This window comes from Somniosus microcephalus, chromosome 1 (assembly GCF_052327205.1).
Source record: "Somniosus microcephalus isolate GS21.2 chromosome 1, FLI_Smic_1.0, whole genome shotgun sequence".
In the NCBI taxonomy this organism is placed as follows: domain Eukaryota; kingdom Metazoa; phylum Chordata; class Chondrichthyes; order Squaliformes; family Somniosidae; genus Somniosus; species Somniosus microcephalus.
The window spans coordinates 230,762,764-231,051,121 of NC_140987.1; the positions used below are offsets into that span (position 1 = coordinate 230,762,764).

The following is a 288,358-nucleotide window of genomic DNA, read 5'->3' on the forward strand; positions in this document are numbered from 1 at the left end:
TCTGTTTATATTACACTAGACCCTGTCTCTATTTATATTACACTAGGCACTGTCTCTATTTATATTACACTAGACCCTGTCTCTATTTATATTACACTAGGCACTGTCTCTGTTTATATTACACTAGACCCTGTCTACGTTTATATTACACTACACCCTGTCTATGTTTATATAACACTAGGCCCTGTCTCTGTTTATATTACACTAGACCCTGTCTCTGTTTATATTACACTAGACCCTGTCTCTGTTTATATTACACTAGACCCTGTCTCTGTTCATATTACACTAGACCCTGTCTCTGTTTATATTACACTAGACACTGTCTCTGTTTATATTACACTAGACCCTGTCTCTGTTTATATTACACCATACCCTGTCTCTGTTTATATTACACTAGACCCTGTCTCTGTTTATATTACACTAGACCCTGTCTCTGTTCATATTACACTAGGCCCTGTCTCTGTTTATATTACACTAGACCCTGTCTCTGTTCATATTACACTAGGCCCTGTCTCTGTTTATATTACACTAGACCCTGTCTCTGCTTATATTACACTAGGCCCTGTCTCTGTATATATTGCACTAGATCCTGTCTCTGTTTATATTGCACTAGACCCTGTCTCTGTTTATATTACACTAGACAATGTCTCTCTTTATATTAAACTAGAACCTGTGTCTGTTTATATTACACTAGACCCTGTCTCTGTTTATATTACATTAGGCCCTGTCACTGTTTATATTACACTGGGCCCTGTCTCTGTTTATATTACACTAGACCCTGTCTCTGCTTATATTACACTAGACCCTGTCTCTCTTTATATTACACTAGACCCTGTCTCTATTTATATTACACTAGGCCCTGTCTCTGTTTATATTACACTAGACCCTGTCTCTATTTATATTACACTAGACCCTGTCTCTGTTTATATTACACTAGACCCTGTCTCTGTTTATATTACACTAGACCTTGTCTCTGTTTATATTACACTAGACCCAGTCTCTGTTTATATTACACAAGGCCCTGTCTCTGTTTATATTACACTAGACCCTGTCTCTGTTTATAGTACACTAGACCTTGTCTCTGTTTATATTACACTGGACCCTGTCTCTGTTTATATTACACTGGACCCTGTCTCTGTTTATATTACACTAGACCCTGTCTCTGTTTATATTACATTAGACCCTGTCTCTGTTTATATTACACTAGACACTGTCTCTCTTTATATTAAACTAGAACCTGTCTCTGTTTATATTACTCTAGACCCTGTCTCTGTTTATGTTACACAAGACCTTGTCTCTGTTTATATTACACTAGGCCCTGTCTCTGTATATATTGCACTAGACCCTGTCTCTGTTTATATTACACTAGACCCTGTCTCTGCTTATATTACACTAGGCCCTGTCTCTGTATATATTGCACTAGATCCTGTCTCTGTTTATATTGCACGAGACCCTGTCTCTGTTTATATTACACTAGACAATGTCTCTCTTTATATTAAACTAGAACCTGTGTCTGTTTATATTACACTCGACCCTGTCTCTGTTTATATTACATTAGACCCTGTCACTGTTTATATTACACTAGATCCTGTCTCTGTTTATATTACACTAGACCCTGTCTCTGCTTATATTACACTAGACCCTGTCTCTCTTTATATTACACGAGACCCTGTCTCTATTTATATTACACTAGGCCCTGTCTCTGTTTATATTACACTAGACCCTGTCTCTATTTATATTACACTAGACCCTGTCTCTGTTTATATTACACTCGACCCTGTCTCTGTTTATATTACACTAGACCTTGTCTCTGTTTATATTACACTAGACCCAGTCTCTTTTTATATTACACAAGGCCCTGTCTCTGTTTATATTACACTAGACCCTGTCTCTGTTTATAGTACACTGGACCTTGTCTCTGTTTATATTACACTCGACCCAGTCTCTGTTTATATTACACAAGGCCCTGTCTCTGTTTATATTACACTAGACCCTGTCTCTGTTTATAGTACACTAGACCTTGTCTCTGTTTATATTACACTGGACCCTGTCTCTGTTTATATTACACTGGACCCTGTCTCTGTTTATATTACACTAGACCCTGTCTCTGTTTATATTACATTAGACCCTGTCTCTGTTTATATTACACTAGACACTGTCTCTCTTTATATTAAACTAGAACCTGTCTCTGTTTATATTACTCTAGACCCTGTCTCTGTTTATGTTACACAAGACCTTGTCTCTGTTTATATTACACTAGGCCCTGTCTCTGTATATATTGCACTAGACCCTGTCTCTTTTTATATTACACTAGACCCTGTCTCTCTTTATATTACACTCGACCTTGTCTCTGTTTATATTACACTAGACCCTGTCACTGTTTATATTACATTAGACCCTGTCTCTCTTTATATTACATAAGACCCTGTCTCTCTTTATATTACACTAGACCCTGTCCCTGTTTATAGTAAACTAGACCTTGTCTCTGTTTATATTACACTAGGCCCTGTCTCTGTTTATATTACACGAGGCCCTGTCTCTGTTTCTATTACACTAGACACTGTCTCTCTTTATATTAAACTAGAACCTGTCTCTGCTTATATTACACTAGGCCCTGACTCTGTTTATATTACACGAGGCCCTGTCTCTGTTTCTATTCCACTAGACACTGTCTCTCTTTATATTAAACTAGAACCTGTCTCTGTTTATATTACTCTAGACCCTGTCTCTGTTTATGTTTCACAAGACCCTGTCTCTGTTTATATTACACAAGGCCCTGTCTCTGTATATATTGCACTAGATCCTGTCTCTGTTAATATTGCACTGGAACCTGTGTCTGTTTAGATTCCACTGGACCCTGTCTCTGTTTGTATTACATTAGACCCTGTCTCTGTTTATATTACACTACACCCTGTCTCTGTTTATATTACACTAGACCCTGTCTCTGTTTATATTACACTAGACCCAGTCTCTATTTATATTACACAAGGCCCTGTCTCTGTTTATATTAAACTAGATCCTGTCTCTGTTTATATTACACTAGACCCTGTCCCTGTTTATAGTACACTAGACCTTGTCTCTGTTTATATTAGACGAGACCCTGTCTCTCTTTATATTACACTAGACCCTGTCTCTGTTTATATTACACTAGGCCCTGTCTCTGTTTATATTACACTAGACCCTGTCTCTGTTTATATTACAGTAGGCCGAGTCTCTGTTTATATTACACTAGACTCTGTCTCTGTTTATATTGCACTAGGTACTGTCTCTGTTTATATTGCACGAGACCCTGTCTCTGTTTATAATACACTAGACACTGTCTCTCTTTATATTAAACTAGAACCTGTGTCTGTTTGTATTACACTAGACCCTGTCTCTTTTTATATTACATTAGACCCTGTCACTGTTTATATTACACTGGGCCCTGTCTCTGTTTATATTACACTAGACCCTGTCTCTGCTTATATTACACTAGACCGTGTCTCTGTTTATATTACACGAGGCCCTGTCTCTGTTTATATTACACTAGACCATGTCTCTGCTTATATTACACTAGACCCTGTCTCTGTTTATAGTACATTAGACCTTGTCTCTGTTTATATTACACTTGACCCTGTCTATTTTTATATTACACTAGACCCTGTCTCTGTTTATATTACACTGGACCCTGTCTCTGTTTATATTACACTAGACACTGTCTCTCCTTATATTAAACTAGACCCTGTCTCTGTTTATATTACACGAGGCCCTGTCTCTGTTTCTATTGCACTGGACCCTGTCTCTGTTTACAGTCCCAGGGTTAGAATCCCCATGTACAAAGCCAGGGTTAAAATCCCCATATACAGTCTCAGGGTTAGAATCCCCATCTACAGTCTCAGGGTTAGGATCCCCATGCACTGTCCCAGGGTTAGAATCCCCATGTACAGTCCCAGGTTTAGAATCCCAATATACAGTCCCAGCGTTAGAATACCCATGTACAGTCCCAGGGTTATAATCCTCATGTACAGTCCCAGGGTTAGAATCCCCAGGTGCAGTCCCACGGTTAGAATCCCCATGTACAGTCCCAGGGTTAGAATCACCATGTACAGTCCCAGGTTTAGAATCTCCATGTACAGTCCCAGGGTTACAATCTCCATGTGCAGTCCCAGTGTTAGAATCCCCATGTACAGTCCCAGTGTTAGAATCCCCATGTACAGTCCCAGTGTTAGAATCCCCATGTACAGTCCCAGGGTTAGAATCCCCATGTACAGTCCCAGGGTTAGAATCCCCATGTACAGTCCCATGGTTGGAATCGCCATGTACCGTCCCAGGGTTAGAAGCCCCATGTACAGTCCTAGGGTTAGAATCCCCATGTACAGACCCAGGGTCAGAATCCCCATGTGCAGTCCCAGGGTCAGAATCCCCACGTACAGTCCCAGGGTCAGAATCCCCATGTACAGTCCCAGGTTTAGAATCCCCATGTACAGTCCCAGGTTAAGAATCCCCATCTACAGTCCCAGGGTCAGAATACCCATATACAGTCCCAGGGTTAGAATCCCCATGTACAAAACCAGGGTTAAAATCCCCATGTACAGCCCCAGGGTTAGAATACCCATGTACAGTCCCAAGGTTGGAATCGCCATGTGCAGTCCCAGGGTTAGAATCCCCATGTACAAAACCAGGGTTAGAATCCCCATGTATAGGCCCAGGTCTGGAATCCCCATGTACAGTCCCAGGGCTGGAAACCCATTTACAGTCCCAGGTTTGGAATCCACTTGTACAGTCCCAGGGTTGGAATCCCCATGTACAGTCCCAGGGTTAGAATCCCCATGTACAGTCCCAGGGTTAGAATCCCCATGTACAGTCCTAGGGTTAGATTCCCCATATACAGTCCCAGGATTGGAATCCCCATGTACAGTCACAGGATTGGAATCCCCATGTACTGTCCCAGGTTTAGAATCCCCATGTACAGTCCCAGGGTTAGAAGCCCCATGTAAAGTCCCAGGTTTAGAATCCCCATGTACATCCGCAGGGGTAGAATCCCCATTTACAGTCCCAGGGTTATAATCCTCATGTACAGTCCTAGGGTTAGAATCCCCAGGTAGAGTCCCACGGTTAGAATCCCCATATACAGTCCCAGGGTTAGAATCCCCATGTACAAAGCCAGGGTTAAAATCCCCATATACAGTCTCAGGGTTAGAATCCCCATGTACAATCTCAGGGTTAGGATCACCATGCACTGTCCCAGGGTTAGAATCCCCATGTACAGTCCCAGGTTTAGAATCCCAATATACAGTCCCAGCGTTAGAATACCCATGTACAGTCCCAGGGTTATAATCCTCATGTACAGTCCCAGGGTTAGAATCCACAGGTGCAGTCCCACGGTTAGAATCCCCATGTACAGTCCCAGGGTTAGAATCCCCATGTACAGTCCCAGGTTTAGAATCTCCATGTACAGTCCCAGGGTAACAATCTCCATGTGCAGTCCTAGGGTTAGAATCCCCATGTACAGTCCCAGTGTTAGAATCCCCATGTACAGTCCCAGGATTAGAATCCACATGTACAGTCCCAGGGTTAGAATCCCCATGTACAGTCCCAGTGTTAGAATCCCCATGTACAGTCCCAGGGTTAGAATCCCCATGTACAGTCACAGGGTCAGAATCCCCATGTACAGTCCCAGGGTTCGAATCCACATGTACAGTCCCAGGGTTAGAATCCTCATGTACAGTCCCAGGGTTTGAATCCCCACATACAGTCTCAGGGTTAGAATTCCCATGTACAGTCCCAGAGTTAGAATCCCCATGTACAGTCCCAGGTTCAGAATCCCCATGTGCAGTCCCAGGGTCAGAATCCCGACGTACAGCTCCAGGGTCAGAATCCCCATGTACAGTCCCAGGGTTAGAATCCCCATGTTCAGTCCCAGGGTTAGAATCCCCATGTACAGTCCCAGGGTCAGAACCCCCATATACAGTCCCAGGGTTAGAATCCGCATGTGCAGTCCCAGGGTTAGAATCCCCATGTACAGTCCCAGGGTCAGAATCCCCATGTGCAGTCCCAGGGTTAGAATCCCCATGTACAGTCCCAGGGTTAGAATCCCCATGTACAGTCCCAGGGTCAGAATCCCCATGTACAGTCCCAGGGTCAGAATCCCCATATACAGTCCAAGGGTTAGAATCCGCATGTACAGTCCCAGGGTTAGAATCCCCATGTACAGTCCCAGGGTCAGAATCCCCATGTACTGTCCCACGGTTAGAATCCCGATGTACAGTCCCAGGGTGAGAATCCCCATGTACAATCCCAGGGTCAGAATCCCCATGCACAGTCTCAGGGTTAGAATCCCCATTTACAGTCTCAGGGTTAGAATCCCCATGTACAGTCCCAGGGTCAGAATCCCCATGTACAGTCCCATGGTTAGAATCCCAGGTGCAATCCCACGGTTAGAATCCCCATGTACAGTCCCAGGGTCAGAATCCCCATGTACAGTCCCATGGTTAGAATCCCAGGTGCAATCCCACGTTTAGAATCCCCATGTACAGTCCCAGGGTTAGAATCCCCATGTACAGTCACAGGGTCAGAATCCCCATGTACAATCCCAGGGTTAGAATCCCCATGTAAAGTCCCAGGGTTGGAATACCCACATACAGTCTCAGGGTTAGAATCCCCATGTACAGTCCAAGCGTTAGAATCCCCATGTACAGTCCCAGGGTCAGAATCCCCATGTGCAGTCCCAGGGTCAGAATCCCCATGTACAGTCTCAGGGTCAGAATCCCCATGTACAGTCCCAGGGTTAGAATCCCCATGTACAGTCCCAGGGTTAGAATCCCCATGTACAGTCCCAGGGTCAGAATCCCCATGTACAGTCCCAGGGTCAGAATCCCCATATACAGTCCAAGGGTTAGAATCCGCATGTACAGTCCCAGGGTTAGAATCCCCATGTACAGTCCCAGGGTCAGAATCCCCATGTACTGTCCCACGGTTAGAATCCCGATGTACAGTCCCAGGGTGAGAATCCCCATGTACAATCCCAGGGTCAGAATCCCCATGCACAGTCTCAGGGTTAGAATCCCCATTTACAGTCTCAGGGTTAGAATCCCCATGTACAGTCCCAGGGTTAGAATCCCCATGCACAGTCCCAGGGTTAAAATCCCCATGTACAGTCCCAGGGTTAGAATCCCCATGTACAGTCCCAAGTTTAGAATCCAAATATACAGTCCCAGGGTTAGAATCCGCATGTACAGTCCCAGGGTTAGAATCCCCATGTACAGTCTCAGGGTTAGAATCCCCATGTACAGTCAAATGGTTAGAATCCCCATGTACACTCCCAGGGTTAGAATCCCCATGTACAGTCCCAGGGTTAGAATCCAATGTACAGTCCCAGGGTAAGAATCCCCACGTACAGTCCCAAGGTTGGAATCGCCATATACGGTCCCAGGGTTAGAAGCCCCATGTACAATCCCAGGGTTAGAATCCCCATGTACAGTCCCAGGGTGAGAATTCATTGTACAGTCCCAGGGATAGAATCCCCACGTCCAGTCCCAAGGTTGGAATCACCACGTACAATTCCAGGGTAAGAATCCCCATGTACAGTCCCAAGGTTGGAATCGCCATGTACAGTCCCAGGGTTAGAAGCCCCATGTACAGTCCCAGGGTTATAATCCCCATGTACAGTCCCAGGGTTTGAATCCCCATGTACAGACCCAGGGTTAAAATCCCCATGTACAGTCCCAGGGTTAGAATCCCCATGTACAATCCCAGGGATAGAATCCCCATGTACAGTCCCAGAGTTAGAATCCCCATGTGCAGTCCCAGGGTCAGAATCCCGACGTACAGTTCCAGGGTCTGAATCCCCATGTACAGTCCCAGGGTTAGAATCCCCATATAACAACAGAAAATGCTGGAAAAACTCAGCAAGTCAGGCAACATCCGTGGAGAGAAATTTGAGTTGACGTTTCGGGTTTGACCCTTCTTCAAAACTGGAGAGAAAAGGAACTAGATCGAAGGCAGGGCTGCGATCGGATAAAAGAATTAAAGAACCAAAAGAAGTAAAAGAGATTAGAAGCTAGACGAGATGGTAATAGTCCCCATGTACAGTCCCAGGGTCAGAATCCCCATGTACAGTCCCATGGTTAGAATCCCAGGTGCAATCCCACGGTTAGAATCCCCATGTACAGTCCCAGGGTTAGAATCCCCATGTACAGTCCCAGGGTCAGAATCCCCATGTACAGTCCCATGGTTAGAATCCCAGGTGCAATCCAACGGTTAGAATCCCCATGTACAGTCCCAGGGTTAGAATCCCCATGTACAGTCACAGGGTCAGAATCCCCATGTACAATCCCAGGGTTAGAATCCCCATGTAAAGTCCCAGGGTTGGAATACCCACATACAGTCTCAGGGTTAGAATCCCCATGTACAGTCCAAGCGTTAGAATCCCCATGTACAGTCCCAGGGTCAGAATCCCCATGTGCAGTCCCAGGGTCAGAATCCCCATGTACAGTCTCAGGGTCAGAATCCCCATGTACAGTCCCAGGGTTAGAATCGCCATGTACAGTCCCAGGGTTAGAATCCCCATGTACAGTCCCAGGGTCAGAATCCCCATGTACAGTCCCAGGGTCAGAATCCCCATATACAGTCCAAGGGTTAGAATCCGCATGTACAGTCCCAGGGTTAGAATCCCCATGTACAGTCCCAGGGTCAGAATCCCCATGTACTGTCCCACGGTTAGAATCCCGATGTACAGTCCCAGGGTGAGAATCCCCATGTACAATCCCAGGGTCAGAATCCCCATGCACAGTCTCAGGGTTAGAATCCCCATTTACAGTCTCAGGGTTAGAATCCCCATGTACAGTCCCAGGGTTAGAATCCCCATGCACTGTCCCAGGGTTAAAATCCCCATGTACAGTCCCAGGGTTAGAATCCCCATGTACAGTCCCAAGTTTAGAATCCAAATATACAGTCCCAGGGTTAGAATCCGCATGTACAGTCCCAGGGTTAGAATCCCCATGTACAGTCCCAGCGTTAGAGTCCCCATCTACAGTCCCAGGATTAGAATCCCCATGTACAGTCCCAGGGTAAAAATCCAAATGTACAGTCACATGGTTAGAATCCCCATGTACAGCCCCAGGGTTAGACTCCCCATGTACTGTCCCAGGGTTAGAATCCCCATGTACAGTCACAGGGTTGGAATCCCCATGTGCAGTCCCACGGTTAGAATCCCCATGTACAGTCTCAGGGTTAGAATCCCCATGTACAGTCAAACGGTTAGAATCCCCATGTACACTCCCAGGGTTAGAATCCCCATGTACAGTCCCAGGGTTAGAATCCAATGTACAGTCCCAGTGTAAGAATCCCCACGTACAGTCCCAAGGTTGGAATCGCCATATACGGTCCCAGGGTTAGAAGCCCCATGTACAATCCCAGGGTTAGAATCCCCATGTACAGTCCCAGGGTGAGAATTCATTGTACAGTCCCAGGGATAGAATCCCCACGTCCAGTCCCAAGGTTGGAATCACCACGTACAATTCCAGGGTAAGAATCCCCATGTACAGTCCCAAGGTTGGAATCGCCATGTACAGTCCCAGGGTTAGAAGCCCCATGTACAGTCCCAGGGTTATAATCCCCATGTACAGTCCCAGGGTTTGAATCCCCATGTACAGACCCAGGGTTAAAATCCCCATGTACAGTCCCAGGGTTAGAATCCCCATGTACAATCCCAGGGATAGAATCCCCATGTACAGTCCCAGAGTTAGAATCCCCATGTGCAGTCCCAGGGTCAGAATCCCGACGTACAGTTCCAGGGTCTGAATCCCCATGTACAGTCCCAGGGTTAGAATCCCCATGTTCAGTCCCAGGGTTAGAATCCCCATGTACAGTCCCAGGATCAGAATCCCCATATACAGTCCGAGGGTTAGAATCCGCATGTACAGTCCCAGGGTTAGAATCCCCATGTAAAGTCCCAGGGTCAGAATCCCCATGTACAGTCCCATGGTTAGAATCCCAGGTGCAATCCCACGGTTAGAATCCCCATGTACAGTCCCAGGGTTATAATCCCCATGTACAGTCACAGGGTCAGAATCCCCATGTACAATCCCAGGGTTAGAATCCCCATGTAAAGTCCCAGGGTTGGAATACCCACATACAGTCTCAGGGTTAGAATCCCCATGTACAGTCCAAGCGTTAGAATCCCCATGTACAGTCACAGGGTCAGAATCCCCATGTGCTGTCCCAGGGTCAGAATCCCCATGTACAGTCTCAGGGTCAGAATCCCCATGTACAGTCCCAGGGTTAGAATCCCCATGTACAGTCCCAGGGTTAGAATCCCCATGTACAGTCCCAGGGTCAGAATCCCCATGTACAGTCCCAGGGTCAGAATCCCCATATACAGTCCAAGGGTTAGAATCCGCATGTACAGTCCCAGAGTTAGAATCCCCATGTACAGTCCCAGGGTCAGAATCCCCATGTACTGTCCCATGGTTAGAATCCCGATGTACAGTCCCAGGGTGAGAATCCCCATGTACAATCCCAGGGTCAGAATCCCCATGCACAGTCTCAGGGTTAGAATCCCCATTTACAGTCTCAGGGTTAGAATCCCCATGTACAGTCCCAGGGTTAGAATCCCCATGCACAGTCCCAGGGTTAAAATCCCCATGTACAGTCCCAGGGTTAGAATCCCCATGTACAGTCCCAAGTTTAGAATCCAAATATACAGTCCCAGGGTTAGAATCCGCATGTACAGTCCCAGGGTTAGAATCCCCATGTACAGTCCCAGCGTTAGAGTCCCCATCTACAGTCCCAGGATTAGAATCCCCATGTACAGTCCCAGGGTAAAAATCCAAATGTACAGTCACATGGTTAGAATCCCCATGTACAGCCCCAGGGTTAGACTCCCCATGTACTGTCCCAGGGTTAGAATCCCCATGTACAGTCACAGGGTTGGAATCCCCATGTGCAGTCCCAGGGTTAGAATCCCCATGTACAGTCTCAGGGTTAGAATCCCCATGTACAGTCAAACGGTTAGAATCCCCATGTACACTCCCAGGGTTAGAATCCCCATGTACAGTCCCAGGGTTAGAATCCAATGTACAGTCCCAGGGTAAGAATCCCCACGTACAGTCCCAAGGTTGGAATCGCCATATACGGTCCCAGGGTTAGAAGCCCCATGTACAATCCCAGGGTTAGAATCCCCATGTACAGTCCCAGGGTGAGAATTTATTGTACAGTCCCAGGGATAGAATCCCCACGTCCAGTCCCAAGGTTGGAATCACCACGTACAATTCCAGGGTAAGAATCCCCATGTACAGTCCCAAGGTTGGAATCGCCATGTACAGTCCCAGGGTTAGAAGCCCCATGTACAGTCCCAGGGTTATAATCCCCATGTACAGTCCCAGGGTTTGAATCCCCATGTACAGACCCAGGGTTAAAATCCCCATGTACAGTCCCAGGGTTAGAATCCCCATGTACAATCCCAGGGATAGAATCCCCATGTACAGTCCCAGAGTTAGAATCCCCATGTGCAGTCCCAGGGTCAGAATCCCGATGTACAGTTCCAGGGTCTGAATCCCCATGTACAGTCCCAGGGTTAGAATCCCCATGTTCAGTCCCAGGGTTAGAATCCCCATGTACAGTCCCAGGATCAGAATCCCCATATACAGTCCGAGGGTTAGAATCCGCATGTACAGTCCCAGGGTTAGAATCGCCATGTACAGTCCCAGGGTCAGAATCCCCATGTACAGTCCCATGGTTAGAATCCCAGGTGCAATCCCACGGTTAGAATCCCCATGTACAGTCCCAGGGTTAGAATCCCCATGTACAGTCACAGGGTCAGAATCCCCATGTACAATCCCAGGGTTAGAATCCCCATGTAAAGTCCCAGGGTTGGAATACCCACATACAGTCTCAGGGTTAGAATCCCCATGTACAGTCCAAGCGTTAGAATCCCCATGTACAGTCCCAGGGTCAGAATCCCCATGTGCAGTCCTAGGGTCAGAATCCCCATGTACAGTCTCAGGGTCAGAATCCCCATGTACAGTCCCAGGGTTAGAATCCCCATGTACAGTCCCAGGGTTAGAATCCCCATGTACAGTCCCAGGGTCAGAATCCCCATGTACAGTCCCAGGGTCAGAATCCCCATATACAGTCCAAGGGTTAGAATCCGCATGTACAGTCCCAGGGTTAGAATCCCCATGTACAGTCCCAGGGTCAGAATCCCCATGTACTGTCCCACGGTTAGAATCCCGATGTACAGTCCCAGGGTGAGAATCCCCATGTACAAACCCAGGGTCAGAATCCCCATGCACAGTCTCAGGGTTAGAATCCCCATTTACAGTCTCAGGGTTAGAATCCCCATGTACAGTCCCAGGGTTAGAATCCCCATGCACAGTCCCAGGGTTAAAATTCCCATGTACAGTCCCAGGGTTAGAATCCCCATGTACAGTCCCAAGTTTAGAATCCAAATATACAGTCCCAGGGTTAGAATCCGCATGTACAGTCCCAGGGTTAGAATCCCCATGTACAGTCCCAGCGTTAGAGTCCCCATCTACAGTCCCAGGATTAGAATCCCCATGTACAGTCCCAGGGTAAAAATCCAAATGTACAGTCACATGGTTAGAATCCCCATGTACAGCCCCAGGGTTAGACTCCCCATGTACTGTCCCAGGGTTAGAATCCCCATGTACCGTCACAGGGTTGGAATCCCCATGTGCAGTCCCAGGGTTAGAATCCCCATGTACAGTCTCAGGGTTAGAATCCCCATGTACAGTCAAACGGTTAGAATCCCCATGTACACTCCCAGGGTTAGAATCCCCATGTACAGTCCCAGGGTTAGAATCCAATGTACAGTCCCAGGGTAAGAATCCCCACGTACAGTCCCAAGGTTGGAATCGCCATATACGGTCCCAGGGTTAGAAGCCCCATGTACAATCCCAGGGTTAGAATCCCCATGTACAGTCCCAGGGTGAGAATTCATTGTACAGTCCCAGGGATAGAATCCCCACGTCCAGTCCCAAGGTTGGAATCACCACGTACAATTCCAGGGTAAGAATCCCCATGTACAGTCCCAAGGTTGGAATCGCCATGTACAGTCCCAGGGTTAGAAGCCCCATGTACAGTCCCAGGGTTATAATCCCCATGTACAGTCCCAGGGTTTGAATCCCCATGTACAGACCCAGGGTTAAAATCCCCATGTACAGTCCCAGGGTTAGAATCCCCATGTACAATCCCAGGGATAGAATCCCCATGTACAGTCCCAGAGTTAGAATCCCCATGTGCAGTCCCAGGGTCAGAATCCCGACGTACAGTTCCAGGGTCTGAATCCCCATGTACAGTCCCAGGGTTAGAATCCCCATGTTCAGTCCCAGGGTTAGAATCCCCATGTACAGTCCCAGGATCAGAATCCCCATATACAGTCCGAGGGTTAGAATCCGCATGTACAGTCCCAGGGTTAGAATCCCCATGTACAGTCCCAGGGTCAGAATCCCCATGTACAGTCCCATGGTTAGAATCCCAGGTGCAATCCCACGGTTAGAATCCCCATGTACAGTCCCAGGGTTAGAATCCCCATGTACATTCCCAGGGTTAGAATCCCCATGTACAGTCCCAGGGTTAGAATCCCCATGTACAGTCCCAGGGTTAGAATCCCCATGTACATTCCCAGGGTTAGAAACCCCATGTACAGTCCCAGGGTTAGAATCCCTAAATACAAAACCAGGTTTAAAATCCCCATGTACAGTTCCAGGTTTAGAATACCCATGTACATTCCCAAGGTTGGAATCGCCATGTACAGTCCCAGGGTTAGAAGCCCCAAGTACAGTCCCAGGGTTAGAATCCCCATGTACAGACCCAGGGTTAGAATCCCCATGTACAGTCCCAGGGTTAGAATCCCCATGTACAATCCCAGGGTTAGAATCCCCATGTACAGTCACAGAGTTAGAATCCCCATGTACAGTCCCAGGGTTAGAATCCCCATGTACATTCCCAGGGTTAGAATCCCCATATACAGTCCCAGGGTTAGAATCCCCATGTACAAAACCAGGGTTAAAATCCCCATGTACAGTCCCAGGGTTAGAATACCCATGTACAGTCCCAAGGTTGGAATCGCCATGTACAGTCCCAGGTTTGGAATCCACTTGTACAGTCCCAGGGTTGGAATCCCCATGTACAGTCCCAGGGTTAGAAGCCCCATGTAAAGTCCCAGGTTTAGAATCCCCATGTACATTCGCAGGGTTAGAATCCCCATTTACAGTCCCAGGGTTATAATCCTCATGTACAGTCCTAGGGTTAGAATCCCCAGGTACAGTCCCACGGTTAGAATCCCCATATACAGTCCCAGGGTTAGAATCCCCATGTACAAAGCCAGGGTTAAAATCCCCATATACTGTCTCAGGGTTAGAATCCCCATGTACAGTCTCAGGGTTAGGATCCCCATGCACTGTCCCAGGGTTAGAATCCCCATGTACAGTCCCAGGTTTAGATTCCCAATATACAGTCCCAGCGTTGGAATACCCATGTACAGTCCCAGGGTTATAATCCTCATGTACAGTCCCAGGGTTGGAATCCCCAGGTGCAGTCCCACGGTTAGAATCCACATGTACAGTCCCAGGGTTAGAATCCCCATGTGCAGTCCCAGGTTTAGAATCTCCATGTACAGTCCCAGGGTTACAATCTCCATGTACAGTCCCAGGGTTAGAATCCCCATGTACAGTCCCAGTGTTAGAATCCCCATGTACAGTCCCAGGGTTAGAATCCCCATGTGCAGTCCCAGGTTTAGAATCTCCATGTACAGTCCCAGGGTTAGAGTCCCCATGTACAGTCCCAGGGTTAGAATCCCCATGTACAGTCCCAGGGTTAGAATCCCCATGTACAGTCACAGGGTCAGAATCCCCATGTACAGTCCCAGGGTTAGAATCCCCATGTACAGTCCCAGGGTTAGAATCCACATGTACAGTCCCAGGGTTAAAATCCCCATGTACAGTCCCAGGGTTAGCATCCCCATGTACAATCCCAGGGTTAGAATCCCCATGTACAGTCCCAGAGTTAGAATCCCCATGTACAGTCACAGGGTTAGAATCCCCATGTACCATCCCAGGGTTAGAATCCCCATGTACAGTCCCAGGGTTAGAATCCCCATGTACATTCCCAGGGTTAGAAACCCCATGTACAGTCCCAGGGTTAGAATCCCCAAGTGGAAAACCAGGGTTAAAATCTCCATGTACAGTCCCAGGGTTAGAATCCCCATGTACAGTCCCATGGTTGGAATCGCCATGTACCGTCCCAGGGTTAGAAGCCCCATGTACAGTCCCAGGGTTAGAATCCCCATGTACAGACCCAGGGTCAGAATACCCATGTGCAGTCCCAGGGTCAGAATCCCCACGTACAGTCCCAGGGTCAGAATCCCCATGTACAGTCCCAGGTTTAGAATCCCCATGTACAGTCCCAGGGTAAGAATCCCCATCTACAGTCCCAGGGTCAGAATCCCCATATACAGTCCCAGGGTTAGAATCCGCATGTACAGTCCCAGAGTTAGAATCCCCATGTACAGTCCCAGGGTTAGAATCCCCATGTACATTCCCAGGGTTAGAAACCCCATGTACAGTCCCAGGGTTAGAATCCCTAAATACAAAACCAGGTTTAAAATCCCCATGTACAGTTCCAGGTTTAGAATACCCATGTACATTCCCAAGGTTGGAATCGCCATGTACAGTCCCAGGGTTAGAAGCCCCAAGTACAGTCCCAGGGTTAGAATCCCCATGTACAGACCCAGGGTTAGAATCCCCATGTACAGTCCCAGGGTTAGAATCCCCATGTACAATCCCAGGGTTAGAATCCCCATGTACAGTCACAGAGTTAGAATCCCCATGTACAGTCCCAGGGTTAGAATCCCCATGTACATTCCCAGGGTTAGAATCCCCATATACAGTCCCAGGGTTAGAATCCCCATGTACAAAACCAGGGTTAAAATCCCCATGTACAGTCCCAGGGTTAGAATACCCATGTACAGTCCCAAGGTTGGAATCACCATGTACAGTCCCAGGTTTGGAATCCACTTGTACAGTCCCAGGGTTGGAATCCCCATGTACAGTCCCAGGGTTAGAAGCCCCATGTAAAGTCCCAGGTTTAGAATCCCCATGTACATTCGCAGGGTTAGAATGCCCATTTACAGTCCCAGGGTTATAATCCTCATGTACAGTCCTAGGGTTAGAATCCCCAGGTACAGTCCCACGGTTAGAATCCCCATATACAGTCCCAGGGTTAGAATCCCCATGTACAAAGCCAGGGTTAAAATCCCCATATACTGTCTCAGGGTTAGAATCCCCATGTACAGTCTCAGGGTTAGGATCCCCATGCACTGTCCCAGGGTTAGAATCCCCATGTACAGTCCCAGGTTTAGATTCCCAATATACAGTCCCAGCGTTGGAATACCCATGTACAGTCCCAGGGTTATAATCCTCATGTACAGTCCCAGGGTTGGAATCCCCAGGTGCAGTCCCACGGTTAGAATCCCCATGTACAGTCCCAGGGTTAGAATCCCCATGTGCAGTCCCAGGTTTAGAATCTCCATGTACAGTCCCAGGGTTACAATCTCCATGTACAGTCCCAGGGTTAGAATCCCCATGTACAGTCCCAGTGTTAGAATCCCCATGCACAGTCCCAGGGTTAGAATCCACATGTACAGTCTCAGGTTTAGAATCCCCATGTACAGTCCCAGGGTTAGAACCTCCATGTACAGTCCCAGGGTTAGAGTCCCCATGTACAGTCCCAGGGTTAGAATCCCCATGTACAGTCCCAGGGTTAGAATCCCCATGTACAGTCACAGGGTCAGAATCCCCATGTACAGTCCCAGGGTTAGAATCCCCATGTACAGTCCCAGGGTTAGAATCCCCATGTACAGTCCCAGGGTTAAAATCCCCATGTACAGTCCCAGGGTTAGCATCCCCATGTACAATCCCAGGGTTAGAATCCCCATGTACAGTCCCAGAGTTAGAATCCCCATGTACAGTCACAGGGTTAGAATCCCCATGTACCATCCCAGGGTTAGAATCCCCATGTACAGTCCCAGGGTTAGAATCCCCATGTACATTCCCAGGGTTAGAAACCCCATGTACAGTCCCAGGGTTAGAATCCCCAAGTGGAAAACCAGGGTTAAAATCTCCATGTACAGTCCCAGGGTTAGAATCCCCATGTACAGTCCCATGGTTGGAATCGCCATGTACCGTCCCAGGGTTAGAAGCCCCATGTACAGTCCCAGGGTTAGAATCCCCATGTACAGACCCAGGGTCAGAATACCCATGTGCAGTCCCAGGGTCAGAATCCCCACGTACAGTCCCAGGGTCAGAATCCCCATGTGCAGTCCCAGGATTAGAATCCCCATGTACAGTCCCAGGGTAAGAATCCCCATCTACAGTCCCAGGGTCAGAATCCCCATATACAGTCCCAGGGTTAGAATCCGCATGTACAGTCCCAGAGTTAGAATCCCCATGTACTGTCCCAGGGTCAGAATCCCCATGTACATTCCCAGGGTTAGAATCCCCATGTACAGTCCCAGGGTTAGATTTCCCATATACAGTCCCAGGGTCAGAATCCCCATGTACAGTCCCAGGGTTAGAATCCCCATGAACAGTCCCAGCGTTAGAATCCCCATGTACTGTCCCAGGGTTAGAATCCCCATGTACAGTCCCAGGGTTAGAAACCCCATGTACAGTCCCAGGTTCAGAATCCCCATGTACAGTCTCAGGGTTAGAATCCCCATGTACAGTCTCAGGATTAGAATCCCCATGTACAGTCCCAGGGTTAGAATCCCCATGTACAGTCTCAGGGTTAAAATCCCCATGTACAGTCCCAGGGTTAGAATCCCCATATACAGTCCCAGGGTTAGAATCCGCATGTACAGTCCCAGGGTTAGAATCCCGACGTACAGACCCAGGGTTAAAATCCCCATGTACAGTCCCAGGGTTAGAATCCCCATGTACAATCCCAGGGATAGAATCCCCATGTACAGTCCCAGAGTTAGAATCCCCATGTACAGTGCCAGAGTTAGAATCCTCATGTGCAGTCCCAGGGTCAGAATCCCGACGTACAGTTCCAGGGTCTGAATCCCCATGTACAGTCCCAGTGTTAGAATCCCCATGTTCAGTCCCAGGGTTAGAATCCCCATGTACAGTCCCAGGATCAGAATCCCCATTTACAGTCCGAGGGTTAGAATCCGCATGTACAGTCCCAGGGTTAGAATCCCCATGTACAGTCCCAGGGTCAGAATCCCCATGTACAGTCCCATGGTTAGAATCCCCAGGTGCAATCCCACGGTTAGAATCCCCATGTACAGTCCCAGGGTTAGAATCCCCATGTACATTCCCAGGGTTAGAATCCCCATGTACAGTCCCAGGGTTAGAATCCCCATGTACAGTCCCAGGGTTAGAATCCCCATGTACATTCCCAGGGTTAGAAACCCCATGTACAGTCCCAGGGTTAGAATCCCTAAGTACAAAACCAGGGTTAAAATCCTCATGGACAGTTCCAGGTTTAGAATACCCATGTACAGTCCCAAGGTTGGAATCACCATGTACAGTCCCAGGGTTAGAAGCCCCAAGTACAGTCCCAGGGTTAGAATCCCCATGTACAGACCCAGGGTTCGAATCCCCATGTTCAGTCCCAGGGTTAGAATCCCCATGTACAATCCCAGGGTTAGAATCCCCATGTAAAGTCACAGAGTTAGAATCCCCATATACAGTCCCAGGGTTAGAATCCCCATGTACATTCCCAGGGATAGAATCAACATATACAGTCCCAGGGTTAGAATCCCCATGTATAAAACCAGGGTTAAAATCCCCATGTACAGTCCCAGGGTTAGAATACCTATGTACAGTCCCAAGGTTGGAATCGCCATGTACAGTCCCAGGTTTGGAATCCACTTGTACAGACCCAGGGTTGGAATCCCCATGTACAGTCCCAGGGTTAGAAGCCCCATGAAAAGTCCCAGGTTTAGAATCCCCATGTACATTCGCAGGGTTAGAATCCCCATTTACAGTCCCAGGGTTATAATCCTCATGTACAGTCCTAGGGTTAGAATCCCCAGGTACAGTCCCACGGTTAGAATCCCCATATACAGTCCCAGGGTTAGAATCCCCATGTACAAAGCCGGGTTAAAATCCCCATATACAGTCTCAGGGATAGAATCCCCATGTACAGTCTCAGGGTTAGGATCCCCATGCACTGTCCCAGGGTTAGAATCCCCAAGTACAGTCCCAGGTTTAGAATCCCAATATACAGTCCCAGCGTTGGAATACCCATGTACAGTCCCAGGGTTATAATCCTCATGTACAGTCCCAGGGTTAGAATCCCCAGCTGCAGTCCCACGGTTAGAATCCCCATGTACAGTCCCAGGGTTAGAATCCCCATGTGCAGTCCCAGGTTTAGAATCTCCATGTACAGTCCCAGGGTTACAATCTCCATGTACAGTCCCAGGGTTAGAATCCCCATGTACAGTCCCAGTGTTAGAATCCCCATGTACAGTCCCAGGGTTAGAATCCACATGTTCAGTCTCAGGGTTGGAATCCCCATGTACAGTCCCAGGGTTAGAATCTCCATGTACAGTCCCAGGGTTAGAGTCCCCATGTACAGTCCCAGGGTTAGAATCCCCATGTACAGTCCCAGGGTTAGAATCCCCATGTACAGTCACAGGGTCAGAATCCCCATGTACAGTCCCAGGGTTAGAATCCCCATGTACAGTCCCAGGGTTAGAATCCCCATGTACAGTCCCAGGGTTAAAATCCCCATGTACAGTCCCAGGGTTAGCATCCCCATGTACAATCCCAGGGTTAGAATCCCCATGTACAGTCCCAGAGTTAGAATCCCCATGTACAGTCACAGGGTTAGAATCCCCATGTACAGTCCCAGGGTTAGAATCCCCATGTACAGTCCCAGGGTTAGAATCCCCATGTACATTCCCAGGGTTAGAAACCCCATGTACAGTCCCAGGGTTAGAATCCCCAAGTGGAAAACCAGGGTTAAAATCTCCATGTACAGTCCCAGGGTTAGAATCCCCATGTACAGTCCCATGGTTGGAATCGCCATGTACCGTCCCAGGGTTAGAAGCCCCATGTACAGTCCCAGGGTTAGAATCCCCATGTACAGACCCAGGGTCAGAATCCCCATGTGCAGTCCCAGGGTCAGAATCCCCACGTACAGTCCCAGGGTCAGAATCCCCATGTACAGTCCCAGGTTTAGAATCCCCATGTACAGTCCCAGGGTAAGAATCCCCATCTACAGTCCCAGGGTCAGAATCCCCATATACAGTCCCAGGGTTAGAATCCGCATGTACAGTCCCAGAGTTAGAATCCCCATGTACTGTCCCAGGGTCAGAATCCCCATGTACATTCCCAGGGTTAGAATCCCCATGTACAGTCCCAGGGTTAGATTTCCCATATGCAGTCCCAGGGTCAGAATCCCCATGTACAGTCCCAGGGTTAGAATCCCCATGAACAGTCCCAGCGTTAGAATCCCCATGTACTGTCCCAGGGTTAGAATCCCCATGTACTGTCCCAGGGTTAGAAACCCCATGTACAGTCCCAGGTTCAGAATCCCCATGTACAGTCTCAGGTTTAGAATCCCCATGTACAGTCTCAGGGTTAGAATCCCCATGTACAGTCCCAGGGTTAGAATCCCCATGTACAGTCCCAGGGTTAAAATCCCCATGTACAGTCCCAGGGTTAGAATCCCCATATACAGGCCCAGGGTTAGAATCCGCATGTACAGTCCCAGGGTTAGAATCCCGACGTACATTTCCAGGGTCAGAATCCACATATACAGTCCCAGGGTCAGAATCCCCAATATGCAGTCCCAGGGTCAGAATCCCGACGTACAGTTCCAGGGTCACAATCCCCATGTACATGCCCAGGGTTAGAATCCCTATGTTCAGTCCCAGGGTTAGAATCCCCATGTACAGTCCCAGGGTCAGAATCCCCATATACAGTCCCAGGGTTAGAATCCGCATGTACAGTCCCAGGGTTAGAATCCCCATGTACAGTCCCAGGGTCAGAATCCCCATGTACAGTCCCATGGTTAGAATCCCCAGGTGCAATCCCATGGTTAGAATCCCCATGTACAGTCCCAGAGTTAGAATCCCCATGTACATTCCCAGGGTTAATATCCCCATGTACAGTCCCAGGGTTAGAATCCCCATGTACAGTCCCAGGGTTAGAATCCCCATGTACATTCCCAGGGTTAGAAACCCCATGTACAGTCCAAGGGTTAGAATCCCTAAGTACAAAACCAGGGTTAAAATCCCCATGTACAGTCCCAGCTTTAGAATACCCATGTACAGTCCGAAGTTTGGAATCGCCATGTACAGTCCCAGGGTTAGAAGCCCCATGTACAGTCCCAGGGTTAGAATCCCCATGTACAGACCCAGGGTTAGAATCCCCATGTACAGTCCCAGGGTTAGAATCCCCATGTACAATCCCAGGGTTAGAATCCCCATGTACAGTCACAGAGTTAAAATCCCCATATACAGTCCCAGGGTTAGAATCCCCATGTACATTCCCAGGGTTAGAATCCCCATATACAGTCCCAGGGTTAGAATCCCCATGTACAAAACCAGGGTTAAAATCCCCATGTACAGTCCCAGGGTTAGAATACTCATGTACAGTCCCAAGGTTGGAATCGCCATGTACAGTCCCAGGGTTAGAATCCCCATGTACAAAACCAGGGTTAGAATCCCCATGTACAGGCCCAGGTCTGGAATCCCCATGTACAGTCCAAGGGCTGGAAACCCCATTTACAGTCCCAGGTTTGGAATCCACTTGTACAGTCCCAGGGTTGGAATCCCCATGTACAGTCCCAGGGTTAGAATCCCCATGTACAGTCCCAGGGTTAGAATCCCCATGTACAGTCCTAGGGTTAGGTTCCCCATGTACAGTCCCAGGATTGGAATCCCCATGTACAGTCACAGGATTGGAATCCCCATGTACTGTCCCAGGTTTAGAATCCCCATGTACAGTCCCAGGGTTAGAAGCCCCATGTAAAGTCCCAGGTTTAGAATCCCCATGTACATTCACAGGGTTAGAATCCCCATTTACACTCCCAGGGTTATAACCCTCATGTACAGTCCTAGGGTTAGAATCCCCAGGTACAGTCCCACGGTTGGAATCCCCATATACAGTCCCAGGGTTAAAATCCCCATGTACAAAGCCAGGGTTAAAATCCCCAGATACAGTCTCAGGGTTAGAATCCCCATGTACAGTCTCAGGGTTAGGATCCCCATGCACTGTCCCAGGGTTAGAATCCCCATGTACAGTCCCAGGTTTAGAATCCCAATATACAGACCCAGGGTTAAAATCCCCATGTACAGTCCCAGAGTTAGAATCCCCATGTACAATCCCAGGGATAGAATCCCCATGTACAGTCCCAGAGTTAGAATCCCCATGTGCAGTCCCAGGGTCAGAATCCCGACGTACAGTTCCAGGGTCTGAATCCCCATGTACAGTCCCAGGGTTAGAATCCCCATGTTCAGTCCCAGGGTTAGAATCCCCATGTACAGTCCCAGGATCAGAATCCCCATATACAGTCCGAGGGTTAGAATCCGCATGTACAGTCCCAGGGTTAGAATCCCCATGTACAGTCCCAGGGTCAGAATCCCCATGTACAGTCCCATGGTTAGAATCCCAGGTGCAATCCCACGGTTAGAATCCCCATGTACAGTCCCAGGGTTAGAATCCCCATGTACATTCCCAGGGTTAGAATCCCCATGTACAGTCCCAGGGTTAGAATCCCCATGTACAGTCCCAGGGTTAGAATCCCCATGTACATTCCCAGGGTTAGAAACCCCATGTACAGTCCCAGGGTTAGAATCCCTAAATACAAAACCAGGTTTAAAATCCCCATGTACAGTTCCAGGTTTAGAATACCCATGTACATTCCCAAGGTTGGAATCGCCATGTACAGTCCCAGGGTTAGAAGCCCCAAGTACAGTCCCAGGGTTAGAATCCCCATGTACAGACCCAGGGTTAGAATCCCCATGTACAGTCCCAGGGTTAGAATCCCCATGTACAATCCCAGGGTTAGAATCCCCATGTACAGTCACAGAGTTAGAATCCCCATGTACAGTCCCAGGGTTAGAATCCCCATGTACATTCCCAGGGTTAGAATCCCCATATACAGTCCCAGGGTTAGAATCCCCATGTACAAAACCAGGGTTAAAATCCCCATGTACAGTCCCAGGGTTAGAATACCCATGTACAGTCCCAAGGTTGGAATCGCCATGTACAGTCCCAGGTTTGGAATCCACTTGTACAGTCCCAGGGTTGGAATCCCCATGTACAGTCCCAGGGTTGGAAGCCCCATGTAAAGTCCCAGGTTTAGAATCCCCATGTACATTCGCAGGGTTAGAATCCCCATTTACAGTCCCAGGGTTATAATCCTCATGTACAGTCCTAGGGTTAGAATCCCCAGGTACAGTCCCACGGTTAGAATCCCCATATACAGTCCCAGGGTTAGAATCCCCATGTACAAAGACAGGGTTAAAATCCCCATATACTGTCTCAGGGTTAGAATCCCCATGTACAGTCTCAGGGTTAGGATCCCCATGCACTGTCCCAGGGTTAGAATCCCCATGTACAGTCCCAGGTTTAGATTCCCAATATACAGTCCCAACGTTGGAATACCCATGTACAGTCCCAGGGTTATAATCCTCATGTACAGTCCCAGGGTTGGAATCCCCAGGTGCAGTCCCACGGTTAGAATCCCCATGTACAGTCCCAGGGTTAGAATCCCCATGTGCAGTCCCAGGTTTAGAATCTCCATGTACAGTCCCAGGGTTACAATCTCCATGTACAGTCCCAGGGTTAGAATCCCCATGTACAGTCCCAGTGTTAGAATCCCCATGTACAGTCCCAGGGTTAGAATCCACATGTACAGTCTCAGGTTTAGAATCCCCATGTACAGTCCCAGGGTTAGAACCTCCATGTACAGTCCCAGGGTTAGAGTCCCCATGTACAGTCCCAGGGTTAGAATCCCCATGTACAGTCCCAGGGTTAGAATCCCCATGTACAGTCACAGGGTCAGAATCCCCATGTACAGTCCCAGGGTTAGAATCCCCATGTACAGTCCCAGGGTTAGAATCCCCATGTACAGTCCCAGGGTTAAAATCCCCATGTACAGTCCCAGGGTTAGCATCCCCATGTACAATCCCAGGGTTAGAATCCCCATGTACAGTCCCAGAGTTAGAATCCCCATGTACAGTCACAGGGTTAGAATCCCCATGTACCATCCCAGGGTTAGAATCCCCATGTACAGTCCCAGGGTTAGAATCCCCATGTACATTCCCAGGGTTAGAAACCCCATGTACAGTCCCAGGGTTAGAATCCCCAAGTGGAAAACCAGGGTTAAAATCTCCATGTACAGTCCCAGGGTTAGAATCCCCATGTACAGTCCCATGGTTGGAATCGCCATGTACCGTCCCAGGGCTAGAAGCCCCATGTACAGTCCCAGGGTTAGAATCCCCATGTACAGACCCAGGGTCAGAATACCCATGTGCAGTCCCAGGGTCAGAATCCCCACGTACAGTCCCAGGGTCAGAATCCCCATGTACAGTCCCAGGTTTAGAATCCCCATGTACAGTCCCAGGGTAAGAATCCCCATCTACAGTCCCAGGGTCAGAATCCCCATATACAGTCCCAGGGTTAGAATCCGCATGTACAGTCCCAGAGTTAGAATCCCCATGTATTGTCCCAGGGTCAGAATCCCCATGTACATTCCCAGGGTTAGAATCCCCATGTACAGTCCCAGGGTTAGATTTCCCATATACAGTCCCAGGGTCAGAATCCCCATGTACAGTCCCAGGGTTAGAATCCCCATGTACAGTCCCAGAGTTAGAATCCCCATGTACAGTCCCAGAGTTAGAATCCTCATGTGCAGTCCCAGGGTCAGAATCCCGACGTACAGTTCCAGGGTCTGAATCCCCATGTACAGTCCCAGTGTTAGAATCCCCATGTTCAGTCCCAGGGTTAGAATCCCCATGTACAGTCCCAGGATCAGAATCCCCATTTACAGTCCGAGGGTTAGAATCCGCATGTACAGTCCCAGGGTTAGAATCCCCATGTACAGTCCCAGGGTCAGAATCCCCATGTACAGTCCCATGGTTAGAATCCCCAGGTGCAATCCCACGGTTAGAATCCCCATGTACAGTCCCAGGGTTAGAATCCCCATGTACATTCCCAGGGTTAGAATCCCCATGTACAGTCCCAGGGTTAGAATCCCCATGTACAGTCCCAGGGTTAGAATCCCCATGTACATTCCCAGGGTTAGAAACCCCATGTACAGTCCCAGGGTTAGAATCCCTAAGTACAAAACCAGGGTTAAAATCCCCATGGACAGTTCCAGGTTTAGAATACCCATGTACAGTCCCAAGGTTGGAATCGCCATGTACAGTCCCAGGGTTAGAAGCCCCAAGTACAGTCCCAGGGTTAGAATCCCCATGTACAGACCCAGGGTTCGAATCCCCATGTTCAGTCCCAGGGTTAGAATCCCCATGTACAATCCCAGGGTTAGAATCCCCATGTACAGTCACAGAGTTAGAATCCCCATATACAGTCCCAGGGTTAGAATCCCCATGTACATTCCCAGGGATAGAATCAACATATACAGTCCCAGGGTTAGAATCCCCATGTATAAAACCAGGGTTAAAATCCCCATGTACAGTCCCAGGGTTAGAATACCTATGTACAGTCGCAAGGTTGGAATCGCCATGTACAGTCCCAGGTTTGGAATCCACTTGTACAGACCCAGGGTTGGAATCCCCATGTACAGTCCCAGGGTTAGAAGCCCCATGTAAAGTCCCAGGTTTAGAATCCCCATGTACATTCGCAGGGTTAGAATCCCCATTTACAGTCCCAGGGTTATAATCCTCATGTACAGTCCTAGGGTTAGAATCCCCAGGTACAGTCCCACGGTTAGAATCCCCATATACAGTCCCAGGGTTAGAATCCCCATGTACAAAGCCAGGGTTAAAATCCCCATATACAGTCTCAGGGTTAGAATCCCCATGTACAGTCTCAGGGTTAGAATCCCCAGGTGCAATCCCATGGTTAGAATCCCCATGTACAGTCCCAGGGTTAGAATCCCCATGTACATTCCCAGGGTTAGTATCCCCATGTACAGTCCCAGGGTTAGAATCCCCATGTACAGTCCCAGGGTTAGAATCCCCATGTACATTCCCAGGGTTAGAAACCCCATGTACAGTCCCAGGGTTAGAATCCCTAAGTACAAAACCAGGGTTAAAATCCCCATGTACAGTCCCAGCTTTAGAATACCCATGTACAGTCCGAAGTTTGGAATCGCCATGTACAGTCCCAGGGTTAGAAGCCCCATGTACAGTCCCAGGGTTAGAATCCCCATGTACAGACCCAGGGTTAGAATCCCCATGTACAGTCCCAGGGTTAGAATCCCCATGTACAATCCCAGGGTTAGAATCCCCATGTACAGTCACAGAGTTAAAATCCCCATATACAGTCCCAGGGTTAGAATCCCCATGTACATTCCCAGGGTTAGAATCCCCATATACAGTCCCAGGGTTAGAATCCCCATGTACAAAACCAGGGTTAAAATCCCCATGTACAGTCCCAGGGTTAGAATACTCATGTACAGTCCCAAGGTTGGAATCGCCATGTACAGTCCCAGGGTTAGAATCCCCATGTACAAAACCAGGGTTAGAATACCCATGTACAGGCCCAGGTCTGGAATCCCCATGTACAGTCCAAGGGCTGGAAACACCATTTACAGTCCCAGGTTTGGAATCCACTTGTACAGTCCCAGGGTTGGAATCCCCATGTACAGTCCCAGGGTTAGAATCCCCATGTACAGTCCCAGGGTTAGAATCCCCATGTACAGTCCTAGGGTTAGGTTCCCCATGTACAGTCCCAGGATTGGAATCCCCATGTACAGTCACAGGATTGGAATCCCCATGTACTGTCCCAGGTTTAGAATCCCCATGTACAGTCCCAGGGTTAGAAGCCCCATGTAAAGTCCCAGGTTTAGAATCCCCATGTACATTCACAGGGTTAGAATCCCCATTTACACTCCCAGGGTTATAACCCTCATGTACAGTCCTAGGGTTAGAATCCCCAGGTACAGTCCCACGGTTAGAATCCCCATATACAGTCCCAGGGTTAAAATCCCCATGTACAAAGCCAGGGTTAAAATCCCCAGATACAGTCTCAGGGTTAGAATCCCCATGTACAGTCTCAGGGTTAGGATCCCCATGCACTGTCCCAGGGTTAGAATCCCCATGTACAGTCCCAGGTTTAGAATCCCAATATACAGTCCCAGCGTTAGAATACCCATGTACAGTCCCAGGGTTATAATCCTCATGTACAGTCCCAGGGTTAGAATCCCCAGGCGCAGTCCCACAGTTAGAATCCCCATGTACAGTCCCAGGGTTAGAATCCCCATGTACAGCCCCAGGTTTAGAATCTCCATGTACAGTCACAGGGTTACAATCTCCATGTGCAGTCCTAGGGTTAGAATCCCCATGTACAGTCCCAGTGTTAGAATCCCCATGTACAGTCCCAGGATTAGAATCCACATGTACAGTCTCAGGGTTAGAATCCCCATGTACAGTCCCAGGGTTGGAATCTCCATGTACAGTCCCAGGGTTAGAATCCCCATGTACAGTCCCAGGGTTAGAATCCCCATGTACAGTCCCAGGGTTAGAATCCCCATGTACAGTCACAGGGTCAGAATCCCCATGTACAGTCCCAGGGTTAGAATCCCCATGTACAGTCCCAGGGTTAGAATCCTCATGTACAGTCCCAGGGTTTGAATCCCCACATACAGTCTCAGGGTTAGAATTCCCATGTACAGTCCCAGAGTTAGAATCCCCATGTACAGTCCCAGGGTCAGAATCCCCATGAGCAGTCCCAGGGTCAGAATCCCGACGTACAGTTCCAGGGTCAGAATCCCCATGTACAGTCCCAGGGTTAGAATCCCCATGTTCAGTCCCAGGGTTAGAATCCCCATGTACAGTCCCAGGGTCAGAATCCCCATATACAGTCCCAGGGTTAGAATCCGCATGTACAGTCCCAGGGTTAGAATCCCCATGTACAGTCCCAGGGTCAGAATCCCCATGTACAGTCCCATGGTTAGAATCCCCAGGTGCAATCCCATGGTTAGAATCCCCATGTACAGTCCCAGGGTTAGAATCCCCATGTACATTCCCAGGGTTAGTATCCCCATGTACAGTCCCAGGGTTAGAATCCCCATGTACAGTCCCAGGGTTAGAATCCCCATGTACATTCCCAGGGTTAGAAACCCCATGTACAGTCCCAGGGTTAGAATCCCCATGTACAGTCCCAGGGTCAGAATCCCCATATACAGTCCCAGGGTTAGAATCCGCATGTACAGTCCCAGGGTTAGAATCCCCATGTACAGTCCCAGGATCAGAATCCCCATGTACAGTCCCATGGTTAGAATCCCCAGGTGCAATCCCATGGTTAGAATCCCCATGTACAGTCCCAGGGTTAGAATCCCCATGTACATTCCCAGGGTTAGTATCCCCATGTACAGTCCCAGGGTTAGAATCCCCATGTACAGTCCCAGGGTTAGAATCCCCATGTACATTCCCAGGGTTAGAAACCCCATGTACAGTCCCAGGGTTAGAATCCCTAAGTACAAAACCAGGGTTAAAATCCCCATGTACAGTCCCAGCTTTAGAATACCCATGTACAGTCCGAAGTTTGGAATCGCCATGTACAGTCCCAGGGTTAGAAGCCCCATGTACAGTCCCAGGGTTAGAATCCCCATGTACAGACCCAGGGTTAGAATCCCCATGTACAGTCCCAGGGTTAGAATCCCCATGTACAATCCCAGGGTTAGAATCCCCATGTACAGTCACAGAGTTAGAATCCCCATATACAGTCCCAGGGTTAGAATCCCCATGTACATTCCCAGGGTTAGAATCCCCATATACAGTCCCAGGGTTAGAATCCCCATGTACAAAACTAGGGTTAAAATCCCCATGTACAGTCCCAGGGTTAGAATACTCATGTACAGTCCCAAGGTTGGAATCGCCATGTACAGTCCCAGGGTTAGAATCCCCATGTACAAAACCAGGGTTAAAATCCCCATGTACAGTCCCAGGGTTAGAATACTCATGTACAGTCCCAAGGTTGGAATCGCCATGTACAGTCCCAGGGTTAGAATCCCCATGTACAAAACCAGGGTTAGAATCCCCATGTACAGGCCCAGGTCTGGAATCCCCATGTACAGTCCAAGGGCTGGAAACCCCATTTACAGTCCCAGGTTTGGAATCCACTTGTACAGTCCCAGGTTTGGAATCCCCATGTACAGTCCCAGGGTTAGAATCCCCATGTACAGTCCCAGGGTTAGAATCCCCATGGACAGTCCTAGGGTTAGATTCCCCATGTACAGTCCCAGGATTGGAATCCCCATGTACAGTCACAGGATTGGAATCCCCATGTACTGTCCCAGGTTTAGAATCCCCATGTACAGTCCCAGGGTTAGAAGCCCCATGTAAAGTCCCAGGTTTAGAATCCCCATGTACATTCACAGGGTTAGAATCCCCATTTACAGTCCCAGGGTTATAACCCTCATGTACAGTCCTAGGGTTAGAATCCCCAGGTACAGTCCCACGGTTAGAATCCCCATATACAGTCCCAGGGTTAGAATCCCCATGTACAAAGCCAGGGTTAAAATCCCCAGATACAGTCTCAGGGTTAGAATCCCCATGTACAGTCTCAGGGTTAGGATCCCCATGCACTGTCCCAGGGTTAGAATCCCCATGTACAGTCCCAGGTTTAGAATCCCAATATACAGTCCCAGTGTTAGAATACCCATGTACAGTCCCAGGGTTATAATCCTCATGTACAGTCCCAGGGTTAGAATCCCCAGGCGCAGTCCCACAGTTAGAATCCCCATGTACAGTCCCAGGGTTAGAATCCCCATGTACAGCCCCAGGTTTCGAATCTCCTTGTACAGTCCCAGGGTTACAATCTCCATGTGCAGTCCTAGGGTTAGAATCCCCATGTACAGTCCCAGTGTTAGAATCCCCATGTACAGTCCCAGGATTAGAATCCACATGTACAGTCTCAGGGTTAGAATCCCCATGTACAGTCCCAGGGTTAGAATCTCCATGTACAGTCCCAGGGTTAGAATCCCCATGTACAGTCCCAGGGTTAGAATCCCCATGTACAGTCCCAGGGTTAGAATCCCCATGTACAGTCACAGGGTCAGAATCCCCATGTACAGTCCCAGGGTTAGAATCCCCATGTACAGTCCCAGGGTTAGAATCCTCATGTACAGTCCCAGGGTTTGAATCCCCACATACAGTCCCAGGATCAGAATCCCCATGTGCAGTCCCAGGGTCAGAATCCCGACGTACAGTTCCAGGGTCAGAATCCCCATGTACAGTCCCAGGGTTAGAATCCCCATGTACAGTCCCAGGGTTAGAATCCCCATGTACAGTCCCAGGGTCAGAATCCCCATGTACAGTCCCAGGGTTAGAATCCCCAGGTGCAATCCCACGGTTAGAATCCCCATGTACAGGCCCAGGGTTTGAATCCCCATGTACATTCCCAGGGTCAGAATCCCCATATACAGTCCCAGGGTTAGAATCCGCATGTACAGTCCCAGGGTTAGAATCCCCATGTACAGTCCCAGGGTCAGAATCCCCATGTACAGTCCCAGGGTTAGAATCCCCAGGTGCAATCCCACGGTTAGAATCCCCATGTACAGGCCCAGGGTTAGAATCCCCATGTACATTCCCAGGGTTAGAATCCCCATGTACAGTCCCAGTGTTAGAATCCCCATGTACAGTCCCAGTGTTAGAATCCCCATGTACAGTCCCACGGTTAGAATCCGCATGTACAGTCTCAGGGTTAGAATCCCCATGTACAGTCCCAGGGTTAGAATCTCCATGTACAGTCCCAGGGTTAGAATCCCCATGTACAGTCCCAGGGATGGAATCCCCATGGACAGTCCCAGGGTTAGAATCCCCATGTACAGTCCCAGTGTTAGAATCCCCATGTACAGTCACAGGGTCAGAATCCCCATGTACAGTCCCAGCGTTAGAATCCCCATGTACAATCCCAGGGTTAGAATCCCCATGTAAAGTCCCAGGGTTGGAATACCCACATACAGTCTCAGGGTTAGAATCCCCATGTACAGTCCAAGCGTTAGAATCCCCATGTACATTCCCAGGGTCAGAATCCCCATGTGCAGTCCCAGGGTCAGAATCCCCATGTACAGTCTCACGGTCAGAATCCCCATGTACAGTCCCAGGGTTAGAATCCCCATGTACAGTCCCAGGGTTAGAATCCCCATGTACAGTCCCAGGGTCAGAATCCCCATATACAGTCCAAGGGTTAGAATCCGCATGTACAGTCCCAGGGTTAGAATCCCCATGTACAGTCCCAGGGTCAGAATCCCCATGCACAGTCTCAGGGTTAGAATCCCCATTTACAGTCTCAGGGTTAGAATCCCCATGTACAGTCCCAGGGTTAGAATCCCCATGCACAGTCCCAGGGTTAAAATCCCCATGTACAGTCCCAGGGCTAGAATCCCCATGTACAGTCCCAAGTTTAGAATCCAAATATACAGTCCCAGGGTTAGAATCCGCATGTACAGTCCCAGGGTTAGAATCCCCATGTACAGTCCCAGCGTTAGAATCCCCATCTACAGTCCCAGGATTAGAATCCCCATGTGCAGTCCCAGGGTAAAAATACAAATGTACAGTCACATGGTTAGATTCCCCATGTACAGCCCCAGGGTTAGACTCCCCATGTGCAGTCCCAGGGTTAGAATCCCCCATGTACAGTCTCAGGGTTAGAATCCCCATGTACAGTCAAACGGTTAGAATCCCCATGTACACTCCCAGGGTTAGAATCCCCATGTACAGTCCCAGGGTTAGAATCCAATGTACAGTCCCAGGGTAAGAATCCCCACGTACAGTCCCAAGGTTGGAATCGCCATGTACGGTCCCAGGGTTAGAAGCCCCATGTACAATCCCAGGGTTAGAATCCCCATGTACAGTCCCAGGGTGAGAATTCATTGTACAGTCCCAGGGATAGAATCCCCACGTACAGTCCCAAGCTTGGAATCACCATGTACAATTCCAGGGTAAGAATCCCCATGTACAGTCCCAAGGTTGGAATCGCCATGTACAGTCCCAGGGTTAGAAGCCCCATGTACAGTCCCAGGGTTAGAATCCCCATGTACAGTCCCAGGGTTTGAATCCCCATGTACAGACCCAGGGTTAAAATCCCCATGTACAGTCCCAGGGTTAGAATCCCCATGTACAATCCCAGGGATTGAATCCCCATGTACAGTCCCAGAGTTAGAATCCCCATGTACAGTCCCAGGGTTAGAATCCCCATGTACAGTCCCAGGGTTAGAATCCCCATGCACAGTCCCAGGGTTAGAATCCCCATGTACATTCCCAGGGTTAGAAACCCCATGTACAGTCCCAGGGTTGGAATCCCCAAGTGGAAAACCAGGGTTAAAATTAGCAGGTACAGTCCCTGGGTTAGAATCCCCATGTACAGTCCCAAGGTTGGAATCGCCATGTACAGTCCCAGGGTTAGAAGCCCCATGTACAGTCCCAGGGTTAGAATCCCCATGTACAGACCCAGGGTCAGAATCCCCATGTGCAGTCCCAAGGTCAGAATCCCCACGTACAGTCCCAGGGTCAGAATCCCCATGTACAGTCCCAGGATTAGAATCCCCATGTACAGTCCCAGGGTTAGAATCCCCATGTACAGTCCCAGGGTCAGAATCCCCATGTACAGTCCCAGGGTCAGAATCCCCATGTACAGTCCCAGGGTTAGAATCCCCATGTACAGTCCCACGGTTATATTTCCCATATACAGTCCCAGGGTCAGAATCCCCATGTACAGTCCCAGGGTTAGAATCCCCATGAACAGTCCCAGCGTTAGAATCCCCATGTACTGTCCCAGGGTTAGAATCCCCATGTACAGTCCCAGGGTTAGAAACCCCATGTACAGTCCCAGGGTCAGAATCCCCATGTACAGTCTCAGGGTTAGAATCCCCATGTACAGTCTCAGGGTTAGATTCCCCATGTACAGTCCCAGGGTTAGAATCCCCATGTACATTCCCAGGGTTAAAATCCCCATGTACAGTCCCAGGGTTAGAATCCCCGTGTACAGTCCCAGCTTTAGAATCCAAATATACAGTCCCAGGGTTAGAATCCCCATGTACAGTCCCAGGGTTAGTATCCCCGTGTACAGTCTCAGGGTTAGAAACCCCATCTCCAGTCCCAGGTTTAGAATCCCCATGTAAAGTCCCAGGGTTAGAATCCCCATGTACAGTCCCAGGATTAGAAACCCCATGTACAGTCCCAGGGTAAAAATCCAAACGTACAGTCACAGGGTTAGAATCCCCATTTACAGCCCCAGGGTTAGAATCCCCATGTACTGTCCCAGGGTTAGAATCCCCATTGACAGTCCCAGGGTTGGAATCCCCATGTGCAGTCCCAGGGTTAGAATCCCCATGTACAGTCTCAGGGTTAGAATCCCCATGTGCAGTCAAAGGGTTAGAATCCCCATGTACAGTCCCAGGGTTAGAATCCCCATGTACAGTCCCAGGTTTAGAATCCAATGTACAGTCCCAGGGTTAGAATCCCCACGTACAGTCCCAAGGTTGGAATCGCCATATACGGTCCCAGGGTTAGAAGCCCCATGTACAATCCCAGGGTTAGAATCCCCATGTACAGTCCCAGGGTTAGAATCCAATGTACAGTCCCAGGGATAGAATCCCCACGTACAGTCCCAAGGTTGGTATCGCCATGTACAGTCCCAGGGTTAGAAGCCCCATGTACAATCCCAGGATAAGAATCCCCATGTACAGTCCCAAGGTTCGAATCGCCATGTACAGTCCCAGGCTAAGAATCCCCATGTACAGTCCCAGGGTTATAATCCCCATGTAGAGACCCAGGGTTAGAATCCCCATGTACAGTCCCATGGTTAGAATCCCCATGTACAATCCTAGGGTTAGAATCCCCATGTACAGTCCCAGAGTTAGAATCCCCATGTACAGTCCCAGGGTTAGAATCACCATATACAGTCCCAGGGTTAGAATCCCCATGTACAGTCCCAGGGTTAGAATCCCCATGTACATTCCCAGGGTTAGAAACCCCAAGTACAGTCCCAGGGTTAGAATCCCCAAGTACAAAAGCAGGGTTAAAATCCCCATGTACAGTCCCAGGGTTAGAATACCCATGTACAGTCCCAAGGTTGGAATCGCCATGTACAGTCCCAGGATTAGAAGCCCCATGTACAGTCCCAGGGTTAGAATCCCCATGTACAGACCCAGGGCTAGAATCCCCATGTACAGTCCCAGGGTTAGAATCCCCATGTACAATCCCAGGGTTAGAATCCCCATGTACAGTCACAGAGTTAGAATCCCCATGTACAGTCCCAGGGTTAGAATCCCCATGTACAGTCCCAGGGTTAGAATCCCCATATACAGTCCCAGGATTAGAATCCCCATGTACAAAACCAGGGTTAAAATCCCCATGTACAGTCCCACGGTTAGAATCCCCATGTTCAGTCCTAAGGTAGGAATACCCCTGTACAGTCCCAGGGTTAGAATCCCCATGTTCAAAACCAGTGTTAGAATCCCCATGTACAGGCCCAGGTCTGGAATCCCCATGTACAGTCCCAGGGCTGGAAACCCCATTTACAGTCCCAGGTTTGGAATCCACTTGTACAGTCCCAGGGTTGGAGTCCCCATGTAAATTCCCAGGGTTAGAATCCCCATGTACAGTCCCAGGGTTAGAATCCCCATGTACAGTCCCAGGATTGGAATCCCCATGTAAAGTCCCAGGTTTAGAATCCCCATTTACATTCGCAGGGTTAGAATCCCCATTTACAGTCCCAGGGTTATAATCCTCAAGTACAGTCCCAGGGTTAGAATCCCCAGGTACAGTCCCACGGTTAGAATCCCCATGTACAGTCCCAGGGTTAGAATCCCCATGTACAGTCCCAGCGTTAGAATCCCCATGTACAGTCCCAGGGTTAGAATCTCCATGAACAGTCCCAGGGTTTGAATCCCCATGTACAGCCCCAGGGTTAGAATCCCCATGTGCAGTCCCAGGGTTAGAATCCCCATGTACAGTCCCAGGTTTAGAATCCCCATGTACAGTCCCAGCATTAGAATCCCCATGTACAGTCCCAGGGTTAGAATCCCCATGTACAGTCCCAGGGTTAGAAATCCCATGTACAGTCCCAGGGTCAGAATCCCCATGTACAGTCTCAGGGTTAGAATCCCCATGTAGAGTCCCAGGGTTAGAATCCAAATGTACAGTCCCAGGGTCAGAATCCCCATGTTCAGTCCCAGCGTTAGAATCCCCATGTACATTCCCAGGGTTAGAATCCAAATGTATAGTCCCAGGGTTAGAATCCCCATGTACAGTCCCAGGGTTAGAATCCCCATGTACAGTCCCAGGGTTAGAATCCCCATGTACAGTCCCAGGGTAAGCATGCAAATGTACAGTCACAGGGTTAGAATCCCCATGTACAGCCCCAGGGTTAGAATCCCCATGTAATGTCCCACGGTTAGAATCCCCATGTACAGTCCCAGGGTTAGAATCCAAATGTACAGTCCCAGGGATAGAATCCAAATGTACAGTCCCAGGGTTAGAATCCCCATGTACAGTCCCAAGGTTAGAATCCCCATGTACAGTCCCAGGGTTAGAATCCCCATGTACAGTCCCAGGGTTAGAATCCCTATGTACAGACCCAGTGTTCGAATCCCCAAGTACAGTCCCAGGGTTAGAATCCCCATGTACAGTCCCTGGGTTAGAATCCCCATATACATTCCCAGGGTTGGAATCCCCATGTACAGTCCCAGGTTTAGAATCCCCATGTACAGTCCCAGGGTTGGGATCCCCGTGTACAGTCCCAGGGTTAGAATCCCCATGTACAGTCCCAGGGTTAGAATCCCAATGTACAGTCCCAGGGTAAGAATCCCCATGTACAATCCCAGGGTTAGAATCCCCATGTACAGTCCCAGGGTTAGAATCCCCATGTACAGTCTCAGGGTTAGAATCCCCATGTACAGTCCCAGGGTTAGAATCCCCATGTACAGTCGAAGGGCTAGAATCCTCATGTACAGTCCCAGTGTTAGAATCCCCATGTGCAGTCCCAGGGTCAGAATCCCCACGTACAGTCTCAGTGTTAGAATCCCCATGTACAGTCTCAGGGTTAGAATCCCCATGTACAGTCCCAGGGTTAGAATCCCCATGTACAGTCCCAGGGTCAGAATCCCCACGTACAGTCCCAGGGTTAGAATCCCCATGTACAGTCCCAGGGTTGGAACGCCCATGTACAGTCCCAGGGTTAGAATCCCCATGTACGGCCCCAGGGTTAGAATCGCCATGTACTGTCCCAGGGTTAGAATCCCCATGTACAGTCCCAGGGTTGGGATCCCCATGTACAGTCCCGGGGTCAGAATCCCCATGTACAGTCCCAGGGTTAGAATCCCCATGTGCAATCTCAGTGTTGGAATCCCCATGAACAGTCCCAGGGTTAGAATCCCCATGTACAGTCCCAGGGTTAGAATCCCCATGTACAGTCCCAGGGTTAGAATCCCCATGTGCAATCTCAGTGTTGGAATCCCCATGAACAGTCCCAGGGTTAGAATCCCCATGTACAGTCCCAGGGTTAGAATCCCCATGTACATTCCTAAGGTTGGAACCCGGCACCCAGAAGTGGAATTTCAGCCTCAGTGTTGCTAGTTTCATCGGTTACAGGCTGGAGAGAGGAATAATTGAAACTGACAGGGTCCTGACAAATGGTTTCGACCTGAAATAAAATTGCAAAATACTGCGAATGCTGGAAATCTGAAAAAGCAACAGAAAATTCTGGAAATACTCAGCAGGCCAGGCAGCATCCGTGGAGAGAGAAACAGAGTTAACGTTTCAGGTCTGGGACCCTTCATCAGAACTGGAAAAAGCTGGAGATGTAACAGATATTAAGCAGGTGCAGAGACGGGGGTGGGGGTGGGGTTAGGAGGGGAGGAAGAAATAGAAAGAACATCCTGTACTTTTGTAAGAGGCAGGAAAGATAAAATGTTGCAAATGGGAATGGCAAAAATCATACTGCATGAAAAATGGGGGCAGGGATAATTATCTGAAATTGTTGAACTCAATGTTGAGTCCGGCAGGCTGTAAAGTGCCCAATCGAAAGATGAGGTACTGTTCCTCGAGCTTACGTTGAGCTTCATTGGAACAATGCAAGAGCCCGAGTATGGTGAGGTCAGAGTGGGAGTGAAGTGGTGAATTAAAGTGACAGGCGACCGGAAGCTCAGGGTCACCCGTACGGACTGAACGGAGGTGTTCCGCAAAGCGGTCGCCCAATCTGCGTTTGGTCTCCCCAATGTAGAGGTGACCGCATCGTGAGCAGCGAATACAGTATATTAAATTGCAAGAAGTACAAGTAAATTGCTGTTTCACCTGGAAGGGGTGTTTGGGGCCCTGGACAGTGGGAAGGGAGGAGGTAAAAGGGCATGTGTTGCATCTCCTGCGCTTGCACGGGAAGGTACCAGGTGAAGGAGCAGGGCTGTTGGGGGTGATTGAGGAGTGGACCAGGGTGTCATGGAGGGAGCGGTCCCTTCGGAATGCGGAAAGGGGAGGTGAGGGGAAGATGTGTTTGGTGGTGGGATCACGTTGGAGGTGGCGGAAATGGCGGAGGATGATCCATTGAATGTGGAGGCTGGTGGGGTGAAAGGTGAGGACAAGGGGAACCCTATCGTGGTTCTGGGAGGGAGGGGCAGGGGCAGGGGTGAGAGCAGAAGTGCGGGAAATAGAATGGACACGGTCAAGGGCCGTGTCAATCATGGTAGAGGGGAATCCTCGGTTGAGGAAAAAGGAAGACATGTCAGAAGCACTAGTATGGAAGGTGGCATCGTCAGAACAGACGCGGCGGAGACGGAGAAACTTGGAGAAAGGAATAGAGTCCTTACAGGAAGCGGGGTGGGAGGAAGTGTAGTCCAGGTAGCTGCGGGAGTCGGTGGGCTTGTAGTGGATGTTTGTTGAAAGCCGATCGCCAGAAATGGAGACGGAGAAGTCAAGGAAGGGAAGGGAAGAGTCGGAGATGGACCATGTGAAGGTGAGGGCAGGGTGGAAATTGGAAGTAAAGTGAATGAACTTATCCAGTTCAGGGCGAGAGCAGGAAACGGCACCAATACAGTCATCGATGTACCGGAAAAAGAGGTGAGGGAGGGGACCTGAGTAGGACTGGAACAAAGAATGCTCCACATGTCCCATGAAAAGGCAGGCATAGCTAGGGCCCATCCGGGTTCCCATAGCAACACCTGAAACGTTAACTCTGTTTCTCTCTCCACGGATGCTGCCTGGCCTGCTGAGTATTTCCAGCATTTTCTGTTGTTATTTCGACCTGAAACGTTGACTCTATTTCTCTCTCCACGGATGTTGCCTGGCCTGCTGAGTTTTTCCAGCATTTTCTCTTGTTATTTTGGATTTCCAGCATCCGCAGTATTTTGCTATCGTGACAGAGCTGTGTGATTGGTTCAGTCGGTATATCATGGGCCCTTTTAAATTTGAGTGGTCAGGTATTTAAAATCCCGGTAATCTAATACTGGAAATAAAAGAGTGGGAGAGCTGTGTTTAAATCAAAGAGTCTCCTTGGAGATTCTCTGAGTGAAAAATCGGATAAAAATGTCCAATTTGCAGTTTTTGACCAATATCGACCCCCACAAGGATGGGGAATTCTAGAATAAGGAAGGAACCAGCCAGGATTTGAAAGTTCTTTACAAAGGATTCGAGGGACTCTTACTTTTGGGATCTTTCTTTATTTCATCCACTCGAGGAGTTAGATAACAGACTTCCTCCTGTGAATGTAGAGCTGGATTAGTGGGCTGTGATGTGTTTACTTGTTCATCTTTTGTTAAATACATTTGATGAGTGAATTTAAATTGAAAACCAGGTTTGCAGGCGTGATGCTCTATTCACACATTAAAAGTGAGAGAGATGCGATGGGACACACGCTAAGTCCAGTAGCTGAAAGTGATTAACAGTCTGGGTTTTGTGTTCAGTGATCACCATGTACAGTCCCAGGGTTAGAATCCCCACGTGTGAAAGAACATTGTATGGAAACTAGAATTGTCTGTTCTGAATTTCTATCCTGTACTTAGAATGATGACTTTTGTAAACTCCTTTTACAGGGTGTTAGAAGGGGAGGATTTGCAGACGGGAAACTCCAACCAAACATCACGTCAAGATCTGACAGAGTCACTCAATTTATCAGGACTTGAATATCATCGGCCTTTGAATGTGGAAGGACAAATGTTTGTCTGTTCTGTCTGCGGGAAAAGATTTCAAACATCAGTGTGACTGGAAAAGCACCGAGACACACACACCTGAGTGAGAGTGTTCCAGTGAACTGACTGTGGAAAGAGCTTTAACCAGTTACACAGCCTGAAAAAACATCGCACCGTTCACAGCGGGGAGAAACCGTACACGTGTTCTGTGTGTGGATGAGGCTTCAACTGCTGTTCCAACCTGGAGAGACACAAGGACACCCGCACCATGGAGAAACCGTGGAAATGTGGGGATTGTGGGAAGGGATTCAATTACCCGTCTGAGCTGGAAGCTCATCGACGCTGTCACACTGGGGAGAGGCCGTTCACCTGCTCCGTGTGTGGGAAGGGATTCATTCAGTCATCCAACTTGCTGACTCACCAGTGAGTTCACACTGGCGAGAGGCCTTTTAAATGTTCTGACTGTGCAAACTGCTTTAAAAGCTCTGAGGAACTGATTCAACACCAGCGAGTTCACACTGACAAGAAACCATTCAGTTGCTCTCATTGTGGGAAGCGATTCAGGCAGTCATCCAATCTCATTGTACACCAATGTGTTCACACTGGGGAGAGGCCGTTCACCTGCTCCATGTGTGGGAAGGGATTCACTGATTCATCCACCCTGCTGAGACACCAGCGAGTTCACACTGGGGAGAGGCCATTCACCTGCTCCGTGTGTGGGAAGGGATTCACTGATTCATCCACCCTGCTGAAACACCAGCGAGTGCACACTGGGGAGAGGCCGTTCACCTGTTCCATGTGTGGGAAGGGATTCTCCCATTCATCCAACCTGCTGAGACACCAACGAGTTCACAAGTGACTGCAGAAGTTAGATCCTGATGTTATTGCTGCTGTTAATCACATCCAGAACTGAAATCATCCTGACAGTTGAGGTTTATTTCTGCTGATGTTAATAACCGCTATTACTAGGCTGGAGGTTAATATTATGGATATATAGCTGTTGGGGCTGCAGTGTCCCTTTAAGAATCGCTGTCTGATCTTTCCCCTTAATTTAGGACTTTCATAAGCGATAATTTGACAATAAAATTATGAATTTTATTTTAACCCTAAATTGACCTTTGGTACAAAATCTACAATTTATTGTTTGAAAAGTTCCACTGACTGACATCTCCAATTAGAAAGTGCTGATTAATCCTCGCTGACATTTCTTACTAACTTGCACATTACACACAGTGGCACCTCCATTATCCACCAGAAAGAAGGGGAATGGGAATTGGTGGAGAATTGAGAGTCCCCAAGTGTTGCCCCTCCCGTCTGGTACAGCAATCCCCTTGGCATGGGAATGGAAACATGTCCAATCGAAGCAACGGGCTGAGTTTAATCTTTCTGGGCCTGTGGGGTTGGTTTATATCAGACAGGACGGGATTGGTGTCAGTGACTGTGGGGTTGGTTTATATCAGACAGGAGAAGATTGGTGTCAGTGACTGTGGGGTTGGTTTATATCAGACAGGAGAGATTAGTTTCAGTGACTGTGGGGCTGGTTTATATCAGACAGGAGGAGATTGGTGTCAGTGTCTGTGGGGCTGGTTTAAATCAGACAGGAGGTGATTGGTGTCAGTGACTGTGGGGTTGGTTTATATCAGACAGGGGGAGATTGGTGTCAGTGACTATGGTGTTGGTTTATATCAGACAGGAGGAGATTGGTGTCAGTGACTGTGGGGTTGGTTTATATCAGACGGGAGGAGATTGGTGTCAGTGTCTGTGGGGCTGGTTTATATCAGACAGGAGGAGATTGGTGTCAGTGACTGTGGGGTTGGTTTATATAAGACAGGAGGAGATTGGTGTCAGTGACTGTGGGGCTGGTTTATATCAGACAGGAGGAGATTGGTGTGAGTGACTGTGGGGTTGGTTTATATCAGACAGGAGGAGATTGGTGTCAGTGACTTGGGGGTTGGTTTAAATCAGACAGGAGATTGGTGTCAGTGACTGTGGGGCTGGTTTAAATCAGACAGGAGATTGGTGTCAGCGACTGTGGGGCTGGTTTAAATCAGACAGGAGGAGATTGGTGTCAGTGACTATCTTTTTTTTTATTCATTGATGGAATGTGGGCGTTGTAGTGTATGTGCCTTTAAGAGCCCCCTGTGTACTGTAATGCCGGTAATGGCAACTCGGGCTATATAAGCCTGTATATTGTGTTGTATCAGTTAGTTCACCTCCAGACTTTGTTCAGTAAACACCTGTGAAACCAACTCCTGCCTTCAGTGTCTCTATTAACACACGGATACAACAGTGGCGACTAATTGGAAACGGACTTACCTGCAATTCGGCAGCACCTCAAGGACATCGATTCCTCAGATGTCCAAAGTTGAAGAAAAGCAAGAAAAAAAAACTGTGGTTTCACCAGCTAGCCGAGCTGGTGGCAGGTACTGCAATAATCCTTCCTGGGTGGGCTGGGGCTCCATCGGCTGGCTCTGCGGCGAGGCCAAGCAGCGAAGGCAGAGGCAAGCAAAAACAGATGGGGGGGAGCACTCAGGAGACGGCCGGCGCTGCAAAGCAGGTCGGCGTTCGGACCTAGCAGAGGGGGGGAAAAGTCCCAGAGAGTCCAGCGGGAACGAGTCTCCACCTGTAAATAAAAAAAAAAAATGAATAAATAAAAACCGTGGAAAACAGCGTTGTCAGCAGCAGCAGTGGCGGGAAAGTGCGGGAAGTGCCATATCTTTACTGCAGGAAAGAAAGAAAAGCGCGGGAAGCGCCATTTATTTTCCAGGATGCCTAAGGCTGGCAATATTGATGCTTTTGATAACGATGTAGAGGATTGGACCACATATGTGGAAAGAGTGGAGGTATATTGCACAGCAAATGGAATAGAAAATGATAAAAAGGCATCAGTACTTCTAAATCTAATGGGCGCAAAGACATACGGGCTGTTACGAAACTTAATCACTCCAGCCAAGCCAAAGGACAAGAATTTTAAAGAAATTGTTGATACCCTACAGGAGCACTTAAACCCAACACCGCTGCTGATAGCGGAACGATTCAAATTCTTCAAGAGGAATCAGCACAAGAATGAAAGTAACGCTGATTACCTCACCGAATTAAGAAAGCTATCAAAGCACTGCCAATTCGGGGCAGGACTGGCAGATTCTCTTCGAGACAAATTCGTCTGCAGTCTCCTAAGTGAAGGAACACAGAAAAGGCTGCTTTCTGAGAAAGATTTGACACTGGACAAGGCTTTCAGTATGGCTGTATCATACGAAGCAGCCGCAAGAGGAGCTGCAGAGATACAGCAAAAGACACAGGACTTCGGCACCCATGAAATGACACAGGGTTTCGAAAGATGTTATTGCTGCGGCAGATCCACCCATGACCAGAGGGACTGCTGGTTCAAGGACAAAGCATGCAGGCAATGCGGAAAGATTGGACACATTGCACAGGTATGCCGATCTGGACAAAAAAAATCCACGGACAGGAAAAAAAAATCAATAAAGAAAAGTACAGAAAGGTACAAATGATGATGGACAGTAGCTCCGAAGACCAGAAGAGCGATAGCGACTCCGGAAACAAGAGACTAAGCTGTCTCAAATTACATAATGTAATTGCCAAAGAAGGTTACCAGACCATTTGGGTTACCCTCACGATAGCAGGGTCCCCAGTTAAAATGGAGCTAGATACAGGATCAGCTCTGACCATCATAAATCGACGGGATTACGAGCGGCTATTTCCGCATATACCTTTAAAAGACACATCCATTATCTTGAAAACATATACGGGGCAGAAAGTATACCCCAAAGGAAAAATAAGGGTGCCTGTTGTATACAACGGCAAGGAAATACAGAAGTTGTATTTATACGTTCTACAAGATGGTGGTCCACCGCTGTTGGGACGTGAATGGATCAGGAAGATACGTTTAGACTGGCACTCCATTCAGGCACTGATGGTGACCAGTAAGAAAAAAAATGATGATGACGTCATACCTAAACGATTAAAAGACATCTTGGCCAACGCCAAGGAAGTGTTTCAAGAGAAACTAGGAACCTTGAAAGGCATCACCGCCTCAATAAAAGTGGAAGATGCGGCAATTCCCAAGTTATTTAAGGCAAGGCTGGTGCCATACACAATTCGTCCAGCAGTCGAGGCAGAGCTGGAGAATTTGGAAAAGGCAGGCGTATTATCCAAGATAGATTGGAGTGAGTGGGCAACACCCATCGTCCTGGTCATGAAGAAAACGTTGAATAATGATAAATCTGACGAACAGAGAAAAATTCGCATCTGTGGAGACTTCAAGGTGACTATAAACCCGGTCCTTCACACGGTACAGTATCCTCTTCTGAGGATAGAAGATATTTTTGCCTCGCTATCCGGAGGGAAACGTTTCACCAAAATTGACTTGGCACAGGCATATCTACAGATGGAGGTTGAAGAGGCCTCTAGAAAGTATCTCACGATAAATACATACAAAGGCCTGTACCAGTACAATCGACTGGCTTTCGGAGTAGCATCAGCTCCAGCTATCTGGCAAAGAGCTATGGAGCAAGTCCTCCAAGGGATTCCGGGGACTCAATGCTACCTAGATGACATCCTTGTAACAGGAGAAAACGACAATGAGCACCTTGCCAATTTGGAGCAGGTGCTCACTAGGCTGAGAACGGGGCCTGGCCCCGGGCCCTGAATGTTCTGAGGGGCGAGGGTGAACAGCCAGAGGTTGAGGTCCATATCGGTGCCAACGACATAGGTAGAAAGAGGGATGAGGTCCTGCAGGCAGAATTTAGGGTGCTAGGAAAGAGATTAAAAAGCAGGACCTCAAAGGTAGTAATCTCTGGATTACTCCCGGTGCCACGTGCTAGTGAGTATAGAAATAGGAGGATAGCACAGATAAATGTGTGGCCAGAGAGATGGTGCAGAAGGGAGGGCTTTAGATTCCTGAGGCATTGGGACTGGTTCTGGGGGAGGTGGGACCTGTACAGACCCAAAGGTTTGCACCTCAACAGGGCCAGAACCAATATCCTCATGGGGAGGTTAGCTAGTGCTGTTGGGGAGGGTTTAAACTAATTTGGCAGGGGGATGGGCACCAGGATGAAACATTGGAAAGGGGAAATAAAGTGCTCACAGGATTGGGAGAGACAGAGATCACTAAAGTAAGATATAGTGAGGTATTAGGTGAGGTCAAACTAAGAGAGAATACAGGATGGTCTAAGATGGGTTTACAGTGTATGTATGTGAATGCACGAAGCGCAGTAAACAAGGTAAGTGAGCTGCAGGCACAAATAGCCACATGGGAATATGATGTGGCACTAACTGAGACCTGGCTCAAAAAAGGGCAGGATTGGGTATAAAATATTCCTGGTTATAGAGTGTTCAGGAAAGATAGGAAAGATCGGAGGTGGTGTGGCAGTATTGGTCAAGGAGAATGTTACAATGCTGGAGAGGGAGGATGTCCTGGAGGGGTCAAGGACAGAATCTATATAGCTAGAGTTAAGAGATAATGGAGGTGCCATTACACGACTAGGTGTATTCGATAGACCACCAAATAGTGGGAAAGATATGGAGGAGCAAATTTGCAGAGAAATTACAGAGAGGTGCCAGAACTATAGAGTAGTAATAATGGGGGACTTCAACTATCCTAATATAGGCTGGGATTGTAATAGTGTTAAGGACAGAGAAGGGGAAGAATTTCTGAAGTGCTCAGGAGAACTTTCTTGATCAGTATGTTTCTGGCCTGACGAGGGAGGAGGCATTGCTGGATCTGGTTCTGGGGAATGAGGTGGGTCAAGTGGAGCAAGTGTCAGTAGATGAACATTTAGGGAACAGTGATCATAGTATCATAAGGTTGTGGCGACATGTCACCATTGGACATAATCCGCTCACGGCGGCACGGACAGTTTACGCAGGCGCACTGCCGGCAGCAGCCACCCCCAGCTGTGGGCCCTTTTTTCTGGCAGCTTGTTTCCCGTAGGGACAGGCTGCCGGGAGCACTTCCTGTCTGGGGAGTATTTAAGTGGTTGCGCGGGCTTTTTAAGCACTTGTTTTTGCCATGATGTAAATTAAAGCAGTTGTGTTCCATCAACTCTGGTCTCGACTCCCACGTTTGCCGTGGTATCTCAACAAGGTTTAGATTAGCTATGGAAAAGGACAGGGAGCAATCTAGTGTAAAAATGTTTAACTGGGGGAAGGCCAATTTCAGTGGGATGAGAACAGATCTGGCCCAGGTAAACTGGAATCAAAGATTGGCAACAAAACTGTAATGGAACAATGGGCTGCCTTTAAAGAGGAAATAGTTCAGGTACAGTTGAGGTACATTCCCACTAGGGGGAAAGTCAGGGCTCCCTGGATGGCAAAAGAGTTTGAGAATATGATGAAGCAGAAAAAGAGTGCGTATGACAGATGTCAGTTTGCAAATACAACTGAGAATCAGGCTATATATAGAAAGGTCAGAGGAGACGTGAAAAAGAAAATAAGAGGGACAAAGCGAGGGTATGAGAATAGAATGGCAGCCACTATAAAAGGTAATCCAAAAGCCTTCTATAGGCATATAAATCGTAAAAGGGTAGTAAGAGGAGGGGTGGGGCCAATTAGGGATCAAAAAGGAGACCTATACATGGAGGCAGAGGGCATGGCTGAGGTACAAAATGAGTACTTTGCATCTGTCTTCACCAAGGAAGAAGATGCTGCCATAGACATAGTGAAGGAGGAGATAGTGGAGACACTTGATAGGATAAAAATTGATAAAGAGGAGGTATTAGAAAGGCTGGCTGTACTTAAAGTAGATAAATCACCAGGAGCGGATGGGATGCAACCGAGGATGCTGAGGGAATTGAGGGAGGAAATCACGGAGGTACTGGCCATAATATTCCAATCCTCCTTAGTTACGGGGGTGGCACCAGAGGACTGGAGAATTGCAAATGTTACACCCTTGTGCAAAGAAGGGTGTAAAGATAAACCCAGCAACTACAGGCCAGTCAGTTTAACCTCGGTAGTGGGGAATCTTTTAGAAACAGTAATCAGGGACAAAATTAACAGTCAGTTGGATAGGTGTGGATTAATTAAGGAAAGCCAGCACAGATTTGTTAAAGACAAATCGTATTTAACCAACTTGACTGAGTTCTTTGATGAGGTAACAGAGAGGGTTGATGAGAGCAATGCAGTTGACATGGTGTACATGGATTTCCAAAATACGTTCAACAAAGTGCCACATAATAGGCTTGCCAGCAAAGTTGAAGCCCATGGAATAAAAGGGACTAGTGACAGCATGGATACGGAATTGGCTAAGTGACAAGAAACAGAGAGTAGTGGTGAACGGTTGTTTTTTGGACTAGAGGAAGGTACACAGTGGTGTTCCCCAGGGGTCGTACTAGGATCACTGCTTTTCTTGATTATATATTAATTAATTGGGTGCAGGTGTACAGGGCACAATTTCAAAATTTGCAGATGACACAAAACTTGGAAGTATAGTGAACAGTGAGGAGAATAGTGATAGACTTCAGGGAGACATAGACAGGCTGCTGAAATGTGCAGACATGTGGTAAAATGAAATTTAACGCAGAAAAGTGTGAAGTGATACATTTTGGTAGAAAGAATGAGGAGAGGAAATATAAACTAAATGGTGCAATCCTAAAGGGACTGCACAGAGAGACCTGGGGGTATATGTGCATAAATCATTGAAGGTGGCAGGGCAGGTTGAGAAAACAGTTAAAAAGGCTTACGGGATCCTGGGCTTCATAAATAGAGGCATAGAGTACAAAAGTGTGGAAGTTATGATGAACCTTTATAAAACACAGGTTCGACCCCAACTGGAGTATTGTGTCCAATTCTTAGCACCACACATTAGGAAGGCTGTGAAGGCCTTAGAGAAGGTGCAGAAAAGATTTACGAGAATGATTCCAAGAATGAGGGACTTCTGTTACGTTGATAGACTGCAGAAGTTGGGGTTGTTCTCCTTGGAGCAGAGAAGGTTGGGAGGAGATTTGATAGAGGTGTTCAAAATCATGAGGGGTCTGGACAGATTAGATAGAGAAACTGTTCCCATTGGCGGAAGGGTCGAGAACCAGAGGACACAGATTTAAGGTGATTGGCAAAAGAACCAAAGGTGATGTAAGAAAAAGCTTTTTTACGCAGCGAGTGGTTAAGATCTGGAATGGCAGACTCAATCTTATCTTTCAAAAGGGAGTTGGATAAGTATCTGAAGGAAAAAAATTTGCAGGGAAAGTGCAGGGGAGTGGGACTAGCTGAGAGTTGGCACAGCTTGATGGGCCGAATGGCCTTCTTCCGTGCTGTAACCATTCTATGATTCTATGAAATCCCTCTGAATCCCAACCTTTACTAGTCTCTCACCTTTTAAAAAATATTCTGCTTTTCTATTCTTCCTACCAAAGTGGATAACTTCACATTTCTCAACATTATACTCCATCTGCCACCTTCTTGCCAACTCACTTAACCAGTCTATGTTTCTTTGCAGCCTATTTACGTCCTCCTCACTGCTTACTTTCACACCTATTACACTCGGATCCCTCATCTAACTCATTGAAGTAGCTGAGGGCCAAGCACTGACCCTTGTGGTACCACACTAGTTACACCCTGCCACCCTGAAAATGACCCGTTTATCCCTACTCTCCGTTTTGTCCATTAACGAATCCTCAATCCATGCGAAGATATTACCCCCAAACCCATGAGCCCTAACCTTGTGTAACAACCTATTGTGTGGCACCTTATCAAATGCCTTTTGAAAATCCAAATATATTACATCCACTGGTTCCCCCTTATCTACCCTGCTAGTTACACCCTCAAAAGACTCTAATAGATTTTTCAAACACGATTTTCCTTTCATAAATCCGTGTTGACTCTGTCTGATCATATTGTGATTTCCCAAGTGCCCTGTTACCATGTCCTTAATAATAGATTCTAGCATTTTCGCTACTATTGATGTCAGGCTAACTGACCTATAGTTCCCTGTGTTTTTCTCTCTCCCTCCTTTCTTGAATAGCGGGGTTACATTTGAAAGAAATTTCCAAGAAGCAGTTTATGACCAAATTTGACTCCCACAGGGATGGGGAAATCTATAATAAGCACAGAATCGGTCAGGATCTAAAATTTATTTACAACCGATACGAAGGACTCTTACATTTGTGATCTATCTTTATTCTGTCCACTCAAGGAGTTAGAAAACAGATTTTCTCCTGTGAATATAGAGCTGGCTTATTGGACCATGATCTGTTTCCTTGTTCATCTTCTGCTAAATACATTTCCTGAGGGAATTAAAATCTAAACCAGGTTTGCAGGCGTGATGATCTATTCGCACATCGAAGGTGAGAGAGATGCTGTGGGGCACACGCTAAGCCCAGTAGCTGAAAGTGATTAACAGACTGGGTTTTGTGTTTAGTGATCCCGGGCATGTTATCGATGCCTTCCCTGCATAACAAGGCTAGGAGAGGCATTCTGGAATGTATGGGGAGCTGGGACTTGACCATGAGAGCAACCAAAGGTATGAGAACTGAAATAATCTCGAGTTAGAAAGCAGAAAAGGCCCCAAAATGGGGCAGTTGGTAACAGGACATCAATTAGTCTCCTCTTCTCTTGGAGAAATCAAGGACTCGACACACTGTGTGTTTGATACAAAGCTGATTTATTTGACAAATATCAAAATATTAAACTCCAGCCCAGTTATAGGGTTACTAACATAATCAGAAACAAACCTCAATTGTCAGAATGAACATGGTTCAGTCCTGCATGTGACTAACAGCAGAATCCAACCACTGCAGTCATTTGTGAACTCGCTGGTGTTTCAGCAGGTGGGATGACCGAGTGAATCTCTTCCCACACACTGAGCAGGTGAATGGCCCCTCCCCAGTGTGAACTCGCTGGTGTCTCAGCAGGGTGGATGAATCAGTGAATCCCTTCCCACACAGGGAGCAGATGAATGCCCTCTCCCCAGTGTGAACTCGCTGGTGTGTCAGCAGGTGGGATGACTGAATGAATCCCTTCCCACACACTGAGCAGGTGAACGGCCTCTCCCCAGTGTGAACTCGCTGGTGTGTCAGCAGGTGGGAGGAATTAGCAAATCCCTTCCCACACACGGAGCAGGTGAATGGCCTCTCCCCGGTGTGAGTGTGTTGGTGTGTCAGCAGATCTCTTGTGCTTTTAAAGCTCTTCCCACACTCAGAACATTTGAAAGGTCTCTTTTCAGTGTGAACAAGTTGGTATTTAGTGAGGTTGGCTAATCGAGCAAAAACCTTCCCACACAGAGTGCTGGTGAATGGTCTCTCTCCAGTGTGAACTCGCATGTGTTCAGTGAGGCTAGATGACTGCCCGAACCTCTTCCCGCATTGAGTGCAACTGAATGGCCTCTCTCCAGTGTGAATTCACTGGTGGTCAGTGAGGTTCGATAACTGCCCAAATCTCTTCCCGCAGTGAGAGCAACTGAACGGTCTCTCCCCAGTGTGAACTCGCTGGTGTGTCAGAAGGTGGGATGGCTGACTGAATCCCTTCCCACACTCGGAGCAGATGAACGGCCTCTCCCCAGTGTGAATGATGAGTTTCCAGCTGGGACGGGGAGCTGAATCTCTTCCCACAGTCCCCACATTCCCATGGTTTCTCCATTTTGCGGGTGTCCTTGTGTGTCTCCAGGTTGGACAATCAGTTGAAGCCTCATTCACACACAGAACACATGTACAGTTTCTCCCCGCTGTGAATGGTGCAATGTTTTTTCAGGCTGTGTAACTGGTTAAAGCTCTTTCCACAGTCAGTGCACTAGAACACTCTCACTTGTGTGTGTGTGTCTCGGTGCTTTTCCAGTCACACTGATGTTTGAAATATTTTCCCACAGACAGAACAGGCAAACATTTCTCCTTCCACATTCAAAGGCTGATGATATTCCCTGTAAAAGCAGTTTACAAAAGACATCACTAAGTTCAGGATAAAAATGCAGAACAGATTAATTCCAGTTTCTATGGAACATTCTATCCTCTCTTAATACATAGATTGTACAGCACAGAAACAGGCCATTCGGCCCAACTGGTCCATGCGGTGTTTATGCTCAACACGAGCCTCCTCCCATCTCTCTTCATCTCACCCTATCAGCATCTACTTCTATTCCTTTCTCCCATGTGTTTATCCTGTTTATCTTAAATGCATTATGCTATTCACAAACATTCCTGTTTGTGGGACCTTGATGTGTGCAATATTGGCTGTGCGTTTCCCACATTGCAACTCTGAATCCACTTCAAATAGTACTTCATTGGCTGTAAAGCACTTTGAGATGTCCGGTGGTCGTGAAAGGTGCTATATAAATGCTATTCGCCTCAACTATTCAATGTAGCAGCAAGTTCCACATTCTCATCACTCTCTGGGTGAAGGAGTTTAATCTAAATAGTACTTTCCTGGGCAGCCAATCAGCACTGCTGCCTTTTTTGTGCATTTCCTGGTGAGGCGAAACAGTTGATATTTTTGATGAGAATGAGCTGAGCTCGGCAGCATTAGTCCTGTTTTGCATCCTTTGGAGACCAGGTGTACGAGCAGAGTGAGCGCAGCCTTCACAGCAGCCGCAGTAAAATTATTACAGTTGTGAAGGAACTTTGTGTCAGTGCACTGGACCACAAACAAAGTATGTGCGTCAATTATTGTCTGACTGCGCTACTGTGATATTTTAAAGGTGCTATATAAAGGTAAGTTGTTGTTGCTGGTTTGAGTTTGCGGTGTGTAAATGTTGCCCTTCTCACAGCCTGTAAAAGGAGTTTACAAAAGCCATCACTGTGAGTCCAGGATAGAAATTGAAAAGATTCTCTCCGCCTGGTTCCTGGCCAAGGGAGCCACGCATGCGCCCTGCTGCCCCCTGAGCCTCTCAAGATGGCGGCCGTTACCCCAGGCCTGTCACCGGGAGAAAGCCCCGCAGCTGCCGCCCCGCTCGGGGCAAACGCCCGGCCCGAAGGCTCTTGTTCGGGGCCTGAGGCCCACCCCGGGTGTTTGTGAAGCGGATAATGTTGAGTGTTTTAATAATGGGGCCTGGGGCCACACTCAGGGTGTGAGCAGCCCACGTCCCCCCGGGGTTCATGAACCCGCTCCCTGGGCTCGGGGTGTGAGCGGCCCGCGTCCCCCCGGGGTTCATGAACCAGCTCCCTGAGCTCGGGGTGTGAGCGGCCCGCGTCCCCCTGGGGTTCATGAACCCGCTCCCTGAGCTTGAGGTGTGAGCGGCCCGCGTCCCCCCGGGGTTCATGAACCCGCTCCCTGAGCTCGGGGTGTGAGCGTCCCGCGTCCCCCCGGGGTTCATGAACCCGCTCCTTGTGCTCTCTCACCTGATGTGTCAGCGGCTGCTGCCAAGGTCCGCGCATGCTCAGCTCACCTTTCTGTTTTTCAGGTTCAAAGGGCAAGCCCCGCCCCTCACACACTTCGATTGGTTGGGGGACCTGCCGCCCGCTCGGTCCTACACCCTGCCCCGCTCTTCCTATTGGTCCAGAGCTCCCGTCAATTACCCGGGCAGTGTGAGCTGAGCATGCGCGGACCTTGGCAGCAGCCGCTGACACATCAGGTGAGAGAGCTCAGGGAGCGGGTTCATGAACCCCAGGGGGACGCGGGCCGCTCACACCCCGAGCTCAGGGAGCGAGTTCATGAACCCCGGGGGGAGGCGGGACGCTCACACCCCGAGCTCAGGGAGCGGGTTCATGAGCCCCGGGGTGACGCGGGACGCTCACACCCCGAGCTCAGGGAGCGAGTTCATGAACCCCGGGGGGAGGCGGGACGCTCACACCCCGAGCTCAGGGAGTGGGTTCATGAACCCCGGGGGGACGCGGGCCGCTCACACCCCGAGCTCAGGGAGCGGGTTCATGAACCCCGGGGGGACGCGGGCCGCTCACACCCCGAGCTCAGGGAGTGGGTTCATGAACCCCGGGGGGACGCGGGCCGCTCACACCCCGAGCTCAGGGAGCGGGTTCATGAACCCCGGGGGGAGGCGGGCCACTCACACCCCGAGCTCAGGGAGTGGGTTCATGAACCCCGGGGGGACGCGGGCCGCTCACACCCCGAGCTCAGGGAGCGGGTTCGTGAACCCTGGGGGGACGCGGGTCGCTCACACCCCGAGCTCAGGGAGCGGGTTCGTGAACCCCGGGGGGACGCGGGACGCTCACACCCCGACCTCGGGGAGCGGGTTCATGAACCCCGGGGGGACGCGGGACGCTCACACCCCGAGCTCGGGGAGCGGGTTCATGAGCCCCGGGGGAACGCGGGACGCTCACACCCCGAGCTCAGGGAGCGGGTTCTTGAACCCCGGGGGGACGCGGGCCGCTCACACCCCGAGCTCAGGGAGCGGGTTCATAAACCCCGGGGGGACGTGGGACGCTCACACCCCGAGCTCGGGGAGCACGTTCATGAACCCCGGGGGGACGTGGGACGCTCACACCCCGAACTCGTGGAGCGGGTTCATGAAACCCGGGGGGACGCGGGCCGCTCACACCCCAAGCTCGGGGAGCGGGTTCATGAACCCCGGGGGGACGCGGGCTGCTCACACCCCGAGCTCAGGGAGCGGGTTCATGAACCCCGGGGGGACGCGGGCCGCTCACACCCCGAGTGCGGCCCCAGGCCCCATTATTCAAACATTCAACATTATCCGCCTGCCGCTTCCCGGTTTCTCCCGATTCGCTCAGCAAAGGGGCCCCGCGCCAAACTCCGGGACAGACAGGAAGTCAGGGAGCGTCTGTAAATGGAGGAGAAATGGTGACTGGTCAGGGAGCGTCTGTAAATGGAGGAGAAATGGGGACTGGTCAGCGAGCGTCTGTAAATGGAGGAGAATTGGTGACAGGTCAGGGAGTGTCTGTAATTGGAGGAGAAATGGGGACTGGTCAGGGAGTGTCAGTAAATAGAGGAGAAATGGTAACTGGTCAGGGAGCATCTGTAAATGGAGGAGAAATGGAGACTGGTCAGGGAGCATCTGTAAATGGAGGAGAAATGGAGACTGGTCAGGGAGCATCTGTAAATGGAGGAGAAATGGAGACTGGTCAGGGAGCACCTGTAAATGGAGGAGAAATGGTGACTGGCCAGGGAGCGTCTGTAAATGGAGGAGAAAGGGTGACTGGTCAGGGAGCATCTGTAAATGGAAGAGAAATGGAGACTGGCCAGGGAGCATCTGTTAATGGAGGAGAAATGGAGACTGGTCAGGGAGCATCTAAATGGAGGAGAAATGGTGACTGGTCAAGGAGCGTCTGTAAATGGAGGAGAAATGGTGACTGGTCAGGGAGCGTCTGTAAATGGAGGAGAAATGGTGACTGGTCAGGGAGCATCTGTAAATGGAGGAGACTTGGTGACAGGTCAGGGAGCATCTGTAAATGGATGAGAAATGGGGACTGGTGTAAGATCCAGATCACAGGCTCACACAGATTACCAAACAGGGCTTTAGAAGTTGTAAGGCTTTTATTAAAGAGCTACAGTTTTAAAGCATAATCAGATATTACATATGGTTTAAGCTGAGTATAATAGACATAACCCCTGACAGTAGGAGCGATCTACGACTCCCGAATCAGAACGCCACGACCGGACGGACGGGGAGGCAGTACGGTGGTCTCGGATTGGGTGGATTCCTGCAGTCTGCTGCAGTGGTCACTTCCGTTGGGTCATCTCTCAAGCTGTTGGAGGTGTGAGGCCATCAGCCACCTCAGAGGCTAAACTTGACCAAGGTGATAGGTCGTAGCCACCTCGGGGAAGCCTTCGCCCCGACTGCCTGATTTCCTCTCGGTCATCTATATTTATACTTATTTTGGTGGGCTGGTAATTGTTAGATCCTTGGTCCAGTGGATAAATAATTGCATGGATGCTGTACATAAACAAATAACAGGTCTTTACTGGAGGAGGGCAATCTCTAGACTGGAGTACAGAGGCATGCGCACAGCTTTTTATACCGGTGTGGTTACTGCTGGTACTACAGTATACAGGAGCTGTAAAAAGTAGTTCTGACTTAAAGCACATCCACTACAATTCCTCCCTTTTTAGATTAATAATACCCCCTTAATATTCAAATAACAATTACATTTTTACATGTACATTCAATAACAAAAGTCCATTTATAGATTCAGTCTTTGGGGCGGCTTCCTGACCCTTTCGGAATAGCGCCTTTCCGGAGGTTCTTGTTCTTGGTGCAGAGGCGATTCTGACCCCCTTTCATCATGTAGTTCATTGGGTTCCACTGCTACTGGGTCTGAAGTAGATACTACCGGTATGTCGGGTTCATCCCCAGGTACTCGAGACATGGGGTTGACGCATTCCTGTGATGCTAAGATCTGCTCGACGTGGCGTCTCACAATGTTCTCCCCGACATCCACTGTGTACATTAATGGCCCCTGCCTTGTACATATCGTTCCGGGTTGCCACTTCCCTGTTCGATAGTCCCGGGCCAAGACTGGTTGCCCTTCATTGAAGCTCCTTGTCGGCTTCTCGTTGATGTGCTGGAATTGTTTGTCCTCAACATTTCTTCGCACATTTGGTCTGAGCAAGTCCAGATGAGATCTCAACCTTCGGTTAAAGAACATCATGGCCGGGGTCTGGTTGGTAACTGCATGTGTCGCGTTTCAGTAGGCTAATAAGAAATTGTCCATCTTATGCTGTAGTGGAATTTCCTCGTCGCACATGGCCTTTATCGCCTTCTTAAAGGTTTGTACGAACCTCTCAGCCAATCCATTGGTGGCTGGATGATACGGGGCGAATGTGTAATGCCTTACCCCATTCCTTTTCATGAATTTTTGGAACTCATCGGACACAAACTGTGGTCCATTATCAGAGCAGATCTGCTCTGGCAACCCGTTTCTGGCAAATATGGTCCGTAGGACTGCAATCGTTTTCTCTGTAGTGGTTGAAGACATCTTTATCACCTCAGGCCACTTTGAATGAGCATCCACTGCTATTAAGAACATTGAGTCCATGAATGGATCAGCAAAATCAATGTGCACCCATTGCCATGGAGAGGAGGGCCACTCCCATGGGTGTAGAGGGGCATGTGGTGGTGCATTTTGGACCTTCTGGCATCCTAAGCAGCTCTTAGTTAGGTCTTCTATTTGTTGATCGATTCCCGGCCACCACACATAAGCCCTAGCTAGGCTTTTCATTTTCACTCCCCCCAGATGACCTTCATGTAGCTCATTTAGCACTCTCTCCCTTAACTTGGGTGGAATCACCACTCTGGATCCACACATCACTGTCCCCTGGCACACTGACAGCTGTTCTCTTCTGGATGAGAATGCTGGCAACAGTGAGTCGCCATGTGTTGGCCATCCCCTCACCGTCAATTCATATACCCGTGACAGCGTCGGATCATTGCGGGTCTCCTTCTCTATATCCGCATTTGTTACTGGCAATCGTTCAATTATCGATGAATAAAATATCTCGATAGGGTCCACTGCTGGTACTTCCTCCACAGTAGGCAGTGGCAGGCGCGATAGCCCATCAGCGTTCCCATGCTGTCTCATGCCTTTATATTCTATTTCATATTGATTCGCCCCTAGAAACAGGAACCATCTTTGTAACCGCTGTGCAGTCATTACTGGCTCGCCCTTCTTAGGATTAAAGATGGAGACAAGTGGTTGGTGGTCAGTCAGAAAGGTGAGCTTCTGTCCATGCAGATAGTGGTTGAATTTTTTTACTCCCCATACTAGGCTGAGGGACTCCCTGTCAATCTGGGCGTAGTTGCGCTCGGCTGAGGTTAGTGACCGAGACGCAAAGGCTACTGGCCTCTCCAAACCATCCGGGAATTTGTGTGACAGCACCGCTCCAATGCCGTAGGGTGATGCATCACATGCCAAACGAATTGGTAGTGCTGGGTTGAAATAGGCCAACACCTCTTTTGATGTGATCAATTCTTTACACTTCTGGAAAGCTCGTCTACGTTCGTCATCCCACTTCCATGGTATCCCTGTTTGCAGTAGGGTGTTCAGCGGGTGTAATACCGTAGACAAATTTGGTAAGAATTGTGGTAATAGTTTACCAGCCCGAGGAACGACCTCAGTTGTGACACATTTTCTGGTGCTGGAGCCTTGACTACTGCCTCTATCTTGTCAGGGGACTTATGTAACCCCTCTTCATCGATGACGTGGCCGCAATACGAGATCTGTTTCTGGAAAAACTCGCACTTGTGGTGATTAGCTCGTAGCCCATATTCCTTTAATCTGGCGAGCACCTTCTCCAAGTTAGCGAGGTGATCACCGTCATTTTCGCCCGTGACCAAGATGTCGTCCAAATAACACTGGGTCCCTGGAATCCCTTGCAGGACCTGATCCATCGCCCTTTGCCAGATAGCCGGAGCCGAGGCTACTCCAAACACCAGCCGGTTGTATTGATAGAGACCTTTATGGGTGTTGATCGTAAGGTAATGTTTCGAAGCTTCTACCTCCATTTGCAAGTACGCCTGGGCTAGATCAATTTTTGTGAAGCATTTACCACCAGATAGCGAGGTGAAAATATCCTCAATTCGTGGAAGCGGATATTGCACCGTGTGAAGGACTGGGTTCACTGTCACCTTAAAATCCCCACAGATGCGGACCTTCTTTGGTTCCCCAGGCGTATTACTCAATGACCTCTTCATTACAGGAACGATAGGTGTAGCCCAATCACTCCAGTCCACTTTGGACAGTACTCCTGAACGTTCCAACCCTTCCAGCTTTGCTTCAACCGCTGGTCTGATCGCATAAGGCACTGGTCTGGCCTTCAGAAACTTTGGACTTGCATTATCCTCTATTTTAATTGTTGCTGTTATTCCTTTTAGTGTTCCTAGTCCCTCCTGGAACACTTCTTTTGCGTCAGTTAGCATTTTTGACAGTCGTCCAGGTGTGACGTCTTCATTCTTTTTGGCCTCCACCTTCAGTGCCTGTATGGAATGCCAATCTAAATGTATCTTCCGGATCCATTCACGCCCAGCAGTGGTGGTCCTCCATTTGGCAATACATATAAAGGTCAGGATATACCTAAAATGGATATATATGTCACTTTCACCCTTATTTTGCCTTTGGGGTAGACTTTTTGCCCCGTATACGTCTTCAAGACAATCTCTGTAGCTTTCAAGGGTATGTGTGAAAATAGCCGCTTGTAGTCTCTTTGATTTATGACTGTTAGAGCTGACCCTGTGTCCAATTCCAGTTCCACTTGGACTCCGCCTATCTTGAGTGTAACCCAGATAGTCTGGTGATCCTCCATTTTGGTTACATTATGTAGTTTCAGACAACCCAGCTCCTTGCTTCTGGAGTCTGTGTCACTTTTCTGTTCGTCTGAACCACTGTCCATCACCTGGTGTACCTTTTTGTACTTCTCCTGTGGAGATTTCTTACTGTTGGTTTTCTTCCCAGACCTGCAGACTCTTGCTATGTGTCCTGCTTTCCCACACTGTCTGCACACTTGGTCCTTGAACCAACAATCCTTCTGGTCATGTGTTGTTCTGCCGCAGCGATAGCACTTCCCTGTTCCATAGGTCATTTCGTTGGTGCCATATTCTTGCGGTCTCTGTTGTATCTCTGCAGCGCCCCTTGCGGCTGCTTCGTGTGATACTGCCATACTGAAAGCTTTGCCCAGCGTAAGGTCCTTTACTGATAGAAGCCATTTCTGGGTTCCTTCACTTTGTAGCCCACACACAAACTTGTCCCTTAACATGTCTGCTAGTCCCGCTCCAAACTGGCAGTATTTCGATAGCTTGCGCAGTTCCGTTAGGTACTCAGCATTGCTTTCGTCTTTGTGTTGGTTCCTTTTATGGAACTTAAATTGTTCTGCTATCAGCAGTGGTGTGGGGTTTAAGTGGTCCTGTAGGATTTCTACTATGCTTTCAAAATTCTTGTTTACCGGCTTCTCTGGGGTTATTAGATTTTGCAGTAACGCATAAGTTTTTGCACCCATGGAATTTAACAGAACCAGTGCTTTATTAGCATCTGACACTTCATTCGCCCTGCAGTACACCTCAATACGTTCCACATGTGTCACCCAATCTTCGACTTCATTGTCGAACGTAGAGATACTGCCACTCTTCGGCATCCTTGGTTGTGCATTAACTATCACCAATGGCGCCTCCCGTGCTTCCCCTTCTTCTCCGCTGGCACAAAATGGCATCTCCCGCGCTTTCCTTCCTTCCCGCGCTTGCCCGTCTTCTCCGCTGCGGCTTCGCAAAATGGCATCTCCCGCGCTCTTCCTTCTTTGCCGCAGCTCAATGGCGCCTCCCGCGCTCTCCCTGCTTCTCCGTGGCTCAATGGCGTCTCCCCTTGCTTTGCCCCACGGACCCTGCTCAGCCCGTGATCCCTGGCTGTGCTCTGCGCGTTCTTCTCTTGATATTTGTCGATGCCGCTCAGTCTAGAACCCGACTGTTTCCTACCCTCTCTCTCTCCGGTTTTGCAGTATTTTTCCTCGACGCCGCTCGGTGATCAACCCCCGGCTGTGCCCTGCTCTCTTCACCCTCTTTCTTACCCCGTCGATGCTACCCGGCTCTCTCTCTCTGTCGTCGGTCGGCTCCAGCCGCCGCTGCTCGGGAAGGGTCTGCTCTGGACCTATCGTCAGTGTCTTACTGCTCGTTGTGGCTCAGGAACCAAGCCCGACTCTCCACAGCCTCCCCAGTGAAGTTGGATCTCTGCCTGACTGCTGGGCGGTTGCTCGCGGTCGACACCCGTGTTCCTGGACTCGACTATTTTTTTTTTAATTTTTAAATTTAATGTTGCAGGTAGATTTGCATCAACACTCGTCATCACTGTTAGATCCGTGGTCCAGTGGATAAATAATTACACGGATGCTGTACATAAACAAATAACAGGTCTTTACTGGAGGAGGGCAAACTCTGGACTGGAGTACAGAGGCATGCGCACAGCTTTATATACCGGTGTGGTTACTGCCGGTACTACAGTATACAGGAGCTGTAAAAAGTAGTTCTGACTTAAAACACATACACTACAGTAATCACCTGGTGTCAATCATTGGCCAATTGTGAAGCGGGAAGGTAACCCTCACTGTCCCTTTCTGCACGACTGACAAGGCCTCCCTCTTACCTTTCTGAGGAATGTTTTGTCAAGTTTCTTCAAGGGCATTTTATGGCTTCGTGGCTCCTTGTTATCTAGCAGGTGCTATCCTCCCTGTTTCCTTGCATTTTACAATTCCCTCATCACTTCAATTTGTCTTTTGATGCTTGATAGTCGACCTTGCTGGCATTTATGCTATCTTCTTCCACTTGACTGTTGTCAGTCTCTGTTCTAAGAATTAAAACCCATCCTTGAATCTAACAGCTATTTCTTACAATTCCCTTAGTGTTAGGAAAATTGATGGGACTGAAGGCCGATAAATACCCAGGGCCTGATAATCTACATCCTAGGGTACTCAAGGAAGTGGCCCTAGAAATGGTAGATGCATTGCTGGTCATCTTCCAGAACTCGATAGACTCTGGAACAGTACCCATGGATTGGAGGGTAGCTAATGTTGCCCCACTATTCAAAAATGGTGGTAGAGAAAAAGCGGGGAATTATAGACCAGTAAGCCTGACATCAGTAGTGGGGAAAATGCTAGAGTCCATTATAAAAGATGTAATAGCAGAGCACTTGGAAAGCAGTGACAGGATCGGACAATGTCAACATGGATTTACAAAAGGTAAATCGTGCTTGACTAATCTACTGGAATTTTTTGAGGATGTAACTGGTAAAATAGATAAGGGAGAACCAGTGGATGTGGTGTATTTGGATTTTCAGAAGGCTTTCGATAAGGTCCCGCATAAGAGATTAGCGTGCAAAATTAAGGCACATGGGACTGGGGGCAAGGTATTGACTTGGATAGAGAACTGTTTGGCGGACATAAAGCAAAGAGTGGGAATAAATGGGTCATTTTCCTAGTGGCAGGCAGTGACTAGTGGGGTACCGCAAGGATTGGTCCTAGGACCCCAGCTGTTCACAATACATATTAATGATCTGGACAAGGGAATTGGATGTAATATCTCCAAATTTGCAGATGACACAAAGCTGGGTGGGAGGGTATGCTGTGAGGAGGATGTCGTGAAACTCCAGTACAATTTGGACAGGTTGGGTGATTGGGCAGAAACATGGCAAATGCACTATAATGTGGATAAATGTGAGGTTATCCACTTTGGTGGCAAAAACAGGAAGGCAGATTATTATTTGAATGGCAATAGATTGGGGGAAGGGGAAGTGCAAAGAGACCTGGGTGTTCTTGTGCACCAGTCGCTGAAGGTAAGCATGCAGGTGCAGCAGGCGGTTAAGAAGGCAAATGGTATGTTGGCCTTCGTAGCAAGAGGGTTCGAGTACAGGAACAAAGATGTCTTGCTGCAGTTGTACAGGGCCTTGGTGAGACCGCACCTTGAGTATTGTGTGCAGTTTTGGTCGCCTTATCTAAGGAATGACGTTCTTGCCATGGAAGGAGTGCAGCGAAGATTCACCAGGCTGATACCTGGGATGGCAGGAATTACGTATGAGGAGAGATTGTGTCAATTGGGCTTATACTCATTGGAGTTTAGAAGATTGAGAGGGGATCTCATCGAAACCTATAAAATTCTGTCAGGCCTGGACAGACTAGATGCAGGAAGGATGTTTCTGATGGCCGGGGAGTCCAGAACCAGGGGTCATAGTCTAAGGATAAGGGGTAAGCCATTTAGGACTGAGATGAGGAGGAAATCTTCACCCAGAGAGTGGTGAACCTGTGGAATTCTCTGCCACAGAGAGCAGTGGAGGCCAGTTCATTAAATATATTCAAAAAAGTGTTGGATATATTTCTTAAGGCTAAAGGCATCAAGGGATATGGGGAGAAGGCAGGGACAGGGTACTGAATTTGGATGATCAGCCATGATCGCATTGAATGGCGGAGCAGGCTCGAAGGGCCTACTCTTGCTCCTATCTTCTATGTTTCTATGAGAAGGAAATATCCGTATTGACTTCTTACAATCGTCTCTTGACTAATCTAGCTAGCTCTTATTGCTCTCTCAACTTGGGCGTTAGTTAATAGGGAGTCTTGAAGATTTCTCCCTTCCTTACAGTCCATTCCTTTGAGGTGAAGGAGCAACATCTGACCCCTTACTCAAATTCAATTCACTGTTCCAGTGTTCCAATTCTGCCCCGCCTGAGGTATCCTCTGTTTCTTCTATCTTTCCTGATCTTACCCCGCCTGGGGTCTCCTCTACAATACTTCAGATCTTCTCTTTTGGTGTGCTCAATTAATTTGTTAGTGCTGGTTAGTCATGGGCATGAGTACCCAATTGGCTTATGTATCAAATTCTTACTACACACGTTACATATATCAAATACACTATCATTACAAGTTGGATAACTACCAGAGCATGTGAAATAATACGAACCTAAGGGTGTGCTGATATATTAAGCCCAATATCCCACCAGTGTGAGTTGTCCTCTATGCTGTCAATTTCAATATCCATTCTCGAGTTGTCTTGCTGCAAAACATAAAAATGCTTTAGGGAGGAGTTCAGTCACATCATGAGCTCACTGAAACCCACAAACAACAGGGGAATGTCGTATCCGAGTATCCGAATTGTGCCACATAATTGTGCAGCTCATACTAAAAAACGTGTTGGTTGATGGGACAGGTTCTGTTAGACCCGTAAAGCATGGTAGTTGCGGTAGTGGTGACACAGGAGGCACCACCAAAACCACCTCATATTGGATTCGTACTGGTTTTTCCCACACTCTGTTACCTACAAAACACAATTATTACAGTCACAGTTAAATTCAGTCTTACAATCATTTCAAGCGACATTGCAGTTTAACATCTAATCAACAAATCATGGACTTAAAAGATTCTCCAGATCTCTCTTTTACTCTTATCCATCTTGTGGATAATTCTTACTAAACATGATTTCTCCTTAGCCCTCGATTGTACCAATCCAGATTTCATGTAACTCTCCACTTCAACTTCAATATCAATCCCTCTAACAGGTACCAGTGTGTTTAACTCTATTCTGATTGTTTCATTAATTAGATAGTTTCTTGATGGAGTATGTGTCAATGCTTTAAAGGTTGTCTCACTCTCCTGAGCCACATTAACCATTTCATGTCTTGTTGTTGTCAAGTAACTGAGCATGTCTGAGACCCATTCTTCAGTGTAAATTCACCATACATTTCCGGATGGTAATTGTTTCATACGTAACAAATCACATTTGCACACTCATACCGGTATCTCCATATTGTGCCATCCGTGCCCTCCGATACAAGCCTTTCTCGAGCTTTCAGGTGTCTTATCAAAAGATTGTAGTCGTCTGGAGATCTTTGCTCATCTTCCTCTGCATGGTCCCGATGTCTTGGGTAATGGCCAGACTATTCAGTTTTCTTAAAAGTTCATTAAAGGCAGGGACACAAATGTCTCCAAGAGAAAGCTATCAATTTACTATTCTTAACTACACTTTCCTGACTTTCACTAGAAAGTTTTGAAAATTCTCAATTGGTGGTGTAATTCTCCTGTTTCTATCTCACACCCTCAATCACTCATTTCCTCTCCATTTTACACATCCTATTAATTACTATTCATATCTCATTCATGAGCCCTGGAGGAACTTTACTGTCCAGTACAATATTTAAGATTGAAAACATAGATCAAACATTCTCACTTGGTCCAAGTTAGTAACACTTTTTATTTATCATTATTTTATAGGATATTTTATTTTCCCAAAAGTAACCTAATATATAGTGCCTGAGTCCATTTTGTTATTACAAAATTATCCCCAAATCCAAACAGCAGTACAGTTCAACTGACAGGTTTTGTTAATGTTCAATTTCATTTCTATCACTTTATCTTCCATTTCCAATTTCAGAAACAAGTGATTCCCAGGCTAGGTGGCTTACACAGTGTTTTAACATTAGAGACAGAAGTGCTGCAATTAGTTTACAAGGTAGCTTCCATATAACAAAAGAAAGAAGGGAATCCATTGTAACTCTGCTTAGAGCCCAAGGGGTTAATTTATCAAATCATAATTTTCCTTCTGTCACTGTGGGGAAATATTAACTTAAAATTAAGAAACTTAAATTTAATAAAGTCCAATATCTTTAAATGTCATACTAAAGTTGTTGCTTGGTGAACTTAAACAGCTGTCAGTGGGAAGTATAACTCCTTTGCAGGATTTTAAGAAGGTGGAGCAAAACATTATCAGGCGCACGCAGTTACGTTATTTCACGTAAATTTTAAAAAACTTTCCCGATCGAAAAAGGCAGTTGTGTTTTCACACTTTAACGAAACACGAACAGAACAGATAAAACAAAACAAAATAGCACATTCTTGCAGAAAACCGTAAATTACGTCATATTTCTTATTGTCCTTTCTTCAGATGTCTTTCCAAAATACTGTAAAAACATTGAATATAACTGGAGAAAAATTAGTTTTTCCACATTTAAACAAATCAAATCAAACTGCTTTAGAAGATTTCACCATAGCAACCGCGGCTCCAAGGTTAAATCTTAGACTGAATTTGTTAAACAAACTTTTTGTTGCTTTTCTCAGTTTTTACACACCAGCTTAACTTAAATTAGCGCAAAGGTTTTTTTCCAATTCTTGGGGCACAATCTTATTCGCAGATTCTTAAAACTTCCAAAATCCAAGACAAGACAAAAGATTTAAATGCTTTTAACACAGACCCTTTTAAAGACAGACTTTTCAGACAAAATAAATATTGTAACTTCTTAAACATTCATAGTCAGGAAAACATTCACACTTTAACAGACATTTTCATACAAACTGAAATTCTAGCATTTTTTAAGGTTCCTTTCACTCAGCAATCTTGTGTTTTATTTGTCTCAGCACAGATGTTAATAACTTCCATGTCGGTAAAACTTTAAGTTTCTGTTTTTTTTTCTCTTTTTACATCGGTGTCTCAGCAGCTTTTCCTGGCTTTCCAAATCCCTGTTTTTTCCCTTCCTTTGCTGAGTTTTCAGGTTGGTTAGCCAGCAAATTAGATCTTTTTCCTTCTTTATCTCGCCCTCTCTCTCTCCTGCACTTTATGCTTTACCTCCTTCAGGCTATCTATCAACTGTTCCCGGTGACATGCCAACGCCATTGTATTTCTGGTTTTACCTTTCAACAAGCTCTTTACCACTCCCTTCTTTCAGCGAGAATAAAACACTATACACAGTCTAAGCAACGATCATGTGCGTTTGACCGGTCCCTCCGATCATCCCAACCAGAACCTTACAACTCCTAACTCTGTGATCCCACTTCTGACATCACTGTAAGATCCAGATCACAGGCTCACACAGATTACCCAACAGGGCTTTAGAAGTTGCAAGGCTTTTATTAAAGAGCTACAGTTTTAAAGCATAATCAGATATTACATATGGTTTAAGCTGAGTATAATAGACATACAACCCGTGACAGTAGGAGCGAGCTACGACTCCCGAATCGGAATGACACGACTGGACAGACGGGCAGTACGGTGGTCTCGGATTGGGTGGATTCCTGCAGTCTGCTGCAGTGGTCACTTCCGTTGGGTCATCTCTCAAGCTGTTGAAAGTGTTAGGCCATCAGCCACCTCAGAGGCTAAACTTGACCAAGGTGATAGGCCGTAGCCACCTCAGAGAAGCCTTCGCCCCGACTGCCTGATTTCCTCTCGGTCGTCTATATTTATAGTTATTTTGGTGGGCTGGTAATCACCTGGTGTCAATCATTGTCCATTTGTGAAGCGGGAAGGCAACCCTCGCCATCCCTTTCTGCATGACTGACAAGGCCTCCCTCTTATCTTTCTGAAGAATGTTTTGTCAAGTTTCTTCAAGGGCATTTTATGGCTTCGTGGCTCCTTGTTATCTAGCAGGTGCTATCCTCCCTGTTTCCTTACATTTTACAATTCCCTTATCACTTCTATTTGTCTTTTAATGCTTGATATTCGACCTTGCTGACATTTATGCTATCTTTTTCCGCTTGCCTGTTGTCAGCATCTGACCTAAGAATTAAAACCCATCTTTGAATCTAACAGCTATTTCTTACACTGGTCAGGGAGCATCAAAAAAAAACTCCGGGAGGACGCGGGCTGCACACACCCCGAGTGCGGCCCCAGGCCCCATTATTAAAACACTCAACATTAGCTGCCTCCCCACAACTACCCGCCTGTTTAAGATACAAACTCTAGAACAACCAGGAAGTGCTGGGAAATCCCCAGGGAGCGTCTGTAAATAGAGGAGAAATGGTGACGGGTCAGGGAGCGTCTGTAAATAGAGGAGAAATGGAGCCTGGTCAGGGAGCGTCTGCAAATGGAGGAGCCATGATGACTGGTCAGGGAGCGTCTGTAAATGGAGGAGAAATGGTGACTGGTCAGGGAGCGTCTGTAACTGGAGGAGAAATGGGGACTGGTCAGGGAGCATCTGTAAACAAAAGAAAATTATTTATTATTTTGGGGCTTGGTTTGTGTGAATAACTACATCACTAATTTCAATTAGGTTCTTTTCCGTGCCCCAGCTCCTGTAAATACTGGCTGGAAAGGTGCCGGACTCTCAGGAGGCTCCACACCGCTGGCTGCTCGTGTGTCAGTGATCTCCCATCGGATTAATGTGCATCTGCTGTGTCTGTGTTTAATAAAGTGCCCGAAGCAATTCAAAAGGTGGGGAACCAGTGAGTGTAGAACTGAATCCATTCAGAGTCAGCACCATCAGGGGAGGAGAGCGAGGAGAACCAGCAAGTGTAGAACTGAACCCAGCCAGAGTCAGCACCTTCAGGGGAGGAGAGGGAGGGGAACCAGTGAGTGTAGAACTGAACCCAGCCAGAGTCAGCACCTTCAGGGGAGGAGAGGGAGAGGAACCAGTGAGTATAGAACTGAACCCAGCCAGAGTCAGCACCTTCAGAGGAGGAGGAAAACTGTGAACAGACGAAAAAATGTTGGAGATGGTGCGATGGGTTTGGATTTCAGCACAGGGAGGCGGGAGAGTGTGAGGGACAGGGATGTACAGATTTGGGGAACAAGAGAGACAAGAATGTTTCATAGAAACTAGAATTGTCTGTTCTGAATTTCTCTCCTGTACTTACAGTGATGACTTTTCTAAACTCCTTTTATAGGGTATTAGAAGGAGGATTTGCAGATGGGAAACTCAAACCAAACATCACGTCAAGATCTGACAGAGTCACTCCATTTATCAGGACCTGAATATCATCGGTCTTTGAATGTGGAAGGAGAAATGTTTGTCTGTTCTGTCTGTGGGAAAAGATTTCAAACATCAGTGTGACTGGAAAAGCACCGAGACACACAAACCCGAGTGAGAGTGTTCCAGTGCACTGACTGTGGAAAGAGCTTTAAGCAGTTACACAGCCTGAAAAAACATTGCACCATTCACAGCGGGGAGAAACCGTACTGTGAGAAGGGATTCAATTCCCCGTCCCGGCTGGAAATTCATTAACGCAGTCACACTGGGGAGAAGCCGTTCACCTGCTCCGAGTGTAGGAAGGGATTCACTCAGTTATCCCACCTCGCTACACATCAACTTGTTCACACTGATAAGCGACCATTTAAATGTTCTGACTGTGAGCAGAGCTTTAAAAGCACAGCTGATCTCCTGAGACACCAGCAAGTTCACACTAGGGAGAGGCCGTTCACCTGCTCCGTGTGTGGGAAGGGATTCACTCGGTCATCCAACCTGTTGACACACCAGCGAGTTCACACTGGGGAGAGGCCGTTCACCTGCTCCGTGTGTGGGAAGGGATTCACTCAGTTATCCCACCTGCTGGCACACCAGCGAGTTCACAAGTGACTGCAGGGGTTGGATTCTGCTGTTATTGCTGCTGTTAATCACATCCAGGACTGAACCATGTTCATTATGACATTTGGGGTTTGTTTCTTCTGATCTTGAACTCCAGCCCAGTTATTGGAGTTATTAATATTCTAGATATCTGTCGATTAAATCAGCTTTGCTTCAAATACACAGTGTGTCGAGTATTTGATTTCTCCAAGATAATAGGAGACTAATTGATGTCCTGTTACCGACTGCTCCATTTTTGGGCCTTTTCTCCTTTCTAACTCTAGATTATTTCAGTTCTCATAACTTCGGTTACTCTCATGGACAAGTCCCAGCTCCCCATATCTTCCACAGTGCCTCTCCTAGCCTTGGTATCCAGGGAAGGTATCGGTAACATGTCCAGGATTACTAAACACAAAACCCAGTCTGTTAATCTGTAAGCTACTGGGCTTAGTGTGTGACCCACAGCATCTCTCTCACCTTCGATGTGTGAATAGTGCATCACGCCTGCAAACAGAGATTTGAATTTGCCCTTGCCCTGGGTTTTCTGATGAGCTTGTCCTGGGGCCCAGTGGGCTTTCACTGCTCTGGGGTGTTTCCGGGCATGTCCTCGCTGCCCCTGGAATTCCCACACATTGCCCCCTGGGTGTGAGGCCAGTGCTCTGTGCCTTTAAACACTGGAGTGAAGCCGAGTCCTGCAGGCACACAGTCACCAGAAGGAGTTTCTAACTGTCCAGACTGATGTTTTGAGGAGATTATCCCACGTTTGGGCCGGTTGTGGCTTCTTCCCATTGTCCCATTGCTTGTTCCCTTGGATTGGATCTTTATTTGTTCCCTTTGGTTTGGTTTCAATTTCACTGCTGGACCCACCACTCAAAGCACTTTGTCTGATCTGCCCCCGGGAATGAGCAGACTCCTCCCTCACCTCCCACACTGCACCATCTATGTTTAAATGAGGGGAGAGTGTAAACCCGGGGAGTCCGCCGTATTCACCGGGCGAAATGTACCAGTGGCAGCGATGGACCAGGAGTGGAGTTTCAGCCCCGATATCTCACTCCCTCCACACAAGTCCAGATCAGCATCAGCCCCCCGCCCCGGGTTCACCTCCTCCACCCCTTGAAGACCAATCGGGTGAAAGAAGGACACTCTCTGTATAAAGAGACTCCTTGTGTTCTCTCCCACCACTCGAATCTCTCAGATATCTGGGGAAGTGCACAGACTCACAGCTAAGGGTTCGACAGTCAATGGAAACACCAGGGGGGCAATGGACCCCCTGCCCAGAACCCTGAACGGTTCAAAAGGGACTGACCCAATCCCATTGGTGATCATTAAAGGTGGAGGGTGAGAGCACAGTGAGGAGACCCACTGAGTGAATGTTTCAAACCCCATCGACTCCAGCACCACCTCCAGAGAGACTCTCAACTCGGGACAAAGTCTTCTGAGAACGAACGGAGAGGGCAAGGGCTGGGATCAGCCACAGAACCTGCAGCCTGGGGAGCGTTTAATAGTCATCGGATCAAACCTTACAAACAGTGGACAACCATCAACCGCCTCAGAAACGGTCATGGTAGATGCTGCCACCTTCTCCATAGATGGAAGATTAAAGCATCTCCATCCTGTGACTGTGGAGCTCCTGATCAGACCCTGGAGCCCATCATTGAGCACTGCCCTCAGAGGAAATTCACAGGCAGCCGACAAGATACCCACACTGTTACACAGGAAGCTTTGGCCTGGATATCTGACTCAGATATTGACATTTGATTTGCTTTGCTACGAAAGAAGAAGAAGAAGAAGATCGGACTTTATCTGAGGGTTTCCTTCAGACAGAGCCTGTCTGATCGGGTGGGAATCAGCGAATCAGACCCATTCAGGTGAAGGTTTACACATTATCTTTGAATCACCATTGAGAGGGGAGATGGGTCTGTCCCCAGGAACTCTGGTCTGTTACAGGATAAGGGAGATGGGTCTGTAGAGTCTGTCCCCAGGAACCTGGTCTGTTACAGGATAAGGGAGATGGGTCTGTCCCCAGGAACCCTGGTCTGTTACAGGATAAGGGAGATGGGTCTGTGGGTCTGTCCCCAGGAACCCTGGTCTGTTACAGGATAAGGGAGATGGGTCTGTGGGTCTGTCCCCAGGAACCCTGGTCTGCTGCAGGATAAGAGAGATGGGTCTGTGGGGTCCGTCCCCAGGAACCCTGGTCTGTTACAGGATAAGGGAGATGGGTCTGTGGGGTCTGCCCCAGGAACCCTGCTCTGTTACACAATAAGGGAGATGGGTCTGTAGGGTCTCTCTCCAGGAACCCTGGTCTGTTACAGGATAAGGAAGATGGGTCTGTGGGGTCTGTCCCCAGGAACCCTAGTCTGTTACAAGATAAGGGAGATGGGTCTGTGGGGTCTGTCCCCAGGAACTCTGGTCTGTTACAGGATAAGGGAGATGGGTCTGTGGGGTCTGTCCCCAGGAACCCTGGTCTGTTACAGGATAAGGGAGGTGGGTCTGTGGGGTCTGTCCCCAGGAACACTGGTCCATTACAGGATAAGGGAGGTGGGTCTGTGGGGTCTGTCCCCAGGAACCCTGGTCTGTTACACGATAAGGGAGGTGGGTCTGTGGGGTCTGTCCCCAGGAACCCTGGTCTGTTACAGGATAAGGGAGATGGGTCTGTGGGGTCTGCCCCAGGAACTCTGCTCTGTTACACAATAAGGGAGATGGGTCTGTGGGGTCTCTCTCCAGGAACCCTGGTCTGTTACAGGATAAGGAAGATGGGTCTGTGGGGTCTGTCCCCAGGAACCCTAGTCTGTTACAAGATAAGGGAGATGGGTCTGTGGGGTCTGTCCCCAGGAACTCTGGTCTGTTACAGGATAAGGGAGATGGGTCTGTGGGGTCTGTCTCCAGGAACCCTGGTCTGTTACAGGATAAGGGAGGTGGGTCTGTGGGGTCTGTCCCCAGGAACACTGGTCCATTACAGGATAAGGGAGGTGGGTCTGTGGGGTCTGTCCCCAGGAACCCTGGTCTGTTACACGATAAGGGAGGTGGGTCTGTGGGGTCTGTCCCCAGGGACCCTGGTGTGTTACAGGATAAGAGAGATGGGTCTGTCCCCAGGGACCCTGGTCTGTTACAGGATAAGGGAGATGGGTCTGTGGGGTCTGTCCCCAGGAACCCTGGTCTGTTACAGGATAAGGGTGATGGGTCTGTGGGGTCTGTCCCCAGGAACCCTGGTCTGTTACAGGATACGGGAGATGTGTCTGTGGGGTCTGTCCCCAGGAACCCTGGTCTGTTACAGGATAAGGGAGATGTGTCTGTGGGGTCTGTCCCCAGGAACCCTGGTCTGTTACAGGATAAGGGAGATGGGTCTGTCCCCAGGAACCCTGGTCTGTTACAGGATAAGGGAGATGGGTCTGTGGGGTCTGTCCACAGGAACCCTGGTCTGTTACAGGATAAGGGAGATAGGTCTGTGGGGTCTGTCCCCAGGAACCCTGGTCTGTTACAGGATAAGGGAGGTGGGTCTGTGGGTCTGTCCCCAGGAACCCTGGTCTGGTACAGGATAAGGCAGATGGGTCTGTGGGGTCTGTCCCCAGGAACCCTGGTCTGTTACAGGATAAGGGAGGTGGGTCAGTGGGGTCTGTCCCCAGGAACCCTGGTCTGTTACAGGATAAGGGAGGTGGGTCAGTGGGGTCTGTCCCCAGGAACCCTGGTCTGTTACAGGATAAGGCAGGTGGGTCTGTGGGGTCGGTCCCCAGGAACCCTGGTCTGTTACAGGATAAGGGACATGGGTCTGTCACCAGGAACCCCGGTCTGTTACAGGTTAAGGCAGGTGGGTCTGTAGGATCTGTTCCCAAGAACCCTGGTCTGTTGCAGCAGGGTTTCTCAACTGGGGGGTCTGTGGCCTCCTAGGAGTCCGCGTGAAGGTTTCAAGGTGCCCACCACTGGACCCGATGAAACTTTCTTGTGGACCCCTAGCTGACACAGCCCTCCACCCAGCACCACCTCTTATTACTGACTGGCAGCGATGCCCTTATTTATAGCAGGAGGGCTGTGGGAAAACAGATCAGTGCAACCAATAAGGATTGAGGGCAAGCAGCACAGAGCCTATCAGATGTAGGGAGTATAAGAACATTAACATAAGAATTAGGAGCAGGAGTCGGCCATACGGCCCTCGAGCCTGCTCCGCCATTCAATAAGATCATGGCTGATCTTCGACCTTGTGGTAAACCACTGTATTGTATATTGCCACCTCTGGGTGGCGCTGTGTATGGAGGCATGCCTCAGCTGACTCCACCCACCACTGTGTGGGTTTCGTTCAGACTTGTTCAGTCACTCACGAAGAAGCATGGTCTCTTCTTAGCTAATAAAAGCCTTATTCATCTCTTCTTTCGACTCATCATCTCTTCTTCGACTCATCACCTTTTATGAAGTAATTGATAAGCGTATCAATTTTATTAGCTAATAGGCTAATAAAATTGCCTGAAGACGGCCATTGCCCTTGCGCTCTCGTTAGAGGAGGCCCACCGAAACCTCGAGGCATACCCCCGTAACGGCGCCGAGACATGGCAATCGAAACCGTGGGACACGGGACCGCCGCCCCCGGCACCAACCGCTGCAGCGACCCAACCGAGACAGCAGCCTCCGGTAAGAACTGCTTCGATGCCCAGTAACCAGGCCCAAAAATGCTATTTCTGTGGCCAGTTAAAACATCCCAGAGCGCACTGCCCAGCTAAGACAGCTACCTGCTCGGGCTGCGGGAAGAAAGTCCATTACGCTAACGCCTGCAAGGGGAAGCCAGCCAGCAGCGCAGCGTGCGGGCCGTGGGAGCAGCCATCTTATCCGCCATTTTGTGTACCCCCGGCCGCATGGCATCCGCCGCCATCGTATCCAACGCACTCAACCGCCATTTCGTCACCGGAACCGACCACTGTCTCGGCGGATGACTATAGTGACTCACTAAGCCACATACTGGCCTCCGTGACGCTGGATCAAGGCCACCCTCACCATCTATCCAGCTCCATGATGGATATCGCGGTAAACGGCCGCGCCACCAGTTGCCTGATCGACAGCGGGAGCACAGAGAGTTTCGTCCACCCCGACACGGTACATAGCCACTCCCTCACGATTCTGCCAACGCACCATCGCATTTCTATGGCGTCCAAGTCCCAGTCAATGGACATCAGCGGCTACTGTGTGGTGACCCTGTCAGTAGGGGGCACTGAATATCAAAAATTTAAACTGCTAGTCCTGCCCCGTCTTTGCGCTGCCGTCCTGCTAGGGTTGGATTTTCAGTGCCACCTTAAGAGTGTCACACTAGCATACGGTGGACCCCTCCCCCCACTCACAGTCTGCAACCAACAACTTTTAAATCGCCCGCTGCAAACCACCTGCAGCCTTTCCACATTAAAAGTCCCCCCCCCTCCCCTGTTCGCTAACCTCACCCGCGACTGTAAACCCATCGCTACCAAAAGCAGGCGGTACAGTGCCGGGGACAGAGCTTTTATCAGCTCTGAGGTGGAGCGGCTCTTGAAGGAGGGCATTATTGAAGGTAGCACTAGCCCCTGGCGAGCCCAGGTTGTAGTCGTTAAAACCACTGCAAAATGCCGCATGGTAATCGACTACAGCCAAACCATAAACCGGTACACCCAGCTGGACGCGTACCCCCTCCCTCGCATATCTGATATGGTCAATCAGATTGCGCAATACAAAGTATTCTCCACCATCGACCTTAAGTCAGCGTACCACCAGCTGCCCATCCGCCATGAGGACCGCCAGTATACTGCCTTCGAGGCAAACGGCCGCCTCTACCACTTCCTTAGGGTCCCCTTCGGCGTCACCAACGGGGTTTCGGTCTTCCAAAGGGAGATGGACCGAATGGTTGACCAGAACGCGCTGCGGGCAACCTTCCCCTATTTGGATAACGTCACCATCTGCGGCCACGACCAGCAGGACCACGACGTTAATCTAGCAAATTTCCTCCGTACGGCCCAACGGCTGAACCTAACGTACAATAAGGAAAAATGTATGTTTCACACCAAGCGCCTGGCCATCCTCGGCTGCGTGGTGGAGAACGGAGTCATCGGGCCCGACCCCGACAGAATGCGCCCCCTAATGGAGCTACCCCTTCCCCACTGCCAAAAAGCACTGAAGAGATGCCTGGGGTTTTTCTCCTACTACGCCCAGTGGGTGCCCCTCTATGCAGACAAAGCCAGGCCCCTCATCAAAGCCACCTCCTTCCCCCTGACACCAGAGGCGTGTGCAGCCTTCACTCTTATCAAGAACGATATCGCGAAGGCCGCAATGCACGCGGTGGATGAGTCCATCCCCTTCCAAGTGGAGAGCGATGCCTCCGACTTCGCCCTAGCCGCGACCCTTAACCAGGCGGGCAGACCCGTGGCCTTTTTCTCAAGGACCCTCCAGGGCCCCGAGACGAGACACTCCTCCGTCGAAAAGGAGGCCCAGGCTATTGTAGAAGCGGTGCGTCACTGGAGGCATTACCTGGCCGGGAAACGATTTACCCTGCTCACTGACCAGCGTTCAGTAGCTTTTATGTTTAATAATAAGCAGAGGGGTAAAATCAAGAACGACAAGATCTTGAGGTGGAGAATCGAACTCTCCACCTACAATTATGATATCTTGTATCGGCCAGGGAAACTCAATGAGCCCCCAGATGCCCTATCACGTGGTACATGCGCCAACGCGCAGAGTGATAGGCTGCAGTCCCTCCACAATGACCTCTGCCACCCGGGGGTCACCAGGTTTTTCCATTTTATCAAATCCCGTAACCTGCCCTACTCCATCGAGGAGGTCAGGACCATGACCAAGAGCTGCCAAATCTGCGCCGAGTGCAAACCGCACTTCTATAGGCCGGACAGAGCAAGCCTGATCAAGGCCACCCGCCCCTTCGAACGCCTGAGCATCGATTTTAAAGGGCCCCTCCCCTCCGCTGACCGCAATGTGTACTTCCTCAACATAGTTGATGAGTACTCCCGTTTCCCCTTTGCCATCCCTTGCCCAGACATGACCAGTACCACGGTCATCAAGTGTCTGAATGACATCTTCGCTCTGTTCGGGTTCCCCAGCTATATACATAGCGACAGGGGCTCATCGTTCATGAGCGACGAACTTCGGCAGTACCTGCTAACAAGAGGTATCGCCACGAGCAGGACCACCAGTTACAACCCCCGGGGGAACGGCCAGGTGGAAAGGGAGAACGCGATGGTTTGGAAGGCAGTCCTCTTAGCACTAAAATCTAAGGGCCTTCCGACCTCCCGCTGGCAGGAGGTCCTCCCTGCAGCGCTTCACTCCATTCGGTCACTGCTTTGTACTGCCACTAATGCGACCCCTCATGAGAAAATGTTCGTTTTCCCCCGGAAGTCTACATCGGGAACCTCGCTACCGGCATGGTTGACTTCTCCTGGGCCCGTCCTACTGCGGAGGCACGTGAGGACGCATAAAACGGACCCCCTGGTCGAGCGGGTGCACCTCCTACACGCCAACCCCCAGTATGCCTGGGTGACATACCCAGACGGGCGGGAGGACACGGTCTCCATACGAGATCTCGCACCCTCGGGTACCCCTGAATTACCACCGTTATCCCCCTTACCACCGTTATCCCCCTTACCACTGTTATCCCCCACCACCCCTCCCAACCCAACCCCTGCAGACGGCATGCCAAAGCCCCAGGAATCTTCGCCAACCACCCAGACACCAGACCCGACGTCGGATGCTGCAACACCACCGCCGCCACCACGACGATCAGGACGTCAGACAAGGCCTCCTGATAGACTTAACTTGTAGTACCCTTCACCCCGCCGGACTTCACATTAAACAAGGGGTGAATGTGGTAAACCACTGTATTGTATATTGCCACCTCTGGGTGGCACTGTGTATGGAGGCATGCCTCAGCTGACTCCACCCACCACTGTGTGGGTTTCGTTCAGACTTGTTCAGTCACTCACGAAGAAGCATGGTCTCTTCTTAGCTAATAAAAGCCTTATTCATCTCTTCTTTCAACTCATCATCTCTTCTTCGACTCATCACCTTTTATGAAGTAATTGATAAGCGTATCAGACCTCAACTCCACTTTCCCGCTTGATCTCCATCGCCCTTGATTCCCCTAAAATCCAAAAATGTTTCTATCGCAGCCTTGAATATATTCAAAGACTCAGCAATCACAGCCCTTCTGGGGCAGAGAATTTCAATGATTCACAACCCTCTGAGTGAAGAAATTCCTCCTGATCTCAGTCCTAAATGGCTTACCCCTTATCCTTAGACTGTGACCTCTGGTTCTGGACTCCCCCGCCATCGGGAACATCCTTCCTGCATCTAGTCTGTCTAGTCCTGTTAGAATTTTATATGTTTCAATGAGATCCTCTCTCATTCTTCTAAACTCTAGCGAATATAAGCCTAATCGACCCAATCTCTCCTCATATTCATTCCTGCCATCCCAGGTATCAGTCTGGTGCATCTTCGCTGAACTCTCTCCATGGCAAGAACATCCTTCCTCAGATAAGGTGACCAAAACTGCACACAATACTCAAGGTGTGGTCTCACCAAGGCCCTGTACAACTGAAGCAAGACATCCTTGCTCCTGTGCTTGAATCCTCTCGCTATGAAGGCCAACATACCATTTGCCTTCTTAACTGCCTGCTGCACCTGCATGCTTACCTTCAGCGACTGCTGCACAAGGACACCCAGGTCTCATTGCACTTCCCATTTTCCCAATCTATTGCCGTTCAGATAATAATCTGTCTTCCTATTTTTGCCACCGAGGTGGATAACCTCGCATTTATCCACATTATACTGCATTTGCCATGCATCTGCCCAATCACCCAACCTGTCCAAATCATACTGGAGTTTCTCTGCATCCTCCTCACAGCACACACGCCCACCCAGCTTTGTGTCATCTGAGTACTAAATGGCCGACCCCTTATCCTGAGACTATGGCCCCTAGTTCTAGACTCTCTGGCCAGGGGAAACAATCTCTCAGCATCTACCCTGTCAATCCCCCTCAGAATGTTTTAATTGGATCACCTCTCATTCTTCTAAACTCCAGAGAGTATCGGCCCATTCTACACAATCTCTCATCATAGGACAGCCCTCTCATCCCAGAAATCAATCTAGTGAACCTTCGTTGCACCGCCTCCAAGGCAGGTATATCTTTCCTTAGATAAGGAGATCAGAACTGTGCACAGTACTCCAGGTGTGGTCTCACCAAGGCCCTGTACAATTGTAGCAAGACTTCCTTACTCTTATACTCCAACCCCCTTGCAATAAAGGCCAACATGCCATTAGCCTTCCTAATTGCTTGCTGTTCCTGCATGCTAGCTTTCTGTGTTTCTTGCTTGAGGACACCCAAATCTCTCTGAACACCAATAATTAATAGTTTCTCACATATTTAGTTTTCCTTTTCTTTCTATAAAAGTGAATAACCTCACATTTCCCCACATTATACTCCATCTGCCACCTTACTGCCCACTCACTTAGTCTATTTATATCCCTTTGCAGACTCTTTGTGTTCTCCTCACAGCTTACTGTCCCACCTAGCTTTGTATCACCAGCAAACTTGGATACATTACACTCGGTCCCTTCATCTAAGTCATTAATATAGATTGTAAATAGCTGAGGCCTCAACACTGATCCTTGCGGCACCCCACTAGTTACAGACTGCCAACCTGAAAAAGATCTGTTTATCCCTACTCTCTGTTTTCTGCCCGTTAACCAATCCTCTATCCATGCTACTATATTACCCCCAACCCCATGAGCCCTAATTTTGTGTAATAACCTTTTGTGTAGCACCTTATCGAATGCCTTTTGGAAATCCAAATATACTACATCCACTGGTTTCCCTTTATATACCCTGCTAGTTACACCCTCAAAAAACTCAACAAATTTTTCAAACACGATTTCCCTTTCATAAAACCATGTTGACTCTGCCTAATCATATTATCATTTTCTAAGTGCCCTGTTCCACTTCCTTAATAATGGATTCCAGCATTTTCCCGAGGACTGATGTCAGGCTAACTGGCCTGTCGATCCCTGTTTTCTCTCTCCCTCCTTTCTTGAATAGCGGGGTTACATTTGCTACCTTCCAATCCATGAGGACCTTTCCAGAATCTAGGGAATTTTGGAAGATCACGACCAATGCATCCACTATCTCCGCAGCCACCTCTTTTAGAACCCTAGGATGTAAGCCGTCAGGTCCAGGGGATTTGTCGGCTTTTAGTCCCATTAGTTTCTCAAGTACTTTTTCTCGACTGATATTAATTACTTTAAGTTCCTCACTCTCAGCAGCCCCTTGGTTCCCCACTATTTCTGGAATCTCAACCTTCTCCAGTGTAGCTCACGCGGCTCCAGCTTGCACAGCCTAAGCCCGGGCTGTCTGCAGTGCGGCCGCAACATGCCCGTAGACTTGCATGAGCGGACGGGACCTCTCACCCTGACCAAGGTGGACGAGAAGCCTGCGCAGCCCCTCCATGTCAAGTATGACAATGTGGACAGAGATGTGCTGGGTAAAGTGCTGAGCCCGGCCCAGGTACTGACTGCAGCTGAGAGCTGAACACACAGGAACCGCTCCAGTGCCTGGAGCCGGCAACAAGAGGCAACAAAAGCAAGGAAGGCACAGAGTACAAAAGCAAGGAAGTTATGATGAACCTTCATAAAACACTGGTTCGGCCTCAACTGGAGTATTGTGTCCAATTCTGGGCACCGCACTTTAGGAAGGATGTGAAGGCCTTAGAGAGGGTGTACAAAAGATTTACAAGAATGATTCCAGGGATAAGGGACTTCAGTTATGTGGATAGACTGGAGAAGCTGGGGTTGTTCTACTTTGAGCAGAGAAGGTTGAGAGGAGATCTGATAGAGGTGTTCAAAATCATGAGGGGTCTGGACAGAGTAGAGAGAAACTGTTCCCATTGGCGGAAGGGTCGAGAACCAGAGGACACAGATTTAAGGTGATGGGCAAAAGAACCAAAGGCGACATGAGGAAAAACTTTTTTACACAATCAGTGGTTAGGATCTGGAATGCACTGCCTGAAAGGGTGGTGGAGGCAGATTCAATCATGGCTTTCAAAAGGGAATTGGATAAGTACCTGAAAGAAAAACATTTGCAGGGTTACGGGGAAAGGGTGGGGGAGTGGGACTAGCTGAAGTGGTCTTGCAGAGAGCCGGCACGGGCTCGACGGGCTGAATGACCTCCTTCTGTGCTGGAACCATTCTATGATTCTAAGCTTATATTGTGGTTAATAACAGACAAAACCTGTTCTTTCCCCTGATCTGATTACAGATTCCAACCAGTCGATTCAGTGAATGGATAGTCTTATCAGTGTTGCCATGGCGACCTGTCTGCAGTGAAACGCCTGTTTGAGTTTCTAACTCAGACTAAACTTCTCTTTCCCATAATACACATTATATCAGACATTTGACGTCAATGTATTTCAGCCATGTTATGTTAATATCTCTAAAATCTACAGGGAGATCAGATCCACAAATCTTTAAAAGTTGGAGGACAAGTTTATAAAGTGGTTTAAAAATGTTACCCGAGGTTTTTTATAAATGGGGCGTAGAAAACAAACTCATTGGTTCGGCTGCAGTTAGAATCAGTTTTGGGCATCTTACACTAGGAAGGATGTCGGGGCCACAGAGAGGCTGCAGAATAAATTCACAGAGGTTATACCACAGATGAGAGGCTTTAGTTAACAGAGAATCAGAGAATGATACAGCACAAAAGGCGGCCATTCGGCCCGTCATGCTTGTGCCAGCTCTTTGGGAGAGCTATCCAATTAGTCCCACTCCCTTGCTCTTTCACCATATCCCAGTAAATGTTGTCCCTTTAAATATTTATCCAATTCCCTTTTGAAAGTTACTCTTGAATCTGCTTCCTCCACCCTTTCAGGCAGTGCATTTCAGGTCATAATAACTCGCTGGGTAAAGAAATGTTTCCTCATGATGGCCTGTCTGCAGTGAAGCGCCTGTTTGAGTTTCTAACTGAGGTGAACTTCTCTTTCCCAGGAGGAGAGACGAGAGAAACTGGGGCACTTCTCATTAGAACAAAGCAGGGTGAGGGGAGATGTGAGCGAGGTGTTTAAACTTGAACAACGACACTGACCAAAATATCAGAGACACTCCCTGTCCCTCAGGACCTGTGTCCAGGGGAGAAGCTGATGGGTTTATCAGATCATCTTTGGATTAAATGTTGTGCTCGTGGAGCTGAGCCCCTAGTGTCAGCATCAAACATGCTCCAGTCGGGTACAGCATGGGTTAGATACAGAGTAAACCCATCAGCTGCTCCCTGACACAGATACCGAAGGACAGGGAGTGTCCGGGACAGTGACATTTCTCACTCAATAAGGTATAAATTGATCCTGTACCTCTCCCCATTAATCCTGGGCTCCACACGGGGCGAATCCTGCTCCTGTTTCCCTTCCTGTAACAGCACTGAGCTAAACCCAGCCCATAATGAGCAGGGCTCAGGGAGGCTGGTTGCTAGGTGCTGCAGTGACGTCATAAAGCAGGGCCACTCAGCCCAGCTGGTCGTCTCCTTGTCCCTTTAAAGGTGGAGAGCCGGGACACCCTGTCTCCAAACACATCCCACCTGTTCATACTGAGAATCCCTGGGGAAGGCCCAAGGCCCAGAGTGTGGAACACAACCAAGGGGGAAAGAGGAGGAGAGAAGGGGAGGTAAATCAAGGAGTCGGGACTGAGGGACACCAAGCTTCAGTTTTAGAGCCTGTAGACTTCAGGAGGGGAAGAGTGAGTTCAGTAGTTTTAGGATCCAGGGAGAGAACAAGGAGCAGATGGGGAGACTGGTGTGGATTCCAGCACAGTGAGGATGTAGGGGGAGGGAGACTGTGTCGGGCCGTGTATTAGGGGTGTAGGAGGGACAAGAGAGGAAAGGTCAGAGGAGCAATTACTGCAGCAGTGCCCATAAATAGTGAGAGAGAAGGTGGGGGTTCGAGTGGACCAGGGACAGTCTGTTAAACTCTCTGTTTGCTGTGACCAGTTTTCCTTCGGTTAAAAATGGCCTCCTGTAGCCCAGTGACACAAACAGCCCATTAAACTCCACCAATGGCCTTTGGTCTGGTGAGGCCTCCCTTTGTGAAACATCGGCTGTTGTTAAAGCTTTTTATTCTGACACGCTCACAGAGAAATGAGCTGCAGAACTGCCGACACTGTCAGCTTTAAGGAGGCGTTTCCCTTTGGAGATCGGATTGCCCATTGAGTTTGATTGAATTGATGTTAAAGTAACAAGGCTGCTTTGCCCCGTGACAGTAACAGATTACCAGAATATTTCCCATAGGTTAAAATCCAATGTTACAGGGGCTCACTGCCCTGGATGGTTGAAGTGGACCCTGTGATATAATAGAATTTTCTGTCCTGTCAGACTTGAACATCTTGTAGATCCATCTTTTAACAAGTTGTGGGAACTCAGTTCTCAGATGGATTCCACTCAGTTTGTAACAAGTCCTCAATCAACTCGTCGTATTGTCGAGATATCAAGAACTCGACACACTGCGTGTGTGGGAAACAAAGCTCATTTATTTGACATTGATACAGATTAACTCCAGCCCAGTTATAGGGGTTACTAACATCAACTGAAACAAACCCCAACTGTCAGAATGAACATGGTTCAGTCCTGGATGTGATGAACAGCAGCAATAACAGCAGAATCCAACCCCTGCCGTCACTTATGAACTCGCCGGTGTGTCAGCAGGTGGGATGAACCATTGAACCCCTTCCCACACACAAAGCAGGTAAACGGGATCTCCCCGGTGTGAGTGCATCGATGAATTTCCAGCTCATACGGGTAATTGAATCCCTTCCCGCAGACCCAACATATACACGGTTTCTCCATGGTGCGGGTGTCCTTGTGTCTCTCCCTGTTGGATGATCAGTTGAAGCCTCGTCCACACACATGTACCAGATGGGAGGGGCAACATTTGGGGACTCTCGATTCTCCACCAATTCCCATTCCCCTTCTTTCTGGTGGATAATGGAGGTGCCACTGTGTGTAATGTGCAAGTCAGTAAGAATTGTCAGCAACGATTAATCAGCACTTTCTAATTGAAGATGTTAATCAGCGGAACTTTTCAAACACTGAATTGTACCAAAGATTATTAAAGGGTTGAAGTAAAATGTCTAATTTTACTGTAAACAAATTTCTGATGAGAGTCCCTGAATTAAGCAGAAAGATCACAGACAGCGGTTCTTAAAGGGACACTGCAGCCCGGAGAACGCAATCAGTTATATATCCAGAATATTAAACTACAGCCCAGTTATAGGGGTTATTAACATCAGCAGAAACAAACCCCAACTGTCAGAATAAATATGGTTCAGTCCTGGATGTGATTAACAGCAACAAGAACAGCAGAATCCAACCCCTGCAGTCACGTGAACCCGCTGGTGTGTCAGCAAGTGGGATGACTGAGTGAATCCCTTCCCACACACGGAGCAGGTGAACGGCCTCTCCCCAGTGTGAACTCGCTGGTGTGTCAGCGGGTTTGATGATTTAGTGAATCCCTTCCCACACAAAGAGCAGGTGAATGGCCTCTCCCCAGTGTGAACTCTCTGGTGTGTCAGCAGGTTGTATGATTTAGTGAATCTCTTCCCACACAAAGAGCAGGTGAACGGCCTCTCCCCAGTGTGAACTCTCTGGTGTGTCAGCAGGTTGTATGATTTAGTGAATCTCTTCCCACACATACAGCAAGTGAATGGCCTCTCCCCAGTGTGAGTGCGCTGGTGTACAATGAGATTGGATGACAGCTTGAATCACTTCCCACAGTGAGAGCAACTGAATGGTTTATCGTCAGTGTGAACTCGATGGTGTTGAATCAGTTCCTCAGAGCTTTTAAAACAGTTCACACAGTGGGAGCAGCTAAAAAGTCTCTCGTTAGTGTGAACTCGCTGGTGTCTCAGCAGGTGAGATGAATTAGTGAAGCCCTTCTCACATACGGAGCAGGTGAACGGCCTCTCCACAGTGTGACTGCGCCGATGAGTTTCCAGCTGGGACGGGTAATTGAATCCCTTCCACAGTCCCCACATTTCCATGGTTTCTCGGTGGTGCGGGTGTCCTTGTGGCTCTCCAGGTTGGATGATCAGTTGAAGCCTCGTCCACACACAGAACACGTGTACGGTTTCTCCCCGCTGTGAACGGTGCGATGTTATTTCAGGCTGTGTAACTGGTTAAAGCTCTTTCCACAGTCAGTGCACTGGAACACTCTCATTGGGGTGTGTGTGTCTCGGTGCTTTTCCAGTCACACAGATGTTTGAAATCTTTTCCCACAGACAGAACTGGCAAATATTTCTCCGTCCACATTCAAAGACCGATGATATTCAGGTGCAGATGAATCGAGTGACTGTCAGATTTTGACCTGATGATTGGTTTGAGTTTCCCGTCTGCAAATCCTCCCCTTCTAATACCCTGTAAAAGGAGTTTGCAAAAGTCATCGCTGTAAGTACAGGTTAGAAATTCAGAACAGACAATTCTAGTTTCTATGGAACATTCTTTCCTCTCTTGTTCCCCTAAAGCTGTGAATCCCCATCCCACACACTCTCCCTCCTCCCTGTGCTGAAATCCAAACCCATCGCACCATCTCCAACATTTTTCCTTTCACTCAACTTCTCTCCATCCACTGAAGGTGCTGACTCTGGCTGGGTTCAGTTCTACACTCACTGGTTCCCCTCCCTCTCCTCCCCTGAAGGTGCTGACTCTGGCTGGGTTCAGTTCTACACTCACTGGGTCCCCTCTCTCTCCTCCCCTGAAGGTGCTGACTCTGGCTGGGTTCAGTTCTACACTCACTGGTTCCATTCCCTCTCCTCCCCTGAAGGTGCTGACTCTGGCTGGGTTCAGTTCTACACTCACTGGTTCCCCTCCCTCTCCTCCCGTGAAGGTGCTGACTCTGGCTGGGTTCAGTTCTACACTCACTGGTTCCCCTCCCTCTCCTCCCCTGAAGGTGCTGACTCTGGCTGGGTTCAGTTCTACACTCACTGGTTCCCCTCTCTCTCCTCCCCTGAAGGTGCTGACTGTGTCTGGGTTCAGTTCTACACTCACTGGTTCCCCTCCCTCTCCTGCCCTGAAGGTGCTGACTCTGGCTGGGTTCAGTTCTACACTCACTGGTTCCCCTCCCTCTCCTCCCCTGAAGGTGCTGACTCTGGCTGGGTTCAGTTCTACACTCACTGGGTCCCCTCTCTCTCCTCCCCTGAAGGTGCTGACTCTGGCTGGGTTCAGTTCTACACTCACTGGTTCCATTCCCTCTCCTCCCCTGAAGGTGCTGACTCTGGCTGGGTTCAGTTCTACACTCACTGGTTCCCCTCCCTCTCCTCCCGTGAAGGTGCTGACTCTGGCTGGGTTCAGTTCTACACTCACTGGTTCCCCTCCCTCTCCTCCCCTGAAGGTGCTGACTCTGGCTGGGTTCAGTTCTACACTCACTGGTTCCCCTCTCTCTCCTCCCCTGAAGGTGCTGACTGTGTCTGGGTTCAGTTCTACACTCACTGGTTCCCCTCCCTCTCCTGCCCTGAAGGTGCTGACTCTGACTGGGTTCAGTTCTACAGTCACTGGTTCCCCTCCCTCTCCTCCCCTGAAGGTACTGACTCTGGCTGTGTTCAGTTCTACACTCACTGGTTCCCCTCACTCTCCTCCCCTGAAGGTGCTGACTCTGGCTGGGTTCAGTTCTACACTTACTGGTTCCCCTCCCTCTCCTCCCCTGAAGGCACTGACTCTGGCTGGGTTCAGTTCTACACTCACTGGTTCCCCTCACTCTCCTCCCCTGAAGGTGCTGACTCTGGCTGGGTTCAGTTCCACACTCACTGGTTCCCCTCCCCCTCCTCCCCTGAAGGTTCTGACTCTGGCTGGGTTCAGTTCTACACTCATTGGTTCCATTCCCTCTCCTCCCCTGAAGGTGCTGACTCTGGTTGGGTTCTGTTCTACACTCACTGGTTCACCTCCCCCTAATCCCCTGAAGGTGCTGACTCTGGCTGGGTGCAGTTCTACACTCACTGGTTCCTCTCCCTCTCCTCCCCTGAAGGTGCTGACTCTGGCTGGGTTCAGTTCTACACTCACTGGTTCCCCTCCCTCTCCTCCCCTGAAGGTGCTGACTCTGGCTGGGTTCAGTTCTACACTCACTGGTTCCCCTCTCTCTCCTCACCTGAAGGTGCTGACTCTGGCTGGGTTCAGATCTACACTCACTGGGTCCTCTCTCTCTCCTCCCCTGAAGGTGCTGACTCTGGCTGGGTTCAGTTCTACACTCACTGGTTCCTCTCCCTCTCCTCCCCCGAAGGTGCTGACTCTGGCTGGGTTCAGTTCTACACTCACTGGTTCCCCTCCCTCTCCTCCCCTGAAGGTGCTGACTCTGGCTGGGTTCAGTTCTACACTCACTGGTTCCCCTCTCTCTCCTCCCCTGAAGGTGCTGACTCTGGCTGGGTTCAGTTCTACACTCACTGGTTCCCCAGCCTCTCCTCCCCTAAAGGTGCTGACTCTGGCTGGGTTCAGTTCCACACTCACTGGTTCCCCTCCCTCTAATCCACTGAAGGTGCTGACTCTGGCTGGGTTCAGTTCTACACTCACTGGATCCTCTCCCTCTCCTCCCCCGAAGGTGCTGACTCTGGCTGGGTTCAGTTCCACACTCACTGGTTCCCCTCCCCCTCCTCCCCTGAAGGTGCTGACTCTGGCTGGGTTCAGTTCTACACTCACTGGTTCCTCTCCGTCTCCTCCCCTGAAGGTGCTAACTCTGGCTGGGTTCAGTTCTACACTCACTGGTTCCCCACCCTCTCCTCCCCTGAAGGTGTTGACTCTGGCTGGGTTCAGTTCTACACTCACTGTATCCCCTCCCTCTCCTCCCCTGAAGGTGCTGACTCTGGCTGGGTTCAGTTCTACACTCACTGGTTCCTCTCTCTCTCCTCCCCTGAAGGTGCTGACTCTGGCTGGGTTCAGTTCCACACTCACTGGTTCCTCTCCCTCTCCTCCCCCGAAGGTGCTGACTCTGGCTGGGTTCAGTTCTGCACTCACTGGTTCCCCTCCCTCTCCTCCCCTGAAGGTGCTGACTCTGGCTGGGTTCAGTTCTACACTCACTGGTTCCCCACCCTCTCCTCCCCTGAAGGTGCTGACTCTGGCTGGGTTCAGTTCTACACTCACTGGTTCCCCTCTCTCTCCTCCCCTGAAGGTGCTGACTGTATCTGGGTTCAGTTCTACACTCACTGGTTCCCCTCCCTCTCCTGCCCTGAAGGTGCTGACTCTGACTGGGTTCAGTTCTACACTCACTGGTTCCCCTCCCTCTCCTCCCCTGAAGGTACTGACTCTGGCTGTGTTCAGTTCTACACTCACTGGTTCCCCTCACTCTCCTCCCCTGAAGGTGCTGACTCTGGCTGGGTTCAGTTCTACACTTACTGGTTCCCCTCCCTCTCCTCCCCTGAAGGCACTGACTCTGGCTGGGTTCAGTTCTACACTCACTGGTTCCCATCACTCTCCTCCCCTGAAGGTGCTGACTCTGGCTGGGTTCAGTTCCACACTCACTGGTTCCCCTCCCCCTCCTCCCCTGAAGGTTCTGACTCTGGCTGGGTTCAGTTCTACACTCATTGGTTCCATTCCCTCTCCTCCCCTGAAGGTGCTGACTCTGGTTGGGTTCTGTTCTACACTCACTGGTTCACCTCCCCCTAATCCCCTGAAGGTGCTGACTCTGGCTGGGTTCAGTTCTACACTCACTGGTTCCTCTCCCTCTCCTCCCCTGAAGGTGCTGACTCTGGCTGGGTTCAGTTCTACACTCACTGGTTCCCCTCCCTCTCCTCCCCTGAAGGTGCTGACTCTGGCTGGGTTCAGTTCTACACTCACTGGTTCCCCTCTCTCTCCTCCCCTGAAGGTGCTGACTCTGGCTGGGTTCAGATCTACACTCACTGGGTCCTCTCTCTCTCCTCCCCTGAAGGTGCTGACTCTGGCTGGGTTCAGTTCTACACTCACTGGTTCCTCTCCCTCTCCTCCCCCGAAGGTGCTGACTCTGGCTGGTTCAGTTCTACACTCACTGGTTCCCCTCCCTCTCCTCCCCTGAAGGTGCTGACTCTGGCTGGGTTCAGTTCTACACTCACTGGTTCCCCTCTCTCTCCTCCCCTGAAGGTGCTGACTCTGGCTGGGTTCAGTTCTACACTCACTGGTTCCCCAGCCTCTCCTCCCCTAAAGGTGCTGACTCTGGCTGGGTTCAGTTCCACACTCACTGGTTCCCCTCCCTCTAATCCACTGAAGGTGCTGACTCTGGCTGGGTTCAGTTCTACACTCACTGGATCCTCTCCCTCTCCTCCCCCGAAGGTGCTGACTCTGGCTGGGTTCAGTTCCACACTCACTGGTTCCCCTCCCCCTCCTCCCCTGAAGGTGCTGACTCTGGCTGGGTTCAGTTCTACACTCACTGGTTCCTCTCCGTCTCCTCCCCTGAAGGTGTTGACTCTGGCTGGGTTCAGTTCTACACTCACTGTATCCCCTCGCTCTCCTCCCCTGAAGGTGCTGACTCTGGCTGGGTTCAGTTCTACACTCACTGGTTCCTCTCTCTCTCCTCCCCTGAAGGTGCTGACTCTGGCTGGGTTCAGTTCCACACTCACTGGTTCCTCTCCCTCTCCTCCCCCGAAGGTGCTGACTCTGGCTGGGTTCAGTTCTGCACTCACTGGTTCCCCTCCCTCTCCTCCCCTGAAGGTGCTGACTCTGGCTGGGTTCAGTTCTACACTCACTGGTTCCCCTCTCTCTCCTCCCCTGAAGGTGCTGACTCTGGCTGGGTTCAGTTCTACACTCACTGGTTCCCCAGCCTCTCCTCCCCTGAAGGTGCTGACTCTGGCTGGGTTCAGTTCCACACTCACTGGTTCCCCTCCCTCTCCTCCCTTGAAGGTGCTAACTCTGGCTGGGTTCAGTTCTACACTCACTGGTTCCCCTCCCTCTCCATCCCCTGAAGGTGCTGACTCTGACTGGGTTCAGTTCTACACTCACTGGTTCCCCTCCCTCTCCTCCCCTGAAGGTACTGACTCTGGCTGGGTTCAGTTCTGCACTCACTGGTTCCCCTCACTCTCCTCCCCTGAAGGTGCTGACTCTGGCTGGGTTCAGTTCTACACTTACTGGTTCCCCTCCCTCTCCTCCCCTGAAGGCACTGACTCTGGCTGGGTTCAGTTCTACACTCACTGGTTCCCCTCTCTCTCCTCCCCTGAAGGTGCTGACTCTGGCTGGGTTCAGTTCTACACTCACTGGTTCCTGAGCCTCTCCTCCCCTGAAGGTGCTGACTCTGGCTGGGTTCAGTTCCACACTCACTGGTTCCCCTCCCTCTCCTCCCCTGAAGGTGCTAACTCTGGCTGGGTTCAGTTCTACACTCACTGGTTCCCCTCCCTCTCCATCCCCTGAAGGTGCTAACTCTGACTGGGTTCAGTTCTACACTCACTGGTTCCACTCCTTCTCCTCCCCTGAAGGTACTGACTCTGGCTGGGTTCAGTTCTGCACTGATGCGCTATCAATTACTTATAAAAGACTGAGAGTTAGAAGAGTAACCAAAGGCTTTTATTAACAACAGAATGGAGGTCTGCCTCGAGTGGTCGACCGGTCCAGGATACAAGGGCTGGGGAGCAGTCACCTTTATACTAGGACCTGTGGGAGGAGTCAGCCGAGGCATGTCCAGGCATGTACACAGTGGAATACAAACAGGACAAACAGGAATACAAACAGTGGTTTACCACATGCACTCACTGGTTCCCCTCACTCTCCTCCCCTGAAGGTGCTGACTCTGGCTGGGTTCAGTTCAACACTTACTGGTGCCCCTCCCTCTCCTCCCCTGAAGGCACTGACTCTGGCTGGGTTCAGTTCTACACTCACTGCTTCCCCTCACTCTCCTCCCCTGAAGGTGCTGACTCTGGCTGGGTTCAGTTCCACACTCACTGGTTCCCCACCCTCGCCTCCCCTGAAGGTGTTGACTCTGGCTGGGTTCAGTTCTACACTCACTGTATCCCCTCCCTCTCCTCCCCTGAAGGTGCTGACTCTGGCTGGGTTCAGTTCTACACTCACTGGTTCCTCTCTCTCTCCTCCCCTGAAGGTGCTGACTCTGGCTGGGTTCAGTTCCACACTCACTGGTTCCTCTCCCTCTCCTCCCCCGAAGGTGCTGACTCTGGCTGGGTTCAGTTCTGCACTCACTGGTTCCCCTCCCTCTCCTCCCCTGAAGGTGCTGACTCTGGCTGGGTTCAGTTCTACACTCACTGGTTCCCCAGCCTCTCCTCCCCTGAAGGTGCTGACTCTGGCTGGGTTCAGTTCCACACTCACTGGTTCCCCTCCCTCTCCTCCCTTGAAGGTGCTAACTCTGGCTGGGTTCAGTTCTACACTCAGTGGTTCCCCTCCCTCTCCATCCCCTGAAGGTGCTGACTCTGACTGGGTTCAGTTCTACACTCACTGGTTCCCCTCCCTCTCCTCCCCTGAAGGTACTGACTCTGGCTGGGTTCAGTTCTGCACTCACTGGTTCCCCTCACTCTCCTCCCCTGAAGGTGCTGACTCTGGCTGGGTTCAGTTCTACACTTACTGGTTCCCCTCCCTCTCCTCCCCTGAAGGCACTGACTCTGGCTGGGTTCAGTTCTACACTCACTGGTTCCCCTCTCTCTCCTCCCCTGAAGGTGCTGACTCTGGCTGGGTTCAGTTCTACACTCACTGGTTCCTGAGCCTCTCCTCCCCTGAAGGTGCTGACTCTGGCTGGGTTCAGTTCCACACTCACTGGTTCCCCTCCCTCTCCTCCCCTGAAGGTGCTAACTCTGGCTGGGTTCAGTTCTACACTCACTGGTTCCCCTCCCTCTCCATCCCCTGAAGGTGCTAACTCTGACTGGGTTCAGTTCTACACTCACTGGTTCCACTCCTTCTCCTCCCCTGAAGGTACTGTCTCTGGCTGGGTTCAGTTCTGCACTGATGCGCTATCAATTACTCATAAAAGACTGAGAGTTAGAAGAGTAACCAAAGGCTTTTATTAACAACAGAATGGAGGTCTGCCTCGAGTGGTCGACCGGTCCAGGATACAAGGGCTGGGGAGCAGTCACCTTTATACTAGGACCTGTGGGAGGAGTCAGCCGAGGCATGTCCAGGCATGTACACAGTGGAATACAAACAGGACAAACAGGAATAAAAACAGTGGTTTACCACATTCACCCCTTGTTTAAAATTGAGTCCGGCGGGGTGAAGTGTATTAAAAGTTAGTGTATTGGAGTCTCTCCGGAGGTCTTGTCTGCCGCTGTGATCGGCGTGGCGACGGCAGGGGTAGTGAAGCTTCTGGCGTCGAGTCCAGCGTAGGCTGTGGCACAGGCGTGTCGTCCTCGTAGATGTCGAGCGGGTCGCGGGGCCCAGGCCTGCCGTCTGCTGGGGCTGGATATCGGATCGTGTGGGGGGGTGGTAGTGGGTAGTGGGTTACTGTGGTCCCCGAGGGTGCAAGGTCTCTTATGGAGACTGTGTCCTCCCGCCCGTCCGGGTATGCGATGTAAGCATACTGGGGGTTGGCGTGGAGGAGGTCGACCCTCTCGACCAGGGGGTCCGTTTTATGGGTCCTCACGTGTCTTCTCAGTAGGACCGGCCCTGGGGACGTCAGCCATGGCGGTAGCGACGTCCCTGATGTGGACTTCCTTGGGAAGACAAACATTTTCTCATGAGGGGTGGCGTTAGTGGCAGTGCAGAGCAGTGGCCGAATAGAGTGGAGCGCATCGGGGAGCACATCCTGCCAGCGGGAGGTTGGAAGGCCCCTAGACTTTAAGGCTAGCAGGACGGCCTTCCAAACTGTCGCATTTTCTCTTTCCACCTGTCCGTTCCCCCGGGGGTTGTAACTGGTGGTCCTGCTTGTGGCAATACCCCTAGTTAGCAGGTACTGACGGAGTTCGTCGCTCATAAACGATGAGCCCCGGTCGCTATGGATATAGCTGGGGAAGCCGAACAGGGTGAAGAGGTTGTTCAGACATTTAATGACCGTGGCACTGGTCATGTCCGGGCAGGGGAAGGCGAACGGGAAACGGGAGTACTCATCAATAATATTGAGGAAGTACACATTGCGGTCGGAGGAGGGGAGAGGCCCTTTAAAATCAACGCTCAGGTGCTCGAAGGGGCGAGTGGCTTTTATCAGGTGGGCCCTGTCTGGTCTATAAAAGTGTGGTTTGCACTCAGCGCAGACTTGGCAGTTCCTGGTCATGGTCCTGACCTCCTCAATAGAGTAAGGCAGGTTGCGGGCCTTGATGAGGTGGAAGAACCTGGTGACCCCCGGGTGGCAGAGGTCATTGTGGAGGACCCGTAGTCTATCGATCTGCGCGCTGGCGCAGGTGCCACGCGATAGCGCATCCGGGGGTTCATTTAGCTTCCCGGGCCGGTACAAGATCTCGTAGTTGTAGGTGGAAAGTTCGATTCTCCACCTCAAGTTCTTGTCATTTTTGATTTTGCCCCTCTGCTTGTTGTTAAACATAAAAGCAACTGAACGCTGGTCAGTGAGCAGGGTAAATTGTTTTCCGGCCAGGTAGTGCCTCCAATGACGCACAGCCTCCACAATCGCCTGGGCCTCCTTCTCAACAGCGGAGTGTCTGGTCTCCGGGCCTTGGAGGGTTCGTGAAAAGAAGGCCACGGGTCTCCCCGCCTGATTGAGGGTAGCGGCCAGGGCAAAGTCGGACGCGTCGCTTTCCACCTGGAAGGGGATGGATTCGTCCACTGCGTGCATGGTGGCTTTGGCAATGTCCTCCTTGATACGGTGGAAGGCTAAGCGGGCCTCTGCCGTCAAGGGAAAAGAGGTGGACTTGATCAGCGGACGGGCCTTGTCCGCATAGTAGGGGACCCACTGGGCGTAATAGGAGAAAAACCCTAGGCACCTCTTCAGGGCCTTGAGGCAGTGGGGCAGTGGAAGTTCCATAAGGGGACGCATCCGGTCGGGGTCGGGGCCGATGACTCCGTGTTCCACAACACAGCCAAGGATGGCGAGGCGGTTTGTGCGGAATATGCACTTCTCCTTGTTATATGTCAGGTTTAGGAGTTGGGCGGTGCGGAGGAATTTTTCGAGGTTTGCGTCATGGTCCTGCAAGTCACGGCCGCAGATGGTCACATTGTCCAGATATGGGAAAGTGGCCTGCAACGCATTTTGATCTACCATCCGGTCCATCTCCCTTTGGAAGATGGAGACCCCGTTGGTGACGCCAAAGGGAACCCTAAGGAAGTGATAGAGGCGGCCGTTTGCCTCAAAGGCAGTGTACTGGCGGTCCTCAGGGCGGATGGGGAGCTGGTGGTACGCTGATTTCAGGTCAATGGTCGAGAAGACGCGGTACTGCGCGATCTGGTTGACCATATCAGCTATACGGGGGAGTGGGTAGGCGTCCAGCAGGGTGTAGCGATTTATTGTCTGGCTGTAGTCGATGACCAGGCGCTGCTTCTCGCTGGTCTTAACGACCACAACCTGGGCTCGCCAGGGGCTGGTGCTGCCCTCAATAATCCCTTCTTTCAGGAGCCGCTCCACTTCGGTTTTAATGAAAACCCTGTCCCCGGCACTGTATCACCTGCTCTTTGTGGCGATGGGCTTACAGTCGGGGGTGAGGTTAGCAAACAGTGGTGGGGGGCTGACTCTGAGTGTGGAGAGGTTGCACCTGGTGCGCGGCGGGCAATTTGGAAGCTGCTGGCTGCGGACTGTGAGTGGGGGTAGGGGTCCACCGTACGCCATCGTAACACTTTTAAGGTGGCACTGAAAATCTAACCCCAGCAGGACGGCAGCGCAGAGGTCAGGCAGGACCAGAAGTTTAAAATGATCGTACACGGTCCCGTCTACTACGAGTGTCACCACGCAGTAGCCGCCGATGTCCGCCGACTGGGACTCGGAGGCCATAGAAATCCGCTGTTGCGCAGGCAGGACTGGGAGAGAGCAACGCCGCACCGTGTCGGGGTGGATGAAGCTCTCCGTGCTCCCAGAGTCAAAAAGGCAGATTGTATCGTGACCATTTACCTTAATGTCCATTGTGGAACTGGCCAGTTGGTGCGGTCTCGCTTGGTCCAGTGTAACGGATGCCAGCGTAGGGGTCGGTGTGTCGCTGCGGGTATCAGATGAGGCGGTGTCGGGGGCCTGCTGCGTCCCGGCTGTCGTCCAAGGTGGCGGCGTCCATGATCCCCATGTGGCTGGAGGCGTCCAAAATGGCTGCTGTACCGGTGATTCACACACGGCCGGGGAGGTCCAAAATGGCGGCCCGCATGGCCCACACGCGGCGCTGCTGGGGTTCGGGGTGGCTTTGGCCCTGCAGACGCTAGCGTAGTGTCCCTTCTTCCCGCAGCCCGAGCAGATCGCGTTTTTCGCCGGGCAGCGCGCTCTGGGGTGTTTTGCCTGGCCACAGAAGTAGCATTTCTGGCCTTGGGGCACTGCTGTCTGGCCTTGGGACACTGCTGCGGTAGTTGGGCCGTTGTTGGGGTGTGGCTGGGGTGGCACGGCGCTATGAGGCGGCCCTACCGTGTCCCAGGCTGTCATTCCCCGCGGCGTCCACGGTGCAGAGGAGCAGGCATCCATGCCCTGGTAGGCTGCATCCAACGATAGTGCGAGTTCAGAGGCCTTGTTGAGGTCGAGGTTGCTCTGCTCCAACAGTCGCTGTCGTGTGTAATTGGATCTGTGGCCCGCTACAAAAGCGTCCTGGATAAGTTCCTCTGTGTACACGGCGGCCTTTACATCCTTACAACCACAGGCCCGGCCAAGCACAGACAGTGCCTGAAGGTATTCCACGGTCGATTCCCCAGGTTGTTGTTTACGACTCCCCAGGAGGTGCCTGGCGTACACTTCGTTCACTGGGCGCGTGTACTGGTCCTTGAGGAGCTTGATAGCATCCGCGTACGAGGTCGCGTCTTGGATGACCGAGTACACTCGGTGGTTCACTTTGGAGGTCAGGACATCCAGTTTGTCCTCGTCCGATTTGATTGCTTCGGAGGCGGTCAGGAATTTTTCGAAACACTTAAGCCAGTGAGTAAACTTGGTGGATGAGTCCGCCTCCCGATGATCTAAGTCCAGGCATGCTGGTGTGAGGATCTTCTCCATTATAAAAATGTTGTTAATAAAATTGATGCGCTATCAATTACTCATAAAAGACTGAGAGTTAGAAGAGTAACCAAAGGCTTTTATTAACAACAGAATGGAGGTCTGCCTCGAGTGGTCGACCGGTCCAGGATACAAGGGCTGGGGAGCAGTCACCTTTATACTAGGACCTGTGGGAGGAGTCAGCCGAGGCATGTCCAGGCATGTACACAGTGGAATACAAACAGGACAAACAGGAATACAAACAGTGGTTTACCACATGCACTCACTGGTTCCCCTCACTCTCCTCCCCTGAAGGTGCTGACTCTGGCTGGGTTCAGTTCAACACTTACTGGTGCCCCTCCCTCTCCTCCCCTGAAGGCACTGACTCTGGCTGGGTTCAGTTCTACACTCACTGCTTCCCCTCACTCTCCTCCCCTGAAGGTGCTGACTCTGGCTGGGTTCAGTTCCACACTCACTGGTTCCCCTCCCCCTCCTCCCCTGAAGGTGCTGACTCTGGCTGGGTTCAGTTCTACACTCATTGGTTCCATTCCCTCTCCTCCCCTGAAGGTGCTGACTCTGGTTGGGTTCAGTTCTACACTCACTGGTTCACCTCCCCCTAATCCACTGAAGGTGCTGACTCTGGCTGGGTTCAGTTCTACACTCACTGGTTCCTCTCCCTCTCCTCCCCTGAAGGTGCTGACTCTGGTTGGGTTCAGTTCTACACTCACTGGTTCCCCTCTCTCTCCTCCCCTGAAGGTGCTGACTCTGGCTGGGTTCATTTCTACACTCACTGGTTCCCCTCTCTCTCCTCCCCTGAAGGTGCTGACTCTGGCTGGGTTCAGTTCTACACTCACTGGTTCCTGAGCCTCTCCTCCCCTGAAGGTGCTGACTCTGGCTGTGTTCAGTTCCACACTCACTGGTTCCCCTCCCTCTCCTCCCCTGAAGGTGCTGACTCTGGCTGGGTTCAGTTCTACACTCACTGGTTCCTCTCTCTCTCCTCCCCTGAAGGTGCTGACTCTGGCTGGGTTCAGTTCTACACTCACTGGTTCCCCTCCCTCTCCCTCCCCTGAAGGTGCTGACTCTGGCTGGGTTCAGTTCTACACTCACTGGTTCCCCTCTCTCTCCTCCCCTGAAGGTGCTGACTCTGGCTGAGTTCAGTTCTACACTCACTGGTTCCACTCCCTCTCCTCCCCTGAAGGTGCTGACTCTGGCTGGGTTCAGTTCTACACTCACTGGTTCCCCTCTCTCTCCTCCCCTGAAGGTGCTGACTCTGGCTGAGTTCAGTTCTACACTCACTGGTTCCCCTCCCTCTCCTGCCCTGAAGGTGCTAACTCTGGCTGAGTTCAGTTCTACACTCACTGGTTCCCCTCCCTCTCCATCCCCTGAAGGTGCTGACTCTGACTGGGTTCAGTTCTACACTCACTGGTTCCCCTCCCCCTCCTCCCCTGAAGGTACTGACTCTGGCTCGGTTCAGTTCTACACTCACTGGTTCCCCTCCCTCTAATCCACTGAAGGTGCTGACTCTGGCTGGGTTCAGTTCTACACTCACTGGTTCCCCTCCCCCTCCTCCCCTGAAGGTGCTGACTCTGGCTGGGTTCAGTTCTACACTCATTGGTTCCATTCCCTCTCCTCCCCTGAAGGTGCTGACTCTGGTTGGGTTCAGTTCTACACTCACTGGTTCCCCTCTCTCTCCTCCCCTGAAGGTGCTGACTCTGGCTGGGTTTAGTTCTACACTCATTGGTTCCATTCCCTCTCCTCCCCTGAAGGTGCTGACTCTGGTTGGGTTCTGTTCTACACTCACTGGTTCCCCACCCTCTCCCCCCTGAAGGTGCTGACTCTGGCTGGGTTTAGTTCTACACTCACTGGTTCCCCTCTCTCTCCTCCCCTGAATGTGCTGACTCTGGCTGGGTTCAGTTCTACACTCACTGGTTCCCCTCCCTCTCCTGCCCTGAAGGTGCTGACTCTGGCTGGGTTCTGTTCTACACTCACTGATTCCCCTCCCTCTCCTCCCCTGAAGGTGCTGACTCTGGCTGACTTCAGTTCACATGGAGAAACCGTGGAAATGTGGGGACTGTGGGAAGGGATTCAATTACCCATCTGAGCTGGAAAATCATCGGCGCACTCACACTGGGGAGAGGCCGTTCACCTGCTCCGTGTGTGCGAAGGGATTCACTAACTCCTCCAGCCTCACTGCACACCAAGTTGTTCACTCTAATAAGAGACCTTTTGAATGTGCTGACTGTGAGCAGAGCTTTAAAAGCAGAAAGTATCTGATGCAACACCAATGCACTCACACTGGGGAGAGGCAGTTCACCTGCTCCGTGTGTGGGAAGGGATTCGCTCAGTCATCCACACTCGCTTTCTCCTTCATTTACAGACGCTCCCTGACCAGTCTCCATTTCTCCTTCATTTAGACGTTCCCTGACCAGTCACCATTTCTCCTCCATTTACAGATGCTCCCTGACCAGTCACAATTTCTGCTCCATTTACAGATGCTCCCTGACCAGTCACCATTTCTCCTCCATTTACAGACGCTCCCTGACCAGTCTCGATTTCTCCTTTATTTACAGATCCTGACCAGTCACCATTTCTCCTTTCATTAGATGCTCCCTGACCAGTCACCATTTCCCCTTCATTTACGGACGCTCCCTGACCAGTTTCCATTCTCCTTTCATTACAGACGCTCCCTGACCAGTCACCATTTCTCCTCCATTTACAGACGCTCCCTGACCAGTCACCATTTCTCCTCCATTTACAGACGCTCCCTGACCAGTCTCCATTTCTCCTTCATTTACAGACGCTCCCAGACCAGTCTCCATTTCTCCTTCATTTAGACGTTCCCTGATCAGTCACCATTTCTGCACCATTTACAGACGCTCCCTGACCAGTCACCATTTCACCCCCATTTATAGACGTTCCCTGATCAGTCACCATTTCTGCACCATTTACAGACGCTCCCTGACCAGTCACCATTTCACCCCCATTTATAGACGCTCCCTGACCAATCACCATTTCTCCTACATTTACAGGCACTCCCTCACCAGTCACCATTCCTCCTCCATTTACAGATGCTCCCTGACCAGTCGCCATTTCTTCTCCATTTACAGACGTTCCCTGAACAGTCTCCATTTCTCCTCCATTTACAGACGCTCCCTGATCAGTCATCATTTCTCCTCCATTGACAGACGCTGTCTGACCAGTCTCCATTTCTCCTCCATTTACAGACGTTCCCTGATCAGTCACCATTTCTCCTCCTTTTATAGACGCTCCTGACCAGTCTCCATTTCTCCTCCATTTACAGACGCTCCCTGATCAGTCAACATTTCTGCACCATATAGACGCTCCCTGACCAGTCACCATTTCTCCCTCATTTACAAACGCTCCCTGACCAGTCACCATTTCTCCTCCATTTACAGATGCTCCCTGACCAGTCTCCATTTCTCCTCCATTTACAGATGCTTCCTGACCAGTCTCCATTTCGCCTCCATTTACAGACGCTCCCTGACCAGTCACCATTTCTCCTTCATTTACAGACGCTCCCTGACCAGTCACCATTTCTCCTCCATTTACAGACGCTCCCTGACCAGTCTCCATTTCACCCCCATTTATAGACGCTCCCTGACCAATCACCATTTCTCCTACATTTACTGATGCTCCCTGACCAGTCACCATTTCTCCTCCATTTACAGATGCTCCCTGACCAGTCACCATTTCTCCTCCGTTTACAGACGCTCCCTGACCAGTCTCCATTTCTCCTCCATTTACAGACGCTCCATGACCAGTCACCATTCCTCCTCCATTTACAGACGCTCCCTGACCAGTCACCATTTCTCCTCCATTTACAGACGCTCCCTGACCAGTCACCATTTCTCCTCCATTTACAGACGCTCCCTGACTCACTTCCTGTCTGTCCCGGAGTTTGGCGCTTTGTTGAGATTCGAGCCGGAGTGAAACGGGAACCCACGGGTGGGTGCGGATAATGTTCACTGCTCTTATAATCGGGCCTGGGGCCGCACTCGGGGTGTGTGAAACCCGCGTCCCCGCGGGGTTCATTACAATTCACAATTCACAATTCAAATCGCTTTATTGGCATGATAAGTTACATCTTATGTTGCCAAAGCATCAAAATACATTTATGGTTGAACACATAAACGCGGTTCCATTCATACAGTGTATAAACAGGTATATCCCTGAGTTTATAAATATATTTTTGCCTTGTTTATATATACTCTTGTCTTAGTTTACTGGTTGTCCCTCTGTTCATGGCAGGCTGTAACATAGTGTGCCGCCAGTGTTACACAGCTTCTCTCCTCCCCCAGTAGGAATGGGAGTTTTTGGTTGTCAGTCAGATTTCTGAATTCAGGGCATATTTGTGAGAATTTCTAATTGAAATTCTCTCTGATTCCCTGATATTTTCCACAGGCTGTGAGGAAGTGCATCTCTGTCTCAACTACTCCCTGACTGCAGTGAGAGCATATCCTGTCTTCTCTTGGCAGCCTGGTCTGCCTGTGTCTGCCTTTTTCGATCGCTAGGCTATGTTCGCTAAGTCTGTACCTTGTCAAGGTTCTTCTCAGTTTGTTATCCTTTACCATGGTCAGGTAATCAGCTATGTTGTATTGTCTGTTTAGGGCCAAGTAGCAATTGAGTTTGCTTTGGGTTTTTGTTGTTTCTGCCCAATATGACAGATATTTTTCCTTTTGCTTAGCGACGATTGTGTTGGGTCGAATTCTTTGTGTTACCCTGTCACTGTCCTGGGGCTGGTTATTGTTAGTATTGTTATTAGTTACTTTATTGAGTCCCAGGACTAGTTGACTGAGGGTATTCTTCTTTATGGTCAGCTCTTGGCATTTCAGGGCGCCTCCCTCTGACCTGCTGCAACGTCGCCACCCGCGCATGCTCAGTTCACACTGCCCAACAAAGCACTCCCGCGCATGCTCAGCTCACCTACGATTGTTCAGGTTTAAAGGTCAAGCTCCGCCCCTCACACACTCCGATTGGTTGGGGGACCCGCCGTCTGCTCGGTCCTCCAGACCCGCCCCCCTCTTTCTATTGGTCCGTAGCTCCCGTCAATCACCCGGGAAGATTGAGCTGAGCATGCGCGGCAGTGACCGGAAAGGAGAAACCACAACTGGATCGACACAGCAGAGCCGCCAATCCAGAGCCGGCTTGTATCAGGGCGGGCGCTGGATGTGGAAGTCGCTCCCTGGCCGCCTGTGTCGGTCTTTTTGTTGCTTCAGTTTGAGCTGGAGTGGAGATGGAGGAGAAGCTGCTGGGTTTAACCCCCAGTACTTCTGAGCCCAGGAGGACCCAACAATTTCCAGTGTGGGACTGTCAAGGGAGGTGGATTCTGGGGGAGATTAGGTTGTTAAACTGTCACTGTCCCTACAATGTAAAAGAGTGTAGTTTTAGGAACAAATATTTCTGTAAAGGCTTTTAATCCAGTTTTTGTTAATTAATTCATGGGATGTGGGCGTCGCTGGCAAGGCAACATTTATTGCCGATCCCTAATTGCCCTTGAGGAGGTGGTGGTGAGTCACTTTCTTGAACGACAGAGGGCAGTTCAGAGTCAACTGAATTGCTGTGGGTCTGGAGTCACATATAGGCCAGACTGGCTAAGGACAGCAGATTTCCTCCCCTAAAGGACATTAATGAACCAGATGGGTTTCTACGACAACCCAATAGCTTCATGGTTACCATTACAGATACTAGCTTTTTATTCCAGATTTATTTAATCAACTGAATTTAAATTCCACAGCTGCTGTGGTGGGATTTGAATTTATGTCTCTGGATCATTAGTCCAGGCCTCTGGATTACTAGTCCAGTAACATAACCACTATGCTACTGTACCCCCATCCAGTTTACATCTGCAGATTTTTTAAATTCATTCGTGGGATGTGGGCATCACTGGCAAGGCCAGCATATGTTGCCAGTCCCCAGTTTCCCGTTGAGAAGGTGATGCTGGGCCTTCTTCTTGAACCACTGCAGTCCGTGTGGTGAAGGTACTCCCACAATGCTGCCAGGTAAGGAGATCCAGGATTTTCACCCAGTGACGATGAAGGAACGGCGATAGATGTCCAAGACAGGGTGGTATGTGACTTGGTGGGGAACTTGGGAGGTGATGGTGTTCCCCGGCACCTTGTCCTTCAAGGTGGGAGAGGTTGCGGGTTTAGGAGGTTCTGTCAAAGTTCTTGTCGAGTTGCAGATGTATAAAGTCCCCCTCCTTCCCCCCCCCCCCCCCGCTTTCGCTCCCACCTCTCTCCTCCCATATAGGCGAGAGTCTTGTTTAGACCCATATGGGTGGCGGGTTCCCTTCCCCGAGGACATCAGTGAACCAGTTGGGATTTTATGACAATCCAGCAGCTTTCATGGTCACGTTTTCTGCTGCCGGCCCCACAAATGACCAGATTCATTGAGCTCAATTTCACAGCCTGTCTTTGGTTTTTTTGTGGGTTCTCTCTCACGCTCTCTTTTTCCTGTTTTAAATTCATCTTACAGGGTATGAGGAGTGGAGAATTTGTGGACAGGAAGCTCAAGCCAAACATCACATCAAGATCTGACAAAGTCACTCGATTCATCAGGTCCTGAATATCATTGGTGTTTGAACATGGAAGTAAAATGCACCATTCACAGCGGGGAGAAACCGTACACATGTTCTGTGTGTGGACAAGGTTTCAGCCGATTATCTAGCCTGTCGAGACACAAGTGCAGTCACACCGGGGAGAGGCCGTTCACCTGCTCTGTGTGTGGGAAGGGATTCACTCATTTCTCTGCCCTGCTGAGACACCAACGGGTTCACACTGATGAGAGAGACTTTAAATGCTCCAACTACGGGAAGAGCTTTAAACGCCGAGGCACTGATGGACCACCAATACATTCACACCGTTCCGCTGCTCTCACTGCAGGAAGAGGTTTGGGTGATCGCGCGACCTGCTGATACACCAGCATGTTCACACTGGGGAAGAGGCCATTCACCTGCTCCGAATGTGGGAAGGGATTCACTCAGTCATCAAATCTGCTGAAGCACCGGCGAGTTCACACTGACGAGAGACCTTTTAAATGCCTGGACTGCGGGAAGAGCTACAAAAGTTCCGGGGAACTGATGTGCCATCAACGTGTTCACACTGATGAGAGACCTTTCAGGTGCTCTCACTGCGGGACTGGGTTCAGGTGGTCATCTGAACTCACTGTCCACCAGCGGGTTCACACTGGGGAGAAGCCATTCACCTGCTCTGAGTGTGGGAAGGGATTCATTCAGTCACCACATCTACTGGCTCACCAACTTGTTCATACCAATAAGAGACCTTTTAAATGTTCTGACTGTGGGAAGAGCTTTAAAAGCACAAAAGATCTGCTGACACACCAATGCACTCACACTGGGGAGAGGCCGTTCACCTGCTCTGCGTGTGGGAAGGGATTTAATTGATCATCCAGCCTACTGACACGCCAGCAAGTTCACATGTGACTGCAGGGGTTGGATTCTGCTGTTGGATTCCAGGACTGAAACATGTTCATTCTGACAGTGTGTGTTTGTTTCTGCTGATGTCAATAAACCCTGTAACTGGGCTGGAGTTTAATATTCTGAATAAACCAGCTTTATTTTAAACACATTGTTGTAGTTTTTCATCTTTCCCATCTGAGTGTTTAGCATCACCTGGCTGGAGCTCAGAAAGGACAATCTGGGGGAGGATCGTACGGTGGGAACAGAACTTCAGCCTCGACACAGTCCTTCAGGGCCACACTGAGAGGGGCAAATGGCACTTTGGTCTTTCTCGTCTCTCTTCACTGACAGCAAAGTCGCCGTGTGGGTTAATATTGAGGCCTGTAAGAAATGTGTCCCAGCCGCTCTCTGCCATGGTTCAGGTTCAGAGCTCCTAGGCACGGAACAGAAGGCTCCTTTACAACTGTGTTTAGAGTTGGGAAGAACAACGGTGAATGCTGGAAACGTGCTGTCAGAGATTGGTGTCAAACTGCGATCTGTTCCTGACTGAAAGTGAAACGGCAGGTTTAAGTTTCCAGTCAAAAAATGACTGGTAATTATTCAATGAAGATTTAACGTGTTTGTGTGATAGTCCTGAGTCTACCATTTTAAGGCAGGCATTAATTCATTTGAAATAAAGCTGTTTAATATAAATTGGTTAAAGCCTGCATTAAAACAGCAGATGGAGGAGTTCACAGGAGCCTGTTAACTGCTGGTACAATTATACAACAGACATTTGATCTCCAGATAAAGAAGGACCTGTAGCGTGTTTCGAGGAATCCCCTGTTTTATTGATGTGTGTGTGTTAGACGCCAGGATAACTAAAAATACATGACCCGGAACATCCATGGGGAAGTAATCCCGACAGTTACTCTGGGATCACTCCCGCTGTGGAACTCCACCACTGACCCTGCTGAAGGTTGTAGGCTCAGGGAGTGGGGCCTCCAGGAGTGGACGGTAAGAAAGCTGGGTATCGTTATCCTGACAAATATATGGCGAGGAACCAGAGGAATCCTTACTAAGGAACCGTCTGGGGTTTTACCGGCCAGCGTAGGTCTTGGGGTGAATGATTCCTGACTCCCCGAACTGTCTTACATTGAACCCAGTTTGTAACAATATGAATTCAGTTTACAGGAGAATAGGGACAAATATACCCACAATTGAGGGAGTCAAAAGCAGCCATTAGAGAAGCTCAGAGATCTTTGGGAAGATGGTGTACAATTATGGTAATAATAGTAAAAGCTTTTCCAGCTACGTCAGGAGTCAGAAGACATAGTTACACAGAGTTACATAGAATTACAGAGTCTACAGCACAGGAACAGGCCATTCGGCCCAACTGGTCAATGCCGGTGTTTCTGCTCCACACGAGTCTCCTCCCACCACTCTTCATCTAACCCTATTAGCATATCCTTCTATTCCTTTCTCCCTCATGTGCTTATCTACCTTCCCCATGAATGTATCTGTGCTATTTGCCTCAACTACTCCTTGTGGTAGCACGTTCCACATTCTGACCTCTCTTTGGGTAAAGAAGTTTCCCCTGAATTCCCCATTGGATTTATTAGAGACTGTGTTATATTTATGACCTGTAGTTTTGGACTCCCCACAAGTGGAAACATTTTCTCCAGGTCCACCCTATATAACCTTTTCATCATCTTAAAGACCTCGATCAGGTCACCCATCGGCCTTCTCTTTATTCTAGAGAAAAGAGCCCCAGCCTGTTCAGCCTTTCCTGATAATTATATCCTCTCAGTTCTAGGATCATCCTTGCAAAGCCTTTTTCCACCTTCTCCAGTGCCTCTATATCCTTTTTATAATATGGAGACCAGAACTGTGCACTGTACTCCAAGTGTGGTCTAACCAAGGTTCGATACAAGTTTAACATAACTTTTCTGCTTTTCAATTCTATCCCTCTAGAAATGATCCCCAGTCCATTGTTTGCTCCTGTTATGGCCTCATTAACCTGCGTCGCTACTTTTAGTGATTTGTGTATCTGGACCCCGAGATCCCTTTGCTCCTCTCCCCCATTTAGACTCTTATTTTCCAAGTAGTATGTGGCCTCCTTATTCTTCCTACCAAAATGCACCACCTATCTTAAAATTCATTTGCTAATTACCCTCCCATTCTGCAAGTTTTCTTGCATGTTGTCAGTCTTCCTCAGTATTAACTCTTCCTCCCAATTTGGTGTCATTGACAAATTTTGAAATTGTACCTCTGATTCCCGAGTCCAAATAGTTTCTGTAAATGGTAACAGTGGTCCCAGCACCGATCCCTGTGGAACACCACTTCCCACCTTTTGCCACTCTTAATCCCTACTCTCTGTTTTCTGTAACCAGCTTGATATCCATAACAGTCTGTAAGATCGACAAGATGACCAAGGTCAGGCTGTGTGGAGTGAAGGACCAGGCAGCAGAATGGATGGAAAGATGGCTACAAAACAGAAATCAGAGGGTTGGAGTTAAGGGAAGTTTGTTGCGATCTTTCCATCCATTCTGCTGCCTGACCTTTGACTCCACACGACCTGACCGTGGTCATCTTGTAGACCGTACATACTGCAGACACAGTGCACCAGTGGTGGAGGGGGTGGATATTGAGTCCTGTGGCAGGGGTGCTGATGAAGTGGATTTCTCTGTCCGTGAGTTTTGAGGCATCGCTAGTGGCGTTTTTCACCACTTTCCACCTTTAAAAAACCTTGCTGCCAGTTTATTAAAGCCATTAACAGCCGCTCGGGTGGGACACACCAATAAATGAGGCTTTGTAAGTTTCCCTCACAATGACAGGCCTGAACCCGAGTTAGAAAACATTTAGTAATTAAACCAGACTGGGCGGGGCCTGAGGTGCAAGTTAGTAACGGAAAATCCTCCAGTGTGCAAAACAGCCATTCACCACAACTCGCTGTTTTCTGTCCTTAAGCCAATTCCTTATCCAAGCTGCCACTGACCCACCTATTCCATGAGCCTCAATTTTGTTAACCAGCCTTCTATGTGGTACTTTGTCAAATGCCTTCCGAAAATCCATGTAGACAACATCCTCCTTCTTAGGCAGTCCCTCGGAACCGAGGATGACTTGCTTCCACATTAAAAATGAGTTCTCAGGTGACTGATGAGTCCATGCGGGACCTACAGTCTCTGTCACAGGTGGGGCAGACGGTGGTTGAAGGGGCGGGTGGGTGGGGTGCTTGGGTTGACGTGCGCTCCTTGTGCTGCCTGCGCTTGGCTTCCGCTTGCTCCCGGCGAAGAGACTCGAGGTGTTCGGCGCCTTCCCGGATGCTTCTCCTCCACTTTGTGCGGTCTTGGGCCAGGGATTCCCAGGTGTCGGTGGGGATGTTACACCTTTTCAAGGAGGCAACAAGACAACAGAAAAAGACAACATCCATTGCATTCCCTTCATCAATCCTCTCTGTTACTTCATCAAAAAATTTAATTAGATTAGTCAAACACAATCTTCCTTTTACAAACCTGTGTTGGCTCTCCTTAATTAGCTTAAACCTCTTCAAATGCCCGTTAACTTTTTCATTGATTATTGTTTCTAAAACTCTACCCACCACTGATGTTAAACTGTAGTTACTAGAATTGTCCTTACACCCTTTCTTGAACAATGGTGTCACATTTGCCACTTTCCAATCCTAGGCACCTACCCCGCATCTAGGGAAGATTGGAAAATTATGGCAAGCACTTCCACTATCTCCTCTCCCAATTCCCTTAGCAACCTGGGATGCAAGCCATCTGGACCAGGCAACTTATCCACTCTAAGCATACCCAACCTTTCTAGTACATCCTGTCTATCAATTTTCACCCCTTCCATTGCTTCTACCATTTCCACTTCTACCGATATTTTGTTAGCATCCACCTTAGTAAACACCGATACAAAGTACTCATTGTGTATTCTAGCCTTGCCCTGCGCCTCTAAGCATATATCACCTTCTTTGTCTCATATAGGCCCCACCCTGCCTCTTACTACCCGCTTACATGATTTTTAAGTTCCCTTTTATGTTAACCGCCATTCTACTCTCATATTCTCTCTTTGCCAATCTTCTTTTCATTTTCACATCCCCTCAACTTTTTGTATTTGGTCTGGTTCTGCCTTGAAGAATTCACCTGACATGCATCATACACCCTCTTTTTTTGTTTCATCATCTTCTCTGTCTCCTTCGTCATCCAAGGAACCCTTGCTTTGGTTCCCTTACCCTTCCCTCTTGTTGGAATGTACCTAGCCTGTACTTGGAACATCTCCTCCTTAAAGATCACCCATTGTTCCGTTACAGTTTTTCCTGTCAGTCTTTGGTTCCATTTTACCTTGGCTAGATCTTTTCACATCCCATTGAAGTTAGCCTTTTTCCAGTTTAGAAGTTCTACTCTAGATTGTTCCTTGCTCCTCTCCATTGCTAATTTAAATCTTATGATACAATGATCACTCGTACCCAAGTGTTCTCCCACAGACACTTGGTCGACCTGGCCCACCTCATTCCCCAGCACCAGATCCAGCAATGCCTCCTTCCTAGTTGGGCCAAGAACATACTGGTGAAGGAAATTCTCCTGAACACATTTCAGAAATTCCTCCCCCTCCTTTCCCTTTACCCTAGCATTATCCCAATCGATATTTGGGTAATTAACGTCCCCCAATATCACCACTCTATAGCTCGTGCATATCTCTGCAATTTCCCTGCAGATTTGTTCCTCTACCTCCCTCTCACTATTTGGAGGCCTATACAATACCCCCAATAGCGTGATCATATTCTTTTTGCTCCTCAACTCAATTCAAGGATCATAAATTAAGGGGAAAGTTCAGACAGCGGTTCTTAAATGAACACTGCAGCCCCGACAAGTCAATCAGCTATATATCCAGAGTATTAAACACCAGCCCAGTTATAGGGGTTATTAACATCAGCAGAAACAGACCCCAACTGTCAGAATGAACATGGTTCAGTCCTGGATGTGATTAACAGCAGCAATCACAGCAGAATCCAACCCCTGCAGTCACTTGTGAACTCGCTGATGTTTCAGCAGGTTGCATGATAGACTGAATCGCTTCTCACACACGGAGCAGGTGAATGGTCTCTCCCCAGTGTGAACTCGCTGGTGTGTCAGCAGGTTGGATGAACGATTAAATCCCTTCCCACAAAAGGAGCAGGTGAACGGCCTCTCCCCAGTGTGAATTCGCTGGTGTGTCAGCAGGTTGGATGAACGATCAAATCCCTTCTCACACACGGAGCAGGTGAACGGCCTTTCCCCAGTGTGAATTCGCTGGTGTGTCAGCAGGTGGGATGACCGAGTGAATCCCTTCCCACACACAGAGCAGGTGAACGGCCTCTCCCCAGTGTGAACTCGCTGGTGTGTCAGAAGCTCAGAAGAATGAGCAAATCCCTTCTCACACACGGAGCAGGTGAAAGACCTCTCTCCGGTGTGAACTTGCTGGTGCGTCAGCAAGTGGGATGACCGACTGAAGCTCTCCCCACACACGGTGCAGGTGAATGGCCTCTCCCCAGTGTGAACTCGCTGGTGTAGAATGAGGTTGGATGACTGCTTGAATCTCTTCCCACAGTGAGTGCAGCTGAATGGTCTCTCGTCATTGTGAACTCGCTGATGTGTCTGGAGAATGGACGAGCGAGTGAATCCTTTCCCACATATGGAGCAGGTGAACGGCCTCTCCCCGGTGTGACTGCGTTGATGAATTTCCAGTTGGGAAGGGTAATTGAATCGCTTAGCACAGTCCCCACATTTCCATGGTTTCTCCGTGGTGTGGGTGTCCTTGTGTCTCTCCAGGTTGGATGATCAGTTGAAGCCTCGTCCACACACACGTGTACGGTTTCTCCCCGCTGTGAATGGGGCGATGTTTTTTCAGGCTGTGTAACTGGTTAAAGCTCTTTCCACAGTCAGTGCACTGGAACACTCTCACTCGGGTGTGTCTGTCTCGGTGCTTTTCCAGTCACACTGATGCTTGAAATCTTTTGCCACAGACAAACATTTCTCCTTCCACATTCAAAGGCCGATGATATTCGGGTCCTGATGAATGGAGTGACTCTATCAGATCTCGATGTGATGTTGGTTTGAGTTTGCGGTGTGTAAATGCTGCCCTTCTCACAGCCTGTAAAAGGAGTTTACAAAAGCCATCACTGAGAGTCCAGGATAGAAATCGACAAAATTCTCCACTCCTGGTTCCTGGCCAAGGGGGCCGCGCATGCGCCCTGCTGCCCCCTGAGCCTCTCAAGATGGCAGCCGTTACCCCGGGCCTGTCACCGGGAGAAAGCCCCGCAGCTGCCGCCCCGCTCAGGGCAAACGCCCGGCCCGGAGGCTCTTGTTCGGGGCCTGAGGCCCACCCCGGGTGTTTGTGAAGCGAATAATGTTGACTGTTTTAATAATGGGGCCTGGGGCGTCCCCCCGGGGTTCATGAACCCGCTCCCTGAGCTCGGGGTGTGAGCGGCCCGCGTCCCCCCGGGGTTCATGAACCCGCTCCCTGAGCTCGGGGTGTGAGCGGCCCGCGTCCCCCCGGGGTTCATGAACCCGCTCCCTGAGCTCGGGGTGTGAGCGGCCCGCGTCCCCCCGGGGTTCATGAACCCGCTCCCTGAGCTCAGGGTGTGAGCGGCCCGCGTCCCCCCGGGGTTCATGAAGCCGCTCCCTGAGCTCGGGGTGTGAGCGGCCCGCGTCCCCCCGGGGTTCATGAACCCGCTCCCTGACCTCTCTCACCTGATGTGTCAGCGGCTGCTACCAAGGTCCGCGCATGCTCAGCTCACACTGCCCGGGTGATTGACGGGAGCTCCCGACCAAAAGGAAGAGCGGGGCGGGGCTGGAGGACCGAGCGGGCAGCGGATCCTCCAAGCAATCGGAGTGTGTGAGGGGCGGGGCTTAACCTTTAAACCTAAACAACAGTCGGTGAGCTGAGCATGCGCGGGAGAGGCTGATTGTTGGGCAGTGTGAGCTGAGCATGCGCGGGAGAGGCTGATTGTTGGGCAGTGTGAGCTGAGCATGCGCGGGAGAGGCTGATTGTTGGGCAGTGTGAGCTGAGCATGCGCGGGAGAGGCTGATTGTTGGGCAGTGTGAGCTGAGCATGCGCGGGTGGCGAGGCTGCAGCAGGTCAGAGGGCGGCGGGTTCATGAACCCCGGAGGGACGCGGGCTTCACACACCCTGAGTGCGGCCCCAGGCCCGATTATAAGAGCAGTGAACATTGTCCGCCCCCCACCCGCGGGTTCCCGTTTCACTCCGGCCCGAATCTCAACAAAGCGCCAAACTCCGGGACAGACAGGAAGTGAGTCAGGGAGCGTCTGTAAATGGAGAAGAAATGGTGATTGGTCAGGGAGCGTCTGTAAATGGAGGAGAAATGGAGACTGGTCAGGGAGCGTCTAGAAATGGAGGAGAAAGGGTGACTGGTCAGGGAGCGTCTGTAAATGGAGGAGAAATGGAGACTGGTGAGGGAGCATCTGTAAATGAAGGAGAAATGGTGACTGATCAGGGAGAGTCTGTAAATGAAGGAGAAATGGTGACTGGTCAGGGAGCGTCTGTAAATGAAGGAGAAATGGTGACTGGTCAGGGAGACACTGTAAATGGAGGAATTACTCAGTATTTTGTGGCTGTTGGTTTGTGTGAACAAATATATCCGTGATTTTAATGAGACGTTTTTCTGTGTCCCAGCCTCTGTAAATACTGGCTGTAAAACTAGTAGGGAGCAGAAACAAAGTCCAACAGTAAAGAGGGTCAAAGTGCAGAAAAACATTAAACAGGTAAAGGTGAAGGCACTTTATCTAAATGCACACAGCATTTGCAACAAGGTGGATGAATTAATGGCACTAATAGAAGTACAGTAAATGGGTGTGATGCAATTGCCATTACAGAGACATGGTTGCAGGGTAAGCTGGGAACTGAACATTTAGGAAGGACAGACAAAAAGGAAAAGGAGGTGGCGTAGCGCTGTTAATAAGGGATGAGATCGGTACGGTAGAGATAAAAGATCTTGGCTTGGCAGATCGTGATGTAGAACCGGAATCAGTTTGGGTGGAGCTAAGAAACAGCAAAGGGTGGAAAACATTGGTGGGAGTTGTGTATAGGCCACCAAACAGTAATGGTAATGTAGGGCACAGTATCAATCAAGAGATTAGAAGTGCATGTAACAAGGGCAATACGGTAATCATGAGGGACTTTAATCTACATATTGACTGGGCAAATCAAATTACCACTAATGGTGTGGAGGACGAATTCTTGGAATGCATGCGAGATGGTTTCCTGGATCAGAATGTGGAGGAAGCAACCAGGGAACAGGCTATTCTGGATCTGGTACTGTGTAATGGGAAAGGGCTAATCAATAATCTTGTGGTAAAGGGTCCTTTAGGGACAAATGACCATAATATGATTGAAGTTTACATTAAGTTTGAGAGTGATGTCGTCCAATCTGAAACTAAGGTCTTCAATCTAAATGGAGGAAACTACAAGGGTACGAGGGACAAGTTGGCCATGGTAGATTGGGAGACTACACTAAAAGGTATGAAGGTGGACATACAATGGCTAACATTCAAGATAATAATGCATAATTTGCAACAAACATATATTCCTCTAGGGCATAAAAACCAGAAAGGAAAAGTGATCCAACCGAGGCTAACAAAAGAAATTAAAGCTAGTATTAAGTCAAAGGAGGAAGCTTATAAAGTTGCCAGAAAAAGCAGTCAGCCTGAGGATTGGGATCATTTTAGAAATCAGCAAAGGGGGACCGAGAAATTGCTAAACATAGAAACATAGAGATAGGAACAGGAGTAGGCCATTCGGCCCTTCGAGCCTGCTCCGCCATTCAATGAGATCATGGCTGATCTTCGTCTGAGATCATAGCTGATCTTACCAGTTCAGTACCCCGTCCCCGCCTTTTCTCCGTAACCCTTAATCCCCTTAGCCTTCAGAAATATATCCAATTCTCTCTTGAAAATATTTATTGAATTAGCCTTCACAGCCCTCTGTGGCAGGGAATTCCACAGGCTCACCACTCTTTGAGTGAAGAAATTCTTCCTCATCTCTGTTTTAAATGATTTGCCCGCTATTTTTAGACTGTGGCCCCTGGTTCTGTGCTCCCCGGCCATTGGAAACATTCTCTCTGAATTCAGCCTGTCCAGGCCTGCCATAATTTTATATGTTTCGATGAGATCCCCTCTCAATCTTCTAAACTCCAGTGAGTACAAGCCCAAACTATTTAATCTCTCTTCGTAGGTCATTCCCGCCATTCCAGGTATCAGCCTGGTGAATCGCCGTTGCACTCTTTCCATGGCAAGAACATCCTTCCGCAGATGGGGCGACCAAAACTGTACACAATACTCCAGATGCGGTCTCACCAGCACCTTGTACAGCTGTAGTAAGGTATCCCTATTCCTATACTCGAACCCCCTTGATATGAAGGCCAACATACCATTTGCCTTCTTAATCGCCTGTTGCACCTGCATGCTCTCCTTCAGTGACTGGTGCACAAGAACACCCAGGTCCCTCTGCACTTCCCCATCTCCCAATCTATTGCCATTTAGATAATAATCTACCCTCCTGTTTTTACCCCCAAAGTGGATAACCTCGCATTTATCCACATTATAGTGCATCTGCCACGTATCCGCCCATTCCCCCAACCTGTCCAAATCGCACTGTAGCCTCCTGACATCCTCATCAGAGCCCACCCCTCCTCCTAGTTTAGTGTCGTCAGCGAATTTGGAAATATTGCATCCAATTCCCTGATCCAGATCATTTATATATATTGTGAACAGCTGGGGTCCCAGGACAGATCCTTGCGGCACCCCGCTGGTCACTGCCTGCCACTCCGAAAACGAGCCGTTTATTCCAACTCTCTGTTTTCTATCCGCCAGCCAGTTCTCTATCCACGTTAATACTTTGCCCCCAATCCCATGAGCCTTAATTTTGCATGATAATCTTTTGTGTGGAACCTTATCGAAGGCTTTCTGGAAGTCAAGGTACACCACATCCACTGGCTCTCCCCCATCTATTTTACCAGTTACTTCCTCAAAAAATTCCAGCAGATTAGTCAAACACGATTTACCCTTTGTAAATCCATGTTGACTCTGTCCGATCCTTTCCCCATTTGTCAAGTGCTCCGCTATTTTATCCTTAATAATGGACTCTAGCATTTTGCCCACAACCGATGTAAGGCTTACTGGTCTATAATTCCCTGCTTTCTCTCTACCCCCCTTTTTAAATATTGGGGTAACATTAGCTACCCTCCAATCCACGGGTACTGTTCCCGAGTCAATGGAGTTCCGGAAGATGATCCTTAGAGCATCTGCTATCTCCAGGGCCACCTCCTTAAGTACCCTAGGATGTAGTTTATCAGGCCCCGGGGATTTGTCGGCCTTCAGTCCCCTCAACTTACCCAACACCATATCCCTAGAGATACTAATTTCTGTCAGCTCCTCCCTCTCATTAGTCCCTATGTTTGCCGATATTCCTGGGAGGTTATTTGTGTCCTCCTTTGTGAATACAGAACCAAAGTATGAGTTTAATTGGTCTGCCATTTCCTTATTCTCCATTATATATTCTCCCGAATCGGACTGCAAGGGACCGACTTGGGATTTTACCAGTCTTTTCCTCCTGATATACCGATAAAAGCTTTTGCAGTCTGTCTTTATGTTTGCTGCAAGTTTACTTTCGTATTCTATTTTCCCCTTCCTGATTAATCCCTTTGTCCTCTTTTGCTGTATCCTGTACTGCCCCCAATCTTCCGGTCTGGTGCTTTTTTTTGCCAGTTGATATGCCCTTTTTTTTGATTTTATGCTGTCCCTAATTTCCCTCGTTATCCACGGTTGAGTCACCTTTTTAGGTTTATTTTTATGCCAAACCGGTATAAACATGTTCTGGAATTCTTCCATTCTATCTTTGAATGCTTGCCATTGTCTATCCACTGTCAATCCCCCCAGAAACACCACCCAATCAATCTTACCAATTCCCGTCTCATACCCTCGTAATTCCCTTTATTTAAGTTCTGGACCTTAGTCTCTGATTCAATTTCCTCACTCTCCATCTCGACTGAGAGCTCGATCATATTATGATCGCTCTGACCCAAGGGGCCTCGTACAAGAAGATTGCTGATAAGTCCCTTCTCATTGCACAATACCCAGTCTAAAATGGCCTGATCTCGAGTCGGCTCCTCGACATATTGGTCCAGATAACCGTCCCGAAAACATTCCAGGAATTCCTCCTCCTCAGAATTTTTACTAATTTGGGTAGTCCAATCAATATGTAAATTAAAGTCACCCATGATGACAGCTGTGCTCTTATCGCACGCTTCTCTAATTTCCCTTTTTATGCCTTCCCTCACCTCCATATTACTATTTGGAGGCCTATATATCACACCCACTAACGTTTTCCTCCCCTTGCTATTTCTCATTTCTACCCATACAGATTCCGTTTCATCCGAGTTAATATCCTTCCTTTCCATTGCATTAATCCCCTCCTTTACCAGCAATGCTACCCCACCTCCGCTACCTTTTTGCCGATCCTTCCTAAATATTGTATATCCCTGGATGTTAAGTTCCCAGCCTTGCCCACCCTGCAGCCACGTTTCTGTAATCCCAATCAAATCATACTTGTTTACCTCTATTTCCACAACTAATTCATCCACCTTGTTCCTAATGCTTCTAGCATTAAGATACAAAGCCTTCAGGCTTGCTTTTTTCACACTCTCATTATGAATTAGTTTGGCCCTTTGTGTTTCTCTCCTTTGCTTATTGCTTCTCACCTTTCTACCATCTATTTCTGACTTCATATGACTTCCCTCTTTTCCACTACCTAGGTTCCCATCCCCCTGCCAAATTAGTTTAAATCCTCCCGAACCGCCCTAGAAAATATTACCCCGAGGACATCGGCTCCCTCACAGTTCAGGTGTAGACCGTCCCCTTGGTACAGGTCACTCCTCCCCAAGAACTGGTTCCAATGCCTCAAGAATTTAAATCCCTCTCCCTTGCACCACTGCTCAAGCCACGTATTTAGCTTATCTATCTTACTCTCTCTAAACTTATTAGCTCGTGGCACTGGTAGCAATCCAGAGATTACTACCAGAGAAAGGGAAAATGGAATATGAGCACAAACTAGCGAAAAATATAAAAACGGATTGTAAAAGCTTCTATAGGTATGTAAAAAGGAAAAGACTGGCGAAGGTAAATGTAGGTCCTTTACAGTCAGAGACGGGGGAATTTATAATGGGGAATGAGGAAATGGAAGAGAAATTTAAGTAAATACTTTGTTTCTGTCTTCAGGGAGGAAGGCACAGAAACATAGAAGATAGGAGCAGGAGTAGGCCATTCGGCCCCTCGAGCCTGCTCCGCCATTCAATAAGATCATGGCTGATCATCCAAATTCAGTACCCTGTTCCTGCCTTCTCTCCATATCCCTTGATCCTTTTAGCCTTAAGAAATATATCCAACTCCTTCTTGAATATATTTAATGAACTGGCCTCTACTGCCTTCTTTGGCAGAGAATTCCACAGGTTCACCACTCTCTGGGTGAAGAAATTCCTCCTCATCTCTGTCCTAAATGGCTTACCCCTTATCCTTAGACTGTGACCCCTGGTTCTGGACTCCCCGACCATCGGGAACATCCTTCCTGCATCTAGTCTGTCTAGTCCTGTTAGAATTTTATATGTTTCGATGAAATCCCCTCTCATTCTTCTAAACTCCAGCGAGTACAGCCCAATCGACCCAATCTCTCCTCATACGTCATTCCTGCCATCCCAGGTATCCGCCTGGTGAATCTTCGCTGCACTCCTTCCATGGCAAGAACATCCTCAGATAAGGCGACCAAAGCTGCACACAATACTCAAGGTGCAGTCTCACCAAGGCCCTGTACAACTGCAGCAAGACATCCTTGTTCCTGTACTCAAACCCTCTCGCTATGAAGGCCAACATACCATTTGCCTTCTTAACCGCCTGCTGCACCTGCATGCTTACTTTCAGTGACTGGTGCACACGGACGCCCAGGTCTCGTTGCACTTCCCCTTCTCCCAATCTATTGCCATTCAGATAATCTGCCTTCCTGTTTTTGACACCAAAGTGGATAACCTCGCATTTATCCACGTTATATTGCATCTGCCATGCTTCTGCCCAATCACCCAACCTGTCCAAATCATACTGGAGTTTCACGGAGGAAGACACAAAAAACCTCCCAGAAATACGAGAAAACCAAGGGTGTTTCGAGAATGAGGAACTTAGAGATTATTATTGGTAAAAAAACAGTACTAGCAAAACTAATGGGACTAAAAGTCGATAAATCCCAAGGACCGGATGATCTACATCCTAGGGTTTTGAAAGAGGTGGCCATTGGAATAGTGGACGCATTGGTTGTCATCTTCCAAAATTGTATAGATTCTGGAACGGTTCCTGCAGATTGGAGGATAGCAAATGTAACCCCGCTATTTAAGAAAGGAGGGAAGAGAGAAAACGGGGAACTATGGACCTGTTGGCCTCACATCAGTAGTTGGGAAAATGCTGCAATCTATTATAAAGGATGCAATAACTGGGCACTTAGAAACTAATAGTAAGATTGGGCAGAGTCAACATGGATTTATGAAAGGGAAATCCTGTTTGACAAACCTATTGGAGTTCTTTGAGGATGTAACTGGTGGAGTAGACAAAGGGGAACCGGTAGATGTGGTGTATCTGGATTTTCAGAAGGCCTTCGATAAGGTCCCACACAAGAGGTTGGTGAACAAAATTAGGGCACATGGAATTGGGGGTAATATACTAGCATGGATTGAGAATTGGTTAACAGACAAAACAAAGAGTAGGGATAAACAGGTCTTTTTCAGGATGGCAGGCTGTGACTAGTGGGGCACCGCAAGGATCGGTGCTTTGGACCCAGCTATTCACAATCTATATCAATGATTTGGATGAGGGGACTAAATGTAACATTTCCAAATTTGCTGATGATACAAAGCTAGGTGGCAGTGTCAGTTGTGAAGAGGATGTGAAGAGGCTTCAAGGGGATCTCGCCAGGCTCAGTGAGTGGGCGAGAACATGGCAGATGGAATATAATGTGGATAAATGTGAAGTTATCCACTTTGGTAGAAAAAACAGAAAGGCAGCGTATTTCCTAAATGGTGAAAGATTGGGGAATGCAGATGCTCAAAGGGACCTGGGTGTCCTTGTACATGAGTCACTGAAAGTGAATGTGCAGGTGCCATTAGGAAGGCAAATGGTATGCTGGCCTTCATTACAAGAGGATTTCAGTACAGGAATAAAGAAGTCTTATTCCAATTATATAGGGCCTTGGTGAGACCACACCTGGAGTACTGTGTACAATTTTGGTCTCCTTACCTAAGGAAGGATATACTAGCCATAGAGGGAGTGCAATGAAGGTTCACGAGATTGATTCCTGGGATGGCGGGACTGTCGTATGAGAAGAGATTGAGTAAACTAGGCCTGCATTCTCTTGAATTCAGAAGAATGAGAGGGAATCTCATTGAAGTATACAAAATTATTACAGGACTTGATAGGATGGATGCTGGGAGAATGTTTCCCTTGGCTGGGGAGTTTAGAACCAGGGGCCACAGCCTCAGGATAAAGGGCCGGCCATTCAGGACTGAGATGAGAAGAAATTTCTTCACACAGAGGGTGGTGAATCTTTGGAATTCTCTACCCCAGAGGGCTGTGGAGGCTCAGTCATTGGGTATATTCAAAACAGATTCGATAGATTTCTGACTAGTAAGGGCATCAAGGGATATGACGATAGGACCGGTGAATGGAGTTGAGGCAGAAGATCAGCCATGATCTCATAGAATGGCGGAGCAGGCTCGAATGGCCACTCCTGCTCCTATTTCTTATGTTCTTAAAGGGGCTGGACTCTCGGGAGGCTCCACACCGCTGACTGCTTGTGTGTAAGTGATCTCCTATCAGATTAATGTGCTTCTGCTGTGTGTTTAATAAAGTGGCCGGAGCACTTCACGAAAGGTGGGCCTTTATTACAAGAGGATTTGAATATAAGAGTAAAGACGTCTTACTGCAATTATATAGGGCCCTGGTGAGACCATACCTGGAGTATTGTGCACAGTTTTGGTCTCCTTGCCATAGAGGGAGTGCAACGAAGGTTCACCAGACTGATTCCTGGGATGGGGGATTGTCCTATGAGTAGAGATTGAGTCGACTAGGCCTATATTCTGTAGTGTTTAGAAGAATGAGAGGTGATCTCATTGAAACATACAAAACTCTCACAGGGCTTGACAGGGTAGGTGCAGGGAGGATGTTTCCCCTGGCTGGGGAGTCCAGAACCAGGGGTCACATTCTCAGAATAAGGGGTCGGCCATTTAAGACTGAGATGAGGAGAAATTTCTTCACACAGAAGGTGGCGAATCTTTGGAATTCTCTACCCCAGAGGGCTGTGGGGGCTCAGTCATTGAGTATATTCAAGACAGAGATTGATAGATTTTTGAATATTAAGGGAATCAAGGGATATGGGGACAGTGCAGGAAAGTGGAGATGAGGTAGAAGATCAGCCATCATCTTATTGAATGGCAGAGCAGGCTTGAAGGGCCGAATGGCCTACTCCTACTCCTATTTCTTATGTTCTTATGAACCAGTGAGTGTAGAACTGAACCCAGCCAGAGTCAGCACCTTCAGGGGAGGAGAGGGAGGGGAACCAGTGAGTGTAGAACTGAACCCAGCTAGAGTCAGCACCTTCAGGGGAGGAAAGGGAGAGGAACCAGTGAGTGTAGAACTGAACCCAGCCAGAGTCAGCACCTTCAGGGGTGGAGAGGGAGAGGAACCAGTGAGTGTAGAACTGAACCCAGCTAGAGTCAGCACCTTCAGGGGAGGAGAGGGAGAGGAACCAGTCAGTGTAGAACTGAACCCAGCCAGAGTCAGCACCTTCAGGAGAGGAGAGGGAGGGGAACCAGTGAGTGTAGAACTGAACCCAGCCAGAGTCAGCACCTTCAGGGGAGGAGAGGGAGGGGAACCAGTGAGTGTAGAACTGAACCCAGCCAGAGTCAGCACCTTCAGGGAAGGAGAGGGAGGGGAACCAGTGAGTGTAGAACTGAACCCAGCCACAGTCAGCACCTTCAGGGGAGGAGAGGGAGAGGAACCAGTGAGTGTAGAACTGAACCCAGCCAGAGTCAGCACCATCAGGGGAGGAGAGGGAGAGGAACCAGTGAGTGTAGAACTGAACCCAGCCAGAGTCAGCACCATCAGGGGAGGAGAGGGAGAGGAACCAGTGAGTGTAGAACTGAACCCAGCCAGAGTCAGCACCTTCAGGGGAGGAGAGGGAGGGGAACCAGTGAGTGTAGAACTGAACCCAGCCAGAGTCAGCACCTTCAGGGGAGGAGAGAGAGGGAAACCAGTGAGTGTAGAACTGAACCCAGCCAGAGTCAGCACCTTCAGAGGAGGAGACGGAGGGGAACCAGTGAGTGTAGAACTGAACCCAGTCAGAGTCAGCATCTAGAATTGTCTGTTCTGATTTTCTATCCTTGCTTTGCAGTGATGACTTTTGTAAACTCCTTTTTTTACAGGCTGTAAGACCACAAACTCAAACCAAACATCAGGTCAAGATCTGACAGAGTCACTTCATTCATCAGGACCCGAATATCATCGGCCTTTGAATGTGGATGGAGAAATGTTTGTCTGTTATGTCTGTGGGAAAAGATTTCAAACATCAGTGTGACTGGAAAAGCACCGAGACACACACACCCGAGTGAGAGTGTTCCAGTGCACTGACTGTGGAAAGAGCTTTAACCAGTTACACAGCCTGAAAAAACATTGCACCATTCACAGCGGGGAGAAACTGTACACGTGTTCTGTGTGTGGACGAGGCTTCAACTGACCGTCGAACCTGGAGAGACACAAGGACACCCGCACCACGGAGAAACCGTGGAAATGTGGGGCCTGTGAGAAGGGATTCAATTACCCATCCCAGCTGGAAACTCATAGACGCAGTCACACTTGGGAGAGATCGTTCATTTGCTCTCACTGCCTGAAGACTTTCAAAGAATCATCAAACCTGCTGAAACACCAGCAAATTCACACTGGGGAGAGGCCGTTCACCTGCTCAATGTGTAGGAAGGGATTTTCTCAGTCTAACCACCTGCTGTGACACCAGCGAGTTCACAGTGACGAGAGACCACTCAGGTGCTCTCACTGTGCAAAGACATTTGCCCACTCATCCAACCTGCTGAAACACCAGCGAGTTCACACTGGGGAGAGGTCATTCACTTGCTCCGTATGTGGGTAGGGGTTCACTCGTTCATCCAACCTGCTGACACACAAGTGAGTTCACACTGGGGAGAGACCGTTCACCTGCTCTGAGTGTGGGAAAGGATTTGCTCATTCTTCCCACCTGCAGACACACCAGCGAGTTCACACTGAGGAGAAGCCATTCACCTGCTCTGTGTGTAGGATGAGATTCACTCAGTCATCCAACTTCCTCCGTATGGTCCCTTGCAGTCAGAATCAGGGGAATTTATAATGGGGAACAAAGAAATGGCAGACCAATTAAATACATATTTTGGTTCTGTCTTCACAAAGGAGGACACAAATAACCTCCCAGAGATGTTGGGGAACATAGGGTCTGATGAAAGGGAGGAACTGAAAGAAATCAGTGTTTGTAGGGAAATGGTGTTAGGGAAATTGATGGGATTGAAGGCCGATAAATCCCCAGGGCCTGATAATCTACATCCTAGGGTACTTAAGGAAGTGGCCCTAGAAATAGTTGATGCTTTGCTGATCATCTTCCAGCATTGAATGGAATCTGGAACAGTACCCATGGATTGGAGGGTAGCTAATGTTACCCCACTATTCAAAAAAGGTGGTAGAGATAAAACGGGGAATTACAGACCAGTAAGCCTGACATCGGTAGTGGGGAAAATGCTAGAGTCCATTATAAAAGATGTAATAGCAGAGCACTTGGGAAACAGTGACAGGATCGGACAAAGTCAACATGGATTTACAAAAGGTAAATCGTGCTTGACTAATATACTGGAATTTTTTGAGGATGTAACTGGTAAAATAGATAAGGGAGAACCAGTGGATGTGGTGTATTTGGACTTTCAGAAGGCTTTCGATAAGGTCCCGCATAAGAGATTAGCGTGTAAAGTTAAGGCACATGGGATTGGGGGCAAGGTATTGACTTGGATAGAGAACTGGTTGGCAGACAGGAAGCAAAGAGTTGGAATAAACGGGTCTTTTTCCGAGTGGCAGGCAGTGACTAGTGAGGTACCGCAGGGATCGGTCCTTGGACCCCAGCTATTCACAATATATATTAATGATCTAGACAAGGGAACTAGATGTAATATCTTCAAATTTGCAGACAACACAAAGCTGGGTAGGTGTGTGTGCTGTGAGGAGGATGCCAAGAAACTCCAGGATGATTTGGACAGGTTGGGTGATTGGGCAAAAGCATGGCAGATGCAATATAACGTGGATAAATGTGAGGTTATCCACTTTGGTGGCAAAAACAGGAAGGCAGATTATTATCTGAAGGGCAATAGATTGGGAGAAGGGGAAGTGCAACGAGACCTGGGTGTCCTTGTGCACCAGTCGCTGAAGGTAAGCATGCAGGTGCAGCAGACGGTTAAGAAGGCAAATGGCATGATGGTCTTCGTAGCGAGAGGGTTTGAGTACAGGAACAAGGATGTCTTGCTGCAGTTAGACAGGGCCTTGTTGAGACCACATCTTGAGTATTGTGTGCAGTTTTGGTCGCTTTATCTGAGAAAGGATGTTCTTGCCATGGAAGGATTTCAGCAAAGATTCACCAGGCTGATACCTGGGATGGCAATAATGACGTATGAGGAGAGATTGGGTCGATTGGGCTTGTACTCGCTGGAGTTTAGAAGAATGAGAGGGGATCTCATTGAAACTTATAAAATTCTAACAGGACTGGACAGACTAGATGCAGGAAGGATGTTCCCGATGGTCGGGGAGTCCAGAACCAGGGGTCACAGTCTAAGGATAAGGGGTAGGCCATTTAGGACAGAGATGAGGAGGAATTTCTTCACCCAGAGAGTGGTGAACCTGTGGAATCCTCTACCACAGAAGGCAGTAGAGGCCAATACATTAAATATATTCAAGAAGGAGTTGGATATATTTCTTAAGGCTAAACGGATCAAGGGGTATGCGGAGAAAGCAGGGACCGGGTACTGAATTTGGATGATCAGCCATGATCGTATTGAATGGTGGAGCAGGCTCGAGGGGCCGAATGGCCTACTCCTGCTCCTATCTTCTATGTTTCTATGTTTCCGGACATGCCAACTTGTTCACACTAATAAGAGACCTTTTAAATGTACTGAGTGTGAGGAGAGCTTTAAAAGCACAAGAGATCTGTTGACACACCAGCGAAATCACACTGGGGAGAGGCCGTTCACCTGCTCTGAGTGTGGGAAGGGATTCACTCAGTTGTCCAACCGGCTGACACACCAGCGAGTTCACACTGGGGAGAAACTGTTCACCTGCTCTGTGTGTGGGAAGGGATTCACCGTTCATCCAGCCTGCTGAGACACCAGCGAGTTCACAAGTGACTGCAGGGGTTGGATTCTGCTGTTATTGCTGCTGGTAATCACATCCAAGACTGAACCATGTTCATTCTGACAGTTGGGGTTTCAGCTGATGTTAGTAACCCCTATAACTGGGCTGGAGTTTAATCTGTATCAATGTCAAATAAATGAGCTGTTTCCCACACACGCAGTGTGTCGAGTCCTTGATATCTCGACAATAAGACGAGCTGATTGAGGACTTGTTACCAACTGACTGGAATCCATCTGAGAACTGAGATCCCACAACTTTTTAAAGATGGATCTACAAGATGTCCAAGTCTGACAGGACAGAAAATTCTATTATATCACAGGGTCCACTTCAACCCTCCAGGGCAGTGAGCCCCTGTAATATTGGATTTTAACCTATGGGAAATATTCTGATAATCTGTTATTGTCACGGGGCAAAGCAGCCTTGTTACTTTAACATCAATTTAATCAAACTCAATGGAAAATCCGATCTCCAAAGGGAAACGTCTCCTTAAAGCTGACGGTGTCGGCAGTTCTGCAGCTCATTTCTCAGTGTGAGCGTGTCAAAGTGAAAAGCTTTAACAATAGCCGATGTTTCACAAAGGGAGACCTCACCAGACCAAAGGCCATTGGTGGAGTTTAATGGGCTGTTTGTGTCACTGGGCTACAGGAGGCCATTTTTAACCGAAGGAAAACTGGTCACAGCAAACAGAGAGTTTAACAGACTGTCCCTGGTCCACTCGAACCCCCACCTCTCTCACTATTTATGGGCACTGCTGCAGTAATTGCTCCTCTGACCTTTCCTCTCTTGTCCCTCCTACACCCCTAATACACGGCCCGACACAATCTCCCTCCCCCGACATCCTCACTGTGCTGGAATCCACACCAGTCTCCCCATCTGCTCCTTGTTCTCTCCCTGGATCCGAAAACTACTGAACTCACTCTTCCCCTCCTGAAGTCTACAGGCTCTGAAACTGAAGCTTGGTGTCCCTCAGTCCCGACTCCTTGATTTACCTCCCCTTCTCTCCTCCTCTTTCCCCCTCGGTTGTGTTCCACACTCTGGGCCTTGGGCCTTCCCCAGGGATTCTCAGTGTGAACAGGTGGGATGTGTTTGGAGACAGGGTGTCCCGGCTCTCCACCTTTAAAGGGACAAGGAGACGACCAGCTGGGCTGAATGGCACTGCTTTATGACATCACTGCAGTGCCTAGCAACCAGCCTCCCTGAGTCCTGCTCATTATGGGCTGGGTTTAGCTCAGTGCTGTTACAGGAAGGGAAACAGGAGCAGGATTCACCCCGTGTGGAGCCCAGGATTAATGGGGAGAGGTGCAGGATCAATTTATACCTTATTGAGTGAGAAATGTCATTGTCCCTGTCCTTCGGTATCTGTGTCGGGGAGCGGCTGATGGGTTTACTCTGTATCTAACCCATGCTGTACCCGACTGGAGCGTGTTTGATGCTGACACTAGGGGCTCAGCTCCACGAGCACAACATTTAACCCAAAGATGATCTGATAAACCCATCAGCTTCTCCCCTGGACGCAGGTCCTGAAGGGCAGGGAGTGTCTCTGTTATTTTGGTTGGTGTCGTTGATCAAGTTTAAACACCTCGCTCACATCTCCTCTCACCCTGCTTTGTTCTAATGAGAAGTGCCCCAGTTTCTCTCCTCTCTCCTCCTGGGAAAGAGAAGTTCACCTCAGTTAGAAACTCAAACAGGTGCTTCACTGCAGACAGGCCATCATGAGGAAACATTTCTTTACCCAGTGAGTTATTATGATCTGAAATGCACTGCCTGAAAGGGTGGAGGAAGCAGATTCAAGAGTAACTTTCAAAAGGGAATTGGATAATATTTGAAGGGAAAACATTTACCGGGATATGGGAAAAGAGCAAGGGAGTGGGACTAATTGGATAGCTCTCCTAAGAGCTGGCACAAGCATGATAGGCCGAATGGCCACCTTTTGTGCTGTATCATTCTAGGATTCTCTGATAACTAAAGCCTCTCATCCGTGGTATAACCTCTGTGAATTTATTCTGCAGCCTCTCTGTGGCCCCGACATCCTTCCTAGTGTAAGATGCCCCAAAATTATTCTAACTGCAGCCGAACTGATGAGTTTGTTTTCTACTCCCCATTCATAAAATACCTCGGGTACCATTTTTAAACCACTTTATAAACTTGTCCTCCAACTTTTAAAGATTTGTGCATTTGATCTCCCTGTAGATTTTAGAGATATTAACATAACATGGCTAAAATACATTGACATCAAATGTCTGATATAATGTGTATTTTGGGAAAGAGAAGTTTAGTCTGAGTTAGAAACTCAAACAGGCGTTTCACTGCAGACAGGTCGCCATGGCAACACTGATAAGACATTCCATTCACTGAATCGACTGGTTGGAATCTGTAATCAGATCAGGGGAAAGAACAGGGTTTGTCTGTTATTAACCACAATATAAGCTTAGAGTCAGAGAATGGTTACAGCACAGAAGGAGGCCATTCGGCCCATCAAGCCCGTGCTAGCTCTCTGCAAGACCACTTCAGCTAGACCCACTCCCCCACCCTTTACCCGTAACCCTGCAAATGTTTTCTTTCAGATACTTATCCAATTCCCTTTTGAAAGCCGTGATTGAATCTGCCTCCACCACCCTTTCAGGCAGTGCATTCCAGATCCTAACCACTTGCTGTGTATGCTGTAACCAAATTAATATTATACTTTAGTTTATGTTAGAATATATATAATGTAGCACCAATGTACAGGGTGGAGGTAGCGAATCAATTCATACCCTGAGTTAAAACGGTATATAGGTCTGTACTTATTGTATTTATCCAGCTAAGCTCTAAAAACAGGATTAATTGACTGAGAGGCCCGTGGGAAGATTGGGAAGGATGCCTATTCGGCCAGGCGAGGCAGCACATATACAAGATAATATACATAAGAGTTCGTTTGTTTGTAAACCCACAACAAGGTTCCATTACATCAAAGTCTGGTGGGACTAATTATAATGTGCTTGCTTTGCAGAAGTAACATGAGACAAGGTCAGAATCTGTGCTTTGCAGAGATTGAACAAGGACTGTTATCTTAAGAAAGCATGTTAACGAACAAACCACCTGGCTAGAGACAAAGGACGGTTGTAAAGCAATAGATTAAGATGAGGCCGCAGTCACAGAAGGCCACGGGACCAACTGATAACAGAACTGTGATTTGTAAGCGGCTGGAAGGATGAAATGTTATGGTTTATAATTGCCATTCAGCAATAAATCTGTATATGCTGCTAAGCTTTGCACCCGCCCCTAGGGCAGGGGTTTGATTTTTGTATAATTGTGAACGTTGCTAGGAAATCGGTGGAGTCGGATCTGAGAGGGGTCTCAGAAGGTTCTCCCCAGGCCTGTGAATAAAGACTGTTTTTGAACCTCCAATTGAAGTCTGTCATCCGTACATAGCTGAGTGTCGACTTTGTATATCACTTAGTCCGCTCTGCGGGGGTAAGGGTTAAGTGTCGACTTGGCATATCACCAGGTCCACTTTTCGGATACATCAGTTGGCGTACTCAGCAGGATCGCAGACTCTGACCGGTCCACGGGAACATTGAGCTAAGAAGGGTGAGTACGTTTTAAATTACCACCCATAAATTAGAAAGCTCAGAACGTCCTGTGAGAATCGGTAGGTCTGCGATTAAAAGGACATAGGGAGACAGACTCGAGAAAGGGGTGCGGGCTGGTGAGCCGGGAGGCGGTGAATCCTCTGAGCCGGGAGGCGGCGAATCCTCTGAGCCGAGAGGTGGCAAATCCTCGGAGCCGTGAAGGCGGCAAGGCCTCTAGGGTAAAGAGGCGGATAAGTGGGCGATAAAGTCCTACGAATAGTGGATCCTTGGGAGTCACGGGGTGATCGACACGGACAAGGGTGGTTGATTATCCCAAACACCTAGCCTGAGCCTGAATTAAGAGGACGTAGTCCCACGTGATGGCCAGGATCAAGTAGGTGTAGGGAACGAAGCACCACAGGATCATGTTCCCGTGCCGAGTGAGTGTGCGCAAAATAAGTGTGTGTGGGTGAATGATAGAGTAACATAAGAACTATTGAGAAGTAAGTCAGAAGTTATATAGAATGCCTCAAAAGGATGCAGAAATAAAGGAGGCGTGACCGTCTCCTTGGGGAGATCCCGGCTCCGTCACTCGCTATGTAGCAGATAAAAATCAGAAACTTATCGAGTTCATGAAAAAGAAGGGGTGGGATCCCGAAGACAGCGCGGAAAGACAAAGGGCTTGGTGGAAGAGACAAACCAAAGATAAAGAGAGAAAAGGGGGAATGGTAATCTTAGCTTGTTACCAGAAACTATGTAAGGAGTTGAAACAGAAGGGAGAGGGTGAAAGGGAAGAGAAAGAAGTAACAACTCCCAAACCAAGAAGGAAGGGACACCCGGTGGCGGCGGCCGGCTCCAGCAGTACACCTGTCTACCCAAAACTACCAGAAGAAGGTAATATAGATGGGGGTGGGTTAGAAAAGGAAACAGCAGAAGATAGTAAGGAGAGGGACTGGCCGGAGCCACTGCCCTGGCCAGAAGAAAATAATCTCCCACCACCCTATAATCCGGTGCACCGTGCGGTAAAAGCGGCCCCGGTAAAAACTGAAGTAATCCCAGGACACCCAGAGATCCCCGGTACCACCATGGTCCCCGCGGCAGGAGGAAACCCGGAAATCCCAGCGGTCCCCACAGTTCCGGCAGGACCCCAGATGATTCGAACCACCGGCCAGCCCTTCAACCCTTAGAGAGACAAATGCTGGTGGATAAATTACCCCAGCTGCAACATTGGGGGATTAACTACCCATTTTGCCAAAAGATGAGGGAATTGAGGATCAGTCATAATTTACACAACAAAGATATAAACCAGTTGGTCCGAGCAAAAATTTCAGATGACCGTTGGGACCAATTGCTCGTGAATTTCAGGGACGGGACTTGGTGCCTAGTGTATAATCCCGCCCCGCAACAGTCAGACCAAAACTATGAGGCCTTCAAGCGAGCAGTAGAGGAGGTTATGGGACAGGCCCCAGTAAATTGGGCAGCCACACCCAATATAACTCAGGATATGGGGGAATCTGCTGTAGACTATAGTAAACGGAAATGGGAAAGGTTTGTAGGATGTTCCGGCATCCTAAACCACACCACAGAGAACCAATGTTTCCTGCAATCATTTAAAGCCGCACTCGGTCCCGCACATCAGGCAGCCATACGATTAGGAGTTGTTACAATGAACAACTATGAGGATTTAATTAGTTGGGCGACAGAAGTAGATAACATGCAAAAGGCTAAGATAGCTGCCACAGAGGAGTTGGGGGAACAAGAGGAAGCAGTGGGGATAGCAAGCTGTTATGCTTGTGGGGAAGAGGGACATTCTGCTAAAGAATGCAAACAGAAGCAGAGAAGAGATATCCGACCAGCATCTGATCCAAAACCAACTTGTTATAATTGTAACAAGCCAGGACATAAGAAATCAGACTGTTGGAAGAAAGGGGGAGGAAGGGAAGGTCAGGGGCCAAACCAAAGGGGGGGTCCCCAAAGAGGACAGCCCGGAGGAAATGGGGGAAAGGAGGATTTTAAAAGATGGATGAGGGAAGAAAAAGAGGAACAGGAGGAAAGGGATAGAGACAGAGATAGAGATAGGGGGAGACAGCGACGAAGGGATAGGGAAGAGAGGGAGCTTAGGGAATATAATAACTGGAAAAATACCCGAGGTGAGAGGCGACATGGGTATGATTCAGAGGACGGGGAAGAAGGCGATGTATGCACTACGAGGCAAAGGAGAGACATGATGAAGAAGTTGAATATTAAATGAAAGGTAGCGGCCCTCGGGGAGAATGGTGAGGAGGATCCAAGGATGTTTGTTAACGCATTGGTAGGGGGCCGGCAGTGTAAAATGTTGATAGACACAGGAGCCTCAATCTCACTGACAGATTTGCCCTTGCCCCAAACTAAACTTTCGATTAATGTGGCGGGAATAGGGGGAAGAAGACTTAAGGCTTATAAGAGCGAAACGATTTTATTAGAAATTGGATGTATAATAATACCTACACATTTGTGGGTATGCGAGAATACTGAAGGAACAGTCCTAGGGATAGACTTACTGCGGGAAGTAGGAGCTTTAATCGATCCTAAAGCGAATAAAGTGATCTGGCCACCGGATCACAAGTCGAACAAACAAACGACCCCAGGAAACAAAACAGATCGGGTAGGAGCAATTGAGATTATAGACCCGGAATGGGATAAGAAGGGACTATGGGCGATCCCATGCAGAGAGTATATTGGGGTGTGGGCAACACATAAACAAGATTGTGGATTAGTCCAAACCCCCTCGGTAAAAATACCGGGACCAATGCATCGCCCACATAAACAATATTCTTTAAAGGAGGAAGCCAAAGCAGCAGTACGGGACATAGTGTTGGAATTAAACAAACAGGGAATCTTATGAGAAACTATATCCGAAACTAATTCCCCGGTATGGCCAGTAAGGAAACCAGATGCATCACATCGACTGACAATAGATTATACGGCACTAAATAAGGTGACCCCAAAGGAATACCCGATAGTGACAAGCCCTGCTACAATTTTTAATGGGCTAAAACACAAACACAAAATTTTTACAGTCCTAGATATTGCAAACGGATTCTGGTCCATACCATTGGACAACGAATCACAAGAGAAATTTGCTTTCACACTAGATGGGAAACAATATACTTGGATGAGGGTCCCTCAAGAGTTCCATAATAGTCCAGCTATATTCCACCGACACATGGCCAAGGCCCTGGAGGAAGTAGGATTAGAGGAGGACGGCAGGACGGTGTTGCAGTATGTCGACGATTTACTGACAGCCTCCAAGAACACTCAGGGGCATGTTAAAGCCTTGTCCAAAATTCTGAAAGCACTCCGGGATGCAGGATTTAAAGTAAACCCCACCAAAGCTCAAGTAGGAAAATCAGAGGTAACCTATCTGGGCTATAATATCAGCATGGGCAAGAGAGCCATGCCAGAGGATTGGAAGTGGGCCATAAATTATATGCCCAAACCTGTAACTGTGAGGGGAGTGCGACAAGTCCTGGGACTATTCAATTACAGCAGAAATTTTATTGAAGGATTCTCACAACTAGCTGCACCTTTGTATGAATTGACCAAAGGGGGAAAAGCTGCAGAAGAACCCATTGAATGGACAGAGTTACAGGCGGAAGCCTTTACTAAATTAAAACAAGCACTGACTGCCGCACCAGCCTTAGGATTACCCGATATGGGGAGGCCATATCATATCTTTTGTCACAATCATGGAGGACATTACAGTGCAGTGGTAGCACAAAAGCATGGGGATTACATGAGACCCATAGCCTACTATTCGACACAGAGATCCCCAATAGTGGTCGATATGCCAAGATGTGTCGCTGCGATTGATTGTGCATGGTGGTCAGTCAAAGTGAGTGAACCTGTGGTAATGACGGGGGAGATAGTGTTACATACACAACACACCTTAGTGGAATTGTTAAATACCGGATGATTAAAAACCGTCTCAAACGGCCGGAAGGCTGCTTGGGAGGCTGTCCTGTTACCCAAAGATAAATCTATACAGATAGTTAGAGACATGAGCCAGAACCCTGCATCTATGATGGGAATGGAAGGAGAGGAACACTGTTGCACCAGTGAAGAGGAATTAGAGTATGTAGACAGGATCAGGGAATTACCTTTGACAGAGGCAGACCTAGAGCTATATGTGGACGGGTCCTGTAAATATGTTAACGGAACACCACGAACAGGTTGGGCTGTGGTGACGGGAAAAGGCATCGTCCAGAGGGAAGGAAGATTACCCGGGGGTAGTTCAGCACAGGTTGGGCGGTGGTGACGGGAGACGGCACCGTCCAGAGGGAAGGAAGATTACCCGGGGGTAGTTCAGCACAGGTTGGGCTGTGGTGACGGGAGACGGCACCGTCCAGAGGGAAGGAAGATTACCCGGGGGTAGTGTGGCTGTTAATGGTTCCAACACCATCATCAAGTTTGCAGATGACACCACGGTAGTAGGCCAGATCACCAACAACGATGAGTCAGCCTACAGGGAGGAGGTCCAGCATCTCGTGAAGTGGTGCGCCGACAACAACCTGGCCCTTAACACCAAGAAAACAAAGGAAATAATCGTGGACTTCAGGAAGTCCAAAGGCGGAAGTCACACCCCCATCCACATCAATGGGGCGGAGGTGGAAAGGGTGGCCAGCTTTAAGTTCCTCGGAGTCCACATCATGGAAGACCTCTCCTGGTCCCTCAACACCTCCTCTCTGGTGAAGAAGGCCCAGCAGCGCCTATATTTCTTGAGGAGGCTGAAGGGATGTAATCTGTCACCCCCGATCCTCTCTAACTTCTACCGCTGCACTATAGAGAGCATCCTGACAAACTGTATCACGGTATGGTACGGCGGCTGTAGCTCCCATGACCGGAAAGCCCTGCAGCAGGTAGTCAAAACTGCCCAACGCATTACCGGCACCCGGCTACCGGCCATAGAACATATATATCAGAAACGCTGCCTACGGAGGGCACGGACCATCATCAAAGACCCTACCCACCCCAGCCACAGTCTGTTCGCCCTCCTACCATCTGGAAGACGCTACAGATGCATTCGCACCCGTACGACCAGATTTAGGAACAGCTTCTTTCCCAGGGCTGTCATCCTACTGAACTCCACAAATAAACACTAAAGCCTGCACATCTGCCGATGCACTTTATTATGGTCATATTTATGCTAATATATATGTAGAAATGTATGTTGAAATGTTTAAGTGTCCTAATCCAAATTGTACACTCTCGGGAGCCGCAAGCCTACATTTCGTTGTACTGCACTTGTGCACTAACAATGACAATAAAAGTTGATTTGATTTGATTTGATTTGATTCGGCACAAGTTGCCGAGCTAACAGCATTGACAGAGGCATTAAAATTGGCAGAAGGAAAACGGGTGAATATCTATACCAATAGCCGCTATGCTTTTGGCATAGTACATGATTATATGGCAGCCTGGAGTAGAAGGGGGTACATCGCCTCGGGGGGCAAACCCATACAGCATGAGGACTTAGTAAAGAGATTGGTAGCTGCCTCAGTGTTACCCACTGAAACAACGGTAATAAAGGTAAAAGCCCATCAGCGAGGGAATTCCCCCACAGAAAAGGGAAATAGAGCTGCGGATCGTGCAGCCAGAAAGGTGGTAGAGCAACAGACTGCAGCGGTAAACAGGATCAAAATAGAACCAGGAACGCAGCTAGACATAGCTGCTATTACTGCACTACCAGAGGATATAGACATATCCAAATTACATAAGGAAGTCTCCCAGGAGGAGAAGCAGCTATGGGAACGAAGGGGTGCAAGAGAAAGGGCGGGGGGAATATGGAGGAAAGAGCAGCAAATATGTACACCAAGCTGTATACAACAAGAATTAATGGGATTGTACCATGGTAGACAACACACAGGTATATCCAATATGTTAAACAACCTCCAGCAATGCTGGTGGTGGCCCGGAATGAAACAAGCTGTGGACAGATTCTGTAGACACTGCCCCATATGTGCGCAGTATAACATAGGGAAACCTGTCAAGGTAAAGTGGGACATCAGCCGAGACCAAGAGGTCCATGGGAGAAGTTGCAGATAGACTTTACTGGACCTCTACCGAAATCAAAGGGAAGAATGTGCTGTTTGGTAATAATAGATCAATTTACTAGATGGGTTGAAGCATTCGCCACTAGAGATTGTACGGCAACAACCGTAGCACGAATAATGGCAGAGGAGGTAGTACCACGATGGGGGGGTCCCGCTGCAGATTGATTCAGACCAGGGAACACACTTTACAGAGAAGGTTATAAAGGAAACATGCACATTATTAGGTATCAGACAAAGGTTCCACATACCATACCACCCTCAGAGTTCAGGGATGGTGGAAAGGATGAACCAGACTTTGAAATTATCCTTAGCTAAAGCAATAGAAGACACAGGGAAGGGATGGGCAGAGTTACTCCCGAGTATACTGATGAGACTTAGGGCAACTCTGAATAGAACTACGGGGCCGACACCTTTCGAACTAATGACCGGACGAGCAATGACACTGCCGGAAGGAGTCACTACCGGGGGTGAGGATGTCGGGCCCCTGAAGGATAGAATTAGGAGATTTATTAAACAATTGTGTACGCAATTACACGCTCTCAGACATGAGGCCAAAGACCAACAGGTTATACAGGATCTAGAACAGGATACACGGGACGACCAGAAGGAGGTCCCAGCAATAGGTAGCAAGGTGATGGCAAAAATAATACCAGCCAAACCAGGGCTAGCACCCAGATGGTCAGGACCATTGATGAACAGTGACACATGCGCTTGTATAGATGAGTCCGGGACTGGTAAAGGAAGGTGGAAGCACTGGACTCAGTTAAAGATATATAACAAGGACAATGAGTAAGCCAGAGATGGTGCCCATTGAGGAGAGTGAGGAGTATGCGCGAAGGTATAAAGAATGGGAAGGGGAGTTTCTACATATATCAGTGATAGGGCTGTGTGCTGTTAATATTATACACCGTGATTTGCATCTTCAAGTATATCTGGAAACAGAGCCACAGACCAAGAAACGAACAAGATGTACAACATCTTGAACTGATAGAATGGACAAGAATAGAATAATTCTAATCGGCTGGTGACGACTGGCCCCTTTGTCTATCTTTACAGGAACAATAAACTCGTAGGAAGGTGAAGTGGAGCATCGTTTGCGCCCTCATCGGGATTCTATGGCTAAGTATAAGCGCTGAGTCTAGTGGGAGGCGCGAGCAACTCGGGAGTTTATGGTTAAGTATATGCCCTAAGTCTGTAGTGGGACTTCTGATGCTCGTTGGTATCGACCAGACTTCAAACGTTATCATCCAGAATGGAATCAAGATGCCAACCAACGATACGCCATCGTTAGAATGGGGAGCGGCTTCAGGAGACGGATGCGATATGACTGTGATTATTGTGAACACGAGAATACGGCTAATGGGACTTTGTATATCCGGGCCAGAGAGGGTGAAGGGATTAAAATAGAGTGTCTATGTACTAAAGACAATGTTCAAATAACCCCAAAATTTCAATTAGGAAAAGGAAAATTTGTAGATCTAGGGTTCGGATTCGACAAAGCGGTTGAGATTACACCAAATTATATCGGGATCCCATATCTGGGGCAGAGTTGGAATACACTGAACTGGCCCAAAATAGGTAAAAGACACAGGGGAATGATAGGATGTTTTAATGTGGAACACAAAGAGAGACCCAGGCAAGGACAAATACTACAGATGGAAATCAGGGGAAGAACAGAGGAGATAAGGTTACAAAGGAACAGCGACGAGCATAAAATTACCACAACCCACTAACGTGCCTGTCAATGGAGAAAGGAGCACGAGGGGGTTTAATAACAAGAAACACAAGGTGAGGTGTATTTTAGTGTAACACAGAGTTATTGAGCTTGCCATTAATATGAGTACTTTTGAGATGCCCACGATGTGTAACAATCATACAAAACAATTATGGGACTCCCTGTGGGTAAAACAATTAGAGGGTCCACAGGGAAAATCTATCTTACAAAGATGTAAGAAACGGGGAGCATTGGAAATGGCTGGAGCAGGGTATGCGGCCGGGTTAGTAAACATAGAAACACAGAAGATAGGAGCAGGAGTAGGCCATTCGGCCCCTCGAGCCTGCTCCGCCATTCAATGAGATCATGGCTGATCATCCAAATTCAGTACCCTGTCCCTGCCTTCTCCCCATATCCCTTGATCCCTTTAGCCTCAAGAAATATATCCAACTCTTTCTTGAATATATTTAATGAACTGGCCTCCACCGCCCTCTGTGGCAGAGAATTCCACAGGTTCACCACTCTCTGGGGGAAGAAATTCCTCCTCATTTCAGTCCTAAATGGCTTACCCCTTATCCTTAGACTATGAGCCCTGGTTCTGGACTCCCCGACCATCGGGAACATCCTTCCTGCATCTAGTCTGTCCAGGCCTGACAGAATTTTATAGGTTTCGATGAGATCCCCTCTCAATCTTCTAAACTCCAGTGAATATAAGCCCAATCGACACAATCTCTCCTTGTACGTCATTCCTGCCATCCCAGGTATCAGCCTGGTGAATCTTCACTGCACTCCCTCCATGGCAAGAACGTCCTTCCTCAGGTAAGGTGACCAAAACTGCACACAATACTCAAGGTGCGGTCTCACCAAGGCCCTGTACAACTGCAGCAAGACATCCTTGTTCCTGTACTCGAACCCTCTCGCTACGAAGGCCAACATACCATTTGCCTTCTTAACCGCCTGCTGCACCTGCATGCTTACCTTCAGCGACTGGTGCACAAGGACACCCAGGTCTCTTTGCACTTCCCCTTCTCCCAATCTATTGCCATTCAAATAATAATCTGCCTTCCTGTTTTTGCCACCAAAGTGGATAACCTCACATTTATCCACATTATAGTGCATTTGCCATGTTTCTGCCCAATCACCCAACCTGTCCAAATCATCCTGCAGTTTCACGACATCCTCCTCACAGCTTACCCTCCCACCCAGCTTTGTGTCGTCTGCAAATTTGGAGATATTACATCCAATTCCCTCATCCAGATCATTAATATATATTGTGAACAGCTGGGGTCCTAGGACCGATCCTTGCGGTACCCCACTAGTCACTGCCTGCCACTCAGAAAAAGACCCGTTTATTCCAACTCTTTTCTTTTTGTCCGCCAACCAGTTCTCTATCCAAGTCAATACCTTGCCCCCAATCCCATGTGCCTTAAATAGTGAGCATAGTAGTAGCAGACTCCAGAAGGACAGAGACAGACTGTGAAATGAGCAGACACAGGGCAGGTGAAATTAAATGAGGATAAGTGTGAAGTGATGCACTTTGAGAGAAACAACAGGGAGAGGCCGTATAATCTAAATGGGACTATTTTGAGGGGGTGCAAGAGCAGAGGGACCTGGGGGTCCATATTCACAAATCTTTGAAAGTGCCACGGCAACTTGGTGAGGCAGTTCAGAAAGCGTATGGGATACTTGGCTTTGTAAATAGGGCCATTGAATACAAAAACAAGGAAGTTACACTAAACCTTTACAAATCACTAGTTAGGAACATAGGACAGGAGGAGGCCATTCAGCCCCTCGAGTCTGTTCCGCCATTCAATGAGATCATGGCTGATCTGTGACCTAACTCCATACACCCGCCTTTGGCCCATATCCCTTAATACCTTTGGGTAACAAAAACCTATCAATCTCAGATTTAAAATTAACAATTGATCTCGCATCAATGACCATTTGCGGAAGAGAGTTCCAAACTTCTACCACCCTTTGTGTGTAGAAGTGTTTCCTAATTTCACTCCTGATAGGTCTGGCTCTAATTTTTAGACTATGTCCCCAGCCCTAGAATCCCCAACCAGCAGAAATAGTTTCTCTCTATCTACCCTATCTGCTCCCCTTAATATCCTGAAAACTTCGATCAGATCACACCTTAACCTTCTAAATTCCAGGGAATACAACCCTAATTTGTGTAATCTCTCCTCGTAACTTAACCCTTGGAGTCCGGGTATCATTCTGGTAAACCTACGCTGCACTCCCTCCAAGGCCAATATATCCTTCCTAAGGTGTGGTGCCCAGAACTGCTCACAGTACTCCAGGTGTGGTCTAACCAGGGTTTTGTACAGCTGCAGGGTTTTGGCCTCAGCTGGAGTCTTGTGTACAGTTCTGGGCACCACACTTTAGGAAGGATGTCAAGGCCTTGGAGAGGGTGCAGAGGAGGTTGACCAGGATGGTACCAGGGATGAGGGACTTCAGTTATGTGGAGAGATTGGAGAAGCTGGGATTGTTCCCCTTAGAGCAGAGAAGGTTAAGAGGAGACCTAATAGAGGTGTTCAAAATGATGAGGGGTTTTGATCGAGCAAGTAGGGAGAAACTGTTCACTCTGGCAAGTGGGTCAGTAACCAAAGATCACAGATTTAAAATAGTTGCTAAAAGAACTGGAGGGAAATGAGGAGAATTGTTTTCACACAGAGGGTTGTTAAGATCTGGAACGCACCATCTGAAAGGATGCTGGAATCAGGTTCCACAGGAACTTTCAAACGGTAATTGGACATGTACTTGAAGAGGAGTAGTCTGCAGAGTTCTGGGGATAAAGCTGGGGTTTGGGACCAAATTGGACAGTTCTTTGAAAAAGCCGGCAGACACGATGGGCTGAATCACCTCCTTCTGTGCTGTTAGATTCTATGATCAGTTTGAAGACGCTGGTGTCTCTTAAGGTTCTTAGAGCTTTTAAAGCTCTTCCCACAGTCAGAACATTTCAAGGGTCTCTCGTCAGTGTGAACTCGCTGGTGTCTCAGCAGGGTGGATGACTGAGTGAATCCTTTCCCACACTCGGAACAGGTGAATGGTCTCTCTCCAGTGTGAACTCGCCGGTGTCTCAGCAGGTGGGATGACTGAGTGAATCTTTTCCCACACATGGAGCAGGTGGACGGCTCCTCCCCAGTGTGAACTCGCTGGTGACACTTGAGCTCCTGGGGGATTTTAACGCTCTTCCCACAGTCAGAACATTTAAAGGGTCTCTCGTCAGTGTGAACTCGCTGGTGTCTCAGCATGGTGGATGAATCAGTGAATCCCTCCCCACACTTATACTCGCTGGATTTAGAAGAATGAGAGGGGATCTCATTGAAACTTATAAAATTCTAACAGGACTAGACAGGCTAGATGCAGGAAGGATGTTCCCAATGGCCGGGGAGTCCAGAACCAGGTTTCACAGTCTAAGGATAAGGGGTAAGCCATTTAGGACAGAGATGAGGAGGAATTTCTTCACCCAGAGAGTGGTGAACCTGTGGAATTCTCTACCACAGAAGGCAGTGGAGGCCAATTCATTAAATATATTCAAGAAGGAGTTGGATATATTTCTTAAGGCTAAAGGGATCAAGGGATATGGGGAGAAGGCAGGGACCGGGTACAGAATTTGGATGATCAGCCATGATCTCATTGAATGGTGGAGCAAGGTCGAGGGGCCGAATGGCCTACTCCTGCTCCTATCTTCTATGTTTTTATGTTTCACACACAGAGCAGGTGAACGGCCTCTCCCCAGTGTGAACAAGCTGATGTCTCAGCAGGGTGGATGACTCAGTGAATCCCTTTCCACACATGAAGCAAGTGAATGCCTTCTCCCCAGTGTGAACTCGCTGATGTGCCTTCAGATCCCCGGAGCTTTTAAAGCTCTTACCACAGTCAGAACATGTAAACGGCCTCTCATCAGTGTGAACAAGCTGGTGTCGCACCAGATCACCAGAGCCTTTAAAGCTCTTACCACAGACAGAACAGTTAAACGGTCGTTCATCAGTGTGAACAAGCTGGTGTCGCTTCAGATCCTGGGGGATTTTAAAGCTCTTTCCACAGTCAGAGCATGTAAACGGGCTCTCCCCAGTGTGAGCTCGCTGGTGTTCCTTCAGAGCCCCGGAGCTTTTAAAGCACTTCGCACATTCAGAACAGTTAAACGGCCTCTCCCTAGTGTGAACAAGCTGGTGTCGCTTCAGATCCTGGGGGCTTTTAAAACTCTTCCCACAGTCAGAGCACTGAAACGGTCTCTCGTCAGTGTGAACAAGCTGGTGTGTCTGCAGGGTGGAAAAATCAGTGAATCCCTTCCCACACACGGAGCAGGTGAACGGCCTCTTCCCAGTGTTAACTCACTGGTGTGTCAGCAGGTGGGATGACTGAGTGAATTTTTTCCCACACTCTGAGCAGGTGAATGGTCTCTTCCCAGTGTGAACTCGCTGGTGTGTTTGCAGGTGGGATGAACAAACAAATCCCTTTCCACACACGGAGCAGGTGAACGGACTGTCCCTGGTGCGACTGCGCCATTGAACTTCCAATGCAGGCGGGGAACTGAATCCATTCCCGCTGTCCCCACCTTTACCCGGTTTCTCCCCGGTGTGACAGTGCACGTGTCTCGCCAGGTCAGGCGATTGGCTGAATCCGCGTCCACACACCGAACAAGTGTGCGGTTTGTCATCGCTGCGATCGCTGCTTTCTCCTTCCATGTGCAAAGGCCGATGATATTCAGGTGGTGATGAATCGAACGGCTTTGACTGAGCTTGACTTGATGTTTGGTCTGAGCTTCCTGTCTGTAAATGCTCCACTTCTAAAACCCTGTAAAACGAGTTTAGAAAGGGGTAAGAGGGAGAATGTTGCCTCATGTTCCCCTTTCCCAGCCCAGGGGCAGTGAAGCTGATTTTCAGGCTCCAGCTGCTGCACAGGTTGAAAGGATGCAATACCCACAAGCCCCCGCGCTCCGGCCGCCGCGCTGAGTTGTGGCTGACACCGCGCGTGCGCCACATGGCACCGCCCCTCCTGCTCCTCAGGCGCCGGCCCGCACTGCGCATGCTCAGAGCACCACCCCGCCCACATCCATCTATCTCTGTACTGCGCCTGCGCGCTGGAGGACTGTGCCGGGCTCCGCGGCGGGCGCTGATTCTCGGCCGAGGCCCTGGGCGGCGGACTGCGCATGCTCAGAACACCACCCCTCCCCCAGCCATCGATCTCTGTACTGCGCCTGCGCGCTGGCGGCCTGTGCCGGGCTCCGCGGCGGGCGCTGATTTTCGGCCGAGCCCTGGGCGGCGGACTGCGCATGCTCGGCAACACCCGCTCAGGACAATGAGCCGCTACCGCGCCTGCGCGGGGCCCCGACTGTGGCATTCTGGGGAAGGTCCGGGTAACCGGCTGAGAGCCCGGATGGCCGGTGGAGAGTGAGATTCAGGAGGTTTGTTTATATCGGGAGAGAAGTGCGGGCAGGGAGATCAAAATAAAGAAAATACAAACTGGAGCGCCCTCCTGGCACCGAGCGGGGCGAGTGGGAGTGGTATACAGACCCCCAAACAGTAAGGCGGAGGTTGGGGATGGCATTAAACGGGAAATTAGAGACACATGCAATAAAGGCACAGCAGTTATCATGGGTGACTTTAATCTACATATAGATTGGTCTAACCAAATTAGTAACAATACCGTGGAGGAGCAATTCCTGGAGTGTATACGGGATGGTTTCCTGGACCAATATGTCGAGGAACCAACTAGAGATCAGGCCATCTTAGACTGGGTATTATGTAATGAGAAAGGATTAATTAGCAATCTTGTATGAGTCCCCTTGGGTTGGAGCGATCATAATATCATAGAATTCTTCATTAAGATGGAGAATGAAGTAGTTGACTCAGAGACTAGGGTCCTCAATTTAAATAAAGGAAAGTACGAGGTCTGAGGCGCGAGTTGGGTAGGATTGATTGGGGAATGTTACTCAAAGGGTAGACGGTGGATAGGCAATGGCAAACATTCAAAGACCGCATGGATGAACTACAGAATTTGTTCATCCCAGTTTGGCATAAAAATAAAACAAAAAAAATGACTCAACCGTGGCTAACAAGGGAAATTAGGGATAGCATAAGATCCAAGGAGACGACATATAAATTGGCCAGAAAAAGCAATAATCCTGAGGATTGGGAGCAGATTAGGATTCAACAAAGGAGGACAAAGGGATTAATTAAGAGGGGGAAAATAGAATATGAGAGTAAGCTTGCAGGGAACATAAAAACTGACTGTAAAAGCTTTTATAGATATGTGAAGAGAAAAAGATTGGTGAAGTCAAGCGTAGGTCCCTTGCAGTCAGAATCAGGGGAATTTATAATGGGGAACAAAGAAATGGCAGACCAATTAAATACATATTTTGGTTCTGTCTTCACAAAGGAGGACACAAAAAACCTCCCAGATATGTCAGGGAACATAGGGTCTGATGAAAGGGAGGAACTGAAAGAAATCAGTATTTGGACTTTCAGAAGGCTTTCGATAATTAAATCAGTATTTGTAGGGAAATGGTGTTAGGAAAATTGATGGGACTGAAGGCCGATAAATCCCCAGGGCCTGATAATCTACATCCCAGGGTACTTAAGGAAGTGGCCCTGGAAATAGTAGATGCATTGCTGGTCATCTTCCAGAACTCGATAGACTCTGGAACAGTACCCATGGATTGGAGGGTAGCTAATGTTACCCCACTATTCAAAAAAGATGGCAGAGAAAAAGCGGGGAATTATAGACCGGTAAGCCTGACATCGGTAGTGGGGAAAATGCTAGAGTCCATCATAAAAGATGTAATAGCAGAGCACTTGGAAAGCAGTGACAGGATCGGACAAAGTCAACATGGATTTACAAAAGGTAAATCATGCTTGACTAATCTACTGGAATTTTTTGAGGATCTAACTGGTAAAATAGATAAGGGAGAACCAGTGGATGTGGTGTATTTGGACTTTCAGAAGGCTTTTGATAAGGTCCCGCATAAGAGGTTACCGTGCAAAATTAAGGCACATGGGATTGGGGGCAAGGTGTTGACTTGGATAGAGAACTGGTTGGCAGACAGAAAGCAAAGAGTTGGAATAAACGGGTCTTTTACCGAGTGGCAGGCAGTGACTAGTGGGGTACCGCAAGGATCGGTCCTAGGACCCCAGCTGTTCACAATATATATTAATGATCTGGACGAGGGAATTGGATGTAATATCTCCAAATTTGCAGACGACACAAAGCTGGGTGGGAGGGTATGCTGTGAGGAGGATGTCATGAAACTCCAGTACGATTTGGACTATAATGTGGATAAATGTGAGGTTATCCACTTTGGTGGCAAAAACAGGAAGGCAGATTATTATTTGAATGGCAATAGATCGGGAGAAGGGGAAGTGCAAAGAGACCTGGGTGTTCTTGTGCACCAGTCGCTGAAGGTAAGCATGCAGGTGCAGCAGGCGGTTAAGAAGGCAAATGGTATGTTGGCCTTCGTAGCAACAGGGTTCGAGTACAAGAGAAGGATGTCTTGCTGCAGTAGTACAGGGCCTTGGTGAGACCGCACCTTGAGTGTTGTGTGCAGTTTTGGTCACCTTACCTGAGGAAGGACGTTCTTGCCATGGAGGGAGTGCAGCGAAGATTCACCAGGCTGATACCTGGGATGGCAGGAATGACGTACGAGGAGAGATTGTGTCAATTGGGCTTATACTCACTGGAGTTTAGAAGATTGAGAGGGGATCTCATCGAAACCTATAAAATTCTGTCAGGTCTGGACAGACTAGATGCAGAAAGGATGTTTCTGATGGCCGGGGAGTCCAGAACCAGGGCTCATAGTCTAAGGATAAGGGGTAAGCCATTTAGGACTGAAATGAGGGGGAATTTATTCACCCAGAGAGAGGTGAACCTGTGGAATTCTCTGCCACAGAGGGCGGTGGAGGCCAGTTCATTAAATATATTCAAGAAAGAGTTGGATACATTTCTTGAGGCTAAAGGGATCAAGGGATATGGGGAGAAGGCAGGGACAGGGTACTGAATTTGGATGATCAGCCATGATCTCATTGAATGGCGGAGCAGGCTCGAGGGGCCGAATGGCCGACTCCTGCTCCTCTCTTCAATGTTTCGATGCCCCACATAAGAGATTAGCATTTCAAGTTAAGGCACATGGGATTGGGGGCAAGGTATTGACTTGGATAGAGAACTGGTTGGCAGACAGAAAGCAAAGAGTTGGAATAAACGGGTCTTTTTCCGAGTGGCAGGCAGTGACTAGTGGGGTACCACAGGGATCGGTCCTTGGACCCCAGCTATTCACAATATATATTAATGATCTAGACAAGGGAACTAGATGTAATATCTCCAAGTTTGCAGACGACACAAAGCTGGGTGGGCGTGTGTGCTGTGAGGAGGATGCCAAGAAACTCCAGGATGATTTGGACAGGTTGGGTGATTGGGCAGAAGCATTGCAGATGCAATATAACGTGGATAAATGTGAGGTTATCCACTTTGGTGGCAAAAACAGGAAGGCAGATTATTATCTGAATGGCAATAGATTGGGAGAAGGGGAAGTGCAACGAGACCTGGGTGTCCTTGTGCACCAGTCGCTGAAGGTAAGCATGCAGGTGCAGCAGGCGGTTAAGAAAGCAAATGGTATGTTGGCCTTCGTAGCGAGAGGGTTTGAGTACAGGAACGGGGATGTCTTGCTGCAGTTGTACAGGGCCTTGGTGAGACCACATCTTGAGTATTGTGTGCAGTTTTGGTCGCCTTATCTGAGGAAGAATGTTCTTGCCATGGAGGGATTGCAGCGACGATTCACCAGGCTGATACCTGGGATGGCAGGAATGACGTATGAGGAGAGATTGGGTCGATTAGGCTTACACTCGCTGGAGTTCAGAAGAATGAGAGGGGATCTCATTGAAACTTATAGCATTCGAACAGGACTAGACAGACCAGATGCAGGAAGGATGTTCCCGATGGCCAGGGAGTCCAGAACCAGAGGTCACAGTCTAAGGATAAGGGGTAGGCCATTTAGGACAGAGATGAGGAGGAATTACTTCACCCAGAGAGTGGTGAACCTGTGGAATTCTCTACCACAGAGGGCGGTGGAGGCCAATTCATTAAATATATTCAAGAAGGAGTTAGATATATTTCTTAAGGCTAAAGGGATCAAGGGATATGGGGAGAAAGCAGGGACAGGGTACTGAACTTGGATGATCAGCCATGATCTCATTGAATGGGGAGCAGGCTCGAGGGGCCGAACGGCCTACTCCTGCTCCTATCTTCTATGTTTCTATCATTGAGCGGCCGCAGCACGGCGTCTGCTGCAGGGAGCCGGACTGGGCACGTCATCAACTCCAGGGTGAGGACTGACGTGAGCTCCAACCAATAGGAAGAGTGGGCGGATCTTGGAGGTCTGAGCTGGCGGCGGGTTCTCCAACCAATCGGGGTGTCTGAGGGGCGGCTCCTCCGCCACCTGGTTCTCCCGCTGCTGAGACCAGTGTCAGGCAGCAGAGTAGAGGGAGCTTTACTTTGTATCTCACCCGTGCTGTACCTGCCCTGGGAGTGTTTCATGGGACAGTGTAGAGGGAGCTTTACTCTATATCTAACCCGTGCTGTACCTGTCCTGGGAGTGTTTGATGGGACAGTGTAGAGGGAGCTTTACTCTGTATCTAACCCCGAGCTGTACCTGCCCTGGGAGTGTTTGATGGGACAGTGTAGAGGGAGCTTTACTCTGTATCTAACCCGTGCTGTACCTGTCCTGGGAGTGTTTGATGGGACAGTGTAGAGGGAGCTTTACTCTGTATCTAGCCCCGAGCTGTACCTGCCCTGGGAGTGTTTGATGGGACAGTGTAGAGGGAGCTTTACTCTGTATCTAACCCGTGCTGTACCTGTCCTGGGAGTGTTTGATTGGACAGTGTAGAGGGAGCTTTACTCTGCATGTAACCTGTGCTGTATCTGCCCTGGGAGTGTTTGATGGGACAGTGTAGAGAGAGCTTTACTCTGTATCTAACCCGTGCTGCACCTGCCCTGTGAGTGTTTGATGGGACAGTGTAGAGGCTTTACTCTGTATCCACCCTGTGCTGTACCTGCCTTGGGAGTGTTTGATGGGACAATGCAGAGGGAGATTTACTCTGTATCTAACCTGTGCTGCAACTGTCCCTGGAGTGTTTGATTGGACAGTGTAGAGGGAGCTTTACTCTGTATATAACCTGTGCTACACCTGCCCTGGGAGTGTTTGATGGGACAGTGTGGAGGGAGCTTTACTCTGTATCTAACCCGTGCTGTATCTGCCCTGGGAGTGTTTGATGGGACAGTGTAGAGAGTGCTTTACTCTGTATCTAACCCGTGCTGTACCTGCCCTGGGAGAGTTTGATGGGACAGTGTAGAGGGAGCTTTACTCTGTATCTAACCCATGCTGTACCTGTCCTGGGAGTGTTTGATGGGACAGTGTAGAGGGAGCTTTACTCTGTATCTAACCTGTGCTGTACCTGCCCTGAGAGTGTTTGATGGGACAGTGTAGAGGGAACTTTACTCTGTATCTAACCCATGCTGTACCTGTCCTGGGAGTGTTTGATTGGACAGTGTAGAGGGAGCTTTACTCTGCATGTAACCTGTGCTGTATCTGCCCTGGGAGTGTTTGATGGGACAGTGTAGAGAGAGCTTTACTCTGTATCTAACCCGTGCTGCACCTGCCCTGTGAGTGTTTGATGGGACAGTGTAGAGGCTTTACTCTGTATCTACCCTGTGCTGTACCTGCCTTGGGAGTGTTTGATGGGACAGTGTAGAGGGAGATTTACTCTGTATCTAACCTGTGCTGCAACTGTCCCTGGAGTGTTTGATTGGACAGTGCAGAGGGAGCTTTACTCTGTATATAACCTGTGCTATACCTGCCCTGGGAGTGTTTGATGGGACAGTGTGGAGGGATCGTTACTCTGTATCTAACCCGTGCTGTACCTGCCCTGGGAGTGTTTGATGGGACAGTGCAGAGAGTGCTTTACTCTGTATCTAACCCGTGCTGTACCTGCCCTGGGAGAATTTGATGGGACAGTGTAGAGGGAGATTTACTCTGTATCTAACCTGTGCTGCAACTGTCCCTGGAGTGTTTGATGGGACAGTGTAGAGGGAGCTTTACTCTGCATCTAACCTGTGCTGTACCTGCCCTGAGAGTGTTTGATGGGACAGTGTAGAGGGAGCTTTACTCTGTATCTAACCTGTGCTGTACCTGCCCTGGGAATGTTTGATGGGACAGTGTAGAGGGAGCTGTACTCTGTATCTAACCTGTGCTGTACCTGCCCCGGGAGTGTTTGATGGGACAGTGTAGAGGGAGCTTTACTCTGTATCTAACCCGTGCTGTAACTGTCCTCCGATTGTTTGATGGGACAGTGTAGAGAGTGCTTTAATCTGTATCTAACCTGTGCTGTTCCTTGCCCCGGGAGTGTTTGATGGGAGACTGTAGAGGGAGATTTACTCTGTATCTAACCCGTGGTGTACCTGCCCCGGGAGTGTTTGATGGGACAGTGTCGAGAGAGCTTTACTCTGTATCTAACACGTGCTGTGCCTGTCCTGCGATTGTTTGATGGGACAGTGTAGAGAGAGCTTTACTCTGTATCTAACCCGTGCTGTACCTGCCCTGGGAGTGTTTGATGGGACAGTGTAGAGGGAGCTTTACTCTGTATGTAACCTGTGCTGTGCCTGCCCTGGGAGTGTTTGATGGGATGGTGTAGAGGGAGCTTTACTCTGTAGCTAACCCCGTGCTGTACCTGCCCTGGGAGTGTTTGATGGGACAGTGTAGAGGGAGCTTTACTCTGTACCTAACCCGTGCTGTACCTGACCTGCGATTGTTTGATGGGACAGTGTAGAGAGAGCTTTACTCTGTTTCTAACCTGTGCTGTACCTGCCCTGGGAGTTTTTGATGGGACAGTGTAGAGGGAGCTTTACTCTATATCTAACCCGTGCTGTACCTGCCCTGGGAGTGTTTGATGGGACAGTGTAGAGGGAGCTTTACTCTGTATCTAACCCGTGCTGTACCTGCCCCAGGAGTGTTTGATGGGACAGTGTAGAGGGAGCTTTACTGTGTATCTAACCCGTGCTGTACCTGCCCTGGGAGTGTTTGATGGGACAGTGTAGAGGGAGATTTACTCTGTATCTAACCCGTGCTGTACCTGCCGCGGGATTGTTTGATGGGACAGTGCAGAGGGAGCTTTACTCTGTATCTAACCCATGCTGTCCGTGCACTGGGAGTGTTTGATGGGACAGTGTAGAGGGAGCTTTACTCTGTATCTAACCCGTGCTGTACCTGCCCTGGGAGTGTTTGATGGGACAGTGTAGAGGGAGCTTTACTCTGTATCTCACCCGTGCTGTACCTGTCCTGCGATTGTTTGATGGGACAGTGCAGAGGGAGCTTTACTCTGTAGCTAACCCCGTGCTGTACCTGCCCTGGGATTGTTTGATGGGACAGTGTAGAGGGAGATTTGCTCTGTATCTAACCCGTGCTGTACCTGCCCTGGGAGAATTTGATGGGACAGTGTAGAGGGCGCTTTACTCTGTATCTAACCTGTGCTGTAGCTGCCCTGGGAGTGTTTGATGGGACAGTGTAGAGGGAGCTTTACTCTGTATCTAACCCGTGCTGTACCTGCCCCGGGAGTGTTTGATGGGACAGTGCAGAGGGAGCTTTCCTCTGTATCTAACCCGTGCTGCACCTGCCCTGGGAGTGTTTGATGGGACAGTGTAGAGGGAGCTTTACTCTGTATCTAACCCGTGCTGTACCTGCCCTGGGAGTGTTTCATGGGACAGTGTAGAGGGAGCTTTACTCTGTATCTAACCTGTGCTGTACCTGCCCTGGGAATGTTTGATGGGACAGTGCAGAGGGAGCTCTACCTTGTATCTAACCCGTGCTGTACCTGCCCTGGGAGTCGTTGATGAGACAGTGTAGAGGGAGCTTTACTCTGTATCTAACCCGTGCTGTACCTGCCCTGGGAGTGTTTGATGGGACAGTGCAGAGGGAGCTTTACTCTGTATCTAACCTGTGCTGTACCTGCCCTGGGAGTGTTTGATGGGACAGTGTAGAGGGAGATTTACTCTGTATCTAACCCATGCTGTACCTGCCCCGGGAGTGTTTGATGGGACAGTGTCGAGGGAGCTTTACTCTGTATCTAACCCATGCTGTACCTGTTCTGGGAGTGTCTGATGGGACAGTGCAGAGAGAGCTTGACTCTGTATCTAACCTGTGCTGTAGCTGCCCTGGGAGTGTTTGATGGGACAGTGCAGAGGGAGCTTTACTCTGTATCTAACCCGTGCTGTACCTGCCCTGGGAGAGTTTGATGGGACAGTGTAGAGGGAGCTTTACTCTGTATCTAACCCATGCTGTACTTGTCCTTGGAGTGTTTGATGGGACAGTGTAGAGGGAGCTTTACTCTGTATCTAACCTGTGCTGTACCTACCCTGGGAGTGTTTGGTGGGACAGTGTAGAGGGAGCTTTACTCTGTATCTAAGCCGTGCTGTACCTGCCCTGGGAGTGTTTGATGGGACAGTGTAGAGGGAGCTTTACTCTGTATCGAACCTGTGCTGTACCAGCCCTGGGAGTGTTTGATGGGACAGTGTAGAGGGAGCTCTACTTTGTATCTAACCCGTGCTGTACCTGCCCTGGGAGTGTTTGATGAGACAGTGTAGAGGGAGCTATACTCTGTATCTAACCTGTGCTGTAGCTGCCCTGGGATTGTTTGATGGGGCAGTGTAGAGGGAGATTTACTCTGTATCTAACCCGTGCTGTACCTGCCCTGGGAGTGTTTGATGGGACAGTGAAGAGGGAGCTTTACTCTGTATCTAACCCATGCAGTACGTGCACCGGGAGTGTTTGATGGGACAGTGTAGAGGGAGCTTTACTCTGTATCTAACCCATGCTGTACGTGCACTGGGAGTGTTTGATGGGACAGTGTAGAGGGAGCTTTACTCTGTATCTAACCCGTGCTGTACCTGCCCCGGGAGTGTTTGATGGGACAGTGTAGAGGGAGCTTTACTCTGTATCTAACCCATGCTGTACGTGCACTGGGAGTGTTTGATGGGACAGTGTAGAGGGAGCTTTACTCTGTATCTAACCCGTGCTGTACCTGCCCCGGGAGTGTTTGATGGGACAGTGTAGAGGGAGCTTTACTCTGTATCTAACCCATGCTGTACGTGCACCGGGAGTGTTTGATGGGACAGTGTAGAGGGAGCTTTTACTCTGTATCTAACCCATGCTGTACCTGACCTGCGATTGTTTGATGGGACAGTGTAGAGGGAGCTTTACTCTATATCTAACCCGTGCTGTACCTGCCCCGGGAGTGTTTGATGGGACAGTGTAGAGGGAGCTTTACTCTGTATCTAACCCGTGCTGTACCTGACCTGCGATTGTTTGATGGGACAGTGTAGAGAGAGCTTTACTCTGTATCTAACCTGTGCTGTACCTGCCCTGGGAGTGTTTGATGGGACAGTGTAGAGGGAGCTTTACTCTGTATCTAACCCGTGCTGTACCTGCCCTGGGAGTGTTTGATGGGACCGTGTAGAGGGAGCTTTACTCTGTATCTAACCCGTGCTGTACCTGCCCTGGGAGTGTTTGATGGGACAGTGTAGAGGGAGCTTTACTCTGTAGCTAACCCCGTGCTGTACCTGCCCTGGGAGTGTTTGATGGGACAGTGTAGAGAGAGCTTGACTCTGTATCTAACCCGTGCTGTACCTGCCCTGGGAGAATTTGATGGGACAGTGTAGAGGGACATTTGCTCTGTATTTGACCTGTGCTGCAACTGTCCGTGGAGTGTTTGATTGGACAGTGTAGAGGGAGCTTTACTCTGTATATAACCTGTGCTGTTCCTGCCCTGGGAGAGTTTGATGGGACAGTGTAGAGGGAGCTTTACTCTGTATCTAACCCGTGCTGTACCTGTCCTGGGAGTGTTTGATGGGACAGTGCAGAGGGAGCTTTACTCTGCATATAACCTGTGCTGTACCTGCCCTGAGAGTGTTTGATGGGTCAGTGTAGAGGGAGCTTTACTCTGTATCTAACCTGTGCTGTACCTGCCCTGGGAATGTTTGATGGGACAGTGTAGAGGGCGCTTTACTCTGTATCTAACCTGTGCTGTAGCTGCCCTGGGAGTGTTTGATGGGACAGTGTAGAGGGAGCTTTACTCTGTATCTAACCCGTGCTGTCCCTGCCCCGGGAGTGTTTGATGGGACAGTGTAGAGGGAGCTTTACTCTGTATCTAACCCGTGCTGTACCTGCCCTGGGAGTATTTGATGGGACAGTGTAGAGGGAGCTTTACTCTGCATCTAACCCGTGCTGTACCTGCCCTGGGAGTGTTTGATGGGACAGTGTAGAGGGAGCTTTACTCTGTATCTAACCCGTGCTGTACCTGCCCTGGGAGTGTTTGATGGGACAGTGTAGAGGGAGCTTTACTCTGTATCTAACCCGTGCTGTACCTGCCCTGGGAGTGTTTCATGGGGCAGTGTAGAGGGAGATTTACTCTGTATCTAACCCATGCTGTACGTGCACTGGGAGTGTTTGATGGGACAGTGTAGAGGGAGCTTTACTCTGTATCTAACCCGTGCTGTACCTGCCCTGTGAGTGTTTGATGGGACAGTGCAGAGGGTGCCTTCCTCTGTCTCGACCCCGTGCTGTACCTGCCCTGGGAGTGTTTGATGGGACAGTGTAGAGGGAACTTTACTCTGTATCTAACCCGTGCTGTACCTATCCTGGGAGTGTTTGATGGGACAGTGTAGAGGGAGATTTACTCTGTATCTAACCCGTGCTGTACCTGCCCCGGGAGTGTTTGATGGGACAGTGTAGAGGGAGCTTTACTCTGTATCTAACCCGTGCTGTTCCTTGCCCCGGGAGTGTTTGATGGGCCAGTGTAGAGGGAGCTTTACTCTGTACCTAACCCATGCTGTACCTGCCCTGGGAGTGTTTGATGGGACAGTGTAGAGGGAGCTTTACTCTGTATCTAACCCATGCTGTACCTGTTCTGGGAGTGTTTGATGGGACAGTGTAGAGGGAGCTTTACTCTGTGTCTAACCTGTGCTGTAGCTGCCCTGGGAGTGTTTGATGGGACAGTGTAGAGGGAGCTTTGCTCTGTATCTAACGCGTGCTGTACCTGCCCTGGGAGTGTTTGATGGGACAGTGTTGAGGGAGCTTCACTCTGTATCTAACCCGTGCTGTACCTGCCCTGGGAGTGTTTGATGGGGCAGTGTAGAGGGAGCTTTACGCTGTATCTAACCCGTGCTGTAACTGCCCCGGGAGTGTTTGATGGGACAGTGTAGAGGGAGCTTTACTCTGTATCTAACCCGTGCTGTACCTGCCCTGGGAGTATTTGATGGGACAGTGTAGAGGGAGCTTTACTCTGTATCTAACCCATGCTGTACCTGCCCTGGGAGTGTTTGATGGGACAGTGTTGAGGGAGCTTTACTCTGTATCTAACCCGTGCTGTACCTGACCTGCGATTGTTTGATGGGACAGTGTAGAGAGAGCTTTACTCTGTATCTAACCCGTGCTGTACCTGCCCTGGGAGTGTTTGATGGGGCAGTGCAGAGGGAGCTTTACTCTGTATCTAACCCGTGCTGTACCTGCCCCGGGAGTGTTTGATGGGACAGTGTAGAGGGAGATTTACTCTGTATCTAACCCGTGCTGTCCCTGCCGCGGGAGCGTTTGATGGGACAGTGTAGAGGGAGCTTTACTCTGTATCGCACCCATGCTGTACGTGCACTGGGAGTGTTTGATGGGACAGTGTCGAGGGAACTTTACTCTGTATCTAACCTGTGCTGTAGTTGCCCTGGGAGTGTTTGATGGGACAATGTAGAGGGAGCTTTACTCTGTATCTAACCCGTGCTGTACCTGCCCTGGGAGTGTTTGATGGGACAGTGTAGAGGGAGCTTTAATCTGTATCTAACCCGTGCTGTACCTGCCCTGGGAGTGTTTGATGGGACAGTGTAGAGGGACATTTACTCTGTATCTAACCTATGCTGCAACTGTCCCTGGAGTGTTTGATTGGACAGTGTCGAGAGAGCTTTACTCTGTATGTAACCTGTGCTGTGCCTGTCCTGCGATTGTTTGATGGGACAGTGTAGAGGGAGCTTTACTCTGTAGCTAACCCCGTGCTGTACCTGCCCTGGGAGTGTTTGATGGGACAGTGTAGAGAGAGCTTTACTCTGTATCTAACCTGTGCTGTACCTGCCCTGGGAGAATTTGATGGGACAGTGTAGAGGGAGATTTGCTCTGTATCTAACCTGTGCTGCAACTGTCCCTGGAGTGTTTGATTGGACAGTGTAGAGGGCGCTTTACTCTGTATATAACCTGTGCTGTTCCTGCCCTGGGAGAGTTTGATGGGACAGTGTAGAGGGAGCTTTACTCTGTATCTAACCCGTGCTGTACCTGTCCTGGGAGTGTTTGATGGGACAGTGTAGAGGGAGCTTTACTCTGCATATAACCTGTGCTGTACCTGCCCTGAGAGTGTTTGATGGGTCAGTGTAGAGGGAGCTTTACTCTGTATCTAACCTGTGCTGTACCTGCCCTGGGAATGTTTGATGGGACAGTGTAGAGGGCGCTTTACTCTGTATCTAACCTGTGCTGTAGCTGCCCTGGGAGTGTTTGATGGGACAGTGTAGAGGGAGCTTTACTCTGTATCTAACCCGTGCTGTACCTGCCCCGGGAGTGTTTGATGGGACAGTGTTGAGGGAGCTTTACTGTGTATCTAACCCGTGCTGTACCTGCCCTGGGAGTGTTTGATGGGACACTGTAGAGGGAGATTTACTCTGTATCTAACCCGTGCTGTACCTGCCGCGGGATTGTTTGATGGGACAGTGCAGAGGGAGCTTTACTCTGTATCTAACCCATGCTGGACGTGCACTGGGAGTGTTTGATGGGACAGTGTAGAGGGAGCTTTACTCTGTATCTAACCCGTGCTGCACCTGCCCTGGGAGTGTTTGATGGGACAGTGTAGAGGGAGCTTTACTCTGTATCTAACCCGTGCTGTGCCTGTCCTGCGATTGTTTGATGGGACAGTGTAGAGGGAGCTTTACTCTGTAGCTAACCCCGTGCTGTACCTGCCCTGGGAGTGTTTGATGGGACAGTGTAGAGAGAGCTTTACTCTGTATCTAACCCGTGCTGTACCTGCCCTGGGAGTGTTTGATGGGACAGTGTGGAGGGAGCTCTACTCTGTATCGAACCCGTGCTGTACCTGCCCTGGGAGAGTTTGATGGGACAGTGTAGAGGGAGCTTTACTCTGTATCTAACCCATGCTGTACCTGTTCTGGGAGTGTCTGATGGGACAGTGTAGAGAGAGCTTTACTCTGTATCTAACCTGTGCTGTACCTGCCCTGGGAGTGTTTGATGGGACAGTGTAGAGGGAGCTTTACTCTGTATCTAACCCGTGCTGTACCTGCCCTGGGAGTGTTTGATGGGGCAGTGTAGAGGGAGCTTTACTCTGTATCTAACCCGTGCTGTACCTGCGCCGGGAGTGTTTGATGGGACAGTGTGGAGGGAGTTTTACTCTGTATCTAACCCGTGCTGTACCTGCACTGGGAGTGTTTGATGGGACAGTGTAGAGGGAGCTTTACTCTGTGTCTAACCCGTGCTGTACCTGCCCTGGGAGAGTTAGATGGGACAATGTAGAGGGAGCTTTACTCTGTATCTAACCTGTGCTGCAGCTGCCCTGGGAGTGTATGATGGGACAGTGTAGAGGGAGCTTTACTCTGTATCTAACTCGTGCTGTACCTGCCCTGGGAGTGTTTGATGGGACAGTGTAGAGGGAGATTTACTCTGTATCTAACCCGTGCTGTACCTGCCCCGGGAGTGTTTGATGGGACAGTGTAGAGAGAACTTTACTCTGTATCTAACCCGTGCTGTACCTGTCCTGCGATTGTTTGATGGGACAGTGTAGAGAGAGCTTTACTCTGTATCTAACCCGTGCTGTACCTGCCCTGGGAGTGTTTGATGGGAGAGTGTAGAGGGAGCTTTACTCTGTATGTCACCTGTGCTGTGCCTGCCCTGGGTGTGTTTGATGGGATGGTGTAGAGGGAGCTTTACTCTGCAGCTAACCCCGTGCTGTACCTGCCCTGGGAGTGTTTGATGGGACAGTGTAGAGGGAGCTTTACTCTGTATCTAACCCGTGCTGTACCTGCCCTGTGAGTGTTTGATGGGACAGTGTAGAGGGTGCCTTCCTCTGTATCTACCCCGTGCTGTACCTGCCCCGGGAGTGTTTGATGGGACAGTGTAGAGGGAGCTTTACTCTGTATCTAACCCGTGCTGTTCCTTGCCCCGGGAGTGTTTGATGGGCCAGTGTAGAGGGAGCTTTACTCTGTATCTAACCCATGCTGTACCTGCCCTAGGAGTGTTTGATGGGACAGTGTAGAGGGAGATTTACTCTGTATCTAACCCGTGCTGTACCTGCCGCGGGAGCGTTTGATGGGACAGTGTAGAGGGAGCTTTACTCTGTATCTAACCTGTGCTGTAGTTGCCCTGGGAGTGTTTGATGGGACAATGTAGAGGGAGCTTTACTCTGTATCTAACCCGTGCTGTACCTGCCCTGGGAGTGTTTGATGGGACAGTGTAGAGGGAGCTTTAATCTGTATCTAACCCGTGCTGTACCTGCCCTGGGAGTGTTTGATGGGACAGTGTCGAGGGACATTTACTCTGTATATAACCTGTGCTGCAACTGTCCCTGGAGTGTTTGATTGGACAGTGTCGAGAGAGCTTTACTCTGTATGTAACCTGTGCTGTGCCTGCCCTGGGAGTGTTTGATGGGACAGTGCAGAGGGAGCTTTACTCTGTAGCTAACCCCGTGCTGTACCTGCCCTGGGAGTGTTTGATGGGACAGTGTGGAGAGAGCTTTACTCTGTATCTAACCCGTGCTGTACCTGCCCTGGGAGAATTTGATGGGACAGTGTAGAGGGAGATTTACTCTGTATCTAACCTGTGCTGCAACTGTCCCTGGAGTGTTTGATTGGACAGTGTAGAGGGTGCTTTACTCTGTATATAACCTGTGCTGTTCCTGCCCTGGGAGAGTTTGATGGGACAGTGTAGAGGGAGCTTTACTCTGTATCGAACCCGTGCTGTACCTGCCCTGGGAATGTTTGATGGGACAGTGTCGAGGGAGCTTTACTCTGCATATAACCTGTGCTGTACCTGCCCTGAGAGTGTTTGATGGGACAGTGTAGAGGGAGCTTTAGTCTGTATCTAACCCGTGCTGTACCTGTCCTGGGAGTGTTTGATGGGACAGTGTAGAGGGAGCTTTACTCTGTATCTAACCCGTGCTGTACCTGCCCTGGGAGTGTTTGATGGGACAGTGTAGAGGGAGCTTTAGTCTGTATCTAACCCGTGCTGTCCCTGCCCTGGGAGTGTTTCATGGGGCAGTGTAGAGCGAGATTTACTCTGTATCTAACCCGTGCTGTACCTGCCCTGGGTGTGTTTGATGGGATGGTGTAGAGGGAGCTTTACTCTGCAGCTAACCCCGTGCTGTACCTGCCCTGGGAGTGTTTGTTGGGACAGTGTAGAGGGAGCTTTACTCTGTATCTAACCCGTGCTGTACCTGCCCTGGGTGTGTTTGATGGGACAGTGTATAGGGAGCTTTACTCTGTATCTAACCCATGCTGTACGTGCGCTGGGAGTGTTTGATGGGACAGTGTCGAGGGAGCTTTACTCTGTATCTAACCCGTGCTGTACCTGCCCTGGGAGAATTTGATGGGACAGTGTAGAGGGAGATTTACTCTGTATCTAACCTGTGCTGCAACTGTCCCTGGAGTGTTTGATTGGACAGTGTAGAGGGAGCTTTACTCTGTATATAACCTGTGCTGTTCCTGCCCTGGGAGAGTTTGATGGGACAGTGTAGAGGGAGCTTTACTCTGTATCGAACCTGTGCTGTACCTGCCCTGGGAATGTTTGATGGGACAGTGAAGAGGGCGCTTTACTCTGTATCTAACCTGTGCTGTGCCTGTCCTGCGATTGTTTGATGGGACAGTGTAGAGGGAGCTTTACTCTGTAGCTAACCCCGTGCTGTACCTGCCCTGGGAGTGTTTGATGGGACAGTGTAGAGAGAGCTTTACTCTGTATCTAACCCGTGCTGTACCTGCCCTGGGAGAATTTGATGGGACAGTGCAGAGGGAGATTTGCTCTGTATCTAACCTGTGCTGCAACTGTCCCTGGAGTGTTTGATTGGACAGTGTAGAGGGAGCTTTACTCTGTATATAACCTGTGCTGTTCCTGCCCTGGGAGAGTTTGATGGGACAGTGTAGAGGGAGCTTTACTCTGTATCTAACCCGTGCTGTACCTGTCCTGGGAGTGTTTGATGGGACAGTGTAGAGGGAGCTTTACTCTGCATATAACCTGTGCTGTACCTGCCCTGAGAGTGTTTGATGGGTCAGTGTAGAGGGAGCTTTACTCTGTATCTAATCTGTGCTGTACCTGCCCTGGGAATGTTTGATGGGACAGTGTAGAGGGCGCTTTGCTCTGTATCTAACCTGTGCTGTAGCTGCCCTGGGAGTGTTTGATGGGACAGTGTAGAGGGAGCTTTACTCTGTATCTAACCCGTGCTGTACCTGCCCCGGGAGTGTTTGATGGGACAGTGTAGAAGGAGCTTTACTCTGTATCTAACCCGTGCTGTGCCTGTCCTGCGATTGTTTGATGGGACAGTGTAGAGGGAGCTTTACTCTGTAGCTAACCCCGTGCTGTACCTGCCCTGGGAGTGTTTGATGGGACAGTGTAGAGAGAGCTTTACTCTGTATCGAACCCGTGCTGTACCTGCCCTGGGAGAATTTGATGGGACAGTGTAGAGGGAGATTTGCTCTGTATCTAACCTGTGCTGCAACTGTCCCTGGAGTGTTTGATTGGACAGTGTAGAGGGAGCTTTACTCTGTATATAACCTGTGCTGTTCCTGCCCTGGGAGAGTTTGATGGGACAGTGTAGAGGGAGCTTTACTCTGTATCTCACCCGTGCTGTACCTGTCCTGGGAATGTTTGATGGGACAGTGTAGAGGGCGCTTTACTCTGTATCTAACCTGTGCTGTAGCTGCCCTGGGAGTGTTTGATGGGACAGTGTAGAGGGAGCTTTACTCTGTATCTAACCCGTGCTGTACCTGCCCCGGGAGTGTTTGATGGGACAGTGTAGAGGGAGCTTTACTCTGTGTCTAACCCGTGCTGTACCTGCCCTGGGAGTATTTGATGGGACAGTGTAGAGGGAGCTTTACTCTGTATCTAACCCGTGCTGTACCTGCCCTGGGAGTGTTTCATGGGGCAGTGTCGAGGGAGATTTACTCTGTATCTAAGCCGTGCTGTACCTGACCTGCGATTGTTTGATGGGACAGTGTAGAGAGAGCTTTACTCTGTATCTAACCTGTGCTGTACCTGCCCTGGGAGTGTTTGATGGGACAGTGTAGAGGGAGCTTTACTCTGTATCTAACCCGTGCTGTACCTGCCCTGGGAGTGTTTGATGGGACAGTGTAGAGGGAGCTTTACTCTGTATCTAACCCGTGCTGTACCTGCCCTGGGAGTGTTTGATGGGACAGTGTAGAGGGAGCTTTACTCTGTAGCTAACCCCGTGCTGTACCTGCCCTGGGAGTGTTTGATGGGACAGTGTAGAGAGAGCTTGACTCTGTATCTAACCCGTGCTGTACCTGCCCTGGGAGAATTTGATGGGACAGTGTAGAGGGACATTTGCTCTGTATTTGACCTGTGCTGCAACTGTCCCTGGAGTGTTTGATTGGACAGTGTAGAGGGAGCTTTACTCTGTATATAACCTGTGCTGTTCCTGCCCTGGGAGAGTTTGATGGGACAGTGTAGAGGGAGCTTTACTCTGTATCTAACCCGTGCTGTACCTGTCCTGGGAGTGTTTGATGGGACAGTGCAGAGGGAGCTTTACTCTGCATATAACCTGTGCTGTACCTGCCCTGAGAGTGTTTGATGGGTCAGTGTAGAGGGAGCTTTACTCTGTATCTAACCTGTGCTGTACCTGCCCTGGGAATGTTTGATGGGACAGTGTAGAGGGCGCTTTACTCTGTATCTAACCTGTGCTGTAGCTGCCCTGGGAGTGTTTGATGGGACAGTGTAGAGGGAGCTTTACTCTGTATCTAACCCGTGCTGTCCCTGCCCCGGGAGTGTTTGATGGGACAGTGTAGAGGGAGCTTTACTCTGTATCTAACCCGTGCTGTACCTGCCCTGGGAGTATTTGATGGGACAGTGTAGAGGGAGCTTTACTCTGCATCTAACCCGTGCTGTACCTGCCCTGGGAGTGTTTGATGGGACAGTGTAGAGGGAGCTTTACTCTGTATCTAACCCGTGCTGTACCTGCCCTGGGAGTGTTTGATGGGACAGTGTAGAGGGAGCTTTACTCTGTATCTAACCCGTGCTGTACCTGCCCTGGGAGTGTTTCATGGGGCAGTGTAGAGGGAGATTTACTCTGTATCTAACCCATGCTGTACGTGCACTGGGAGTGTTTGATGGGACAGTGTAGAGGGAGCTTTACTCTGTATCTAACCCGTGCTGTACCTGCCCTGTGAGTGTTTGATGGGACAGTGCAGAGGGTGCCTTCCTCTGTCTCGACCCCGTGCTGTACCTGCCCTGGGAGTGTTTGATGGGACAGTGTAGAGGGAACTTTACTCTGTATCTAACCCGTGCTGTACCTATCCTGGGAGTGTTTGATGGGACAGTGTAGAGGGAGATTTACTCTGTATCTAACCCGTGCTGTACCTGCCCCGGGAGTGTTTGATGGGACAGTGTAGAGGGAGCTTTACTCTGTATCTAACCCGTGCTGTTCCTTGCCCCGGGAGTGTTTGATGGGCCAGTGTAGAGGGAGCTTTACTCTGTACCTAACCCATGCTGTACCTGCCCTGGGAGTGTTTGATGGGACAGTGTAGAGGGAGCTTTACTCTGTATCTAACCCATGCTGTACCTGTTCTGGGAGTGTTTGATGGGACAGTGTAGAGGGAGCTTTACTCTGTGTCTAACCTGTGCTGTAGCTGCCCTGGGAGTGTTTGATGGGACAGTGTAGAGGGAGCTTTGCTCTGTATCTAACGCGTGCTGTACCTGCCCTGGGAGTGTTTGATGGGACAGTGTTGAGGGAGCTTCACTCTGTATCTAACCCGTGCTGTACCTGCCCTGGGAGTGTTTGATGGGGCAGTGTAGAGGGAGCTTTACGCTGTATCTAACCCGTGCTGTAACTGCCCCGGGAGTGTTTGATGGGACAGTGTAGAGGGAGCTTTACTCTGTATCTAACCCGTGCTGTACCTGCCCTGGGAGTATTTGATGGGACAGTGTAGAGGGTGCTTTACTCTGTATCTAACCCATGCTGTACCTGCCCTGGGAGTGTTTGATGGGACAGTGTTGAGGGAGCTTTACTCTGTATCTAACCCGTGCTGTACCTGACCTGCGATTGTTTGATGGGACAGTGTAGAGAGAGCTTTACTCTGTATCTAACCCGTGCTGTACCTGCCCTGGGAGTGTTTGATGGGGCAGTGCAGAGGGAGCTTTACTCTGTATCTAACCCGTGCTGTACCTGCCCCGGGAGTGTTTGATGGGACAGTGTAGAGGGAGATTTACTCTGTATCTAACCCGTGCTGTCCCTGCCGCGGGAGCGTTTGATGGGACAGTGTAGAGGGAGCTTTACTCTGTATCGCACCCATGCTGTACGTGCACTGGGAGTGTTTGATGGGACAGTGTCGAGGGAGCTTTACTCTGTATCTAACCTGTGCTGTAGTTGCCCTGGGAGTGTTTGATGGGACAATGTAGAGGGAGCTTTACTCTGTATCTAACCCGTGCTGTACCTGCCCTGGGAGTGTTTGATGGGACAGTGTAGAGGGAGCTTTAATCTGTATCTAACCCGTGCTGTACCTGCCCTGGGAGTGTTTGATGGGACAGTGTAGAGGGACATTTACTCTGTATCTAACCTATGCTGCAACTGTCCCTGGAGTGTTTGATTGGACAGTGTCGAGAGAGCTTTACTCTGTATGTAACCTGTGCTGTGCCTGTCCTGCGATTGTTTGATGGGACAGTGTAGAGAGAGCTTTACTCTGTATCTAACCCGTGCTGTACCTGCCCTGGGAGAATTTGATGGGACAGTGTAGAGGGAGATTTGCTCTGTATCTAACCTGTGCTGCAACTGTCCCTGGAGTGTTTGATTGGACAGTGTAGAGGGCGCTTTACTCTGTATATAACCTGTGCTGTTCCTGCCCTGGGAGAGTTTGATGGGACAGTGTAGAGGGAGCTTTACTCTGTATCTAACCCGTGCTGTACCTGTCCTGGGAGTGTTTGATGGGACAGTGTAGAGGGAGCTTTACTCTGCATATAACCTGTGCTGTACCTGCCCTGAGAGTGTTTGATGGGTCAGTGTAGAGGGAGCTTTACTCTGTATCTAACCTGTGCTGTACCTGCCCTGGGAATGTTTGATGGGACAGTGTAGAGGGCGCTTTACTCTGTATCTAACCTGTGCTGTAGCTGCCCTGGGAGTGTTTGATGGGACAGTGTAGAGGGAGCTTTACTCTGTATCTAACCCGTGCTGTACCTGCCCCGGGAGTGTTTGATGGGACAGTGTAGAGGGAGCTTTACTGTGTATCTAACCCGTGCTGTACCTGCCCTGGGAGTGTTTGATGGGACACTGTAGAGGGAGATTTACTCTGTATCTAACCCGTGCTGTACCTGCCGCGGGATTGTTTGATGGGACAGTGCAGAGGGAGCTTTACTCTGTATCTAACCCATGCTGGACGTGCACTGGGAGTGTTTGATGGGACAGTGTAGAGGGAGCTTTACTCTGTATCTAACCCGTGCTGCACCTGCCCTGGGAGTGTTTGATGGGACAGTGTAGAGGGAGCTTTACTCTGTATCTAACCCGTGCTGTGCCTGTCCTGCGATTGTTTGATGGGACAGTGCAGAGGGAGCTTTACTCTGTAGCTAACCCCGTGCTGTACCTGCCCTGGGAGTGTTTGATGGGACAGTGTAGAGAGAGCTTTACTCTGTATCTAACCCGTGCTGTACCTGCCCTGGGAGTGTTTGATGGGACAGTGTGGAGGGAGCTCTACTCTGTATCGAACCCGTGCTGTACCTGCCCTGGGAGAGTTTGATGGGACAGTGTAGAGGGAGCTTTACTCTGTATCTAACCCATGCTGTACCTGTTCTGGGAGTGTCTGATGGGACAGTGTAGAGAGAGCTTTACTCTGTATCTAACCTGTGCTGTACCTGCCCTGGGAGTGTTTGATGGGACAGTGTAGAGGGAGCTTTACTCTGTATCTAACCCGTGCTGTACCTGCCCTGGGAGTGTTTGATGGGGCAGTGTAGAGGGAGCTTTACTCTGTATCTAACCCGTGCTGTACCTGCCCTGGGAGTGTTTGATGGGGCAGTGTAGAGGGAGCTTTACTCTGTATCTAACCCGTGCTGTACCTGCGCCGGGAGTGTTTGATGGGACAGTGTGGAGGGAGTTTTACTCTGTATCTAACCCGTGCTGTACCTGCACTGGGAGTGTTTGATGGGACAGTGTAGAGGGAGCTTTACTCTGTGTCTAACCCGTGCTGTACCTGTCCTGCGATTGTTTGATGGGACAGTGTAGAGAGAGCTTTACTCTGTATCTAACCCGTGCTGTACCTGCCCTGGGAGTGTTTGATGGGAGAGTGTAGAGGGAGCTTTACTCTGTATGTAACCTGTGCTGTGCCTGCCCTGGGTGTGTTTGATGGGATGGTGTAGAGGGAGCTTTACTCTGCAGCTAACCCCGTGCTGTACCTGCCCTGGGAGTGTTTGATGGGACAGTGTAGAGGGAGCTTTACTCTGTATCTAACCCGTGCTGTACCTGCCCTGTGAGTGTTTGATGGGACAGTGTAGAGGGTGCCTTCCTCTGTATCTACCCCGTGCTGTACCTGCCCCGGGAGTGTTTGATGGGACAGTGTAGAGGGAGCTTTACTCTGTATCTAACCCGTGCTGTTCCTTGCCCCGGGAGTGTTTGATGGGCCAGTGTAGAGGGAGCTTTACTCTGTATCTAACCCATGCTGTACCTGCCCTGGGAGTGTTTGATGGGACAGTGCAGAGGGAGCTTTACTCTGTATCTAACCCGTGCTGTACCTGCCCTGGGAGTATTTGATGGGACAGTGCAGAGGGAGCTTTACTCTGTATCTAACCCGTGCTGTACCTGCCCTGGGAGTATTTGATGGGACAGTGTAGAGGGAGCTTTACTCTGTATCTAACCCATGCTGTACCTGCCCTGGGAGTGTTTGATGGGACAGTGTAGAGGGAGCTTTACTCTGTATCTAACCCGTGCTGTACCTGACCTGCGATTGTTTGATGGGACAGTGTAGAGAGAGCTTTACTCTGTATCTAACCTGTGCTGTACCTGCCCTGGGTGTGTTTGATGGGACAGTGTAGAGGGAGCTTTACTCTGTATCTAACCCGTGCTGTACCTGCCCTGGGAGTGTTTGATGGGGCAGTGTAGAGGGAGCTTTACTCTGTATCTAACCCGTGCTGCACCTGCCCCGGGAGTGTTTGATGGGACAGTGTAGAGGGATCTTTACTGTGTATCTAACCCGTGCTGTACCTGCCCTGGGAGTGTTTGATGGGACAGTGTAGAGGGAGATTTACTCTGTATCTAACCCGTGCTGTACCTGCCGCGGGAGCGTTTGATGGGACAGTGTAGAGGGAGCTTTACTCTGTATCTAACCTGTGCTGTAGTTGCCCTGGGAGTGTTTGATGGGACAGTGTAGAGGGAGCTTTAATCTGTATCTAACCCGTGCTGTACCTGCCCTGGGAGTGTTTGATGGGACAGTGTCGAGGGACATTTACTCTGTATATAACCTGTGCTGCAACTGTCCCTGGAGTGTTTGATTGGACAGTGTCGAGAGAGCTTTACTCTGTATGTAACCTGTGCTGTGCCTGCCCTGGGAGTGTTTGATGGGACAGTGCAGAGGGAGCTTTACTCTGTAGCTAACCCCGTGCTGTACCTGCCCTGGGAGTGTTTGATGGGACAGTGTGGAGAGAGCTTTACTCTGTATCTAACCCGTGCTGTACCTGCCCTGGGAGAATTTGATGGGACAGTGTAGAGGGAGATTTACTCTGTATCTAACCTGTGCTGCAACTGTCCCTGGAGTGTTTGATTGGACAGTGTAGAGGGTGCTTTACTCTGTATATAACCTGTGCTGTTCCTGCCCTGGGAGAGTTTGATGGGACAGTGTAGAGGGAGCTTTACTCTGTATCTAACCCGTGCTGTACCTGTCCTGGGAGTGTTTGATGGGACAGTGTCGAGGGAGCTTTACTCTGCATATAACCTGTGCTGTACCTGCCCTGGGAGTGTTTGATGGGACAGTGTAGAGGGAGCTTTAGTCTGTATCTAACCCGTGCTGTACCTGTCCTGGGAGTGTTTGATGGGACAGTGTAGAGGGAGCTTTACTCTGTATCTAACCCGTGCTGTACCTGCCCTGGGAGTGTTTGATGGGACAGTGTAGAGGGAGCTTTAGTCTGTATCTAACCCGTGCTGTACCTGCCCTGGGAGCGTTTGATGGGACAGTGTATAGGGAGCTTTACTCTGTATCTAACCCATGCTGTACGTGCGCTGGGAGTGTTTGATGGGACAGTGTCGAGGGAGCTTTACTCTGTATCTAACCCGTGCTGTACCTGCCCTGGGAGAATTTGATGGGACAGTGTAGAGGGAGATTTACTCTGTATCTAACCTGTGCTGCAACTGTCCCTGGAGTGTTTGATTGGACAGTGTAGAGGGAGCTTTACTCTGTATATAACCTGTGCTGTTCCTGCCCTGGGAGAGTTTGATGGGACAGTGTAGAGGGAGCTTTACTCTGTATCGAACCCGTGCTGTACCTGCCCTGGGAATGTTTGATGGGACAGTGAAGAGGGCGCTTTACTCTGTATCTAACCTGTGCTGTGCCTGTCCTGCGATTGTTTGATGGGACAGTGTAGAGGGAGCTTTACTCTGTAGCTAACCCCGTGCTGTACCTGCCCTGGGAGTGTTTGATGGGACAGTGTAGAGAGAGCTTTACTCTGTATCTAACCCGTGCTGTACCTGCCCTGGGAGAATTTGATGGGACAGTGCAGAGGGAGATTTGCTCTGTATCTCACCTGTGCTGCAACTGTCCCTGGAGTGTTTGATTGGACAGTGTAGAGGGAGCTTTACTCTGTATATAACCTGTGCTGTTCCTGCCCTGGGAGAGTTTGATGGGACAGTGTAGAGGGAGCTTTACTCTGTATCTAACCCGTGCTGTACCTGTCCTGGGAGTGTTTGATGGGACAGTGTAGAGGGAGCTTTACTCTGTATCTAATCTGTGCTGTACCTGCCCTGGGAATGTTTGATGGGACAGTGTAGAGGGCGCTTTGCTCTGTATCTAACCTGTGCTGTAGCTGCCCTGGGCGTGTTTGATGGGACAGTGTAGAGGGAGCTTTACTCTGTATCTAACCCGTGCTGTACCTGCCCCGGGAGTGTTTGATGGGACAGTGTAGAAGGAGCTTTACTCTGTATCTAACCCGTGCTGTGCCTGTCCTGCGATTGTTTGATGGGACAGTGTAGAGGGAGCTTTACTCTGTAGCTAACCCCGTGCTGTACCTGCCCTGGGAGTGTTTGATGGGACAGTGTAGAGAGAGCTTTACTCTGTATCGAACCCGTGCTGTACCTGCCCTGGGAGAATTTGATGGGACAGTGTAGAGGGAGATTTGCTCTGTATCTAACCTGTGCTGCAACTGTCCCTGGAGTGTTTGATTGGACAGTGTAGAGGGAGCTTTACTCTGTATATAACCTGTGCTGTTCCTGCCCTGGGAGAGTTTGATGGGACAGTGTAGAGGGAGCTTTACTCTGTATCTCACCCGTGCTGTACCTGTCCTGGGAATGTTTGATGGGACAGTGTAGAGGGCGCTTTACTCTGTATCTAACCTGTGCTGTAGCTGCCCTGGGAGTGTTTGATGGGACAGTGTAGAGGGAGCTTTACTCTGTATCTAACCCGTGCTGTACCTGCCCCGGGAGTGTTTGATGGGACAGTGTAGAGGGAGCTTTACTCTGTGTCTAACCCGTGCTGTACCTGCCCTGGGAGTATTTGATGGGACAGTGTAGAGGGAGCTTTACTCTGTATCTAACCCGTGCTGTACCTGCCCTGGGAGTGTTTGATGGGACAGTGTAGAGGGAGCTTTACTCTGTATCTAACCCGTGCTGTACCTGCCCTGGGAGTGTTTGATGGGACAGTGTAGAGGGAGCTTTACTCTGTATCTAACCCGTGCTGTACCTGCCCTGGGAGTGTTTGATGGGACAGTGTAGAGGGAGCTTTACTCTGTATCTAACCCGTGCTGTACCTGCCCTGGGAGTGTTTCATGGGGCAGTGTCGAGGGAGATTTACTCTGTATCTAAGCCGTGCTGTACCTGTCCCGGGAGTGTTTGATGGGACAGTGGAGAGGGAGCTTTACTCTGTATCTACCCCGTACTGTACCTGCCCTGGGAGAATTTGATGGGACAGTGTAGAGGGAGATTTACTCTGTCTCTAACCTGTGCTGCAACTGTCCCTGGAGTGTTTGATTGGACAGTGCAGAGGGAGCTTTACTCTGTACCTAACCCGTGCTGTACCTGCCCTGGGAGTGTTTGATGGGATGGTGTAGAGGGAGCTTTACTCTGTATCTAACCCGTGCTGCACCTGACCTGCGATTGTTTGATGGGACAGTGTAGAGAGAGCTTTACTCTGTATCTAACCTGTGCTGTACTTGCCCTGGGAGTGTTTGATGGGACAGTGTAGAGGGAGCTTTACTCTGTATCTAACCCGTGCTGTACCTGCCCTGGGATTGTTTGATGGGACAGTGTCGAGGGAGCTTTACTCTGTATCTAACCCGTGCTGTACCTGCCCCAGGAGTGTTTGATGGGACAGTGTAGAGGGAGCTTTACTGTGTATCTAACCCGTGCTGTACCTGCCCTTGGAGCGTTTGATGGGACAGTGTAGAGGGAGATTTACTCTGTATCTAACCCGTGCTGTACCTGCCGCGGGATTGTTTGATGGGACAGTGCAGAGGGAGCTTTACTCTGTATCTAACCCGTGCTGCACCTGCCCTGGGAGTGTTTGATGGGACAGTGTAGAGGGAGCTTTACTCTGGATCTAACCCGTGCTGTGCCTGTCCTGCGATTGTTTGATGGGACAGTGTAGAGGGAGCTTTACTCTGTAGCTAACCCCGTGCTGTACCTGCCCTGGGAGTGTTTGATGGGACAGTGTAGAGAGAGCTTTACTCTGTATCTAACCCGTGCTGTACCTGCCCTGGGATTGTTTGATGGGACAGTGTGGAGGGAGCTTTACTCTGTATCGAACCCGTGCTGTACCTGCCCTGGGAGAGTTTGATGGGACAGTGTAGAGGGAGCTTTACTCTGTATCTAACCCATGCTGTACCTGTTCTGGGAGTGTCTGATGGGACAGTGTAGAGAGAGCTTTACTCTGTATCTAACCTGTGCTGTACCTGCCCTGGGAGTGTTTGATGGGTCAGTGCAGAGGGAGCTTTACTCTGTATCTAACCCGTGCTGTACCTGCCCTGGGAGAGTTTGATGGGACAGTGTAGAGGGAGCTTTACTCTGTGTCTAACCCATGCTGTACTTGTCCTGGGAGTGTTTGATGGGACAGTGTAGAGGGAGCTTTACTCTGTATCTAACCTGTGCTGTACCTGCCCTGAGAGTGTTTGATGGGACAGTGTAGAGGGAGCTTTACTCTGTATCTAACCCATGCTGTTCCTGTCCTGGGAGTGTTTGATGGCACAGTGTAGAGGGAGCTTTACTCTGTATCTAACCTGTGCTGTACCTACCCTGGGAGTGTTTGATGGGACAGTGTAGAGGGAGCTTTACTCTGTATCTAACCCGTGCTGTACCTGCCCTGGGAGTGTTTGATGGGACAGTGTAGAGGGAGCTTTACTCTGTATCTAACCTGTGCTGTACCAGCCGTGGGAGTGTTTGATGGGACAGTGTAGAGGGAGCTCTACTTTGTATCTAACCCGTGCTGTACCTGCCCTGGGAGTGTTTGATGAGACAGTGTAGAGGGAGCTATACTCTGTATCTAACCTGTGCTGTAGCTGCCCTGGGAGTGTTTGATGGGGCAGTGTAGAGGGAGCTTTACTCTGTATCTAACCCGTGCTGTACCTGCCCTGGGAGTCTTTGATGGGGCAGTGTAGAGGGAGCTTTACTCTGTATCTAACCCGTGCTGTACCTGCGCCGGGAGTGTTTGATGGGACAGTGTAGAGGGAGTTTTACTCTGTATCTAACCCGTGCTGTACCTGCACTGGGAGTGTTTGATGGGACAGTGTAGAGGGAGCTTTACTCTGTATCTAACCCGTGCTGTACCTGCCCTGGGAGAGTTCGATGGGACAATGTAGAGGGAGCTTTACTCTGTATCTAACCTGTGCTGCAGCTGCCCTGGGAGTGTATGATGGGACAGTGTAGAGGGAGCTTTACTCTGTATCTAACCCGTGCTGTACCTGCCCTGGGAGTGTTTGATGGGACAGTGTAGAGGGAGATTTACTCTGGATCTAACCCGTGCTGTACCTGCCCCGGGAGTGTTTGATGGGACAGTGTAGAGAGAACTTTACACTGTATCGAACCCGTGCTGTACCTGTCCTGCGATTGTTTGATGGGACAGTGTAGAGAGAGCTTTACTCTGTATCTAACCCGTGCTGTACCTGCCCTGGGAGTGTTTGATGGGAGAGTGTAGAGGGAGCTTTACTCTGTGTGTAACCTGTGCTGTGCCTGCCCTGGGTGTGTTTGATGGGATGGTGCAGAGGGAGCATTACTCTGTCGCTAACCCCGTGCTGTACCTGCCCTGGGAGTGTTTGATGGGACAGTGTAGAGGGAGCTTTACTCTGTATCTAACCCGTGCTGTACCTGCCCTGTGAGTGTTTGATGGGACAGTGTAGAGGGTGCCTTCCTCTGTATCTACCCCGTGCTGTACCTGCCCTGGGAGTGTTTGATGGGACAGTGTAGAGGGAACTTTACTCTGTATCTAACCCGTGCTGTACCTGCCCCGGGAGTGTTTGATGGGTCAGTGTAGAGGGAGCTTTACTCTGTATCTAACCCGCGCTGTACCTATCCTGGGAGTGTTTGATGGGACAGTGTAGAGGGAGATTTACTCTGTATCTAATCCGTGCTGTACCTGCCCCGGGAGTGTTTGATGGGACAGTGTAGAGGGAGCTTTACTCTGTATCTAACCCGTGCTGTTCCTTGCCCCGGGAGTGTTTGATGGGCCAGTGTAGAGGGAGCTTTACTCTGTATCTAACCCATGCTGTACCTGCCCTGGGGGTGTTTGATGGGACAGTGTAGAGGGAGCTTTACTCTGTATCTAACCCGTGCTGTACCTGCCCTGGGAGTATTTGATGGGACAGTGTAGAGGGAGCTTTACTCTGTATCTAACCCGTGCTGTACCTGCCCTGGGAGTATTTGATGGGACAGTGTCGAGGGAGCTTTACTCTGTATCTAACCCATGCTGTACCTGCCCTGGGAGTGTTTGATGGAACAGTGTAGAGGGAGCTTTACTCTGTATCTAACCCGTGCTGTACCTGACCTGCGATTGTTTGATGGGACAGTGTAGAGAGAGCTTTACTCTGTATCTAACCTGTGCTGTACCTGCCCTGGGTGTGTTTCATGGGACAGTGTAGAGGGAGCTTTACTCTGTATCTAACCCGTGCTGTACCTGCCCTGGGAGTGTTTGATGGTTCAGTGTAGAGGGAGCTTTACTCTGCATATAACCTGTGCTGTACCTGCCCTGAGAGTGTTTGATGGGACAGTGTAGAGGGAGCTTTAGTCTGTATCGAACCCGTGCTGTACCTGTCCTGGGAGTGTTTGATGGGACAGTGTAGAGGGAGCTTTACTCTATATCTAACCCGTGCTGTACCTGCCCTGGGAGTGTTTGATGGGACAGTGTAGAGGGAGCTTTAGTCTGTATCTAACCCGTGCTGTACCTGCCCTGGGAGTGTTTCATGGGACAGTGCAGAGGGAGCTTTACTCTGTATCTAACCCGTGGTGTACCTACCCTGGGTGTGTTTGATGGGATGGTGTAGAGGGAGCTTTACTCTGCAGCTAACCCCGTGCTGTACCTGCCCTGGGAGTGTTTGTTGGGACAGTGTGGAGGGTGCCTTCCTCTGTATCTACCCCGTGCTGTACCTGCCCTGGGAGTGTTTGATGGGACAGTGCAGAGGGAACTTTACTCTGTATCTAACCCGTGCTGTACGTGACCTGGGAGTGTTTGATGGGGCAGTGTAGAGGGAGCTTTACTCTGTATCTAACCCGTGCTGTACCTGCCCTGGGAGTGTTTGATGGGACAGTGTAGAGGGTGCCTTCCTCTGTATCTACCCCGTGCTGTACCTGCCCTGGGAGTGTTTGATGGGGCAGTGTAGAGGGAGCTTTACGCTGTATCTAACCCGTGCTGTAACTGCCCCGGGAGTGTTTGATGGGACAGTGTAGAGGGAGCTTTACTCTGTATCTAACCCGTGCTGTACCTGCCCTGGGAGTGTTTGATGGGACAGTGTAGAGGGAGATTTACTCTATATCTAACCCGTGCTGTACCTGCCCCGGGAGTGTTTGATGGGACAGTGTTGAGGGAGTTTTACTCTGTATCTAACCCATGCTGTACGTGCACTGGGAGTGTTTGATGGGACAGTGTAGAGGGAGCTTTACTCTGTATCTAACCCATGCTGTACGTGCACCCGGAGTGTTTGATGGGACAGTGTAGAGGGAGCTTTACTCTGTATCTAACCCATGCTGTACGTGCACTGGGATTGTTTGATGGGACAGTGCAGAGGGAGCTTTACTCTGTATCTAACCCGTGCTGTAACTGTCCTACGATTGTTTGATAAGACAGTGTAGAGAGAGCTTTAATCTGTATCTAACCCGTGCTGTTCCTTGCCCCGGGAGTGTTTGATGGGACAGTGTAGAGGGAGATTTACTCTGTATCTAAGCCGTGCTGTACCTGCCCCGGGAGTGTTTGATGGGACAGTGTAGAGAGAGCTTTACTCTGTATCTAACCCGTGCTGTACCTGTCCTGCGATTGTTTGATGGGACAGTGCAGAGAGAGCTTTACTCTGTATCTAACCCGTGCTGTACCTGCCCTGGGAGTGTTTGATGGGACAGTGTAGAGGGAGCTTTACTCTGTATGTAACCTGTGCTGTGCCTGCCCTGGGAGTGTTTGATGGGATGGTGTAGAGGGAGCTTTACTCTGTAGCTAACCCCGTGCTGTACCTGCCCTGGGAGTGTTTGATGGGACAGTGTAGAGGGAGATTTACTCTGTATCTAACCCGTGCTGTACCTGCCCTGGGAGTGTTTGATGGGACAGTGTAGAGGGAGCTTTACTCTGTATCTAACCCGTGCTGTACCTGCCCTGGGAGTATTTGATGGGACAGTGTAGAGGGAGCTTTACTCTGTATCTAACCCATGCTGTACCTGCCCTGGGAGTGTTTGATGGGACAGTGTTGAGGGAGCTTTACTCTGTATCTAACCCGTGCTGTACCTGACCTGCGATTGTTTGATGGGACAGTGCAGAGAGAGCTTTACTCTGTATCTAACCTGTGCTGTACCTGCCCTGGGAGTGTTTGATGGGACAGTGTAGAGGGAGCTTTACTCTGTATCTAACCCGTGCTGTACCTGCCCTGGGAGTGTTTGATGGGGCAGTGTAGAGGGAGCTTTACTCTGTATCTAACCCGTGCTGTTCCTGCCCCAGGAGTGTTTGATGGGACAGTGTAGAGGGAGCTTTACTCTGTAGCTAACCCCGTGCTGTACCTGCCCTGGGAGTGTTTGATGGGACATTGTAGAGAGAGCTTTACTCTGTATCTAACCCGTGCTGTACCTGCCATGGGAGAATTTGATGGGACAGTGTAGAGGGAGATTTGCTCTGCATCTAACCTGTGCTGCAACTGTCCCTGGAGTGTTTGATTGGACAGTGTAGAGGGAGCTTTACTCTGCATATAACCTGTGCTGTTCCTGCCCTGGGAGAGTTTGATGGGACAGTGTAGAGGGAGCTTTCATCTGTATCTAACCCGTGCTGTACCTGTCCTGGGAGTGTTTGATGGGACAGTGTAGAGGGAGCTTTACTCTGCATATAACCTGTGCTGTACCTGCCCTGGGAATGTTTGATGGGACAGTGTCGAGGGCGCTTTACTCTGTATCTAACCCGTGCTGTACCTGCCCGGGAGTGTTTGATGGGACAGTGTAGAGAGAGCTTTGCTCTGTCTCTAACCTGTGCTGCAACTGTCCCTGGAGTGTTTGATTGGACAGTGTCGAGGGAGCTTTACTCTGTATCTAACCCGTGCTGTACCTGCCCTGGGAGTGTTTGATGGGACAGTGTGGAGGGAGCTTTACTCTGTATCTAACCCGTGCTGTACCTGTCCTGGGAGTGTTTGATGGGACAGTGTAGAGGGAGCTTTACTCTGTATGCAACCCGTGCTGTACCTGCCCTGGGAGTGTTTGATGGGACAGTGTAGAGGGAGATTTACTCTATATCTAACCCGTGCTGTACCTGCCCCGGGAGTGTTTGATGGGACAGTGTAGAGGGAGCTTTACTCTGTATCTAACCCATGCTGTACGTGCACTGGGAGTGTTTGATGGGACAGTGTAGAGGGAGCTTTACTCTGTATCTAACCCGTGCTGTACCTGCCCTGGGAGTGTTTGATGGGACAGTGTTGAGGGAGCTTTACTCTGTATCTAACCCATGCTGTACGTGCACCCGGAGTGTTTGATGGGACAGTGTAGAGGGAGCTTTACTCTGTATCTAACCCATGCTGTACGTGCACTGGGATTGTTTGATGGGACAGTGTAGAGGGAGCTTTACTCTGTATCTAACCCGTGCTGTTCCTTGCCCCGGGAGTGTTTGATGGGACAGTGTAGAGGGAGCTTTACTCTGTATGTAACCTGTGCTGTGCCTGCCCTGGGAGTGTTTGATGGGATGGTGTAGAGGGAGCTTTACTCTGTAGCTAACCCCGTGCTGTACCTGCCCTGGGAGTGTTTGATGGGACAGTGCAGAGGGAGCTTTACTCTGTATCTAACTCGTGCTGTACCTATCCTGGGAGTGTTTGATGGGACAGTGTAGAGGGAGATTTACTCTGTATCTAACCCGTGCTGTACCTGCCCCGGGAGTGTTTGATGGGACAGTGTAGAGGGAGCTTTGCTCTGCATCTGACCCGTGCTGTTCCTTGCCCCGGGAGTGTTTGATGGGCCAGTGTAGAGGGAGCTTTACTCTGTATCTAACCCGTGCTGTACCTGCCCTGGGAGTGTTTGATGGGACAGTGTAGAGGGAGCTTTACTCTGCATCTAACCCATGCTGTACCTGCCCTGGGAGTATTTGATGGGACAGTGTCGAGGGAGCTTTACTCTGTATCTAACCCATGCTGTACCTGCCCTGGGAGTGTTTGATGGAACAGTGTAGAGGGAGCTTTTCTCTGTATCTAACCCGTGCTGTACCTGACCTGCGATTGTTTGATGGGACAGTGTAGAGAGAGCTTTACTCTGTATCTAACCTGTGCTGTACCTGCCCTGGGTGTGTTTCATGGGACAGTGTAGAGGGAGCTTTACTCTGTATCTAACCCGTGCTGTACCTGCCCTGGGAGTGTTTGATGGGACAGTGTAGAGGGAGCTTTACTCTGCATATAACCTGTGCTGTACCTGCCCTGAGAGTGTTTGATGGGACAGTGTAGAGGGAGCTTTAGTCTGTATCGAACCCGTGCTGTACCTGTCCTGGGAGTGTTTGATGGGACAGTGTAGAGGGAGCTTTACTCTATATCTAACCCGTGCTGTACCTGCCCTGGGAGTGTTTGATGGGACAGTGTAGAGGGAGCTTTAGTCTGTATCTAACCCGTGCTGTACCTGCCCTGGGAGTGTTTCATGGGACAGTGCAGAGGGAGCTTTACTCTGTATCTAACCCGTGGTGTACCTACCCTGGGTGTGTTTGATGGGATGGTGTAGAGGGAGCTTTACTCTGCAGCTAACCCCGTGCTGTACCTGCCCTGGGAGTGTTTGTTGGGACAGTGTGGAGGGTGCCTTCCTCTGTATCTACCCCGTGCTGTACCTGCCCTGGGAGTGTTTGATGGGACAGTGCAGAGGGAACTTTACTCTGTATCTAACCCGTGCTGTACGTGACCTGGGAGTGTTTGATGGGGCAGTGTAGAGGGAGCTTTACTCTGTATCTAACCCGTGCTGTACCTGCCCTGGGAGTGTTTGATGGGACAGTGTAGAGGGTGCCTTCCTCTGTATCTACCCCGTGCTGTACCTGCCCTGGGAGTGTTTGATGGGGCAGTGTAGAGGGAGCTTTACTCTGTATCTAACCCGTGCTGTACCTGCCCTGGGAGTGTTTGATGGGACAGTGTAGAGGGAGATTTACTCTATATCTAACCCGTGCTGTACCTGCCCCGGGAGTGTTTGATGGGACAGTGTAGAGGGAGCTTTACTCTGTATCTAACCCGTGCTGTACCTGCCCTGGGAGTGTTTGATGGGACAGTGTAGAGGGAGATTTACTCTATATCTAACCCGTGCTGTACCTGCCCCGGGAGTGTTTGATGGGACAGTGTTGAGGGAGTTTTACTCTGTATCTAACCCATGCTGTACGTGCACTGGGAGTGTTTGATGGGACAGTGTAGAGGGAGCTTTACTCTGTATCTAACCCATGCTGTACGTGCACTGGGATTGTTTGATGGGACAGTGCAGAGGGAGCTTTACTCTGTATCTAACCCGTGCTGTAACTGTCCTACGATTGTTTGATAAGACAGTGTAGAGAGAGCTTTAATCTGTATCTAACCCGTGCTGTTCCTTGCCCCGGGAGTGTTTGATGGGACAGTGTAGAGGGAGATTTACTCTGTATCTAAGCCGTGCTGTACCTGCCCCGGGAGTGTTTGATGGGACAGTGTAGAGAGAGCTTTACTCTGTATCTAACCCGTGCTGTACCTGTCCTGCGATTGTTTGATGGGACAGTGCAGAGAGAGCTTTACTCTGTATCTAACCCGTGCTGTACCTGCCCTGGGAGTGTTTGATGGGACAGTGTAGAGGGAGCTTTACTCTGTATGTAACCTGTGCTGTGCCTGCCCTGGGAGTGTTTGATGGGATGGTGTAGAGGGAGCTTTACTCTGTAGCTAACCCCGTGCTGTACCTGCCCTGGGAGTGTTTGATGGGACAGTGTAGAGGGAGATTTACTCTGTATCTAACCCGTGCTGTACCTGCCCTGGGAGTGTTTGATAGGACAGTGCAGAGGGAGCTTTACTCTGCATCTAACCCATGCTGTACCTGTTCTTGGAGTGTTTGATGGGACAGTGTAGAGGGAGCTTTGCTCTGTATCTAACCCGTGCTGTACTTGCCCTGGGAGTGTTTGATGGGGCAGTGTAGAGGGAGCTTTACGCTGTATCTAACCCGTGCTGTACCTGCCCCGGGAGTGTTTGATGGGACAGTGTAGAGGGAGCTTTACTCTGTATCTAACCCGTGCTGTACCTGCCCTGGGAGTATTTGATGGGACAGTGTAGAGGGAGCTTTACTCTGTATCTAACCCATGCTGTACCTGCCCTGGGAGTGTTTGATGGGACAGTGTTGAGGGAGCTTTACTCTGTATCTAACCCGTGCTGTACCTGACCTGCGATTGTTTGATGGGACAGTGCAGAGAGAGCTTTACTCTGTATCTAACCTGTGCTGTACCTGCCCTGGGAGTGTTTGATGGGACAGTGTAGAGGGAGCTTTACTCTGTATCTAACCCGTGCTGTACCTGCCCTGGGAGTGTTTGATGGGGCAGTGTAGAGGGAGCTTTACTCTGTATCTAACCCGTGCTGTTCCTGCCCCAGGAGTGTTTGATGGGACAGTGTAGAGGGAGCTTTACTCTGTAGCTAACCCCGTGCTGTACCTGCCCTGGGAGTGTTTGATGGGACATTGTAGAGAGAGCTTTACTCTGTATCTAACCCGTGCTGTACCTGCCATGGGAGAATTTGATGGGACAGTGTAGAGGGAGATTTGCTCTGCATCTAACCTGTGCTGCAACTGTCCCTGGAGTGTTTGATTGGACAGTGTAGAGGGAGCTTTACTCTGCATATAACCTGTGCTGTTCCTGCCCTGGGAGAGTTTGATGGGACAGTGTAGAGGGAGCTTTCATCTGTATCTAACCCGTGCTGTACCTGTCCTGGGAGTGTTTGATGGGACAGTGTAGAGGGAGCTTTACTCTGCATATAACCTGTGCTGTACCTGCCCTGGGAATGTTTGATGGGACAGTGTCGAGGGCGCTTTACTCTGTATCTAACCCGTGCTGTACCTGCCCGGGAGTGTTTGATGGGACAGTGTAGAGAGAGCTTTGCTCTGTCTCTAACCTGTGCTGCAACTGTCCCTGGAGTGTTTGATTGGACAGTGTCGAGGGAGCTTTACTCTGTATCTAACCCGTGCTGTACCTGCCCTGGGAGTGTTTGATGGGACAGTGTGGAGGGAGCTTTACTCTGTATCTAACCCGTGCTGTACCTGTCCTGGGAGTGTTTGATGGGACAGTGTAGAGGGAGCTTTACTCTGTATGCAACCCGTGCTGTACCTGCCCTGGGAGTGTTTGATGGGACAGTGTAGAGGGAGATTTACTCTATATCTAACCCGTGCTGTACCTGCCCCGGGAGTGTTTGATGGGACAGTGTAGAGGGAGCTTTACTCTGTATCTAACCCATGCTGTACGTGCACTGGGAGTGTTTGATGGGACAGTGTAGAGGGAGCTTTACTCTGTATCTAACCCGTGCTGTACCTGCCCTGGGAGTGTTTGATGGGACAGTGTTGAGGGAGCTTTACTCTGTATCTAACCCATGCTGTACGTGCACCCGGAGTGTTTGATGGGACAGTGTAGAGGGAGCTTTACTCTGTATCTAACCCATGCTGTACGTGCACTGGGATTGTTTGATGGGACAGTGTAGAGGGAGCTTTACTCTGTATCTAACCCGTGCTGTTCCTTGCCCCGGGAGTGTTTGATGGGACAGTGTAGAGGGAGCTTTACTCTGTATGTAACCTGTGCTGTGCCTGCCCTGGGAGTGTTTGATGGGATGGTGTAGAGGGAGCTTTACTCTGTAGCTAACCCCGTGCTGTACCTGCCCTGGGAGTGTTTGATGGGACAGTGCAGAGGGAGCTTTACTCTGTATCTAACTCGTGCTGTACCTATCCTGGGAGTGTTTGATGGGACAGTGTAGAGGGAGATTTACTCTGTATCTAACCCGTGCTGTACCTGCCCCGGGAGTGTTTGATGGGACAGTGTAGAGGGAGCTTTGCTCTGCATCTGACCCGTGCTGTTCCTTGCCCCGGGAGTGTTTGATGGGCCAGTGTAGAGGGAGCTTTACTCTGTATCTAACCCGTGCTGTACCTGCCCTGGGAGTGTTTGATGGGACAGTGTAGAGGGAGCTTTACTCTGCATCTAACCCATGCTGTACCTGCCCTGGGAGTATTTGATGGGACAGTGTCGAGGGAGCTTTACTCTGTATCTAACCCATGCTGTACCTGCCCTGGGAGTGTTTGATGGAACAGTGTAGAGGGAGCTTTTCTCTGTATCTAACCCGTGCTGTACCTGACCTGCGATTGTTTGATGGGACAGTGTAGAGAGAGCTTTACTCTGTATCTAACCTGTGCTGTACCTGCCCTGGGTGTGTTTCATGGGACAGTGTAGAGGGAGCTTTACTCTGTATCTAACCCGTGCTGTACCTGCCCTGGGAGTGTTTGATGGGACAGTGTAGAGGGAGCTTTACTCTGCATATAACCTGTGCTGTACCTGCCCTGAGAGTGTTTGATGGGACAGTGTAGAGGGAGCTTTAGTCTGTATCGAACCCGTGCTGTACCTGTCCTGGGAGTGTTTGATGGGACAGTGTAGAGGGAGCTTTACTCTATATCTAACCCGTGCTGTACCTGCCCTGGGAGTGTTTGATGGGACAGTGTAGAGGGAGCTTTAGTCTGTATCTAACCCGTGCTGTACCTGCCCTGGGAGTGTTTCATGGGACAGTGCAGAGGGAGCTTTACTCTGTATCTAACCCGTGGTGTACCTACCCTGGGTGTGTTTGATGGGATGGTGTAGAGGGAGCTTTACTCTGCAGCTAACCCCGTGCTGTACCTGCCCTGGGAGTGTTTGTTGGGACAGTGTGGAGGGTGCCTTCCTCTGTATCTACCCCGTGCTGTACCTGCCCTGGGAGTGTTTGATGGGACAGTGCAGAGGGAACTTTACTCTGTATCTAACCCGTGCTGTACGTGACCTGGGAGTGTTTGATGGGGCAGTGTAGAGGGAGCTTTACTCTGTATCTAACCCGTGCTGTACCTGCCCTGGGAGTGTTTGATGGGACAGTGTAGAGGGTGCCTTCCTCTGTATCTACCCCGTGCTGTACCTGCCCTGGGAGTGTTTGATGGGGCAGTGTAGAGGGAGCTTTACTCTGTATCTAACCCGTGCTGTACCTGCCCTGGGAGTGTTTGATGGGACAGTGTAGAGGGAGATTTACTCTATATCTAACCCGTGCTGTACCTGCCCCGGGAGTGTTTGATGGGACAGTGTAGAGGGAGCTTTACTCTGTATCTAACCCGTGCTGTACCTGCCCTGGGAGTGTTTGATGGGACAGTGTAGAGGGAGATTTACTCTATATCTAACCCGTGCTGTACCTGCCCCGGGAGTGTTTGATGGGACAGTGTTGAGGGAGTTTTACTCTGTATCTAACCCATGCTGTACGTGCACTGGGAGTGTTTGATGGGACAGTGTAGAGGGAGCTTTACTCTGTATCTAACCCATGCTGTACGTGCACCCGGAGTGTTTGATGGGACAGTGTAGAGGGAGCTTTACTCTGTATCTAACCCATGCTGTACGTGCACTGGGATTGTTTGATGGGACAGTGCAGAGGGAGCTTTACTCTGTATCTAACCCGTGCTGTAACTGTCCTACGATTGTTTGATAAGACAGTGTAGAGAGAGCTTTAATCTGTATCTAACCCGTGCTGTTCCTTGCCCCGGGAGTGTTTGATGGGACAGTGTAGAGGGAGATTTACTCTGTATCTAAGCCGTGCTGTACCTGCCCCGGGAGTGTTTGATGGGACAGTGTAGAGAGAGCTTTACTCTGTATCTAACCCGTGCTGTACCTGTTCTGCGATTGTTTGATGGGACAGTGCAGAGAGAGCTTTACTCTGTATCTAACCCGTGCTGTACCTGCCCTGGGAGTGTTTGATGGGACAGTGTAGAGGGAGCTTTACTCTGTATGTAACCTGTGCTGTGCCTGCCCTGGGAGTGTTTGATGGGATGGTGTAGAGGGAGCTTTACTCTGTAGCTAACCCCGTGCTGTACCTGCCCTGGGAGTGTTTGATGGGACAGTGTAGAGGGAGATTTACTCTGTATCTAACCCGTGCTGTACCTGCCCTGGGAGTGTTTGATGGGACAGTGCAGAGGGAGCTTTACTCTGCATCTAACCCATGCTGTACCTGTTCTTGGAGTGTTTGATGGGACAGTGTAGAGGGAGCTTTGCTCTGTATCTAACCCGTGCTGTACCTGCCCTGCGAGTGTTTGATGGGACACTGTTGAGGGAGCTTTACTCTGTATCTAACCCGTGCTGTACCTGCCCTGGGAGTGTTTGATGGGGCAGTGTAGAGGGAGCTTTACGCTGTATCTAACCCGTGCTGTACCTGCCCCGGGAGTGTTTGATGGGACAGTGTAGAGGGAGCTTTACTCTGTATCTAACCCGTGCTGTACCTGCCCTGGGAGTATTTGATGGGACAGTGTAGAGGGAGCTTTACTCTGTATCTAACCCATGCTGTACCTGCCCTGGGAGTGTTTGATGGGACAGTGTTGAGGGAGCTTTACTCTGTATCTAACCCGTGCTGTACCTCACCTGCGATTGTTTGATGGGACAGTGCAGAGAGAGCTTTACTCTGTATCTAACCTGTGCTGTACCTGCCCTGGGAGTGTTTGATGGGACAGTGTAGAGGGAGCTTTACTCTGTATCTAACCCGTGCTGTACCTGCCCTGGGAGTGTTTGATGGGGCAGTGTAGAGGGAGCTTTACTCTGTATCTAACCCGTGCTGTTCCTGCCCCAGGAGTGTTTGATGGGACAGTGTAGAGGGAGCTTTACTCTGTAGCTAACCCCGTGCTGTACCTACCCTGGGAGTGTTTGATGGGACATTGTAGAGAGAGCTTTACTCTGTATCTAACCCGTGCTGTACCTGCCATGGGAGAATTTGATGGGACAGTGTAGAGGGAGATTTGCTCTGCATCTAAGCTGTGCTGCAACTGTCCCTGGAGTGTTTGATTGGACAGTGTAGAGGGAGCTTTACTCTGCATATAACCTGTGCTGTTCCTGCCCTGGGAGAGTTTGATGGGACAGTGTAGAGGGAGCTTTCATCTGTATCTAACCTGTGCTGTACCTGTCCTGGGAGTGTTTGATGGGACAGTGTAGAGGGAGCTTTACTCTGCATATAACCTGTGCTGTACCTGCCCTGAGAGTGTTTGATGGGTCAGTGTAGAGGGAGCTTTACTCTGTATCTAACCTGTGCTGTACCTGCCCTGGGAATGTTTGATGGGACAGTGTCGAGGGCGCTTTACTCTGTATCTAACCCGTGCTGTACCTGCCCGGGAGTGTTTGATGGGACAGTGTAGAGAGAGCTTTGCTCTGTCTCTAACCTGTGCTGCAACTGTCCCTGGAGTGTTTGATTGGACAGTGTCGAGGGAGCTTTACTCTGTATCTAACCCGTGCTGTACCTGCCCTGGGAGTGTTTGATGGGACAGTGTGGAGGGAGCTTTACTCTGTATCTAACCCGTGCTGTACCTGTCCTGGGAGTGTTTGATGGGACAGTGTAGAGGGAGCTTTACTCTGTATGTAACCCGTGCTGTACCTGCCCTGGGAGTGTTTGATGGGACAGTGTAGAGGGAGATTTACTCTATATCTAACCCGTGCTGTACCTGCCCCGGGAGTGTTTGATGGGACAGTGTAGAGGGAGCTTTACTCTGTATCTAACCCATGCTGTACGTGCACTGGGAGTGTTTGATGGGACAGTGTAGAGGGAGCTTTACTCTGTATCTAACCCGTGCTGTACCTGCCCTGGGAGTGTTTGATGGGACAGTGTTGAGGGAGCTTTACTCTGTATCTAACCCATGCTGTACGTGCACCCGGAGTGTTTGATGGGCCAGTGTAGAGGGAGCTTTACTCTGTATCTAACCCGTGCTGTACCTGCCCTGGGAGTGTTTGATGGGACAGTGTTCAGGGAGCTTTACTCTGTATCTAACCCATGCTGTACCTGCCCTGGGAGTGTTTGATGGGGCAGTGTAGAGGGAGCTTTACGCTGTATCTAACCCGTGCTGTACCTGCCCCGGGAGTGTTTGATGGGACAGTGTAGAGGGAGCTTTACTCTGTATCTAACCCGTGCTGTACCTGCCTGGGAGTATTTGATGGGACAGTGTAGAGGGAGCTTTACTCTGTATCGAACCCATGCTGTACCTGCCCTGGGAGTGTTTGATGGGACAGTGTAGAGGGAGCTTTACTCTGTATCTAACCCGTGCTGTACCTGATGTGCGATTGTTTGATGGGACAGTGTTGAGAGAGCTTTACTCTGTATCTAACCTGTGCTGTACCTGCCCTGGGAGTGTTTGATGGGGCAGTGTAGAGGGAGCTTTACTCTGTATCTAACCCGTGCTGTACCTGCCCCGGGAGTGTTTGATGGGACAGTGCAGATGGAGCTTTACTGTGTATCTAACCCGTGCTGTACCTGCCGCGGGATTGTTTGATGGGACAGTGTAGAGGGAGCTTTACTCTGTAGCTAACCCCGTGCTGTACCTGCCATGGGAGAATTTGATGGGACAGTGCAGAGGGAGCTTTACTCTGCATATAACCTGTGCTGTTCCTGCCCTGGGAGAGTTTGATGGGACAGTGTAGAGGGAGCTTTACTCTGTATCTAACCCGTGCTGTACCTGCCCTGAGAGTGTTTGATGGGTCAGTGTAGAGGGAGCTTTACTCTGTATCTTACCTGTGCTGTACCTGTCCTGGGAGTGTTTGATGGGACAGTGTAGAGGGAGCTTTACTCTGCATATAACTTGTGCTGTACCTGCCCTGAGAGTGTTTGATGGGTCAGTGTAGAGGGAGCTTTACTCTGTATCTTACCTGTGCTGTACCTGCCCTGGGAATGTTTGATGGGACAGTGTCGAGGGCGCTTTACTCTGTATCTAACCCGTGCTGCACCTGCCCTGGCAGTGTTTCATGGGGCAGTGTAGAGGGAGATTTACTCTGTATCTAAGCCGTGCTGTACCTGTCCCGGGAGTGTTTGATGGGACAGTGTAGAGGGAGCTTTACTCTGTATCTACCCCGTACTGTACCTGCCCTGGGAGAATTTGATGGCACAGTGTAGAGGGAGATTTACTCTGTCTCTAACCTGTGCTGCAACTGTCCCTGGAGTGTTTGATTGGACAGTGTAGAGGGAGCTTTACTCTGTATCTAACCCGTGCTGTACCTGCCCTGGGAGTGTTTGATGGGACAGTGTGGAGGGAGCTTTACTCTGTATCTAACCCGTGCTGTACCTGCCCTGGGAGAGTTTGATGGGACACTGTAGAGGGAGCTTTACTCTGTATCTAACCCGTGCTGTACCTGTCCTGGGAGTGTTTGATGGGACAGTGTAGAGGGAGCTTTACTCTGTATCTAACCTGTGCTGTACCTGCCCTGGGAATGTTTGATGGGACAGTGCAGAGGGAGCTCCACCTTGTATCTAACCCGTGCTGTACCTTTACTGGGAGTCTTTGATGAGACAGTGTAGAGGGAGCTTTACTCTGTATCTAACCTGTGCTGTAGCTGCCCTGGGAGTGTTTGATGGGACAGTGTAGAGGGAGCTTTACTCTGTATCTAACCCGTGCTGTACCTGCCCTGGGAGTGTTTGATGGGACAGTGTAGAGGGAGATTTACTCTGTATCTAACCCGTGCTGTACCTGCCCCGGGAGTGTTTGATGGGAGAGTGTAGAGGGAGCTTTACTCTGTATCTAACCCGTGCTGTACCTGCCCCGGGAGTGTTTGATGGGACAGTGTAGAGGGAGCTTTACTCTGTATCTAACCCGTGCTGTACCTGCACTGGGAGTGTTTGATGGGACAGTGTTGAGGGAGCTTTACTCTGTATCTAACCTGTGCTGTAGCTGCCCTCGGAGTGTTTGATGGGACAGTGTAGAGGGAGCTTTACTCTGTATCTAACCCGTGCTGTACCTGCCCTGGGAGAGTTTGATGGGACAGTGTCGAGGGAGCGTTACTCTGTATCTAACCCATGCTGTACTTGTCCTGGGAGTGTTTGATGGGACAGTGTAGTGGGAGCTTTACTCTGAATCTAACCTGTGCTGTACCTGCCCTGAGAGTGTTTGATGGGACAGTGTAGAGGGAGCTTTACTCTGTATCGAACCCATGCTGTACCTGTCCTGGGAGTGTTTGATGGGACAGTGTAGAGGGAGCTTTACTCTGTATCTAACCTGTGCTGTACCTACCCTGGGAGTGTTTGATGGGACAGTGTAGAGGGAGCTTTACTCTGTATCTAACCCGTGCTGCACCTGCCCTGGGAGTGTTTGATGGGACAGTGTAGAGGGAGCTTTACTCTGTATCTAACCTGTGCTGTACCAGCCCTGGGAGTGTTTGATGGGACAGTGTAGAGGGAGCTCTACTTTGTATCTAACCCGTGCTGTACCTGCCCTGGGAGTGTTTGATGAGACAGTGTAGAGGGAGCTATACACTGTATCTAACCTGTGCTGCAGCTGCCCTGGGAGTGTTTGATGGGGCAGTGTAGAGGGAGCTTGACTCTGTATCAAACCCGTGCTGTACCTGCCCTGGGAGTGTTTGATGGGGCAGTGTCGAGGGAGCTTTACTCTGTATCTAACCCGTGCTGTACCTGCGCCGTGAGTGTTTGATGGGACAGTGTAGAGGGAGCTTTACTCTGTATCTAACCCGTGCTGTACCTGCCCTGGGAGTGTTTGATGGGACAGTGTAGAGGGAGCTTTACTCTGTATCTAACCCGTGCTGTACCTGCACTGGGAGTGTTTGATGGGACAGTGTAGAGGGAGATTTACTCTATATCTAACCCGTGCTGTACCTGCCCCGGGAGTGTTTGATGGGACAGTGTAGAGAGAGCTTTACTCTGTATCTAACCCGTGCTGTACCTGTCCTGCGATTGTTTGATGGGACAGTGTAGAGAGAGCTTTACTCTGTATCTAACCCGTGCTGTACCTGCCCTGAAAGTGTTTGATGAGAGAGTGTCGAGGGAGCTTTACTCTGTATGTAACCTGTGCTGTGCCTGCCCTGGGTGTGTTTGATGGGATGGTGTTGAGGGAGCTTTACTCTGTAGCTAACCCCGTGCTGTACCTGCCCTGTGAGTGTTTGATGGGACAGTGTAGAGGGTGCCTTCCTCTGTATCTACCCCGTGCTGTACCTGCCCTGGGAGTGTTTGATGGGACAGTGTAGAGGGAACTTTACTCTGTATCTAACCCGTGCTGTACCTGCCCCGGGAGTGTTTGATGGGTCAGTGTAGAGGGAGCTTTACTCTGCATCTAACCCGTGCTGTACCTGTCCTGGGAGTGTTTGATGGGACAGTGCAGAGGGAGATTTACTCTGTATCTAACCCGTGCTGTACCTGCCCCGTGAGTGTTTGATGGGCCAGTGTAGAGGGAGCTTTACTCTGTATGTAACCCGTGCTGGACCTGCCCTGGGAGTGTTTGATGGGACAGTGTAGAGGGAGCTTTACTCTCTATCTAACCCATGCTGTACCTGTTCTGGGAGTGTTTGATGGGACAGTGTAGAGGGAGCTTTACTCTGTATCTAACCCGTGCTGTACCTGACCTGCGATTGTTTGATGGGACAGTGTAGAGAGAGCTTTACTCTGTATCTAACCTGTGCTGTACCTGCCCTGGGAGTGTTTGATGGGACAGTGTAGAGGGAGCTTTACTCTGTATCTAACCCGTGCTGTACCTGCCCCGGGAGTGTTTGATGGGACAGTGTAGAGAGAGCTTTACTCTGTATCTAACCCGTGCTGTACCTGCCCTGGGAGTGTTTGATGGGAGAGTGTAGAGGGAGCTTTACTCTGTATGTAACCTGTGCTGTGCCTGCCCTGGGTGTGTTTGATGGGATGGTGTTGAGGGAGCTTTACTCTGTAGCTAACCCCGTGCTGTACCTGCCCTGGGAGTGTTTGATGGGACAGTGTCGAGGGAGCTTTACTCTGTATCTTACCCCTGCTGTACCTGCCCTGTGAGTGTTTGATGGGACAGTGTAGAGGGTGCCTTCCTCTGTATCTACCCCGTGCTGTACCTGCCCTGGGAGTGTTTGATGGGACAGTGTAGAGGGAACTTTACTCTGTATCTAACCCGTGCTGTACCTGCCCCGGGAGTGTTTGATGGGTCAGTGTAGAGGGAGCTTTACTCTGTATCTAACCCGTGCTGTACCTTTCCTGGGAGTGTTTGATGGGACAGTGTAGAGGGAGATTTCCTCTGTATCTAACCCGTGCTGTACCTGCCCCGGCAGTGTTTGATGGGACAGTGTAGAGGGAGCTTTACTCTGTATCTAACCCGTGCTGTTCCTTGCCCCGGGAGTGTTTGATGGGCCAGTGCAGAGGGAGCTTTACTCTGTATCTAACCTGTGCTGTACCTGCCCTGGGAGTGTTTGATGGGACAGTGTTGAGGGAGCTTTACTCTGTATCTAACCCATGCTGTACCTGACCTGCGATTGTTTGATGGGACAGTGTAGAGAGAGCTTTACTCTCTATCTAACCTGTGCTGCACCTGACCTGCGATTGTTTGATGGGACAGTGTAGAGAGAGCTTTACTCTCTATCTAACCTGTGCTGTACCTGCCCTGGGAGTGTTTGATGGGACAGTGTAGAGGGAGCTTTACTCTGTATCTAACCCGTGCTGTACCTGCCCTGGGAGTGTTTGATGGGGCAGTGCAGAGGGAGCTTTACTCTGTATCTAACCCGTGCTGTACCTGCCCCGGGAGTGTTTGATGGGACAGTGTGGAGGGATCTCTACTGTGTATCTAACCCGTGCTGTACCTGCCCTGGGAGTGTTTGATGGGACAGTGTAGAGGGAGATTTACTCTGTATCTAACCCGTGCTGTACCTGCCGCGGGAGCGTTTGATGGGACAGTGTAGAGGGAGCTTTACTCTGAATCTACCCCGTGCTGTACCGGCCCTTGGAGAATTTGATGGGACAGTGTAGAGGGAGCTTTACTCTGTCTCTAACCTGTGCTGCAACTGTCCCTGGAGTGTTTGATTGGACAGTGTAGAGGGAGCTTTACTCTGTATCTAACCCGTGCTGTACCTGCTCTGGGAGTGTTTGATGGGACAGTGTGGAGGGAGCTTTACTCTGTATCTAACCCGTGCTGTACCTGCCCTGGGAGAGTTTGATGGGACACTGTAGAGGGAGCTTTACTCTGTATCTAACCCGTGCTGTACCTGTCCTGGGAGTGTTTGATGGGACAGTGTAGAGGGAGCTTTACTCTGTATCTAACCTGTGCTGCAACTGTCCCCGGGAGTGTTTGATTGGACAGTGTAGAGGGAGCTTTACTCTGTATCTAACCCGTGCTGTACCTGCCCTGGGAGTGTTTGATGGGACAGTGTAGAGGGAGCTCTACTTTGTATCTAACCCGTGCTGTACCTGCCCTGGGAGTGTTTGATGGGACAGTGTAGAGGGAGCTATACTCTGTATCTAACCCGTGCTGTACCTGCCCCGGGAGTGTTTGATGGGACAGTTTAGAGGGAGCTTTACTCTGTATCTAACCCGTGCTGTACCTGCCCTGGGAGTGTTGATGGGACAGTGTAGAGGGAGCTTTACTCTGTATCTAACCCGTGCTGTACCTGCCCTGGGAGTATTTGATGGGACAGTGTAGAGGGAGCTTTACTCTGTATCTAACCCATGCTGTACCTGCCCTGGGAGTGCTGATGGGACAGTGTAGAGGGAGCTTTACTCTGTATCTAACCCGTGCTGTACCTGCCCTGGGAGTGTTTGATGGGGCAGTGTAGAGGGAGCGTTACTCTCTTTCTAACCTGTGCTGTACCTGCCCCGGGAGTGTTTGATGGGACAGTGTAGAGGGAGATTTACTCTGTATCTAACCCGTGCTGTACCTGCCGCGGGAGCGTTTGATGGGACAGTGTAGAGGGAGCTTTACTCTGTATCTAACCCATGCTGTACGTGCACTGGGAGTGTTTGATGGGACAGTGTCGAGGGAGCTTTACTCTGTATCTAACCTGTGCTGTAGTTGCCTTGGGAGTGTTTGATGGGACAGTGTCGAGGGAGCTTTACTCTGTAACTGACCCGTGCTGTACCTGCCCTGGGAGTGTTTGATGGGACAGTATAGAGGGAGCTTTACTCTGTATCTAACCCGTGCTGTCCCTGCCCTGGGAGTGTTTGATGGGACAGTGTAGAGGGAGCTTTACTCTGTATCTAACCCGTGCTGTACCTGCCCTGGGAGTGTTTGATGGGACAGTGTAGAGAGAGCTTTACTCTGTTTGTAATCTGTGCTGTGCCTGCCCTGGGAGTGTTTGATGGGACAGTGCAGAGGGAGCTTTACTCTGTAGCTAACCCCGTGCTGTACCTGCCCTGGGAGTGTTTGATGGGACAGTGTAGAGAGAGCTTTACTCTGCATCTAACCCGTGCTGTACCTGCCCTGGGAGAATTTGATGGGACAGTGTAGAGGGAGCTTTACTCTGTATATAACCTGTGCTGTTCCTGCCCTGGGAGAGTTTGATGGGACAGTGAAGAGGGAGCTTTACTCTGTATCTAACCCGTGCTGTACCTGTCCTGGGAGTGTTTGATGGGACAGTGTAGAGGGAGCTTTACTCGACATATAACCTGTGCTGTACCTGCCCTGAGAGTGTTTGATGGGTCAGTGTAGAGGGAGCTTTACTCTGTATCTAACCTGTGCTGTACCTGCCCTGGGAATGTTTGATGGGACAGTGAAGAGGGCGCTTTACCCTGTATCTAACCTGTGCTGTAGCTGCCCTGGGAGTGTTTGATGGGACAGTGTAGAGGGAGCTTTACTCTGTATCTAACCCGTGCTGTACCTGCCCCGGGAGTGTTTGATGGGACAGTGTAGAGGGAGCTTTACTCTGTATCTAACCCGTGCTGTACCTGCCCTGGGAGTGTTTGATGGGACAGTGTGGAGGGAGCTTTACTCTGTATCTAACCCGTGCTGTACCTGCCCTGGGAGAGTTTGATGGGACACTGTAGAGGGAGCTTTACTCTGTATCTAACCCGTGCTGTACCTGCCCTGGGAGTGTTTGATGGGACAGTGTAGAGGGAGCTTTAATCTGTATCTAACCCGTGCTGGACCTGCCCTGGCAGTGTTTCATGGGGCAGTGTAGAGCGAGATTTACTCTGTATCTAAGCCGTGCTGTACCTGTCTCGGGAGTGTTTGATGGGACAGTGTAGAGGGAGCTTTACTCTGTATCTACCCCGTGCTGTACCTGCCCTGGGAGATTTGATGGGACAGTGTAGAGGGAGCTTTACTCTGTCTCTAACCTGCTGCAACTGTCCCTGGAGTGTTTGATTGGACAGTGTCGAGGGAGCTTTACTCTGTATCTAACCCATGCTGTACCTGCCCTGGGAGTGCTGATGGGACAGTGTAGAGGGAGCTTTACTCTGTATCTAACCCGTGCTGTACCTGCCCTGGGAGTGTTTGATGGGGCAGTGTAGAGGGAGCGTTACTCTCTTTCTAACCTGTGCTGTACCTGCCCCGGGAGTGTTTGATGGGACAGTGTAGAGGGATCTTTACTGTGTATCTAACCCGTGCTGTACCTGCCCTGGGCGTGTTTGATGGGACAGTGTAGAGGGAGATTTACTCTGTATCTAACCCGTGCTGTACCTGCCGCGGGAGCGTTTGATGGGACAGTGTAGAGGGAGCTTTACTCTGTATCTAACCCATGCTGTACGTGCACTGGGAGTGTTTGATGGGACAGTGTCGAGGGAGCTTTACTCTGTATCTAACCTGTGCTGTAGTTGCCTTGGGAGTGTTTGATGGGACAGTATAGAGGGAGCTTTACTCTGTATCTAACCCGTGCTGTCCCTGCCCTGGGAGTGTTTGATGGGACAGTGTAGAGGGAGCTTTACTCTGTATCTAACCCGTGCTGTACCTGCCCTGGGAGTGTTTGATGGGACAGTGTAGAGAGAGCTTTACTCTGTTTGTAATCTGTGCTGTGCCTGCCCTGGGAGTGTTTGATGGGACAGTGCAGAGGGAGCTTTACTCTGTAGCTAACCCCGTGCTGTACCTGCCCTGGGAGTGTTTGATGGGACAGTGTAGAGAGAGCTTTACTCTGCATCTAACCCGTGCTGTACCTGCCCTGGGAGAATTTGATGGGACAGTGTAGAGGGAGCTTTACTCTGTATATAACCTGTGCTGTTCCTGCCCTGAGAGTGTTTGATGGGTCAGTGTAGAGGGAGCTTTACTCTGTATCTAACCTGTGCTGTACCTGCCCTGGGAATGTTTGATGGGACAGTGAAGAGGGAGCTTTACTCTGTATCTAACCTGTGCTGTACCTGCCCTGGGAATGTTTGATGGGACAGTGAAGAGGGCGCTTTACCCTGTATCTAACCTGTGCTGTAGCTGCCCTGGGAGTGTTTGATGGGACAGTGTAGAGGGAGCTTTACTCTGTATCTACCCCGTGCTGTACCTGCCCTGGGAGATTTGATGGGACAGTGTAGAGGGAGCTTTACTCTGTCTCTAACCTGTGCTGCAACTGTCCCTGGAGTGTTTGATTGGACAGTGTCGAGGGAGCTTTACTCTGTATCTAACCCGTGCTGTACCTGCCCTGGGAGTGTTTGATGGGACAGTGTGGAGGGAGCTTTACTCTGTATCTAACCCGTGCTGTACCTGCCCTGGGAGAGTTTGATGGGACACTGTAGAGGGAGCTTTACTCTGTATCTAACCCGTTCTGTACCTGTCCTGGGAGTGTTTGATGGGACAGTGCAGAGGGAGCTTTACTCTGTATCTAACCCGTGCTGTACCTGCCCTGGGAGTGTTTGATGGGACAGTGCAGAGGGAGATTTACTCTGTATCTAACCCGTGCTGTACCTGCCCCGGGAGTGTTTGATGGGACAGTGTAGAGGGAGCTTTGCTCTGTATCTAACCCATGCTGTACGTGCACTGGGAGTGTTTGATGGGACAGTGTAGAGGGAGCTTTACTCTGTATCTAACCCGTGCTGTAACTGTCCTACGATTGTTTGATGGGACAGTGTAGAGAGAGCTTTACTCTATCTAACCCGTGCTGTACCTGCCCTGTGAGTGTTTGATGGGACAGTGTAGAGGGTGCTTTCCTCTGTATCTACCCCGTGCTGTACCTGCCCTGGGAGAATTTGATGGGACAGTGTAGAGGGAGATTTACTCTGTATCTAACCTGTGCTGCAACTGTCCCTGGAGTGTTTGGACAGTTTAGAGGGAGCTTTACTCTGCATATAACCTGTGCTGTTCCTGCCCTGGGAGAGTTTGATGGGACAGTGTAGAGGGAGCTTTACTCTGTATCTAACCCGTGCTGTACCTGTCCTGGGACTGTTTGATGGGACAGTGTAGAGGGAGCTTTACTCTGCATATAACCTGTGCTGTACCTGCCCTGAGAGTGTTTGATGGGTCAGTGTAGAGGGAGCTTTACTCTGTATCTAACCTGTGCTGTACCTGCCCTGGGAATGTTTGATGGGACAGTGTAGACAGCGCTTTACTCTGTATCTAACCTGTGCTGTAGCTGCCCTGGGAGTGTTTGATGGGACAGTGCAGAGGGAGCTTTACTCTGGTTCTAACCCGTGCTGTACCTGCCCCGGGAGTGTTTGATGGGACAGTGTGGAGGGAGCTTTACTCTGTATCTAACCCGTGCTGTACCTGCCCTGGGAGTATTTGATGGGACAGTGTAGAGGGAGCTTTACTCTGTATCTAACCCGTGCTGTACCTGCCCTGGGAGTGTTTGATGGGACAGTGCAGAGGGAGCTTTACTCTGTATCTAACCCGTGCTGTACCTGCCCTGGGAGTGTTTGATGGGACAGTGTAGAGGGAGCTTTACTCTGTATCTAACCCGTGCTGTACCTGCCCTGGGAGTGTTTCATGGGGCAGTGTAGAGGGAGATTTACTCTGTATCTAAGCCGTGCTGTACCTGTCCCGGGAGTGTTTGATGGGACAGTGTAGAGGGAGCTTTACTCTGAATCTACCCCGTGCTGTACCGGCCCTTGGAGAATTTGATGGGACAGTGTAGAGGGAGCTTTACTCTGTCTCAAACCTGTGCTGCAACTGTCCCTGGAGTGTTTGATTGGACAGTGTAGCGGGAGCTTTACTCTGTATCTAACCCGTGCTGTACCTGCTCTGGGAGTGTTTGATGGGACAGTGTGGAGGGAGCTTTACTCTGTATCTAACCCGTGCTGTACCTGCCCTGGGAGAGTTTGATGGGACACTGTAGAGGGAGCTTTACTCTGTATCTAACCCGTGCTGTACCTGTCCTGGGAGTGTTTGATGGGACAGTGTAGAGGGAGCTTTACTCTGTATCTAACCTGTGCTGCAACTGTCCCCGGGAGTGTTTGATTGGACAGTGTCGAGGGAGCTTTACTCTGTATCTAACCCGTGCTGTACCTGCCCTGGGAGTGTTTGATGGGACAGTGCAGAGGGAGCTCTACTTTGTATCTAACCCGTGCTGTACCTGCCCTGGGAGTGTTTGATGAGACAGTGTAGAGGGAGCTTTACTCTGTATCTAACCCGTGCTGTACCTGCCCTGGGAGTGTTTGATGGGACAGTGTAGAGGGAGCTATACTCTGTATCTAACCCGTGCTGTACCTGCCCCGGGAGTGTTTGATGGGACAGTTTAGAGGGAGCTTTACTCTGTATCTAACCCGTGCTGTACCTGCCCTGGGAGTGTTGATGGGACAGTGTAGAGGGAGCTTTACTCTGTATCTAACCCGTGCTGTACCTGCCCTGGGAGTGTTTGATGGGGCAGTGTAGAGGGAGCTTTACTCTGTATCTAACCTGTGCTGTACCTGCCCCGGGAGTGTTTGATGGGACAGTGTAGAGGGATCTTTACTGTGTATCTAACCCGTGCTGTACCTGCCCTGGGCGTGTTTGATGGGACAGTGTAGAGGGAGATTTACTCTGTATCTAACCCGTGCTGTACCTGCCGCGGGAGCGTTTGATGGGACAGTATAGAGGGAGCTTCACTCTGTATCTAACCCATGCTGTACGTGCACTGGGAGTGTTTGATGGGACAGTGTCGAGGGAGCTTTACTCTGTATCTAACCCGTGCTGTACCTGCCCTGGGAGTGTTTGATGGGACAGTATAGAGGGAGCTTTACTCTGTATCTAACCCGTGCTGTACCTGCCCTGGGAGTGTTTGATGGGACAGTGTAGAGGGAGCTTTACTCTGTATCTAACCCGTGCTGTACCTGCCCTGGGAGTGTTTGATTGGACAGTGTAGAGAGAGCTTTCCTCTGAATGTAACCTGTGCTGTGCCTGCCCTGGGAGTGTTTGATGGGACAGTGCAGAGGGAGCTTTACTCTGTAACTAACCCGTGCTGTACCTGCCCTGGGAGTGTTTGATGGGACAGTATAGAGGGAGCTTTACTCTGTATCTAACCCGTGCTGTACCTGCCCTGGGAGATTTGATGGGACAGTGCAGAGGGACATTTACTCTGTCTCTAACCTGTGCTGCAACTGTCCCTGGAGTGTTTGATTGGACAGTGTCGAGGGAGCTTTACTCTGTATCTAACCCGTGCTGTACCTGCCCTGGGAGTGTTTGATGGGACAGTGTGGAGGGAGCTTTACTCTGTATCTAACCCGTGCTGTACCTGCCCTGGGAGAGTTTGATGGGACACTGTAGAGGGAGCTTTACTCTGTATCTAACCCGTGCAGTACCTGCCCCGGGAGTGTTTGATGGGACAGTGTAGAGGGAGCTTTGCTCTGTATCTAACCCATGCTGTACGTGCACTGGGAGTGTTTGATGGGACAGTGTAGAGGGAGCTTTACTCTGTATCTAACCCGTGCTGTAACTGTCCTACGATTGTTTGATGGGACAGTGTAGAGAGAGCTTTACTCGATCTAACCCGTGCTGTACCTGCCCTGTGAGTGTTTGATGGGACAGTGTAGAGGGTGCTTTCCTCTGTATCTACCCCGTGCTGTACCTGCCCTGGGAGAATTTGATGCGACAGTGTAGAGGGAGATTTACTCTGTATCTAACCTGTGCTGCAACTGTCCCTGGAGTGTTTGGACAGTTTAGAGGGAGCTTTACTCTGCATATAACCTGTGCTGTTCCTGCCCTGGGAGAGTTTGATAGGACAGTGTAGAGGGAGCTTTACTCTGTATCTAACCCGTGCTGTACCTGTCCTGGGACTGTTTGATGGGACAGTGTAGAGGGAGCTTTACTCTGCATATAACCTGTGCTGTACCTGCCCTGAGAGTGTTTGATGGGTCAGTGTAGAGGGAGCTTTACTCTGTATCTAACCTGTGCTGTACCTGCCCTGGGAGTGTTTGATGGGACAGTGTAGAGGGAGCTTTACTCTGTATCTAACCCGTGCTGTACCTGCCCTGGGAGTGTTTCATGGGGCAGTGTAGAGGGAGATTTACTCTGTATCTAAGCCGTGCTGTACCTGTCCCGGGAGTGTTTGATGGGACAGTGTAGAGGGAGCTTTACTCTGAATCTACCCCGTGCTGTACCGGCCCTTGGAGAATTTGATGGGACAGTGTAGAGGGAGCTTTACTCTGTCTCAAACCTGTGCTGCAACTGTCCCTGGAGTGTTTGATTGGACAGTGTAGAGGGAGCTTTACTCTGTATCTAACCCGTGCTGTACCTGCTCTGGGAGTGTTTGATGGGACAGTGTGGAGGGAGCTTTACTCTGTATGTAACCCGTGCTGTACCTGCCCTGGGAGAGTTTGATGGGACACTGTAGAGGGAGCTTTACTCTGTATCTAACCCGTGCTGTACCTGTCCTGGGAGTGTTTGATGGGACAGTGTAGAGGGAGCTTTACTCTGTATCTAACCTGTGCTGCAACTGTCCCCGGGAGTGTTTGATTGGACAGTGTCGAGGGAGCTTTACTCTGTATCTAACCCGTGCTGTACCTGCCCTGGGAGTGTTTGATGGGACAGTGCAGAGGGAGCTCTACTTTGTATCTAACCCGTGCTGTACCTGCCCTGGGAGTGTTTGATGAGACAGTGTAGAGGGAGCTTTACTCTGTATCTAACCCGTGCTGTACCTGCCCTGGGAGTGTTTGATGGGACAGTGTAGAGGGAGCTATACTCTGTATCTAACCCGTGCTGTACCTCCCCCGGGAGTGTTTGATGGGACAGTTTAGAGGGAGCTTTACTCTGTATCTAACCCGTGCTGTACCTGCCCTGGGAGTGTTGATGGGACAGTGTAGAGGGAGCTTTACTCTGTATCTAACCCGTGCTGTACCTGCCCTGGGAGTGTTTGATGGGGCAGTGTAGAGGGAGCTTTACTCTGTATCTAACCTGTGCTGTACCTGCCCCGGGAGTGTTTGATGGGACAGTGTAGAGGGATCTTTACTGTGTATCTAACCCGTGCTGTACCTGCCCTGGGCGTGTTTGATGGGACAGTGTAGAGGGAGATTTACTCTGTATCTAACCCGTGCTGTACCTGCCGCGGGAGCGTTTGATGGGACAGTATAGAGGGAGCTTTACTCTGTATCTAACCCATGCTGTACGTGCACTGGGAGTGTTTGATGGGACAGTGTCGAGGGAGCTTTACTCTGTATCTAACCTGTGCTGTAGTTGCCCTGGGAGTGTTTGATGGGACAGTGTCGAGGGAGCTTTACTCTGTAACTAACCCGTGCTGTACCTGCCCTGGGAGTGTTTGATGGGACAGTGTAGAGGGAGCTTTACTCTGTATCTAACCCGTGCTGTACCTGCCCTGGGAGTGTTTGATTGGACAGTGTAGAGAGAGCTTTCCTCTGTATGTAACCTGTGCTGTGCCTGCCCTGGGAGTGTTTGATGGGACAGTGCAGAGGGAGCTTTACTCTGTAACTAACCCGTGCTGTACCTGCCCTGGGAGTGTTTGATGGGACAGTATAGAGGGAGCTTTACTCTGTATCTAACCCGTGCTGTACCTGCCCTGGGAGTGTTTGATGGGACAGTGTAGAGGGACATTTACTCTGTATCTAACCTGTGCTGCAACTGTCCCTGGAGTGTTTGATTGGACAGTGTAGAGAGAGCTTTACTCTGTATGTAACCTGTGCTGTGCCTGCCCTGGGAGTGTTTGATGGGACAGTGCAGAGGGAGCTTTACTCTGTAGCTAACCCCGTGCTGTACCTGCCCTGGGAGTGTTTGATGGGACAGTGTAGAGAGAGCTTTACTCTGTATCTAACCCGTGCTGTAATTGCCCTGGGAGAATTTGATGGGACAGTGTAGAGGGAGCTTTACTCTGTATATAACCTGTGCTGTTCCTGCCCTGGGAGAGTTTGATGGGACAGTGTAGAGGGAGCTTTACTCTGTATCTAACCCGTGCTGTACCTGTCCTGGGAGTGTTTGATGGGACAGTGTAGAGGGAGCTTTACTCTGCATATAACCTGTGCTGTACCTGCCCTGAGAGTGTTTGATGGGTCAGTGTAGAGGGAGCTTTACTCTGTATCTAACCTGTGCTGTACCTGCCCTGGGAATGTTTGATGGGACAGTGAAGAGGGCGCTTTACCCTGTATCTAACCTGTGCTGTAGCTGCCCTGGGAGTGTTTGATGGGACAGTGTAGAGGGAGCTTTACTCTGTATCTAACCCGTGCTGTACCTGCCCCGGGAGTGTTTGATGGGACAGTGTAGAGGGAGCTTTACTCTGTATCTAACCCGTGCTGTACCTGCCCCGGGAGTGTTTGATGGGACAGTGTAGAGGGAGCTTTACTCTGTATCTAACCCGTGCTGTACCTGCCCTGGGAGTGTTTGATGGGACAGTGTGGAGGGAGCTTTACTCTGTATCTAACCCGTGCTGTACCTGCCCTGGGAGAGTTTGATGGGACAGTGTCGAGGGAGATTTACTCTGTATCTAACCCGTGCTGTACCTGCCCCGGGAGTGTTTGATGGGACAGTGCAGAGGGAGCTTTACTCTGTATCTAACCCATGCTGTACGTGCACTGGGAGTGTTTGATGGGACAGTGTAGAGGGAGCTTTACTCTGTATCTAACCCGTGCTGTCACTGTCCTACGATTGTTTGATGGGACAGTGTAGAGAGAGCTTTAATCTGTATCTAACCCGTGCTGTTCCTTGCCCGGGAGTGTTTGATGGGACAGTGTAGAGGGAGATTTACTCTCTATCTAACCCGTGCTGTACCTGCCCCGGGAGTGTTTGATGGGACAGTGTAGAGAGAGCTTTACTCTGTATCTAACCCGTGCTGTACCTGTCCTGCGATTGTTTGATGGGACAGTGTAGAGAGAGCTTTACTCTGTATCTAACCCGTGCTGTACCTGCCCTGGGAGTGTTTGATGGGATGGTGCAGAGGGAGCTTTACTCTGTAGCTAACCCCGTGCTGTCCCTGCCCTGTGAGTGTTTGATGGGACAGTGTAGAGGGAGCTTTACTCTGTATCTAACCCGTGCTGTACCTGCCCCGGGAGTGTTTGCTGGGACAGTGTAGAGGGAACTTTACTCTGTGTCTAACTCGTGCTGTACCTATCCTGGGAGTGTTTGATGGGACAGTGTAGAGAAAGCTTTACTCTGTATGTAACCTGTGCTGTGCCTGCCCTGGGAGTGTTTGATGGGACAGTGTCGAGGGAGCTTTACTCTGTATCTAACCCGTGCTGTACCTGCCCTGGGAGTGTTTGATGGGACCGTGTAGAGGGACATTTACTCTGTATCTAACCTGTGCTGCAACTGTCCCTGGAGTGTTTGATTGGACAGTGTAGAGGGAGCTTTACTCTGTATATAACCTGTGCTGTTCCTGCCCTGGGAGAGTTTGATGGGACAGTGTAGAGGGAGCTTTACTCTGTATCTAACCCGTGCTGTACCTGTCCTGTGAGTGTTTGATGGGACAGTGTAGAGGGAGCTTTACTCTGTATCTAACCCGTGCTGTACCTGCCCCGGGAGTGTTTGATGGGACAGTGTAGAGGGAGCTTTACTCTGTATCTAACCCGTGCTGTACCTGCCCTGGGAGTATTTGATGGGACAGTGTAGAGGGAGCTTTACTCTGTATCTAACCCGTGCTGTACCTGCCCTGGGAGTGTTTGATGGGACAGTGTAGAGGGAGCTTTACTCTGTATCTAACCCGTGCTGTACCTGCCCTGGGAGTGTTTGATGGGACAGTGTAGAGGGAGCTTTACTCTGTATCTAACCCGTGCTGTACCTGCCCTGTGAGTGTTTCATGGGGCAGTGTAGAGGGAGATTTACTCTGTATCTAAGCCGTGCTGTACCTGTCCCGGGAGTGTTTGATGGGACAGTGTAGAGGGAGCTTTACTCTGAATCTGCCCCGTGCTGTACCTGCCCTGGGAGAGTTTGATGGGACAGTGTAGAGGGAGCTTTACTCTGTATGTAACCTGTGCTGTACCTGCCCTGAGAGTGTTTGATGGGACAGTGTAGAGGGAGCTTTACTCTGTATCTAACCTGTGCTGCAACTGTCCCCGGGATTGTTTGATTGGACAGTGTAGAGGGAGCTTTACTCTGTATCTAACCCGTGCTGTACCTGCCCTGGAAGTGTTTGATGGGACAGTGTAGAGGGAGCTCTGCTTTGTATCTAACCCGTGCTGTACCTGCCCTGGGAGTGTTTGATGGGACAGTGTAGAGGGAGCTTTACTCTGTATCTAACCCGTGCTGTACCTGCCCCGGGAGTGTTTGATGGGACAGTTTAGAGGGAGCTTTACTCTGTATCTAACCCGTGCTGTACCTGCCCTGGGAGTGTTTGATGGGACAGTGTAGAGGGAGCTTTACTCTGTATCTAACCCGTGCTGTACCTGCCCTGGGTGTGTTTGATCGGACAGTGTAGAGGGAGCTTTACTCTGTATCTAACCCGTGCTGTACCTGCCCTGGGAGTGTTTGATGGGACAGTGTAGAGGGAGCTTTACTCTGTATCTAACCAGTGCTGTACCTGCCCCGGGAGTGTTTGATGGGACAGTGTAGAGGGAGCTTTACTCTGTATCTAACCCGTGCTGTTCCTGCCCTGGGAGTGTTTGAAGCTGCTGGGTTTAACCCCCAGTACTTCTGAGCCCAGGAGGACCCAACAATTTCCAATGTGAGACTGTCAGGGGAGATGGATTTAGGGGGAGATTAGGTTGTTAAACAGACACTGTCCGTACAATGTAAAATAATATTGTTTTGGGAACAAGTATTTCTGTAGAGCCTTTTAATCCATTTTGCATCTACAGATTTATTTTAATTCATTTTTGGGTTGTGGGCGTCACTAGGAAGGGCAGCATATATTACATACATATGTAAGATATACGACACAGAAACAGGCCATTCGGCCCAACCAGTCCATGCCGGTGTTTATGCTCCACTCGAGCCTCCTCCCGTCTTTCCTCATCTAAATCTATCAGCCTCACCCTCTATTCCCTTCTCCCACATATGCTTATCTAACCGCCCCTTAAATGCATTGATACTGTTCGCTTCAACCACTCCCTGTGGTAGCGAGTTCCACATTCTCACCACTCTCTGGGTAAAGAAGTTTCTTGGAGGTGATGGTGCTCCCATGCACCGGTTTCCCTTGCCCTTCTAGATGGTGGAGGTCATGGGCTTGGGAGGTTCTGTCAAAGTTGCAGATGTATAAAGCCCCTCTCCTTCTCCCCTACCTCTCTATCTCTCTCCTCCCATAAAGGCCAGAGTCTTGTGTAGGCAGGTTCCCTTCCCTGAAGGACATTTGGATTTCCAGAAGGCATTCGATAAGGTGCCACATAAAAGGAGCACACGTGGTTGGGGGTAATATATTAGCATGGATAGAGGATTGGCTAACTAACAGAAAAGAGAGAGTCGGGATAAATGGGTCATTTTCCGATTGGCAAACGGTAACTAGTGGGGCACCACAGGGATCAGTGCTGGGGCCTCAACTATTTACAATCTATATTAATGACTTGGATGAAGGGACCGAGTGTAATGTAGCCAAATTTGCTGATGATACAAAGATAGGTGGGAAAGCAAGTTGTGAAGAGGGCACAAAGAATCTGCAAAGGGATATAGACAGGCTAAGTGAGTGGGCAAACATTTGGCAGATGGAGTATAATGTGGGAAAGTGCGAGGTTATCCACTTTGGTAGGAAAAATAAAAAAGCAAATTATTATTTAAGTGAAGAGAGATTACAAAATGCTGCAGTACAGAGGGACCTGGGGGTCCTTGTGCATGAAACACAAAAAGTTAGCATGTAGGTACAGCAAGTAATCAGGAAGGCAAATAGAATGTTGGCCTTTATTTCAAGGGGGTTGGAGTATAAAAGCAGGGAAGTCCTGCTACAACTGTACAGGGTATTGGTGAGACCACACCTGGAGTACTGCGTACAGTTTTGGTCTCCTTATTTAAGGAGGGATATACTTGCATTGGAGGCAGTTCAGAGAAGGTTCACGAGGTTGATTCCTGAGATGAAGGGGTTGACTTATGAAGAAAGGTTGAGCAGGCTGGGCCTATACTCATTGGAGTTTAGAAGAATGAGAGGTGATCTTATTGAAACATATAAGATGCTGAGGGGGCTCGACAGGGTAGATGCAGAGAGGATGTTTCCTCTCGTGGGGAAATCTAGAACTCGGGGGCACAGTCTCAGAATAATGGGTCGCCCATTTAAAACTGAGATGAGGAGGAATTTCTTCTCTCAGAGGGCCGTAAATCTGTGGAGTTCTCTGCCCCAGAGAGCTGTGGATGCGGAGTAATTGAATATATTTAAGGCGGAGATAGATTTTTGAACAATAAGGGAGTGAAGAGTTATGGGGAGCAGGCAGGGAAATGGAGCTGAGCCCAAGATCAGATCAGCCATGATCTCATTAAATGGCGGAGCAGACTTGAGGGGCCAAGTGGCCGACTCCTGCTCCTATTTCTTATGTTCTTATTAGTGAACCAGTTGGATGTTTATGATAATCCGACAGCTTTCATGGTCACTTGTTTCTGGTGCTGGCCCCTCAAATGACCAGATTCATTGAGCACAATTTCACAAACTGCCTTTCCTTTTTTGTGGGTTCTCACGCTTCCTTTTTCCTGTTTTGAATTCATTTTACAGGGTATTAGAAGGGGAGGATTTGCAAACAGGAAGCTCAAACTAAACATCACGTCAAGAGTAACTTGCTTCATCAGGACCTGAATATCATCGGCCTTTGAACATGGAAGCAAAAAGCACCGTTCACAGTGGGGAGAAACCGTACACGTGTTCTGTGTGTGGACGAGGCTTCAGCCGATCCTCCGGCCTATCGAGACACAAGCGCATTCACACCGGGGAGAAACCGTTCACCTGCTCTGAGTGTGGGAAGGGATTCACTCAGTCATCCCAGCTGCTGACACACCAGCTTGTTCACACTGATATCAGACCCTTTAAATGTTCTGACTGTGAGAAGAGCTTTAAAAGCAAAAATGATCTGCTGAGACACCAGCGAGTTCACACTGGGGAGAGACCGTTCACCTGCTCTGAGTGTGGGAAGGGATTCACTAATTCATCTCACCTACTGATACACCAGCGAGTTCACACTGGGGAGAGGCCGTTCACCTGCCCTGTGTGTGAGAAGAGGTTCACTCGTTCATCCCACCTGCAGACACACCAGCTTGTTCACACTGATAAGAGACCCTTTAAATGTTCTGACTGTGAGAAGAGCTTTAAAAGCACAAAGGATCTGTTGACACACCAACGAGTTCACACTGGGGAGAGGCCGTTCACCTGCTCCGTGTGTGGGCAGGGATTCACTCAGTCATCCACCCTGCGGACTCACCAACGCACACACACTGGGGAGATTCCGTTCACCTGCTCTGTGTGTGGGAAGGGATTTGCTTGTTCATCGTACTTGCTGAGACACCAGCGAGTTCACACTGGGGAGAGGCCATTCACCTGCTTATTGTGTGGGAAGGGATTCATTCAGTCATCCACCCTGGTGACACACCAGCAAGTTCACACTGGGGAGAGGCCATTCACCTGCTCCGTGTGTGGGAAGGGATTCACTCAGTCATCCAACCTCCTGACACACCAGCGAGTTCACACTGGGGAGAGGCCGTTCACCTGCTTGTTGTGTGGGAAGGGATTCATTCGTTCATCCCACCTGCTGAGACACCAGCGAGTTCACATGTGCCTGCAGGGGTTGGATTCTGCTGTTATTGCTGCTGTTAATCACATCCAGGACTGAACCATGTTCATTCTGACAGTTTGACTTTGTTTCTGCTGATGTTAATAACTCCTATAACTGGGCTGGAGTTTAATTTTCTGGTTAGATGTCAAATAAACCAGGTTTGCTTTAAACACATTGTTGTAGATTTTCTTCTTTCCCACCTGAGTGTTTAGCATCACCTGGCTGGAGCTCAGAAAGGACAATCTGGGGGAGGATCGTACGGCGGGAACAGAACTCCAGCCTGGACACAGTCCTTCAGGGCCACACTGAGAGGGGCAAACGGCACTTTGGTCTTTCTCATTGCTCATCACTGACAGGAAAGTCCATGTGCGGGTTAATCTTGAGGCGTGTAAGAAATGTGTTCCAGCCGCTCTCTTCCATGGTTCAGAGCTCCTAGGCACGGAACAGAAGGCTCCTTTACAACTGTGTTTAGAGTCAGGAAGAACAACGGTGAATGCTGGAAACGTGCTGTCAAATCAGAGATTGGTGTCAAACTGCGATCTGTTCCTGACTGAAAGTGAAACGGCAGGTTTAAGTTTCCAGTCTAAATATGACTGTGGTAATTATTCTACGAAGGTTTAACGTGTTTGTGGGGCAGTCCTGAACCTACCATTTTAAGGCAGGTTAAAATAAATTGGTTAAAGTCTGCATTAAAAAGCAAATGGAAGAGTTCACAGGAGCCTGTTAACTGCTGGTACAATTATACAACAGACATTTGATCTCCAGATAAAGAAGGACCTGCAGCGTGTTTCCAGGAATTCCCTGTTTTATTGATGTGTGTGTTATAACCTTTTCATAATCTTAAAGACCTCGATCAGGTCACCCATCGGCCTCTTTATTCCAGAGAAAAGAGCCCCAGCCTGTTCAGCCTTTCCTGATAAATATATCCTCTCAGTTCTAGGATCATCCTTGCAAAGCCTTTTCCCACCTTTTCCAGTGCCTCTATATCCTTTTTATAATATGGAGACCAGAACTGTGCACTGTACTCCAAGTGTGGTCTAACCAATGACCTATACAAGTTTAACATAACTTTGCTGCTTTTCAATTCTATCCCTCTAGAAATGATCCCCAGTCCATTGTTGGCTCCTGTTATGGCCTCATTAACCTGCGTCGCTTCTTTTAGTGATTTGTGTATCTGGACCCCGAGATCCCTTTGCTCCTCTACCCCATTTAGATTCTTATTTTCCAAGTAGTTTGTGGCCTTCTTATTCTTACTACCAAAATGCACCACCTTTCTTAAAATTCATTTGCTAATTGCCCTCCCATTCTGTAAGTCTTGCGTTTTTTAAATATTCGTTCATGGGATGTGGGCGTCGCTGGCAAGGCCAGCATTTATTGCCCATCCCTAGTTGCCCTTGTGAAGGTGGTGGTGAGCCGCCTTTTTGAACTGTTGCAGTCCGTGTGGTGAAGGTACTCCCACAGTGCTGTTAGAGAGGGAGTTTAACCCATGATTTTGTCACAGTCTTCCTCAGTATTAACTCTACCTCCCAATTTGGTGTCATTGACAAATTTTGGAATTGTACCTCTAATTCCCGAGTCCACACCGTTTCTGTAAATGGTGAACAACAGTGGTCCTCGCACCGATCCCTGTGGAAACCACTTCCCACCTTTTGCCAGCCTGAGTAGCTACTCCCAACCCCTACTCTCTGTTTCCTGTTTTGTGACCAGCTTGTTATCCATACAGTTTGTAAGATTGACAAGATGACCAAGGTCAGGCCGTGTGGAGTGAAGGGCCCGGCAGCAGAATGGATGGAAAGATGGCTACAAAACAGAAATCAAAGGGTTGGAGTTAAGGGAAGTTTGTTGCGATCTTTCCATCCATTCTGCTACCTGGCCCTTGACGCCACACGGCCTGACCGTGGTCATCTTGTAGACCGTACATACTGCCGACACAGTGCACCAGTGGTGGAGGGGGTGGATATTGAGTCCTGTGGCAGGGGCGCTGATGAAGTGGATTTCACTGTCCGTGAGTTTTGAGGCATCGCTAGTGGTGTTTTTCACCTCTTTCCACCTTTAAAAAACAACCTTGCTGCCAGTTTATTAAAGCCATTAACAGCCGCACGGGTGGGACACACCAATAAATGAGGCCTTGTTTCCCTCAGAATGACAGGCCTGAACCTGGGTTAGAAAACATTTAGTGATTAAACCAGACTGGGCGGGGCCTGAGGTGCGAGTTAGTAACGGAAAATTGGTGGCCAGCGTACTTCACACCAGGGCTGAGGACCCGGGGACTCAGGTTTCTGTATCATTATTAATTTAGTTTATTGCCCAATCTCAATCAGACGGGCAGGTCATCTTGCTGTCTGGCGGAGGCGAGGTTCCCCAATGGAGGGCTCTCTACGTGGGGGTCCTTCCCTGCACCATTGGGGATCTGGGGTGGAGACTGTTGCAGGGAGCTGTCGTGTGCAACTGTTTTTAAGCTCCTTTCCGGACTCCAAGGCCAGATGTGATGTTTGCAAACTAGAGGAGTCCACGGGCCATGTATATATTCAGTGTGAGAGGTTGCAGCCCCTGTATAGTTACCTGAAGGGGATGCTCCTCAACTCTTGGTTACACTTTAGCCCCACGCTCCTAATCTTTGCCCGCCCGGTGCGGAGGGGGGTGGGTAAGTCGGAGAATCTTCTCCCGGACCTGCTCTTGGGCCTGGCGAAAACAGCAATTTGTAGGTCCAGGATGGGCGGGGCCCATGGGGGGGTCACTCTGGCTGCCTGCCTCTCTCCCGTGGTCTTGTCCCTGCCCGGGTGGCCCTGGAGAGGGAGCAGGCGGTGTCCACCAGTTCACTTGATACCTTCCTTGACTGGTGGGCACGGAAGGTATCAAGAGGCGATAATCGATTCTCACGATCACATTGTGATTTAATTATTAATTGTGTGTGTGTCATGTTGTATCCGTGTGTTAATAGAGACACGGACGGCAGGAGTTGGTTTCACAGGTGTTTACTGAACAAAGTCTGGAGGTGAACTAACAGATACAAGATAATATACAGGCTTATATAGCCCGAGTGGCCATTACCGGCATTACAGTACACAGGGGCTCTTAAAGGCACATACACCACATGTCACAAATACATTTCTTCTATTTTGACACAAAAGCTCTACTAGACATGTTAAACTACTAGTTATTTAATCAGGGCTGCAGCTGCTGAAAGGTTGATTGTACTGAGGTTTGTGGCCAGAGCTGGCAGACGTGTTGTTCTGAAGTCTGATGTCTCACACCTGAAGCGTCTGTTTATGTCGTGTTGTAATGACCTTTTTCTGTTGCCTGGTGTCAGAAATAGAAATCAAAGGGAGATGATGCCCCACTCTGTTAATCAACTCTTTGACACATTTCCATGCATTTCCTTTCTTAATTTACAAAGATCATAACTCCATTAGTGAACAATGGATTGCCAGTCTGCCACTTTTTAGTGAGGCTTGAAAGGATTCGCTGTGAAGCTACACCTGCCCATCTGTCTGTGTGTAACTGTGTTTGGATTGTGTCAAACAACAGTCCTAATATCTCACCTACATCCATTACAATTTTTGAAATGTTAGATTGTACTTGGAAGAAGTTGAGTTTGAATCTAACAATTCTGAAATTGGGAGCTGTTAATGATTTCTGTTTTTCACATAACTATATAGTGATGTGATCAGTCAAAGCAAATTAAAAGATGCTGCTATTTACTGAACACAACTGAATAATTCTACAAGGATGTTATCGCAGTCTTCCTCAGTATTAACTACATCCCCCAATTTAGTGCCATCTGCAAATTTTGAAATTGTACTTCTGATTCCCAAGTCCCAATCATTCATGTAAATGGTGAACAAGTGGTCCCAGCACCGATCCCCGTGGAGCACCACTTCCCACCTTCCACCCGTCTGTGTAAATACCTTTAACTCAGCCCGTCACTATAACTGGACTTGTCTCCATTCCCGTGCCGAGGGGATTGCTGTACCAGACGGGAGGGGCAACATTTGGGGACTCTCGATTCTCCACCAATTCCCATTCCCCTTCTTTCTGGTGGATAATGGAGGTGCCACTGTGTGTAATGTGCAAGTCAGTAAGAATGGTCAGTGAGGATTAATCAGCACTTTCTAATTGGAGATATTAATCAGTGGAACATTTCAGACACTGAATTGTAGATTTTGTACCAAAAATCAATTTAGGATTGAGTTAAAAGTTCATAATTTTATTGTAAAATAATTTCTGATGAGAGTCCCTGAATTAAGGGGAAAGATCACAGACAGCGGTCCTTAAAGGGACACTGCAGCCCCGAGAACACAATCGGCTATATATCCAGAATATTAAACTCCAGCCCAGTTATAGGGGTTATTAATATCAGCAGAATCATAGAAATTTACAGCACAGAAGGTCGTCATTACAGCCCATCGTGTCTGCAGCGGCCGACAAAGAGCTCTCCAGCCTAATCCCACTTTCCAGCTCTTGGTCCGTAGCCCTGTAGGTTACGGCACTTCAAGTGTACATCCAAGCACTTTTTAAATGTGGTGAGGGTTCTGCCTCTACCACCCTTACAGGCAGTGAGTTCCAGACCCCCACCACCCTCTGGGTGAAGAAATTTCCCCTCAAATCCCCTCTAAACCTCCTACCAATTACTTTAAATCTATGCCCCCTTGCTGTTGACCCCTCTGCTAAGGGAATAGGATCTTCCTGGCCACTCTATCTAGGCCCCTCATATTTTTATACACCTCAATAAGGTCTCTCCTCAGCCTCCACTGTTCCAAAGAAAACAACCCCAGCCGATCCAATCTTTCCTCGCAGCTAAAATTCTGCAGTCCAGGCAACATCCTGGTAAATCTCCTCTACCCTCTCGAGCACAACCGCATCGTTCCTGTAATGTGGTGACCAGAACTGCACGCAGTACTCTAGAGCTGTGGCCTAACTACTCGCTGTGTAAAAAAAAAATGTTTCCTCAAGTCGCCTCTGTGTTTAATCTGTGTTACAAAAGCAAAATACTGCGGATGCTGGAAATCTGAAATAAAAACAGAAAATGCTGGAAATACTCAGCAGGTCAGACAGCATCTGTGGAGAGAGAAACAGAGTTAACGTTTCAGGTCGATGACCCTTCGTCAGAACTTTAACCTGTGTTCTCTGGTTACCGACCCTTCTGCCACTTGAAGCAGTTTCTCCTTATTTACTCTATTAAAACCGTTCATGATTTTGAACACCTCCATCAAATCTCCTCTTAACCTTCTCTGCTCCAAGGAGAACAACCCCAACTTCTCCAGTCTCCCCACGTAACTGTAATCCCTCAACCCTGGAACCAGTCTAGTAAATCTCTTCTGCACCCTCTCGAAAGCCGTCACATCCTTCATAAAGTGTGGGGCCCAGAATTGGACACACTGCTCCAGCTGAGGCCGAACTAATGTTTTATAAAGGTTTAACATAAACCTCCTGGCTTTTGTACACAATGCCTCTATTTATAAAGCCCAGGATCCCAATTGCTTTATTAACTGCTTTGTTAACCTGTCCTGCCACCTCCAAAGATCTGTGCACAAACACCCCCAGGTCTCTCTGTTCTTGCACCCCCTATAAAATTGCCCATTTAGTGTGTACGGTCTCTCCTCATTCTTCCTACCAAAATGTATCACCTCACACTTTACTGTGTTGAATTTCATGTGCCGTGTGTCCGCCCATCCACCAGCCTGTCTATGTCTTCTTGAAATTTATTACTATTTTCCTCACTGTTTACTACAGTTCCATGTTTTGTGTCATCTGCAAATTTCAAAATTGTGCCCTCTACCCACAAGTCCAAGTCATTAATGTCTATCAAAAAGCAGAGGTCCTACTACTGAACCCTGGGGGTAACATAGTAACATGGATGGAGGATTGGTTAACGGGCAGAAAACAGAGAGTAGGGATAAAGGGATCTTTTACAGGTTGACAGGCTGTAACTAGTGGGGTGCCGCAAGGATCAGTGTTGGGGCCTCAGCTATTTACAATCTATATTAATGACCTAGATGAAGGAACCGAGTGTAATGTATCCAAGTTTGCTGATGATACAAAGCTAGGTGGGACAGTAAGCTGTGAGGAGAACACAGAGTCTGCAAAGGGAGATAGATAGACTAGTGAGTGGGCAGTAAGGTGACAGATGGAGTATAATGTAGGGAAATGTCAGGTTATTCACTTTGGTAGGAGGAATAGAAAAACAGAATATTTTTTAAATGGTGAGAAACTTTCAAATGTTGGTGTTCAGAGAGATTTGGGTGTCCTTGTGCAAGAAACACAGAAAGCTAGCATGCAGGTACAGCAAGCAATAAGGAAGGCAAATGGCATGTTGGCCTTTATTACAAGGTGGTTGGAGTATAAGAGTAAGGAAGTCTTGCTACAATTGTACAGGGCCTTGGGGAGACCACACCTGGAGTACTGTGCACAGTTCTGGTCTCCTTATCTAAGGAAGGATATACTTGCCTTGGAGGCGGTGCAACAAAGGTTCACTAGATTGATTCCTGGGATGAGAGGGCTGTCCTATGATGAGAGATTGTGTAGAATGGGCCTATACTCTCTGGAGTTTAGAAGAATGAGAGGTGATCTCATTGAAACAGTAAGATTCTGAAGGGGATTGACAGGGTAGATGCTGAGAGGTTGTTTCCCCTGGCTGGAGTGTCCAGAACGCGGGGGCACAGTCTCAGGATAAGGGATCGGCCATTTAAGACTAAGATGAGGAGGAATTTCTTCACTCAGAGGGTTGTGAATCTTTGGAATTCTCTGCCCCAGAGGGCTGTGATTGTTGAGTCTTTGAGTATATTCAAGGCTGAGATCGATAGATTGTTGGACTCCAGGGGAATCGAGGGATATGGAGATCGGGCGGGAAAGTGGAGTTGAGGTCGATGATCAGCCATGACCTTATTGAATGGCAGAGCAGGCTCGAGGGGCCGTATGGCCCACTCCTGCTCCTATTTCTCATGTTCTTATGTTCTAACACCACTGTATACCTCCCTCCAGTCCAAAAAATAACCATTCAACACAACTCTCTGTTTTCTATCCCATAGCCACTTTTGTATCCATGCTGCTACTGCCCCTTTTATCCCATGGGCCTCAATTATGCTAACAAGCCTTTTGAAAGTCCATATACACAACATCAATTGCTCCACCCTCATCGACCCTCTCTGTTACTGCATCAAAAAACTCAATCCAGTTAGTCAAACACGACTTGCCCATCACAAATCCATGCTGGCTCTCCTTTATTAGTCCATGCTTGTCCAAGTGGCTGTTAACTTTCTCCTGGATTATTGTTTCTAAAAGCTTCCCCACTACCGACATTAAACTGACTGGCCTGTAATTGCCAGATTTATCCTTCTCCCCTTTTTCAAACAAGTGTGTAACATTTTCAATCCTCCAGTCCTCTGCCATCACCCTGGTATCTAAGGAGGATTAGAAAATTGTGACCAGCACCTCCACAATTTCTACCCTTACTTAACTCAGCAACCTGGGATGCCTCCCATCTGGACCGGGTGACTTATCCACTTTAAGTACTGCCAGCCTTTCTCGTACCTCCTCTATATCTACCTTTATATCATCCAGTATCCCAGCAACCTCCTCGTTTACCATGGCTTTGGCGAAGTCGTCTTTCTTGGTGAACACCTTGGTAAAAGGAACACGAGTTATTAAGATTGTTGGAATAAATTTACCTATCAGACAATCAGCTGTGAGAAAATTGACTAAAATAAATTGGTGTGATGCAACAAACAATGGAATACACAAACAATGACCGTTTGTATTACATCACCAGCAGATCTACCAAGGCACGGCTCATCCTGGGCCAGAGGATCTGCTGTTTTTCAACCATAGGGGTGTTATGCGATGTAACGGACCATTTATCAGAGACACTGATTTAAGTTGGCAAAATATGTGTATTTCCATGTTTATTGCATGGAAATTATAGCAGTGATTGGGAGACCAAATGTGAGACAGAAGCACAGACGTGCCGAGAATCTACAGTGTTAATGTGGGGACTGTTAATGCTCCTGTGAAAGAAAGAAAGACTTGCATTTATATAGCGCCTTTACCAACCTCAGGATGTCCCAAAGCGCTTTACAGCCAATGAAGTACTTTTTGGAAACACAACAGCCACATTTCACATAGCAAGCTCGCACAACAGCAATGTGATAATGACCAGATTATCTATTTTTTGTGATGTTGATTCAGGGATAAATATTGACCAGGACAGTGGGGATCACTCCGAAGGTCATAGGATGTTTTTTCTACATTATAGGTGCTATATAAATGCAAGTTGTTGTTGTTGTTGTTGACTGTGGGAACGGATTCAGTTGCCTGCCTGAGGTGGAAACTCACGGATACAGTCACACCGGGGAGAGGCTGCACACCAGCTGAGTGTAATAAGAGATTCCCTCGCTCATCTCACCTACTGACACAATAGCATGTTCACACAGGGGGGAGGCCGTTCAGCAGCTGTGTGTGTGGAAAGGGATTCACTCGGTCATCCCATTTACTGACACACCAGCACAGTCACACCAGAGAGAGATCGGTTAGATACTTCACGTGCGGGAAGGAATTTACTCAGATTTCCCACCTATTAACACTCCAGCGTTAAAAGGTCAAAGGATTTGAGACACAATACTGAAGAAAGGCTGTTTAAATGTGTGTGTGTGGGAAGAAATTCACTCGTTTACCCACCTGCTGAAACACCAGCGAGTTCACAAGTGACTGCAGGGGTTGGATTCTACTGTTGCTGATGTTTATCACATCCAGGACAGAACTATAGCGGATGGCCCATGCACTTGGGTTTCTGTATAATTTGCTTCCTAATTTTATGGCTTGGCCCTCCGGCTCCAATCTCATGCCTATCACAGATAATAATTTTCTATATGCTAATATGGTCTTTCAATGGCGAGGCTTTTACCCAACATTCCCCACGCGGGCAAATGAGCCCCAGCCAAACTACAGGAGTCCAGTGCACAGGCGCAGCACCGGACAGCGATGGAGCATGCGCAGTGCGAGTGTTGGAAAAGGACAAAGGCTGGAGAGTCGGATCGGCAGCGGGTAATGGATGGCGGGGCTCGGGGGAGTAATGAACCCGGCATGTGAGCGGATATGGTTCATAAACACCTGGTGTAGGCCGCAAGCCCCAATTAATAACCTAATGGTCCTGCGATTGCTGCTGCGGGGCTTTTTCCTGGTAATAGGCCCAGGTTAACGGCCGCCATCCTGGTAAAGGAGAGTGGGAAGCTTCACTGGGTGGCCATCTTTGTGCAGATGTGAGAAGTCACACAACACCAGGTTATAGTCCAACAGCTTTATTTGAAATCACAAGCTTTTGGAGCGCTGCTCCTTCGTCAGGTGAAGTGAAGGGATGCATATAGGCACAGCATATATAGTCAGAGAACACTGCCAGATGATTACAGGTAATCTTTCTAACTGCCCTTTATCACACCTCGGCAGAGAGATAATCACAGCAATCAAAGGTGTGAATGGTGTCCCAACAGGTCAATCAAGAAAACATTACATCAAAGAACAATGAGGTGGGGTCACAAGGGGTCAAAAGTTGCAGATGCTGGGGTCTGTAAGGAAAACAAAAAACAAACAAAAAACAATAATAAAAAAAATATTTTTTTGCTGGAAATCACAGCAGGTCCGGCCGCATCTGTGTAGAGAGAACAAACCAACAACGACTCGAGTCTTGATGACTCTACATCAGGTGGGGTTAAATGTAGCGTGACATGAACCCAAGATCCCGGTTGAGGCCGTCCTCATGAGTGCGGAACTTGGCTATCAGTTTCTGCTCGACGATTTTGCATTGTCGTGTGTCTCGAAGGGCGCCTTGGAGAATGCTTACCCAAAGATCGGAGGCTGAATGTCCTTGGCTGCTGAAGTGTTCCCCGACTGGGAGGGAACACTCCTGCCTGGCGATTGTTGTACGGTGTCCATTCATCCGCTGTCACAGTGTCTGCATGGTCTCACCGATGTACCATGCTCCGGGGCATCCTTTCCTGCAACGTATGAGGTAGACAACGTTGGCTGAGTCACATGAGTATGTACCATGTACCTGGTGGGTGGTGTCCTCATGTGTGATGATGGTATCTCTGTTGATGATCTGGCATGTCTTGCAGAGGTTGCCGTGGCAGGGTTGTGTGGTGTCATGGTCGCTGTTCTCCTGAAAGCTGGCTAATTTGCTGCGAACGATGGTCTGTTTGAGGTTAGGCGGCTGTTTGAAGGTGAGTAGTGGAGGCGTGGGGATGGCCTTAGCGAGGTGTTCGTCGTCATTGATGACATGTTGAAGGCTGTGAAGAACATGGCGTAGTTTCTCCGCTCCGGGGAAGTATTGGTTGACGAAGGGTACTCTGTTGGTTGTGTCCCGTGTTTGTCTTCTGAGGAGGTCTATGCGATTTTTCGCTGTGGCCCATTGGAACTGTCGATCGACGAGTCGAGTGTCATATCCCGTTCTTACGAGGGCGTCTTTCAGCGTCTGTAGGTGTCCATCACGTTCCTCCTCATCTGAGCAGATCCTGTGTATTCGCAGGGCTTGTCCATAGGGGATGGCTTCTTTAACGTGGTTAGGGTGGAAGCTGGAGAAGTGGAGCATCATGAGGTTGTCCGTGGGCTTGCGGTAGAGTGAAGTGCTGAGGTGTCCGTCTTTGATGGAGATTCGTGTGTCCAAGAATGAAACCGATTCTGAGGAGTAGTCCATGGTGAGTTTGATGGTGGGATGGAACTTGTTGATGTTATCGTGTAGTCTTTTCAGTGATTCTTCGCCGTGGGTCCACAGGAAGAAAATGTCGTCGATGTATCTGGTGTATAGCATTGGTTGGAGGTCCTGTGCAGCGAAGAAGTCTTGCTCAAAGTTTTGCATGAAGATGTTGGCGTATTGGGGTGCGAATTTGGCCCCCATGGCTGTTCCGTGTGTTTGGGTAAAGAACTGGTTGTCGAAGGTGAAGACATTGTCGTCAAGGATGAAGCGGGTGAGTTGTAGGATGGCATCTGGAGATTGGCTGTGGTTGGTGTTGAGTACTGAGGCTGTAGCAGCGATGCCGTCATCGTGGGGGATACTGGTGTAGAGTGCCAAGACGTCCATCATGGCGAGGAGTGTTCCTGGTTCAACTGGTCCGTGGGTGCTGAGTCTCTGTAAGAAGTCTGTAGTGTCGCGACAGAAGCTGGGGGTTCCCTGTATGATGGATTTCAGGATACCCTCGACGTATCCAGAGAGGTTCTCACACAGGGTCCCGTTGCCTGATACGATAGGATGTCCGGGTGTGTTGGCTTTGTGTATCTTTGGGAGGCAATAGAAGTCTCCCACGCGGGGAGTACGTGGGATGAGAGCGCGTAGGATGCTTTGAAGGTCTGGATCGAAGGTCTTGATCAGTCTGTTGAGTTGGCGGGTGTGTTCTTTGATTGGATCTGCGGGTAACTGTCTGTAGTGTTCCTGGTTGTCCAGTTGTCAGTATGCTTCTTTGCAATAGTCCATTCTGTTCTGTATGACCATGGCTCCTCCTTTGTCTACTGATTTGATGCCGATGTTGCGGTTGGTCTTGAGAGCATGGATGGCGTTGCGTTGTGCTCGGGTGACATTCTGGACTGTCTTGTGTGTGCAGCTGATGAATCTGGCAGTGATGCATCTCCTGACAGCTTGAGCATACATGTCAAGCTTAGGGCAGCGACCCTCCGGAGGGGTCCAATTTGACTCTTTCTTCTTCGGTTGCTGCACTGCGGATCCCTCTGCCTGCTGTTCCAGATCATTGATTGTCTCATTGGGTTCGCTGCTGACATCTTGGGATTTGTGGAAGAATTCCCGGAGCCTCATTCTCCTGATGAATTCCTCTGTGTCTGCCGCGAGACCGATGGGGTCCATTTTGGTGGTGGGGCAGAAAATTGAGCCCTCGGCTGAGAACTTCGATTTCGTCTGGTTGACGGGTGTGGTCGGACAAGTTGACGATAGACTTCTCTGTGGTTTCAACCGTGGTACCGGGAGAGGTTTGGTTGCTGCTGGTGGTGATGCTGAGTTTCTCAAGCTTCCTGTTCTTGGTGTGCATGTAGGCAGCGTAGTTCCGTTGCCTCGTCTGTTTGGCAGTGTCTCGTAGCTGGTCTGCTGTGTCCTGAGCACAGGCTGAGAACATGGACTCTATCTTGGTTTTGAGGTTGCGGCGTCTGCTGTAGAGCTGGTGTACGAGATGGTTGAGGAGTGTGCGAGAGGTACGACGGCAGAGTCTCTCAGCGTAGTCTGTGTTGTAAGTCGACTTGAGTGGGTTCGTGATCTGTAGTCCTTTCGGGATCTTGTCTGCTTTCTTGTGCATCTCTCCACTTCACCCAACGAAGGAGCAGCACTCCGAAAGTTTGTGATTTCAAATAAAGCTGTTGGACTATAGCCTGGTGTTGTGTGACTTCTTACATTTGTCCACCCCAGTCCAACACCAGCATCTCCACATCATAAGTTGTCCCTGGATTTGGTGTCATAATGTAAGTGGTCCCTGGACTTGGTGTCCAGATTCTTTTCCAGCCATTTTGAGATGTCCTTTACCCTGACACCAGAAAGGCAACAAACCCTTCAGGACTCTCGATCCTGACCATAAAAACAACTATCTATCCTTCTAATTATAGAATCCCCTATACGACAATGTTTCCACTCTGCTTCTCCACCCCTTGGACAGCCTCCTGTTCCATGGTGCCTTGGGCAGCATTCTAGCTGTCCTTCCCAGTCTTTCTCCTGATCCTCACAGGTATTGAGTACTTTGTACCTGTTGGACAGGAGCAGTGTCTGCTGGACTTCCTTCACTACTTCGCCTACATTCCCCTTACCCGGCTGACTGACAGTCACACTCTCCCCTTCCTGCACCTGTGCTTTCTTCTGGTGTGTGACTGTACTCAAGTAAATTATCCAGTAATTCCTGCTCCTCCCTTATATGTCGGAGTGTCTCTAGCTCGGACTCCAGCTCACTGACTCTGAGCTGGAATGTCATGAGGCAGAGACATTTGCTGCAGATGTGGCAGTCTGGGACAGTCTCGTTGTTCACAAACTCCCACATACTACAATCCCCACACACTGCCTGGTCTTTATAATGAATGAATGAATTCATTTTTTGTTATCTGTAATTTATTTCATGAACTGTGATCAATTACTTTGCTATTTATCAGTTATGAGCATCTTTAAAAGTAGTTAGAATTTAATCACTTACATCGTTTTCCTTTGACTTACACTTACTTGCACCGCGGCCATGTTCGCGCCCGGGTGGCCCTGGAGATGGAGCACGCGGTGTCCGCCGGCACACTTGAGGCCTTCCGAGACCAGTGAGCACCACGGGGACTGGAGTGCATCATCACCCCCGACAACCACATTTTAATTTAATTTGTTAAGTTTCATTATAAAGTTTTATTAGTTACAGTTTATTTGTTTAAGTGTGCATGAAAAAGAGCACACTTACTTGCACTAATAAATCCTTACTAAGTCAAGCTTAACCACTAAAGAGACTAAATACACAAAGGGATATCAATGCACTTACCGATATACTTATGTTAATTTGCTCAGCTGTGTGTTGATTATGATAGAAACATAGAAGATAGGAGCAGGAGTAGGTCATTCGGACCCTCGAGCCTGCTCCACCATTCAATGAGATCATGGCTGATCATCCAAGCTCAGTACCCTGTCACTGCGTTCTCCCCATATCCCTTGATCCCTTTAGCTTTAAGAAATATATCTACCTCCTTCTTGAATATATTTAATGAATTGGCCTCCACTGCCTTCTGTGGTAGAGCATTCCACAGGTTCACCACTCTCTGGGTGAAGAAATTCCTCCTCATCTCTGTCTCAAATTGGCTTACCCCTTATCCTTAGACTGTGACCCCTGGTTCTGGACTCCCCCGCCATCGGGAACATCCTTCCTGCATCTAGTCTGTCTAGTCCTGTTAGAATTTTATAAGTTTCAATGAGATCCCCTCTCATTCTTCTAAACTCCAGCGAGTATAAGCCCAATCGACCCAATCTCTCCTCTTACAGCATTCCTGCCATCCCAAGTATCAGGTTGGTGAATCTTCGCTGCACTCCCTCCATGGCAAGAATATCCTTCCTCAGATAAGGCGACCAAAACTGCACACAATACTCAAGGTGTGGTCTCATCAAAGCCCTGTACAACTGCAGCAAGACATCCTTGTTCCTGTACTCGAATCTGTAAAGTATGCGCATATACTTGATACAAAAAGGAAGAGACAGCTTGGAAGGGTTTAACTTAGGTCTTTACTTCATACCCACAGGCGGGAACTGAGGGGAGATCAGTACCCGCAGTACTATTTATACCCCTATGGCCAGGAGTGGTACTACGGTATCACTACGCCCTACAAAGTAGTGCTGCCCTGGCCATAGGGTTAAAGTAGCATATATATTACATACACAACATTCCTCCCCTTTTAATTAAAACGTACCCGTGCAATTAAGTCAACAGATGCACCATAACTAGGGCTAATAACATTTGGTAACACAACATACATAACATATTTACATCAGAGTTGTCTACCTATATATATATAAAAAGAAACATGTTATAGATTCAGTCTCTGAGGAGGCCTCCTGTCTCGACTAGGATAACGTCTTTCTCTAGTCGGTCTCGGTGTAGGCGGCGGTACTTCCGTCACCACTTCATCGCTGGAGTCGTCGGTGTCTGATGGCACATCCTGTGCCGTGGAGCTCACTGGAGTGCTGAACTCCTCGCCATCCTGAGACTTCTGTAGCGACGAGCTGGGCCGTGATTCCGCTGGAACAATGTGCTGAGACGTTTGAGGTAGTGAATCAGTTGGGTTTCTGGACTCCACAAGTTGATCAGCATGTCGTCTGATTATGCCGTCCCCTGTCTCCACTGTGTACATCAAAGGTCCCTGGCGGGCCTTTATCGTACCAGACCGCCACTTTTCATTTCTATAATCACGGGCCAACACTTGCTGCCCCACCTCGAAGCTCCGTGTCTGTCTGTCAGGAGCCCTACGAAATACTCGGTTTTCCACATCTCTCCGGATGTTTGGTCTGAGCAATTCGAGGCGAGACCTTAACCTTCTATTAAAGAACATGACGGCGGGGGCCTGGTTGGTCACCGTATGTGCAGCATTACGGTACGCGAATAGGAAATTGTCCACCTTGTGTTGTAGTGGCAACCTTTCCTCCCCCATCGCCTTGATGGCCTTTTTAAAAGTCTGTACAAAGCGCTCTGCCAGCCCATTTGTAGACGGATGATATGGTGCGGACGTATAATGTCGCACTCCATTCCTTTTTAGGAATGCTTGAAATTCTTCTGCCACAAATTGTGGCCCATTGTCCGAACAGACTTGCTCGGGCACCCCATTTCGGGCAAAAATGGTCCTTAAGGCTGCGACCGTCTTTTCGGCTGTCGTTGATGACATCTTTATGACCTCCGGCCATTTTGAGTGGGCGTCCACTACAATAAGGAACATCGCATCCATGAAGGGCCCAGCGAAGTCCACGTGGATCCTTTGCCACGGCGTTGAGGGCCACTCCCACGGATGTAGTGGGGCTTGGGGTGGTACGTTCTGTACCATCTGGCACCCTTGGCATGCTTTTGCTACTTCCTCGATGTCCCTGTCAATGCCGGGCCACCAGACGTAGGCTCTGGCGAGGCTTTTCATTTTGACACCCCCCAGATGACCTTCGTGTAAGTCCCGCAACACTTTATGTTGTAATTTTTGAGGGACCACCACCCTGGCTCCGCACATCAATGTGCCCCGGCATACGGACAACTGGTCCTTCCTTGCCGAAAACGCCGGCAATGATGCGTCACCCTGCGCCGGCCAGCCTTTCACGGTCAATTCGTAAACCCTTGCCAGTGTCGGGTCATTCTGTGTTTCCCGCTCGATACATTGGCTGGTGATGGGCAAGTGTTCCATAACCGCCGTATGATATATTTCCACGGGGTCCTGTACTATCTCTTCGATCTCTGCAGGCAATGGTAGCCGCGACAGGCCATCCGCATTGCCATGCTGTTTGGTACCCTTATATTCGATAAGGTACTGGTGTGCTCCTAAGAACAGTGACCATCTCTGTAGCCTTTGGGCCGTCATCAGGGGCACCCCTTTTGTTGGATTAAATATGGACACCAACGGTTGATGATCCGTCAGTAGTGTGAAACGTTGTCCATGTAGATAGTGGTGGAATTTTTTTACACCCCACACCAGACTGAGGGCCTCCCTGTCGATTTGCGCATAGTTTCTTTCGGCTGTAGTTAACGACCTTGAGGCAAATGCTATTGGCCTCTCCGTCCCATTGGGAAATTTGTGTGACAAAACTGCCCCTATACCATACGGGGAGGCGTCACATGCCAACCTCATTGGCATTTTTGGGTCAAAGTGTGCGAGCACTTCCTTTGATGTAATGAGTTGTTTACCCTTTTTAAAAGCAGCCTCACACGCTTCGTCCCAATTCCAGGAGACTCCCTTTTGCAGCAATGAATTTAGTGGATGTAAAATGGACGATAAGTTCGGGAGGAACTTATGGTAATAGTTTATAAGGCCTAAGAATGATCGTAACTGAGATACATTCTCAGGGGGCGGGGCCTTCACTACTGCCTCGATCTTTTCTGGGGACTTATGCAGGCCTTCCTTATCTATAATGTGACCACAGTATGAGATACGTTCCTGGAAAAACTCACATTTCTGCTTGTTCGCCCTGAGTCCGTATTGTTGCAACCGCAGAAGTACTCGCTCCAGGTTAGCGAGGTGGTCGTTATCCGTTTGTCCTGTCACCAGGATGTCATCCAGGTAGCACTGCGTTCCTGGAATGCCCTGTAGGACCTGTTCCATGGTCCTCTGCCATATGGCTGGGGCGGACGCCACACCAAATACCAGGCGATTGTACTGGTACAATCCCTTGTGGGTGTTAATCGTTAGGAGCTTTTTCGAGTCCTGCTCCACCTCCATCTGTAAATAAGCTTGACAAAGGTCAATCTTCGTAAAGTGTCTACCCCCAGCTAACGATGCGAATATGTCCTCTATCCGCGGCAGCGGATACTGTACCGTGTGCAAGACTGGGTTAATAGTTATTTTAAAATCCCCGCAAATGCGAACCTTCTTTGGTTCCCCCGGCGTGTTATTTGCAGATTTCTTTATAACTGGGACGATGGGCGTGGCCCACTCGCTCCACTCAATCTTTGTAAGGACACCTGCACTCTCTAAGGCGTCCAGTTCTGCTTCCACAGCTGGCCGGATGGCGTAAGGCACCGGTCTGGCCTTACAAAACTTGGAGTTTGCGTCTTGAGCAATAGTTATTTTTGCTCTAATGTCCTTTAAGGTCCCCAGCCCTTGTTGGAACACCTCTGGTGTTTTTGCCAATATTTTCGACAGCCTGCTTGTAATGGTTGCATCATCCTTGGTGGTCTCTACTTTTATCTCGTGTATCGACTTCCAGTCGAAATGGATTTTTCTTATCCATTCCCGACCCAAAAGTGGTGGTCCGCCGTTTGGTAGGACGTATAAATAAAGTCCTGGCACTTTTCTGCCATTGTATTTAACTGTTACTTGCATTTTTCCCTTCGGGTAAACTTTTTGTCCCGTATATGTTTTTAATTTGATTTTGGTATCCTTTAAGGGAATGCGTTTGAACAGCCTGTTATAATCTTGTTCATTAATTACTGATAGGGCTGAACCCGTGTCCAGCTCCATATTAACTTCGACGCCTGCTACCTTCATTTTAACCCACATTGTGCTGTGGTCCTCCGTTTTGTCTACACCATATAACTTGAGACATCCCAGACCTTTAGGCTCTGCTTTTGTGCCTTCCTGTGACTCGTCTGAGCTACTGTCAGATATCTTATGTATTTTTGTCCTTGCCTTGGTACTGCTCGGATTGCCCCCACTATTGGGTTTCGTACCCGACCGACAAACTTTCGCTATATGCCCCTTTTTCCCACACTGCCGGCATATTTTATCACGAAACCAACAATTACTTTGGTCGTGGGTGGTTTTGCCACAACGGTAGCATTTACCTTTGTGAAATGTCACCTCATGGGTGTCATAGCCGGTTGTATTTTGTCGTATTTGGGCAGCACCCTGTGCTGCTGCTTCATGTGCCAATGCTATTTCCATCGCCTGATCTAGGCTGAGCTGTTTCTTGGCCAGCAACCGTTTTCGTGTACTCTCATTTAACATGCCACAGACAAATCTGTCTCTGATCGCTTCCGCCAAAAAGGCTCCAAACTGGCAATGTTTGGACAACCGTCTGAGCTCAGCTAAATAGGCTGCCTGCGACTCATCATTCCTTTGGTCGCGTCTGTAAAAGCGGTACCTTTCCGCTATAAATGGTGGCTTAGGGTTTAAATGTTCCTTTAACGTATCAACGATTTGGGCATACGTTTTGTCTGCTGGCTTTTCTGGAGTAAGAAGATTCCTCAGCAGACCGTATGTTTTTGCCCCCATAGAATTTAATAAGGTTGCTGCCTTTTCGTCATCTTTCACCTTGTTTACTATGCAATAAAGCTCATGCCTTTCTACATATGCGTCCCAATCTTCTATGTCGGCAACAAATTCTGACAACCGAGCTTCTTTAGCCATTTTTAAAACTACTGAAGAGGTTTTCCCGCCTTTTTCCACTAGATGGCGCTGTTATTTTTTTTCTAAGAGAAAAACTTTCCCCCTTTTGTCCACTAGATGGCGCTGTTCATTTTAAACTGCTGAAGAGAAAAACTTTCCCCTTTGTCCACTAGATGGCGCTTTTCCCGCCTTTTCTCCCTCTGCTGTCAAAGACGTCTCTCCAGGTTCGTTATTTTTTTTTCTTGCAGCTCCCTTATTGCCACCGCCGCTATTACAACGACCTTCCCCTCTCGTGGCCCGCTAGTCCTTGTGGCTCCGTTTGTTCCCCAGATCGCCTGCCCGTTCTGGCCCTTGCAGCTCGCGTTCCCCAGGAAGGATTGCAGTTTACCTGACCCTGGGTGGACTTTTGCCCCGTGGCTGGAGCGCCCGTTCAGCCTCTTCTCTCAGCTGCCGCAGCCTTCGCTGGAACCTCTCTCTCTCGCTCCGTTGCTGCCGCTCCTCCTGAACTGGGTGGCCTCCTTCGGTCGACGCTGGACTCTGCAGGCTGGTAAGAAGCTTCTCTCCCCGTACTGCTACCGATCCTTTGTTGCACCTTGTACTGGTGAGTTCGAACGTTCCTAGTCGCCAGTGTAAAGTATTCGCATATACTTGATACAAAAAGGAAGAGACAGCTTGGAAGGGTTTAACTTAGGTCTTTACTTCATACCCACAGGCGGGAACTGAGGGGAGATCAGTACCCGCAGTACTATTTATACCCCTATGGCCAGGAGTGGTACTACGGTATCACTACGCCCTACAAAGTAGTGCTGCCCTGGCCATAGGGTTAAAGTAGCATACATATTACATACACAACAGAATCCTCTCGCTACAAAGGCCAACATACCATTTGCCTTCTTAACCGCCTGCTGCACCTGCATGCTTACCTTCAGCGACTGGTGCACAAGGACACCCAGGTCTCGTTGCACTTCCCCTTCTCCCAATCTATTGCCATTCAGATAATAATCTGCCTTCCTGTTTTTGACACCAAAGTGGATAACCTCACATTTATCCACATTATACTGCATCTGCCCAATCACCCAACCTGTCCAAATCATACTAGAGTTTCTCTGCATGCTCCTCACAGCACACATGCCCACCCAGCTTTGTGTCATCTTCAAACTTGGAGATATTACATCTAGTTCCCTCATCTAGTTCATTAATATATATTGTAATAGCTGGGTTCCTGGGACCGATCCCTGTGGTACCCCACTAGTCACTGCCTGCCACTCAGAAAAGACCCGTTTATTCCAACTCTTTGCTTCCTGTCTGCCAACCAGTTCTCTATCCAAGTCAGTACCTGGCCCCCATTCCCTTGTGCTTTAACTTTACACGCTAATCTCTTATGCGGGACCTTATCGAAAGCATTCTGAAAGTCCAAATACACCACATCCATTGGTTCTACCTTATCTATTCTACCAGTTATAACCTCAAAAAATTACAGTAGATTAGTCAAGCATGATTTACCTTTTGTAAATCCATGTTGATTTTTGTCCGATCCTGTCACTTTTTTCCAAGTGTTCTGCTATTACATCTTTTATAATAGATTCTAACATTTTCACCACCACCGATGTCAGGCTTACCGGTCTATGGGCTAAAAATTGGGTGACTAGCGCCACATTTTAGCGCCTAAAGAGGCAGTCAGTGGCTGTAGCGCCACTGGCTGCACCTCCCGCGATATTCAGCGGGGGCGCTAATGGTGGCGTTAGCCTGTTGCGCTGCGCCTCCACTGATGACATCATCGGTGTGCACAGCGCCCCATTAGCGCACCGATCGCAAAATTTGTTTGCGAACGCCGCTGCAGCGGCATTCGCAAACAGCGCCAACTTCCCGGGGCCTTGCTGCGCCGGCAGAGGCGCAAGTTAAGATGGAGGTGCGGGGCGGCCGCTTTTTTCGGCGGCCGCCTGCCAGCACCTCCGTCCCCGGCCTCCTGGCCCCCACCGACACGGCAATGTCGGCTGTTTCCCGAGAGCCCAGCACTTCTCCTTGGTGCCGGGCTCTTCGGCCGGCCCCCGTGATCGGGGATCGCGCTGTTGCTGGCCCCTCCCCCTTAACAGTGGGAGGAAGGCCTGCAGTACCGTAGTGTGCTGCGCCGCAGTGTCTGGTGCTGCGGCACATTGCACTGCAAAATTCAGTTTCTGCGCCCTAAGAGGGACGCGGAGTGCCTCGAGCCTCGCCCCGTGTCCCTCTTGGGGCGCTCAAGCTGAATTTGCGGCGATCGCTAATGCGGTGATCACGGCTCAAATTCCAGTGCCCAGGCCAACTTTGCACCGCTTGGGCGCCTCAGGCCAATTTTTAGCCCTATAATTCCCCGTTTACTCTCTACCACCTTTTTTGAATAGTGGGGTAACATTACCTACCCTCCAATCCATGGGAACTGTTCCAGAGTCTATCGAATTTTGGAAGATGACTGGCAATGCATCTACTATCTCCAGGGCCACTTCCTTAATTACTCTAGGATGTAGATTATCAGGCCCTGGGGATTTATCGGTCTTCAATCCCGTCATTTTCCCTAACACCATTTCCCTACAAATACTGATTTCATTCAGTTCCTCCCTCTCATTAGACCCTATGTCCCCTGACATCTCTGGGAGGTTATTTGTGTCCTCCTTTGTGAAGACAGAACCAAAATATGTATTTAATTGGTATGCCATTTCTTTGTTCCCCATTATAAATTCCCCTGATTCTGACTGCAAGGGACCTACGCTTGACTTCACCAATCTTTTTCTCTTCACATATCTATAGAAGCTTTTACAGTCAGTTTTTATGTTCCCTGAAAGCTTACTCTCATACTCTATGTTACCCCTCTTAATTAATCCATTTGTCCTCCTTTGCTGAATCTTAAACTGCTCCCGATCCTCAGGTTTGCTGCTTTTTCTGGCCAATTAAATGTACTCTCCTTGGATCTTATGCTATCACTATTTTCCCTTGTTAGCCACAGTTGAGACACCTTTTTTGTTTTATTTTTATGCCAAACAGGGATGAACAAATTCTGTAGTTCATCCATGCGATCATTAAATGTTTGCCATTGCCTATCCACCGTCAACCCTTTAAGTAACATTCCCCAATCCATCCTACCCACTCGCACCTCATACCATCGTAGTTTCCTTTATTTAAATTCAGGACACTAGTCTCTGAGTCAAATACTTCACTCTCCATCTTAATGAAGAATTCTATCATATTATGATCGCTACGCCCCAAGGGGCCTCACTCAACAAGATTGCTAATTCATCCTTTCTCATTACACAATACCCAGTCTAAGATGGCCTAATCTCAATTGGTTCCTCGACATATTGGTCCAGGAAACCATCCCGTATACACTCCAGGAATTGCTCCTCCACAGTATTGTTACTAATTTGGTTAGCCCTATCTATATGTAGATTAAAGTCACCCATGATAACAGCTGAGCCCTTATTGCACGCGTCTCTAATTTCCCATTTAATGCCATCCCCAACCTCCGCATTACTGTTTGGGGGTCTGTATACAACTCCCACTAATGTTTTCTGCCCCTTGGTATTTCTCAGCTCTACCCATACAGAGTCCACATCATCAAAGCTAATATCCTTCCTTACTATTGTGTTAATCTCCTCTTTAACCAGCAATGCTACCCCACCTCCTGACCCTGGGACTGTACAGGGGGATTGTAACCCAGAGATTGTACATGGGGATTGTAACTCTGGGACTGTACATGGGGATTCTAACCCTGGGACTGTACATGGGGATTCCAACCTTGGGACTGTACATGGGGATTCCAACCTTGGGACTGTACATGGAGATTCTAACCCTGGGACTGTACATGGGGATTCTAACCCTGGGACTGTATATGGGGATTCCGACCCCGGGACTGTACATGGGGATTCCGACCCCGGGACTGTACATGGGGATTCCGACCCTGGGACTGTACATGGGGATTCCGACCCTGGGACTGTACATGGGGATTCTTACCTTGGGACTGTACATGGGGATTCTGACCCCAGGACTGTACATGGAGATTCCGACCCCGGGACTGTACATGGGGATTCCAACCCCGGGACTGTACATGGGGATTCCGGCCCCGGGACTGTACATGGGGATTCCGACCCCGGGACTGTACATGGGGATTCCGACCCCGGGACTGTACATGGGGTTCCGGCCCCGGGACTGTACATGGGGATTCCAGCCCTGGGACTGTACATGGGGATTCCGGCCCTGGGACTGTACATGGGGATTCTGACCCCGGGACTGTACATGGGGATTCTGACCCTGGGACTGTACAATGTGATTCTGACCCCGGGACTGTACATGGGGATTCCAACCCCGGGACTGTACATGGGGATTCCAACCCTTGGGACTGTACATGGGGATTCCGACCCTGGGACTGAAAGGAGACTATGAAGGTATGAGAGCAGAGTTGACTAAAGTGGACTGGTAAAATAGATTAAGGCGTAAGACGGTACATGAGCAGTGGTGTACATTCAAGGAGATTTTTCACAACTTTCAAGAAAAATATATTCCACTGAGGAAAAAGGGGCATAAAAGAAAAGACAGCCATCCATGGCTAAGTAAAGTAATTAAGGATAGTATCCGACTGAAAACAAGGGCATATAAAGTAGCCAAATCTAGTGGGAGGATAGAAGATTGGGAAGCGTTTAAAAGCCAGCAAAGAATAACTGAAAGATTAATTAAGAAAGGGAAGATGGATTATGAAAGTATACTAGCAAATAATATAAAAACAGATAGCAAGATTTTCTACAGTTATATAAAAAGAAAAAGGGTGGCTAAAGTGAATGTTGGTCCCTTAGAGGACGAGACTGGGAAATTAGTAGTGGGGAACATGAAGATGGCAGAAACACTGAACAAATATTTTGTATCAGTCTTTACAGTAGAGGACACTAAAAATATCCCAACACTGGACAAACAGGGGGCTATGGGGGGGGGGGAGGAGCTAAACACGATTAAAATCACTAAGGAGATGGTACTCGGTAAGATAATGGGACTTAAGGCGGATAAATCCCCTGGACCTGATGGCTTACATCCTAGGGTCTTGAGAGAAGTGGCGGTAGGGATTGCGGATGCATTGGTGGTAATTTTCCAAAACTCCCTGGATTCAGGAAAGGTCCCAGCAGCTTGGAAAACTGCTAATGTAACACCCTTATTTAAAGAGGGAGGTAGGCAAAAGGCTGGAAACTATAGACCAGTTAGCCTAACATCTGTGGTTGGTAAAATGTTGGAGTCCATTATTAAGGAAGCAGCGACAGGACATTTGGCTAAGCATAATTTAATCGGACAGAGTCAGCATGGTTTTATGAAATCACACAACACCAGGTTATAGTCCAACAGCTTTATTTGAAATCACAAGCTTTCGGAGCGCTGCTCCTTCGTCAGGTGAAGTGGAGAGATGCATAAAAACACAGCTTATATAGTCAGAGAATAATGTCAGATGTTTAAAGGTAATCTTTCTAACTGCCATTTATCACACCTCAGCAGAGAGATAAACACAGCAATCAAAGGTGTAAATGGTGTCCAAACAGGTCAGTCAGGAAAACATTACATCAAAGAACAATGAGGTGGGGTCACAAGGGGTCAAATGTTGCAGATGCTGGGGTCTGTATGTAAAACAAAAAAACAGACAAAAAACATTTTTTTCGCTGGAAATCACAGCAGGTCCGGCCGCATCTGTGTGGAGAGAACAAACCAACGACGACTCGAGTCTGGATGACCCTACGTCAGGTGGGGTTACATGTAGTGTGACGTGAACCCAAGATCCCGGTTGAGGCCGTCCTCATGGGTGCGGAACTTGGCTATCAGTTTCTGCTCGACGATTTTGCGTTGTCGTGTGTCTCGAAGGCTGCCTTGGAGAATGCTTACCTAAAGATCGGAGGCTGAATGTCCTTGACTGCTGAAGTGTTCCCCGACTGGGAGGGAACACTCCAGCCTGGCGATTGTTGTACGGTGTCCGTTCATCCATTGTCACAGTGTCTGCATGGTCTCACCGATGTACCATGCTCCGGGGCATCCTTTCCTGCAATGTATGAGGTAGACAACGTTGGCCGAGTCACATGAGTATGTACCATGTACCTGGTGGGTGGTGTCCTCACGTGTGATGATGTTATCTGTGTTGATGATCTGGCATGTCTTGCAGAGGTTGCCGTGGCAGGGTTGTGTGGTGCCGTGGTCGCTGTTCTCCTGAAAGCTGGGTAATTTGCTGCGAACGATGGTCTGTTTGAGGTTAGGCGGCTGTTTGAAGGCGAGTAGTGGAGGTGTGGGGATGGCCTTAGCGAGGTGTTTGTCATCATCGATGACATGTTGAAGGCTGCGAAGAACATGGCACAGTTTCTCCGCTCCGGGGAAGTACTGGACGACGAAGGGTACTCTGTTGGTTGTGTCCCGTGTTTGTCTTCTGAGGAGGTCTATGCGATTTTTCGCTATGGCCCGTCGGAACTGTCGATCGACGAGTCGAGCGCCATATCCCGTTCTTACGAGGGTGTCTTTCAGCGTCTGTAGGTGTCCATCACGTTCCTCCTCGTCTGAGCAGATCCTGTGTATTCGCAGGGCTTGTCCATAGGGAATGGCTTCTTTAATGTGGTTAGGGTGGAAGCTGGAGAAGTGAAGCATCCTGAGGTTGTCCGTGGGCTTGCGGTAGAGTGAAGTGCTGAGGTGTCCGTCTTTGATGGAGATTCGTGTGTCCAAGAATGAAACCGATTCTGAGGAGTAGTCCATGGTGAGTTTGATTGTGGGATGGAACTTGTTGATGTTATCGTGTAATCTTTTCACTGATTCTTCACCGTGGGTCCCCAGCATCTGCAACATTTGACCCCTTGTGACCCCACCTCATTGTTCTTTGATGTAATGTTTTCCTGACTGACCTGTTTGGACACCATTTACACCTTTGATTGCTGTGTTTATCTCTCTGCCGAGGTGTGATAAACGGCAGTTAGAAAGATTACCTGTAAACATCTGACATTATTCTCTGACTATATAAGCTGTGTTTTTATGCATCTCTCCACTTCACCTGATGAAGGAGCAGCGCTCCGAAAGCTTGTGATTTCAAATAAAGCTGTTGGACTATAACCTGGTGTTGTGTGATTTCTTACATTTGTCGACCCCAGTCCAACATCGGCATCTACACACCATGGTTTTATAAAGGGGAAGTCATGTTTGAGAAATTTGCTCGAATTCTTTGAGGACGTAACAAACAGGGTGGATAAAGGGGAACCAGTGGATGTGGTGTATTTGGACTTCCAAAAGGCATTTGACAAGGTGCTGCACAAAAGATTACTGCACAAGATAAAAAATCACGGGATTGGGGGTAATATACTGGCATGGGTGGAAGATTGGCTATCTAACAGAAAACAGAGAGTTCGGATAAATGGTTCATTCTCGGGTTAGCAATCAGTAACTAGTGGTGTTCTGCAGGGGTCAGTGCTGGGATCCCTACTCTTTACAACCTATATTAACGATTTGGAGGAGGGGACCAAGTGCAATATATCCAAGTTTGCCAATGATACAAAGATGGGAGGGAAAGCAGTGAGTGAGGAGGACATAAAAAAACCTGCAAAAAGACATAGACAAGCTAAGTGAGTGGGCAGAAATTTGGCAGATGGAATATAATGTTGGGAAGTGTGAGGTTATGCACTTTAGCAGAAACAATCAAAGAGCAAGTTACTATCTAAATGGAGAGAAACTGCAAAGTGCTATAGTACAAAGGGATTTGGGGATCCTGCTGCATGAAACACAGAAGGTTAGTATGCAGGTATAGCAGGTGATCAGGAAGGCCAATGGAATCTTGGCTTTTATTGCAAGGGGAATGGAGTATAAAAGCAGGGAAGTCTTGCTTCAGTTATACAGGGTACTGGTGAGGCCACACCTGGAATACTGCGTACAGTCTTGGTTTCCATATTTAAGAAAAGATATACTTGCTCTCGAGGCAGTTCAGAGAAGGTTCACTTGGTTGATATCGGAGATGAGGGGGTGACTTATGAGGAAACGTTGAGTAGGTTGGGCCTCTACTCATTGAAATTCAGAAGAATGAGAGGCAATCTTATCGAAACATATAAGATTGTGAGGGGGCTTGATCGGGTGGATACGGGGAGGATGTTTCCACTGATGGGTGAGACTAGAACTAGGGGGCATAATCTTGGAATAAGGGGCTGCCCTTTCAAAACTGAGATGAGGATAAACTTCTTCACTCAGAGGGTGGTGAATCTATAGAATTTGCTACCTCAGAGAGCTGTGGAAGCTGCGACATTAAATAAATTATAAACGGAGATAGACAGTTTCCTAGCTGATAAGGGAATTAGGGGTTACGTGGAATGGGCAGGGAAGTGGACGTGAGACTAGGTTCAGATCAGCCATGATCCTATTAAATGGCGGAGCAGGCCCGAGGGGCCGTATAACCTCTTCCTGCTCCTACTTCTTATGTTCTTATGTTCTTATGGGGCTGTACATGGGGAATTTGATCCTGGGACTGTTCATGGGGATTCTAACCCTGGGACTGTACATGGGGATTCTAACCCTGGGAATGTACATGGGGATTCTAACCCTGGGACTGTACATTGGGATTCTAACCCTGGGACTGTACATGGGGATTCTAACCCTGAGACTGTACATGGGGATTCTAACCCTGGGACTGTACATGAGGATTCTAAACCTGGGACTGTACATGGGGAATCTAACCTTGTGACTGTACATGGGGATTCTAACCCTGGGACTGTCCATGGGGATTCTAACCCTGGGACTGTACATTGGGATTCTAACCCCGGGACTGTACATTGGGATTCTAACCCTGGGACTGTACATGGGGATTCTAACCCTGGGACTGTACATTGGGATTCTAACCCTGGGACTGTACATGGGGTTTCTAACCCTGGGACTGTACATGGGGATTCTAACCCTGGGATTGTACATGGGGATTCTAACCCTGGGACTGTACATGGGGATTCTAACCCCGGGACTGTACATTGGGATTCTAACCCTGGGACTGTACATGGGGATTCTAACCCTGGGACTGTAGATGGGGATTCTAACCCTGGGACTGTACATGGGGATTCTAACCCTGGGACTGTACATGGGGATTCTAATCCTGGGACTGTACATGGGGATTCTAAACCTGTGACTGTACATGGGGATTCCAACCCTGGGACTGTACATGGGGTTTCTAACCCTGGGACTGTACATGGGGATTCTAAGCCCGGGACTGTACATTGGGATTCTAATCCTGGGACTGTACATGGGGATTCTAACCCTGGGACTGTACATGGGGATTCTAACCCTGGGACTGTACATGGGGATTCTAACCCTGGGACTGTACATGGGGATTCTAACCCTGGGACTGTACATGGGGATTCTAACCCTGGGACTGTACATGGGGATTCTAACCCTGGGACTGTACATGGGGATTCTAACCCTGGGACTGTACATGGGGATTCTAACCCTGGGACTGTACATGGGGATTCTAACCCTGGGACTGTACATGGGGATTCTAACTCTGGGACTATACATGGGGATTCTAAACCTGGGACTGTACATGGGGATTCTAACCCTGGGACTGTACATGGGGATTCTAACCCTGGGGCTGTACATGGGGATTCTACCCTGGGACTGTACATGGGGATTCTAACCCTGGGACTGTACATGGGGATTCTAACCCTAGGACTGTACATGGGGATTCTAACCCTGGGATTGTACATGGGGATTCTAACCGTGGGACTGTACATGGGAATTCTAACCCTGGGACTGTACATGGGAATTCTAACCCTGGGACTGTACATGGGGATTCTAACCCTGGGACTGTACATGGGGATTCCAACCCTGGGACTGTACATGGGGATTCTAACCCTGGGACTGTACATGGGGATTCTAACCCTGGGACTGTACATGGGGATTCTAACCCTGGGACTGTACACAGGGATTCTAACCCTGGGACTGTACATGGGGATTCTAATCCTGGGACTGTACATGGGGATTCTAACCCTGGGACTGTACATGGGGATTCTAACCCTGGGACTGTACATGGGGATTCTAACCCTGGGACTGGACATGGGGATTCCAACCCTGGGACTGTACATGGGGATTCTAAACCTGGGACTGTACATGGGGATTCTAACCCTGGGACTGTACATGGGGATTCTAACCCTGGGATTGTACACGGGCATTCTAACCCTGGGACTGTACATGGGGATTCTAATCCTGGGACTGTACATGGGGATTCTAACCCTGGGACTGTACATGGGGATTCTAACCCTGGGACTGTACATGGGGATTCTAACCCTGGGACTGTACATGGGGATTCTAACCGTGGGACTGCATATGGGGATTCTAACCCTGGGACTGTACACGGGGATTCTAACCCTGAGACTGTACATGGAGATTCTAACCCTGTGACTGTACATGGGGAATCTAAACCTGGGACTGTACATGGGGATTCTAACCCTGGGACTGTACACGGGGATTCTTACCCTGGGACTGTACATGGGGATTCTAATCCTGGGACTGTACATGGGGATTCTAACCCTGGGACTGTACATGGGGATTCTAACCCTGGGACTGTACATGGGGATTCCAACCCTGGGTCTGTACATGGGGATTCTAACCCTTGGACTGTACATGGGGATTCTAACCGTGGGACTGCATATGGGGATTCTAACCCTGGGACTGTGCACGGGCATTCTAACCCTGAGACTGTACATGGAGGTTCTAACCCTGTGACTGTACATGGGGATTCTAAACCTGGGACTGTATATGGGGATTCTAACCCTGGGACTGTACATGGGGATTCTAACCCTGGGACAGTACATGGGGATTCTAACCCTGAGACTGTATATAGGGATTCTAACCCTGGGACTGTACATGGGGATTCTAACCCTGCGACTGTACACGGGGATTTTAACCCTCGGACTCTACATGGGGTTTCTAACCCTGGGACTGTACATGGGGATTCTAACCCTGGGACTGTACATGGGGATTCTAAACCTGGGACTGAACATGGGGATTCTATCCCTGGGACTGTACACGGGGATTTTAACCCTGGGACTATTCATGGGAATTCTAACCCTGGGACTGTACATGGGGTTTCTAACCCTGGGACTGTACATGGGGATTCTAACCCTGGGACTGTACACGGGGATTCTAACCCTGGGACTGTAAATGGAGATTCTAACCCTGGGACTGAACATGGGGATTCTAACACTGGGACTGTCCATGGGGATTCTAACCCTGGGACTGTACATTGGGATTCTAACCCCGGGACTGTACATTGGGATTCTAACCCTGGGACTGTACATGCGGATTCTAACCCTGGGACTGTACATGGGGATTCTAACCCCGGGACTGTACATTGGGATTCTAACCCTGGGACTGTACATGGGGATTCTAACCCTGGGACTGTACATGGGCATTCTAACCCTGGGACTGTGCATGGGCATTCTAACCCTGGGACTGTACATGGGGATACTAACCCTGGGACTGTACATGGGAATTCTAACCCTGGGACTGTACATGGGGATTCTAACCCTGGGACTGTACATGGGGATTCTAACCGTGGGACTGCATATGGGGATTCTAACCCTGGGACTGTACACGGGGATTCTAACCCTGAGACTGTACATGGAGATTCTAACCCTGTGACTGTACATGGGGAATCTAAACCTGGGACTGTACATGGGGATTCTAACCCTGGGACTGTACACGGGGATTCTTACCCTGGGACTGTACATGGGGATTCTAATCCTGGGACTGTACATGGGGATTCTAACCCTGGGACTGTACATGGGGATTCTAACCCTGGGACTGTACATGGGGATTCCAACCCTGGGTCTGTACATGGGGATTCTAACCCTTGGACTGTACATGGGGATTCTAACCGTGGGACTGCATATGGGGATTCTAACCCTGGGACTGTACACGGGCATTCTAACCCTGAGACTGTACATGGAGGTTCTCACCCTGTGACTGTACATGGGGATTCTAAACCTGGGACTGTATATGGGGATTCTAACCCTGGGACTGTACATGGGGATTCTAACCCTGGGACAGTACATGGGGATTCTAACCCTGAGACTGTATATAGGGATTCTAACCCTGGGACTGTACATGGGGATTCTAACCCTGCGACTGTACACGGGGATTTTAACCCTCGGACTCTACATGGGGTTTCTAACCCTGGGACTGTACATGGGGATTCTAACCCTGGGACTGTACATGGGGATTCTAAACCTGGGACTGAACATGGGGATTCTATCCCTGGGACTGTACACGGGGATTTTAACCCTGGGACTATTCATGGGAATTCTAACCCTGGGACTGTACATGGGGATTCTAACCCTGGGACTGTACATGGGGATTCTAACCCTGGGACTGTACACGGGGATTCTAACCCTGGGACTGTAAATGGAGATTCTAACCCTGGGACTGAACATGGGGATTCTAACACTGGGACTGTCCATGGGGATTCTAACCCTGGGACTGTACATTGGGATTCTAACCCCGGGACTGTACATTGGGATTCTAACCCTGGGACTGTACATGCGGATTCTAACCCTGGGACTGTACATGGGGATTCTAACCCCGGGACTGTACATTGGGATTCTAACCCTGGGACTGTACATGGGGATTCTAACCCTGGGACTGTACATGGGCATTCTAACCCTGGGACTGTGCATGGGCATTCTAACCCTGGGACTGCACATGGGGATTCTAACCCTGGGACTGTACATGGGAATTCTAACCCTGGGACTGTACATGGGGATTCTAACCCTGGGACTGTACATGGGGTTTCCAACCCTGGGACTGTACATGGGGATTCTAACCCTGGGACTGTACATGGGGATTCTAACCCTGGGACTGTACATGGGGATTCTAAACCTGGGACTGTACATGGGGATTCTAACCCTGGGACTGTACGTGGGGATTCTAACCCTGGGACTGTACATGGGGATTCTAACCCTGGGACTGTACATGGGGATTCTAACCCTGGGACTGTACTTGGGGATTCTAACCCTGGGACTGTACATGGGGATTCTAACCCTGGGACTGTACATGCGGATTCTGACCCTGGGACTGTACATGGGGATTCTAACCCTGGGACTGTACATGGGGATTCTTACCCTGGGACTGTACATGGGGATTCTGACCCTGGGACTGTACATGGGGCTTCTGACCCTGGGACTGTACATGGGGATTCTAACCCTGGAACTGTACATGGGGATTCTAAGCCTGGGACTGTACATGGGGCTGCAGCTCTGAATGAATGAAAGATTTGCATTTCTGTGGTGCCTTTCACAACCTTGGATGTCCCAAAGCGATTTATAGCCAATGAAGTACTTTTTGAAGTGTAGTCACTGTTCAGTGTAGGACAGGCGACAGCCAGTTTGTGCACAGCAAGCTCCTGCAAACACCATGTGATAATGACCAGATAATCTGTTTTTTTTTAATGATGTTGATTGAGGGATAAATATTGGCCAGGACACCGGGGATAACTCCCCTGCTCTCCTTTGAAATAATGTCCTGGGATCTTTTACGCCCACCTGAGAGGGCAGACGGGGCCTTGGTTTAATGTTTTATCTGTAAAACTGCACCTCTGACAGTACAGCACTCCCTCAGCTCTGCACTGGAGAGTCAGTGTAGATTTTTGCGCTCAAGTCTCTGGAGTGGGTTTTGAACCCACAACCTTCTGGGGCTCTTTTACAATTCTATGGCGTCTAAACTCACTTACCAGCGCCTTCAGGAGAGATGGTGAGAAATGCCCTGTGTGGAGCGTGAGGATACAATAACTGAGACATTGATTGTCTCTCCCGGGCACTGGGACTTGGATGGAAGCAGACACTGAAGCCTCGCCCACTATGTTCCTGTACTAAGATGGCCATGCATGCACTGTTACACAAAGAATCAAAATGGCGTCGCACTAGAACTTTCCGCACTCCTTTACAAAGATGGCGACCGTTAACCTGGGCCTGCTCATGGAAGAAATCCCCGCAGCTGCAAACACGGGATTTTCAGATTATTATTCAGGGCTTCCGGCCTACCCCAGTTGTTTAGAAAGCCGCCTCACCTGCCTACCGGACCATTATTCTTCTGCACTCCTCGATTCTTACCCGCTGCGAAATCGTGTTCCCGGCTTCGGTTCCTGTCTGTCTCCAGTATCGCACTGCGCATGCTCAATATACCCCCCCCTACCGCGCCTGCGCACTGGGCTCCTGTAGTCTGGGTGCGGCACATTCCCCACCATGGGGAATGCTGGGTAAAAGCCCCCGGAAAGACCATATTAGTGACCAGAACATGATTTACTGTGATTGCATTGAGGACTGAACCATGTTCATTCCAGCAGTTATGGTTTGTTTCTGCTGATCTTAATACCCTGCGCTGAAGATTAATATTCTGTAAATAGTGAATAAATCAGCTTTGTTTCAAACACACAGTGTGTCAAATATTTGATTTCTCCATGATAAGAGAAGAATAATTAATGATCTGTTACCGACTGTTTAATTTTTGGGCCTTTTCTTACTCTAGATTATTTCCGTTCTCATCTAGTTCACCTTCTATCACATCAAACCCCAAGCTTGCTCCGTTTGAGGACACGACTTGTGGGTGTCATAGACTGAACTGTAGTGTCTCACTTACACTCATCTTCACACCACAAGGACTGGAGTGCATCATCACCACAGGCAATTAAATGTTAATTTAATTTATTAAGTTTCCTTTAATGTTTTAAGTTAAGTTACAGTTTATTTGTTAACACAAAAGAGTACACTCAGCTGCAATTCCTTTAAACCATAGCTTTATAGAATAATCTTGCATAAGTTTTGAAATGTGTTATCATCTGTATCTGTATCTGTATCTGTATTACCCTTTGTGGATTCGATTTAGTAAAACTCCTCCACACGTACTGCATGTGATAACCTTTGAAATGTTCTGATCTTTGTAATAGTAATTTCTGAACTTGATGGTCTAGTTGATTTCATTTCTTGTCAGTAACATACCTTGCGCTCTTTCTTTAATCGAGATAATTGTTTCAAATACTTCCATTATCAGGTCTTTAACTCCTCCATTGATCCCTGTCAATGATCCGTTGTTAGGAGCTAGGGTTAGGGTGTAGGCTTAGGAGTTAGTGGTTGTGGCTGGTGGTTATTGGTTAGGATTGGGGTTAGTGGTTATTGGTTAGGATTGGGGTTAGTGGTTGTGGCTGGTGGTTATTGGTTAGGATTGGGGTTAGTGGTTGGGGCCAGTGGTTATTGGTTAGGATTGGGGTTAGTGGTTGGGGCTAGTGGTTATTGGTTAGGATTGGGGTTAGTGATTGGGGCTAGTGGTTATTGGTTAGGATTGGGGTTAGTGGTTGGGGCCAGTGGTTATTGGTTAGGATTGGGGTTAGTGGTTATTGGTTAGGATTGGGGTTAGTGGTTGGGGCCAGTGGTTATTGGTTAGGATTGGGGTTAGTGGTTGGGGCTAGTGGTTATTGGTTAGGATTGGGGTTAGTGGTTATTGGTTAGGATTGGGGTTAGTGGTTGGGGCCAGTGGTTATTGGTTAGGATTGGGGTTAGTGGTTGGGGCTAGTGGTTATTGGTTAGGATTGGGGTTAGTGGTTATTGGTTAGGATTGGGGTTAGTGGTTGGGGCCAGTGGTTATTGGTTAGGATTGGGGTTAGTGGTTGGGGCTAGTGGTTATTGGTTAGGATTGGGGTTAGTGGTTATTGGTTAGGATTGGGGTTAGTGGTTGGGGCCAGTGGTTATTGGTTAGGATTGGGGTTAGTGGTTGGGGCTAGTGGTTATTGGTTAGGATTGGGGTTAGTGGTTGGGGCTAGTGGTTATTGGTTAGGATTGGGGTTAGTGATTGGGGCCAGTGGTTATTGGTTAGGGTTAGTGGTTGGCGTAGTCAATTGGAGGTTAGGCTTAGGATTTAGTGGTTAGGGTTCGAAACCACTATTAACAACATCTTTTTTCATTTCATTTTTTTAACCTCACACAGACGAGTCACAAAACAGCCTCATGAATTGTTCATTTAAGGAACATTCTTTCTGGCTGGAGCCTGATTTTTTCTCTTCTTTCACATTTCTCACGGAAAAAGACATCAGGAACATTGGACTTTGGGATTTGGGGACGAGAACAGGCGGATCCAGGTGCTGGGCTGGTTACATCCATTCATCAGCCTGCCTGAAAAGTGCTTCTGAAAATAACCTGTCACCATCTGATCCCACCATCATATGTTCATCCATTACCTGCCTTTTGCCCTCACTAGAGCACTTTTCACCACCATGACCATTCTCCATACTGAGGCTCTCTGATTTCCATTTATCGTCTCAGTGTAAGTGGTCCCTGGATTTGGTGTCTCAGTGTAAGTGGTCCCTGGATTTGGTGTCACAATGTAAGTGGTCCCTGGATTTGGTGTCACAATGTAAGTGGTCCCTGGATTTGGTGTCACAATTTAAGTGATCCCTGAATTTGATGTCCAGATTCTTTTCCAGCCATTTTGAGATGTCCCTTACCCTGACGCCAGAAAGGCAACACACCCTTCGGGACTCTCGATCCTGACTGTAAAGACTACTATCTATCCTTCTAATTATAGAATCCCCTATACTACAATGTTTCCATTCTGCTCCTCCACCCCTTGGACAGCCTCCTGTTTCATGGTGTCTTGGGCAGCATTCTAGCCGTCCTTCCCAGTCTTTCTCCTGATCCTCACAGGTATCGAGTACTTTGTACCTGTTGGACAGGAGCTGTGTCTGCTGGACTTCCTTCACTACTTCTCCTACATTCCCCTTACCCGGCTGACTGACAGTCACACTCTCCCCTTCCTGCACCTGTGCTTTCATCTGGTGTGTGACTGTACTTGAGTAAATCATCCAGTAATTCCTGCTCCTCCCTTATATGTCGGAGAGTCTCTAGCTCGGACTCCACCTCACTGACTCTGAGCTGGAATGTCATGAGGCAGAGACATTTGCTGCAGATGTGGCAGTCTGGGACAGTCTTGCAGTTCACAAACTCCCACATACTACAATCCCCACACACTGCCTGGTCTTTATTAATGAAGGAATTAATTCATTTTTTGTTATCTGTAGATTATTTCTTGAACTGTGATTAATTACTACGCTATTTATCAGTTATGAGCATCTTTAAAAGTAGTTAGAATTTAATCACTTACATCGTTTTCCTTTGACTTACACTTATTTGCACCACGGCCATGTTCGCACCAAGGTGGCCCTGGAGATGGAGCACGCGGTGTCCGCCGGCACACTCGAGGCCTTCCGAGACCGGTGGGCACCGCGGGGAATGGAGTGCATCATCACCCCCGACAACCACATTTTAATTTAATTTGCTAAGTTTCATTATAAAGTTTTATTAGTTACAGTTTATTTGTTTAAGTGTGCATGAAAAAGAGTACACTTACTTGCACTAATAAGTCCTTACTAAGTCAAACTTAAAGAGACTAAATACACAAAGGGATATCAATGCACTTACCGATATACTTATGTTAATTTGCTCAGCTGTGTGTTGATTATGATAGAAACATAAAAACATAGAAGATAGGAGCAGGAGTAGGCCATTCGGCCCCTCGAGCCTGCTCCGCCATTCAATGAGATCATGGCTGATCATCCAAACTCAGTACCCTGTCCCTGCCTTCTCCCCATATCCCTTGATCCCTTTAGCCTTAAGAAATATATCTAACTCCTTCTTGAATATATTTAATGAATTGGCCTCCACTGCCTTCTGTGGTAGAGAATTCCACAGGTTCACCACTTTCTGGGTGAAGAAATTCCTCCTCATCTCTGTCTCAAATGGCTTACCCCTTATCTTTAGACTGTGACCCCTGGTTCTGGACTCCCCCGCCATCAGGAACATCCTTCCTGCATCTAGTCTGTCTAGTCCTGTTAGAATTTTATAAGTTTCAATGAGATCCCCTCTCATTCTTCTAAACTCCAGCGAGTGTAAGCCCAATCGACCCAATCTCTCCTCGTACGTCATTCCTGCCATCCCAGGTATCAGTCTGGTGAATCTTTGCTGCACTCCCTCCATGGCAAGAACATCCTTCCTCAGGTAAGGCGACCAAAACTGCACACAATACTCAAGGTGTGGTCTCATTAAGGACTTGTACAACTGCAGCAAGACACCCTTGTTCCTGTACTTGAACCCTCTTGCTACGAAGGCCAACATACCATTTGCCTTCTTAACCGCCTGCTGCACCTGCATGCTTACCTTCAGTGACTGGTGCACAAGGACACCCAGGTCTCGTTGCACTTCCCCTTCTCCCAATCTATTGCCATTCAGATAATAAGCTGCCTTCCTGTTTTTGCCACCAAAGTGGATAACCTCGCATTTATCCACATTATACTGCACCTGCCATGCATCTGCCCAATCACCCAACATGTCCAAATCATACTGGAGTTTCTCGACATCCTCCTCACAGCACACATGCCCACCCAGGAATTGCTCCTCCACAGTATTGTTACTAATTTGGTTAGCCCAATCTATATGTAGATTAAAGTCACCCATGATAACAGCTGAGCCCTTATTGCACGCTGTTACGTCCATGTATAAGAAGACACAGACTGCGGAGAACGATACAATAGGTGTTTACTCAACGTGGCTCACACTGCAACTGATCTGTACAGATTACTGCTCAGCATTATATACAGGTGTGGTCACTGCCGGTACTACAGTATACATGAGCTGTAAAAAGTAGTTCCCCCCTTAAAGGTGCATACATTACAATTCCTCCCCTTTTAGATTAACAGTACCATAACACTCATTTAACAATTAAATATCAAACTAATTACAATTAACACTTTTAACATGCAACATTAGCTGAAAATAGTCTATTTATAAATTCAGTCTTTGGGGAGGCTTCCTGATCCTTTCTGGATAGCACCTTTCCCAAGTGTCTTGCTCTTGGTGCGGAGGTGATTCTGGCTCCCTGTCGTCAGTTGGTTCATCAGCTTCCGATGCTACTGTTTCTGGGGTAGATGCTACCTGTACATCGGGTTCATCACCAGGTACGTATGGCCGAGGTATGGGGTTGACTTGTTCCTGTGACTCTAGGATCTGGTCAGCATGGCGTCTCACGATGCTCTCCCCAACGTCCACTGTGTACATTAGTGGGCCCTGCCGTGTGCATATCATTCCTGGCTGCCATTTTTCTGTTTGGTAGTCGCGGGCCAAGACTGGTTGCCCTACATTGAAGCTCCTTGTTGGCTTCTCATGGATGTGCTGGAATTGCTTACTCTCAACATCTCTTCGTACGTTTGGTCGGAGCAAATCCAGGTGAGATCTTAACCTTCGGTTAAAGAACATCATGGCTGGGGCCTGGTTGGTGACTGCATGTGTCGCATTCCGGTAGGTGAACAGGAAATTGTCCACCTTGTGCTGCAGTGGAATGTTGTCATTGTACATAGCCTTTATTGCCTTCTTAAAGGTTTGTACGAACCTCTCAGCCAATCCATTTGTGGCTGGATGATACGGGGTGGATGTGTAATGCCTTACCCCATTCTTTTTCCAGAACCTCCGGAACTCTTCGGACACAAACTGTGGTCCATTGTCGGAGCAAATCTGTTCTGGCAAGCCATTCCTGGCAAAAATGGTCGGCAGGACTGCAATAGTTTTCTCCGTGGTGGTGGAGGACATTTTGATGACCTCAGGCCATTTCGAGTGCGCATCCACGGCTATTAAAAACATTGAGTCCATGAATGGACCAGCAAAATCAATATGCACCCATTTACATGGAGATGAGGGCCACTCCCATGGGTGTAGAGGGGCCTGTGGTGGTGCATTTTGGACTTTCTGGCATCCTGAGCAGCTCTTGGTCAGGTCCTCGATTTGTTTATCGCTTCCCGGTCACCACACATAAGCCCTGGCTAGGCTTTTCATTTTTACCCCTCCCAGATGACCCTCATGAAGCTCATTGAGCACTCTAACCCTTATCTTGGGTGGAATTACCACTCGGGATCCACACTTCAAGGTCCCCCGGCACACTGACAGCTGTTCTCTCCTTTTCGAGAATGCTGGCAACAGTGAGTCGCCATGTGCTGGCCATCCCTTCACTGTCAAATCATATACCCGAGACAGTGTCGGGTCATTTCGGGTTTCCTTTTCGATACAAGCATTAGTTACCGGTAGGTATTCAACTATAGTCGAAAGGAATATTTCGACAGGATCCACTGCTGGTGCTTCCTCCGCAGTAGGCAGTGGCAGGCGTGATAGCCCATCAGCATTTCCATGCTGTTTCGTGCCCTTATATTCAATCTCATAGTGGTGCGCCCCTAGAAAAAGTGACCATCTTTGTAGTCGTTGTGCAGTCATCACCGGAACGTCCTTCTTCAGATTAAAAATGGAGACAAGAGGCTGGTGATCAGTCAGCAAGGTGAATTTCTGCCCGTGCAGATAGTGATTGAACTTTTTCACTCCCCACACTAGGCTGAGGGCCTCCCTGTCAATCTGGGCGTAGTTACGCTCGGCTGAGGTTAGTGATCGTGATGCAAAGGATATTGGCCTCTCTGAGCCGTCTGAGAATTTGTGCGACAGCACTGCTCCAATGCCGTAGGGTGACGCATCACATGCCAACCGAATTGGTAATGCCGGGTTGTAATGGGCCAATACCTCTTTCGATGTGATTAGTGCTTTGCTCTTCTGGAAACCTCATCTACATTCGTCACTCCACTTCCATGGCACCCCAGTTTGCAGTAGGGTGTTCAGTGGGTGTAGTATTGTAGACAAATTTGGCAAGAACTTATGGTAGTAATTTACCAGCCTGAGGAACGACCTCAGTTGTGACACATTTTCCGGTGCTGGAGCCTTGACTACTGCTTCAATCTTCTCTGGGGACTTATGTAACCCCTCTTTATCGATAACGTGGCCACAATACGAGATCTGTTTTCTAAAAAACTCGCATTTGGGGCAGTTAGCTCGGAGCCCATATTCCTGCAATCTAGTGAGCACCTGCTGCAGGTTGGCAAGGTGATCACTGTCATTTTTGCCCGTGACCAGGATGTCGTCCAAATAACACTGGGTCCCTGGGATCCCTTGCAGGACTTGTTCCATTGCCCTCTGCCAAATAGCCGGAGCTGATGCTACCCCGAATACCAGCCAGTTGTATTGGTAGAGACCTTTATGGGTGTTGATTGTGAGGTATTTTTTTGATGCTTCTTCTACCTCCATTTGCAGATACGCCTGGGCCAGATTAATCTTAGTGAAGTGTTTCCCTCCAGATAGCGAGGTGAAAATATCTTCAATCCATGGAAGTGGATATTTTACGGTGTGAAGGACCGGGTTCACTGTTACCTTAAAGTCCCCACAGATGCGAACCTTCTTTGGTTCCCCAGGTGTGCTACTCAATGGCTTTTTCATCACAGGGACGATGGGTGTAGCCCACTCGCTCCAGTCTACCTTGGACAGTACACCTGAACGTTCCAGACTCTCCAGCTCTGCTTCGACGGCTGGGCGGATCGCATAAGGTACCGGTCTGGCCTTAAAAAATTTTGGGCTTGCGTTTTCTTCAATTTTAATCATCGCTGACATGCCTTTTAGTGTTCCGAGTCCTTGTTGGAACACTTCTTTCACATCAGTTAGGATCTTTGACAGTTGCCCAGGTGTGACGTTGTCATCCTTTTTGTCAGCCACAGTCAGTGCCTGTATGGAATGCCAATCCAGTTGTATTTTCCGGATCCATTCACATCCCAGTAATGGTGGTCCTCCATCTTGCAATACATACAGGTCTAGTTTTGGTGTTTCCTTACCGTTATATATAACGGTCACCGTTATTTTTCCTTTGGGGTAGACTTTTTGCCCCGTGTACATCTTCAAAATAATTTTTGTGTCTCTCAAAGGTATGTGTGAGAATAGCCACTCGTAGTCCCGTCGGTTTATGACTGTTAGGGCTGATCCTGTGTCCAATTCCATCTTTACCTGGACTCCTGCTATCTTGTGAGTGACCCAAATGGTTCGGTGATCCTCCGTTGTGATCACATTATGTAGTTTCAGACAACTCAGTTCCCTGCTTTCGGAGTCGTTATCACTCTTTTGTTCATCTGAACTATTCTCCGTCATCTTATGTACCTTCTGGTACTTTCCTTTGGTAGGTTTCTTATTGCTGATTTTCTTTCCCGACCTGCAGACTTGTGTTATGTGTCCTACTTTTCCACACTGTCTGCACACTTTGTCTTTGAACCAGCAATCATTCTGGTCGTGTGTTGTTCTGCCGCAGCAATAGCACTTCTCTGTTCCGTATGACATTTCGTTTGTGCCATATTCTTGCGGTCTCTGTTGTATCTCTGCAGCGCCCCATGCTGCTGCTTCATATGATACCGCAATGCTGAAAGCCTTTTCTAGCGTAAGGTCCTTTTCAGATAAAAGCTGTTTCTGGGTTCCTTCACTTTGAAGCCCACACACAAACTTGTCCCTCAAGGCATCTGTCAGTCCCGCTCCAAAAGTGTTTCGATAGTTTGCGCAGTTCTGTTAAATAATCAGCATTGCTTTCACCCTTATGCTGGTTCTGTTTGTGAAACTTGAATCTTTCTGCTATCAGCAGTGGTGTGGGGTTTAAATGTTCCTTTAGTATCGTTACTATGTCTTCAAAACTCTTTTCCATTGGCTTCGTTGGGGTTACTAGATTTTGTAATAAACCATACGTCTTTGCACCCATTAAATTCAACAATACCGACGCTTTCTTGTCATCTGACACCCCATTTGCCTTGCAGTACACCTCTATTTGTTCGACATATGTAGTCCAATCTTTGACTTCATTGTCAAATGCGGTGATACTGCCATTCTTCGGCATTTTGGGTGTGGTTTAAAATGGCGTCTCCCAATGGCTTAAAATGGCGTCTCCTGCGCTTTCCTTCCTCCCCCGCTGCTGCCGACGCAGCTCCCAGCGGTTCTCGTGGCAATGGCGGCACCCTATAGGTTTCGGGCGCTTCTCCTGTGCTGCTGCCAATTTCGTTCTCGCCGGTCCTCGTGGTAATGGCGGCGCCTCATGGGTTTCTGTGCGTCTCTCTCTCCCTCTCGCCAATGCTGCTCAGCCCCTGAACACCGGCTGCTCCCTGTGCGCTCTGCCCTCTCTCTCTCTCCCCCGTCGACGCTGCTCGGCCCTTTGCTGTGCTGCTCGGTCGGGCTCTAGCGTGCCGCTCTCCGGGAAGTGTCTGCGCATTACCTGTTGCCAGCCTGTTTCGCTGGACCACCTCGACTGGAAAGCCAAGCCAGGCTCTCGACAGCCTCCCCCGCAATTCTCAAGTCTCTGCTGGATGACTGGGCGGTTGCCCATGGTCAACGCCTGAGTCTCTGGCCTTGACCTCCAATCCACTGATCGCCAGGAACGAATCCCTGGGAGGTGATGCAGAGTTGCAGGTCGGTTCGAACCTGCCTCGTCGCCAATGTTACGTCCGTGTATAAGAAGACACAGACTGTGGAGAACAGTACAATAGGTGTTTACGCAACATGGCTCACACTGCAACTGATCTGTACAGATTACTACTCAGCATTATATACAGGTGTGGTCACTGCCGGTACTACAGTATATATGAGCAGTAAAAAGTATTTCCCCCCTTAAAGGTACATACAATAATAATAATAATAATAATAATAATTCAACTTTATTGTCATTGTACAATGCACAAGTACATGAACAACGAAATGTGATGTTGCAAGCTCCCATGAGTCCAGTACAAATAACATTAACATTAAACATAAGTAGCACCTTCCTGGGAGAAGCAAAGCTGCTGCATCTGTGCGCGCCGCCATTCCATTTCCACCATTCCTCCTGTCCGACAATCTTCAGCCCAACGCCCGGGCCTGCTCACCAGCTGCCCCTCCCGGGGCTCCTTCCGTGACCTTCTCACCAACCGCCCCTCCTTGGGGCTCCTTCCGTGACCTTCTACACCTGGTTTTCCCTGATGGTCACCTCTCCAAGTACTAACCAGGCCTGGCTCTGCTTAGCTTCCAAGCCTTGCCATTACACATGCGTCTCTAATTTCCCATTTAATGCCATCCCCAACCTCCGCATTACTGTTTGGGGGTCTGTATACAACTCCCACTAACGTTTCCTGCCCCTTGGTATTTCTCAGCTCTACCCATACAGAGTCCACATCATCAGGGCTAATATCCTTCCTTACTATTGTGATAATCTCCTCTTTAACCAGCAATGCTACCCCACATCCTTTTCCATTTTGCCTGTCTTTCCTGAATATTGAATACCCCTGGATGTTGAGTTCCCAGCCTTGGTCACCCTGGAGCCATGTTTCTGTAATCCCAATCATATCATATCCGTTTACATCTATTTGCACAGCTAATTCATCCACCTTATTACGAATGCTCCTCACATTAAGACACAAAGCCTTCAGGCTTGTTTTTTTAACACTCTTAGTCCTTTTAGAATTATTATTTACTGTGGCCATGTTTGATTTAAACCCTTGATTTCTCTGACTGCCACTTTTGCTTTTCTCCTTCCTATCTTTTGCTCTATCCTTGTTTCCCTTTCCTCTGTCTCCCTGCACAGGTTCTCAACCCCCTGCCATTTCAGTTTAAAGCCTCCCCAACAGCACTAGCAAATACTCCCCCAGGGACATCGGTCCTGGTCCTACCCAGGTGCAAACCGTCCAGTTTGTACTGGTCCCACTTCCCCCAGAATGTCCCAGGAATTTGAATCCCTTCCCCTTGCACCATTCTTCTAGCCACATATTCATCTGAAATATCCTTCTGTTTCTACTCTGACTAGCACGTGGCACTGGTAGCAATCCTGAGATTACTACATTTGAGGTCCTATTTTTTAATTTACCTCCTAACTCCCTATAATCAGCTTTTAGGGCCTCATGCTGGTTTTTACCTATATGCACCATGACAACTGGCTGTTCACCCTCCCCCTCCAGAATGCTCTGCAGCCGCTCCAAGACATCCTTGAACTTTGCACCAGGGAGGCAACATACCATCCTGGAGTCTCGTTTGTGGCTGCAGAAACGCCTATCTATTCCCCTTACAATAGAATCCCCTATTACTATAGCTCGTCCACTCTTTTTCCTCCCGTCCTGTGCAGCAGACCCAACCACTGTGCCAGGAAGTTGGCTGCTGCTGCCTTCCCCCGATAATCCATCTCCCTCAACAATATACAAAGCGGTATATCTGTTTGAGAGGGCGATGTCTACAGGGGACCCATGCACTCCCTGCCTGTGCCTACTACTCTGCCTGGCGGTCACCCATTCCCTTCCTGCCTGTGCAGCCTTTACCTGCGGTGTGACCAACTGATTAAATGTGATATTCACGACATCCTCAGCATCGCGAATGCTCCAGTATGTATCCATTCGCAGCTCCAGCGCCGCAATGTGGTCTACCAGTAGCTGCAGCTGGATACACTTCCCACACACATGGTCATCAGGGACACAGGAAGTGTCCCTGATTTCCCACATAGTGCAGGAGGAGCATGCCATGGGGCCGAGCTGTGCTGGCATGTCTTACCCTTTAATTAATTCAAATTAAATTAAATCAAATCAATACCACTAATTGCACTACAGTTAAATGACATACTCAAGGGCCCTTGTTTCCTAGCACTCCCCGCTACTCAACAGCGACCTTAGCAACTATAAACCACAAAATTAAGACCTTTTAAACCTTATAAACTATTAACCCAAACTGTCAAACTATAGAGTAGTATAAATACTCACCTGGCCATACTCACCCAATCAGCTGCTTCCCCTGCGCAGGCGTCACTTTCTGTACTGCGACGTCACTCTCGAATTCTGCTGCCGCTCCCGCTGCTCGACTGGGCCTGAAAATCACCCACCTTTATTTTCACCCACAGCCGCTGCTCCCTCGCAGATCCACCGCTCCCGATGATGTCACTTTTTCGGTGTCCTCCGGTGCGATTATTTATTATTTACTGTTGCTCCATGGTTTAAATTACTGAGCACCTCCTTCCCCCTCAGCATCTAATTCCCATTCTCACCAAATTCCCCTTACCTTCTTAGGCAGTCCCTCGGAACTGAGGATGACTTGCCTCCACACTAAAAATGAGGTCTCAGGTGACTGATGAGTCCACTGTGGGACCTACAGTCTCTGTCACAGGTGGGGCAGACGGTGGTTGAAGGGGCGGGTGGGTGGGGTGCTTGGGTTGATGTGCGCTCCTTGCGCTGCCTGCGCTTGGCTTCCGCTTGCTCCCGGCGAAGAGACTCGAGGTATTTGGCGCCTTCCCAGATGCCTCTCCTCCACTTTGTGCGGTCTTGGGCCAGGGATTCCCAGGTGTCGGTGGGATTGTTGCACTTTTTCAAGGAGGCTTTCAGGGTGTCCGTGAAGCATTTCCTCTGTCCACCTGGGGCTCTCTTGCCGTGTCGGAGCTCTGAGTAGAGAGCTTGTTTTGGGAGTCTCGTATCGGGCATGCGGATGATGTGGCCCATCCATCGGAGCTGATCGAGCATGATCAAAGCTTCGATGCTGGGGATCTTGGTCTGAATGAGAACACTGACGTTGGTGCGCCTATCCTGCGAATGGATTTGCAGGATCTTGTGGAGGCCGCGTTGGTGGTACCTCTCCAGTGTTTGAGGTCCCTGCTGTACATGGTCCATGTCTCTGAAGCATACAGGAGGGCGGGCATCACTATTGCTCTGTCGACCATGAGCTTGGTGCTGGGTTTGAGGTCCTGGTCTTCAAACACTCTCTTCCTCAGGTGACCAAAGGCTGCACTGGTGGTGCCTTTGTTGACAGTAGGCTCCCGAGGTATGGAAAGTGGCCCACATTGTCCAAAGCCTTGTCGTGGATTTTGATAATTGGGGGGCAGCACTGTGTGGTGGGGGCAGGTTGGTAGAGGACCTTTGTCTTACGGATGTTTAGTGTAAGGCCCATGCTCTCGTATGCTCTGGATTTCGGCCTCCGAGTGTGCGAAAACGCAAGCGTCATCTGCATACTGTCATTCGATGGCAGAGGATGGGACGACCTTGGATCTGGACTGGAGGCGACGGAGGTTCCCCGTTTGTTCTGTAGATTAGCTCCACTCCAGCAGGGAGCTTACTGAGGGTGAGATGGAGCATTGCAGCCAGGAAGATCCAGAAGAGCGTTGGTGTGATGACACAGCCTTGCTTGACCCCGGTCCGTTTAGCAAGTCCGTTTATCACCCTGTTTAGCAAGTCCCTCCATTAAATAGATTCTCCATCTCTGTGCCACACCGCTCATTCTCCTCCTACTCCCTACTCCAAAGGTATCTCTGTACTCAGCTATTCCACTCACTTCTCCTGCACATTGTTGTTGAGCAAAATGGTGACGGTTATTACCCAGAACACTTCGCGGGCTAGAATAGGCCCTATCAATGCTGCAGGGCCCGGTGTGTGCAGGTGCGGGGCGGGCACAGTGCGGGGCGGGTCCAACGCATGCGCCATGCTGCCAGTCGGGTGATGGTGGTGGAAGGCGGAGAGAAGATTCTGGAGGCGGCGGAGTGCAGGGGAGCAATAGAACCAGCGGGGAGGCTTTATAAACACCCGGGTTGGGCCTCAGGCCCCGAACAAGAGCCTCCGGGCCAGGCGTTTGCCCCGAGTGGGGCGGCAGCTGCGGTGCTTTCTCCCGGTGACAGGCCCGGGTTAACGGCCGCCATCTTGAAAGGCTCAGGGGGCAGCAGGGCGCATGCGCGGCCCCCTTGGCCAGGAACCAGGAGGAGAGAATCTTGTCAATTTCTATCCTGGACTCACAGTGATGGCTTTTGTAAACTCCTTTTACAGGCTTTGAGAAGGGCAGCATTTACACACTGCAAACACAGACCAAACCTCACATCAAGATCTGACAGAGTCACTCAATTTATCAGGACCCGAATATCATCGGCCTCTGAATGTGGAAGGAGAAATGTTTGTCTGTTCTGTCTGTGGGAAAAGATTTCAAACATCAGTGTGACAGGAAAAGCACCAAGACACACACACCTGAGTGAGAGTGTTCCAGTGCGCTGACTGTGGAAAGAGCTTTAACCAGTTACACAGCCTGAAAAAACAACACACCATTCACAGCGGGGAGAAACCGTACACGTGTTCTGTGTGTGGACGAGGCTTCAACTGATCGTCCAACCTGGAGAGACACAAGGACACCCACACCATGGAGAAACTGTGGAAATGTGGGGACTGTGGGAAGGGATTTAGTTCCCCGTCTGAGCTGGAAACTCATCGACGCAGGCACACCGGGGAGAGGCCGTTCACCTGCTCCGTGGGTGGGAAGGGATTCGCTCAATCATCCAACCTCACTGAACACCATCTTGTTCACACCAATAAGAGACCTTTTAAATGTTCTGACGGTGAGAAGAGCTTTAAAAGAACAAAGGATCTGCTGAGGCACCAACACACTCACACTGGGGAGAGACCATTCATCTGCTCCATGTGTGGGAAGGGATTCACTCAGTCATCCACCCTGGTCACACATCAGCAAGTTCACACTGGGGAGAGGCCTTTTATCTGCTCTGTGTGCGGGAAGAGATTCATTAGTTCTTCCCATTTCATTGAACACCAGCATGTTCACACCGGGGAGAGGACGTTCACCTGCTCCATGTGTGGGAAGACATTCACTCACTCACCCAACCTGCTGAGACACAAGCGCACTCACACTGGGGAGAGGCCATTCACCTGATCCGAGTGTGGGAAGGGATTCACTCGGTCATCCCACCTGCTGAGACACCAGCGAGTTCACAAGTGACGGCAGGGGTTGGATTCTGCTGTTGTTGCTGCTGTTAATCACATCCAGGACTGAACCATGTTCATTCTGTCAGTTGGGATTTGTTTCTGCTGATGTTAATAACCCTATAACTGGGCTGGAGTTTCTTAGAATCTTACAGCACAGAAGGAGGCCATTCGCTCCATTGTGCCTGTGCTGGCTCTTTGGTAGAGTTATCCAATTATTCCCACACCCCAGCTCTTTCCCCATCACCCTGCAATGTTTCCTTCTCAAGTATTCCCATTTATAAGTTGTTATTGAATCTGCTTCCACCACCCTTTCAGGCAGTGCATTCCAGATCACAACAACTCGCTGCCTAAAAAATTCTCCTCATCTCCCCTCAGATTGTTTTGCCAATTATTTTTAATCTGTGTCCTCTGGTTACCGACCCTTCTGCCAGTGGAAACAGTTTCTCCTAATTTACTCTATCAAAACTCTTCATAATTTTGAACATCTGAATTAAATCTCCCCTTAAATTTCTCTGCTCTAAGTAGAACAGTCCCAGCTTCTCCACATAACTGAAAACCCTCCCCCCTGGTACCATTCTAGTAAATCTTTCTGCATCCTCGCCAAGGCCTTGACATCCTTCCTAAAGTGCGGTGCCCAGAATTGAACACAATACTCCAGCTGAGGCCGAACCAGTGTTTGATAAAGGTTTAGCATAACTTCCTTGCTTTTGCACTCTATTCCTCTATTAATAAAGTCAAGGATCCCGTCTGGTTCATTAAGAGCCTTCTTAACTTGTCCTGCCACCTTCAAAGATTTGTGTACATAAACCCCCAGGTCTCTCTGTTCCTGCACTCCTGTTAAAATTGTACCCTTTAGTTTATATTGAATCATAGAAACATAGAAGATAGGAGCAGGAGTAGGCCATTCGGCCCCTCGAGCCTGCTCCGCCATTTAATGAGATCATGGCTGATCATCCAAATTCAGTACCCTGTCCCTGCTTTCTCCCCATATCTCTTGATCCCTTTAGCCTTAAGAAATATATCTAACTCCTTCTTGAATATATTTAATGAATTGGCCTCCACTGCCTTCTGTGGTAGAGAATTCCACAGGTTCACCACTCTCTGGGTGAAGAAATTCCTCCTCATCTCTGTCCTAAATGGCTTACCCCTTATCCTTAGACTGTGACCCCTGGTTCTGGACTCCCCGCCATCTGGAACATCCTTCCTGCATCTAGTCTGTCTAGTCCTGTTAGAATTTTATAATTTTATATTGCCTCTCCTCATTCTTCCCACCATAATATATCACTGCACACATCTCTGCATTAAATTTCATCTGCCATGTGTCTGCCCATTTTACCAGTCTGTCTGTGTCCTCCTGAAGTCTGCTACTATCCTCCTCATTGTTTACTACATTTCCAAATTTTGTGTCATCTGCAAACATTGAAATTATATACCCAAGTATATAATATACCCAAGTCCAGGTCATTAATATATATCAAAAAGAGCAGTGGTCCCAATACAGACCCCTGGGGAACACCACTGTGTACGTCCCTCCAGTCTGAGAAACAACCGTTCACTGCTACTCTCTGCTTTATGTCTCTGAGCCACGCTGTCACTGTCCCTTTAATCCAATACCGACCCCTGGGGAACACCACTGTGTACGTCCCTCCAGTCTGAGAAACAACCGTTCACTGCTACTCTCTGCTTTATGTCTCTGAGCCACGCTGTCACTGTCCCTTTAATCAAATACTGACCCCTGGGGAACACCACTGTGTACGTCCCTCCAGTCTGCGAAACAACCGTTCACCACCACTCTCTGCTTTCTGTCTCTGAGCCACACTGACACTGTCCCTTTAATCCCGTGGGCTTTAACTTTACTAACGAGTCTCAGCCCTCTCTGTTACTTCATCAAAAAACTCAATCACGTTAGTCAAACATGATTTGCTTTTAACAAATCTGTGCTGACTTTCATTTATTAGCCCAGCCTTTTCCAAATGTGAATGAATTTTGTCCCGGATTATTGTCTCACCACTGATGTTAGACTGACTGGTCTGTAGTTGCCGGGTTTATCCCTCTCCCCTTTTTATAAACAAGGGGGTTATAGTAATCTGGGATGTTATGATTAAGGTTATCCACCAGGTGGTGCTGTAGCCAATGCTGCTGCTAAGGTCAGGGGTTGCTTCCTGTTAAGGTCAGGGGTTAGCTTCCTGCTAAGGTCAGCAAAGGTGCAATGCCTGGAAGCAGGACTGCCTGGTTGTCTCGCAGTCGTTCAATAAAGCACTCGTATTAATCCTCATACCTCGCCTCTTCGAGTTCCTTGTCTCACTACATGGATTTATCACATTTGGCGACGAGGTAAAACAGGACCCTGAATAAGTGAAGTCTGCCAGGATGTTTAAACAACAAAATCACGAGCTGCAGTTAGCTACAAGTTGGAAGAGAGCATGGCTGCCACGGTAGGAACGGTCTCCACTTTTGATATTCAAGCACAAACTTGGGAGGAATACTGTGAAGTGTTGGGTTATTTTTTCAAAGCAAATGAAATAAATGATGCTGGAAAAAGGAAAGCCATTCTGCTTAGTTCAGTGGGAAGCCAAACCTACAGTTTGATGAGGAACCTGCTCAGTCCTGAAAAGCCTGGAGACAAATCATTTGTTGAATTAGTGGCCGTGCTAAAAGAACATTTCAACCCTAAGCCTAGTGAGATTGTACAGCAGTTCAAGTTTAATTCAAGGAACAGGAAAGAGGAAGAGAGTGTAATGGACTATGTAGTGGTGTTGCGTAAATTGGCACAAGATGGCAATTATGGGAACAACCTGAAGGAAATGCTGAGAGATAGGTTAGTTTGTGGAATAATGGACAACCGAATGCAGTGCAGATTATTATCTGAGATTGGGCTTACTTATGAAAAAGCATAAGAACTTGCTCAAGCCATAGAGACAGCGAACTGAGATGTAAAAGAAATACAAGGTTCAGAGAGGGCTAATGCTATGCAAGTTGCAGGTCAGGTTGTTGTGCACAAGTTGAACATGCGTCAGAAACCAGAACGTGAGCATATGAAGGCATGTTATAGATGCAAGGGCGATCACCTGGCGAGTGAATGCCGGTTTCTGGAGGAAAAGTGCTACAAGTGTGGGAAACAAGGACACATAAAATGAGCTTGCAGGGCGAAATCACCTGTGGAGGAATCCAAACCAAAAGGGGGAGGACAGCAAAACCAAGGGAGAGAAGTGAAAAAACATGGAGCACACCACATCAGCGGGAAAGCTGAGGAAGAAGAGGACATGTTCATAACATTCCAAAAGTGGATCCTATCACATTGCAACTGACAGTAAATGACTCTAAGGTGAACTTTGAAGTGGATACAGGGTGCGGCGTGACCATAATGAACAAGGCAGAGTACTCAAAATTGTGGAAACGTGCAAAAGTTCCAGAGTTAAAGCCTTGCTCCCTGCATCTTAAAACATATACAGGTGAACGAGTAGTGACATTGGGTACAGCTAAGGCAACTGTGCAACACAGGGACACAGTGGAACAGCTACCTGTAGTTATAGTATCGGGTACCGGACCAAACCTGTTAAGGTAGCAGTGGGGGAATTAAAAACCAGAGCATGTCAGGAAGGGACAGAATGTATAATGATAAAGGTAAAGTAGTAAAAGGGGTAAAAGCAGGAATAAATTGTCAGAAAACATATTTGAAAGTTCTTTATCTGAATGCACGCAGCATTCGTAACAAAATTGACGAGTTGACAGTACAAATAGCTACACATGGGTATGATCTGGTGGCCATTACGGAAACATGGCTGCAAGATAATCATGACTGGGAACTAAACATACAAGGGTATTTGACAATTAGGAAGGACAGACAGGAAGGAATGGGAGGTGGGGTTGCTATGTTAATCAAGGATGGAATCACTGCAATAGTCAGAAATGATATTGGGTCAAAGGATCAGGATAGTGAAATAGTTTGGGTGGAGATGAGGAATAGTAAGGGGGAAAAGTCACTAGTGGGCGTAGTCTATAGGCCTCCTAACAGTTGCAACTCTGTTGGTCGGAGTATAAATCAGGAAATAATTGGGGCTTGTAATAAGGGAACAGCTATAATCATGGGGGATTTTAACTTTCATATTGACTGGACTAATTAAATTGGGCTTGGCAGCCTTGAGGAAGAGTTCATAGAGTGTATTAGGGACGGGTTCCTTGAGCAGTATGTAACTGAACCAACCAGGGGGCAGGCAATCTTAGATCTGGTCCTGTGTAATGAGACAGGATTAATAAAAAATGTCCTAGTAAAGGATCCCCTTGGAATGAGTGACCATAATATGGTTGAATTCCAAATTCAGTTTGAGGATGAGAGAGTTGGATCTCAAACCAGCGTACTGAGCTTAAATAAAGGAGACTATGAAGGTATGAGAGTAGAATTGACTAAAGTGGACTGGGAAAACAGATTAAAGTGTAAGATGGTACAAGAGCAGTGGTCTACATTCAAGGAGATATTTCACATCTTTCAAGATAAATACATTCCACTGAGGAAAAAGGGGAATAAAAGAAAAGACAGCCATCCGTGGCTTAGTAAAGTAATAAAGGATAGTATCCGACTGAAAACAAGGGCATATAAAGTAGCCAAATCTAGTGGGAGGATAGAAGATTGGGAAGCATTTAAAAGCCAGCAAACAATAACTAAAAGATTAATTAAGAAAGGGAAGATAGATTATGAAAGTAAACTAGCAAAAAATATAAAAACAGATAGCAAGAGTTTCTACAGCTATATAAAAAGGAAAAGGGTGGCTAAAGTGAACATTGGTCCCTTAGAGGATGGGACCGGGAAACTAGTGGTGGGGAACATGGAGATGGCAATGACGCTGAACAAATATTTTGTATCAGTCTTTACAGTAGAGGACACTAAAAATATCCCAACACTGGACAAACAGGGGGCAATGGGGGGGGGGGAGGAGCTAAACACGATTAAAATCACTAAGGAGATGGTACTCAGTAAAATAATGGGACTTAAGGCGGATAAATCCCCCGGACCTGATGGCCTACATCCTAGGGTCTTGAGAGAAGTGGCGGTAGGGATTGTGGGTGCATTGGTGATTATTTTCCAGAACTCCCTGGACTCAGGAAAGGTCCCGGCAGATTGGAAAACTGCTAATGTAACACCCTTATTTAAGAAGGGAAGTAGACAAAAAGCTGGAAACTAAAGACCAGTTAGCCTAACATCTGTGGTTGGCAAAATGTTGGAGTTCATTATTAAGGAAACAGTAACAGAGCATTTGGATAAACATAATTTAATAGGACAGAGTCAGCATGGTTTTATGAAGGGGAAGTCATGTTTGACAAATTTGCTCGAATTCTTTGAGGATGTAACATAGAGGGTGGATAAAGGGGAACCAGTGGATGTCGTGTATTTTGACTTCCAAAAGGCATTTGACAAGGTTCCACACAAAAGATTACTGATCAAGATAAGAAATCACGGGATTGGGGGTAATATACTGGCATGGGTGGAAGATTGGCTATCTAACAGAAAACAAAGAGTTGGGATAAATGGTTCATTCTCGGGCTGGCAATCAGTAACTAGTGGTGTTCCGCAGGGGTCAGTGCTGGGACCCCAACTCTTTACAATCTATATTAACGATTTGGAGGCAGGGACCGAGTGCAACATATCCAAGTTTGCCGATGATACAAAGATGGGAGGGAAAGCAGTGAGTGAGGAGGACATAAAAAACCTGCAAAAGGACATAGACAGGCTAAGTGAGTGGGCAGAGATTTGGCAGATGCAATATAATGTTGGAAAGTGTAAGGTTATGCACTTTGGCAGAAAAAATCAAAGAGCAAGTTATTATCTAAATGGAGAGAAACTGCAAAGTGCTACAGTACAAAGGGATTTGGGGGTCCTGGTGCATGAAACACAAAAAGTTAGTATGCAGGTGCAGCAGGTGATCAGGAAGGCCAATGGAATCTTGGCTTTTATTGCAAGGGGGATGGAGTATAAAAACAGGGAAGTCTTGCTGCAGTTATACAGGGTATTGGTTTCCATATTTAAGAAAAGATATACTTGCTCTCGAGGTGGTTCAGAGAAGGTTCACTCGGTTGATTCCGGAGATGAGGAGGTTGGCGTATGAGGAAAGGTTGAGTAGGTTGGGACTCTACTCATTGGAGTTCAGAAGAATGAAAGGCGATCTTATCAAAACATATAAGATTGTGAGGGGGCTTGATCGGGTGGATGCGGTGAGGATGTTTCCACTGATGGGTGAGACTAGAACTAGGGGGCATAATCTAAGAATAAGGGGCTGCCCTTTCAAAACTGGGATGAGGAGAAACTTCTTCACTCAGAGGGTAGTAAATCTATGGAATTGGCTACCCCAGAGAGCTGCGGAAGCTGCAACATTAAATAAATTTAAAATGGAGATAGACAGTTTCCTAGCAGATAAGGGAACTAGGGGTTACGGGGAGAGGGCAGGGAAGTGGACGTGAGTCTAGATTTGGATCAGCCATGATCCTATTGAATGGTGGAGCAGGCCCGAGGGGCCGTATGGCCTACTCCTGCTCCTATTTCTTATGTTCTTATGTTCTTAGGTCGGGGCTGGATAAAAGAATTAAATTAGACTGGGGAGCAGTACATCAAATAGATGCGGGCAAACAGTTGACTTTGCAAGAAGTGTTGAGTGAACATGAGAATGTGTTCAAGGAGGAACTTGGCACATTTAATGGCCACCCAGCTAAGATTTATGTTGACAAGGAGGCACCGCCAAGGTTTTTTAAACAACGACCTGTGCCTTATGCCATGAAGCCAAAGGTAGAGGCTGAGCTTGACCGTCTATTGAGAGAGAACATACTGGAGCCAGTGAATTGTTCGGAATGGGCAGCTCCCATAGTACCTGTTTTAAAACTGGACAATTCAGTAAGACTCTGTGGAGACTATAAATTGACAGTCAATCGGGTGTCCAAACTAGAGCAGTATCCTATTCCCAAAACAGAGGATCTCTTTGCAAACCTGGCTGGAGGAAAGAAATTCACAAAGTTGGATATGAGTCATGCCTACTTGCAGATTACACTGGATGACGAATCAAAGAAGTATGTTACCATAAATTGGTTGGAATCATACCTAGCACAAAGGAAGTTGGCTGTGGTTGTTGGAGGTCATTCATCTCAATCACATGACATCACTGCAGGAGTTCCTCAGGGTAGTGTCCTAGGCCCAATCATCTTCAGCTGTTTCATCAATGACCTTCCCTCCATCATAAGGTCAGAAGTGGGGATGTTCGCTGATGATTGCACACTGTTCAGCACCATTCGAGACTCGTCAGATACTGACACAGTCCGTGTCCATATGCAGCAAGACCTGGACAACATTCAGACTTGGACTGACTAGTGGCAAGTAACATTCGCACCACACAAGTGCCAGGCAATGACCATCTCCAACAAGCGAGACTCTAACCATCTCCCCTTGACATTCAATGGCATTACCATCGCTGAATCCCCCACTATCAACATCCTGGGGGTTACCATTGATCAGAAACTGAACTGGACCAGCCATATAAATACTGTGGCTACAAGAGCAGGCCAGAGGCTGGGAATTCTGTGGCGAGTGTCTCACCTCCTGACTCCCCAAAGCCTTTCCACCATCTACAAGGCACAAGTCAGGAGTGTGATGGAATACTCTCCACTTGCCTGGATGAGTGCAGCTCCAACAACACTCAAGAAGCTCGACACCATTCAGGATAAAGCAGCCCACTTGATTGGCACTCCATCCACCTTCAACATTCACTCCCTCCACCACCGGCGCACTGTGGCTGCAGTGTGTACCATCTACAAGATGCACTGCAGCAACTCGCCAAAGCTCCTTCAACAGCACCTTCCAAACCCGCGACCTCTACCACTTAGAAGGACAAGGGCAGCAGACGCATGGGAACATCACCACCTACAAGTTCCCCTCCAAGCCACCCACCATCCTGACTTGGACCTGTAGCGCCGTTCCTTCACTGTCGCTGGGCCAAAATCCTGGAACTCCCTTCCTAACAGCATTGTGGGTGTACCTACACCATATGGACTGCAGCAGTTCAAGAAGGCGGCTCACCACCATCTTCTCAAGGGCAATTAGGGATGGGCACTGAATGCAGGCCTAGCCAGCGACACCCACATGCCATCAATGAATAAAAAAGAAATACACACAAGGGCTTGTTTACATATAACCGCTTACCATTTGGTGTCTCATCTAGTCCAGCTATCTTCCAGAGGACAATCGAAGGTGTACTGCAAGGGATTCCACATGTTTCCATCTATCTGGATGACATTCTGGTGACGGGAAGAACCAACCAGGAGCATCTGAGTACGCTGAGAGAGGTACTACAGAGATTGGAGAGGGCAGGGTTCCGGCTCAAGAGGAGTAAGTGCACTTTCCTGGGGAATGAGGCAGTGTTCCTGGGACACAGAGTGGACGCCACTGGGCTCCATCCACTCAAGGAGAAGGTACAAGCACTGCAGGAGGCCCCTGCTCCTACAAATGTGGCTGAGTTAAAAGCTTACCTGGGACTGCTGAACTATTATAACAGGTTTTTACCAAACTTGTCAACTGTGTTAGCACCTCTTCACAAACTACTGTGCAAGGAGACACAGTGGCAGTGGGGAGAGGAGCAGGGGGTTTAATTTGAACAGTCCAAGAAACTGATGCTGTCGTCGGATGTGCTGGTTCACTACAATGCACTACAAAGACATCATTCTCTCTTGTGACGCTTCACCTTACGGGGTGGGGGCAGTTCTTTCACATTGCATGGAAGATGGAACTGAAAGACCAATAGGGTTTATGTCCCGAACTCTAACACCAGCGGAAAAAATCTATTCCCAGTTAGACAAAGAGGGGATAGCAGTAATGTTTGGGCTACAGAGGTTCCACAAGTACATATATGGCAGGAAGTTCACCATATGCACCGATCATAAACCTCTTATCTCTCTTTTCAATAAAATGAAAGCAGTTCTACAGATGGTGTCACCCCGGATCCAGAGGTGGGCCGTGACATTGAGGGCATATGAGTATGTCATTGTCTACAAGGCAGGCAAGTACCATGGGAACACAGATGCCTTGAGCCGTCTTCCACTGCCAGGCACATCTATCCATGCAGCTCCAGAGGACAGAGTGTTGATGTTGGAGGTCACTGACACGGCACTTGTGACTGCAGAGCAAGTAAGAACATGGACAGGTAAAGATCCAGTGCTGTCTAGAGTTCGAGAATATGTGGTGAGGGAATGGTCACAGCATCCGGAAGGGGCTGACTTCACACCCTACAGTGTCAGGAAAACAGAGCTGAGCGTGCAGGATGGTTGCGTGTTGTGGGGAGCACGAGTGATTATTCCACAGCCAGCACGACAGTCTATCCTAGGGCAATTACATCAGTGTCATCCTGGGGTTACGCATATGAAAGCCTTGGCTAGGAGTTACTTGTGGTGGCCAAAGCTTGATGAGGAGATAGAAAATCTAGTCAAGACATGCAGCACTTGTCAGGAACACCAGAAGGCACCAGCAGCGGCTCCTCTCCACCCCTGGGAGTGGCTGGATAAACCATGGAGAACATTGCACTTAGATTATGCGGGTCCATTCATGGGGAAGATGTTCCTCATAATCATTGATGCACATTCCAAATGTATGGATGTTTATCCTGTAAATTCTGCTTCCGCCACTACTACTATAGACTGCCTGCGTCGGAGCTTCAGTAATCAAGGGCTACCAGAGATCATGGTAAGTGACAATGCCACTTGTTTTGTGAGTACAGAGACAAAAGAGTTCTTGAGAAAAAATGGCATAGTGCAAGTGACCTCGGCCCCATATCATCCGTCCTCAAATGGACTTGCGGAGAGAGCTGTACAAACATTTAAAGAGATGATGAAAAAAAGTGCAGAAGGGAGTTTAGCAGCCAAAGTGTCACGGGTTCTGTTCAGCCACAGAATAACACCTCAATCCACCACAGGACTCTCTCCTGCTGAGATGTTATTAGGTCGTAGACTACGCTCCACTCTTGACCTTGTCCACCCAGACCTAAAAAGGAAAATGGAAAACAGACAAAACAAACAAAAAGAGAACCATGACAAAAGAACAAAGAGCCAAAGTTTTGGAGAAGGAGATGCGGTCCTTACCAGGAATTTCAGTTATGGACCCAAGTGGATTCCTGGCTTCATAGACTCAATGACCGGTCCCGTATCATACAAGGTCATGTTGGGTGATGGTAGGGTAGTACGCAGACATGTAGATCAGATACTTACCAGATAAGGTGAAATTGAAATGAAGGTTCCAGATGCAATGGCTGAGGACAGGTTTGCCCCCAGTTATCCAAGTGCATCTGTGGTGCCACCACCAGGGACAGAGATCATTCCACAGGAACCCATTCGTCAAGAGGAAACCATCGTTGCAGAGTCAGATACTCCGAGCACTGCTCAGGAGCAGCTGGTGGCTTCACCACAAACAAGCAGAGACTTTACTGTCAGACGTTCACAAAGGGCTCGCAAGTCAACAGAGAGATTGATACTGACCTGTTAGATTCATCAAGTATGGAACATGCTGAATGGAGACTTCTTAGGTGACCCTTAGGAATGGTTCTTTGTTAAGAAATTCATACTGAAATCTTAAGGGAGGAGGGATATAGTAATCTGGGATGTTATGATTAAGGTTATCCACCAGGTGGTGCTGTAGCCAATGCTGCTGCTAAGGTCAGGGGTTGCTTCCTGTTAAGGTCAGGGGTTAGCTTCCTGCTAAGGTCAGCAAAGGTGCAATGCCTGGAAGCAGGTCTACCTGGTTGTCTCGCAGTCGTTCAATAAAGCACTCGTATTAATCCTCATACCTCGCCTCTTTGAGTTCCTTGTCTCACTACATGGATTTATCACAGGGGTAACATTTGCAATCCTCCAGTCCTCTGGCACCGCCCCCATATCCAAGGAGGATTGGAAGATTATGGCCACAGCCTCCACAATTTCCACCCTTACTTCCCTCAGTAACCTAGGATGCATCCCATCCGGACCAGGTGACCTATCTACTTTGAGGACTGCCAACCTTTTATGTATATCCCTCTATTTTTATCCTATCCAATGTCACTACTGCCTCCTCCTTTACAGCAACAACAACAACTTGGATTTATATAGCGCATTTAACGTAGTAAAGCGTCCCAGGGTGCTTCACAGGAGCGTTATCAAACAAAATTTGACACTGAGTCACATAAGGAGATACAAGAGAAAAGAGGCCCAGCCTGTTACATAGAAACATAGAAGATAGGAGCAGGAGTAGGCCATTCGGCCCCATGAGCCTGCTCCGCCATTCAATGAGATCATGGCTGATCATTCAAATTCAGTACCCTGTCCCTGCCTTCTCCCCATATCCCTTGATCCCTTTAGCCTTCAGAAATATATCCAACTCTTTCTTGAATATATTTAATGAACTGGCCTCCACCGCCCTCTGTGGCAGAGAATTCCACAGGTTCACCACTCTCTGGGTGAAGAACTTCCTCCTCATTTCATTCCTAAATGTCCTACCCCTTATCCTTAGACTGTGCACCCTGGTTCTGGACTCCCCGGCCATCAGAAACATCCTTCTAGCATCTAGTCTGTCCAGGCCTGACAGAATTTTATAGGTTTCGATGAGATCCCCTCTCAATCTTCTAAACTCCAGTGAGTATAAGCCTAATCGACACAATCTCTCCTCATACGTCATTCCTGCCATCCCAGGTATCAGCCTGGTGAATCTTCGCTGCACTCCTTCCATGGCAAGGACGTCCTTCCTCAGATAAGGCGACCAAAACTGCACACAATACTCAAGGTGCGGTCTCACCAAGGCCCTGCACAACTGGAGCAAGACATCCTTGTTCCTGTACTCGAACCCTCTTGCTACGAAGGCCAACATACCATTTGCCTTCTTAACCGCCTGCTGCACCTGCATGCTTACCTTCAGCGACTGGTGCACAAGGACACCCAGGTCTCTTTGCACTTCCCCTTCTCCCAATCTATTGCCATTCAAATAATAATCTGCCTTCCTGTTTCTGCCACCAAAGTGGATAACCTCACATTTATCCACATTATAGTGCATTTGCCATGTATCTGCCCAATCACCTAATCTTTCCAAATCGTACTGGAGTTTCATGACATCCTCCTCGCAGCATACCCTCCCACCCAGCTTTGTGCCGTCTGCAAATTTGGAGATATTACATCCAATTCCCTCGTCCAGATCATTAATGGACCAGAAATTCGTGAACGGGGCTTGCCGCGCGTGCAAGCCCCGTATATGCACTTACCCTGCACTCCTGCCGATCAGCTCCAGGGACGCCTGGAATTGGTGTTTCAAACAGAAGAATCCCGGGCAGCGTATGACGTCACGCCGCCCAGGAGTGCAGCCAGCGCGAAGCCTGGAGCGTGCAGTGCAAGTGAGACACGCCCCTTAAGGTCTCATTGTAGCAGGACATGCCCCCAATGTTTCTGTCAAGCTGCTAAGCATTTTTACATGCAAAGCAGCAGTTTAAATAGGTTTTTGGAAGTTTTTTGAAGATTTTGGTAACTTTTATAAACTTTTAAAAATGTTTACAATATTTTGAAGAATCTGAAGTAGTTTTAAACAGATTAAAGCAATTTAAAGACTTTTAAAAGCCCTAAAAGAATTTTTTAAATTCCATTTATTTATTTAGCAATGTCGTCGTCATACGTGTCTTCACACTGTTCCCTTTGGGGAACTGTATGAAGTGGTGGAAGGATTTATGGCCATGATTAACGCTCATTCCGTGACTGTAACCATCTTTGAACCAGCCATTAGGGCGGTTAGTCCTATGGCGGGAGGGTTTTACGGGCTCCCACAAGCTATACAAGGAGGGGGGGCCACCCACACCCACGGACGCAAATATCCCACTGGATGTCAACCCAGAATTTAGAGCCCGAGCTCCGACTCCACTTGCCGGGACTGTCTGGAGCGGGGTTCGAAACCCTACCCTGATCTGGCCCAGCGGCGGGGTTCCTACCACTATGCCAAAGGCCCAATCCGATTAGCAACGTGAAATGGCTGGAATGAGCACACTTCACGGCATTAAAAGAACTCACAATTGAACTGATGATGACCTCAGCAATCTCCTCAAGGAGGTGGAGGCGCAGCGCCTGCTCATCATTGGTAATGAGAAGTCAAAGGCGCCGCAAAAAGGGCAGATGATAGCTTGGTCTTTCAAGTGGCAGCATAGGGCTCCAGTCACGGGGAGGGAAAAGGCGCAGGAAACGTATGGGTGTCACCTTTTGTGCGGAGTGGGCCTTTTGCATAGCAGTAAGCATCCCCGCCGCTGGGCCAGAAAGAGTAGGGTTTCGAACCCCACTCCAGACAGTCCCGGCAAGTGGAGTCGGAGCTCCAACTATAAATTCTGGGTGGACATCCAGCGGGATACTTGCGTTCGTGGGTGTGGGTGGCCCCCCCCTCAGATGGGTTGTGGGAGCCTGTAAAACCCTCACGCCATAGGACTAACCACCCTAATGGCTGGTTCAAAGATGGTTACGGTCACGGAATGAGCGTTAATCACGGCCATAAATCCTTCCACCACTTCATACAGTTCCCGAAAGGGAACAGTGTGAGGATACGTATGACGATGACCTCTTGCGCAATGCACCTCCTTGGACCCTCAGTCGCAGATGCGAGGGGGCAAATCGTGCAATTGTTAAATTTTTCATTTTATTGACATGTGAAATGTTGGACCAGTAATTCCCTTCCAAATGCGCGAGTACGGTCGGGGTACTTACGCGTCTGGCCGGAGGAAATGCCGGTTTTCAGCATGCACAGTGCATGTGGGGAAAACCGGCATTTCCTGTCCTCTGAACGAAGGGGTTCAGCGGCAGAACGCGTGCGACTGCACAGGCAGCGCGTGCGCAGTAAAATTCGCCGCTTTCATTCATGCTTTCAGTGAGGTCAAGTCATTACAACTTACACATGAAAAAAGCATGGGTACAGTTGCTCCACAGGCTGCGGAGGAAGATATTGTTTTATCGTGGAGCTTCTGAAAGTATGTATGTCTGTATATATTCCTTTGCATGTTATGTATATATTCCTTTACTTATGTGTATGAATGTATTATTTAATTATGACTTTCAGAGAAAGTAACTTATTGGAAAATCATAATTAAAAACATACATTCATACACATTAGTAAAGGAATATAAAACATACATACATATACGTAAAGGAATATATGTGGACATACATACATAACTCATTCTCACATTCCATTCACACAGCCACAATTGCTCCTTCTACCTACCATTCTGAAAACATGTTTAAAAAAAAAAAATTAAACTTTAAAACTTACTTAAAATGTCTTAAAATAACTTCCTTCCCTTTCCCAAACAAAAATATTGCATTTCAGAAGCTCCATGATAAAATATATCTTCCTCCGCAGCCTTGGAACAACTTTACACCTGCTTTTTTCAAGTGTAACTTGTAAGGACTTACCCTCACTGAATCCATGAATGAAATCTACAAAGTTCACTGCGCAAGCGCTGCCTGTGCAGTCGCACGCGCTTTGCCTAGACCTCGGGTCTGGAAATGCCGGTGTTCCCCGCATGCGCTGTGCATGCTGAACGCCGGCATTTCCAACAGCCAGATGCGTGAGTACCCCGACCGTACTCACGCCTTTGGCCACGAATTTCTGGCCCAATATATATTGTGAACAGCTGGGGTCCTAGGACCGTTCCTTGCGGTACCCCACTAGTCACTGCCTGCCACTCGGAAAACGACCCATTTATTCCAACTCTTTGCTTTCTGTCCGCCAACCAGTTCTCTATCCAAGTCAATACCTTGGCCCCAATCCCATGTGCCTTAATTTTGCATGCTAATCTCTTATGCGGGACCTTATCGAAAGCCTTCTGAAAGTCCAAATACACCAGGGCAGCACGGTGGCATAGTGGTTGGCACTGTTGTCTCACAGCGCCAGGGACCCGGGTTCGAATCCGGCCTCGGGTGACTGTCTGTGTGGAGTTTGCACATTCTCCCCGTGTTTGCGTGGGTTTCCTCCGGGTGCTCCGGTTTCCTCCCACAGTCCAAAGATGTGCGGGTTAGGTTGATTGGCTATGATAAATTGACCCTTAGTGTTAGGGGGATTAAATACGTGGGGTTATGGGGATAGGTTGGGATATGTGTTGGTGTAGGGGTTATGGGGATCGGGTGGGATATGTGTCGGTGCAGGCTCGATGGGCCGAAATGGCCTCTATCTGCACTGTGGGGTTTCTGTGACTTCTGTGACCACATCCACTGGTTCATTCTTATCTATTTTACCAGTTACATCCTCAAAAAATTCCAGTAGATTAGTCAAGCATGATTTACCTTTTGTAAATCCATGTTGACTTTGTCCGATCCTGTCACTGCTTTCCAAGTGCTCTGCTATTACATCTTTTATAATGGACTCTAGCATTTTCCCCACTACCGATGTCAGGCTTATCGGTCTATAATTCCCCGCTTTATCTCTGCCATCTTTTTTGAATAGTGGGGTAACATTAGCTACCCTCCAATCCATGGGTACTGTTCCAGAGTCTATTGAGTTCTGGAAGATGACCAGCAATGCATCTACTATTTCTAGGGCCACTTTCTTAAGCACCCTGGGATGTAGATTATCAGGCCCTGGGGATTTATCAGCCTTCAGTCCCATCAATTTTCCTAACACCATTTCCCTACAAATACTGCTTTCTTTCAGTTCCACCCTTTCATCAGACCCTATGTTCCTCGGTATTTCTGGGAGGTTATTTGTGTCCTCCTTTGTGAAGACAGAACCAAAATATGTATTTAGTTGGTGAACCATTTCTTTGTTCCCCATTATAAATTCCCCCGATTCTGACTGCAATGGACCTATGCTTGACTTCGCCAATCTTTTTCTCTTCACATATCTATAAAAGCTTTTACAGTCAGTTTTTATGTTCCCTGAAAGCTTACTTTCATACTCTATTTTCCCTTTCTTAATTAATCCCTCTGTCCTCCTTTGTTGAATCCTGAACTGCACCCAATCCTCAGGATTATTGCTTTTTCTGGCCAATTTGTATGTCCTCTCCTTGGATCTTATGCTATCCCTAATTTCCCTTGTTACCCACGGTTGAGTCACCTTTTTTGTTTTATTTTTATGCCAAACTGGGATGAACAACTTCTGTAGTTCATCCATTCGGTCTTTGAATGTTTGCCATTGCCTATCCACCATCACCCATTTGAGTGCCATTCCCCAATCAATCCTACCCAACTCGCTCCTCAGACCATCGTAGTTTCCTTTATTTAAATTGAGGACCCTTCTTTCTGAGTCAACTACTTCATTCTCCATCTTAATGAACAATTCGATCATATTATGATCGCTCCGACCCAAGGGGCCTCGTACAACAAGATTGCTAATTAATCCTTTCTCGTTACATAATACCCAGTCTAAGATGGCCTGATCTCTGGTTGGTTCCTTGTCATATTGGTCTAGGAAACCATCCCATAAACACTCCAGGAATTCCTCCTCCACAGTATTGTTACTAATTTGGTTAGCCCAATCTATATGTAGATTAAAGTCACCCATGATGACTGCTGTGCCCTTATTGCACACTTCTTTCATTTCCCTTTTAATGCCATCCCCAACCTCAGCCTTACTGTTGGGAGGTCTATATACCACTCCCACTAATGTTTTTTTCCCCTTAGTATTTCTCAATTCTACCCATACAGATTCCACATCATCAGAGCTAATATCCTTCATTACAATTGTGTTAATCCCTTCTTTAACCAGTAATGCTACCCCACCTCCCTTTCCTTTTTGCCTATCTTTCCTGAATATCGAATACCCCTGGATGTTGAGTTCCCAGTCTTGGCCATCCTTGAGCCACGTTTCCGTAATCCCAACCAAATCATATTCATTTACCTCTACTTGCGCAGCCAATTCATCCACCTTATTACAAATGCTCCTCGCATTAAGACACAAAGCCTTCAGGCTTGTTTTTTTAACGCTCTTAGACCTATTAGAATTATTATTTACTGTGGCCATGTTTGATTTAAACTGTTGATTTCTCTGACTGCCACTTTTGTTTTTCTCCTTCCTATCTTTTGCTTTTATCCTTGTTTCCCTTTCCTCTGTCTCCCTGCTCAGGTTCCCAACCCCCTTCCATTTTAGTTTGAACCCTCCCCCACAGCAGTAGCAAACAAACCCCCTAGGACATCAGTTCCAGCCCTGCCCAGGTGCAGACCGTCCAGTTTGAACTGGTCCCACCTCCCCCAGAACCGGTTCCAATGTCCCATTAATTGAATCCCTCCCTCTGGCACCATTCCTCTAGCCACGTATTCATCTGAAGTATCCTTCTATTTCTACTCTGACTAGCACGTGGCACTGGTAGCAATCCTGAGATTACTACCTTTGAGGTCCTGTTTTTTAATTTACCTCCTAACTCCCTATATTCCGCTTTTAGGACCTCGTCCCACTTTTTACCTACATCGGTCGTGCCTATATGCACCACGACCACTGGCTGTTCACCCTCCGCTTCCAAAATGTTCTGCAGCCGCTCGGAGACATCCTTGACCCTTGCACCAGGGAGGCAACACACCATCCTGGAGTCTCGTTTGCAGCCGCAGAAATGCCTATCTATTCCCCTTACAATTGAATCCCCTATTACTATAGCTCTATTCCCCTTACAATTGAATCCCCTATTACTATAGCTCTACCACTCTTTTTCCTCCCATTCTGTGCAGCAGAGCCACCCCTGGTGCCAGGAAGTTGGCTGCTGCTGCCTTCCTCTGATAAGCCATCCCCCCAACAGTACTCAAAGTCGTGTATTTGTTGGAGAGGGGGATCGCCACAGGGGACCCCTGCACTACCTGCCTGCACCTAGTACTCTGCCTGTTGGTCACCCGTTCCCTTTCTTCCTGTCCAACCTCTACCTGTGGTGTGTCCAACTCCCTAAACATGCTATTCACGATGTCCCGAGCATCGTGAACGCTCCAGTATGCATCCAATCACAGCTCCAGCGCTGCAATGCGGTCTATCAGTAGCTGCAGCTGGATGCACTTCCAGCACATGTAGATGTCAGGGACACAGGAAGTGTCCGAGTTCCCACATATCGCAGGAGGAGCAGATCACGGGGCCGGGCTGTCCTGTCATGATTTACCCTTTAATTAATTGAGTTTAAATTAAATCAATCAATCCCACTAATTACACTACAGTTAAATAGTTTTACCAACAGTCCCCGATACACCAGAGAGACCTTAGAAACTATAAACCAGAGTTAAAGTTTAAAAAAGAGAGAAATACTCACCAACCAATCACTTACCTGCTTCCTGCTGACGTCACACTTTGATTACTTTTTACCTCTCTCCCCTGCTGCTAAATTGGTCGGGCCTCGCTGCTGCCGCCGCTTACAAGCTCTGCCGATGCTGCTCTCTCCCAGGTCCAGGCTCTGTGGTCGGGCCTCGCTGCTGCCGTTGCTTTTAAGCTCTGCCAATGCTGCTCTCTCCCAGGTCCAGGTCCAGGCTCTGTGGTCGGGCCTCGCTGCTGCCACCGCTTTTAAGCTCTGCCGATGCTGCTCTCTCCCAGGTCCAGGCTCTGTGGTCGGGCCTCGCTGCTGCCGCCGCTTATAAGCTCTGCCGATGCTGCTCTCTCCCAGGTCCAGGCTCTGTGGTCAGGCCTCGCTGCTGCCGTCGGTTTTAAGCTCTGCCGATGCTGCTCTCTCCCAGGTCCAGGTCCAGTCTCTGTGGTCGGGCCTCGCTGCTGCCACCGCTTTTAAGCTCTGCCGATGCTGCTGTCTCCCAGGTCCAGGTCCAGGCTCTGTGGTCGGGCCTCGCTGCTGCCGCTGGTTTTAAGCTCTGCCGATGCTGCTCTCTCCCAGGTCCAGGTCCTTTCCTGATATGTATACCTCGCATTTCTGGTATCATCCTTGTAAATCTTCACTGCACCCTCTCCAGTGCCTCTATATCCTTTTTATAATATGGTGACCAGAACTGTACGCAGTACTCCAAGTGCGGTCTAACCAAGGTTCGATACAGGTTTAGCATAACTTCCCTACTTTTCAATTCTATCCCTCTAGAAATAAACCCTAGTGCTTGGTTTGCTTTTTTTATGGCCTTGTTAACCTGTGTCGATACTTTTAGTGATTTGTGTATTTTTACTCCGAGATCCCTTTGCTCCTCTACCCCATTTAGATTCTTATTTTCCAAGTAATATGTGACCTCCCTATTTTACTTACCAAAATGTAATACCTCATAATTATCTGTGTTGAAATTCATTTGCCAATTATAGGCCCATTCTTCAAGTTTATTAATGTCTTCCTGTAATGTGTTGCAGTCCTCCTCAGTATTGGCTATGCCCCACAAGTTGGTGTTGTCCGCAAATTTAGAAATTGTGTTTTTGATTCCAAAGTCTAAATCGGTAATATAAATTGAACAAATATAATTTTGATTGGTCCACATGTTTCTCCCACATTAGTGGCCCCTGAAAAGGAGCCTTGTTGGGCTGATTCTTGTTTGGTGACCCTGGGCCAACCCAGTCTCACCTTATTGGTCCATCCAAAAAGGCCCAGTGACCAGCAGAGAAAATCAGCAGCTCATTGATTTTATTCTCACTCTGCACACAGCGGGTGTAGAACTGAACCCAACCAGAGTAGAGGGAGGGGGAAAACTGGGAGTGGAGGAAAGAAATGTTGGAGATGGTGCGATGGGTTTGGATTTCAGCACAGGGAGGAGGGAGAGTGTGTGGGACGGGGATTTACAGCTTTGGGGGAACAAGAGAGGAAAGAATGTTCCATAGAAACTAGAATTGTCTGTTCTGAATTTCTATCCTGCACTTACAGTGATGACTTTTGTAAACTCCTTTTACAAGGTATTAGAAGGGGAGGATTTACAGACAGGAAACTCAAACCAAACATCATGTCAAGATTTGACAGAGTCACTCGATTCATCAGGACCCGAATATCATTGGCCTTTGAATGTGGAAGGAGAAATGTTTGCCTGTTCTGTCCGTGGGAAAAGATTTCAAACATCAGTGTAACTGGAAAAGCACCGAGACACACATACCCGAGTGAGAGTGATCCAGTGCACTGACTGTGGAAAGAGCTTTAACCAGTTAGACAGCCTGAAAAAACATTGCACCATTCACAGCGGGGAGAAACCGTCCACGTGTTTTGTGTGTGGACGAGACTTTAACCTATCATCCAACCTGGAGAGACACAAGGACACCCGCACCACGGAGAAACCATGGAAATGCGGGGATTGTGGGAAGGGATTCAATTAACTGGCCCTGCTGGAAACTGGGGAGAGGCTATTCACCTGCTCCGTGTGTGGGAAGGGATTCACTTGTTCATCCCACCTCACTGCACACCAACTTGATCACGCTGATGAGAGACTTTTTAAATGCTCTGACTGTGGGAACAGCTTTACAACCTCTGAGGAGCTGATTGAACACCAGCGAGTTCACACTGATGGGAGACCGTTCTGTTGCTCTCACTGCGGGAAGAGGTCCCGGCAGTCATTCCGTCTGGTTGAACACCAGCTCCTTCACACTCATGAGAGTCCATTCAGTTGCTCTCACTGTGGGCAGAGGTTCAGCCAGACATTGCAACTCGCTGAACACCAGCAAGTTCACACCAAGGAGAGACCGTTCAACTGCTCTGAGTGTGGGAGGGGATTCATTCGTTCAGTTCACCATTTTACACACCAGCAAGTTCACACTGGGGAGAGGCCGTTCACCTGTTCCGTCTGTGGGAAGGGATTCACTTGTTCAGTTCACCTTTTTACACACCAGCGAGTTCACACTGGGGAGAGGCCATTCACCTGTTCCGTCTGTGGGAAGGGATTCACTCGTTCAGTTCATCTTTTGACACACCAGTGAGTTCACACTGGGGAGAGGCCGTTCACCTGTTCAGTCTGTGGGAAGGGATTCACTCGTACAGTTCACCATTTTACACACCAGCGAGTTCACACTGGGGAGAGGCCGTTCACCTGTTCCGTCTGTGGGAAGGGATTCACTCGTTCAGTTCACCATTTTACACACCAGCGAGTTCACATTGGGGAGAGACCGTTCACCTGTTCTGTCTGTGGGAAAGGATTCACTCGTTCAGTTCACCATTTTACACACCATCGAGTTCACACTGGGGAGAGGCCATTCACCTGTTCCGTCTGTGGGAAGGGATTCATTCAGTCATCCAAACTCCAGAGACACCAACTCACTCACACTGGGGAGAGGCCGTTCACTTGCTCCGTGTGTGTGAAGAGGGTCACTGATTCAATCCCACTGACTGAAACACCAGCGAGTTCACACTTTACTGCCAAAGGTGGATTCTGCTGTTATTGCTGCTGTTAATCACATCCAGGACTGAACCTTGTTCATTCTGACAATTGGGGTTTGTTTCTGTTGATGTTAATAACCCTATAACTGGGCTGGAATTTAATATTTTGATATATGTCAAATAGATCAGCATTGTATCAAACACACAGTGTGTTGAGTATTTGATTTCTCCAAGTTAAGAGGAGACTAATTGATGTCCTGTTACCGACTGCTCCATTTTTGGTCCTTTTCTCCTTTCTAACTCTAGATTATTTCAGTTCTCAAACCTTCGGTTACTCTTATGGACAAGTCCCAGCTCCCCATATCTTCCAGAGTGCCTCTCCCAGCCTTGGTATCCAGGGAAGGTATCGGTAACACGCCCGGGATCACTAAATACAAATCCAGTCTGTTAATCACTTTCAGCTACTGGACTAAGTGTGTGACCCACAGCATCTCTCTCACCTTCGATGTGTGAATAGAGAATCATGCCTCAGAACCTGGTTTTAAATTTAATTCCACTCAGAAAATATATTTCACAAGTAAACACATCACATCAAATAATGGACAAAAATCCAGAGGGGAGATGAGCCATTTTTCACTCAGTGAGTTGTTGTGATCTGGAATGCACTGTCTGAAAGGGGCTGGACGCAGATTCAATAGTAACTTTCAAAAGGGAATTGGATCTACTTAAAGGAAAGTTTTGCAGGGCCCTGGGGAAAGGGCCAGGGAGTGAGACTAATTGGCAGCTCTCTCAAAGATGATTACAGCCCTATAAGACAGCTCTATATTCACAGGAGAAAGGCTGATATCTAACTCCCCGAGAACAGAGAAAGATCCCAACTCTCTGAAAACACCTTGAATTCTTTCTAAAATCCTTTCAAATGCTGACAGATTCCTTCCTTCTTTTGAAATTCCACTGCCATGTGCCGGGGGTGCAGGCAGTGCTGGGCACAGAGGGAGCAGCAAACCGGGTTCAGAGTGGGCTCGCTGGGTGTACCTTACATGGGGTTTTCCGATGAGCAGTAAACCGTGTTCAGAGTGGGCTCGCTGGGTGTACCTTACCCGGGGATTTCCGATGAGCAGTAAACCGGGTTCAGAGTGGGCTCGCTGGGTGTACCTTACATGGGGTTTTCCGATGAGCAGTAAACCGTGTTCAGAGTGGGCTCGCTGGGTGTACCTTACATGGGGTTTTCCGATGAGCAGTAAACCGTGTTCAGAGTGGGCTCGCTGGGTGTACCTTACCCGGGGTTTTCCGATGAGCAGCAATCCGGGTTCAGAGTGGGCTCGCTGGGTGTACCTTACACGGGGTTTTCCGATGAGCAAACCGGGTTCAGAGTGGGCTCGCTGGGTATACCTTACCCGGGGTTTTCCAATGAGCAAACCAGGTTCAGAGTGGGCTCGCTGGGTGTACCTTACCCGGGGTTTTCCAATGAGCAAACCAGGTTCAGAGTGGGCTCGCTGGGTGTACCTTACCCGGGGTTTTCCGATGAGCAGCTTAACAGGTTCAGAGCGGGCTCGCTGGGTGTACCTTACCCGGGGTTTTCCGATGAGCAGCTTACCAGGTTCAGAGTGGGCTCGCTGGGTGCACCTTACCCAGGGTTTTCCAATGAGCAACAAACCGGGTTCAGAGTGGGCTCGCTGGGTGTACCTTACCCGGGGTTTTCTGATGAGCAGCTTACCAGGTTCAGAGTGGGCTCGCTGGGTGTACCTTACCCGGGGTTTTCCGATGAGCAGCTTACCAGGTTCAGAGTGGGCTCGCTGGGTGCACCTTCCCCAGGGTTTTCCAATGAGCAACAAACCGGGTTCAGAGTGGGCTCGCTGGGTGTACCTTACCCAGGGTTTTCCAATGAGCAACAAACCGGGTTCAGAGTGGGCTCGCTGGGTGCAACTTACCCGGGGTTTTCCAATGAGCAACAAACCGGGTTCAGAGTGGGCTCGCTTGGTGTACCTTACCTGGGGTTTTCCGGTGAGCAGTAAACCTGGTTCAGAGTGAGCTCGCTGGGTGTACCTTACCCGGGGATTTCCGATGAGCAGCAGACCGGGTTCAGAGTGGGCTCGCTGGGTGTACCTTACCCGGGGTCTTCCGATGAGCAGCAAACCGGGTTCAGAGTGGGCTCGCTGGGTGTACATTACCCGGGGTTTTCCGATGAGTAAACCGGGTTCAGAGTGGGCTCGCTGGGTGTACCTTACCCGGGGCTTTCCGATGAGCAGTAAACCGGGTTCAGAGTGGGCTCGCTGGGTGTACCTTACCCGGGGTTTTCCGATGAGCAGTAAACCGGGTTCAGAGTGGGCTCGCTGGGTGCACCTTACCCGGGGTTTTCCGATGAGCAGTAAACCAGGTTCAGAGTGGGCTCGCTGGGTGTACTTTACCCGGGGTTTTCCGATGAGCAGCAAACCGGGTTCAAAGTGGGCTCGCTGGGTGTACCTTACCCGTGGTTTTCCGATGAGCAGCAAACCGGGTTCAGAGTGGGCTCGCTGGGTGTACCTTACCCGGGGATTTCCGATGAGCAGCAGACCGGGTTCAGAGTGGGCTCGCTGGGTGTACCTTACCCGGGTGTACCTTACCCGGGGTTTTCCAATGAGCAAACCAGGTTCAGAGTGGGCTCGCTGGGTGTACCTTACCCGGGGTTTTCCGATGAGTAAACCGGGTTCAGAGTGGGCTCGCTGGGTGCACCTTACTCGGGGTTTTCCGATGAGTAAACCGGGTTCAGAGTGGGCTCGCTGGGTGTACCTTACCCAGGGTTTTCCGATGAGCAGCAAACCGGGTTCAGAGTGGGCTCGCTGGGTGTACCTTACCCGGGGTTTTCCGATGAGCAGCTTACCAGGTTCAGAGTGGGCTCGCTGGGTGTACCTTACCCGGGGTTTTCCAATGAGCAAACCAGGTTCAGAGTGGGCTCGCTGGGTGTACCTTACCCGGGGTTTTCCGATGAGCAGCTTAACAGGTTCAGAGTGGGCTCGCTGGGTGTACCTTACCCGGGGTTTTCCGATGAGCAGCTTACCAGGTTCAGAGTGGGCTCGCTGGGTGCACCTTACCCAGGGTTTTCCAATGAGCAACAAACCGGGTTCAGAGTGGGCTCGCTGGGTGTACCTTACCCGGGGTTTTCTGATGAGCAGCTTACCAGGTTCAGAGTGGGCTCGCTGGGTGTACCTTACCCGGGGTTTTCCGATGAGCAGCTTACCAGGTTCAGAGTGGGCTCGCTGGGTGCACCTTACCCAGGGTTTTCCAATGAGCAACAAACCGGGTTCAGAGTGGGCTCGCTGGGTGTACCTTACCCAGGGTTTTCCAATGAGCAACAAACCGGGTTCAGAGTGGGCTCGCTGGGTGCACCTTACCCAGGGTTTTCCAATGAGCAACAAACCGGGTTCAGAGTGGGCTCGCTTGGTGTACCTTACCTGGGGTTTTCCGGTGAGCAGTAAACCTGGTTCAGAGTGAGCTCGCTGGGTGTACCTTACCCGGGGATTTCCGATGAGCAGCAGACCGGGTTCAGAGTGGGCTCGCTGGGTGAACCTTACCCGGGGTCTTCCGATGAGCAGCAAACCGGGTTCAGAGTGGGCTCGCTGGGTGTACATTACCCGGGGTTTTCCGATGAGTAAACCGGGTTCAGAGTGGGCTCGCTGGGTGTACCTTACCCGGGGTTTCCGATGAGCAGTAAACCGGGTTCAGAGTGGGCTCGCTGGGTGTACCTTACCCGGGGTTTTCCGATGAGCAGTAAACCGGGTTCAGAGTGGGGTCGCTGGGTGCACCTTACCCGGGGTTTTCCGATGAGCAGTAAACCAGGTTCAGAGTGGGCTCGCTGGGTGTACTTTACCCGGGGTTTTCCGATGAGCAGCAAACCGGGTTCAAAGTGGGCTCGCTGGGTGTACCTTACCCGTGGTTTTCCGATGAGCAGCAAACCGGGTTCAGAGTGGGCTCACTGGGTGTACCTTACCCGGGGATTTCCGATGAGCAGCAGACCGGGTTCAGAGTGGGCTCGCTGGGTGTACCTTACCCGGGGTTTTCTGATGAGCAGTAAACCGGGTTCAGAGTGGGCTCACTGGGTGCACTTTACCCGGGGTTTTCCGATGAGCAACAAACCGGGTTCAGAGTGGGCTCGCTGGGTGTACCTTACCCGGGGTTTTCCAATGAGCAAACCAGGTTCAGAGTGGGCTCGCTGGGTGTATCTTACCCGGGGTTTTCCGATGAGTAAACCGGGTTCAGAGTGGGCTCGCTGGGTGCACCTTACTCGGGGTTTTCCGATGAGTAAACCGGGTTCAGAGTGGGCTCGCTGGGTGTACCTTACCCAGGGTTTTCCGATGAGCAGCAAACCGGGTTCAGAGTGGGCTTGCTGGGTGTACCTTACCCGGGGTTTTCCGATGAGCAGCTTACCAGGTTCAGAGTGGGCTCGCTGGGTGTACCTTACCCGGGGTTTTCCAATGAGCAGTAAACCGGGTTCAGAGTGGGCACGCTGGGTGTACCTTACCCGGGGTTTTCCAATGAGCAAACTGGGTTCAGAGTGGGCTCGCTGGGTGTACCTTACCCGAGGTTTTCCGATGAGCAGTAAACCGGGTTCAGAGTGGACTCGCTGGGTGTACCTTACCCGGGGTTTTCCGATGAACAAACCGGGTTCAGAGTGGGCTCGTTGGGTGCACCTTACCCGGGGTTTTCCGATGAGCAGTAAACCGGGTTTAGAATGGGCTCGCTGGGTGCACCTTACCCGGGGTTTTCTGATGAGCAGCAAACCGGGTTCAGAGTGGGCACGCTGGGTGCACCTTACCCGGGGTTTTCTGATGAGCAGCAAACCGGGTTCAGAGTGGGCATGCTGGGTGTACCTTACCCGGGGTTTTCCGATGAGCAGCAAACCGGGTTCAGAGTGGGCTCGCTGGGTGCACCTTACCCGGGGTTTTCCGATGAGCAGTAAATCGGGTCCAGAGTGGGCTCGCTGGTGCACCTTACCCGGGGTTTTCCGATGAGCAGTAAACCGGGTTCAGAGTGGGCTCGCTGGGTGTACCTTACCCGGGGTTTTCTGATGAGCATAAAACCGGGTTCAGAGTGGGCTCACTGGGTGTACCTTACCCGGGGTTTTCCGATGAACAGCAAACCGGGTTCAGAGTGGGCTCGCTGGGTGTACCTTACCCGGGGTTTTCCGATGAGCAGTAAACCGGTTTCAGAGTGGGCTCGCTGGGTGTACCTTACCCGGGGTTTTCCGATGAGCAAACCGGGTTCAGAGTGGGCTCGCTGGGTGTAGTTTACCCGGGGTTTTCCGATGAGCAGTAAACCGGTTTCAGAGTGGGCTCGCTGGGTGTACCTTACCCGGGGTTTTCCGATGAGCAGCAAACCGGGTTCAGAGAGGGCTCGCTGGGTGTACCTTACCTGGGGTTTTCCGATGAGCAGTAAACCAGTTTCAGAGTGGGCTCGCTGGGTGTACCTTACCCGGGGTTTTCCGATGAGCAAACCGGGTTCAGAGTGGGCTCGCTGGGTGTACCTTACCCGGGGTTTTCCGATGAGCAGTAAACCAGTTTCAGAGTGGGCTCGCTGGGTGTACCTTACCCGGGGTTTTCCGATGAGCAGCAAACCGGGTTCAGAGTGGGCTCGCTGGGTGTACCTTACCCGGGTTTTCCCAATGAGCAGCAAACCGGGTTCAGAGTGGGCTCGCTGGGTGCACCTTACCCGGGGTTTTCCGATGAGCAACAAACCGGGTTCAGAGTGGGCTCGCTGGGTGTACCTTACCCGGGGTTTTCCGATGAGCAGTAAACCGGGTTCAGAGTGGGCTCACTGGGTGCACTTTACCCGGGGTTTTCCGATGAGCAACAAACCGGGTTCAGAGTGGGCTCGCTGGGTGTACCTTACCCGGGGTTTTCCAATGAGCAAACCAGGTTCAGAGTGGGCTCGCTGGGTGTACCTTACCCGGGGTTTTCCGATGAGCAGCTTACCAGGTTCAGAGTGGGCTCGCTGGGTGTACCTTACCCAGGGTTTTCCGATGAGCAACAAACTGGGTTCAGAGTGGGCTCGCTGGGTGTACCTTACCCGGGGTTTTCCGATGAGCAGTAAACCGGGTTCAGAGTGGGGTCGCTGGGTGCACCTTACCCGGGGATTTCCGATGAGCAGTAAACCAGGTTCAGAGTGGGCTCGCTGGGTGTACTTTACCCGGGGTTTTCCGATGAGCAGCAAACCGGGTTCAAAGTGGGCTCGCTGGGTGTACCTTACCCGTGGTTTTCCGATGAGCAGCAAACCGGGTTCAGAGTGGGCTCACTGGGTGTACCTTACCCGGGGATTTCCGATGAGCAGCAGACCGGGTTCAGAGTGGGCTCGCTGGGTGTACCTTACCCGGGGTTTTCCGATGAGCAGTAAACCGGGTTCAGAGTGGGCTCACTGGGTGCACTTTACCCGGGGTTTTCCGATGAGCAACAAACCGGGTTCAGAGTGGGCTCGCTGGGTGTACCTTACCCGGGGTTTTCCAATGAGCAAACCAGGTTCAGAGTGGGCTCGCTGGGTGTATCTTACCCGGGGTTTTCCGATGAGTAAACCGGGTTCAGAGTGGGCTCGCTGGGTGCACCTTACTCGGGGTTTTCCGATGAGTAAACCGGGTTCAGAGTGGGCTCGCTGGGTGTACCTTACCCAGGGTTTTCCGATGAGCAGCAAACCGGGTTCAGAGTGGGCTCGCTGGGTGTACCTTACCCGGGGTTTTCCGATGAGCAGCTTACCAGGTTCAGAGTGGGCTCGCTGGGTGTACCTTACCCGGGGTTTTCCAATGAGCAGTAAACCGGGTTCAGAGTGGGCACGCTGGGTGTACCTTACCCGGGGTTTTCCAATGAGCAAACTGGGTTCAGAGTGGGCTCGCTGGGTGTACCTTACCCGAGGTTTTCCGATGAGCAGTAAACCGGGTTCAGAGTGGACTCGCTGGGTGTACCTTACCCGGGGTTTTCCGATGAACAAACCGGGTTCAGAGTGGGCTCGTTGGGTGCACCTTACCCGGGGTTTTCCGATGAGCAGTAAACCGGGTTTAGAATGGGCTCGCTGGGTGCACCTTACCCGGGGTTTTCTGATGAGCAGCAAACCGGGTTCAGAGTGGGCACGCTGGGTGCACCTTACCCGGGGTTTTCTGATGAGCAGCAAACCGGGTTCAGAGTGGGCATGCTGGGTGTACCTTACCCGGGGTTTTCCGATGAGCAGCAAACCGGGTTCAGAGTGGGCTCGCTGGGTGCACCTTACCCGGGTTTTTCCGATGAGCAGTAAATCGGGTCCAGAGTGGGCTCGCTGGTGCACCTTACCCGGGGTTTTCCGATGAGCAGTAAACCGGGTTCAGAGTGGGCTCGCTGGGTGTACCTTACCCGGGGTTTTCTGATGAGCATAAAACCGGGTTCAGAGTGGGCTCACTGGGTGTACCTTACCCGGGGTTTTCCGATGAACAGCAAACCGGGTTCAGAGTGGGCTCGCTGGGTGTACCTTACCCGGGGTTTTCCGATGAGCAGTAAACCGGTTTCAGAGTGGGCTCGCTGGGTGTACCTTACCCGGGGTTTTCCGATGAGCAAACCGGGTTCAGAGTGGGCTCGCTGGGTGTACCTTACCCGGGGTTTTCCGATGAGCAGTAAACCGGTTTCAGAGTGGGCTCGCTGGGTGTACCTTACCCGGGGTTTTCCGATGAGCAGCAAACCGGGTTCAGAGAGGGCTCGCTGGGTGTACCTTACCTGGGGTTTTCCGATGAGCAGTAAACCGGTTTCAGAGTGGGCTCGCTGGGTGTACCTTACCCGGGGTTTTCCGATGAGCAAACCGGGTTCAGAGTGGGCTCGCTGGGTGTACCTTACCCGGGGTTTTCCGATGAGCAGTAAACCAGTTTCAGAGTGGGCTCGCTGGGTGTACCTTACCCGGGGTTTTCCGATGAGCAGCAAACCGGGTTCAGAGTGGGCTCGCTGGGTGTACCTTACCCGGGTTTTCCCAATGAGCAGCAAACCGGGTTCAGAGTGGGCTCGCTGGGTGCACCTTACCCGGGGTTTTCCGATGAGCAACAAACCGGGTTCAGAGTGGGCTCGCTGGGTGTACCTTACCCGGGGTTTTCCGATGAGCAGTAAACCGGGTTCAGAGTGGGCTCACTGGGTGCACTTTACCCGGGGTTTTCCGATGAGCAACAAACCGGGTTCAGAGTGGGCTCGCTGGGTGTACCTTACCCGGGGTTTTCCAATGAGCAAACCAGGTTCAGAGTGGGCTCGCTGGGTGTACCTTACCCGGGGTTTTCCGATGAGCAGCTTACCAGGTTCAGAGTGGGCTCGCTGGGTGTACCTTACCCAGGGTTTTCCGATGAGCAACAAACCGGGTTCAGAGTGGGCTCGCTGGGTGTACCTTACCCGGGGTTTTCCGGTGAGCAGTTAACCGGGTTCAGAGTGGGCTCGCTGGGTGTACCTTACCTGGGGTTTTCCGATGAGCAACAAACCGGGTTCAGAGTGGGCTCTCTGGGTGTACCTTACCCGGGGTTTTCCGATGAGCAGCAAACCGGGTTCAAAGTGGGCTCGCTGGGTGTACCTTACCCGTGGTTTTCCGATGAGCAGCAAACCGGGTTCAGAGTGGGCTCGCTGGGTGTACCTTACCCGGGGTTTTCCGATGAGCAGCAGACCGGGTCCAGAGTGGGCTCGCTGGGTGTACCTTACCCGGGGTTTTCCGATGAGCAGCAAACCGGGTTCAGAGTGGGCTCGCTGGGTGTACCTTACCCGGGGTTTTCCAATGAGCAGTAAACCGGGTTCAGAGTGGGCTCGCTGGGTGTATCTTACCCGGGGTTTTCCGATGAGCAGTAAACCGGGTTCAGAGTGGGCTCGCTGGGTGTACCTTACCCGGGGTTTTCCGATGAGCAGCAAACCAGGTTCAGAGAGGGCTCGCTGGGTGTACCTTACCTGGGGTTTTCCGATGAGCAGTAAACCGGTTTCAGAGTGGGCTCGCTGGGTGTACCTTACCCGGGGTTTTCCGATGAGCAAACCGGGTTCAGAGTGGGCTCGCTGGGTGTACCTTACCCGGGGTTTTCCGATGAGCAGTAAACCAGTTTCAGAGTGGGCTCGCTGGGTGTACCTTACCCGGGGTTTTCCGATGAGCAGCAAACCGGGTTCAGAGTGGGCTCGCTGGGTGTACCTTACCCGGGTTTTCCCAATGAGCAGCAAACCGGGTTCAGAGTGGGCTCGCTGGGTGCACCTTACCCGGGGTTTTCCGATGAGCAACAAACCGGGTTCAGAGTGGGCTCGCTGGGTGTACCTTACCCGGGGTTTTCCGATGAGCAGTAAACCGGGTTCAGAGTGGGCTCACTGGGTGCACTTTACCCGGGGTTTTCCGATGAGCAACAAACCGGGTTCAGAGTGGGCTCGCTGGGTGTACCTTACCCGGGGTTTTCCAATGAGCAAACCAGGTTCAGAGTGGGCTCGCTGGGTGTACCTTACCCGGGGTTTTCCGATGAGCAGCTTACCAGGTTCAGAGTGGGCTCGCTGGGTGTACCTTACCCAGGGTTTTCCGATGAGCAACAAACCGGGTTCAGAGTGGGCTCGCTGGGTGTACCTTACCCGGGGTTTTCCGATGAGCAGTAAACCGGGTTCAGAGTGGGGTCGCTGGGTGCACCTTACCCGGGGTTTTCCGATGAGCAGTAAACCAGGTTCAGAGTGGGCTCGCTGGGTGTACTTTACCCGGGGTTTTCCGATGAGCAGCAAACCGGGTTCAAAGTGGGCTCGCTGGGTGTACCTTACCCGTGGTTTTCCGATGAGCAGCAAACCGGGTTCAGAGTGGGCTCACTGGGTGTACCTTACCCGGGGATTTCCGATGAGCAGCAGACCGGGTTCAGAGTGGGCTCGCTGGGTGTACCTTACCCGGGGTTTTCCGATGAGCAGTAAACCGGGTTCAGAGTGGGCTCACTGGGTGCACTTTACCCGGGGTTTTCCGATGAGCAACAAACCGGGTTCAGAGTGGGCTCGCTGGGTGTACCTTACCCGGGGTTTTCCAATGAGCAAACCAGGTTCAGAGTGGGCTCGCTGGGTGTATCTTACCCGGGGTTTTCCGATGAGTAAACCGGGTTCAGAGTGGGCTCGCTGGGTGCACCTTACTCGGGGTTTTCCGATGAGTAAACCGGGTTCAGAGTGGGCTCGCTGGGTGTACCTTACCCAGGGTTTTCCGATGAGCAGCAAACCGGGTTCAGAGTGGGCTCGCTGGGTGTACCTTACCCGGGGTTTTCCGATGAGCAGCTTACCAGGTTCAGAGTGGGCTCGCTGGGTGTACCTTACCCGGGGTTTTCCAATGAGCAGTAAACCGGGTTCAGAGTGGGCACGCTGGGTGTACCTTACCCGGGGTTTTCCAATGAGCAAACTGGGTTCAGAGTGGGCTCGCTGGGTGTACCTTACCCGAGGTTTTCCGATGAGCAGTAAACCGGGTTCAGAGTGGACTCGCTGGGTGTACCTTACCCGGGGTTTTCCGATGAACAAACCGGGTTCAGAGTGGGCTCGTTGGGTGCACCTTACCCGGGGTTTTCCGATGAGCAGTAAACCGGGTTTAGAATGGGCTCGCTGGGTGCACCTTACCCGGGGTTTTCTGATGAGCAGCAAACCGGGTTCAGAGTGGGCACGCTGGGTGCACCTTACCCGGGGTTTTCTGATGAGCAGCAAACCGGGTTCAGAGTGGGCATGCTGGGTGTACCTTACCCGGGGTTTTCCGATGAGCAGCAAACCGGGTTCAGAGTGGGCTCGCTGGGTGCACCTTACCCGGGGTTTTCCGATGAGCAGTAAATCGGGTCCAGAGTGGGCTCGCTGGTGCACCTTACCCGGTGTTTTCCGATGAGCAGTAAACCGGGTTCAGAGTGGGCTCGCTGGGTGTACCTTACCCGGGGTTTTCTGATGAGCATAAAACCGGGTTCAGAGTGGGCTCACTGGGTGTACCTTACCCGGGGTTTTCCGATGAACAGCAAACCGGGTTCAGAGTGGGCTCGCTGGGTGTACATTACCCGGGGTTTTCCGATGAGCAGTAAACCGGTTTCAGAGTGGGCTCACTGGGTGTACCTTACCCGGGGTTTTCCGATGAGCAAACCGGGTTCAGAGTGGGCTCGCTGGGTGTACCTTACCCGGGGTTTTCCGATGAGCAGTAAACCGGTTTCAGAGTGGGCTCGCTGGGTGTACCTTACCCGGGGTTTTCCGATGAGCAGCAAACCGGGTTCAGAGAGGGCTCGCTGGGTGTACCTTACCTGGGGTTTTCCGATGAGCAGTAAACCGGTTTCAGAGTGGGCTCGCTGGGTGTACCTTACACGGGGTTTTCCGATGAGCAAACCGGGTTCAGAGTGGGCTCGCTGGGTGTACCTTACCCGGGGTTTTCCGATGAGCAGTAAACCAGTTTCAGAGTGGGCTCGCTGGGTGTACCTTACCCGGGGTTTTCCGATGAGCAGCAAACCGGGTTCAGAGTGGGCTCGCTGGGTGTACCTTACCCGGGTTTTCCCAATGAGCAGCAAACCGGGTTCAGAGTGGGCTCGCTGGGTGCACCTTACCCGGGGTTTTCCGATGAGCAACAAACCGGGTTCAGAGTGGGCTCGCTGGGTGTACCTTACCCGGGGTTTTCCGATGAGCAGTAAACCGGGTTCAGAGTGGGCTCACTGGGTGCACTTTACCCGGGGTTTTCCGATGAGCAACAAACCGGGTTCAGAGTGGGCTCGCTGGGTGTACCTTACCCGGGGTTTTCCAATGAGCAAACCAGGTTCAGAGTGGGCTCGCTGGGTGTACCTTACCCGGGGTTTTCCGATGAGCAGCTTACCAGGTTCAGAGTGGGCTCGCTGGGTGTACCTTACCCAGGGTTTTCCGATGAGCAACAAACCGGGTTCAGAGTGGGCTCGCTGGGTGTACCTTACCCGGGGTTTTCCGGTGAGCAGTTAACCGGGTTCAGAGTGGGCTCGCTGGGTGTACCTTACCTGGGGTTTTCCGATGAGCAACAAACCGGGTTCAGAGTGGGCTCTCTGGGTGTACCTTACCCGGGGTTTTCCGATGAGCAGCAAACCGGGTTCAAAGTGGGCTCGCTGGGTGTACCTTACCCGTGGTTTTCCGATGAGCAGCAAACTGGGTTCAGAGTGGGCTCGCTGGGTGTACCTTACCCGGGGTTTTCCGATGAGCAGCAGACCGGGTCCAGAGTGGGCTCGCTGGGTGTACCTTACCCGGGGTTTTCCGATGAGCAGCAAACCGGGTTCAGAGTGGGCTCGCTGGGTGTACCTTACCCGGGGTTTTCCAATGAGCAGTAAACCGGGTTCAGAGTGGGCTCGCTGGGTGTATCTTACCCGGGGTTTTCCGATGAGCAGTAAACCGGGTTCAGAGTGGGCTCGCTGGGTGTACTTTACCCGGGGTTTTCCGATGAGCAGCAAACCGGGTTCAGAGTGGGCTCGCTGGGTGTACTTTACCCGGGGTTTTCCGATGAGCAACAAACCGGGTCCAGAGTGGGCTCGGTGGGTGTACCTTACCCGGGGTTTTCCGATGAGCAGCAAACCGGGTTCAGAGTGGGCTCGCTGGGTGTATCTTACTTGGGTTTTCCGATGAGCAGTAAACCTGGTTCAGAGTGGGCTCGCTGGGTGTACCTTACACGGGGTTTTCCGATGAGCAGTAAACCGGGTTCAGAGTGGGCTCGCTGGGTATACCTTACCCGGGGTTTTCCGATGAGCAGTAAACCGGGTTTAGAGTGGGCTCGCTGGGTGTACCTTACCCGGGGTTTTCTGATGAGTAAACCGGGTTCAGAGTGGGCTCGCTGGGTGTACCTTACCCGGGGTTTTCCAATGAGCAGTAAACCGGGTTCAGAGTGGGCACGCTGGGTGTACCTTACCCGGGGTTTTCCGATGAGCAAACCGGGTTCAGAGTGGGCTCGCTGGGTGTACCTTACCCGAGGTTTTCCGATGAGCAGTAAACCGGGTTCAGAGTGGACTCGCTGGGTGTACCTTACCCGGGGTTTTCCGATGAGCAAACCGGGTTCAGAGTGGGCTCACTGGGTGCACTTTACCCGGGGTTTTCCGATGAGTAAACCGGGTCCAGAGTGGGCTCGCTGGGTGTACCTTACCCGGGGTTTTCCCCTGAGCAGTAAACCGGGTCCAGAGTGGGCTCGCTGGGTGTACCTTACCCGGGGTTTTCCGATGAGCAGCAAACCGGGTTCAGAGTGGGCTCGCTGGGTGCACCTTACCCGGGGTTTTCCGATGAGCAGTAAATCGGGTCCAGAGTGGGCTCGCTGGTGCACCTTACCCGGGGTTTTCCGATGAGCAGTAAACCGGGTTCAGAGTGGGCTCGCTGGGTGTACCTTACCCGGGGTTTTCTGATGAGCAGTAAACCGGGTTCAGAGTGGGCTCACTGGGTGTACCTTACCCGGGGTTTTCCGATGAACAGCAAACCGGGTTCAGAGTGGGCTCGCTGGGTGTACCTTACCCGGGGTTTTCCGATGAGCAGTAAACCGGTTTCAGAGTGGGCTCGCTGGGTGTACCTTACCCGGGGTTCTCCGATGAGCAAACCGGGTTCAGAGTGGGCTCGCTGGGTGTACCTTACCCGGGGTTTTCCGATGAGCAGTAAACCGGTTTCAGAGTGGGCTCGCTGGGTGTACCTTACCCGGGGTTTTCCGATGAGCAGCAAACCGGGTTCAGAGAGGGCTCGCTGGGTGTACCTTACCTGGGGTTTTCCGATGAGCAGTAAACCGGTTTCAGAGTGGGCTCGCTGGGTGTACCTTACCCGGGGTTTTCCGATGAGCAAACCGGGTTCAGAGTGGGCTCGCTGGGTGTAACTTACCCGGGGTTTTCCGATGAGCAGTAAACCAGTTTCAGAGTGGGCTCGCTGGGTGTACCTTACCCGGGGTTTTCCGATGAGCAGCAAACCGGGTTCAGAGTGGGCTCGCTGGGTGTACCTTACCCGGGTTTTCCCAATGAGCAGCAAACCGGGTTCAGAGTGGGCTCGCTGGGTGCACCTTACCCGGGGTTTTCCGATGAGCAACAAACCAGGTTCAGAGTGGGCTCGCTGGGTGTACCTTACCCGGGGTTTTCCGATGAGCAGTAAACCGGGTTCAGAGTGGGCTCACTGGGTGCACTTTACCCGGGGTTTTCCGATGAGCAACAAACCAGGTTCAGAGTGGGCTCGCTGGGTGTACCTTACCCGGGGTTTTCCAATGAGCAAACCAGGTTCAGAGTGGGCTCGCTGGGTGTACCTTACCCGGGGTTTTCCGATGAGCAGCTTACCAGGTTCAGAGTGGGCTCGCTGGGTGTACCTTACCCAGGGTTTTCCGATGAGCAACAAACCGGGTTCAGAGTGGGCTCGCTGGGTGTACCTTACCCGGGGTTTTCCGGTGAGCAGTAAACCGGGTTCAGAGTGGGCTCGCTGGGTGTACCTTACCTGGGGTTTTCCGATGAGTAACAAACCGGGTTCAGAGTGGGCTCGCTGGGTGTACCTTACCCGGGGTTTTCCGATGAGCAGCAAACCGGGTTCAAAGTGGGCTCGCTGGGTGTACCTTACCCGTGGTTTTCCGATGAGCAGCAAACCGGGTTCAGAGTGGGCTCGCTGGGTGTACCTTACCCGGGGATTTCCGATGAGCAGCAGACCGGGTCCAGAGTGGGCTCGCTGGGTGTACCTTACCCGGGGTTTTCCGATGAGCAGCAAACCGGGTTCAGAGTGGGCTCGCTGGGTGTACCTTACCCGGGGTTTTCCAATGAGCAGTAAACCGGGTTCAGAGTGGGCTCGCTGGGTGTATCTTACCCGGGGTTTTCCGATGAGCAGTAAACCGGGTTCAGAGTGGGCTCGCTGGGTGTACCTTACCCGGGGTTTTCCGATGAGCAGCAAACCGGGTTCAGAGTGGGCTCGCTGGGTGTACCTTACCCGGGGTTTTCCGATGAGCAACAAACCGGGTTCAGAGTGGGCTCGGTGGGTGTACCTTACCCGGGGTTTTCCGATGAGCAGCAAACCGGATTCAGAGTGGGCTCGCTGGGTGTATCTTACCTGGGGTTTTCCGATGAGCAGTAAACCTGGTACAGAGTGGGCTCTCTGGGTGTACCTTACACGGGGTTTTCCGATGAGCAGTAAACCGGGTTCAGAGTGGGCTCGCTGGGTATACCTTACCCGGGGTTTTCCGATGAGCAGTAAACCGGGTTTAGAGTGGGCTCGCTGGGTGTACCTTACCCGGGGTTTTCTGATGAGTAAACCGGGTTCAGAGTGGGCTCGCTGGGTGTACCTTACCCGGGGTTTTCCAATGAGCAGTAAACCGGGTTCCGAGTGGGCACGCTGGGTGTACCTTACCCGGGGTTTTCCGATGAGCAAACCGGGTTCAGAGTGGGCTCGCTGGGTGTACCTTACCCGAGGTTTTCCGATGAGCAGTAAACCGGGTTCAGAGTGGACTCGCTGGCTGTACCTTACCCGGGGTTTTCCGATGAGCAAACCGGGTTCAGAGTGGGCTCACTGGGTGCACTTTACCCGGGGTTTTCCGATGAGTAAACCAGGTCCAGAGTGGGCTCGCTGGGTGTACCTTACCCGGGGTTTTCCCCTGAGCAGTAAACCGGGTCCAGAGTGGGCTCGCTGGGTGTACCTTACCCGGGGTTTTCCGATGAGCAGCGGACCGGGTTCAGAGTGGGCTCGCTGGGTGTACCTTACCTGGGGTTTTCCGATGACTAAACCGGGTTCAGAGTTGGCTCGCTGGGTGTACCTTACCCGGGGTTTTCCCGTGAGCAGTAAACCGGGTCCAGAGTGGGCTCGCTGGGTGTACCTTACCCGGGGTTTTCTGATGAGCAGCAGACCGGGTTCAGAGTGGGCTCGCTGGGTGTACCTTACCCGGGGTTTTCCGGTGAGCAGTAAACCGGGCTCAGAGTGGGCTCGCTGTGTGCACCTTACCCGGGGTTTTCCGATGAGTAAACCGGGTTCAGAGTGGGCTCGCTGGGTGTACCTTAACCGGGGTTTTCCAATGAGCAGCAAACCGGGCTCAGTGTGGGCTCGCTGTGTGCACCTTACCCGGGGTTTTCCGATGAGTAAACCGGGTTCAGAGTGGGCTCACTGGGTGTACCTTACCCGGGGTTTTCCGATGAGCAGCAGACCGGGTTCAGAGTGGGCTCACTGGGTGTACCTTACCCGGGGTTTTCCGATGAGCAGTAAACCGGTTTCAGAGTGGACTCACTGGGTGTACCTTACCCGGGGTTTTCCGATGAGCAGCAGACCGGGTTCAGAGTGGGCTCACTGGGTGTACCTTACCCGGGGTTTTCCGATGAGCAAACCAGGTTCAGAGTGGGCTCGCTGGGTGTACCTTACCTGGGGTTTTCCGATGAGCAGTAAACCAGGTTCAGAGTGGGCTCGCTGGGTGTACCTTACCCGGGGTTTTCCGATGAGCAGTAAACCGGGTTCAGAGTGGGCTCGCTGGGTGTACCTTACCCGAGGTTTTCCGATGAGCAGTAAACCGGGTTCAGAGTGGGCTCGCTGGGTGCACCTTACCCGGGGTTTTCCGATGAGCAACAAACCGGGTTCAGAGTGGGCTCGCTGAGTGTACCTTACCCGGGGTTTTCTGATGGGCAGCTTAATAAGGCCGTTAAAAATAGCAAACCAAGCACTGGGCTTCATTTCTAGAGGGATAGAATTGAAAAGTAGAGAAGTTCTGTTAAACTTGTGTCGAACCTTGGTTAGACCGCACTTGGAGAACTCGGCACAGTTCTGGTCTCCATATTATAAAGAGGATATAAAGGCACTGGAGTCGGTGCAAAAAAGATTCACAGGGTTGATACCAGAACTGAGAGGATGTACTTATCAGGAAAGACTGGACAGGCTGGGGCTCTTTTCTCTTGACCTGATAGTGGTCTTTAAAACTGTGAAGAGGTTTGATAGGGTGGACGTAGAGAAGATGTTTCCTTCTGTGGGGGAATCCAAAACTGGGGGCCATAAATATCAGACAGTCACCAATAAATCCAAAGTGGAATTCTTTACCCAGAGAGTGGTGAGAATGTGGGACTCGCTACCACATGGAGTGGTTGAGGTGAATAGCACGGATACATTTCAGGGGAAGCTCGATAAGTACACGAGGAAGAAAGGAATAGAAGGATCTGCTGATAGGTTTGGATGAATAGGAGCAGGAGGAGGCTCGTGTGGAGCAGAAACACCGGCACGGACCAGTTGGGCCGAATGGCCTGTTTCTGTGCTGCAGACTCTCTGTAACTCTGTGAATTCCTCATCCCTGTGGGAGCCGATATTGGTCAAAAACTGCTTCTTGGGCATTTCTGACAGTCAATATTAGTGGAGACTGAACCAATCACACAGCTCGGTGACAGATTGAATTATTGCTCTCTCCAGCCTGTAACCGATGAAACTTGTAACACTGAGGCTGAAATTCCACTGCCGTGCGCCGGGGGTGCAGGCAGTGCTGGGCACAGAGGGAGCAGCAAACCGGGTTCAGAGTGGGCATGCTGGGTTTGCCCTTGACCTAGGCTTTCCATTGAGCATGTGCTGGGGCCCAGTGGGATTTCACTGCTCCGGGGCATTTCTGAGTGTGTCACAGGAACATTAGGAACAGGCGGAGGGCATTCAGCCCCTCGAGCCTGCTCCACCATTTAATTAGATCAGGCTGATCCGTATCTTAACTCCATTTACCCGCCTTTATTCCACATCCCTTGGAACAATTACCTCACAAAAATCGATCATCTCAGTCTTGAAAGCTCCAATCGACCCCCAGCATCCACAGCCTTTTGGGGAGAGAGTTCCACATTTCTACTACCCTGTGTGTGAAAAAGTGCTGCCTGATTTCACCCCTGAATGGCCGAGCTCTAATTATAAAATTCTGGTCTCTTGTTCTTGATTCCAGCACCAGAGGAATCCTCCATGGCCTCCCGTCTCATCTCTGTAAACTCCTCCAGCCCTACAACCTCGGAGATCTCTGCCCTCCTCCAATTCTGGCCTCTTGCGCATCCCCGATTTTAATCACTCCACCATTGGTGGCCGTACCTTCAGCTGTCGAGGCCCCAAGCTCTGGAATTCCCTCCCTAAACCTCTCCACCTCTCGTTCCTGCTTTAAGACATTCCTTAAAACCTACCTCTTTGAACAAGCTTTTGGTCATCTGTCCTAATATCTCCTCATGTGGCTCAGAGTCAAATTTGGATCCTACCGCTACAGTGAAGCACCTTGGGATATTTTACTAAGAAAAAGGCACTATCTAAATGCAAGTTGTTGTTGTTACTCTGCAACCCCCCCTCACACCAACTCCTCTTTCACCCCTACTCTCCAACCCCCTCACCCCAACTCCTCTTTCACCCCTACTCTCCAACCCCTCACCCCAAATCCTCTTTCACCCCTACTCTCCAACCCCCTCACCCCAACTCCTCTTTCACCCCTACTCTCCAACCCCTCTCACCCAAACACCTCTTTCACCCCTACTCCCCAACCCCCTCACCCCAGCTCCTTTCACACCTACTCTCCAACCCCCCTCACCCCAGCTCCTCTTTCACCCCTACTCTCCAACACCCCTTACCCCAACTCCTCTTTCACCCCTACTCTCCAACCCCCTCACCCAACTCCGCTTTCACCCCTACTCTCCCACCCCCCTCACCCCAACTCCTCTTTCACCCCTACTCTCCAACCCCCTCACCCCAACTCCTCTTTCACCCCTACTCTCCAACCCCCTCACCCCAACTCCTCTTTCACCCCTACTCTCCCACCCCCCTCACCCCAACTCCTCTTTCACCCCTACTCTCCCACCCCCCTCACCCCAACTCCTCTTTCACCCCTACTTTCCAACCCCCTCACCCCCACTCCTCTTTCACCCCTACTCTCCAACCCCCTCACCCCAACTCCTCTTTCACCCCTACTCTCGAACCCCCCTCACCCCAACTCCTCTTTCACCCCTACTCTCCAACCCCCTCACCCCAACTCCTCTTTCACCCCTACTCTCCAACCCCCCTCACCCCAACTCCTCTTTCACCCCTACTCTCCAACCCCTCACCCCAACTCCTCTTTCACCCCTACTCTCCCACCCCTCACCCCAACTCCTTTCACCCCTACTCTCCCACCCCCCCTCACCCCAACTTCTCTTTCACCCCTACTCTCCAACCCCCTCACCCCAACTCCTCTTTCACCCCTACTCTCCCACCCCACTCACCCCAACTCCTCTTTCACCTCTACTCTCCCACCCCCCTCACCCCAACTCCTCTTTCACCCCTACTCTCCAACCCTCACCCCAACTCCTTTCACCCCTACTCTCCAACCCCCCTCACCCCAACTCCTCTTTCACCCCTACTCTCCAACCCCCCTCACCCCAACTCCTCTTTCACCCCTACTCCCCAACACCCCTCACCCCAACTCCTCTTTCACCCCTACTCCCCAACACCCCTCACCCAAAGACCTCTTTCACCCCTACTCTCCAACTCCCTCACCCCAACTCCTTTCACCCTACTCTCCAACCCCTCACCCCAACTCCTTTCACCCCTACTCTCCAACCCCCCTCACCCCAACTCTCCTACACCCCTCACCTGAGCTCTCCAACCCATCTCTCCTATTTTCAAATGATTCTGGAGGTACTTCTAGTTGGGATCTTTCTTTATTCTGTCCACTCGAGGAGTGTGATAACAGACTTTCTCCTGTTAATATAGAGCTGGAGTATTGGGCCATGATGTGTTTACTTGTTCATCTTGTTGACTCCAAAAATTAATTCTTGTGGTTTCAGACACCAGATAATCAAGCTCACAACAGATTGTCTTTCACTGACTTTATTAACAGCACTGCAAAAATAGAGAGTATAGTTACCCGATCCGAAGAACAGAGATAATACAGCGGATTCAGAGCTCTCTTCTCCCCAGGTCTGTTCTAACAAGCTGCGACTACACTGGTGATATTTACATTTAACTTGTTTATTACATTATTGACCTGGCCCTGCCCAAACCATAACCACAAGGATATCTGTCATTGTTCTGACTGTGACCACAAGGCTGTGTCACTATCACACACACACACCGTTTCCTTCTTTCACATCTCCATACACAGACCATCTCTTTACACAATTGCAGCCGACATGAGCAAGTTCGTGAGGCTCATTAAAAGACACACTCATTTCATGACAGCAAAGGTTACACTGGGACAAATCTTCAGTTATTTTCCATTACAGGCAAAATGCCGAGTGGTCTTGCAGCACATGGCACCTTAACAGTGATTCATCAGCCTACAATATAGAGCTGGAGGATGGGCCGTGATCTGTTTACTTGTTCATCTCTTGTTCAATACATTTGCTGAGTGCATTTAAATTGAAAACCCAGGTTCTGAGGTGTGATGCTCTATTCACACATCGAAGGTGAGAGAGATGCTGTGGGTCACACGCTAAGCCCAGTCGCTGAAAGTGATTCACAGACTTGGTTTTGTGTTTAGTGATCCCGGGCATGTTACCGGTACCTTCCCTGGATACCAAGGGTAGGAGAGGCACTCTGGAAGATATGGGGAGCTGAGACTTGTCCATGAGAGTAACCGAAGGTATGAGAAGTGAAATAATCTCGAGTTAGAAAGGAGAAAAGGCCCAAAAATGGAGCAGTCGGTAACAGGACATCAATTCGTTCTCCTCTTAACTTGGAGAAATCAAATACTCGACACACTGTGTGTTTGATACAAAGCTGATTTATTTGACAGGTATCAAAATATTAAAATCCAACCTAGTTATAGGGGTTATTAACATCAGCAGAAACAAACCCCACCTGTCAGGATGAACATGGTTCAGTCCTGGATGTGATTAACAGCAGCAACAACAGCAGAATCCAACCCCTGCAGTCACTTGTGAACTCGCTGGTGTTTCAGCAGGTTGGATGACTGAGTGAATCACTTCCCACACACGGAGCAGGGAAATGGCCTCTCCCCAGTGTGAATATCTCGGTGTCCCCGAAGGTGGGATGAACGAGTGAATCCCTTCCCACATGTGGAGCAGGTGAACGGCCTTTCCCCAGTGTGAGCGCTTTGGTGTTTCAGCAGATCCCTTCTGCTTTTAAAGCTCTGATCACAGTCAGCACAATTAAATGGTCTCTTATCAGTGTGAACAAGTTGATGTACAGCGAGGGTGGATGACTGAATGAATCCCTTCCCATACGTGGAACAGGTGAACGGCCTCTCCCCGGTGTGAGTGCGTTGCTGTTGCGTCAGATGCGTTTTGCTATTAAAGCTCTTCTCACAGTCAGAACATTTAAACGATCTCTTATTAGAGTGAACAAGTTGGTGTGCAGTGAGGCTGGAGGAGTTAGTGAATCCCTTCCCACACACGGAACAGGTCAATGGCCTCTCCCCAGTGTGAATACGCCGGTGTGTCAGAAGGTGGCATAATTTAGTGAATCCCTTTCCACACACGGAGCAGGTGAACGGTCTCTCCCCAGTGTGACTGCGTCGATGAGTTTCCAGCTTGGATGGGTAATTGAATCCCTTCCCACAGTCCCCACATTTCCATGGCTTCTCCATGGTGCGGGTGTCCTTGTGTCTCTCCAGGTTGGACGATCAGTTGAAGCCTCGTCCACACACAGAACACGTGTACGGTTTCTCCCCGCTGTGAACAGTGCGATGTTTTTTCAGGCTGTGTAACTGGTTAAAGCTCTTTCCACAGTCAGTGCACTGGAACACTCTCACTCGGGGGTGTGTATCTCGGTGCTTTTCCAGTCACACTGATGTTTGAAATCTTTCCCCACAGACAGAACAGACAAACATTTCTCCTTCCGCATTCAAAGGCTGATGATATTCAGGTCCTGATGAATTGAGTGACTCTGTCAGATCTTGATGTGATGTTTGGTTTGAGTTTGTGGTCTGTAAATGCTGCCCTTCTCACAGCCTGTAAAAGGAGTTTACAAAAGCCATGATGATTTTCATGTCCTGATGAATTGAGTGACTGTCAAATCTTGACGGTGTTTGAGTTCCCCGTGTGCAAATCCTCCCCTTCTAATACCCTGTAAAAGGAGTTTACAAAAGTCATCACTAAGTACAGGCAATTCTAGTTTCTATGGAAAATTATTTCCTCTCTTGTTCCCCAAAAGCTGTAAATCCCCTTCCCTGTGCTGAAATCCAAACCCCTCACATCATCTCCAACATTTTTTCCTCTGCACGCATTTTTCTTCGTCCCCTGAAGGTGCTGACTCTGGCTGGGTTCAGTTCTACACTCACTGGTTCCCCTCTCTCTCCTCCCCTGAAGGTGCTGACTCTGAATGGGTTCAGTTCTATACTCACTGGTTCCCCTCTCTCTCCTCCCCTGAAGGTGCTGACTCTGAATGGGTTCAGTTCTATACTCACTGATTCCCCTCCCTCTCCTCCCCTGAAGATGCTGACTCTGGCTGGGATCAGTTCTACACTCACTGTTTCCTCTCCCTCTCCTCCCCTGAAGGTGCGGACTCTGGCTGGGTTCAGTTCTACACTCACTGGTTCCCCACCTTATGAACTGCTTCGGGCATTTTGTTAAACACACACACAGCAGACACACATTAATCTAAAGGGGGATCACTGACATACGAGCAGCCAGCGGTGTGGAGCCTCCTGAGAGTCCGGCCCCTTTCCACCCAGTATTTACAGGAGCTGTGTCATGGAAAAGAGTCTAATTGAAATCAGTGATATAGTTATTCACACAAACCAAGCCCCAAAATAATGAATAATTTCTCCTTTATTTATCGACACTCCCTGACCAGTCACCATTTCTCCTTCATTTACAGATACTCGCTGACTCGTCGCCATTTCTCCTCCATTTGCAGACGCTCCCTGACCAGTCACCATTTCTCCTCCATTTATAGAGGCTCCCTGACCATTTTCCTTCATTTACACTCCCTGACCAGTCACCATTTCTCCTCCATTTACAGATGCTCCCTGACCAGTCTCCATTTCTCCTCCATTTACAGACGCTCCCTGACCAGTCTGCATTTCTCCTCCATTTACAGACGCTCCCTGACCAGTCGCCATTTCTCCTCCATTTACAGACGTTCCCTGACCAGTCTCCATTTCTCCTTCATTTACAGACTCTCCCTGACCAGTCCCCATTTCTCCTCCATTTACAGACACTCCCTGACCAGTCGCCATTTCTCCTCCATTTACAGACGTTCCCTGACCATTCACCATTTCTCCTCCATTTACAGACGCTCCCTGACCATTCACCATTTCTCCTCCATTTACAGACGCTCCCTGACCAGCCACCATTTCTCCTCCATTTGCAGACGCTCCCTTACCAGTCCCCATTTCTCCTCCATTTACAGACTTCCTATCTGTCTCGGAGTTTGGCGCGGGGCCCCTTTGCTGAGCGAATCGGGAGAAACCGGGAAGCGGCGGGCGGATAATGTTGAGTGTTTTAATAATGGGGCCTGGGGCCGCACTCGGGGTGTGAGCAGCCCGCGTCCCTCCGGGGTTTATTTACTTTATTTTTTTTTCTTTATGTATTTATTTATGTTGTTCACAAGTCTACAGTCATCTATTACATTGTCATACAGGTGCAGAAGAATTACAAAAGGTAGCAGCACAAAACATTCCACACAAGTTTCACCTCTTGCACAAGTATTGCAAATCTAGCCCAATGCCAGTTAACCAAACTTCAGTGTTGCTTACGCACAAGGTGGACAGATGGTCAAGCAGAAATCTCACTGGATCAGAACAGTGGATTTAGGTTTGCTCATCATTCCATACTCCACAGACCACGAGCAAAAGGCCAATAAGTCAACATCATACAAAGATAGTTTATATCTGCAGGCATAGACTATATTTTCAATAGCTCTCCATCGCGCAATTCAATGACCCATATTGCAAGACTGCTGTCAATGAATCTTTCAAGGGTAGACAGGCATCCAGTGCAACAACCAGTCATCTTCAGTAACGACACGAGGAGCCAGTTAGTTAAAC

General features: G+C 49.4%; 4 protein-coding genes, 2 long non-coding RNA genes and 4 pseudogenes across 7 annotated transcripts in view; 6 read left to right on the forward strand and 4 right to left on the reverse strand.

The window, feature by feature from the left end:
• Positions 1-48,917: 48,917 nt before the first annotated feature.
• Positions 48,918-49,863, reverse strand: LOC147124663 (uncharacterized; annotated as a pseudogene).
• Positions 49,864-80,474: 30,611 nt separating this feature from the next.
• On the reverse strand, positions 80,475-134,457 carry LOC147124664 (uncharacterized; annotated as a pseudogene).
• Positions 94,930-100,491, forward strand: LOC147124665 (uncharacterized). Its single transcript, XM_085991204.1, has 2 exons — positions 94,930-95,189; positions 99,848-100,491. Exons 1-2 carry the CDS (start codon positions 94,930-94,932, stop codon positions 100,305-100,307), a joined length of 720 nt encoding a protein of 239 aa, XP_085847330.1. The 3' UTR covers positions 100,308-100,491.
• Positions 98,018-99,832, forward strand: LOC147124666 (uncharacterized). Its single transcript, XM_085991254.1, has 2 exons — positions 98,018-98,904; positions 99,380-99,832. The coding sequence occupies exon 2, from the start codon at positions 99,489-99,491 to the stop codon at positions 99,816-99,818; it is 330 nt and encodes a 109-aa protein (XP_085847380.1). The 5' UTR covers positions 98,018-98,904; positions 99,380-99,488; the 3' UTR covers positions 99,819-99,832.
• On the forward strand, positions 114,896-120,485 carry LOC147124667 (uncharacterized). Its single transcript, XM_085991245.1, has 2 exons — positions 114,896-115,197; positions 116,821-120,485. Exon 2 carries the CDS (start codon positions 119,453-119,455, stop codon positions 119,795-119,797), a length of 345 nt encoding a protein of 114 aa, XP_085847371.1. The 5' UTR covers positions 114,896-115,197; positions 116,821-119,452; the 3' UTR covers positions 119,798-120,485.
• Positions 120,741-123,214, forward strand: LOC147124668 (uncharacterized). Its single transcript, XR_015078804.1, has 2 exons — positions 120,741-121,126; positions 122,817-123,214. It is a non-coding gene; the product is annotated as an uncharacterized LOC147124668 (long non-coding RNA).
• A 1,827-nt stretch (positions 134,458-136,284) lies between the features above and the next one.
• Positions 136,285-196,380, forward strand: LOC147124669 (uncharacterized). Its single transcript, XM_085991176.1, has 2 exons — positions 136,285-136,597; positions 195,160-196,380. Exon 2 carries the CDS (start codon positions 195,260-195,262, stop codon positions 196,265-196,267), a length of 1,008 nt encoding a protein of 335 aa, XP_085847302.1. The 5' UTR covers positions 136,285-136,597; positions 195,160-195,259; the 3' UTR covers positions 196,268-196,380.
• A 2,789-nt stretch (positions 196,381-199,169) lies between these two features.
• LOC147124670 (uncharacterized) lies at positions 199,170-228,887 on the reverse strand. The gene is made up of 3 exons (XR_015078805.1): positions 228,826-228,887; positions 203,756-203,830; positions 199,170-199,510 (listed from the first exon to the last, which is right to left on the reverse strand). It is a non-coding gene; the product is annotated as an uncharacterized LOC147124670 (long non-coding RNA).
• Positions 228,888-262,620: 33,733 nt separating this feature from the next.
• LOC147124671 (uncharacterized) lies at positions 262,621-264,631 on the forward strand (annotated as a pseudogene).
• A 19,583-nt stretch (positions 264,632-284,214) lies between these two features.
• LOC147124672 (uncharacterized) overlaps positions 284,215-288,358 on the reverse strand; it is a 4,346-nt pseudogene continuing 202 nt past the window's right edge. Inside the window, exon 2 of the transcript XR_015078791.1 lies at positions 284,215-286,434. The product of XR_015078791.1 is annotated as an uncharacterized LOC147124672 (transcript). The remainder of the gene's footprint in view (positions 286,435-288,358) is intronic.

Bases quoted from the DNA above. Each gene is read 5' to 3' on its own strand.
- LOC147124665 (XM_085991204.1), top strand. From the start codon at position 94,930: ATGGAGAAACCGTGGAAATGTGGGGACTGTGGGAAGGGATTCAATTAC. The intron at 95,190-99,847 runs GCAGTTCACCTG...ACTGGGGAAGAG, and splicing joins TGCACTCACACTGGGGAGAG to GCCATTCACCTGCTCCGAAT.
- LOC147124666 (XM_085991254.1), top strand. From the start codon at position 99,489: ATGGAAGTAAAATGCACCATTCACAGCGGGGAGAAACCGTACACATGT.
- LOC147124667 (XM_085991245.1), top strand. From the start codon at position 119,453: ATGATCAGCCATGATCGTATTGAATGGTGGAGCAGGCTCGAGGGGCCG.
- LOC147124669 (XM_085991176.1), top strand. From the start codon at position 195,260: ATGGAAGCAAAAAGCACCGTTCACAGTGGGGAGAAACCGTACACGTGT.